The sequence below is a fragment of the Lissotriton helveticus genome, chromosome 8, assembly GCF_964261635.1.
Source record: "Lissotriton helveticus chromosome 8, aLisHel1.1, whole genome shotgun sequence".
NCBI classification, from domain to species: domain Eukaryota; kingdom Metazoa; phylum Chordata; class Amphibia; order Caudata; family Salamandridae; genus Lissotriton; species Lissotriton helveticus.
Window position 1 is genome coordinate 512911580 of NC_136069.1, and position 288358 is coordinate 513199937.

Sequence of the window (288358 nt, forward strand, 5' to 3'; positions counted from 1 at the left end):
CCAGCTAGAGCTCTACATAATAATCTTGAGTTGGTAAATATTCCTTCTGAACTGATGGATTTAAATACCTATGAGTCTATTCTTGTTCAATGTGTGCATCCATTTCAGGCTATTGTTCGTATGGAGCCTAACACAGGGAAATTGCCTCCTTCTGATTTACAGAGAGGATTAAAGGGAAGAGTTGTATATTTGCCTTTAGATTTAAAGAAAAATATTGAAACAGTTGGTGTTGAAAATGTGGAAGAGGAACCTCTAGTTATTCTAGTTAATGGCGTACCTACGAAGAGTAAGATAATCTGGCAAGAATTAGTGGATGTTAGGAAAGTGAAAAAGGCAACATTGTATTTGGTAAAAAACAATCAATACTACAAAAATGTACATGTAGGAGAAGAGGAAACAACTGTAGAAGAGGACAGTGATTTGTCAGCTGGACAAATTGAAAAAGTGGATGTGTCCAGAAGTGAACACATTTATGAACATTATAGTGTTCATCCACTGCATTCCAAAGAAGTAATGGGGAATGCTATCGAGTTATTCCAAATGAAAGAAGCAAAATGAAGTCCCATTAGTGGAAGAAAGCTTGGAAGCTGGTTGTTTTCCTCAGTTATTTCCAACAGGTCAAGGTGGACGATGTGATGACCGACCTGTGCAGATACCAACATCTGCATACCGGACATCAAGATTATATGCAGAAGATCCAAGGTTTCGCCAATGTATTCCATATTTGTTTCATCTTCTGTTTGAGAGTGACTTGTCTGGACTTTCTTATGCAGTGAACCACATACTAAAAAGTGGAATACATCCGCAAAATCTTTCGGCAAGGGACTTTATGGATGAAGTCCAACAGAAAGTCACTGTTTTGGAATCTCAGCTAATTAATCTCATGGCATGTCAGTGTGGTGCTAACAAGTATTGGTACCATCGTCATGGGGAATTGAAATGTATGCTAAGAAACTTAGGAACTCCTACATGGTTCCTTACTCTAAGCTGTGCTGAGTATGCTTGGGAAGATTTACTTCAATTTCTTCGAGAGGCAAATGCAAACATAGAAAATATAGAATACAAGACACCTGGATAACTGTGCTCTTTGGATCCAGTTAATGTTTGCAGGTATTTCAATCATAGATTTGAAGCTATGATATCTTTTATCACAAACAAAAAAAATCCTCCTCTTGGAGAGGTTCTGGATTTCTTTTGGAGAAAGGAGTATTAAGCAAGAGGTGCTCCTCACATACATATGCTGCTATGGATCAAAGATTCCCCCAAATTTGGAACAGATTCGGATGACACAGTGATGAGTTTTATTGAAGAGTATTCTACATGTGCTGTTCCTAAAAGTACAGAACAAAAGTATTTAAAACATTACGGTTTCATACCCATCGTTGTGGAAAATACTGTAGTCAAAAGTACAAATCAAAGGACAAGTTCTACACAAAATGTCGTTTTGGATCTCCACGACCAGTAATATCAAAAGGATTAGTGAACAATTTTATGTCATCTTTGCGACATTGCGACATACTGTCACAAGAAAATCACCAAAAAATACTTACAACTTAAGGAGAAATGAAGAGTCAAAATACATAAATGACTATAACCCACTCATTTTGTCCATGTGGAATGTTAACATGGATATTCAATATGTTGCAGACAACTCTATTGCTGTGGCTCGCTATGTTACATCTTACATTACGAAATCTGAAAAGACAGAACTAAAGGAAATGTGGGAGGAAATTTCTCATGAAAAGAGCCTAAGTAAGAAATTGTACAGCTACAGTTTGAAGATGTTGTCTCATCGACAAATTGGAGCATATGAATGTTCAGATCGCTTATCATCTGCAAGTCTATATGGCAAATCTGGAACAATCATTTGGGTGAGTTTAGGTCTTGCAAGAACACGAAACCGAGTTTTGAAATCTATACAAGAAATTGAGTATTTAGCAGGGAAAGAACCAAACAGTACAGATATTTTGAAGACAAATATGTAGGATACATACTATCCAAATAGAAGTAATCATCTTGAGAACGTTTGTCTTAATGAAGTACTGCAAAGCTATACTTTTAAGACGAATATTACAGAAGATATCAATAAAGGAGTATATGCTGTGATTGGATCTGAAGGATGTCTGGTGAAACAAAGAAAAGGACATTTGATTAATCATTGAAAACTGAGTTGCGAAACTCGTGACAAAAGGGAATTTTATTATTTAGCTCTTTTGCAAATCTTTAAGCCATGGCGTACAGAAGAGGAACTACTTGGAGATTTTCTCAGTTATGAAGATTCATTCAACGCAATCAAAAATACTATAGAATGTCCTGTTTTACTAATTATCTTGAAATGTTGAATGAGGAAATAAAGCAAGTAGCTACAATTGCAGCAGAGATTGCTAGAGAAAGTTCTCAAGACAGTCAAAGTTTTGCTTCGTTGAGTCAGGATCCACTAGGAGGACCAATTATCCAAAATGAAGCAACCACTGCCATAGATGAGGTGGAAAGAGCAATGGAACATGCTCAGGAGGATGTAATAAACTTAGAAGAATTGGAAAAACAACTAAATGTTGAGCAAAAACAAATATATGATGAAGTGACAGAGCAGATTGAGCATTGTTTACTTCATGAGAAAAAAGAGTGCTCATGTACGTCATTTCAACCTGTCCGACTGTATGTGAGTGGACAAGCAGGAACTGGAAAAGATTTCTAATTAAAGGAATTGCAACTTATCTACAGAAAAGAACAGAGTTGTCACTCTCTTGTGTTGTTACCGCTCCAACTGGGTTGGCAGCGCATAACATTAAAGGAATTACTTTACATCGTTTATTGATGCTGCCAGAGCACGAAAATAAATTAGAATACCACAAGCTATCTGGAGAAGCTTGTTGTGAAGGTTCCAGAGTCCTGAAAAAAATGAAACTTCTCATTATTGATGAAGTAAGCATGGTATCAAATTTAATGCTTGTCTTTGTGCATTTAAGAATGCAACAAATTCTTAGAACAGAGTATGATGTGTTGTTTGGAGGCAAACACATCATCATTTTTGGAGATCTACTACAGCTAACTCCTGTGAAAGGACAACCAGTGTTTAAAACCGTTACACATGAAGGTACCAGAAAGTGCCAGGGAAGCATTGGAAATGTTAATATATGGTTATATTTCAAATATACAGAACTCACTCAAAATATGCGACAGGCAAAGGATGCTGATTATAAAAGTATTCTGCAAGATATAAGAATTGGAAAAGTGAGTGAACATTGCAAAGAAGCTTTACAGGCACGATTTATTTCAAATTTGTTTCCAAAAGTAAATGTTGGTGCAGAGAATATATATAGAAAAATTGCAGAAAATAAATCAGTGATATGCTTGATGTCAACTCTGCAAGAATGTGCAATCTTCAATGAAAAAATTTTAAAGTTAGAAAATTAAGAAATTATAAAATTGGAAGCTATTGATAGAATAGAGCATGAAGGAGCTACTATTATTTTGTCAGAAAAGTTGAACTCAAAATTGGATTCTTTAGACAAATCAATATCTAAAACGGCTGGTTTAGAAAAGAATCTATATGCATGTTTAAATTTTCGGATAACTTTACGACGTAACTTAGATGTGGAAAGAGGTTTAGTAAATGGAGCAATGGGTCATGTTGTTGATTTTGTGAATTACCCAAATAGAGATGACATTGAAATTATGAAAATCAAATTTGACGAAATTGAAGAAGTACAACAATTTTTTCGTTGTTCGATTCGATTATTGCTTGTGAAAGATTTATAAGTCCGCCGAAAACAGTTTCCTGTTTGTTTGGCATATGCAGTGACTATTCATAAATCTCAAGGTTTAAGTGTAGATAGTGCTTTGGTGAATATTGGAAGTACTGTGTTCAAGGAGGGTATGGCATATGTTGCTTTATCTCGAGTCAGAACTTTATCTGGATTATACTTGATTTTGATGAGACAAAGATTAGTGCAGATCTAAATGGTGTGAAAGAGTATAATAGGTTAAGAAGAGAATATGCTCCAAATTTACCTCAATATCCTTTATTTGAAAAGGTTGTGGTAGGTCGAAAAAGAAGATATGAGAAAAATTGTAGTGAGGTTGTAGAGAAAAGAAAAAAACTAGATGAACCAGTAATTGAAAGCAAAAAGAAAAAGGATATTATTATTGAAGAGGTTGTTGGATTTCAGTTTGAAAACAGTTCTGGTGTCAACTGCTATGCTAATGTAGTGGTTAATGTTGTTTTTTTTTCTTCAAACTTTACAACAACAAATTGTTGAAAGTCGGGATCAAAGATTGTGTTGTTTGTTGAATTCTGTCTTTGTGAAATGTAGCAGTGATAAAACAAAAATAGAAAGTGTTTCTGATATTCGAAATGTTTTAGACATATGTTCTGGAGTAAATCAATTTTCGCAGAATATTCAGCAAGATTGTCAGGAATTTCTTATGTATATGCTTGTTGTATTGCAAGATGAAGGTATAGATATTGAAAATACTTTGGGTGTTTCTTATAAATGGCAACATGACTGTGACAATTGTTCGTTTTCAATTAGTACAGAAATAGACACTGAAAGATTTATATATTTGACCTTACCAGACTGCAAATCAGTGACTTTTAATAATCTAGTTAGAGAAGCAAATAAAAACATGGTCTGTACCCAATGTAACTCAGAAATGTCATCAACATTATTTATACAAAGATATGGACTGTATGTAATTTTAATGCTCCAACGATGCAAACCTGATGGAACAAAATTGACAAGTTTAATAAAAAAAATTGTGGCTTCTCAAATATCAATTTCAGGAAGAACTTTTGTAACTGTAGCAATTATTTTCCATGATGGTTCTTCTACAACATCAAGACATTACACAGCTTACTTAAAATGTGCAAAAGGCTGGACTCATTGTAATGATACTCAATTGACTTTTAAACACCGTTTGCCTTTTGACTTACCAAATTCTTACCTAGTGTTTTTACAACCCAAATTTTAGGGAAAACAATATGCCTTGGAAGATTAGTGCTGTAAAAAAAAGGTTAATCTGCTGTTGAGAATTACTTCGTAAGTGAGGGTGATCAAGATAAAAAAAGAACTTGTACTTCTCATAGATGTAGTGTAAGTGTATCACATAGTGAGTGATATGAGTATTACAGGAAATGTTGATCATGAGTGAGGCAGATGTGTTTTAGATTTGTTGTACTTGTTGGAGATGGTGGTGATATGTAGAGGTTTCTTTTAATGGTATACAGCTCCTTGGTAAGATAAAGGATGAGCAGAGTGTGATCGGCATACCAGATATTGAGGTTCTGATAGCATGCTATTTGTTTAATGTTCTATGTTCATGATAAATAGCATCGTTACCATTGTTAGATGGTCCAAAAGATGTGGGTGCTTTTGTTTCTGAAGGTCGGGAGACAGACGCTTAAGAGTATTATTAAGTAATTTCCAAACAAAGGATTTCACAGATACTATTTGGCCATGAGGAATAGTATCTCAAACAAAAAATGACTATTTCGGGTAAATGTTATTAGCATATGTTTGAACATTACTTTATTTAGAGTGTATAAGAAAGAAGTAGTAATGTTTTGTTACTTTGTGATTGTTGTTGACATTCCTTACTTGCGTAAGAAATTGCTGTTCGAAAAAGACATTTAAGATAGGTTTTTTCTAATTGTTACATTGGTAATGAAAATGTTGAATGCCATATGATGAGTTGTATTGAACTCACTGTTTTTAGTGAAATTCAATATATTCTGAGAACAGCAAAATAAAATATATAACATATTGTACAAATTATTTTGTATTTTGTATTTTGAAATATATATTATAACTCAATTGTTTCCTCTCTTCCACAGATATTATATTTATAAGGTAAGTGCGACAAACAAAAAATACTTTTTCATAACTTTCTTACTTCTCATTCTCTCTATCCTTTCTTCACTCTCTCTCTTACTTCTTTACCTTTCCTCATCTTACTCCTCTTCCCTCATTCTACTTACTCCCCTTCATTCACCAATACACTCCTTCGCTCTTACTCTTCCTTCACCCTCACTCATCTTGTCCAACTCCCTCTTTCCTCTGTCTGTCCCTCACTAGTCTTTCCTATCTTCCTCCATCACTACCCTTTTCTTGCTGTATCGATCAGTCTCTTCTCACTGCCCCTCTACTCTATTTCCATAACATCAACCCTCACTCACCTTCACTAACTCCACTTCTCTCACTCCCTCACTCCCTTTTGCTCAATTCTCTTCCTTTATTCCTTACCTTACTCTTCTTTCCTCCATATGTCTCTAAATCTCTTCCTCTGTCTCAGTCACTATAACTGATTTACTCCTTCACACTCCCTCACTCTCCTTCTGTTTGTCTCTTTCAGTGTTTTCCTCTCTCTTCACTACTCTTCCTTTTATTTTCTCTCTCTCTTTCTATAAATATGCTTCTTTTTCAATCACTCCATTTGCCTCAATCTTATATCACTTCCCTCACTGTTACTGCCCTTCATTTAATCTGAGTCTTTTTTCCCCACTTCATGTTCTCCTCACTGTGCACCAATCCCATTCCCTTTCCCTTGCTTCTATTCCCTTACTCACCCTCACTCTTTTTCATTTACTCCATCCAACAATACCCTTCCCTTATTCCCCTTTCCTCATTCCTTTTTGCTAACTCTCATTCCTTTAGTCTGTCACTCCCCTTCACTCCTTTTCTCTCTCTCTCTCTCTGTCTCACTCAGTCTAACTACTTCACTCCCTGTCACTCACGTGCTCTCCCTCTCTTACTCTCTCACTCTTTCCCTTTCTCTCTTCCCTCACCCTTCCTTTCTTTCCCTTTCTGTTTCTTTCACTTCTACTTTCTTTTGTATTGTGAATTATATATTCTAACTCAATTTTTTCTTGTCTTCCACAGATACTATATGTATCATAAAAAGTACTAATAACTTGTCATTATTTAAAAGGTAAGTATGACAAACAAAAAAATACCTTTTCATCACTCTATTATTTCTCGATCTCTCATTCCCTTTCTTCACTCTCTCTTTTACTCACCTTCTTTTTTTCATCTTACTCCCCTTTCCTCATTCTCCTTTTTATTCACCTTTACACTCCTTCTGTCACTATCAGTAGTGTTCCTTCATCCTCACTCACCTTGTCCAACTTTGTCTTTTCCCTCTCTGTCCCTCACTTCTCTTTCCTATCTTCCTCCATTACTACCCTTGTCTTGCTGTATCACTCAATCTCATCTCACTCTCCCCTTACTCTTTTTCCTTCATATCATCCCCCACTCTTTCACTCACTCCACTTCCCTCACTCCCCCTCACTCTCTTTCCCTCACTCCATCTGTCACTCCCTTTCCCTTACTCCTCTTTCCTCATTCACTTTTGCTAACTCCCATTCCTTTAGTCCCACACTCCCCTTCACTCCATTTCTCTCTCACTCTCTCCCTCTTTCTCATTCAATCTAACTGCCTTACTCCCTCTCAGTCACTAGCTCTCCCTCTCTTTCTCTATCACTCTCTCTCTTTCTCTCCCTCACCCTTCCTGTCTTTCTGTTTCCTTCATTCCTACTTTATCCCTCAGTCCTCTTTCCTCTCTCTTAATATCCTTCCTCTCTCTCATTCCCCTTCGTCACCCTCATACCCTTTTTCTCACTGTTACTGCCTTTCACTCACCCTCAGTACTTTTCCCTCAGACACCGTACCTCACTCCCCTTTCCTCACTGCCTCACTGCATCTCACTTATTCTCCTTTGCTTATTCCTTCCCTCACTTTTTTATCCATGTTTCTCTCCCTGTTTCCCTCTGTGTCACTGTCTCACTGGGTCACTCCTTCTCAGTTCCTTACTTTTCCTCTCCCTCTCTCTCACTCTGCCCCTCTCTCTCCCTTAGTCTTAAACTCTTTTTCTCTCTCTTCCTATGAATCCTTTTCTATTCCTCACTTAGGTTCCCTGTCTCTTAATTTTCTTCCTTCTCCCTCACTCATCTTCCCTCTTCCTCTTATTACTTCCCTAACTGTCACTGCTCTTCACTCACCGTCACTCCCTTTCTGCCTCTGCACTTCATCCTATCTGTATTTTTCACCACTTCACTTTCCCGCTCCTTTTTCCTCACTCCCCCTTACTCTGCTTCTCTCACTCCCCTTCCCTCACTCTCCTTCCTTTACTCCTCTTTCATCACACCCTCACTCCATCTCACTTACTCCCCTTCGTTTACTCCCTCACTCACTTTTTTTTCATCCTTGTTTCTCTCCCTGTCTACCTCTGTCTCACTCACTCTAACTGCTTTACTCCTTTTCAGTTAACAGATAGCAAAGAATCTCATTGCAGACGTTTCATCGGAGGTGGACATTGGCGAAAAGTGGCCGGATATTCAGAGCAGTCGATGAAGGAGTTGCTCCTGCAGATGAAGTGCTGGGAACAGCAACGGGAGGGCACGCTACAAGGGTTTGGGTAGATGCCCTTGAATAGTTGTTAGAATGTATACTTTTACATTTTTTACGTATCTAATCAATGTGTGTATACTAAAAGACTAGTGTTTCTTTCGGTCTCTTCTAGATTGCACACTACCACAGATTTTGCAGGTGAACTTTGGTGCATTTACTTTCTTGTGCCCCTCTGGAATGGTGAAAAACTTCCAGATAAAGGACTCCTTGGTCTTCTTACCACGTGGCTGCTCTTCAACAAACTCCACATCTGAGTCAGATGATGAAGTTCCTTTACTCCCCCACTCTCCTTCACTACATTTCTCTCTCCCTCTGTCTCACTCAGTGTAACCGCTTTACTCCATCTCAGTCAGTCACTCTCCCTCTCTTTCTCTCTCACTCTATCTCTCTCTCTCTCTCTCCCTCACTCTTCCTGTTTTTCTCTTTCTGTTTCCTTCACCTCTACTTCATCCCTCAGTCCTCTTTCCTCTCTCTTAATCTCCTTTCTTCTCTCACATTCCCTTTCGTCACCCTCATACCCCTTTTCTCACTGTTACTGCCTTTCACTCACCCTCAGTACTTTTCCCTCAGTCACCTTACCTCACTCCCCTTTCCTCAGTCCCTCACTCCATCTCACTTACTCCCCTTCACTTATCCCTACCCTCACTTTTTTTTCATCCATTTTTCTCTTCTTGTTTCCCTCTGTGTCACTCAGTCTCACTGGCTCACTCCTCAGTTCTTTGCTCTCCCTCTCCCTCTCTCTCACTCTGTCCTTCTCTCTCCCTCATCCTTAAACTCCTATCCTCTCTATTTCTATCACCCCTCTTCTATTCCTCACTCACTTTCCATGTGTCTTAATTTTCTTTTTTCTCCCTCACTCATCTTTCCTCTTCCTCATACTACTTCCCTAACTGTCACTGTTGTTCACTCACTACCTTTCTCCCCCTGCACTTTATTCTAGCTCCTTGGTCTTCTTACCACGTGGCTGCACTTCAACAAACTTCACATCTGAGTCAGATGATGAAGTTCCTTTACTCCCCCACACTCATTTCTCTCTGCCTCTCTCCTGTCTCACTCAGTGTAACCGCCTTACTCCCTCTCAGTCACTCGCTCTCCCTCTCTTTCTCTTTCACTCTATCTCTCTCTCTCCCTCACCCTTCCTGTCTCTCTTTCTTTTTCCTTCACCCCTACTTTATCCCTCAGTCCCTTTTCCTCTCTCTTAATCTCCTTCCTTCTCTCTCATTCCCCTTCCCTCACCCTCATACACCTTCTCTAAGTGTCACTGTCCTTCACTCACCGTCACTACCCTTCCCCACTCCACTTCCTCCTGTCTGTATTTTTCACCCTTTCACTTTCCCGTTCCCTTTTCCTCACTCCCCCTCGCTCTCCTTCTGTCACTCCATTCTTTACTCCCTTCTCTCACTCCCCTTTTCTAAGTTCCTCCATCCCCTCACTCCACTTTTCTCTCCCTCACTCCCCATCTCTCACTTTCCATTACCCCCTTCCCTCACCCTCATACCCCTTCCCTCACCGTGACTCCACTTCTCTTACCTTTACTCTGCTCTACTTCTCCCTTTCCATCTCTTACTCCCCTTCTCTGTCTGTTCCATGCTCCCCTTTTCTCACTCCTCGTCTCTCACTTTTCTTTCCTTACTGCCCTTCCCTTACTCTTTCTCTCCACTTACCTCACTCCCCTACCCTTAGTCCCCTTGTTTCAGTCACTCTTTGACTACCCTTTCCTCACTCACCATACTACCCTTCCCTCACTCATTCCATCAGCCCTTTTCTCCTTTTCACTCAGTCATTTCAGTCATTCATTTATACACTACACTTTCATTCCAAAAAAGTATGACACAGTATATAAAAGATATAGCTCTTCTTTGAGAAGTGAGGTTAGTTCTGATACGTGCTGTGAGATCCTAATGTCGATCAAGTCCACACTTTGCTCACTGAAACATATAATTTCATTGCACTCATTACAAGAAATATGAACTTTGGCAAAATTTGGACGGAGGTCCAGCTGTCTTGTAGTTGGCGATTGTACTGCCTAAGAGGTGCTCGGCACAGCAGGTGGAAGCTCCCTGGCCAGGGCTATAGTTGCTGCACATGCGTAATCGATTGGATGTACGTTCTTCACATGTCTTATCATTGTATAGATGCTAAAGGAGTACTTCTTTTTGGGGTCTCCTGTAGATAAAAAACTGCCACAGATGACACAGGTCACTTTGGGGGCATTACCTTTTTTTGCCCCTCTGGGAATGTAAAAAATTGCCAAATGAAAACGTTTTTCTTCTTGTCCTTTGGAGGCTCCACAAGAAAGGTTTCCACGTCACTATCCGAAGAAGACTGCTGTTCTGCCATGTTGGAATTCTATTGCAGCACAATGTCTGTTCAGGTCCTTCTCCCAACAAAGTAAAGGAGATAATGAGGGACGTGGGTTGGGTGTTTGAAGATTCTAGAACAGAAACTGCAATGAACCAATCAAAAGTGTTGTTTTCAAGTCACATGACTTTACGTGCGCGCAACGAGCGTGCACGCATGCGCGCACGGTCCGCGACCGTCGCTTCAAAATGGCTTTTTGTCCAATTTTCAAAAAAATTTCAAAACGTGAAAAGAAGGCAGGGAAGAGACTCCCTGACCCCCTAGGCTTTCTCAGGGGGTCCCTGAAAGACTCCGATGGGCAAAAAAACCCATTTAAAAAAAATAAAAAAAATCGCGAGGTGCGCGCACGTGACGCGTACCCTCGAGGCAGAAGTCACTCAAAAACAATAGTGGAGAACGTGAAAAGGAGGCAGGGTAGAGACTCCCTGACCCCCTAGGCTTTCTCATGGGGTCCCTTAAGGACTCCAAAGGGTAAAAAAAAAATTTTTAAACAAAAATTTTTTTTTACAGGTGCGCGCACGGTGCGCGCACGTTGAAAAAAATCACAAAAAAAGGTAAATAACAAATGTGAGTGTTTATTGTTGATTGAAGATGTAGACTATGCTGTTCAACTTTAACCAAATCATAAAAGTTAGCTGTGCCATTGCATATTACTGGATACAGTCAATCTATTATAATATACTAAGGCAGTTTATGAAAAATAAATATATAAAAAATATAAAAATTGATTCAGTAATGAGCATGTTAAAAACTTTGGAAATTCACTAAAAAAACATTTGTTTCAGACCAGATATAGTTAGAAATTAGCGTTTAAAAAACCTTGCAAATTCACTGAAAAACATAGTTTTCACACACGTTATAGTTGGGAATTAGCATTTAAAAAAAACCTTAGAATTTCACTGAAAAAACCATAGGTTTCACACACGTTATAGTTAGCTGGACATTTCACTCATACAAAACATTTGAAATTCCCCCGTTGTAGTTAGTTCAGCTAACTATAACTCACGTGACCGCAATGCACTGCTGATGACGTCACATATTACATCACTCATGACATGGGCAGTGACATCACTCATGACATCACTGATGACATCTCCAATGACATCACTGATAACATCATCCTTGTGAAAGAGTGGCAGACCTCCTCTCACCCTAATATAACCTTTGATACACACATTCAAAAATGGAAACTACAACTTTCAAGAAAATGGAGATACCAAAACCAGTTACAACAACCTATTAGGTAATTCTCACATCTACATACACATGCACTCATTTACCAACAGTTCTATATAGTCACTCATCATGTACTCACTCATTATATGTACTCATACACCTATACATCCTGTTACACACTAATACTCATCCATATAGTTACTCACATACATATTCACACATGCAAATTAACTATCAAACATCTATTTGTTTGCATATACAGCTATACACACACCACTACACTTACTTCTGCAGAAACGTACACATACTTACTCTCTTAAACAATCAATTATAAAAACACATACTAATTCATACAGGTACTCTTCTAAACTCTCACTCTCACATATACTCAATTATATACATCAATACTCACATATACTAGTTTAAAACATATGTAGTTACTCATGAATACACTATTGAGACTGTCATTTACTCACTAACCCACGCATACACACAATCATCCACGCATACAGTCTTGCACACATGCTGTCTTCAAAACACATACAAACAGTGTGTCACTCATTCATGCATCTGTGCGCTAAGTAATATCCCCCACCGAACAATACAGACACTCATACTGATACTCAAAAAAACAACTAATAACCCATATACACACTCATGTAGCTACTCACCAACCCATGCAGCCACTTATAAACAAAGTGAGACACAGATACAGATATTTAAATATTTAAACATTACTCGCTAATATATGTATTCAGTAAGATACACTTAAGTCAGTTAACCAATCAATTTTACAAAAAAAACATCCATTTAGACACGTATTTACCCAATTATTCTACCATCAACCTTTAGATATACATATATAAAAAATATTTATTTTTCAGAAAGATACACATTCACTGGATGATGTCATCAGTGATGTCATTTGAGATGTCATCAGTGATGTCATGAGTGATGTCACTGACCATGTCATGTGTGATGTAATATGTGACGTCATCAGCAGTGCATTGCGGTCGCGCGAGTTATAGTTAGCTGAACTAACTATAACGGGGGAATTTCAAAGATTTTGTATGAGTGAAATGTCCAGCTACGTGTGTGAAACTTATTTTTTTTTCGGTGAATTTCTAAGGTTTTTTAAATGCTAATTCCTAAAAATAACGTATGTGAAACCTATGGTTTTTTCGGCGAATTTCTAAGGTTTTTTAAATGCTAATTCCTAAAAATAAAGTATGTGAAACCTATGGTTTTTTCAGTGAATATATATATATATATATATATATTCAGAGAACCAAACTCAGTGCACAACGCTGAAATCGTCAAGACCTCGCCACTTGTGAAGGCTGTCTGTGGTGAGGGGGGGAGCCTCATAACACTGCCACTATCGCTCTCACATGTCAAGGAAAAACAGCAACCATGGACTGAGACTGGTTTCTCAAGCAGTAGTTTTATTTAGCAGTAATTTTGCAACTCAACGCATTTTGGACCTCGTCCCTTGATCACGAGTGCCATCAGTGAATTTTAATTTCCTTAAATCAACACGTGACTCAGTAGTACATAGATAGTGAAAACAGACTTCAAATCAAACAAACAATACTTATACAGATAATAGAGCCGCTATTGACAGTCGAAAATAAATAACATATTTGACTAATCTTGACCTATAAGTTAATGTGTATTACATAACCAAATTTCACCAATTTATAGACCTAATTTCTGACTTTTGTCGATGAAATAAGAAAAAAGACTAGATGTTATCTCGTTTAACTGCAAGTGTTGTAAATTAGCCATCGCTGTACACCAAATCGTTATGTTTCAAGTAGCGTTCAAGAATAAAGATCATTCACCCTGTTAGAAATAATTCAGCCTTTGAGGGCAACAAGAAATACCTATAAGTGAACATATCATTGCACAAGTGTACATTCTGGTTACACATTCTAGAATCCTATGTCTTATGCTCCATGATTTCCTTTACGCTGTAATGATTTTACACGTTCTCAACATTAATCTGTACACATAAAGTCTTAATAACTCTGTTGTGAGGTCTCAAGCCCAAGTGCGCTACCAATTAGGCCACAGATACTTTCACTCTTTAGCCTTTCTTCTGACAAAACACGGACGGCATTGTCTGTAAAACAAAAATAATAAAAAATCAAAAAAGTAAGTTTCTAAGTCAAAAATAACAACACTAACACCAACGGTGACAACAAAATAACAAGCAGCTTCATGAGGCAAAGGACCAAAAGTTTTTTATACATTATGTACATTCCACACAGGACCATCTTAGATTCTCTTCATTCTCACTAATTTACATTTTGCAGCTGCAACATACTTAATGTCACAGATAAGCTGAAATGCCAGACAACTCAAATTCCTTACTTTTGTCTGGTCTAACCTAAATGTACAGAAAGCTCTTCATCACAATTGTGCCCTATCGGGACTAACGCTCTATATTGTACAATCAGTTTTGACTCAAGACGATGCTGATTTTGTGCTCTGTTTCCTCCCCTTTCATTTAATTTGACTGTATCCAATACACAGAAGCTTAACAGATTGGTGTTTTGACTATGATGAAAATGTTGTGCTATCGGATACTACTTATCTCTGTTTTTAATAGCACAAAGATGTTCAAGTATCCTTTTCTTCGCTTTGTGTATTGTACTGCCTATGTAGGCTTTCTTGCAGGGACAGAAAAGGGCATAAACGGCCTATTCAGTATTGCATGATGTTTGAAAATGGTGTGCAATCTTGCGAAAGTCTGACTTCCTTCATATGTTTACTGTGTTTGCCGGCTTTACAATTCCTACATGTAAAAAATCCCTTTATTCCTGTAGATTTCATAGTTGATGGCTCTACTGCCCTGCATAAGGTATCTTTTAGGGATATAGCCCCCTTGAAGGTGATTGGGGGGAAGCCTCAATGCTGTTCACTATGTCAAGGTCTGTATTTAAGACTGGCCAAAATGTACTTAAACTCTTAGATACCATGTTGGCCTGTCTGTTGTAGTTTGTGATAAATCTGATTTTGACTTGGGATTTCTCTTTGTCATTCTCTTTCGTAATTAACAGGGATGCTCTAGGTATTTTAGCAACTTCAGCTGTGGCCTTATTAATCGCTGATAGTGAGTATCCGCTTTCTAAGAATCTCTTAGCCATCGTTTCCTCTTCTGCATTAAAACTCTCAGATGTACTACAATTCCGTTTCACTCATAACAGTTCTCCCACGGGTATGCTGTTAATTAATGAGCTTGAATGGCAATTTTGTGCGTGTAACAAACTGTTACCTGAAGTTGTGTCCTGAAAAGTGTACTTTCGAGTTTATTCTTCTGAACTGTGAGTCTGAGATCAAGGAACTCACGCTTTTCTTTCGACCATTGGCTGGTGAATTGAAGGTTGACATTGTTCACATTTAATGAGTTAACAAACTCTATGGCCTCGTTCTCTGTACCATCCCAAACACCGAAAATGTTGTCTATGTAGTGTACTCACATGGCCGCCTTCTCTTTGAACATAGATGACTCTCTCACTATTTTCTATTCCCAGTACCCCATATATAGACCTGCAAAGCAAGGAGCAAAGCAGGTCCCCATCGATGTACCAAGGGTCTGTTTATAGATTTTATTGTCAAAGGGAAAGATGTTCTGTGTTAGGCAGGTTGACATCATCTCTAATAACATCTCCGTATAAAAGAGATATGAAATCAATCTTTCATTGAGGAAGTGTCTACATGCTTTTAGGCCTAAATCATGGGGGTTGCATGTATATAAACTTGTGACATCAAGTGACAAAAGCGAGTAATTGCTTTTCCATTGGAGTTTCTCAAGACATCGTAAGAAATCACCCACGTCTTTAACATAAGAGGGGTGTTTCTGTACCAAAGTTTGAAGGAAATGATCTACATATCTTGAGGTGTTCTCAAGACAACTCCCTCTCGAAGAGATTATAGGTCTTCCCAGGGGATTCTCCTGGTCCTTATGAATTTTGGGTAGCAGATATAGTGCTGGGAGTTTTGGGAATTTGCATTCTAAAAATGTGAATTCCTCTTGTTCCAGTAATCCCTTATCCCTGCACTCTGCTAGCTGCCTATTGAAGATGCTCAATGAATGTTCATACTGCATTCTATTACTTCTGCTATATTTGTCATTGTCTGAAAGTTGTTTCATCTCTTCATTATTTGTCTAGACAGGACCACTACGATCCCGCCTTTATCAGATTTTTTAATCACTATTGTGTTGTCATTTTTTAAGTTTTCGATGGCCTTTCTTTGTGCTGGCCTGACATTACTCCACCCCTTACTCCTTTTCTGATTGGACATTTTGAGTAGTTCATGAGTAACTCCTTTTTCAAAAATCTCAATTGCATCATTCTTAATTTGTGGCAAGAATATCGACTGAGGTTTAAAGTTCCTCTTAGCACTTAAACCAAGGGGAACATTTCATTTATTACATTTACAAAAGGTTCACTCTCCACATTTTTTACCTCTGCTAAGATATTCATAGTGTGGAGTAATTCAACTTCGGCTATTTTAATACTACTCTGATTTTCTTTATCTACATCAACATTGTTTATAACTGTTAAGCTTCTGTGTATTGGATACAGTCAAACTAAATGAAAGGGAAGGAAACAGAGTAACAAAATCGTTTTTAACGTATTGTCATCTTTTATTACAGCTCATATAGCTTGTCCCTGCAACTAGGATATTAAACTTAGAATTATATTGTATATTTTAAATGTATTTGTTCTGCAGGAGAATTAAGATTTTTTTCCAACTAGGCTGTTCTGTTACTAGAACAGTTTGATTCATGCAATAGACAGAGCGAGAGTTGATATGAAGCAATGCACAGTGCTGCTGTGGAAGACAATAAATCTAAACACTTTTTAACAACAAATATGGGTGAAAAATAGATATGCCTTGTTTAGATAACTCTTAAAACGTGTTTTTATATAATTGATGCAGATATTAATCACTTAGCAATAATAATGTTTGTTTTGCAAAATTGGCATAAAATTAAAACAAAACAATTAACTTGAAACTACTGCCAGCGTTCCCACAATAAGCAAATACTACCATTACTGTGGAAGGATGTTGTAGAGATGTGTTACTGGATTAAGGTAATCGGACATTGTACAGCGACAGAAAGCAAACGATTCAAACATGCCTCTCACAAATATTAGAGCAATGGTTAATCTGACAACAAGTTGCAAATGGTCTAGTGAGAATGAAATACTTTATTTCTGATATATCAAGAGCCAGGAGTGAAATAGCATTTTTGCAAACCAATTTAAATATTTTGATGGTCCCTTACATTCTCACCTTAATAACTCATGATTGCTGATGCCCTAGGCAATTTATTTCATTGATTAATGTGTTGTGCCAGACTACTCTAGAACCTTTCGAACTGTAATCCTTTGAAGAACAGAACCTGGTAATGTTATAATACCATGCAATTTCATAAGCGTTAAGACATATAACGATTTTAAGATTTGCCCCGGGGAACAGAAACTGACGCAGTCTGAAAAGAAAGAATTACAATCATCAAACCATTTCAGTCTGCAGAACAGTCTGCAGAACAGCAGTCTGTAAACAGAGCACTAAAGAAAAGTCATAAATATCTAGGTCCTCATTTTTTAGCATACATAGAAAGAGGAAACAATGAGGAGAAATAAAGATATTTCTCCTCATTACACCTCACCTCGGGAGATATTTGGGGGCATATTATGAGGACAGGCGATAAAATTATCCCCGCTTTAGCAGCATAAAACTTCCGCTAAAACGGCGATAAGGGGCTTGATAAAATGCTCTATGGAATTCCTTTTTTTTTTTTTTTTATTATTTTTATTTTCTTTTCACCTGGTACAGGGCAACAATACATACAAAATTATTTCACATCATACTGTAATTTGATTTGGATGAACTTGATTTTTACAAAAAGATTAATTAAATACAGAAGTGACAAATAAAGTAAGGTAAATCTATAAAACAGATATCATAATAGAAATACTAACATATACCAGCAAGAACTGCTTGTCAGTCAAAGTTAATTTTTAAGTCGGTCAGTTCAGTCTAGGTCCCCCCAAATTTTCCCAAATTTCCTTAGTGACCGAGTGCCTCTTAGTTCTGCCAGAGTACACTCCATTGTTTTGATTTCAGTGACTAAATACCACCATTCCATAGCATTAGGTATATTAGAGCTAATCCAGGCCCTCGCTAGGATTAATTTAGCACATGAAATTAATATTGATGCCAATGCAGGGCGTGGTTGATTCGTTAAATGTAGACCAAGTAATGCCATAGTCGCTGTTACAGAAGAGCTAAGAATGTTTTTAGCAACCAGAATTTTTCCCACTTCTTCCCAATATTTCCCTAGCTTTGGACAGGAGAACAGCATATGTACCAAATCCACCGCATATTCAGCGCATTTCGGGCATTTGGTTTTATCTCGCAAGGCATTGTTTGTAGACCATTTCAAAAAAATGTCTGGCGTATAATAAAGCATGTAGGTGGTTCTGTATTGTTTGAGTCTTAAACTAGATGACCGTACAGAGTTATGAAAATTAGTGTAAGATTGAATTATGTATTTTCCTGTAAAATTTGTTCCTAGTTTAGAGTTCCATTTTTTAGCAAGTATATCACTGTCGTCCGATCTGAGGCCTGTGAAAAATTTGTAAGTTGAACTGATGATTGATTTCTCTTTCCTAGAATTTAAGCAATCCCAGATACCACCACTCGACACGCTATTGATTTTATTTTTGCGTACTAAAAAATCATAGATTTGTAGGTATTTAAACCTATGTATTTCAGACAGGCCATATAGATGTTTTAAAGTGGGAAAGTCTAACATGCCTTGTGATTTGTACAATTCACCCAAAACTATTATGCCTTTAGACTGCCATCTATGGGATTCCCCGTCGTTGAATATGCTCGGTAGATCAGGATTGCTCCATAGAATCAGTTGAGAATGATATATAGTGGTTTTGCAATGGTCAATAATATCCTTCCATACTCTTATTAAGTCACGTGCAGTCTTGAACTTGACCCGTTTGTAGTAATTTGGGTCTGTTATGTGAAGTAAAAATTGGTTGGCGTCGCCTTTCAACAATAGATGATGGTAAAATAGCGTATCCTCAGTATTTAGTAATGATCGTATACGTCTTATGAATGATGCCCAAAAGTAAAATTTCAGATCAGGAAAATTAAGGCCCCCGGATTCAATCTGATTTTTCAATAGCTTTAATGATCTCCTGGCCTTCTTGTACCCCCAGATGAAGTTGCCAAAAATCCCATCTAATTGGTTAAAAAAGGAACTATTTAGTGTCAAAGGTATAGATCTAAACAAATATAGATATTTGGGTATGATTTTCATTTTGATTAAATTTATTCTACCAATTAGACTTAGTGGAAGTCGATGCCATTTCTTCAAAGTCGAAATGGTAGTTTTCGTTAGCTCGTTATAGTTGATAGCGTTAAGTTCTTTTATATTTGAGGTAATTTTAACTCCAAGGTAGGTTGCAACCTTACAGATTTCTGGTACTGGTGTCAGGGGAGTAAAATTAGCTATTATTTGGGTTTTATGTGTATTCAATTTATATCCTGAGGCTGTGCCGAATTTAAGTGCTTCATGATTGATAGCTCTTAAAGACTCGATTACTTCAGATGAGTAAATAGCAATGTCGTCGGCATATGCTGTAATTTTTAAGCTATGCGTGCCAGTCTTGAATGATGTTATTTTAACTTGAGTATCCAAAGCCTTTAAGAATGGTTCAAGTGATAGGGCGAATAGTAAAGGTGACAAAGGGCACCCTTGACGAGTACCCCTCAAGATTGAGAAACCCGGCGATGTAAGCCCTCCATAGCTAATGTGTGCCGTTGGTTTGTCGTAGAGTGCACGGATCCCATTTAAAAATTCCCCTTTAAAGCCCAAAGATCCCAGTGTGCGCTATAAATAGTCCCAACCCACCCGGTCAAACGCCTTTTCGGCATCAAGCATTATCATAGCAAGAGGAGTGGTCTCTATCTCTGCTATGTCAAATGCTGTTATTGCTGTATTGGCATGAGCTGATGTGTCCCTTCCTGCTATAAACCCATGCTGTTGTATATTTACAATTCTGGGCATTAATGGTGCCAGTCTTATGGCTAAACATTTTGCGAAAATTTTTGCATCTGTGTTAATCAAGGATATGGGTCTATATGAACCCATCTCCTCTTTAGGTTTGCCTTTTTTATGGAAAAATATTATTTTAGCTTTATTCCAAGAACTAGGGGCCAGTCCTGTCCTGACAGTGTGTAAGATCACTTCTAAAAAAGAAGATATTAGTTCATCTAAACATAATTTATAGATTTCCAATGGAATGGTGTCTTCACCTGTGGCTTTCCCTATAGGCAGTGATAATATAGCCTCCTTGAGTTCTTTTCTCGTTATGTCTATGGCCAGAGCGTCTGCTTCAGTTACCGTTAACTGGTTCGTTAGGTTTTCTCTTAGATAATACTCAATTGCATAACTATTGGGTGTACATTCCGGGGTGTACAAAGCTTCGTAATATTTAGCAAATTGTTGTAAGATATCATTTGGTTGACTATATTTCTTGTTGTCAAGTCCTATTATTTGAGTTATTGTGGAATCCGCTCTATCCTCTGCCACTTTAAAGGCTAAAATTTTTCCTATTTTATCTCCACCCTCATAGTTAGAAAATGTATATTTATGTATCTGAGCACTATTTTTTTTTAAAGTTTTTCTTTGGTCTTACATTTTAGCTGACTAAGATTTGCGCAGATTTCCAAAATAGGTAAGTTATTTCTTAAGGCTAGTGCTAGCCGTATCTCTCCAGCAGCAATATCAGATGTCAGAGCTGCGTCGTTTTTGCGTCTTTCAGAGTTCACGAAAAAAAAAAAAAAGGCTCTATGGAATTCCAATTGAAGACCATGTTAGATGTGAAGGACATCTAACATGGGCTTCAATTGGAATTCCATAAAGCATTTTATCAAGCCCATTATCGCCGTTTTAGCGGCAGTTTTATGCTGCTAAAGTGGGGATAATTTTATCGCCTGTCTTGATAATATGCCCCATGGTGCTTTCCCGGGTTTACATGATCTTGTAACTCTGGGTCAGCATCAAAATCCATGGATGTTGCATAGGAAAACCCACTGCAATGGACATGGAGCGCCTCTCAAGTACAGTGTAAGGCAACGCAATGATTTGCGCTTCCTTGCCTTATTCCATATCTATGCGGCGATTCAAGGCCGTGCATAGTGGCTTTGCGTGGCCTCATGTATATGAATTCGAAATGTGTGCTGCTAAAGCATCAGAAAAAGTGATGCTATGATGGCGCAACGGGCTCGTAAATATGCCCCATAGTCTGGAGGGTGAATATAAATGCCTCCTGCTCCTCTTTCAACACAATATGCGATTTCACCTCCTAAACTTCCCCAAAAAATTATTGAATACTTTCTGAGTAGTATAAGCAATATAAATTGCACAGCATTCATCTCCATCTCAACAAACCTTTTTCTGGTTGCTTTCCTCTCCTTTCAAGCAAATAACATTTTGAGCACTTCCGCTGCATGATGACTCAGATTTACATACACTTTGCATTCAATTTACTTTACATTTGTTACGTAAACCCAATGTGAAGTTGTCAGATTGGGTTTACTGTGCAACGCAAACTGTGATTTGCAAAATACAAGCATTAAAGCCTGCATTTTTTGTACTTTTACTGTTACTTTAATTTTCAAAACCAAAATAGGGTATTAGAATATTTCCCAATTAAAAAAATATGTACTATTTTTTTATATTTATTTACATTAAATTATATTAATTTAGTTTTTTACCTATTTTGAATAATTTAATGTAATTAAACATTAGGTCCTAGGTGTCTGTTATTTTGTTAAGGAGGGAGTTACAGTAACTTTGGTTGACAATGTGTGCTGTTCTTTCTACTGTTTTATTTTTATTCATTTACTTTACGATTTTGTGAATAAATAAAAAGTAGTAAACTTAGAAGTGTAAATTATTAAAAATTGTAAATTACCTTTGTGAATCAGGCACAAGTGTTTATTTCCAACCAAATGTATAACCTTTACAATATTTCAATGTGGAATACAATTTTAGTTTTTTTATTATATTTTACCTGATCTACTGTATGATGTGAATTAATCATCAAACAATTTTCAATTGAATGTTTTTAACTAATAGAAACTTACTTTACTTCAAAAAACGGCAATTAAATGCATGTAAAAATGGAACAGATATTTTCTTCAGTAAGCTGTCATGAGTATTTCAATATACATTATATAAATATTCAAAGTTCAACATCAAATATTTTGCTGTGGAGGATGAGGCATTAAAAGGTGAAATAGAGAACGGCCTCCTACGGTCAAAACTGTAAGTAGTCACTGACCGTATTGTTTCTTGGAATGTGGCCTTTTGTACTGAATGTGAAAGGTTGTGGATACGAGCCTGAACATATTCTCAAAACAATCATCGATCCAAAATGACAGGAGGCCTAGATCTTAAACGATAGGAAGCCATGAACTCGATGCATGCAGAAGGCTTCATCAACAGATAAAAAGGAAGCAGTTTAGCTTAATGGAATATTGAAATACTTTGCCCTTACCTGTTTGCGTCTGACTCCTGCCGGGCTGATCTACACAGGGTGACTCAGTGTCCCATGAGCCCCCATGCTTTTTTCACATGCTTAAAGAGCACCAGCGGCCTCCGGTGAATTGTAATCCGCTAACGCTTTCCCTCACCTGTTTGCGCCTAAAGCCTGCTGGGCTGATCTACGCGGGGGGACTCAGTGTCCTGTGAGCCCCGCGCTTTTTTCATGCGGTTAAAGAGAACCACCAGTCCCACAGTGCGGAACGCCAGCGGGGACTTGCCCGAGCCAAGGGCGGGCCCGGGCCCGCCCACACCCGGAGGAGCCTGGAGGAGGCTGGGCTGGGCCCCCTCCTCTAAAAGCTGGGATCTTTGCAAGGTACTGTGTAAACATGTTCTGTTTATCTATAAATGATTGCTCCCAGTTGAGGAATGGTTAAGCGAAAAGAACAAAGTGAGCACATGGCTGTTGGTGTGGTAGGAACCCTAGATGCATTTCTAACAAGGGAAGCGTGTGTACTTACACACAGAATCGAACTAACAGAGCGCCGCTTATCACTGGAAACTCTGACTTGTCAGAAGTGTTCATCCTTAGGGAGTAAAAGTACAGACAATGCCCCAACCCAGCTCCCTTCAACAGCCCATTAGACCATCTTAGAAGGAAAGCAGCAGGCATCATTTTTTCCTTAAAGAGTCTTAACCAGCGACTTCACAGTTCAACTGTTGAACCCATTTTGAAAGTTCTTAAGGCAAAATTAGTGCCCTCTCTTAATTATGGCCATTTAGTTTTTCCCGGCACCTTCAATAAGTTCCTCACAAACCATCAAATTTTGGCTTAGAAAAAGGTCCTAGCTCTCCCTAGGCAGGCCAGGAGAGCAAGAGTAAGGCTGGAGTTGGGTCTCACCAGTCGGGACATTACATGCTCAGGTGATTTAATAAAATACTATATCAGGACTACGGGAGCTCCAGAATTGTCATTAAAAAGACAAATTAAAACGCTCTTCAAAGAGGAGGGTTCACCATGGCAGGTGCACTTGGCAGCAGCCACTAGATTTCTGGACATTGACGTCCAAAATCTGCACAACCCTGTCATCCCAATAATAGCCTGGAGGAAAACAGTGAATACTCAGGCAAAGAGAATATCTTTTGAAAGGGACGTGGAAAGCCTGCATCACCAATTCAATCTTTCCTCACTGGACTCCTCATACATCATGGGAAAACTGCAGCCCTACCTTGAGCAAGCTCTGCCAGTCCTGGCTTTGGGAAGAATCACCTACATGAGACTTCTCGCTCTGCTTATCATGGATTTGAACTCAACTTGGGTGCCGGCAGTACAATTCAGCGGCTTGCAGACTCTGGAACTACGACCGTGAATCTTGGCTCCATCTGTTGTGTTGCTGCCCAAAGTTAGTAAGTGAGCGGCAGCGCTTGGTTCTTCCATCTGTAGGGTGCTTGGCCTACAAAGTTGCAGGGAAGTTTCAGACCTGTGCTTGTCTGCTAAAACACCTCAATTTGCGGCCCGACTAGGGAAATTCACAGACGCAATCCGATGTGCACTGAAACTGAAAAATGAGTCATAAAAGCATTCAGTCGGTCATCAAGCAAGAGAGATTATGATAAAACTTTTCCTCAAGTCCCATGTACAGCACCTTACCATTAGATAGGACAATACTTCCAGTAACTGTCCTTTTTAGGTCTCGCCTGGCGTTCCAGCGCGAAAGCGCTGTCGCCAGCGAGACTTATTGTGATCGTCTTGGCTTCTAAGTGGTACAGTCCGGTGCACGCGCTGCGATTGGGGTCTGTGGACGCGCACGTACCGGCATGCGCACATCTCCTGTCCCGCAGACAAACCAGCATGCAGTTTCGCTTTCGTCCCATCGTTGGAGCGGCCCGCAATGGCGGGTCCGCTCAAGAAATGAAAATTGATACTGTGCCTTCATCGGCACAAATTGAGAATGCTCATGTATCAGTTCTGTTCCTATTGTGAAGTGCTCTGACACCTTTGAGTAAAGTCCGCGCTATATAAAAATGCATAAATAAATAAATCCCCCACTCACCCGGTCTGCGGGAGGAGGATCCTCCTCAACAGCAGCGTATGGCGTCAGGGAAGGTGCTGCGGGCGGAGTTGGACTGTGTGCCAACTGGCCGTATGGCGACTAAACATACGCTCTGGCTGCCTGTAGCGCAAGGGCCAGTCTATGGAGGCTTGCAGGCCCGGGCATGCGCCTTCCAAAAGAGCATCGGTAAACACCCACTGCGGGGAGGAGATGCAGTCATAGAGCATGTGCTAGTGCGTTGGACCCTTGAGCCAATGAACAACCTGCAGAGATGCATCTAGCCAATCCCATGCCAGGCTCTAAAGGCTCGAAGCTAATGAACATTGGAGAAGATCTCGGCAGCCCGCCCTCTCACGAGTACCTAAACCTATCGGTGTGATGTAAACAACGGGGGTTTAGCGCGGACTACGGGGGGGACATCATGAGAGATGTGAAGAGAGAGTGAGGCTTCAGAGCGAGGGTCGGTGTTCTCTCTGCACTGTGACTGAGGCGTGCTTTTGTCCAGTACAATGTCTGTGCACTTGGTGCAATATGCACTTCTGGACGGTGTCCTGTGCAGTGAGATGGGATGGGTGCCTTCTAAACAGCGAGAGCGTTGTATTTGGTTGCTCGTCGTTCAGTGTGAGCCTGTGCACATTAAGGCTTCCATGGTGAGCGAGGTGCGCTTTCTGCACTGTGAGGCATGATGGTGTTGAGTGTGTGTGTGTGTGTGCACACGTGTACTACAGGTTGGCGTCCTGTGCAGTGAGATGGAATGGGTGCCCTGTAAACAGCGAGAGCATTGTATTTGGGTGCTTGTGGTTTACAGTGTGGGCCTGTGCACAGTAAGGCTCCATAGTGATCAAGGTGCGCTTTCTGCACTGTAGGGCATAATAGTGTTGTGTGTCTGCACACGTGTACTCCGGATTTGGAGTCCTGTGCAGTGAGACGAGCACTCTGTAAACAGTGAGCACGTTGTTTGTTCCTGGTACACATGATGAGTCTGTGCGCCGTGAGGCTGAAGTACAGTGAGCAGCCAAAAGGCACTGAGTGTGTGCGGAACTGAACCTCCCTGGCAGGGACTCTCTCCCCTCCTTTGCAGGGGGCTGGACCGAGCAATGCAGGGGGCTTGGAACCTATTTGCATGAAAGCAGGGCGTTGTGTCCCCCTTCTAGTTTGCGAGGCAACTGGCGTTCTGTATCACACAATTTCTGCGTGTAATGACATCTTGGTGTTTACGGTTCATGGGGAGACGTGCGTGTATGCAGACTGTCCTCATGTCTGTGCCGCTCCCAGTCCTGACCTTGTCCATACCCAGCCCTGCCCCATATATGTGCCCCTAACCCAATGCCCGCTCCTGTCCTCATGTCTGTGTCCCTTTAACACTAGCAATGTCTCTACCCCCTGACCACCACTGTCCTCGTTGTTTGTGTCCCTGCCCCAGGTGCTTGTGGCCCTGTCAAAAACACTCTACCCAAACCCTGCCTGCACCACCACTAAAAACATCACCAGTACCAAAACCACCACTATCAATATTACTATTAATACACTATGGTGATAGTAATAATATTAGTAATGCATATAATATAAATGGGAAATTACTATTATTAATTACAATAGATATTCACTTTTAAAAAGCCAATACCATTTACAATACCATTTACAATACTAACAGCTCTAAAACTCGCAGTTGCAAGACCTATTGCATTGCAAATGCTTGTTACTATTGTAATCATTGTAAATGTCTTTTCATTCTTATCTAACTGTGTGAGATTTTAAACAAGTTTTTGTTCATTGATAGGATATTGTAACAATTTTCATTAATTGAACAATAAAGATACATTCATTCATTCCCATTAGATCATCCAGTGATTGTCCTTTCAGAACCTTCCCCAGAGACACTTACCACCTCCCCAATATCCACCAGGGGTTCGGTCCTACAAACACATCTGGATTCCAACAATGAACTGACAGGTAAGAGAAGAAGGGGTGGAAGGCCACAAATTCAAAAGACTGTGAGATCCACTCAAGCTGCAAAATCAAGGGGGAACATAGCTACAGAAACTGGCACAAGTATTCCCCATCCTCCTACCCCACCCCCACGGCTGAATGATGGTGACATGTGGAAAATATAGTTACCACCTTGCAGAATCCTCTCCTACGTAAATTAACCCAGATTGAAGGGAGATTATCTTGTATTGAGGTCAAGGGCGTTAATAACCTGCGTTCTCTTGAGCCTTCACACCATGGGACAGGCCCTGGGACTGTCCTACAACTGCAGGTGGGGAGCCTGTTACTAGAAACCGAGTGACATCACTTACATATTAACTCCAGTTGGTCACATATCTAAACAACCGCTCTGAAACTGGCCCCGCCCTTCACCCTCAAATGCTTCCCTCACAAGATAATGTCCACCTTGAGAAGCTAATGGAAGACATTATGCTAAATTCTCATGTCATAAGTATCTCAAATAGTCTGGTGGTCCCGTTGATGGGGGGGCGGGTGAAGGGAGAATTTTCCTGTAAGTATGTGATTGACTATCTCCAAGCGGTAACAACCCTCTAGAGGGTTTTGATAGTCTGGTCAGCCCAGATCCCGACAACCAAGGGAGCCCAAAATCATTGACGCTCAGAATATGGCACACAAATACTCAACTAAACTAACGTCCTGGTATGTGTCTGGCATTGCCCAAAAGATAGGTAATAATAATCGGCAAAAACTCTGGCAAGCCCAGGATATTTCATGCCTACCGGAGACATGGGCAATGGAATCAATTTTTGTAAATAGTTACAGCTCATTCAGACAGTGGCAACACCATTAGTGTCGGGGAGAGCTAACGGGGGGACTTGTAACGCTAATCTCTAACACACTATTGATAAAAGTAAAGAAGTTCGAATGTCTGAGCACTCATTTGCACCTGTTCTTTCTAGAGGTCACCAGTGAGGGCAACTGGCTTTTAATTAATTACTACAACAATGATTTTGCGGGGAAACATGTACTTAGTGATAGCTGAGCTGACTAGGGTGATATATACATTTACAAGGTTTGATAATAATGGTGCCCTTAATATTATCTGGGTGGGCGATTTTAACATACACCTCTGTAAGCATAATAAGGACTATGTCGGTGGTCTGGAAGACCTTTTGGAGAATCCAATCTATCATTTATTTCACCCATAATGAAGATAGAAATAGCCTAAATACGACGCTATACACCAGGAACATGGTAATAGCTAACATGTCATCCAGGGAAAACTTTTCGGCCAAATTATTATGAATCCACTATTGACTTTATTTTAGCAATTATTCCTTTATATAATAAGGTTACTCACGTAGACAACCTACTTACGAGTTTTAGTGACCATGCCATTCTAACTTTAATGCTCAGCTTGGCCATTAGGGAAGTGAGGCGGCACCAGCAAATAGAAAGCCTAATCCTCCCGAGAAAGAATGGTTTTCAACTAAGGTGGACTCAAATTGACATGGCCAAACTAGTCCCTGGAATCATATTGAATATGTGGGACAACCTCTTTAGCTGCCTAGAACTAGAGTCTTGCCCAGGAGTATTAGTATCACACTTTAGCGATCTCTTAGAGAATGTAAAATTGTCACTCACCCGCTATAAACCAGTGAACAGCATAACAGGTAAGTGCTGGTTCGACTCCCCTGTACAAAAACCGGAAAAGCTCTTTTTAAAGCCCTCAAAGTCCATCCTAGAAACGTGGAGTAAATAAGATCACTACGCAGCGGCTATAAGTCAACAAGAAAGAAAAGAAAAAGGGATATGAGGGAGGAGACCTGGATTGAACTCGAGCATGCAGCTAAGATGGGAAATAGCAGAGAAATTTGGAAGGTAGTTAATGCATCTTGCTTCAAAAATCCTACAGATCCTACATTGGACACTCATGTAGGCAAAGAAGCATGGGTGGTAAATTCCGAAAACATCTTTGCATCCAGCACCTCCTCAGGGCTACTTCTCGAAAATCTAGATTCAGAATCGCAGGGTACCTTGACTTTCTCACTCCTTGAAGTAAAAAGAGGGCTGGCAGCCTATAGTGCTGGGAAGGCTCTGGGCCTGATGGAGTACTGATTGATTTTTTCCAGGAAAATCAAGATATGTGGGTCCCATAGCTAGCTAATGATTTTAATAACATAGCAAAAGCCATCCCCCAGCTTTCCTGGAAAACCAGCGTATTTGTCCTCATTCATAAAAAATGGACAGGGAAGCCCAAAGAACTATAGGCCAATTTCCCTGTTGTACTCAACCTTCAAGCTCATGGGCTGACTCCATCTATTTAGGTTGGAGGGGTGGGCTCAAGGGAAGAACACCTAAATGCAGGGACATAATTTGTTCCAGCAGGGAAAGGGCACCATAGACCAGTGCCTTAATCTATCACTAACCATAGATAAATATACCAGAGTAAAGGGTCTATATATCCTTTATGGACTTGCCAGCAGCATTCGACTGCGTGGGCCACTCCAAGTTCTGGCATTTAATGGAGATGATGGGGATTGAACCAGCTATAATTAACTTAATCCACCAATTATATTCTAATTCCAACGCATGTGTTCGCTATAGCAAAAATGGGGAGCGCCCCCGCCCCTTTAGGATTGCTTGGGGAATTAGGCAGGGATGTGCCCTTGCCCCGTTTCTTTTTTCTATCTATACAAACAGTGCTGAGGCAGCCCTTCTGGGTGCATCTCCATACATCCCTGTGTTTGACACTAACCCCCTACCAATACTGGTCTATACCGATGATGGGGTGTGGATCGCCAGAATGGGGCTAGCCCTTCAACAACTTATAACATCAAATGTGTCTTTAATGGCTTCCTTGGATTTGAAAGTTACCACACAAAATCATTTGTCATCATAGAGAGGGTGGGCAAACATGAGAACACCCACACTTCCATATGGAATCTGGTAAAATTAAAGTGGCAGACTCCTTTCCTTATTTGAGGGTTCTCTTTGTTAAAAATCAACATGGTCAAACCTGGTGGAGGGTAGGGTTTTAAGAATGGAGAGGAGCCTGACAGTTATTACGTTTTCATCTAAATAGCTGGGTACTAGACAAATAGCCCCTATAAAAACATTTATCAAGCTAAGACAAAGTCAGCAGCTTCATAGGAGGCATGAGTCTGGGGTATGGCTTCGAAAGCCCTGCTTCAAATTCTTGAAGACAGATTTTTTTAAGACCTTAGTGTCCCTCCCATCTTTCCATTCTAACTATATCCTACACACTGAACTGAGCTTGGTCTATATCTCAGATACAATTAAATTAGCCCCAATCTTACTATTGATCTCTATCTGGTGCACTGACCCAGTAAATCTATCGCAAAATATAATTAAAAAACGGTCTAAAATTGGAAAACTACAGTAAGATTAGATTGGTGAATTACATGTGTGAGAAGTTGGCCTGGCATATGCTGTCCACTATTCTAGTGGGCACCTTGTACCAGTCCAAACGACCATTATTGATGGTAGGTTAAAGAAAACCTTAATAGCAAGCTAACTAGTGGTAGCTGTGGAGAGCAGCCTTCAGGCTAAGTCTTGGAGGAAGGTAAAGCAGCTTGTTTTACCAGTCTATAATCTTGTGAATGATCAAATGAAAGGAGAACCACACCAGGTATATATATATATATATATATATATATATAAAATGTATGTATTTATTCTAAACACATCCCTCTAGTTCCTTTATGAGGCTAGAGTCAAAAGTACATTCAGTAAACTTATTGAACACACATTAAATTAGCACAATATACGTTGAGCCTTAGGGGTGTACCAAGCCATATAATATGAAAGTGGTATAAGAACCACGACTGGCATAGAGACAAGGCCTAGAGCCTGTATAACCGCTGGGGCCACTAGGAACCATCCAAGGTAGTGACACAGGGGACCCATGGGGGACACGTGCAGTGTCTAAACACAGCAGCGAATCCCCATTAACTTCTATGGGGAAAGTCGCTGTTGGAATTTTAAAGATAAAGGAAACTTAGAAGAGGACTTGGAGCAAACCCCTTTAGAACTAGGAGGTTCTAGAGTCAACACCCACGGGAGCACCGGAGTACTCAAGTTACCTCACCCAGGGAAGCCAGGTGCCTAGGTGTCTTTTGATGTCGGGTTTCACCGTCGTTTTCAATGGCAATCTGCTGCAAAGTGCTGCGTCCAAGTGGAAAGTGTCCGGTGTGATCCAAGCCTGGATCAAAGATGAGAAGAACCTGAAAGCAGAATGTACAGAGTCAGGTTCAATTGCCAGTGACCAGGAAGACGATAGGCGGATGCCCACCAATGGCGGGTGCTTGCAGGTAAAGAAGGTGAAGCTTGACTCTTCAGCCACGAGGTCCAGGAGGCGTGGACGATGACCAGGTTCTGGATTCGAGCTGTCCCACAAAGGATATCGAGTGCTGCGGTTTCAGTTTCCAGATTGGATTCAACAAGCATTGGCAACAGCAACCCATGCAGAAAGCAGAGGTTGGCTTCGGTGCAGACCAGCAAGGTCTGAGGGACTCACCACTTGGTAGGGAGTCAGGGAACAAGCCCAAGGAAAAGTAGAGTTACCTTCGTGGGGACCCACCAGGTGGCGGACCAGGGATTGCAAAGGGGCATCAAGCGGAAATGCAAGAAGTAGGCTCACTAAACAGTTGTGGAGTGTAGGCCCACAATCTTCAGTGCAGATGGTGCTTGGGGCTTGGGCTATAAGTAACCCAATGCACAACTTAAGCTCGGGAAGTTGATGCACTAGCAAATGTGCATAGTGTCCAGGGGTTCTGGTTACACATCACTTGTGAGGGTTGCGGGTATCAGCTTTGCTGGGGACTTGTGTCGGCCTCTGAGAAGTCTGGAAATCCTCTTCCTGTGTCACAGATACTTTTGGGTTCATCAGGAGCTCTTGAAATGTAGACCTGCAAGATGCTTCATTGGTGCCTGCTTGAGCAGGGGATTCACTACTTGACCCCAAGAGAGAATCTTCCATCCTCTAGTCTTTAGCAGAGCATTGAAGTTCCAGGATTCGGTGTCAGAGTTTCGTCCAGGTATAATCTAAAGTCCTGTTGCCAGGGGTCCCTTACTTATACTAAGAAAAGGGGTTGCACATACTCTGGGGACCCACCTATGGGAGGATCTGGAAAGAGGGGTGGTTACAACCATTTCCTTAGTCCAGTTTCACACCAGAGCAGGGGCTGGTAGCCCCTGCAACCAGTATGAACTGGAAAATGTGCCCCCAGTGTAGTCTGCAAAGCACTCTCAGAGTGCCCCCACCCAGTACCAATACACAAAAGCCTGTCTGGGAGTTGGTTACACCTCCCTGTGACGGGAAGCCTTTTGTCCAGGCCTCCCCTGCTGGAGTTTTGTCCAGCAGGAGGAGGTCAGGCCCGTGTCTGTGGGCGCAGCATCCATTCTGTGATGCTAGGGCTCTTTTGAACTATTACCGGTTAGACTAGTGTGTACATGTCTCTCCCTCTAGAAGGGTGGAATACTACCCCCACTGCCATGACTGGCGGGGGGGGAGTAGTATTCCAAAGTGTTTGACACCAAACATGACATGTTTCCATGCAACCATTCCAAAGTTAGCATTTACCGCGAGGTTATAATGCACTTAAGAGTATATTGTCTGGCTGCATCACAGAACAGCCTCAGAGAATAGACTACGAAACCTGCAGAGGGGCCCAGCTCATGCATGGGCACCCTCTCACACAAAACCAAGCACTCTACCTTCAGGATTGATAAAGCCTGCCATAAGAGTGACTGATAGCTTTATATGTGTCAGTGATTAAAGGTAGATATAGGTAACCTATATCTCAGTAAGGGGTGCATGCACCACCTTACCCAGGCCACAGTAGCTGTCCTGTGGTGTCATTTTGGAAGTCTTACCAGGGGTGGCATAATACATGCTTGAGCCCCTGGTAGGCCTCTGGTGTACCTACGCCCTTAGTGCCTGGTGTACCATATACTAGAGACTCACAAGGGTACCACAGTAACCAAACTGGAGTTTACCTCAAGTACATGCAATCATTTTAGAGAGGAAGCAGGTAGGCTGGGGTCCTCGATAGCAGGGCCCCAGTGAGTCTAAAGTCGAAAAACAGAGAAACACCAGCAAAAAGTGGGGGTAACCATAGTAAGCAGATCCTACTCTCCTACAACGTGGTATCAGAGTTTACAGCTATTGGGCTTGTAGAGTTATTTAAGAACCCAACTGCATTCAGGAAGATTATGAAACAGAAGATGATTAACACATGTGTGCTGAGGGCAGATTACAATGGAACAGAAAAGAACCACAATAAACCACAATAAACAGGCAGTCCTCGCATACCATTTAATCCCGCCCCTGACATAGGGATGGTATTTCTACCTAGCTCGCACTAGCATAGCACAGCACAGATATATACTACTGAGATTCCCTATGAACCTGATTCCACTGATGCTAGGATATGTGGAGAGAAGGTTCAAACACTCAGACCTGACTCTGTGTCCTTGCGATAATCACTCTCACCAAACTGATTTGCATCTAGACTTGTTTTGCAGGCTCTACAAGAAATAAAGCAATGGTTACATTCTCCCAATTTTAAAGTGCTATAATTTTAGACAAAGTTGGGTTGCACTTTATTTTTTTAATTCATTGCCTGTCCCTTTGGTCTGCTTGTCGGTAGCAACATTTCTGTGGGCTTGCATAAAAAAGAGAAAGCAGCGGGCTTATAAATGGCGTGGTGTTTTTAACTTAATAACCAAACGAAGATAACATGTAACTATATGTATATTGTATGCGGGTAATAGAACTCCCGGATCTTCCTTCAATTTTATATTTCTAGACTTTTAATAATATCTACTTACGTATCCCATATGTATTTTTAACCCTAATATTGATCTCAAATTTCATTATTAGAGTTGTATGTTGACTACTGGATCCTTTATCTGTGCTTTTATGATTTGTACTTAATGGATCGAATAAAGATTTTACTGATTGATTGATTGAAATCTCATTGTTTCATATGAACTGAAAAAAATGTCGGAGTCTCTTTTTGAGTTTGGATTGCATTTCTACTTAGAATTATTAACAAAAGATAAACTTTATTAAACCTACATGCTAAAACATTGCACGCAAAGAATCTATTGCTATGTAATAATGTACATGTTTCATTCTGTTAGAAATGGGTGTCTCTACTTGGCAGAGGTAGGTACATTTGTCCAAATAGGGGCCCTTGCTTCTAGTCAGGGTAAGGGGGATACACTTCTAAAATAACCCCATCTCATGCCCTTGGTATCTAGGCACAAACAGACAGGCTTTTCTCAGAGGCAGTGTTTATGAACACATACAGTCATACAGTGAAAACACTACAAATGGACACAACACCAACAAATCTTAATCTAATCCAACAAGACCAAATACAATTAAAATCCAACATACAATACTCTTGAAAAATCGTACTTGTGCAAAATAACCTTTAAATTGCAGGTAAATCAATAAAACACAGTTCTTCCCACTCAGTAGCTCCTTCTGGGGCTACTAGGATACTGAATACAACAGAGTCTAACAATTCCAGGCGACCGCATCGATACGGGCCAGCTAAAGCGTTGACACACTCGGACTCAGTACCTTTCTTGTTGCGACCAACACATCGGTGCACGTCGGTCGGGGCGAATGTTGAGGTCACATTGTGAAGCGTAGCGTTGCAACTGGGAGCGTCCTCACGAGGCAGTGCAGGCAGCAGCTCTTTGACGGAGTCGGTGAGACCAGGGCTTGCGTTGAAGGGTGAGACGGTGCTCGTGGCGGTGCTGGCAGGTCACGGTGCGGCAATGGAGCTGGTCGATGTTCAGGTCAGGCATTTACAGAGTCAGTGACATTTTTACAGCATGTAGCAAAGTGTTGTGGAGTGCAGTACCCACAGGACGCGGTGCAAGCAGCGGCTCGTTGACGGAGTCAGTGAGACCAGGTTTATGTTGCGAAGCAAGGCGTTGCTCTTGGCAGTGCTTTCAGAACACAGAATCCTGCGATGGACTCGATGACGGAGTCGGTTACCATTTCCTTCTGCGGGGACGATCAAAGACGATGCCCACAGATGCGGTCAGGTCTTTGCTGTTCCTGAGACCTCTAGAACAGGGGGCAAGCTCAGTTCAAGCCCTTGAAGATATTCCTTTCAAGCAGGGGGACAAAGCAAGCAACAAAGTCCTTTCTTCTTTCCTTGTCAGCAAGTAGACACTGTAGGCCAACCCCAGACAGCAGCCAGGACATGGACAGTATTCCTCCTCAGCTTCTCCTGCTCTTTTCCTTGGCCACATTTCCTCTTGATTTCCCAGGAGCGATCTAAAAGTCTGGGGTCTGGGCCCCTCTTTTTATACACAAACATCCTTTGTTCTCTGAAGGCAGAGAGTATCTGTACCCAGCCAAAACCAGTTCAGTCCTCACTGGTTCAGCTTCCTGGCAGGAGGTGGAGACAGCATTGTTAAAGGCAGACCAGGCACATTCAGGTGAAAGGAAATCTCCTCCCCCTACTCTAAATGCAAACCAGGTCTATTCAGCCCAGCCATGACTTATCAGACCTCTGGAGCCGCCCCCAGCTCCAGCCCGTGTTATCCAAAAGCCATACATGCAATACACAAACCTAGCAGAGGTACATTGGATGGTTAGGCAAGAAAATACCTACTTTCTAAAAGTGGTATTTTCAAACACAGAATGTAAAAATCACCCTCATTAAACAATGCATTATAACATTCTGAGTTCAGGCATACTAAACTTTATTTTTCTACTTCGTTCTCAGGGCCATTTATGTTTATAAGATGTTATAAACAAACTCCCCATTCTGTCCTATGGGAAAAGGTAGCCTTACAATAGTGAAAAACGAAACTGGCGGTATTTTTCTATCAGGACATGCCACACACACCAGGGCATGTCCTACCTTTCACATGCAATGCACTCTGCCCACAGGGGTACCTTGGACCTACCTTAGGGGTGACTAAGATGTAGCCAAGGGAAGGTTTAGGGACTGGAAAGTGTGTGCACTTGCCAAGTTGACATGGAAGTCCCAGACTGCACACAGGCTCTGTAAATGCAGGCCAGTGTTATATTTTACAGGCTGCTTCTGTGGGTGGCACAATCAGTGCTGCAGCCAACTAGCATCATTTGATTAAAAGGCCCTGGGCTCACAGAGTGCACTACACTAGGGTCTGAAAAGTAAATCACATATGCTAATCACTGAATCACTAATTCATAACAACAATTTATAAAGAGAGCACTTGCACTTTGGCACTAAACAGCAGTGGCAAGGGGCCCAAAGCATCTAGACCAGCAAAACAGAGTCCAACATACAGCAAAAACACAGGAGGCAAAGGCAAACATGCAGGGGAGACCCACGCCAATTGTGCCAGGTCTCACACTTTCAATAAGCAGTAGATGAACTCAGGGAGCTACAAAGTGATTTTGCACAACTGAAAGGGAGTTGGTTTGGAGTATCAGTAGCTGTTTAGTTTGAAACCCAGAGAAATGAAAGGAGGGGGCTTTGTGAGGAGCTACATAAGGAAAGGAGAGGAATGTAGACAATGTTCCAATCTGGCACCTTGCAAAGTCACTGAAGGATTTGCTTTATACCAAGACAGCATTGGGCACCTAGAACTAAGTGGCACTGTCGAAAAAGGAAGGAGAGGCACAGGCAGGAACGCTGACCTGATTTATTTAATCCTGGCAATCAGAACAGTTTTATCCTGACTAAATACGCTATTCATGGCAGAGATTCTGCACATAAATGATAGTGCTGTCAGATCTTTATATGTGCTGACTTCTCCACCATGACCACAGAGTCTCACAGTGTAAAATTACTGTTAGTAAAATTAGATTTATAGTTTGTGAATACCAAAAAGATAGTAATCTTACACAAAATGGACGTTTTCCCTCTGTGAATCAGGCCCAAAGTTGTTTGAAAGCACTGTTATGCGACCTTTGGTTTTGCAGTCATGCCTTTAAAATGGTCTTGTGCTTTGTAACCTCCTTTACAATAATAGATTTTGCATGTTGCTAGACTGGTCATTCTTGGGGTGGTCTTTCCCCCAACTTTTTGTCTTATGCCTTCTATTTTTGCTGATTTGTTTTGTTAGCTTTAGGACCTGGAGCACTTTACCACTGCTAACTAATGCTAAAGTGTATGTGCCTCTCCCCTAAACATGATGGCATTTGAGTCTACCAGATTGGCATATTTGTTGTACAGGTACGTCTCTTGCAAAGTGGTATACCATACACACAGTCCTGTGCTTCAAATGCTACTAGTGAGATTGTAGCACTCATGCCACCCACAAAAGAAGCCTTTCAATCCTTTCTCATGCCTGCAGTGGCTGTGTGTAAAGTTTATTGCCACTTAGACTTGGCATTTAAACTACTTTCTCAGCGTTAAACTCCCCTTTTATTGCATATAAGCCATACCTAAAGTAGGCCCTAAGTAACCCTAAGGGTAGGGTGCTATGTAAGGAAAAGGCAGGAAATGTACCTTTATGTTTTGCATGTCCTTGTTGTGACAAACAGCATATCTCATGTTTCACTTCTGCGAAGAATACTCTTCTCATGGGCCAGAACTGGGAATTCATTAATACAATTTTAAGCTATAATACCTGATCAGAGAGGAGTAGCTTTTTCATGTTTGATATGTTTGAGCTGATACTGATCAATCCAGCTTACTGGTGGAGTTGAATTAAACATTACTGTTTTAGAAATGCAACTTTTAGAAAGTGGACATTTCTCTATAATTACTGTTCTTCGTGCTTGACAGTCTGTCTCTAATACACATCTGGAGTGAGTGACAGCTACACTTTGTGCATTCACTCTAGACAGTCACAAACAAAGGAAGGGCTAAGTGTGACAGAGGACTCATTTGCATTCTGATAGCCTTCTTAGGCAGGAAGGGGGGGAGGTTGCTCACACTTACATCTGAATAGGCTGTGTCCTGTCCTCACACAAAGCACTGATTTAACCCTCGGGGTTACCTGGCAGATAGGACTGGGTTGAAAGGGATCCTTGTGTACTTCAGAGAGTTCTTTTGAAGTCACCCCCTATATCAAACGCACGTTTTGGTATAAGTACTGGATCTCTGACCCCTAAAAACAGATACTATTGGATTTGTACTGAAGCTCTCTTAGAAGGATCTCTGAGCTGCTTAAAGAACTCAACTGGATTGCTTTTTGCCATCCCTCCAAGGGCTTGCTGGCTCACCTCCTGTTCTACTGAATTCTTAGGGACACAAAAGATTTACCTACAATCCTCATGGTGCTTTTGGACTCTTTCTTCTGTGACCTCAGAAGTGGATTCTGCAGCTGTTTTCATCAAAGACAAACACATTGCATTGACTGCATGAGAAATTGTGCTGCATCACCCTTCGGCACCTATGCAGCGGCTGCCTAACAACATCGGTGCCACAGCCTATGCGGCTCAACGAGGATGCTCTGCACGGCTCGACAACAACACATTGCCTTCACTTCAGCATAGATGGATGATGACGCAGTGACCCCACTGCATCGGAAAGATTTACGCATCAAGCCCTCAGCAGTGGCCTGAACTTTAGATTTGCCTGGTCCCTCACAAACTCAAGTAACCTTTTGATTGTTAGCGACTTCTCAGCACTATTTTTGGTATCATCCTTTAAAATTCATATCTCAATTTCTACTTACTGGATTTCTGTTGTTCTGGTCTTATTATACTCATAAATGATCTCTATTTTTCTAAACCTGTGCGGAGTCTTTTTGTGGTGTTTTCATTGTGTTACTGTGTGTGTGTGTGTGTGTGTGTGTGTGTGTGTGTGTGTGTGTGTGTGTGTGTGCGCGTGTTTGCCAAGCTACCAGTGGATGAACACAGGTTATCTTATTGTGTATCAAGTTTACCCAGACTAGAGTGGTTGTTCCTGCCTGGCCTGGGTGCATTCCTCATCCAGCCAAAATCCCAATGTTATCACATGTCAAAATATCCTGTCAAAAGAGACTGATCCAGATGTTACAATTTACTGATTCCTGACATCAGATAATGAGAAACATTCAGCCTCAATATAATAAATTTGTAATTAATTCTACCAATTACATTCTCAGTGTGAAGCTTGTTTATAAACACCAGGTTACAAATTACCTTTGAATATGATTGGTAGTTTTTAGACGATGGTCTCTTTAAGATATTTCTATCTGCAAATAATACGTTCTGAAGAAGAGTTGTCTGGAACTCTGAAATTATTAACTGGAGACATTTCTCATCCAGCACCCTCACTAAGAAGGATATTATTATTTCTTAAGTTAATTTAGGGATGAGGGGTCAAGAATATAGAAATTCTAATTAGTTTCAGCAGTCTCAACCCAGAAGCCAGACTCACAGGGTGCATCTATGAAATGTGCAGAAGGTGCTTTGGCACCAGGGCCTGGGCAAGGGGCAGTATTCCACTCCAATTAGTGCCTGGGTTTTATTACAAAACCAGGTAAATTGGGCTCAGTTTCCTTCTCTATGTTCTGACCGATGGTATCCATGAAACAGTGGCTGGGATTCCTGTCACTTGTGGTAGATATAAGTTCCTGAACTGCAGACCAAATATTAAAACTATATATTTTTTTAATTCTGTGCGAGAAAGCCATCTATTCATGGTGACAGACCTCCATCATCCAGGTTGCATTGATGGAAGTGTATATGGCTGCACAAAAACTGTTTATTTTTCAAGTTTATGCAAAAGTCCCTAAAATAATGTATTCTTTCACAGACAATGTTGCTTCAGATCAAGTGTTTTTATAGTCAATAAATATGCATGTGGATTTTCTGATTGTGAATAGTCCTGGACAAAATAGTAATTTCGACAGTAAAATTAGTGCCATTCCTGAATTCGGAGTTTTATATAGCGCGAACTTGACCCAAAGGTATCAGAGCACTCTACATGAGCACCAGCTGCATTACAGATGGACACATTAATTTGTTTTCGGCAAGTGGCATTTACCCTAAATCACAGGATGTTGAGCGTCCCTCGCAAACCTAATTCCTTAGCTTTGAGGATCGACTGCTCTAGCCGTTAGGTTACATCCTCTTCCCTAGTCTTTTGAGACTTCATTTATATGTTTATTTATTTATGTCTATAAAGTGCTACATTCAAATCGTAGGCATCATGGCACTGAGACGTCTTTGAGGCTTACTGACTATAAGTTACCACCAAGTCAAACTTATAATACCTGATGTTAGATCTGGGGGTCTCTAGTTGGCAGAGGTAGGTACCACTGTCCAAATAGGGACCCTTGCTTCTAGTCAGGGCAAGGGAGTCACACGCCAAGATAACCCCTGCTCACCCTCTAGGTAACGTGACGCGAGCAGCCAGGCTAAACTTGGAGGCTATGTAGGTTAAGTGTTTGCGTGCGCACCCAGCAACAACTCCCAAGGCCCACCACAAAGGAAACTCCACACAAGGTTATATAAAAATAGCCTTTGTATTATACCAAAACACGTTAGATAAGAACACACATTTTACAATGTGCCACAGGCTCGGGCAAAATTTACAGGGGATATGTACAAGACGGGGCTACATGGACCACTGTCAGGAATCATCACTTTTTAGGAATAGTAATTAGCACATAGAACACTTTGTAGAACCAAAATAGAAAATGTAGCACAAATTAGCACACAACCAGTAATTACTGGTAAAGGGTAAGTACCTCCTACGCAACCCTAACCACCGTAGGAATATTGCGCAGGGAACCAAGACCTCACTAGCAACACCTGTACTAGGAGAAAAACAACCACCTAAGTATCACCAACATTTAGGGGTATAAGCATAGGAACATTACACATGATGCATTAACATTCAGCGGTGTAGGGAAAGAAAACACATGATGCATCAAAACACATTCAGAGGTGTAAGGAAGGAAGCACATGATGCAGAACCTACATTCAGCGGTGTAAAAACAAGGAAAAACACATGATGCATCAAAACACATTCAGAGGTGCAAACACAAGCAATTGCGCAAAACTCACATGAGCCACAACCTGTGGCAGTCCCTAGGCACTCTGGCCTTGTTGGGGCTAGGTCGCCCTGTGTCCCAGTGTCAGGGCCTAAACGTAGCAGCTGCCCATGAAGTGCTAGGCAGCTGAATCATCACTGATGGGCCAACGCAGATGGGGGAGCCTCACAGGCTCTGGACAACTGATTGTCCCCTCTTGGAGCCTCGCTGGGCTCTCAACACAAATAACTGCCCCATAGCCTCTCTGGGCTCTAAAACAACTGTGTGGGCCCTGGAGCATCGGGGCTCCTAATTAACCAATGCCCCCAGAGCCTTCTCAGGACTCTTCACAAGAAAATGCCGCCTTTTGGAGCCTTGGGACTCGAAGACCAACTTGCCCCGTCGTTGGAGCCTCTTTTAGGCTCGAATTGAAAATGCCCTCACGAGCCTCTCTGGCTCGTCAAACAGGAAATGCGCCAGTCGTTGAAGCCTCACTGGGCTCAGAACATGCAATGCCCACGAGCCTCTCTGGGGCTCTAAACAATAATGGCCACTGTGGGAGTCCCTCCCTGGGGGACTCGATCTCCATGGATGCCCTCTGGGTCATGGGAGCGGCCCTCTGCCAACCGGGGCCGCTCTGAGCACACCCACCTGCCCACGGCACTTCTCTGCGTAGCGGAGCGACCCGGAGCCCGCCCGTACTCACCCGCTGTCTGAGGCGGCGGCTCCTCGCGGCATCAGCTCCTCTCCGCTGGGCTCTTCTGCTTGGCAGTGGCAGGGCTCTCTCCTCGGGAGAGCCTCGCCGGAGGACGGTTCTTTCTTCTTCCCGGCAGGAGCGCGGGGTGGCCTCCCGTCCGCTTCCTGGTTTCTCCAAACTCCTCGGCAGCCAATCACCGCGCAGGTCGCCCGGCGAGCCTCCCGCAGCCTGAACCAATGGCAGCGCGGCTCCCGGGTGACGTCAGCGGTGGTTCCTTCGGCGTCTCCTCGGCTTCTCCGCAGCCCCAGGGCTGCGGCGGTGATTTTCACGGGCAGAACGGAATTTTAAATATAAAGCGAGGTAGGCACTCGCTCGGGGCAATGAAAATGGCCACAGGTGCGGCGTGGGCAGCCGCGAACACGTCACAACACGCAGGGTGGGCACCTGCCTTCCCCCACGCAAAATGTGGGGCAACAGAGCGCTCAAAATCCACCAAAGCACAAACGCTCCCCAGCGCTAAAGGCAATCACCAGCGCTCCCAGGCGCTTAGGGGAAAATAAAGCGCTCCCAGGCGCTGGGAACACAAGCACAGCACTCCCAGGTGCCCTCAGCAGAGCAGAGTTACAGCAAAGTCCTTAGGGAGGCAGGGCATCAGCAGTCCAGAGGCTGGGCAGGGCCCAGGGAGGCAAGCCTTCCCCTGGGCCCAAGCAGCAGCACGCCCCTGGCAGATTCAAGTGTCAGAAACAAGAACAACCTCTGTGGGGACACAGCCCCTTCTTATACTCATAACTCCTTTGTTTAGAGGTGCCGGGTGGGGGTAGACCAGTCGCAGCTGGTCTTGGAGCACCCTTGATGGCCCAACCACCCCTTTCATTCACTGGGGAGGCTAGGGTCATTAGACACACCACAGGGGGGCGGAGCCAGCATTGTGTGGGGAAAAACCCAGCCCATTCAGGACACAGGTACACTCCTCCCACACATCACTCATGCTAATCTCACACTCACCACCGGGCAGACCCATCCAGACTTCCTGGAGCCTGGCATGCCAGCCAGCCCCTGCCAATCACGCTCCAGCACCCTCACTGCACACACACATCAATGTCCAGAAGTAGCACTTCCCTTCTAGACACATACATGCCACATACACCATCTCGCAGCATTCACTCTCACGAGTTCTTACATACTAAACTCGAGCCTGCACTCCCCACGCATCAGGAACTACCAGGGACACACACATTCCCCATGCATTCCTATGGGAGGGCAGGCCAGCCATACTACACGCACGCACGTTACTCTGGGACACAGGGAAAAAGTGCGCAGAGACCCAAAAATCACTAACACAGGTTACAGAAACAGGCTAGGCAAAAGCAAAAAGTTGCGGGGTGAACCTGCCAAAAGGGCCAGGTCCAACACAACCCCCTTCCAGCCAAAACGCAGGGTAGACCAATCACTCCACTGATGGGCTTCCCTGCTTTGGGCGACAAAACACGGACACGGGCCCGCACGGCAGGGACACCCTCCGGTTTTTCGCCACTCTGAACCTACATGGATTTCTCTCAACAAGAACTCTCTGTCCCAACTAGGATACCCCACTAGCACCCTCTAGTGGTCCACGGTCAGGACCAGGCCCTAGGCCATCCAAATGTCACAGGTCCTGACCACTTCACAGAGTGGGGGGCAGTAACCCCTGACACACAGTAGCCATTCTCCACTCTCCCTCTCAGTGTAGTTCCAAACTACCACTGATCCTTCATCCTAGGGTCCGCACCCTCAGGCTGACCAGAGGTCACGGGCAAGAATGCCCTACCCTACCTCTACTTCTGGGGTTCCGCACCCTCCCAGGGAGGCACCCACCAGAACACAACTCTCCCACCAGGTCAGGACCTCACTCCATCAACTGGTCTACCACCTGGGATCTACCTTCCGGCTATATCGGGGTCAGAGGCGAGGACTCCCTCCCTCTGCACCCCCTTCCAGTTAGATGATCACAGGGTGAGTCCCAGTATGTCTCAGGCTAGACAGAGCACACGCCAGCGGCGTATCAGCGACACACTCTCCTCCAGTACTCCCTATCACAGGGTGATTCTCAGTATGTTCCAGGCTAGACAGAGCACACGCCAGCGGCGTATCAGCAACACACTTTCCTCCAGTACTCCCTATCACAGTGGGATTCTCAGTATGTCTCAGGCTAGACAGAGCACACGCCAGCAGCGTATCAGCAACACACTTTCCTCCCAACTGTTCAGGACCCTTATCAAAGATGCTCTTCCCTCCAGGTCAGGCTACCTGAACCTGGCCTCCCCCCTCCTCGGGGAACGACCTCCAGAGGCCCCACAAATGGTCAAGCACTCTAGATGGCCAAATGCCCAGCGAACCAGGACTTCACGGGGAGCACGCATGCCCCACTACGAGGGTGACACATAACTACTGAGTCTTGTGACAGTCTGCCTGGCTCTAATCTCGCGACCTCCTGCCCACCTGGCAGGGCGCAGAGATCCCCCAGGACAGAAGTGGCATCACCATGGTCACTCACTGGTGGCCCAGCCCTTCTGGCTGGACCCTGACCCAATGGTTCCTTCACTGGGGACTCTTTCCCCCTCTCACTCCTCAACCAGGACTTCTGCATCCTCCACTTAGGAGCAGTACTGCCCAATACTAGGACCGCCGGAGTTCTGGTTACAGAAACTCCCCATCCTCTAGACACAGGAAGATCCTCCTCAAATGACCTGTAAGTACAGCCTAGGCCCCTGACCTGGCGCTCCCTTAGGGCACCCTCCAGGCCCTGAGACAGGGTTTCGGGCCAACGTGAGACACACCGTCCCACACTCACTCCGCCTCCACTGAGACGGAACGTGAGCCCCTACACCCCACCATCCTAATGGAACCTAGCTGGGCTACACATGAACCTCTTCACCTACACAGGATCATTCGATACACAAGCCACTACTTTTAGATTCACTCCCTAATGCCTCTGCAAGACATCTAGCACACCGCCAGACATCCACCTTCTTGTCCAGTGCCTCTGCAGGACCTCCTGCACACCACCAGAGGTACACCTCCTATGCAAGCTCCTTAAAAAAAAAAACTCACACCAACTCCTCTAGTTCAACACACCACTCATCCACACACTCCCCCTCCAGACTGGCGAGACAGTTCCTCACTGCCCCTGACTCTCAACCTGTACCCCTCTTACTGAGCACCAGGCACCATACTCTGGGAACTGGGAATGGGACTTCACGCACTGGACATATTTTAGCTGCCACCACTGGATCCTACCATACTGGGGAATCCAGACACACACACACTACACTCAGGGGAAACCCACCCTCCTGAGCGAGCCATTTCTCCTCCACACCCCCTCTCTCTTCTCTATCCACACCTCTGGGGACAGGGACAGGGATTGGACACTGGACCCAGGAAGGAACTCCCTATCTACTGGCGTCCCGCCCTGTCATTTTCTCTCTTCTAGATTTAAACTGAGCGTAGGGGAAACCCTGCGCTGCCTATCGCACAGCTATGGGCAGAAAGCCTCAATGTTAACCCAATATTATTCACAATGAATGTGTCTCATTCCAAATACAAAGGCATGACAAAATGTTACAATTGTGGACAATGTGCCAATGTAATTATGGGCAAGAACTTCACACACCCACACACAGGCAAAAATATCGAACTGAAACACACGTCTGACTGTAATACAGAGAAAGTGGTGTACGCAATAAAATGCCCGTGTGGGCTAGTATATGTGGGAAGAACCAGCAAGAAGGTGAAGACACGTATAATAGAACACAAGAGTAGAGTTAGAAATAAGAACATTAATTCCTCTTTAGCACGACATTGGCTGGAAGCATCTCACACAATCCCGCAACTATGTTACACGATTCTAGAGAGTATTCAATCTAATCCAGGGATAGACCTTAACACTCTACTGGCACGTAGGGAAACCCACTGGATTAAATTACTTGGAACTGTTATGCCAGGAGGTCTAAATGATCATTATGAACTTCTGTGTTACCTATAGTGTATCAGGTAATTAATAGAATGTGAGGGAATGCACCGTTCTTTACCTTTTTAAACTAGTTTCAACTTTGATTATTTTCACACTATCTATTGCACATGGATGTTTACTCATTTTATTTTATTTTATCCTTTAGATTTTTTGCTTTCTTCTCTTTTGATTTCCTAATTTTATTAGCGTTACTCATTCTCCTTCTCTTGCTCTTCAAATTACATTATGGATTCTAGCTGATCAGTCATGGTGTAGTAATCGTATTTTACAGGTTTTGTTGGTTCATTTCTACTGGTGGACCGAGACAGCAAGTCTTTTTTCAGTATCGTTAGACACCGAGTCCGTCTTCTCTGTTGAAGCCCATTTAGATGAGGTTTTACTTAGTTCCGATCACGTGACTTTTTGTCAAGGACCAGAGTAGTGTAGATGGTATGGCGGCATGAAACGCATATCGGTGAGTTACAACAAGTATATTATACTACCGCAGTCTGCTGTAATTAAGCAGTTTAATGTAGTAGGCAGAGTAATGATAGCTAAGTGCATCATTATTATTATTTTTTGAAGGAGTGACGGCGGCGCGGAAGCGAGAACTTGGTCCAGCTTAGGACGGCTGTTTTTACCACTATGAGGACGAAGAACAGAGACTTGTCACGCATACACTTTAGAAGAGTGAGGTAGGAATCTTGTGATCCCACGGATCGTTTTGAGGCTAGTAACTCGGGTAGGATGATGCTTATGTGAGTCGCTTGTGTTTTACAGGTTTTCACGATAGCGCTTTCTGTTACGCTGCTCAGTCAGCATACACAGGGGTCAGTGCAGAGTACAGATCGATTCCCCGGTAAGGATAACTTGCTCACTAGGTTATGGTGTAAGGCATGGCTTTGCTTTAAATCAGGGATTCATTTGCGTACTATGTGCTTTAACATTCATAATGGTTAAGCCATAAGTGTGACTCCTGACAGAAGTTAATATTGTTTATTTGGCTGGGTATTATACTTACTAAGCCAGTAGAGAGGTATTCGCAGTAACTATTGTGATGGTTTTCTCATAGAACACATGTGGTGAGCTCACTGGTGATTATACAACGCAGTCAGAATAAGGTTTTGAGTTTAGGTATTTTTGACCTTTCTTTTACGTTTTTCTATCTTTTTGCACGGATTGGAACTATTGGTGCACACGGTGTCATTCCCCAGAGTTAACACGTAACTGTTGTATGAGCTGTATAAGGCTGCATATTAAATCATTTTAATTTACAACTACTATGTTGCTGTTTTGCTTGTGTTACAGATCCGAATTGGAACCGACAACATTTTCTTCTGGATATTGTATATTATCTTTATGAGTTGGTGATACTTATCCCCTGATGAAGGGTTCAGGTTTGAACCCGAAATGCATTGGGTATCCCGTTAAATCCATGTGTATGACTTGTTAGGAATGTAATGAGTGAACTAGAAACTCATGAATGCTATATATCATTGTATTGACATCGTACATACACACATGACTGAAATTGATACTGCTATGGTATGATTAATCAGATTTATGTTTTGAGAATAAAATGAGAATATGACCAGAGAAAATTTAAATGTTTTATTTTGAATAACATTCATTGTGAATAATATTGGGTTAACATTGAGGCTCTCTGCCCATAGCTGCGCGATAGGCAGCGCAGGGTTTCCCCTACGCTCAGTTTAAATCTATTTGATACCCGAGGGCTTTAGGCACAGGCCTCCACACCTATCAGCACGCTAAATACACACGATAACGAGAATTTGGGTGAAAAAACGACAGGTATAGGTGTGCAGGTGCACAACATAACACATTCATTTTCTCTCTTCTGCCACTAAACATAGAGCGCAGGAACACCATTTGAAAATGACACTCTTGAGAAAAAATAAAATCATAACAATAATCCCCAACATGTATAATTATCTAAAAATGCAGAGTCTTGTAGTGTGGCCTGTTGCCACTGCAGTACAACGCAAACACAAATCCGGATCCTCACCGCCTGCCACCAATGTTAGATCTGGGGGTCTCTAGTTGGCAGAGGTAGGTACCACTGTCCAAATAGGGACCCTTGCTTCTAGTCAGGGCAAGGGAGTCACACGCCAAGATAACCCCTGCTCACCCTCTAGGTAACGTGACGCGAGCAGCCAGGCTAAACTTGGAGGCTATGTAGGTTAAGTGGTTGCGCGTGCACCCAGCAACAACTCCCTAGGCCCACCACAAAGGAAACTCCACACAAGGTTATATAAAAATAGCCTTTGTATTATACCAAAACACGTTAGATAAGAACACACATTTTACAATGTGCCAACAGGCACGGGCAGAATTTACAGGGGATATGTACAAGACGGAGCCACATGGACCACTGTCAGGAATCATCACTTTTTAGGAATAGTAATTAGCACATAGAACACTTTGTAGAACCAAAATAGAAAATGTAGCACAAATTAGCACACAACCAGTAATTACTGGTAAAGGGTAAGTACCTCCTACGCAACCCTAACCACCTTAGGAATATTGCGCAGGGAACCAAGACCTCACTAGCAACACCTGTACTAGGAGAAAAACAACCACCTAAGTATCACCAACATTTAGGGGTATAAGTGGAAAGGCGGGATTTTACCTCTAGAGTCTGCTTACCATTCTCCAGAATCCCGTCACAGGTCGACTGGACCTTTTTACCTGTCATAGAGTGAATTTAGGCAATCTAGTCACAACTAAATAAATCAATTTCAGAATACCCAATTGCTTTCCCCAAAGAACCACTGACTAAAGGCTGACTTTAAAAGGTTTATTACATAACCAAAAATAACTGAAGATACAGGCATCTCAGCAAGAGGTTCAGAAGATAAACAGGTACTAGTACAAACATAATCCTACGGAAAAGTCTCAATCGACTAATGAAAAGAAGGAGAATCAATTCCAGAACCATTAAACTAAACAGGATAGCTATAACTTGTGTTCTGATGCTCATCAGGATAAAAGACATTAATTCAGATTAGTCTGTCCCTACTCTAGGCTAGATGACATCCCTACTCAACAATAGCCCAACCTAACCAATGGTGTCAGCCGTGGAGACTTCCTAAGAAGTTCGCCACCTTCTCTATTTAGACTAAACTTTCCATCACTGCTGCTAAGCTCCTTGCCCATGCGACCGCTCTCTCTAGCTCCTCAGCCATCTGCTCTGCCTCCACCCTCGGGGCACTGTCCCTAATACAAAACCCCACAATGTTGTTGACACGCCTATAGGTACGCCCTCTAGAAGGTGTTAAGTTCTGTAAAATTCCACATGGCGAGGATCCATCTTTGTCCGTTCAGCCGTCCTTGTGTCTCAGGCTCTTCATCCTTTCAAGTTGCTTCTGTAAATTCTTGGTCTACTCCTCCATGTCTGAGTCTAGAATCCTAACATACTCACACAATGGGCCCTTCTACTCTACTATCTACTTGATGAGGCGCCTGCAAAGGAATACACACACATAACTCGCAGTCTATGATTATTGCAACATTTCTAAAGGTCACATCTATCAATGCTGTCTACAGCTCAATGTTTAAACAAGACATTTCTCAACAGGCCTGCACTGTTTCCATTAACTAGGCCTCTGCTTGGGTTTTAGGCCCAACGTTTTACATTAACTTGTTTTCTTAGTTCACTAGACATCAAACCTTAAACAATAAATGCATCTTCTACTTTAAGCAAATCATATATATATATATATATATGTAATTCGTTACGTTTCAGATAAAGCAGATCTCAAGTTCTATTGCATTGTTAAACACACGTTGCATTAGGAGAAGGTTTCATTTTAAAAGCATCTATATATGTCAGCAAGCATGGATTGCACTTTGTAACGTTGGCTCTGCACATATTCTGATACCAATTCACTTTAGCACTTTTCACATCTTGCATCTAACTATGATTAACAGGCCTCTATATATGCGGGTGCTGACTACTTGTACATATGCTGCACCCCTACAAATTTCACTGTAAATGGCGCTCTCTCATAAGCTTAGTAACATTACACATGATGCATTAACATTCAGCGGTGTAGGGAAAGAAAACACATGATGCATCAAAACACATTCAGAGGTGTAAGGAAGGAAGCACATGATGCAGAACCTACATTCAGCGGTGTAAAAACAAGGAAAAACACATGATGCATCAAAACACATTCAGAAGTGCAAACACAAGCAATTGCGCAAAACTCACATGAGCCACAACCTGTGGCAGTCCCTAGGCACTCTGGCCTTGTTGGGGCTAGGACGCCCTGTGTCCCAGTGTCAGGGCCTAAACGTAGCAGCTGCCCACGAAGTGCTAGGCAGCTGAATCATCACTGATGGGCCAACGCAGATGGGGGAGCCTCACAGGCTCTGGACAACTGATTGTCCCCTCTTGGAACCTCGCTGGGCTCTCAACACAAATAACTGCCCCTGAGCCTCTCTGGGCTCTAAAACAACTGTGTGGGCCCTGGAGCCTCGGGGCTCCTAATTAACCAATGCCCCCAGAGCCTTCTCAGGACTCTTCACAAGAAAATGCCGCCTTTTGGAGCCTCGGGGCTCGAAGACCAACTTGCCCCGTCGTTGGAGCCTCTTTTAGGGTCGAATTGAAAATGCCCTCACGAGCCTCTCTGGCTCGTCAAACAGGAAATGCGCCCGTCGTTGGAGCCTCACTGGGCTCAGAACATGCAATGCCCACGAGCCTCTCTGGTGCTCTAAACAATAATGGCCACTGTGGGAGTCCCTCCCTGGGGGACTCGATCTCCCTGGATGCCCTCTGGGTCATGGGAGCGGCCCTCTGCCAACCGGGGCCGCTCTGAGCACACCCACCTGCCCACGGCACTTCTCTGCGTAGCGGAGCGACCCGGAGCCCACCCGCCCTCACCGGCTGTCTGAGGCGGCGGCTCCTCGCAACGTCAGCTCCTCTCCGCTGGGCTCTTCTGCTTGGCAGTGGCAGGGCTCTCTCCTCGGGAGAGCCTCGCCGGAGGACGGTACTTTCTTCTTCCCGGCAGGAGCGCGGGGTGGCCTCCCGTCCGCTTCCTGGTTTCTCCAAACTCCTCGGCAGCCAATCACCGCGCAGGTCGCCCGGCGAGCCTCCCGCAGCCTGAACCAATGGCAGCGCGGCTCCCGGGTGACGTCAGCGGCGTCTCCTCGGCTTCTCCGCGGCCCCAGGGCTGCGGCGGTGATTTTCACGGGCAGAACGGCATTTTAAATATAAAGCGAGGTAGGCACTCGCTCGGGGCAATGAAAACGGCCACAGGTGCGGCGTGGGCAGCCGCGAACACGCCACAACACGCAGGGTGGGCACCTGCCTTCCCCCACGCAAAATGCGGGGCAACAGAGCGCTCAAAATCCACCAAAGCACAAACGATCCCCAGCGCTAAAGGCAATCACCAGCGCTCCCAGGCGCTTAGGGGAAAATAAAGTGCTCCCAGGCGCTGGGAACACAAGCACAGCACTCCCAGGTGCCCTCAGCAGAGCAGAGTTCCAGCAAAGTCCTTAGGGAGGCAGGGCATCAGCAGTCCAGAGGCTGGGCAGGGTCCAGGGAGGCAAGCCTTCCCCTGGGCCCAAGCAGCAGCATGCCCCTGGCAGATTCAAGTGTCAGAAACAAGAGCAACCTCTGTGGGGACACAGCCCCTTCTTATACTCATAACTCCTTTGTTTGGAGGTGCAGGGTGGGGGTAGACCAGTCGCAGCTGGTCTTGGAGCACCCTTGATGGCCCAACCACCCCTTTCATTCACTGGGGAGGCTGGGGTCATTAGACACACCACAGGGGGGCGGAGCCAGCATTGTGTGGGGAAAAACCCAGCCCATTCAGGACACAGGTACACTCCTCCCACACATCACTCATGCTAATCTCACACTCACCACCGGGCAGACCCATCCAGACTTCCTGGAGCCTGGCATGCCAGCCAGCCCCAGCCAATCACGCTCCAGCACCCTCACTGCACACACACATCAATGTCCAGAAGTAGCACTTCCCTTCTAGACACATACATGCCGCATACACCATCTCGCAGCATTCACTCTCACGAGTTCACACATACTAAACTCGAGCCTGCACTCCCCACGCATCAGGAACTACCAGGGACACACACATTCCCCATGCATTCCTATGGGAGGGCAGGCCAGCCATACTACACGCACGCACGTTACTCTGGGACACAGGGAAAAAGTGCGCAGAGACCCAAAAATCACTAACACAGGTTACAGAAACAAGCTAGGCAAAAGCAAAAAGTTGCGGGGTGAACCTGCCAAAAGGGCCAGGTCCAACACCTGCTTTAGGAATAAAGCCATCTTTTTTTTAGTTTCCAAGTTCTAATAGGGATTTTTCTTTCAAAATTCTAAATGGGGAGTGTTCTCTAGTCTAGCTGATGCATCTTAAAAAACCTCAACAACCAATAGTCGCTCAATTAAAACTGAGTATTTTACTAGGGCTAATTTCTCCGAGCACACATTCTTATGTGGGATGTAGAAGAAAAACCTTTCGGTCAAGGGGCAAGTTCTGTCATCATAAGGTGGTTTATGCATAAGGCAGAGCACCTTGAAATTCATTCTTTGATGTACAGGAAGCCAATGTAGCTACGGTAGACCTGGAGGAATAGATTCCTATTTTCTGTTGTTTAAAATCATCCTAGCAGACCAATTTTGTACTAGTTGGAGTTTCTTTATCTGCTAGGCTTGAAAGCCCAGGTAGTTGGTATTTGCAGTAATCCAGCCTCTCAAATATAGGAAGTTATTCATAATCTGAATATGATGTTGATAATCGAAAAGATAAATTATCCATTTTAACACTGACAATTAAAATAATCAAGTCTTGGTGCCAGCCTTAATCTGCTCTTCTACAGCAAAATCTAAATCCATTTTCATCATGACATTCTTCACGGGGGATACAGGAGTACGATTCTGGCCCAAAAAAATGGTCCACAAAACCATTGTTTCATAATGTTGTTGGACAAAGTGTCAGGAGGATGTCTGTCTTTCCTCCGTAAAGGTGCAAATAACAGTGCACTGTTACATTTTGCACTTATAAAAGACACATTTGGAAGTTAGCAGCTTTATTAGCACAGTAATAGAAATCATTTCTGTTTCGACTGCATGTATAAGTGAGGAAAGTCCATTTGTTTCTATTAATATAGCTAAGGGTGCCATACATAAGTTAAGTAAGAGAGGGGATAGCATAGAATCGTATGGGATGCTACATTCTAATAATTTCTTCACTGATAGGTTGGACTCTTAATTCAACCTGGGTGAGCCGATAAGTGACGAAACTGTGGCGCCAATTTAAGGATATATCTGTAGTCGCTGTATTAAGACCTGGTGGTCCAAAGTGTCAAAAGCAGCAGAAAGATCCAATAAAATCACGGCTTCTAGCACACATCATTCGGCATACAACCCATGGTTATTTAAAACAGCTGTAATAACGCTTTGAATGTCACATCCCGCAAGGAAGCCTACTTGGGTTAAATGCAGAAAGTTTTGATTTTCGAAGACTACCCTTTGGAATAGTTCACCAAATTGAAAAACTTGGAACACTAGCATGTAATTGTCCATAAAGTTGGGATCCAATATTACTTCTTTAGGAGAGGGCGGATCTTTGCTTTTCTAGAGGGAGGCATTCATTTATGCTTTAATTAGGGCTTGACAATTTAACGGCATTTCTTTCTGAAATTTGTTTTTTATGCTAGGTGCTTATTTGCATGAAAATAAAAATAAAAACTCCTTGAAGCCACATTTCTGTCTAAAAACTTTATTTAGCAGTTTTGTTATGATACTTTGAAAAACGTTGTGCATAAAGTACATACACACCACGGAATATACATGGCTCACATAAAGCATAATTTGCAAAGCTGATAATTATAATACATAATTACATGCATAATAATGCATAATTATGCATGTATCTCAGGCATGACCAAAACAACGTTTTTTCAGTTAATAAAAGTTGGAAATAGATTTTCTGAGGTGACTATGTGACTAAATATACGCCTGTGGCTGGTGAGTGGGCTTTAAATGGTGGAATAGGCGTTTGAGGATTCCTTCAAACTAACATGATTTATGGGCATTCACAATCCTCTTTCTGACTCCTTCCCACCTGGGAAAAGACTGGAGATATGTTCCAATAAAGAGCAGGGTTTTTAAATGCTTTTCCAGAGGTAGGGCAATTGATCATATTCAGGAAATAGCGATGGTGTAGGACAAGGGATTTCGCAATGGAGAAATGCTTTCCGTGTGAAAAAGGAGTACGAAATAAATAGTTTGTGAACTTCCGCTTGATGTGTTTTATTTTCCTTGGAAAAAATACACAAAAGCGTTTCAGGAATACTCTGAAAAGCATTGCCGAGCGTATTTTCAAAAATAACCTTAAAATGTGCTGTTACTTCCGAATAACGGTACTTTTGCACCGATGCAAAGATAAAGAGACTCATGCCCTTACATTTTCAATGGATTTGGGGGAATAACCTGTTGGGTAGCGTGTAATTTGACATTTCAAAAGGAAGAGAAGCACAAATATTGATTGGTTCTCCTGTTTTGGGCAGCAGATATAAACCCAAGGAAGCATACATCTAAAAAATATGTCTCATAAACAGAGAATGCGTTCCTTTTTTAGGTTTAAAAATTGGATAAGGGTCCGGTCCTAATCTAAAGTGAATGCAGTGGAGCAGTTGAATGCACAAATTCTAATTTTGGGATTCTCCTATTGATTAGTAAATATAAGCACCTCGGGCAAAAAATAAATATGACAAAATCATATAATTTCAATATCTCCACACTTTCTCGAATCTTTGAATGAGTAGAAAAGTGTACTCACTCTAATTAACCTTCTGCAAGACCATAAAGTATAGGACATCTTCCAGACTTTTTGCAAAATATCTCTTGATGTTTCCCTTGCATTTTCTTCATGCAAGAACGGGTGTGGTGAAAGGTAACCACAACATGTATGCCATTAGATTTCCAGAGTGCGGGCACAGTAGGACTTTGTAAGTTTTCAGTGGGTGTGGGATGATCACGGGTCTGATTGTAGTCAATACAGCCAAATTCTGAGCTACATAATCCCACTTGACCCTACGGCTCTCGTTAGAGGGCACCTAATTAGAGCGTAGGGATATAGGGACATTTTCCATCTGATGAAACAGGCCTTTCAGAGAACAGTGAAGAGCATCATGGTCACTAACGTCCCTATTTAGTATTTTAAGATCAACCATATTGCTCCAAAGCTGAAGAGAGATCGAAACATAGTTAATTCTATTTGAGCGTCTGGGGCAATTGAAAGTATGGGCAGCATGGGGGTCTCAAATTATGTAGCCATTACATGTCCTCAGACCATATGATAAGATAAAAGATAGGAAATGGTACGTCAGTGCCTGTCCAATGCTTCACTGGTGTGCATTAAGCATATGAATCCCCCCTCTCTCATCTTCTTCACTGGCAGAAGAATAGCTTTTCATATGCCAAGGTTCATAGGTGGTGTTAAAGTCGCCACCAATGATAGCAGTATCATAGGAATCGTAGGCAGCCCTACGTGAGCTAAGGTCCAGAATCCCCTTAATCTCTTCGCTCTCCCCCAGCCACCCGATTATAAACATTATAAAAATGATTATTCAAATAATAGGTACAAGCATCATCCCTGGTGATGAATATGCCCAAGATATCATGCAAAATTAAAGGCAACATTTGTATTTTAAAGTTAAGAGTTACTTTGGCCCAAATGAGGCCACCCAAAGCACGACCCTTTCCTGTACCGCATGTGATAAGCTAAAAATTCCGACCTATGCAGTGGGTCAAAGGACCAAGGGCCTGATGTAGGTAATTAGTATTACCGATTCGTAAATACCGAATTCTACCGATTCAGTATTTACACATCGGTAAATGCTATGTAGGTATTTTTACCGATGTATTTACCGAATCGGGGAATATTCGGTAATTACCGAATCGGTATTTACCGATTCGGTAATTGCCATTGATTCCTATGGGCCTTGAGGCCCATAGGAACCAATGGCAATTACCGAATCGGTAAATACCGATTCGGTAAAATTACTGAATTGACAAGGGGGACAGGGTGTCACTTTGACACCCTGTTGCACCCCTGATTCAGGCTTGTGTGCCATGTGACACACATACATGCCCTTAGGGCATGTATGTGTGCCACATGGCACAGGTGTACATGCACAGATGTGCATGTACACAGGTATTCGTTATTTAACATCAAATAGTATTTGATGGTAAATAACGAATTCTGAAGGGCCTGTGGCCCTGTTTTCAGTGCCAGCTACATCACAAATTACCGATTCGGTAAATTTACAGATTCAGTAATTTACAGAATCGGTAAATTTACCATTTCTGTAAATTTACCGAATCGGTAATTTTAGTGCCCCCTACATCTGAAACTTCAAATACCGGTCGGTAACGGCTGTAATCGGCCGTTACCGACCGGTATTTGGTGTCCTACATCTGGCCCCAAGTTTCCTGCATGAGACACAGATCGAATTGGTGAAGGAGCCTCCCTCAGTCCGGGTCACCCAACTTAGCCTAGATTCCCGTTATGTTCCAGGAAAAGATGTTAATATTTGGGGAAATACAGAAATAAGGATCACTGTATATGGCCAGGGATGGAGAATCACTATTTAAACATAATGGTTTAAATCAGGTAGAGAATCCTTTCTACTAGTGATAGGGATCTGCGTTTTGCTATTCAGTCAGTCTACCATAGATGTACCTGTTAGGAAATTGATGTGGCATTGTCCCTAGTAGGGTATTTTTATTCGAAGTTCCATGTCTATCTATTTTTCCTGAACTGCCGGGTGAGCTAAATGCACTTAGCTCCCAGAGCAGTTATTAGTGGGGTCAGATATGCATCCATATTCAGGAGTGTGTGGGAGGTTGAAGTTTATCTCTGCTTTCCCTCCCGAGTCTTAACACTTGGTTAAGCATGGCTAGTGGTTGTTCCAAAATCCCATGTGCCTATAGGTGTTTCCTGGACATTCTTGCATCTTGCTGCCAAATAATGGAATTTCCATGATGTTTGCAAGCACCTTCTTAATGAACTCTGTCAAGCTCAAAAGACCTAGATTTTCAGGCCTTAAAAATTTCTGCACATATGACATAGTTATTGTATCATCATTTAGCCGCAGGATAGCATTTTTGCTATTTGCATGTTCAGCACAACTTTTTAATGTTCATCTGCTATAAAAGAAATACATATATTCTGGGCCTTTGAGAATATTTTTACACCCTCCATGGCTACCATTGATATCCCAGCCTCCTCCACACACAGCAGTTGCTATGTCCATAGACATGCGAGGTTACTCAGAACGTGTAAGAGTCCATTTGAACAACTGATTGGCTACCACAGGCACATAATTTTGCTCCAAAAAGTGGTACACAATCAGGAAAATCAGGGACTGAGTACCTCCTTTTTTTTGTTTTGGGAACATATTAAGAACCTCATTTAGACTCTTCTCTTAATGATAAAATAAGATGGAGGACTGAGTGGGCATGTGTTGCAGTGTCCATGGAATACCACTTCGAGGTTCCCTGGAATTTGGAATGACCCCGGAGGGAACTTTGTTATTAAATGGGTGATATTTGGAGCATGAGATAGATGAAGTGAGGCTGACGTCCTTGCAGTTCCAATGAACCAATACGTTGAAGGTACTTTTCAGATGTGCCTGTTCATTAGCAAAGATAGCTACTACATTACCACAACTGATGTGACACGTGTCGTAATGTGGCTGCCTGACCCTGTGTGTGACAGGACAGGCAGCACAGGAAGGGCGTGGGGAGGAGAGGAAGTAGGCGGTAACAAAGCAGTAACGAGGTACACACGTAAGAATAAAGACGTGTCTACTGTACCTCCTCTGGCTCGTGTCTTTATTGGGGTGAATAGCGACAATGGCGACGAGGGTGGGATGCCTGCACTAGATCCCACGTCGCTTCAACACCCCGCTGCTCATGAGCAGCCGAACACTCGAGACTGCAGCCCCCCTGTCGGAGCGGTGCCTGAGCGGCTGAAAACCGCGCTCAATCGCTGACGGGCTGCCTCCTGCCTCCTGCCTCCTGTCCCCAAAGCAGCGCGGTGAAAAGGGAACCGCTGCGCGAAGAGAAACAGAGGGACGTCCTGGTGTCCAATCACACTGCAGCCGGCCACCAAGAAAAAGCGTGAGAGACGCTGCAGACACCCTGCTGAAAAGAAAAAGAGCGCGAAAGACGCTGCGGCCGCACCGAAGCGAGAGAGAGACACGTGGTGGTCACAACCAAGCTGGGTGAGTCCATAAAACGAAGCGACTGCCCAAATTGCTCAAATTGCCTAAAGAAAACGTGTTTCTACACAGAATCTAACTGTTTCAAGCAATACCACGTGTCACTGACGGCGGCCATTTTGAGGTCAGGCGTGGCCCATAGACTTTCACGCACATTTACTGGAGCGGCCATCTTAGAGTCAGGCACCCTGAAATACTTACATAAAGTGGCCCAAATCATACTAAGCTCTCTTTTCTGAGCATGTCAGTGCAACCTAGCTCCTCCAGTGATACCGGAGGAACGCCAGCAACGGTTACACCTGCGACACCAGGAACACAAGCTCCACCTACCAACGCTGCTATAATGAATCACACAGGGCCCCAACCAATCATGGGACTATCATATCTCCGGCCACCAGAGCCATTGGAACTCACCTCTGGCAGCAGCATGGGCCCTAAATGGAAGACGTGGTCCGAAGATTTTGAGGACTATATGACAGGTGCACAAGTCCAGGACCCCAAACAGAAACTAGTTGCCCTACGCAATTTAGTGGGAAAAGACATTGCTCAACTCATCAAAGAACTGCCTAATGCAGCCACTGCTTCATATGATGACGTCAAAGGAATCCTCGACAGGCAATTCCTACACAAATACAACCTTGATTACGAACGATACACGTTCAACCTAGCTACACAAGAAAAAGAAGAACGAATGGGTGACTTCATACTACGCATTCGACGACTAGCCCGACACTGCAATTTTGATGACTTCAACACTGAAGACGCACTGCGACTACGCATAATTGAAGGATGTCAATCCGAGTCACTAAGGCGACGCCTGCTAAAGAAACATTACTCACTAGCGGAAATCGAAGAAATGACACGTATAAACGATCAGGCAGAAGATCATGCCAAGAAAATGGAAGGGAACAAATCAGACAAGAAGGAACAGGCATTTCGCCTTCAAGCAAGAAGCCACAAGGGTCGACCACATCAGACTGATCGAGGGAAATCGAGACAATCGACACATCATCACTCTTCTCACAGATCCAGAGCGAGTCACAGATCAAGGGAATCACGCTCTACCAAATCCACCAAGTCACGCTCCAGCTGTTACCGGTGTGGTCAGGACTATCCACATTCAGGCCAATGCCCAGCCATGGGGCAACGATGTCACCACTGCGGCAGAGACAATCACTTCGAAAGTGTATGCCAAGCCAAGTCGTCAAGACAAAGATCATCACGCTCAAGACAGAGATCTTCCAGGACCCAATCCTCAAAACATCATCATGCACGTGCTGTCAAGGAACAGGAAAGACGCTCCACCAGCTCTTCACGATCCAGTGATCACTCCCTCGAATCACGCCAGTCTCGTCGGTCGAGGTCAACATCCAGTGACTCCGCGACACGCACACCTGTGTCTCAAGATAGTGACGAATACATATGGATGGTCTCAGACCCGGACCGGCTGCGAAAATATAAGAAACTAGATATCCGAATTGGAAGTCACCCAGCCAAATTCGTCCTAGACTCAGGAGCCTCCCTGAATTACATCTGCGCGCTAGAACATCAGAGTATGAAGCCACGCCCGGTGCTAGAACCAGCAGCTGTGAGAATCTTCACGTGGATGTCCAGGAAGCCACTAACATGCCTGGGCCGGTTTCACACTACCCTAACCTTTCGAGATCGAACAATTCCAGCATATATCCATGTGGTAGAAGGTCCAGACATAGCTGACTGTCTACTCAGTTTGCCAACAGCGGAACGGCTCAAACTGGTAGAACTCCTCTACATGACTGAAGATGCACCAGACATTGTGGCGAAATTCCCCAACTTATTCAAAGGACTGGGAAAGCTAAATCACTTCAAAGTCAAATTACACATAGACGACCGTGTCACACCAGTAGCACAACACCATCGGAAAGTACCATTTCATCTGCAACAGGCAGTAGATGATGAACTGCAGGAACTACTTAAAGCCGACATCATTGAACGCACTTCCGGCCCTACGCCATGGATATCACCTGTGGTTGTCGTCCCCAAAAAAGGACAAAACAACAAAGTGCGTCTCTGTGTAGACATGCGTGCAGCCAATGTAGCCATTGAACGTGAACGTCACCCTGGGCCACACATCAGTGACATGATTGCCCGTCTCAATGGAGCCACCGTATTTTCAAAGCTAGACCTTAACAAAGGCTATCACCAACTTGAACTCCATGAACGATCCCGTTACATCACCACGTTCACAACTCACCAAGGCCTCTTCCGCTATAAACGCCTAAACTTTGGCATATCATCTGCCGCTGAAATTTTCCAAGAAACCATCCGACGGGTAATACAAGGCATACCGAATTCCTTCAACTATAGCGATGATCTCCTGGTGTATGGCAAGGATCAGACAGAACATGACACGGCCCTTGACCGAGTGTGCCATGCGCTCCTCAATGCGAACCTCACCCTGAATTCAACCAAATGTGAGTTTCACAAATCACACCTGAAGTTCTATGGACACATCTTTTCCAAGGACGGTATGACACCAGATCCCGAAAAGGTGTCAGCCTTAGCGGACACGCCAACACCTCAAGACGTGAGTGACCTTCGCTCATTCCTCGGCATGGCAAGCTACTGCTCTCGATACATACAGGACTTTGCAACTCTCAGTCATCCACTGCGTGAACTCACCCGTCAAGGTCAGCCATTCGAATGGACAGATGCCTGCCATCACTCTTTCAAGAAAATCAAGAAGGCGGTCAGCTCGGCGATCAATCTGGCCTACTTTGATGCAAAAAAGCGGACAGAACTCACTGTGGATGCCAGTCCGGTTGGCCTCGGTGCCATCCTTGCCCAATACACGGAGGACTCCGACCAGCGTCACATCATTGCATACGCCAGCCGTAGTCTCACTGACACCGAGACTCGGTACTCCCAACCGGAGAAGGAAAGCCTAGCTGTGGTCAGGGCGTGTGAACATTTCCACCTCTTTGTCTACGGCAAGCACTTCACCATTGTCACAGACCATCAGGCTCTCATCACCATCTTCGGCAATCCCAAGGCCAAGATGCCTCCACGCATCGAGCGATGGGGCCTCCGTCTGCAGGACTACATCTATACCATTGTCCACAAGCCTGGGAAATCAGACAACCCTGCTGACTATATGTCACGCCACCCAAAAGCCTCTGCCACTACTCCGCTTTCCATTGCCGAGGAGTATCTACACTTCGTCATTGATGCAGCGTGTCCTCCCACAGTCCCGCTGGACGCCATTCAGGAAGCATCCGCTCATGACCCCGTCGTCCAGGCTGTATCCGAACGCATCCGTAACTGCTCATGGCGCCACGTGCCGGATGACCAAAGCTCTCTCTCTCGGGAGCTTCTTGCATTCCGTCATGTCCAAGATGAACTCTCCATCAGCAGTGACGGTCTCATTTTGAGAGGGGGGAGGATTGTCATTCCTCAGAAACTGAGACAAGGAGTCATCAACCTTGCTCACGAAGGCCATCGTGGGACAAGTGCCACCAAGAAAGCGCTAAGAGAACGGGTTTGGTTTCCGACACTGGACCAAATGGTGGAAGACACTCTCAAGGACTGCACATCATGCCAGCTAGTAAGTCGAGATGACCCGCCCGCTCCACTACAGATGTCTGAACTACCTGAAGGAGTGTGGCAGCAAGTGGCGGTAGACTTCTTTGGACCCCTGAAGTCAGGACAGTACATTCTCGTCATTATGGACGAATACTCCAGATTCCCGTTCGCCCAACTCATACCATCCACCAGAGCAGCTGCAGTAATTCCAATGCTTGATGAAACGTTTGCAGCATGGGGCATTCCTCTACGTGTCAAATCTGATAATGGGCCTCCATTCAACAGTCACGAATTTGCCAACTTCGCGACACATCTGGACTTCAAACATCAAAGAATCACACCACTGTGGCCACAAGCCAATGGCATGGTGGAAAGATTTATGGGAACATTAAAGAAAGCCGTGCAACAAGCGGAGTTGGCCCACAAAGACATTCAACAAGCACTGAATGAAGTGCTGAGAGCGTATCGCACCACGCCCCACAGCACCACAGATCAATGTCCAGCCACCCTTATGTTAGGGAGAGTTCCACGCACCCGGCTACCAACCATAGCCAGTGCGAGCCAGTCAAGACCAACAAACACTGATCATGAAACACTAGTCAATATTGATCACGACAAGAAACTGAAAATGAAGACGTACGCTGATCAGCGGAGACATGCAAAGCACACGGACATCAGAGAAGGAGACTGGGTGGTAGTTCGGAGAGATCGAGGAACCAAAGCAGACAGTCGCTACCTGGCACACCCACTAAAGGTCAGCCGTCGGAAAGGGACAATGATCACGGCTCAAGGCGATCACAAGAAAATAACACGAAACGTATCGCACTTCAAGAAATGCAACCCACCTGGAACAGATGACCACCACCAGTGGGAATCATCTACTGAATCTGAAAGTAGAAGTAGAAGCAGCGACTGTGGCTCATCCAGCCCAGCAAGACAAGACCACCCTGTGCGTCATCGACACACCTCAGACAGATCAGAGAGACCCCGACGACAAGTTCGACGGCCGGAACGCCTCATTGAAGTAATCTAAGGATACAGTAAGACTTTATACAAAAGGGGGAGATGTCGTAATGTGGCTGCCTGACCCTGTGTGTGACAGGACAGGCAGCACAGGAAGGGCGTGGGGAGGAGAGGAAGTAGGCGGTAACAAAGCAGTAACGAGGTACACACGTAAGAATAAAGACGTGTCTACTGTACCTCCTCTGGCTCGTGTCTTTATTGGGGTGAATAGCGACAACACGGAGCCACTAACGCCGAAGGAATATGAGCTAAGGCTTTAGCCGGTTGTGTAACGCATAGCGAGGATGGGTACTTACAGAGGATGGGCGAATCGTCGTGGTTCATAGCTGTGGGTGCAGTGTCAGCCCATGAGTTCTACGGTCAGCTGTCTACCACCCATTTTAGGACCGTGTTTTCTACACACAAACGTAGAGCCAGCTTTCTCTTTACATCGTCAGTCACAAATTAAGTCACAGTGACGTGCTGCGTGCATTCCAGGGCATTGACGCTTTGTGTGTTTCAAGGGGCGCCATCTTTGAATTGTGTGTATTTCATCAGCACTACAGCGTAACAGTAGCAATGCTCAGCAGGGGCCAGTTTGCCTTGAAAAACATCTCACTCACGAAACCAAAGGGGCGTTGGTCCAGATTTTTCACGTCTGTATTTCTCAAATTACGCTGTATTGGATTACATTAACAGGAACACAGAGCACTCTCTCCAATTTGTGTTGGTTGTTTTTCAACCTAAGCCATCATTTAAAGGGTGAAGTTGACACGCTTGCTTGGTTCAGTGATTCGCTCACTCACTCCTAGTGGTGCATACTTATGTGGACAGCGTGTTCAACAACAGTGGCACGCACACTCTGTTAATACATGTAACCAAATAGCAACTTGCATTCGCGTTAGAGCCATATTCCAACAGTGACACACACACTATTTTCACACATGTTACCAAATAGTGTCATGCAAACTTGTGTAAAACCAGTTTATTACATTTGGAGCAACGTACTACATAAGGATCAGTGACATTCAATTTTAATTTGGAGTTACTTCTAACGTGTCAACATCCAGTGATACATACACTTAATTGGAGTAAGATTATTTATACGCAGATCTACCTGTTTCCTGGGTAGGGTAAAACATGCAGTCAGTGAATCCACCACCTCCATTCTTAGAAGCCCCCGGTGGCCCACCCATTACCTGGAAGAAATGGTTTGATGCATTTCAAAGTTACTTGGAAGCCTTTGGATGCATTACTATTTGGGGCTGAACGTAAGAAATACCTTTAATTGCATGCTATTGGTTTCAAAGGCCACTCTGTTTTTAAACACTTACCTGGGGTGGCAGTGGCAGAAGGAGAAGTAGTTGGTGAGTACTTGGAAGCCATAAAGAAATTGAAGACGAGATTTGACGTACAACCGAGTTTTTTTGTTTTCCACCATAAATTATTTATGAGGAAGTATCTTGTGGGTGAGAAAGTGGATACATATGTTCATGGTCTTAGAAGGCTATTGACAGAATATAATTTTGTAAACTTTACAGTCAGTTGGTTCATGACAATTTCATTATTCATGGCTCAAATAAAACCATCCAACAAAAGTTATTATCCTTAGTTGATCATACGTTGCAAGAGGCATAGCGCATTGCTAAAAGTTTAGAAACATCTCAGATTTCTGTAAATGAATAAAAGTGATCATGTAAATGTGAGAAAAGTTAATTTTGCACTTAAGACTCGTCCTTACTTTTTTTGTTTCAGGGTGGCGATATTTTTTTAGGGTGGAGTTTGTTTTACATTAGTTTTTGGTCTATTTTTGGTTTTGGTGAGGGCGTTTACGGAGAGAGCATGGATTTGGAGCACTGCCAACTTTCAATGACCACTGCATTTTAAAGCGGGGGTATAGCATTTGGCGTTTGCAAAGGAAATTCAAGTTTGAGCATGTTTTTTAAGGACGGCACAAATAAATGCAAGGTTATAGCATTCAGTATGCAGCTTTAAGTTTTTCTGTTAGTCGTTTCAAATGTTCTGATCAAAATTGTGTGGTTTAATAATGTTGTTTAAGTGATGAGGTACTTTGAATGTTGAATATACATTATAGAGAGCAGCACGCATTTATAGGTTGATTATGTATATTTTTATAATGTATATTCTGATTTATACTGGAATACACGTGGTTCTCATGTGATTCATTGTTCCTAAAGTCACCCTTGAGGAAGGGCACATTGCCCGAAATGCATTGGCATTACCAGACCGACGTTGAATTATAAGGGAATTTGAACCTCTATGTTTCCTGGAGAGAAGCATATAGAGGCACTTGTGGAAAGATTGGATTATGAAAATGTGTGTCTAATTAATGGATTACTAGTGGAATACATTGGATTAATGAATAGTAGACATTCTGTGAACTACATTAGACTGTTGATACTTATTTTTTCACTGTGCACCCAGGGATGGGGACCTGACATTATCTCGCTCATTCGCAGACTACATTCCTGAGTGGCATGCTTCATATTCCTGGAGCATCATAAAATGTTAAGATCGTTTTATTTTGGAGTGCATGCTACCATTTTGATTCGCAAAAGCCAGGGACAGCAATGGTATAAAGTTCTTAGAACTAAACATAATAGAGGGATGGAGACAGCAAATAAAAGTAAATGTTTTAGCCAAACTAAGGGGTATATTATCAACAACTAGCGATAATTTTTGTCTCTAACTTGTTTAGAGACAAAAATTATCGCCGCACATCGGCGATTTTTATCGCAGATAAACCTTGCTATTAGCAAGGTTTATCGCAAATGCGATAAAAAACGCCTGCAATGCATGAATATCGCTGAAAAGTCAGCGATATTCATGCATTATCGAGCAAATGCTCTTAGCCATGTTATCCACCTCCCATTGGATAACATGGCTAAGAACTGCTCAGGGCAGGTGTTAGCTTTTGGAGATATTCGCCCTTAGCGCAAATATCTCCAAAAGTTGGTAATAGGAGATAGCGATGTTAGCAACTGTTTCCAGTCGCTAACATCTTGGCACGCCCACTTTGCATATCATTAGTGATAAATATCACTGACATGCAAAGTGGGGCCCATGATGGTCGCTATCTCCTATTAGCTGTCGCTAACTGGTGTTAGCGACAGCTTGGTAATAGGGAGATAATTTTATCTCCGCTTTCTTGGCTTTTAAAGCCAAAAAAGCGGAGATAAAACCCCTTGATAATATACCCCTAAGTTTTGCTTCAGATGTGGGAACCCTGCTCATTCTAAAGGAGGGAGAGTCTGTCCAACAGACTTTGTCACATGCAGAATCTGCTATATGGTAGGACACTTTGCTAAGGTGTGTCAGGTCACTAAAAGGAACTCTGGAAAAGGGGTAAATGTGGTCATTGAAGAATCCTGGAAAGAGTCCAACACTTGGCTGAATCAAGATTTCTTTATTCGGTATTTCAACAACACCATAAAAGTACATAATACACACTATAAAACATTTCATTGTGAAGAAGCAGAAATAAACTAATCAAATATACAGTATTCGGCCACATCCATTTTTTCTCCATTTGCAATATCAAAGATCAAATTCATTTAGTAGACCTTAATCTTTCTGCAACCCTCAAAAAATTAATCACACAAAATAATGCCAGGGGGTCTTTTGACTCCTTTAAAAAAACAAGGGCATATCTGGCTGATCTTAAATAAGCTTTTTTAAAAAGATGTATTAAAAAACAGCGTCTGGGTGCTTGATAAAATGGGCATAATAATACAAAGTGAAGAGTGTCCTGTGGAGATCGGTGATCGCAGCCACAGGGACCCTTTGACTCAACCACATTAATGAATCCCGCAGGTTCAGATAAAATATGATGTAGCAAGTTGAGTCTAAAACGCGTTAGTAAAAACCTGTCATGGGGGTTGTATACACGGGAGAGATAGGGCTCCAACCCCCTGGAGGGTTGCACTGTCATATAGGCCTGTACAGTATGCTTACTACTTTCCCTCATTTCTCGTGACCGGGTGGTAAGTTTGGAAAGCTTATCAATTACTCTTGCTTGATCTTGTTTTGTAATACTCTGTGGGTTTGAAAACAAATTTGCAAATCCAATGCTTTCCAAAACCCCTTTCACATATTTTAACCAGGGAATAGATATGCCTTTCTCACTCTCCAAGCAATCTGTAATAATCAACCGCGACAGATTGGCTTCCTGATTAACCCATAATTTTAGCCAGGCCATGAGGGGTCTGTTCCTCACCCTGTCCTCCAGGTACATACAGCCAAGTTCCTCATGTACTATATATGATGGTACAGATTGGGGTACTTTAAGCAACCTCCGTAAATATTTGTTTTCCTTGGTCTGTAAGCTGGTTGCATTACCCATTCCCCATAACTCTGCCCCGTACACAACCTTTGCAACAGTGATCGAATTGTACATGGTCAGCATTTGTTCAGGAGCCCAGGGGCCCAGTCTGCGCCCAAAATTCATAACCGCTCCTGAGCTCGCTGCCAGCTTACTGCCATGTTCGTCGATCAGCGGTTTAAAATTCAGATTTCTATCGAATAAAATGCTCAAATATAAAAAAGTCTGCACTTTTACCAGACTTGTGGCGCCAATTTTATAATTAAAATGTTTGCCTGTATGTTTTGGGCCTAGCTCCATTATATATGATTTTGCCAAGTTGGCAGATAGGTCAAGGCTAGACATGAACTCCACAAATCCGTCAATCAGACGTTGCAGTCCTACTGGCGTTCGGGCCAGCAGGACCGCGTCGTCCGCATAAAGCAGAACTGGAACGGATCTGCTTCCTATTCTGGGCGTATCTGCTTTCAGATTTAATAAAAAACATTCTAGCCCATTAATGTAAATGGAAAATAAGAAGGGTGCAAGTATGCACCCTTGCCTCACCCTGCTTGTACATTTAAAAGGGTCTGTCTGGTCGCCCTCCAGATTATACCTCACTGATGCGGATGTATTCTGGTGAACGTTCCTCAGGATAGAAATAAGGCCGGCATCAACCCCCAGATCAGATAATATTCCCCACAATTTAGATCGATTTACACAATCGAAAGCTGCTGCCAGATCCATAAAGGCTAAGTAAACTTTCTCCTGTCTAGCAACTGTGTATTTCGTGACCAGTAAATATAAGTTTAGACACTGATCTGTCGTGGACCTCCCGGCCCGGAAGCCACACTGGACTTCTGTAAGGATGCTGTTTTCTTCGTCCCATTCCCTTAAGCGGTTCAGGATAGCCCAACCCATTACTTTGGCTGTTACATCAATTAAAGAAATGGGTCTATAGCATTTAGGGCTGTCTCTGCTACCCTTCTTAAAGATTGGTACTATGGTCGCAGTTGACCATGAGCGGGGTAAACCCGATACTATGGCCTCATTTATAACTCTTGCAACTACCGGGTCCCATAGTTCTATGTTACTTAGGAAAAGGTCTGGTGGGATTCCATCGGGGCCAGGGGCTTTATTTCGTGTAAGGCCCTTTATGCCCCCCTCGATCTCTTTTAGGGTAAATTCGATCCTCTCAGCTACGATATCCCTATGTTCATCTTGCTCATCTTCCAGCATGGTCCCTTTGTTGTATAGAGCACTAAAATGTTACACCCATTGTGCTGGGAGTACATTTGTTGCAATGCTGGGGCTATACCCATCTTGAAAACATTTATTAATTATTTGCCTGAACCTGGTGAGATCTCGTTTTTCCGCAGCCTCACGTAGATCTTTCCACGTTTCAGTTTGAAGAGCTAGCTTACGACGCCTTACTTCTTGCTTGTAGTGTGTTCTACAAAGTGCAACCCTTACACCATCTCTTGGTTTCTGTTTAAGGGCAGCTCTAAGCTTTCTCTGGGCCAGAGAGCATCCCCTATCAAAACATCTCTGGTTGTGCTTTTCCTTCCCTTTCCCTGTCACATGCATTAAGCAATCCACTAACCTGCCCATCTCCTCAAATGCCTCAACCACCTGTGGCCCTTTGTACTCTGGGTTTAGGCATACCTCCAATTGCTGTTTCCCTTTGGAGACTAGGGACTTATAAAAACATACACTATCCATTTTAGCCCATTTTAGCCTTCTACCTTGGTCTGTAACCGTCTCCCTAACGTCTTGGGGTCTCATCTTTTTTTCTCTATTCACTTTTGCCACTGCAATGCTTACTGTAAGAGGGTTATGATCGCTAAAGCCACTGCAATCAATGTTAAATCGTAAAACTCTCTCTTTAAGTAAGCGGGAAACAATGACAAAGTCAATATATGAGCTACATCCTCTACCTTTAAAGGTTGGGTTGACCCCACTTTTGGGGTTAAAGGATAAAAGATCCATTGAATGGGACAAATCAAAATTATTCATAGTCCCGTTGAGATTAGCTCCATCTATTGTGTGGTCAAAATGAGCACCCTCCAGTAGATTACACGATGCCCAATTTTCCTTAAATGGAATCAGCCGAGGACATAAATGGCAGTTAAAATCACCTGCAATTAAAAACAAGGGAGCTTGGGCATTTTCCGTCTTTTCAATCTGGATTCCCAGTTGAACCCCCAACTCCTCCCGTTTAGAACCTCCACTATTATAAAAATTAACTATAATCAGATTGAGATCCCTGGTTTTAAACTGAACTGCGAGCATACAGTCTGATTTCCAGTTGAGATCTGTCTAAGTCCCATCTAGAGTCAGATGCGCCCACAGAGCGAGACCTCCTTTCGCTCTACCTGCCCTAGATCTTACAGCCGGAATCGCAAACAATTTATGTCCCTCAAGATTAAAGTTAGTTGGGTCAACTTCCCATGTTTCCTGAACACAGATTACATTACATTTATTTACATAGTGCAACCATTCCTTATTATGAAATTTAGTTGAAAGTCCCGCCACATTTCAAGAGAGCAGATCTACGGTGTTCCACTTATTCAGTTTTACAGATCTCCTGGCAGGCGGACATCCCTCACTAGATTTACCCACAGTTATTATTCCTTTTGGTGAACTACTTCTAGTTTCCCCTTCTAGTATGTTTGACTGTCAGTCACAATCTTCTAACCCTGACAGAGCCCCAAACCTATTTTGTAATCTGATGTTATCTGGTTTGTGATAGTTTGGAGCCACACCTCCTAGAGGAATACCCAACACTTGTTTTGACCACATACAGAAAGAGTTAAAAGACATGGTCTTAGTCGTTGGTGAGGAAGAAGCTGTGACAGGGGATCCATCAGAGTGTGCTGATCCTTACATTTATGTAGTGATGCGGAACAGGACAATCCATTTTTAGTGGATTTTGGAGCCAGGATTACTATGATTACTGTAGAGCTATTGAAGGAGAACTGGTCTGACTGAGCTCTGGAACTCTTGGACCATGCCCCTATCTCACATGAGGGTAGGAGAATTGAGTTGGCAGGGTTTTTAAAAAAAACACAATACTTTTCAGGTACAGGACTATATGTGGGAAAGTCTACGTGGCAATCAAAGGGTTGTCCTTTTTGGGTTGATTCCATCAATGGCTTTTCAAGATGGTTTTGAGACTGGGTGCTAAAAATCAAGTTCTGGTTATTTGTGAAGATCAGATAGAAGAGTCAAGATTCAAATGGCTGTTAGTGTTCTCTGAAGAATAGTTCCCACTAAAGGGTGTTGCCACAATATCAGGGTCAAGGGAGGGTCCATTCTCATTAATCACAAGCTACGCAGCGCCCTGTTCCCAATCAGAGGTGATCTACAGAAGTAGTTGAGAGTGTTGTGTGAGAAAGGGATAATAGAGCCTGTTGAGTCTTCACTTTGGTTGTCTTCACTGGTGGTTGCATGCAAACGGAATGGGTATTTGAGGGTCTTCGAGACCGTCTCCACCACACCCTCACCACCAGACTCCCCGATGCCGGCATACAAGGAACCACCCTTGATTGGCTCCTCTCCTTCCCAAAGAATCAGAATCCTGCCCTTCCCCTCCGAACCCACAGAGATCAACTGCGGAGTACGCCAAGGATCATCCACAGTCCCACACTCTTCAACATCAACAAGACCCCCTCACTGCCATTGTCAAACAGCATGGACTCAGCAAAGTGTCATATACCGACAACACCCAGCTCATACTCTCCCTCATAAAGGAGCCAGACGCCACCTATCTCAGCTTCCAGGAAGGAATGAAAAACATTGTATCCTGGATGAGTAGCAGCTGTCTGAAGCTCAACTCATAGAAGACAGAAGTCCTCATCCTTGGGCACACTCCCTCAGCTTGGGACAACACCTGGTAGCCCACCACCCTCTGCAACCCCTCCACTCCCATGGATCATGCCCGGAACCTTGGCATTATACTCGACTCCTCCCTCACCATGAACCACCAGATCAATGCAGTCGCCTCCACTTGCTCCAACAGCCTCCTCATCTTTCGCAAGGCCTTCAAATGGATCCCCCAATCCAGAAAGATTGTCACCCATGCACTTATAACTAGCAGACTGGACTATGGAAGCACCCTCTATGCCGGGATCAAGAAATCCCTGCTACGCCAACTCCAGACCATTTAGAACACCGCAGACAGACTCATCCTCAGCATCACACTGCATGAACACATCACCCAACACCTGCGAGACCTCCACTGGCTCCCCATTGAGAACGCTCCCCCACTCTGCGCACCTTCAGAAAGAGCCTAAAGACCTGGCTCTTCTGCTGAATTGGAGCTGCATCCCCCACCCCAAGCTCTTTGAGACCCTCACAGGTGAGTAGCACGCTTCATAACTCCCTGATTGATTGATTGATTGATTGTGTGGATTTGTGCAGCCTAAATAAAGCAATTTGAGAGTGTTAGACCTGGCATCTTTGGCGTGGTTTTCCCCTATCTTTTTGCCTCTACCTCCTGTATTTTTGATGCTGTGCTGGATTTAGTTTTTGCTAGTTTAGATGCTTTGGACACTCTGCCACTGCTGATCAGTGCCAGGGTGTACGTGCTCCCTATGTAAATTGTTATTATGATTGGATATACATGATTGGCATATTTGTATCACCATGAAGTCCCTAGTAAAGTGCACTGGGTGTGCCAGGGCTGGTGATGACAAATCCTACATGAGTAGCCCCAAAATGGTGTCTCAGGCCTGCCACCGCAGTACCTGCATGCAGTCTGTGAACTGCCATGTCCTCCTGGCCAGTGTCCCCACTGACCAGGCCTAACCCTTCCCTTTTTGTGCACATTAGTCACCCCTATGGAAGGCCCAAGGTACTCCCCTGGGCAGGGTGCAGTGTATGTGAAAGGTAGAGCATGTACTGGTGCAGGTGACATGCTCTGGTAGTGAATGGCAGCCATTTTCGTTGTTCAATATTGTAAGGCTATCTTGCTCCATAGATTAACATGGGGGATGCTGGCTACAGTGGCTACCAGCATTTCTTCCCATAGGAACAAGATAGGACATAAGAGTCTAGTATCCCTGAACTCAAAATTTAATAACACATCTTTTAGGAAAGGTTGTTTTTAAATCTTGTGTTTGAGAATAGCACTTTTAGAAAGTTGCTGTTCTCTTGTCTGACCCTTCTGTGTGCCTTGGCCTGTTTGTGTATTGACTGTCTGGTTTGAGAGTGACAGGGGCTGGGGATTCCCCAGGAGGCTGGCCGAGTCAGCCCTAGGCTGAATGACTGCATTTGCAACTTGAGTGGTGGGAGGAAGTAGCACCTGGGCCTGAATAGGGCTGTGCCTGCCTTCCACAATGCTGGCTCCACCTCCTGCTGGGCGGCTGATGACCCTGCCCCTCACACTGAAAGGAAAGGAGAAGCCAGGAAAACAAAGTGCTCAGGCAACACCCAGAACTGGTTCAGACCGGGCTCAGGGCCCACTTGCACAAAAAGAACAAAGATTTTTAGGGGTATAAGTACAGGACCCCTGACAACAGAAAATTAGATCATCCTGGAATCAAGAAGGAACCTCTGCCAAGGAGAAAGCTGAAACTGAAGAAGGAAGATTGTCCAGCTGTTGCTCTGCTGGATTGCCCTGCTGTTGCTTTGCTGCCATGTAGAGGGGAAGGACTTTGCTTTGTGCTGTGTCCTCTTGCTTGAAGGAATCTCCAAGAGCCTGAGAAGAGCTGGCTCCCTGTTCTGAAGTCCCAAAAGGACTTCACCCCCAGCTTCCCCTGAGCTCTACTGAGCGAGTTCTGTCATTCCTGGAGTGCTTGGCCCATGTGTGGTGCCTCTGGAAGTTGTACCTGTGTTGGGAAGCTGGAAACTAAGCTTGAGAAACTTTGCTAAAGAAAAGATATCGCATCGCTCGCTGCGGAGTGCATCCCCGACAGTGCGAGAAGATTCCCGCCGCTACGAAGGTCGAGATCATCGCAGCGCCTTTTGCCACTGTCAAAGCCGTTGCATCCTTCATTTGCGGGACGCACCCGATCGGTGCGGGAAGTCTAACATCGCTGCGAGTGTTGTCGCAGAGCCTGTTGTCGCTGGGTGAGATAGCCGCACCGCCTGCTTGCGGACTGCATCACGTCGCTGGTCCGCGCATCGTCGCCCCAGAGATCGCCGCACCTCCAAAGATCGTTGCATCATGCCTTTGCGAGAACAAAATTCCTACAAAACCTACGCACCGGAAACGCATCGAGGAGCTGCGAGAGAGAAGATCCCCGCTGGTCCGCGCATCGTCGCCCCAGAGATCGCCGCACCTCCAAAGATCATCGCATCATGCCTTTGCGAGAACAAAATTCCTACAAAACCTACGCACCGGAATCCATACAAGTGGCCTTCCTCCCCATAAAGACCGGATTCTTCGCAACACGCCTGCTGCTGCAGCGGGGCTGTCGCAAACGCCTTCCCAGGGTCTCAGGAGCAACGCATCGCTTGTTTGCCACCGCACCAGCTTCTGCTTTTGGAACTTTGTCGCAACTAAAGGTACTGTGAGCTAAACGTGACGCAACTGTGAACCTTTCACGTAACTGTGGATTATTTTATCGCAACCTAAAGAATTTTATCGCAACCTTAAGAACTCTTTTGAAACCATATTCTTGAACTGTGAATGTTGGATTTTTGTCGTTTTGGTCTTGTGTAGTTTAGATTAAATATCTTTATTTTTCTAAAACTGTTGTGGAGTCAGTTTGTGGTGTTTTCACTGTGTTACTGTGAGTGTTGGTACCAATACTTTACACATTGCCTCTGGTTAGCCTAGACTGCTCGTGCCAAGCTACCTAGAGGGTGAGCAGGGGTTATCTCAGAGGGTTTCCTCCTTACCCTGACTAGAAGCAAGGGTCCCTATTTGGACAGTGGTACCTACCCCTGCCAACTAGAGACCCCCATTTCTAACAGAGATGAATTTCATCCACTACTGAATATATTGGATTTGTTGGCACTAATGACAGGGGCAAAGCAGTTTAACAAAGTAGACCTTGCTTCAGCATTCCATCAGGTTGTCTTAACATTTGGTTCAAGACATTTTACAGCTTTTGTTTCATGGGTGGGCATGTTCCAGGATTGCAGAATGCCGCTTGGGTTGTCCTTAGCTGATGTGGTATTCTAGAGAGTAATGTACCAACTTTTGAAAGGGGTCAAAGGTGTAGCGGCATTTTAGGATGAAGTACTGATTTTTGCATCATCCATAGAAAAACAGAACAAGATCCTTCACCAAGTTTTGTCTATTTTGCAGGAAAATGGAGAAGTGCTCTATTAGAAATGGGGATCTCTGGTTGGCTAAGGCTTGCACCAAAGCCAGGCAGAGACCACCACTCTAGTAAGGGCTTGGGAGTTACACGTCAACGATAACCCCTGCTCACCCCCTTGGTAGCTTGGCACGAGCAGTTAGGCTTATCCCGGTGGCGATGTGTAAAGCATTTGCACAACACACAGAGTAACAACATACTAGGCACATCACAAAAGGACCTCCACACAAGGTTATATATAAAAATAGCCTTTGTATTATAATAAAACACATTAGATGGTAATCACACAATATACACTGTGCCAACTGGCACAGGCAATATTTACAGAGGATTATTTACACATGACAGTGCCACGTGGGCCACTGTCAGGATCATCACTTGGTAAAGAACAGTAAAATTAAGAATATATCAGGAACTTAAAACACAGACAGTAATCACTGGCAGACACTATACTCAGCGTCAACCCGTAACATAAATTATAACGTGTACAGTATCACGTAAGGCGAGAACTCCATTCTGCACCAACCCCATAAGTCTAAATATAGTAGACCATAATCTCCTAAACATAACTTGCATTAGGAAATACACTGACTAACATAAACTGCAGTAGGGAATTAATCAAACCTAGACCACAGTAGAGTATCAAATAAAACATAAGACAGTAGGTAAAACCTAATAATCATAAAAGTACATCTATAAGCATAAATCAAGGTGCATAAGACATACTATAAACATTACATTTCCTAGCACCTATAAAAATCACACTAGGGCAGGGCAACCTATAAACCTAACAGTCCCCAGGGCCAACTGGCCATCTCTAAGGTGCTCAAATGCCCTCTGTCCAAAGTCAGGGCACTCTGCCAATGCAGCGGCAGTCAAGGGTGCGCACTTGGCGCAAAGCTAAACATTGCAGCTGCCCACTACTTGCTGGGCAGCTGTAAATCTTAACTAGAGGGCCTAAACATAGCAGCTGGCACTAAGTGCTGCGCAGCTGTGCAGGCAAAGGTAGGGGCGAAGGAGTGCGTCTCACTCCTAGATTCAAAAACATGTCCCCTAAAGAAGGAAAAACCTAAACGATGCAGCTGCCCACTACTTGCTGGGCAGCTGGGAAGTAAAAGTGTGGCATGGGCTCTCACTGGCCCTTCAAACAAATATGCCCACAGTTGGAGCCATCTGGCTCTAAAAATAAACAGGTCCCCTGGAGCACACTGGCTCCTGAACTGATCGTGGCCCCCAAAATCATGAAGGAGAATCTTGCCCCAAAATGTGGAGCCACACGGGGCCCTTAACCACTTCGACGCTAATGACAAAGCCAGCTCGTCATGGGCGTTACCTATGCTGCGCTCATGACGAGCAGGCTTTGTCATGAACAAGCCTTTTTCTACTTCTTCAGCGCACAGCGGGAAAACGCGGTAGCGCTGTAGGAGTTAAAATATTGGCCAAAGTGTGGGAGCCACACAGGCTCTAGAAATTATGTTGGCCAGTGTTGGAGCTGCCCTCTAGCAAGCGGGCCGCTCAGGGAACCAGCAACAGCGGTGTGGGCACGAGAGGCGGGCACCGACAATGTGCCCCAACACAACCCCCCTAAACAATAAAGCATGGGCCCCTCTGGGCCCGAGTAAACAATTAGGCAAAACATCGGATCAGCCCTCTGCAAAGCGGGGCTGCTCTGGAGAGAAGCACCAGCAGGGAGCCTTGACTGCACTCCCCCAGCCGTCTTTACTCACCGGCTCTTTTCGGTGGGGAACTCCTCTCTGCGGTGGTCCTCGGCCCTTCGCCCAGTTCCACCCCTTGGGGCCGGGGGCGTCACCAGGGCAGCATGCGGGCTTTGTCCTCATCACAGGAGCCCCAGGTAGAACCCTTCTCCGGCCTCTCTCTATCCGGGAGACCAGCGAGGAGCTGCATGGCTTCCCCCTAGCCCGGGGGAAGTGGAAGGCGAGTCCAACAGGCCCCGCCTACGTCTCAGGGATGACGCTTGTCTTCCGGGTCGCGCTGGGGCGGCCTGGAGCAGAAAGTCAGAAAGCGCGTGGTGGCCTCCCGCTACGGGCAGGAAAATACCATCGGACAATGAGGGCTCCCTCGGATTGAATACATAAAAGCAGGGTGGGCACCTGCGTATTAAAAATAAAGACGCAGGGTGGGCACCTGCTCCAGTAAATAAAAATAAACGGGGTGGGCACCCGCAAAGCACAGAAGGAGGAGGGAATCCCTACATGGGTGATTCCATCTCAGCAACCGTACGCAGCCCAGCGCTACAAGGAGAAGGAAAAGCGCTCCCTAGGGGAAATAGAGCGCTCACCAGGCTCGTATTTTCAAAGTAAAATAAAGCGCTCCCATGCTGCAAAAGGTCCTGGGAGCTGAGAAGAAAGGCAAAAGGGTTCCAGGGCATAGCTGCCTCCAGCGAGGCAGTCCTCCTGGCAAGTCCTACTGGGCAAAATGTGAGGAGCGAGAGAGAGCACCTCACGGAAGAACCACCAGAAGGGGTTACTGGCTGAAGATTACCAGTTTACCCACTTATCATCATCGGTAGCTCTCTCTCACTCTTGAAATGAAGAAGAAAGGAAAGAAACAAAACGTGAAGTCCACACATCAATTCACTCCACAGGGACAAAAAAATCATAATTCCCATTTGTGCACAGGTCTACACACACACACCCCTCGTGAGAAAACAACAAAAAATGTGATTCTCATCAATAAAATTGAGAGGCTCACTAAGCCACTCTGACCTTTATTCTGGGCTGTGAGACAATCAAGCTAAAATTGGTTTATGTTTTAACCAACCTACTATTCAATTGCCAACATGTTTCGTTGCTGTTAATTAGCGCAACTTCATCAGGGCTTGCAGGGGTTTATCCCTTCATTCATTCCTTGGTGTCTTTCAATTCAACACCTTGAGGTGGCAAAGTGCCAACATACCTGCACACCTCATGTCCGGGTCACCGTGTCAATCGATCACGTTTCCATGCGAACACCCACCGCACTGCTAGGGTTCGCTGCCGCGTCCCACCGGCGTTCAAGGAGCATCGATGTGTGGACTTCACGTTTTGTTTCTTTCCTTTCTTCTTCATTTCAAGAGTGAGAGAGAGTTACCGATGATGATAAGTGGGTAAACTGGTAATCATCAGCCAGTAACCCCTTGTGGCGGTTCCTCTGTGAGGTGCTCTCTCTCGCTCCTCATATTTTTTTTCACTGGATGGAATGTGGGGTTTGAAGGTGGTAACTGGTGGGAAGTGTATGGGTTTTTTATAAAAATGGACACAGTGACATTTAGGAATAAATGAAATTCTTATAAAAGGGATACATGAAAAATTGATGTTCCCACAGAGTCACTTTTATACGAGATGTGCCCGGTAGGAGGAGTCTCTTTTTGTATAAATAGACTTTGAGTGGGGGCAGCCTCTTCCTTTTTTTCCCCCTGTGCTCCAAGTGAAGTGAAATCCTACTGGGCCCCAGCAGCAGCACGTCCTGCAGAAATTTGGATCTAAGAACACTAACATTTACATGGGGTCACAGCCCCTATATTTATACCATGAAATCCTTTGTCTCAACAGTGTAGGCAAGGGGAACCAGATACAACTGGTTCAGGAGCACTTTGTTTTGCCCAGCTCCTCTCTCCCATTCACAAGACAATCCAGGGACCTCAGATGCACCATAGGAGGTGGAGCCAGCATTTTGGAGGGAAGGTACAGCCCTTTTCAGGTCCCTCCCATCTACATGCAGATCTCCCTATTCACCACCGGGCAGACTCATCCTGGGTCCTGGAGCCAACCACACCAGCCAGCCCCTGCCACTCACAAGCCAGACAGGCAATTTACATCTCACAGAACACAGAAGTGCCAACTTCTAAAAGTGTCACTTCTCCACTAGACACAATAAATCTGTGCACACCATTGCGCAGCTGTTATTCTCACAAGTTCGCACATACTAAACTTGACCCTGCACTCCCCACATATCAGGAATTACCAGGGGGAACATAACCCCCATGCATTCCTAGGGGAGGGCAGGCCATCTCACCACACGCACTCAGAGTGCGCACGCACTTTACACTGTGCCGCAGAGCTAAAGTGCGCAGAGGCCTAAAATCACTACTACTATGCAAGAGGCTAAAGGCAAAAAGTCTAGGGGTGAATCTGCCAAAAAGGCCCAAGTCCAACATGCTCAAAATGGGGAAGTGCGAATTTCTCAAAGATACGGTTGAATACTTGGCCCATGTGGTGTGGAGGCATGGCATCGAACCAAGACCAGGTTTGGTTGATGCCAGTAACACTCATAGAAATAACAAATCTAAATTCATTTTTGGGCTTCAGTGAGTTTTATGCCATTTTATTCCTGATTATGTCACTCAAGTCAAACTGTTAACTGGTCAGCTAAAGAGAAATCTTTAGTTTGGTTGGGATAGCTAGTTTCAATAGGAATTTGAATGGATTAAGTGCCAGTTAGTAAGCATTAAAGTGCTAAAACCATTCAACCCCAAGCTGACGTGCTGTGTAACTGTTGTTTCCCACAATTATGGATTTAGGGCTGTATTACTCAGAGTGAGGCGGGTGTAAAACATACTATTAGATATGCATCCAGAGCGCTCAGGGATCCTGAGACACATTACTCAAATATCGAGAAGTAATTTTTCACATGTTGTGAGCTATTCAACAGTTTAAGCCTTATACGTGGATGACCAAGTTCACTCTAAAAATTGACCACAAACCGTTGGTTAATATTTTAAGCAGATATAAGGTGAAAGATCAATGCCCTCACATAACTACTAAGTCTACAAATCTTCTGCAGTTTCACTTTGATGTTTTACACGTTCAAGGGGAGAAAAATGCAAGAGCTGATTTTCTATCTAGATGTTCATCCCTTGATAAAGATGATGTGGAGGATGAAAAGGGCAAAGAAAGGTGCTTGATAGCAGCTATTGACTTGAAAAAGATGTGTGTCATTTCTGAAGAAGAATGGAGAATGGCAGTTGGAGCTGATATGGTCATTAAGCGCACTATTAAGTATGTCTCTGAGGGATGGCTTAAAGACAAAACATTGGAAGCAGCATGACATCCATTTTGGAAGGTAGCTGATGATTTGTCAGTGGAGGGTGGTTTTTTGCTCGCTGTGGAGAAATTGGTACCTCCTGTGGGATTTGGGGATAAGCTTATCAAGTTGGCACATGAAGGACATATTGGTGTTAAGTTTCCGAAGCATAGATTGAGACAAAAGTTTTGATGGCCTTCAATGGACAGAGAGATAGATGAATTCATCAGTAGATGTGCCATTTGTGCTACATCAGAGAAACGTTTTGTTCTAAGAAAGCCACCTTTGTAAGCAAATGAATACCCGTCTCGTGCATGGGAGAAAGTTGGGATTGATCTGGTAGGTCTGTTTTATGCCCTTCCTAGCCAGTGTCATTATGCATTGGTTTTAGTCGATTTGTATTCAAAGTGGCCTGAAGTGAAATTCCTGTCAGAACCCAGTGCTAAAACTATAATTACATTTTTGATGAGTGTTTTCCTGAGGGAAGGTCCCCTGCAGTTTTTGTTGTCAGACAATGGTGTCCAATTTGTAAATGAGGAAGTTAAGAGTTTTTTGAGGTAGGCGATGGTAAACACTTGAAGATATCACTGTATGAATCCAAAAGCAATCTTCAAGTGGAGCGTATAAATTGGGTGGTGGTACAGTGTGTTCGGTGGGTGGTTGCTAACAAGCTTTTGGTGGTAAATGCTTTGAGTTCAATTATATGGTTCTATCACACTAGCCAACAAAGTACTACATTAGTATCTCCTTTTGAATTGTTATGGGAAAGGAAACCTTCCCAGCCGCGGTCGGTAGTGGGAGTACCTGCAGGGCGGTGATGTGGGGAGGGGGAGGGGCAGGTGGGGGGTAGTTATGTATGGATTACGGAGCTTTGCAGGTAAGTAAACATATAAATAAATAAAACTAATTTTGTTGTGTGCACTGCATCCCCAAATGCGATGCAGTGCGCGCAACAAAATTTGTTTTATTTATTTAAATGTTTACTTACCTGTAAAGCTCCATAATCCATACATTAAAACCCCCACCCTGCCCCTCCCCCTCCCCACGTCACCGCCCTGCAGATACTCCCATTACCGACGCGGCTGAACCTTCCACCAAGATATGCCTGAGTTGGACGGGATAATTGATAAAATTGTGTGTGTTGTTAAGGACTGTGATGTGACAGTCAAGTGAAATGCTGCAGTGGCAAAGGAAGGTGATGTTATCTGCATCAGGAAGAGAGTTCATGTACAAAAAGGAGGCAGAAGGTTTAGTGGGCCAGTGGTGGTTGATAAGGTCCATGGTAGTGCAGTCAGAAATAATGGTAGCAGTTGTTGGAATGTTAAGAGAGGTATTGGTGGAACTAAGGGAAATGGATAGTCCCATTTGCTCTACTTCACAAGATGGTAATGATGGGGTTTGCAGGAGCCTTCATGTAAGGAGGTTAGCTAGCAGATTCAGATGAGTCTGTAAAGTTATGCATATGTTGTCAAATCTTCCATTATTGCTCAATTTCTCGGCAGCTTCTGTTATTAGCCAATTGAACAGGGCCAGTATTCCTTGAACCGGTATGGGGCTTTAGTTATGTATATTCTGTTATTAAGTTTAGACTCTTAGGTGCATGTTTTCACATGTGCATAATACTTCATCCCGGTAAACTGTTTAGTGTTTGCGTTAAGGGTAGAAATAATGTAGGACTGCTTGGTCATGTATTGCAATGTCCATGGAATGCTGAATGACCCTGGGGGGAATATTGAACGGGTGACAAATGGAGCCTGAGATAGATGATATGAGGCTCTGTTGTTCACAGCTCCGTTGAACCAATAATCTGCACTTGGAAGACACCTTTTGGATGTGCCTGTTCATTACGGAAGTCAGTTACTTCACAAGGTTATTTGGAATTTTACCAATCAATCAGGGGTTTGTTAAAGCGCAACTACTCACCCGTAAGGGTTGGGAGGGGGGGGGGTGCAGGTTCCATTCCATCAAGGAGGGGGTCTGTCGAAGAGCCAGGTTTTGAGGTTTCTTGCGAAGATGGGGAGCGATGTTGTCTGTCTGAGGTGGAGCGGAAGGGCGTTCCATGCTTTGGCAGCGGGGAAGGAGAAGGAGCGGCCTCCTTACTCGCTGCTAAGCATTAGCATGAGTGTGCATGAGTGTGAATTTAGTTCTGATCACAAATAACATTCGCTTGGGTGTTGCATTCTTACTGCCAGGATTTACATACTGTGCCAGCAAGCACAACATATGAAAAAGGTGTCAATAAAATAGAAAAAAATTACCTTGTAAACACTTTGTATGCGCAAGAAGCATCTGTTTCACCGCACAACAGCGCCTCGTTCAAAATGGCATGCAAAATGCAATACATAAACACACAATCCATTTTATAACTAACTTGGCTGTTTTGTTGCTTTATAAAACGTGGATTTTGTATTTAAATGTATGTGTTCCAAATTAAAAGTCAAAGGAGTTTCCTGTGTTGAAGACTACAGTACATTTTTTTGTAATTCTTACACGTAGACATAAATTAACGACTTAAACAATTACACATAATGTGTTTATATCGAGCCGAGATAATGTGTAATTGATTCTGGTTGTTCATTTAATGATTTAGGCAGAAAATAATTAGCACAGTTCCAACCTCAAAACCAGCTCCAAGGGAATAATGACCGCATGGCAGAATGAGAGTGTGAAGAAGCAGAGACTTGTGAGATAAGTAGGTTTCACGTCCTCATCGGAAAACGTATGTTTTTAACTTTGTAGTTAATGGCTTTTTAATATGTCTGTATATGATAGTATTTTAGAGATTACACATTTAGCAGAAAGGTATCAGCAAAGTAATTATTCATTTTTGTTCATTGTTCGCGGTTATGTTGTTTTCTTCACTCAAGCATTTATTTTATTTCCCAATTGGCAGTCAAATCTCCTTAGTTTAAGGGAAGGTGGTCAACATGCGTTCAAGCAGCTTGTCTGTTTGTCCTCTGATCCATAGCATATTTTGATCCCTGCTTCAGCAGCACACATACAAAACAGTGGCATATATGCTCCTTATTCACTCAAAAACCCATTGGAAATATAATTTTGCAAGTACCAACGGGTGGTCATAACGTGGTCACCATTTGTCTGTGATTAAATACTACCAGTGAAGAGGTATGTTTTGTTCTTTTTACAGATGGGATCTGACATTTATGTTTGCGTTTTCTATTTGGACCTCGCGCAATTTCCGCCGCGGTGCAGGAGTTCTGAAGAGTGCGCGGGCCGCGTCGACCAACAGACGTGCCCAGCACTAGCCAGGTAGTGTTCGCGAAGGCCATTGGCCGACGTGCACAGCGAACGGGTTAATTTGTATCTGCAAATTTATATATTTTGTAACTTGTAATGCTGTTAGTTGTAATGCATAGGTTAAAAAAATACATGAGAGTGGCTGTTTCATTTTTTTTAACATTCTTTAGTTCAACGATTGGTGTGCAAAAGGAAAATAGCACTAGATTCATCCTCCCTTGTTTTTAGATAATTGACCAAGTTCGATACATTTATATATAATCTTGTGGTGGAGATGCCTAAATGTCTGCACATCTATTATTATTATTTCAATTTACTCATTCCCAATCTGATGAATTTCCAATTAAGTGGTGCTCTTGTGGCACTATAATACCCACCCACCTTAGGTATAAATGCACTAAGCTGGACAGCAATGCAGTCTAGTACAATTATTCAAACAATGCACCGAAGCACACACAATACTGTATCTGATGTCCAAACAAAATAGTCTCTTTGAGCAGCAATAGTTTCTTTTACAGTCATGGATTGAAGTTCAACAGATGATGGCATGCAAGGTCTTTTTTTATTCCGACAATAAACACAAGAGCAGCAGCCAATACGTGTTTCATCCTCCTGGACTTTTTTAAGGCTGATAAAAGTAACGCGAATAAAATCATCACTGAAGTTCTGCAGGTCAGCAAGGAATTAGTCGCTCTCAAGCCACTTGTTTCAAACTGTCTCCTCACGCCCAAAGAACGTTCGCTAGTTACCATATAGGATGTATGTAACATACTCCGGTATGAAACGATCCACTCCTATCATTTGTTGCCTCGCCAAGTAAATATCATTCTGTTTGTAGGTTACTGAACCATGATAAGTCTGCGTATAACTACTCTGTGCTAGAACCTCATTGAGACCAAATGTCTTGTGTACATTTAGTTAAGCTACTGCACATATATCTGTCTAGGAATGTTAAACTTTGTCATGGTTGCCTCTTTTCAGTAGCAACTGTTTGTTTGTTGGACAACATAAATGTTGGCATGGTGCACCCTCTCAGGATATGTTGCCCTATAGTCCTGCTACCTCACAGTGCCACCATAAGTACCCCTAAACCTAGTAAGGTAACAAATGGTTTGGCCGAACTCCGAACATGACAACTCTGAACCCCAAGCAATCGTGGTAATAGATCTAGAGCCCTTTCACTCAGTCACTTGTGCTCTCTCAGACAAACATACAAGAAACATACAGAGGGGCGTTTTCAATATTTTTTGAACCATTGCGATTCTTGTATAAAATATATGAGCTGGAATGATTAATAGTCAGAAGCAGACAAATGTGATTAGCAATAAAATAAACTGTGAAGAGAATTAATTATTCTACCATCATGTGTATATATGCTGGTAAATAAGTACTGTGTATAGTGTACTCCTAATTATGCATACCCTAACCTAGATGCCTAGGGAAGGTGGTCTGCCAAGAATCCCCTACAGAATGATCTAAATACCCACAATCTTGAATGCAAGGTATTTAGGTCCCCGTCTTTGTCACAGGTTGAACATCCCTCCTTGTGGAGCATAAACAGAATTCAGCTATGCTGAGCCATGGACAATTGCGATGACCTCGCACTGATGTCAGAGTGCTCCTCCAATTAGAATACTGAAATGCACATGTATTTATGACAACAGCATTCATGCTTCCATGTCCAGGCTTCAGCCGAGCTGACATTGTTTATTGTCTCTGTGAAAGCGCTGTTGTCTTATGGTGGAAATAATAAACAACAACATTTGTACAATGTATGTTTATGCCTTGTACTGAATGTTCAAGGTGTTGTGATAGTGTGGATTCAGAGGAACTAATCTTGCACTGTCACGTAAGTAAATGTGGGTCAAAAGTTAGCGTATGGAAAAAGAAGGGAATTTTAGAAATGTGTACATGTAAAATTGCAGTGTTTCTTTCTTGGCCTAACGTAGCCATATGACACCCACTTCTTTGACAAAAGACGACTAAAAGCTATCTTGTTATAAGAAAGTTATCCTTAGCAGTACAACAGCACATGTATAAAAAAGGTGCTACAAAGTCTGAAAAAAAGGCACTCTTACAATTTGAGAACCAAAGCATACAGAAAGCCAGCCTTAAAACTATGAAGGCAAATGTAAAAACACTATTTTTAAAAAGGAATTTGCGATGTTAAAACAGGCTGAATCAATATGTTCCCACCAAATGGAATAAGCCAGTTGTTTATGTACTCTGAGTGGTAGACAAAACATTTCCTTTCCCAGCAGCCGCAGACGATGATCCAAGAAGCACACTTAAGAGCAGGTTTATGGAGCAAATATGTTGCCAACCAATCCCCACAACGGCTGCTGATGGGGGAACCACAGCCATTGAAATGTTTGTAGAACCAAGGTCCAATTGACCAGGATCAGACGCAAGCTAGGAAGGCTCATAGAATGCATTGAGAAGCAATGAAATATGCATTGGTCAGTAATACAAATGGGCGTTTAAGGTGTCCTCCAGCATGTTTTTGTCCATAGGTTTAACCGATCGTGTTCATAGGCACAAGTCCAGGGCACACTCGAAAGTGCACAACAGGCTCAAATGATAAGAACCAATAATCATTCAACTCCTGAAGCAAGAGTACGCAGAAACATTGTACCATACGCTCACAGCACAGGAGCAGATGTGGTAGTGCCTGTTCCCTTCAATCTTGAAATGGGACATCCATTGCAGAGCGGGAAAATGAAAATCGAATTCCCGGCAATCAGGGACAGGACCAACGGAAGACCTCCATAAATTCTTTGAGCATGGAGAGAATAAATGATGAATGACTCCAAGAACTGTTCGGAAGATGCTAACTAAGCCGGAGACTAAACTTTAAAAAAAGTGTGCTACCCCCACAGTATTTGCAAACACAACAGTGATGGACAGAATGTGGATCAATGTCACACATTCACCCCAGTCCAAAGATCTGGGCCCAAATCTTTGGACTGGGTTGAATGTGTGATATTGATCCACATTCTGTCCATCACTGTTGTGTTTTCAACCCCCACAGTATTACACTTACTAAAAATGCAGCGCACCAATTCTCCAAAATGCTGTCGGAAATTAGTGTGTTGAGTAGAGATTGTATTTCAGAATAAGACCATGTGTAACTTGAAGATCAAACGTCTACTTTGCAGATGTTAAGGCCACACCTTTCTGAAAAAATAAGGCGTTCAATTTACCCAGGGCATCAAAATGCACATTTGAAAGCTTTATCGAAGGCCACAGTGTTGCCTCCCTAACTGTACAGGCAGTTGGAAAGAGTACTTGTGTATAACAAGCGACCATAGAAGAAACCGTGACAAGATATGCCCAGTCGCATCCCACATGAACCCTGATCGTTCAACATCAAATAACTCCCATTCAAGAGTAATCTGAATTCCAGATGAATCATGGATGCTGGGTAGTGAGATAAGTTTGCTAAAGAAGCATTGCAAGCACCATGGAGTGAAATCTCCTTGCACTCTAAAGACCCACTTAAAGCATTCTCACAGTCGAACCCACTGTGAAAGATTTTGGTTTCCTTATTCTGACATTCATATCTGAAAGGTAGCTCCTGATACTCCTGTACATACCCTTCCCCTAAAACTTCATATCAGCCCACTTGATGGTGTTCTAAGCAGTGTTAGAAATAAAAGGTCGAAATAGGCAGAGTAATGCACCAGTGGATTATCAGCAACAGTGAATGGTAGTCTCTCTAACTTCTCCATGTGTAACATAAGGTATGTTACATCTTTGTGTGCCATGAGTATTTACTGTATCATCAGTTGGTAAGGTGAAAACTGGCTGGTGGTATTGATATGTCGCCATGGTACGCAACCAGAACAGTGTCTGAAGTGTCCAACCCAATAGCAATATGGACCTAAGTTGTGATTTCCCATGTTGTAATGAGGTTATATTGTGTTGCATGATATCTATTTCTGAGGACACTATGCTATCCAGGAGTACATTATGAAGGGCAAGATTTGAATTTGAATTTAAAGATATTTATATAGCGCACGTTTACCTAGTGGTTTCATGGCGCTGCGGGGTCAATTCAACTTCAACGGCAGGGACAAAGTTGGATTAGGATGAGAAGGCCTGTGAGAACAGAAAAGTTTTCAATCTCCCACGAAACTCCATGTAGGAAACTGATGTTCGAATGGGTAGGGGCAAGGAGTTCCAAAAGGACGGAGCAAGGACAGAGAACTTGCAGCCTCCTGTCCTACTTTTCTTAAATTGGGGTACCACTAAGAGAGAAAGGGATGAGGAGCGTAGTTGCCTACGTAATGTATGTAATGTAATGGTGAATATTAGCTTTGATGAAGGCTGAAGCTGTCCCGGCAAGAGCCTGGAAAGTCAGGCATCCAAGCTTGAAGAGGGCTCTTTCTTTTATCGTGAGCCAATGTAAGGAACAAAGAGACGGAGTGATGTGTTGGGATCTAGGTAAACTAAGAACCAAGCGAGCAGCTTGGTTCTGCACTAGCTGGAGCCGGCGAAGGGCGTAACTGGGAGTACCATTGTACAGTGCATTACCATAGTCAAGGCGGGAGAGAACCATCGCCATGACAATAAGTTTAAGGGCTGAGGAAGAGAAAAAACGTGAAATCTTGCGAATAGTACGCAACACAAAAAAGCAGGAAGAAACCACCGTGCTAACGTGCGAATGAAGAGTGAGGTGTTGATTAAGAGTGATCCCCAAAGTTTTAACAGAAGAAGAGGGAAGAGGAGGGGGACCAAGCGAGGAAGGCCAAAAAACAGAAGACCAAGGGTTAAGTTTACCTCCAGTCAGGACAAGCTCAGTCTTATCAGGGTTGAGTTTCAGATGGTTGGAATTCATCCAATCCCTGATAAAAACCATCACTGACTGGAAGTTGTGAATGGAATAGGGTGAGTTTGACAAAGTAAAAGATGGTCAATCCATTAACAACTACTGCTAGAGCATTTTCTAAATTAGCTCTGTCAATCTCGCACAGTCTTTCAGCAGCTTCCTGCTCATAAACCTTCCATATTTCATTGTATGTTGCATACAAGAAGAGTTGTGACATGGTTTTCAAGGACCTAAGAAGAAGTCCAGTAGTTCTAGGTCATCCAAAAGAAGGGTGAATATTTGTTTGACTTGGGACAGTGCTGAGGTTTTTAGTCAATCAAGGCACAACTTTTCAACACTGTACATTGTTCCCACCCATGAGTTTTCTGTATGCACATAATGCTGGTAAGGCCTATTGATCTTAAAGCCCTCGTTGTTACCCAGAAATCATGTTTGACATCTGTTAGTATCAAACTGACACACTAACCCTCCCTTCCAAATCATGTCTCATGTATTGTATGTTCCATTACAGAGCATAATGTCAAGTAAATGTAAATGTAGTATACTTGTAAAGCGCACAGCTGCCCCAGCAACGGGGCGTCCCGGCGCTGTATAACTCTGGGGAACCCGTCCTGGCTTTCCCTGTGGGATGGTCCCTTGCTGGGAGTCCCCAAGGTGGAGCCAGGCATCCCTGGAATTGGTGGGGCCGTTGTGGAGATGAGGCAAGCTAATGCCCAGAGTTGCCGAGTGGAACTCCTGATTAGAGTAAGCACCGAAGCGAGAATTATCGAGTCCGCTGACCAAGGTCCACAACCCTGCCGCGTCGGGAATTGAACCCTGGTCCCAGGCCGACTTCTGCTCTCGGGCCTGCCGCCTCTAACCAGTGAGCCACACTACTCCACAAGTGTCCTCCTTGTATCTTTTAAACTGCTGTCTGTTTTCAAAAGATGCGATTGTAGGAATGGGTAGGTGTGTTCAAGTCTTTTATCCTAGCTAACCCAAAACAAGACATTTGTTGGACAGTTAAATTCAGGAAAATCATCTGTTGATGTATTAGGCATGCCCTAAATAAATCCTTGTTCCCCTGAACCTGCAAAATTGTTTGTCCTCTAAATTGATTTAACATCAATAGTGTCCCTCTAAAATGCAAAGCTGGGACATAAAAGAAGCAGAATATACCAGCATGGTGTTTATCAGAATATTTGTCTTTGCAGGTGATGGTACACGTTTATAGTAATTAGATACTGGATCAAATGTTTCACAACCAGAAAAATAAGCAAACTTCTAAGCAAATATTTTTGAACTACCCTTTGGTGGTGTATGACAATGTTCCCATTGTGCCAAATAGAAAACAGCACATGGAGTACTTGCATTATGGAGGAAATGATGATTGTAATGTTGAAAATAAACCATATCATCACAATTAGATCTACCTTCATATAGTTCATCAGAAGAATAAACAGTAGAATGCCCTAGATCTTCTAGCATTTCATGTACTGTGTTTACAACCCAATCATCAGAGATAGCACTAGGAGTGACAATGTATTTTAAAGATAGTTTATACTAGAATCTAATTTTTAAAGGTTTAGTGAGGCCATACACATCATACAATACCCTATCCCAAACAATCCCATCGGGAAGTGAAACAGCTAAAATGTTTGCCGGGGAAAGGTCTGTTTGTGCTTCGAGTGATGACGAATGTTGTTTGAGAACTAAATTCACCAGCTGTACAGCAGAGCTTTCAAGGTGATAGTGTCCATGGAGAAGCAGGAAAAATATTGTCGCAAAACCAATCCAAAGGACCAGGAAAAGTAACGCAATTATAATCCAAAGGTGTAAACATGGAGGCACACAGCAAGCCTTTTTCAGCTAAAGATAGAAAGCATGAAGCTTAGCCGAAAGTGTAGAGGTGGTGGTGTAGATGGATCAGATAAATCCGAGAAAAAATCATCAACGTCAATGAAGTAGAGTTCTGGTACCTTCAACAACCAGAACAGGTACAGGAAGATGACCCAAATTCTTTCGCACCCATAATTATCTCCCTGATCAGATCATGAACCTTCGGAAACCCACCAGGCTTTGCTGGTACTACATTCACTTCTCCATTGGTGGTGTGTTTTACTTGGATGTAGCTTTATTCATCCTGGAAGCTGTTCAGTACCTGTAAAACAGCCAGACATTCATTTAGATCAACTGTTGTTTCCTGCATTACTGTACTGGGATTGTCAAGGTCTGGGACCCTCATCTTTACCCAACACAGGATTTCGTAGGGAGTCCAACCACCCAGGGATTTTCTAGACAGATTATTTAGTGCACTTTGGACCCCATGCAGATGATAGGCTCAACTTCAACTTGAGCCTAATACCCTGGCTGGTAAAGAATGCTTAAAGTCCTGTTTTTTCTTCCCATTACCGTTTTTCCCTCAGGGCTGTAGGGGGAGCAATATCACAGAGTCACACCCAAACTTCCCATGACTTCTTTGTTAGACTTGGAGGTTACTGTACACGGAAAGCTGTTTTCGTGTCGACAAAGTAACAGGAATTGGAATGGTGTGCCGGTTTGCAGGCGAGAAGGCGAGAACACGCCCACTGAGCAGAGTGGAGCGAATTGGGCCGCAAGAGTACTGACAGGAGAGCGGATGTCGGCCCATGAGTACTCCCACGTTGGCCAGTATAGTACTAGCGGATCCATGGAGCAGATAGTTTAATATCAGGGGAGCTGAATAGTGCATTGGCTGTGGGCGCTTCAGACTGGAGAACAGGTGATGTCTTGCAGGCCAGTGAAGTCCCACAAAGGCTCTTACTTCTACCCCGGCCAACCCAGCCAGCTAAGGTTTAATGGTAAGAGTGGGGGGAGCAACGAGAGCTGTGAGTGTGGCCACCGTAGCTGGAGGCTGGGGAGCGAGAGCCCTATGCAGTCCACTGAGGCAGCTTGGCTAGTGCCCGGTGCAGCCAACTGATCCACCCAGAGTGCCCAACTAACCAGCTGCCAAAGAAAGAAGAATACCTTGGAACCCAGGGACTGTCGAGGAATTGTATTCTAGCAGTGTTGCCTCACTTTTCCAGCCATCCCCTGCATCTACATGCAGGTAGAGAGAGGCAGAAAAGGAGGGGCTAGTACTAGCAGCCCTAGTAGTGGAATGGGGCAAGCCAGCCACACCAATTGTTTCCTTGACCTATAAATATTCCTTTATGACACCCAACAAAGAATTGAAACTAACTCCAAGTAGAACAGAGAAATGACCGTAGCTGTTCTCATGGATCTAAAGTAGTAAATTTCCTCTGAAGAAATATCAGATAAGGTAGATCGGGTGGCAAAGTACTGAAGGCCTAGAGACCACACATATAGAGCGAGCCGCTACAATAGAAGCGGCCTGGGCATGTCCTGCCGCTAAGCGTGGTAAAGCCCTGCTCCTTCTCCCTCCGCAACATGGCTTATAAGAAATTTAGAACTTGAACAATATATATGAAAAGACTTGGCCCGGAGTACTCCACAAGAACGAGCACATTCAAAGCAGCCCACATAGGAGCGCTATCTGGAAATACTGAAATAACAACATTTGTCCCAAATATTTCAAATATGGGCCATACAAACGAGACAGTTGAACAGATAAAAATACGGGAACAAAACAATGACGGAGTCATTTGAGATGTCATTTGAGATGTCATCAGTGATGTCACTGACCATGTCATGAATGATGTAATATGTGACATCATCAGCAGTGGATTGCGGGCGCGCGAGATATAGTTAGTACAACTAACTATATCGGAGGAATTTCAATGGTTTTGTATGAGTGAAATGTCCAGCTAATTATAACACCCCTAAAATCTGAAGTTTTTTCAGTGAATTTCTAAGGTTTTTTAAATGCTAATTCCTAACTATATCATGCCTGAAACCAATGGTTTTTTCAGTGAATATATATCGTCGGCTAAAATGGGCCAAGCTGTCACTTTCACCTGAGAAACTACTTTCTATATCGCAGTTGTTAGCGGCAGCTGTAGGCAATCTTGATCATCTGGGGAGCGGGGCGGGGGATGTAGCTGCAAGATTCTGCAAATTAACATTGGCTCTCAGTGACCTTTTTATTGTCCCAGGTAGCATAAATGGAAAGAGACCAGCTTCTAGGGCTAGACAAGGTTGGTTTAATCGTACGTGCAGAGAGGCGAAGACTCTGCTAATTGACGCAGTAAAATCAAAATCCCAAATAAGGATCAGGGAGGCTAGAAGGTCATATTCATCTTGCCAAAGAATTGCTAAGAAGTAGTGGGAAGATAACTTCTAGCAGGAACTCCTGACGGCTAGTCGAGGGAGAGATGCCAGAAGTTTCTGAAACTTGGTGGGTAGTAGGAAGCGCCCTGATGACACCTTGAGGACGTGCACTATCACAGCTAAGGCTTGGTCTGATCATTTTCTGGGTCTTTATTGTGCTATTGAAGGCCCACTTAACGATCAATTTACTCTCCCCCCCTATTCTTTGGACAGAGATATGGTTCTTTTTTCTGCCCAAGAGGTTACGAAATTAATTAAAACCCTTACTCCATTAAAAGCAGCAGGCCCGGATGGGCTACCAGGGGATCTTCTTCGCGCACAACCAGGTGACTGGGGGGTGTTGATTGCTGCTCTCCTTAATGCCATCATGGAGGGAGGGTTTGTCCCAGAGTCCTGGAAAGGGGCCGAGGTAGTCCCAATATTTAAAAAGGGAAACCGTGATCTACCGGGAAACTATAGGCCCATAAGCCTGATAGACTCGACCCAGAAGGTGGCGGGAAAAGCAATTTTGGGAAGGATCCTCTCTTGGGTAGACGTACATCATATACTATCCGAGATGCCGGCCGGGTTCCGTACAGGTACAGGAACAATTGAACAAGTTTTCAGACTCCTGTTACTGTATTGGAAGGTGGTGGTATTGGGCAAGGGCAGTCTTTATTTGGCCTTTATAGACCTGAAGACTGCCTTTGACCTTGTTCCCAGGGAGGAACTCTGGAGGGTGCTGTACGGCCTTGGGATGCCTACATACATAGTGGACCTCCTAATGAAATTGCACAAAGCGACCTACGCTCAGGTTAGGTGGGTCTTGAATGGGGAGAAGACTGACAAGATCAAGGTAGAGAGGGGTGTTCGGCAGGGTTGCGTCCTAGCACCCACCCTCTTCTCGCTTTACGTGAACGGGGTGGTAGATTACTTGCTCGAAGAACCAGCAGACGCCCCTACACTTTGCAACGTTAAGATTCCAACTTTGTTGTTTGCTGACGACACCCTTCTCATCTCAAAAACTCCCCAGGGCCTCCAAAAACTCCTGAACCGGTTTCAGGATTTCTGTGTAATGAGAGGTCTTGTTATAAACGTACAAAAAACCAAATATCTAGTAATGCACCCGCCTAAAAAACTGGGCCGTCCTCCTATCCTGAACTCTATTCCCCTAGAAAAAGTTGCAGAATTCGACTACCTGGGAATTCGGCTGAGTGACAGCATGAGTTGGGTACCCCATACCACCAAAATGACATTGGTTCACAAAAGAGTGGGGGGAGCCTTGTTAAAGGAGTACAACTCATCATCGAAACATTGTGTATCCCCAATCATCGATATATACAAGGCCAGAGCGGTACCGGCATCACTTTATGGAGCAGAGTTATGGGGTCTGGGCAGCATGGAGTCCCTGTCTAAAGCAGAGAACAAGTTCATCAAAGATCTATTGGCAGTCCTGATGAGCACCCCGACTGTCCCAATGCTTATGGATGCGGGCTGTAAACCAATTAAAGATCTGGCCCGCCTCCGGCCCCTCCTATTGTAGGCCCGACTGTGGAGGGTCCCGGATCTAAAATCCTATGCAGACGGGCTGGCAGAGGTAATGCATTCGGCTGGCTGGCAAAGGATCAAGTGGCTTAGGGACATTAAACTCCTGCTTGAGGAACTAGGCCTGGCCTCCTGCTGGCTTACCCATTCAGCACCCCCAAAGGAGATTCTGAAAAAAATATATTGGGGTTGGGTGTCCTCAAAACTTATGAGTAATCAACATCACTGCAACTCCACCGCAGCATATTTGAGGATCAAAGATGTTACTGCCTTCGAACCCTTCTTGGATATTATCTCCATTCCAATGGACCGGGCTTTGTACATCAAGTTCAGACTAGGAACTTTACCCCAAGCCGACCTTCTTTCCAGATGGAATTCGAATAAGCAGGTATCACGCTTCTGTGCCCTTTGTTCTGAAACAGTGGCGCATTTTCTTCTTGACTGTCCAGACTATGCGCGCCCGAGATCCTTTTGGCTCAAACCGCTTTGCAATGAGATGGGTATCCGCCAACATTCTGTGGCTCTTCGCATTTTATTGACTAATACTGCCCCCCCTACTGTTTGTGCTGTGTCTAAATTTTTAAAATGGGCCTGGTTGATACGTCTCAAAAGACTGTCTTTATCGATTTAATGCTTCTTTTATATAATAATAACTTATTTATTCTGCTTTTAACATTTAATGTATGAAGTACAGTCTTGAGTTTCCGATATGTTGTTTTTATATTATTGTGTAATGCTTTTATGATATACACATATCGAAATAAAGCTATCAATCAATCATATATATATATATATATATATATATTACCTACTGGCGGTCGCCAGTAGGTATATATAGTTAGGATTTTTTCTCTATGGGATTTTTGAAAATTCTATGTCTAATAACTTTGGCGTTTGTGGACGGAATTGGCTGGAATTTTCTGGAAAATGGAACATTTTGTTTCTGAGCAGCCCCTGGAAATTTGGGGGGGGTTCGTCAAGGGGGGGCTGAGAAAAAAGGGGGGTCCCAAAACGTGTTTTTAACATTGAGTTTTCCATAGGGCGGTTGGCCTCACTTTTAGCCCGAACGGCTGAATGGATTTGCACGAAACTTGGCAAAAATGTAGGGACTGGTAGCCCGATGTGCCTTTTGTAGGTCTCAATATATGTGCTTCAGTGGATTTTGAGAAATTAACGTTCAAAAAAAGATATATATCTGTAACAGCGGACCGGGAAGCGCTCCGGTTCGCGGACTTTTCGCGCAACGGAGCTTTGTGAAGCGAAGCTGATTGGTTCTCCGGCGTCTGTAAACATTCCAAACAGTCCGTAGCGGCCGCCATCTTGTCTCTCGGTAGGATCGAGAGACAAGAGGAGGCCAAAGCGAAGGGGCAAATGACCATAAGGGGGCATAGTAGATCCTTGCTGACCCCCTAGGTTTGATGTGGAGGTTTTAAAAGGGCCCCGCGGGGCAAAAAAAAAAAAAATAATAATAATCGAACGGCTGAATGGATTTGCACGAAACTTGGTAAAATATTAGGGACTGGTAGCCCGATGTGCCTTTGCTAGGTCTCAATATATGTGCTCCAGTGGATTTTGAGAAATTAACGTTCAAAAAAAGATATATATCTGTAACAGCGCTCCGCTTCGCGTAACGGAGGTTTGCGAAGCTGATTGGTCATTCTGTCACTGGGCTATAGTTGGGCTACATCTGGCTGATATTTGGGCTACATTTGTTTTTTTTGTCTCTGGCGGCCATCTTTGGGCTACATTGGGCTACATTGGGCTTCATTGGGCTTCATTGGGCTACATTGGGCTACATTTGGGCTCCAACATATATATAGGCCAATGTAGCCCAATATATATTTTTCAAAGTTAATTTTCGTAAAAACCACTGGAGCATATATCTTGAGACATAGCAAAGGCACATCGGGCTACCAGTCCCTACAATTTTGCCAAGTTTCGTGGAAATCCATTCAGCCGTTCGAGCTAAAAGTGAGTCCAACCGCCCTATGGAAATGAAGGAAATGAATGGGTAATTTGTAATTAGCAAATAGCTCATCGCAAACTAGGAATGGTAAAGAATCGCTATTTATTCCTTAAAGTTCGCTATTTAGGAAATGCAAAAAACTTTGATGATACATATGGCGGTTCATCTCGAACAAGATAAGAAGCATAGGGATAGATTTATGATGACTGGCGCATCACCAGGGATGTGTTAGTCATTCTGTGCCGCTGTTCCGTCACCTATGGTGTGCTGCATTTACAATGCGGCGCATCATGGGGCAAAAACAGCACAGATGCGTGATGTATCTGTGCCGTAAAGGTGGCGCATTGCTGCAGTTGTATCGCAAGTGTGATGAAGCTCCAGCAAGGGTCGGGGGTGCCCCTGTCGCAGGGTTTCTGTTCTCACACAGAACTGTGGACAGAGGATTGGAACCTCGGCGAATTAGGGTGCCCCAAAACTCACGTTAGTAATCAAAAACCCCTTAGCAAGCTAGGTACAGTGTCACATTGGATATAACAAACTCTCAATATTTAGACAATCCAGAATATGAACTTATAGTACCTCAGGATACGTGGAACTCATGAACAGTCGGTCGTTATATATTTCTTAGAAACCAGAACATGGAGTTAAGAAGAACCCATGTGTATTTGAAATGTTTATTTACTAATGCCGTCTTCTCAGGCGTAGTATCTTAGATAATACAAGTACACATATTATCAGTAGCAAAATTACCAGCATAGTTACTAGTACATAAAAAGCGAATGGTGACAGTATGTTAACATGCTGTAAATGAATAAGAGTTATCAACACTTATAAGCAGCCACGGGCCGTGGAGGGAGTTACGGTGGGGCAGGGAGGCGGGGAGGGGGAGGGGCAGGGTGGAGAGGGCTCCACCCTGCCCCTCCCCCTCCCCGCCTCCCTGCCCCACCGCCCCACCGTAACTCCCTCCACGGCCCGCGGCTGCTTATATCTCACCCTCCCTAATACACATATTATATTATTTGCTAAGAAGGTCTGTTTGTGTTGGTTTAGGGCGTGCCCATACTTTAGTGTCTTAGATTTGAAGGAATCACATCAGCATACACCAGCTCTCTCTTCATGTGAACCGCATCAACTGTTGTGTATGTGTGTTCGGCAAAGCAATATAAAACCCGCCTCATGCCCAGAATTGGCAGAAGCTGCACTTATGTTATGAGTATGAAGTCGTGGAGATCAGACCTCATAACAATTCTGTATCGTGTTGTTCTTGAAACTTCAGCACTCGCTGTACAGATATAGTTTAACAAGCAAAGCAGATAGTAGAGCAATAACATATTATTCTCATGTAAACCACGATGAACTACTAGGTTGAAAGCTAAAGCAACAACTAAGTGTCGTGTGCAGAAGTTGCAAAAAAGGAAAAATGGCGTTTAAACCGGTAATGAGCCCATGCTAACTTAACACGGTGTAAAGATATCCAGGACCTAGATGACACCTCCCCATGATCCGGAAACGAACTGAATAAGATAATAGAAGTGCCATCTCATGAGAGCAGATTGTAACTTTATATGTGGACGGTCCGCAAGGTAAAACATTAAAAACTAGGAAAATTTAATGCTAAAGAAAAATAAAACAGCCAAGTACTTTATCGAGTCTTAAGCCAATAGGCAAGCTAAATAATAAAAACTTGACAAATAAGTCAATGAATTGTCAATGAAATGCTAGTACTCAGCATATCAAACATGAAAAAGGTCTATGACATAACTGTGTATGCAAAATAAGCTGCAACAGCCTCCAATAGGAAGTCACCGTCTTCATCCGAAAAGAGTTCAGCCATCCAATTTAAAAGCGGAAAAGAACATACGTGCTCTCCCAGCACCGGATCCTCTATCACCATCAGAGGACAGCTCGGTGGGTTTTCAAGAAAGCTCTGTTCCAAGAAAGACTGTGTTGCCGCCAGTAAATTCCAGGGACCAATTAGTCCATGCATCAATGCCACAGCCATAATCCTTTCGCCAGGACAAACCAACTCGTGAGTAATGATAGGAGTCATCAGCTGATTAAAGTCGACGTCAGGAGAAACCGGTCCGCAGAGACACAAATCAATGGCCCAATCGAAATCACAGGTCAGGCAGTGAAATACAGGCTGGACACAGGTGAAGTAGGAGAATCGAAAAGATAATCCATATGCCGTGCTTAATATCGCCAACGGCATTGTGCCATAATATTCTAGCATGCGATTGCGGAACAGTGTCAGCAGCTGCAGGGCGGGAGCTTGCACAGGAGGGACATCCATATTTAAAAATGTAAAAAAGCACAAGAGCGTCCGCTGGTAATGCAAGTAAAAATGGCAATCCACGAAGCACAGTGGAAAAAATAGAATGAAAGAAAGCAGGGATGACTCCAAAGATTTTCTCAAATGAAGTCACAAGACCACTGGTAACAACTTTAAAAAAGTGCGCCAGGGCCTTTGTGGAGGACGCGTTAAAGATAGTCCGAACCATCTTGCTGAAATGGAAAGGCGAATCACTATTGAAAAGGGTCTGCACCTCTGTACGGGTGTTCGCTATGTGAAGCACGAAAGTTTCACGGGCCGAACTCAAGGCCACCTCTCTCTGAGACAAAAGAGCTCTTATTCTTGCCATGCCGTTGAAATCTGCTCCCAAGGTTGGTATTTGTGGCCAGATTGAAAACTCCCTATGTTCATGTGTGGGAGGAAATAGAACATTTCTGCAGCAAATAACCCGTTCACTTACTGTTACGATAAAAGGAATACTTTTAATTAACCCAGAACAATCTTCATTATTGAGCATCAAATAACTACCATTTTCCAACAACTTGAACATGGGGATGATAGCAGGAACTGGCGTGCCTTGCAACACGCAAGCCATATTTGGTCGGTGTTTGTTGCATGAACCGTGTAACTGTATGTGCCTACACATTAGTGAATGATCTGGCGTCTCAGTGCATTCCTCTCCATTCAGATAAACTTCTTGATCATCTTTGAAACATCTGTATGTGTATGGAAGCGACCAGACCTCATGAAGAAAAGCACTACCTAAAGGTTCATAACGACCTATTGGTATATATTTCATACAATTTGAAAACTTATATAAAGCAAAAGGCCGCGTTATTAAACCGTGGATAAGGCACGTTGCCAAAAAACCCGCAATCCTCTGCTGATGATGTCACTGAGCATGTCATGAATGATGTAATATGTGACATCATCAGCAGTGGATTACGGGTAATAGTATCTCTAGTTTACTCCCCTATAGCTGTCTTTCTTTTAACATAAGTGTCTGTTTCCTTCCCTTATACTTACTGTTTTTGGTTCGCTTCCAGTTCGCGTACCGGCGAGCGAACTGGGAAGCGTACTACGAGAAATAGAGGTTGGCACAGTTCCAAATATTGTACCAATTTTTTAATAACAGGGAGGTAGTTCTGAAAAGAACTTTTTTTTTTATTGTTTTTGTTGTTTTATATTTTTTTTATTATTTTTCTGAACATTTTTTTACTTTTTTTGAATTTTTCTGAACAGTTTTATATTTTTGGGGGTTTTTCTTGCAGGGGGCAATGAAAACGATTCATTGTAAAGGGCTCAACAGGAGCAACAAAACAAAAAAAAAGTATTTATTATTTGGGGCGTTTCGTACAAACTTGCATATGATAGTCAATAGCTCTGTTGATCAGAGTGATGCTTCTTTCTCCGTAGCAAATGAATCCACTGCAATGTACGCAGACATGTTTTACTTCATGAAATCTCGTTTGAATATTTGGCACCATCTCCCTGCCCTCTGGTCCCGTTACTTCCGGTACAACAGATCTTCTGGCCATAATAGGGAGATTATCTAGGTCGTTACGAAACTGTGCAGCACTGTAGTTGTTAGGATGCCACCTAGTCATATGGCGATGCATTGTGTAGTTTCCGAAACTGTATTTTTTGTCGGTCCCTCTGGACAGTCTATCTTGACATATAAGGCAAGTTACGTATCTTGCATTTACTTTTTTCTGACCTTTGGGAATTTTCAAAAATTGCCAAATGAAGTTTTCTTTCCGGTGAGACGTCCTGGGCTCCTCAGGCAAAAAGTGCCTCTCTTCGTGCTCGTCGTCCTGTTCCTCTTCTTCCTCTTCTTGCTGAATTATAACTTGAGCAGGTGGTCCACTCTTCCTTGGAGGTGGTGGAGGTGGTGGGGAAGCACCAGCTGAAGCTACTAAAGAAGCCATTGCTCACTGGTAACAAAGGGTCTTTCTCTCACAATGATGAAAGTCAGAGTGAGGAAAGAAGGAGGGATTTTCATCATTTGGGAAAAACAATAGTTCTCAACCAATGAAAAGTGTTCATTTTAGATTATATGACCTAGTCTTACATCATTAGGAAACCAAAAGTGAAATGAACCAATGAAAAGTGTTATTACCAAGTCGCATGACCTGCTGTGTTTACGTTAAGCGCTTTGCAGGGCCTCCCGCTTTGCTTCCAGAAACCTGTGCTTTGCAACTCGGAAAGCGTACCAGTTCGCTAACGTAGCACGTCATATGACGTATCACGCGACAACGTGAAACGTCATGCGGACGGGAGGCGTCACGATGTTGTTTTCTAACGCGGCAGTTGCGGTAAAGAAACGTTTACCGGCTCGCGGTCTATTTCGCGGCATCAAGGTCAGCTAACGGGAAGCTTCCCGATTCGCGAAGCGGGAACGAAGAAAAAAAAATATTTTAAATTTTTTTTATTAATAAACATATAAAATATATTTTTGGATTTAAAGAAGAATAAATTTTACAGCTACAGATATTAGCTGTTAAAAAACCAATGAAATTCACTGAAAAAACCATAGGTTATAGACCATATATAGTTAGGAATTAGCATTTACAAAACCTTGAAAATTCACTGAAAAAACCATAGGTTATAGACCATATATAGTTAGGAATTAGCATTTAGAAAACCTTATTTTACTCACACAAAACCATTGAAATTCCATATATAGTTAGTTGCACTAACTATATATCGCGCACCCGCAATCCACTGCTGATGATGTCACATATTACATCATTCATGACATGGTCAGTGACATCACTGATGACATCACTGATGACATCTCAAATGACATCACTGATGACATCACTGATGACATCTCATTTGACATCAATGACCACATCACTGATGATATCATTCATGTGACAATACAATGCATCTCCTCACATTTTAATATAACCTCTGTTTCACCCAGTGTTAAATACAGAGTATAATTTTTGAAACCATTGACACACCAATACTAGTTACTACATACGCACTCACTGATTCCTACGTCTACACACACATTCACTCATTCACCCATACAATCATTCATACATACAATCACTCATCTTTACAACACTGTCATATGCACTCATACACCTATACAGACACTCACACTCTGCCACTCATCCATGGAGTTACTCACACACCTAGTCAGTCCTGTAAAGAATCAATCACACTTCCATTTTCTTGTCTATACAGTTAAACATAGAGCACCTTACATTTTCAAACATATACTAACACATACTTACTCTCTTATACAATCATTGATACAAGTACATATTGATCTGCACAGAGTCACACACCTCCCAGCCAGCCACACACACACTCAGTCTCCCATACAAATACTTGGACAATAAATCAATAACCCATATAGTTAATCATATAGCTACTGATCAACACATGCAGCAGTTTACAGAACAACAGACATAATGATGCACAAATTAAGACAGTTTAGTCACTAACCCATGCACTCAGTGAGACACATTTAATCACTCACTTATACATTCAGTCATGCACCTACTAAATCCTTCGTCCAGACACTTATACTTCCACTCATTCTTCAATATGTAAGACATATTTTAACTTTACAGAAACATACAGTCACTGGATGTTGTCATCAGTGATGTCATCAGTGATGTCATTTGAGATGTCATCAGTGATGTCATCAGTGATGTCACTGACCATGTCATGAATGATGTAATATGTGACATCATCAGCAGTGGATTGCGGGTGCGCAATATATAGTTAGTGCAACTAACTATATATGGAATTTCAATGGTTTTGTGTGAGTAAAATAAGGTTTTCTAAATGCTAATTCCTAACTATATATGGTCTATAACCTATGGTTTTTTCAGTGAATATATATATATGTATATTACTGGAACTTTGCTTTTCTTTGATGCTTGGCGCAGAAGAACGAAACGGACCCAGGCAGGTAGAATTGCTATATTTATTAAATGATGTGCACCACTCCGTCCGCCATGACGCGTTTCGGGCCCTGAAGCCCTTGATCACATGACATGGTCAGCCAATCATTGTGTTTTTAACGTGTGTACAGGCATCATCTGACCACTGGGCCTGTAGAGATAAACAACAGACTTCAGCCTAATCTTCTGAACATCGACTAATAACATTTTTCCAGATACAATGTGCATAGTTTAAAATACAAATGTACATCGTTATTTTGCTCTCCTGTTACTTTTTGTCCACCTTATCACAATACGATATTAAAAATTGCATTTATAATATGCAGTTTTATAATTCATTGTGAATCTATTTACAAAATGTATTAACATATCACTCCCAATGTGCAAATCTCGCAATTAAATAAATAATTAAGTATATGATAAAAAAAAACAGTATTATTTTGTCATACATTGATTGTATAAAATTCATGTTCTGGTGATATTTCTAAAATACATATAATACTCACTTGTGAAAATAAGCAAACAATGTGCAAATTTCGCTTCAAGATTTGTGCAAACTAGCAATATTTTTTGTTGGGAGATATATCAATCAGGTGGTGGATGGGGAGAGATTATAATAAAGCCCTAGTGGGCTGAGTCGATGTTCAGGATAACTGCCTCTATATTGCCCTTACATAGTGGTTCAATTTCTGACACTCGTTAGTAGGAGTCCAAATTATAAGAAAAACGAAAAAAAACTATTTAATGTGTTTTTTTTACCCTTATCTTGTGAAAAAAAGATCTAAAAATTACTCTTTTCTTTATATAAACAAGCAGTTTAATGTTTAACACACTCTCCTCACTATTCAAGTTAATGTAAATATTTTTTTTTTTCCCCTTCTTCTGAATTTACAAAACCGACGCTCAGCTTTTATTCAATATTGTTGCAGACAGGTGTACAGACCCTCTGTAGCGTTGAGCCCATTTGGAGTCTTAGTGTTTAGTTCCAGAATATATCTGGTCTCCAATGTTCTCAAGCGAGCTTCCCTATCTCCTCCCCTACGGAGAGGTGGTACTGTATCTATTGCATAGTAACTGAGACAACCTAAGTTTCCCCCGTGGTAAGTGTTAACATGACGCGCCACTGGGTAAGACTCATCCCTGTTGTTGACCGCCAGCATGTGCTGGAGTATGCGCTTGTGGACCAGTAGCTTGGTACTTCCCACATACCGCAGGCCACAAACACACTCCAGCACATACACGACGAAGTCTGTCTTACATGTTATTTTCTTAGTTATAGGGATTGGCGTCTCAGTGAAAGGAGTCATATAGGAGGTTTGATTTTCCCCCATTGTACATGCTTTGCATATAGCGCATTTAATGAACCCCTTACTTTTATGCAACCAATCATCTTTTTTGGCTATTTCTGGACTACTCATCACAAGCATATCGCTCATTGACCTGGCTCTGCTGTATATATATATCAAACAGGACTAAGTGCTCGGTTAAAACTGAGGCATCTCCAAACCAAAGGGCACATCGTCCAATCGGATCAACCCTGTGAGATCCATAATGAATTCTCAAAACATCCTTTATTGCAGTAAACATTGGTGAACAAGCCTGCAGGTTAGGCGAAACGCGTCCAGCAGCTGATAAATAAATTAAATTATCTATTTTGAGCAAGACACGGCGTCGCCATCCTTTACTGCAGTAAAGGATGTTTTGAGAATATACATATATATATATCCTCGCCACTCCACTCCACGAGCAAGATGCAGGCGCTCTCTCCTCTCGAAAAGAAACGTGGAGCACAGACCCAGGTAAGTTTTTTTAAATTTGCTGGTTTATTGAGCTGTAACTCAGTCGGCCATTACGCGTTTCGGTACTGACGTACCTTGATCACATGACACAGTAAATGGTCACCTGGTTTCTTATATACCAACATTTGACATTTTTTTCTTTTTTTCTGTGATGCAATTTAAAGTGACAGTGCTTGTTTTAAACTGTGCAAATAACGCTACAATTTTGACATATTCAACTTAACCCGGATCCATATCAGATTACAATTCACTTGTATGTACATTATTCTAATGTGCAAATAATTACAAGCATTTTTGTGCACATCCGCATATATTGATGTACAAATTGCGCAATATAGTGCATTTTATCTCGGTATGAATACCATGAAGATACCATCAGAATAAAATATGTACAGTTCTGTGCAAATTTACATATGTTGATGTGCAAATTTTTTGTCAAATGTCAAACTTGGTTTTAAATTTTTGCACAAAGCACTTTATTAATCGCCATTTCAGAAAAGTAGTAGAAACTTTGTATACACACACTACAAGATGGCCGCCACTAAATTGAGTCTATACCATTTTTTATGTCCATGAACTAAAAAGGGCGGACTGTTTAAAATGGCGAATTTGTTTGTACACTGACGACACTGACGAAGCCTTGAGCGAAACGCGTCTGTCGGGGGTGCTGGGGGGTTTGGAAATAAAATATTTTCAAGATCACGACATCGGGATGCTGGCCGTTTCTTTCTGGACACTATTGTTTGGGAGCGTGTGACGATACCTTAAGCGCCTCACCAGCGCTGGCTTTGAGCACCCGGGACGTTGTGGAGCGGCGGCAGTGACGGAGCTGTGAACTAATTAATTTTGGCCTCTTGCCCCGAGGATATGGATACGCAACAGCAGCGGAGTGTTGAATGAAAACCTCTGCGCAACCAGGAAAGGAAAGGCAACTGGAGAGCTACTGCTTCACGCGGACCGAGTGAGGACGACCGAAGAACGCCGGCGTTTGTGGGTGCTCGACGGAAGTCGCCGAGGTCTGCGGTGAGTGACGGCGGCTAATTCCAGCTAGTCCTGAGTTAAAAGAACTTGATATCCTCTGTCCCGTAGGGTGTCACACTGTGTTTCCAAACCCCCTGAAGTAAAGTGTGGGATGCCACCGCCCCCCGAACTGTTAATATAAAAAGACTGCACATTTCTTTTACTATGGCGACAATTGGAGAACTCGCAGGGGAGAGGGAGGCTGCTGCCAATATGATGTTCATGTCTGTGAGAGACAAACCAGCAAAGACTAATAACACTGACTTACAGACGGAGGAAACCACCAACCTCAAAAGTTTGTTTCTGAAGCTGGAGAGACTGCAGGAACGAGAAGTGAGGAAATGGTGGGAGGCCACCTCCCTGGAAAGATACTTAGATTGCAACAGAGTTCCCGGAGGCCTGCGCATCTACACAATCCCCTCCTATGAGAACCCGGACCCGGCCCTTTTAAAAGACTGGGCAGAATACACAGCGGAGTCCTCTAAGGGGATGGTCAGAATACTCATAAAATATGCGTGGAGCGACCGTGAGAAGTGTTTGAAAGACATAGCAGACCTCGAGGCTGAGATTGCTAAAGATAAAGATACTAAAACCTGTGAGGAACTACGTACAGCGATGAGCAAAAGAATTAAAGACTATGAGATGGGAATACGCAAAAGGAAGCAAACCAAATTCCAGAGAGATGAGCAAGACTACTTATCTGGTAGAATTCTCACGTTTGCACGGAAATTTGACGCCACACGCAAAAGATTGGCTCAGGGCACTGCACAAACAACAGGCATGGACACTGAGGAATCAGAAGTGGAAACCTCAGATGGGGAACAGAATGCAGCCCCGAGAACAAAGGGAAATGAGACAGGGAAACCTTTTTAGACGAATACCGGGTAATGAAGGAAACCCGCCAGAGACCACAATTAAAAAATCATCCACCTCAACAAAATCAAAGAGGAGGACGAGGCGGGGGAGGAGGCACAAGGGGAGGTTTACAAAATATCACCACCCCGATGGTGACACGGAGTGCTTCCAATCGCAGGAGAAAGTAATTACCAAAGAAGACAATAATGTCATCAACATATCCAAAAGGATTTTGACAAAGGATGAGATCAACGTATTGAAAAAAGGCTTAAGTTTCTGTCCGACAAGTGAGTTCAACCTTGTGGACGCCAAAATTGACTTGTTCAAATACATAAGGAAGCTAAAGTTCAAAAAAATCTTCCTGCAAATCCCTGAAAAAGTAACTTCGGATAATTCAGAAAGAACAGTTAAAGCAGATGAAGATGATCTCTTGGAAGTCTTGCTCACATCAACACAAGACTTACAAAATCTAGAACAAGAGACAATCACACAAACTGAACTGTTTCCTGAACAAGCCAGAGATCCGAGCAACCTGAAACAAAAATCAAGAAAACTACCGAATATACCCCATGATGCTATCGACGTGTTTAATGAAGCAATAATAGCAGATTTGGAAAAGATGGCAAATAAAAAAATGGACATAAAGTCCTCTAACATCTCTAGGAGGGAATGGGCAGCAATTAAATCCTTACGAGATGACAAGACAATTGAGATTAAGCCCTCAGATAAGGGCGGGAACATCGTCATCTTTAGTAAGGAACACTACGAACAGGAGGCACATAGAAAATTGAGAGACAAAGAGTGCTATATCACAGTTAAAAGAGAGGAATATGTCAAGAGCACCATTGCCTATGAAAATCTACTAAAGCAGTGGAAGGAAGAGGGTATGATCAGCCCCGATGAATTTGCTTTCTTATACTGTGACTCCCCCATGCTGCCCACATTCTATCATTTGCCCAAAATCCACAAAAATGCCAAAAGACCACCAGGGAGGCCGATTGTCTCGGCAATCGGCAGCCTTTTGGAAAATACATCACGCTTCATAGACATTTTTTTAGCACCTATTGTTAAGGACCTGCCCTCTTATGTAAGAGATACACAGGACTTTCTTCGCATCATGGACAATGTCTCCTGGGATAAAGATATGCTATTAATAACTATGGATGTCGTTAATCTATATACATGCATAGATCATGAACAAGGACTGTGCGCTACAAAGTGGTTTTTGGAGAAAAAACAACCGAAATACCGAGCAAACAGTGACATGCTCCTATGCATGATGAGATTTTGTTTGTTTAATAACTATTTCCTGTTTGCAGGCCAACTGTATAAGCGGATCAGAGGGACCTCTATGGGCTCGTGCTTCTCCCCCAGCTACGCGAATTTATTCGTGGGCTGGTGGGAGAAGCACGAGGCATGGGGAGGCAGTAATGAGAAATGGAGTGAAAGAATATTGATGTGGACCAGATACATCGATGATCTGTTTATTGTCTGGAGGGGAGACAGGGCCTCGGCTGAGGAGTACGTCTCAACTCTAAACAATAATGACCTGAATCTACAGTTCACCTGCACCATAAGTGACAAAAGTGTATGTTACCTTGACCTAGAGGTTTTTGTGGAAAATGACCATCTCCACACCAGACTCTATAGAAAGCCAATGGCTGGAAATGCCGTATTACATGCGGCCAGCCACCATCCTAGAAGTCTGGTAAGGAACGTACCTTATGGTGAATACCTTAGACTCAAAAGGAACTGCTCTGGAACTGAGGATTTTAAAAAAGCTCAGGAGGAAGCTAGTGATAGGTTCCAAGCGAGGGGATACTCCCGAAACATCCTAGAGCAAGCAAATGTGAAAGCAGAAACTGTAGACAGGAGGGATCTTCTGTTGGTTAAGGAGTCAAGGAAAGGTAACGAGCAGGTCAGAATGATAACGACATTTAACAGTAAATCTGGAGAACTGGTCCAGACCTTTAAGAAAAACTGGCATATATTACACACTGATAACATCTTGAAAAAATTCTTACCAGATAGACCTATGGTAACATATAGGAGATGCCAGTCTCTTTCGGACCATCTAGTCCACAGCCATTACTCCCCTGAAAAAGCTAATCAGACTTCCAACAAGATTGTTGGCTTTTTTCCTTGCCTGCGCTGCAAGGCGTGCAAATTCAGAAAAAAGGTCAAGGAGTATCCATGCAGATCAGGTGAGGACAGAGCTGGCAGAAAGATCACTAAACATCTGAACTGTAATTCAGAGTATACAGTCTATTGTTTGGTCTGCCCCTGCCATAAAAGATACGTAGGAAGTACTATAAAACCAGCGAAAATGAGAATCTTAGAACACATGAGGGCCATCGCGAACATTGACAAAACCTATCCGATGGCCCGTCACTTTGCAGAACAACATCAAAGCAACAGAGATTTACTCACTTACTACTGCATAGACCAGGTCCCCAGAACAGAACGAGGGGGGAATAGAGAAAAAGCCCTCCGTATACTGGAATCGAGGTATATCCTGGACCTCAAAACGATGACACCATGGGGTCTTAACAATGATGCAGAAATGTGGGTACACCTATGACAATCTCCCGATCTGTAAAATGAACCAATCTGTCAGAACATCAAGACAAGACTCCTTGACCGAATGTAAATTGAAATATATTGTAGCCTTGTAAATACGTATTATCTCCCTTTACGCCATACAGGGCATAATCACAAGTAACCTGCCAAGTTTAAAATTGGTCCTACTATATGTATATACATAGTGTAGATTTGTACATAGCTGGCATTGGGTTTAGTAATATACTATTTGTATATATTTGATTTGCACACGGTAATGGCTTGTATATAATTGGGGATACACCCCTACATAACATCATGAATGCTTGTAAATTTATAAAAAGCAACGCCGAGTATCACAAATGTAAAGCGTATAAATATATGTGCCAGTCATGATACATTTTTTGTCAAATGTCAAACTTGGTTTTAAATTTTTGCACAAAGCACTTTATTAATCGCCATTTCAGAAAAGTAGTAGAAACCTTGTATACACACACTACAAGATGGCCGCCACTAAATTGAGTCTATACCATTTTTTATGTCCATGAACTAAAAAGGGCGGACTGTTTAAAATGGCGAATTTGTTTGTACACTGACAACACTGACGAAGCCTTGAGCGAAACGCGTCTGTCGGGGGTGCTGGGGGGTTTGGAAATAAAATATTTGCAAGATCACGACATCGGTGTGCTGGCCGTTTCTTTCTGGACACTATTGTTTGGGAGCGTGTGACGATATATATATATATATATATATATATATATATATATATATATATTAATATATATTCACTGAAAAAACCATAGGTTTCAGGCCTTATATAGTTAGGAATTAGCATTTAGAAAACCTAGCAAATTCACTGAAAAAACCATAGGTTTCAGGCCTTATATAGTTAGGAATTAGCATTTAAAAAACCTTTGAAATTCACTGAAAAAACCATAGGTTTCAGGAGTTATATAGTTAGGAATTAGCTTTTAAAAAACCTTTGAAATGCACTCAATAAACTATAAGTTTTAGTGGTGTTATAGTTAGCTGGACATTTTACTCATACAAAACCATTGAAATTGCTCCTATGTAGTTAGATGTACTAACTATATTTCGCGCACCCGCAATCCACTGCTGATGATGTCACATATTAGATCATTCATGACATGGTCAGTGACATCACTGATGACATCTCAAATGACATCACTTTTGTGACTTTTCCTGTCCTTGTAAATATGGCCCCTTTACATGCAGCACTTTCTGTGAAAGGGGCATTCCATGGGTGTTGCTGTGGGTGTTCCCACTCAACACCCCTGGAACCAGACACATTTCCAGATTTACAATGAATCGTAAATCTGGAAATGTGAGAATGCTACGCCTCCTCGGGGAGGGGTAGGCAGGCGCAACGAGGAGAAATGTTTTCATTGCTCCTCGTTTTTTCCTCTTTCAATGCGTGCTGCATTAAACCCAGATCCGTAGACTGGGGGTGAGTGATTGATTTGCTCAAACGCTCCGTCCATCATCCCCTTTTGTATCGCTTTGTTCGCCCTAAGTGTGGCAGGGTATGCTCAGATGTGAGTCCCTTGCTCACTTGGCCACTGGATTCAAGATAGCCTGGCTGATGAGGATTATGAATCCGAAACCGGTCCCAGGATGCTTGTTTCCGGTCCATGGAAGACATGGCTTGGCAGTTCGGGCTGGACTGTTCCCATGAGGCACAGGGTCAGACTGATTTGCATATAGCCATGTCTGAAATGGGGTGGCTGAGTGGGCTAAAGAATGGTGATGGATTAAACCCAGATCAGTTGACTGGGGGTGAGTGATTGATTTGCTCAAACGCTCCGTCCATCATCCCCTTTTGTATCCCTTTGTTCGCCCTAAGTGTGGCAGGGCATGCTCAGACGTGAGTCCCTTGCTCACTTGGCCACTGGATTCAAGATAGCCTGGCTGATGAGGATTATGAATCCGAAACCGGTCCCAGGATGCTTGTTTCCGGTCCATGGAAGACATGGCTTGGCAGTTCGGGCTGGACTGTTCCCATGAGGCACAGGGTCAGACTGATTTGCATATAGCCATGTCTGAAATGGGGTGGCTGAGTGGGCTACAGAATGGTGATGGATTAAACCCAGATCAGTTGACTGGGGGTGAGTGATTGATTTGCTCAAACGCTCCGTCCATCATCCCCTTTTGTATCACTTTGTTCGCCCTAAGTGTGGCAGGGTATGCTCAGACGTGAATCCCTTGCTCACTTTGCCACTGGATTCAAGATAGCTTGGCTGATGAGGATTATGAATCCGAAACCGGTCCCAGGATGCTTGTTTCCGGTCCATGGAAGACATGGCTTGGCAGTTCGGGCTGGACTGTTCCCATGAGGCACAGGGTCAGACTGATTTGCATATAGCCATGTCTGAAATGGGGTGGCTGAGTGGGCTAAAGAATGGTGATGGATTAAACCCAGATCAGTTGACTGGGGGTGAGTGATTGATTTGCTCAAACGCTCCGTCCATCATCCCCTTTTGTATCCCTTTGTTCGCCCTAAGTGTGGCAGGGCATGCTCAGACGTGAGTCCCTTGCTCACTTGGCCACTGGATTCAAGATAGCCTGGCTGATGAGGATTATGAATCCGAAACCGGTCCCAGGATGCTTGTTTCCGGTCCATGGAAGACATGGCTTGGCAGTTCGGGCTGGACTGTTCCCATGAGGCACAGGGTCAGACTGATTTGCATATAGCCATGTCTGAAATGGGGTGGCTGAGTGGGCTACAGAATGGTGATGGATTAAACCCAGATCAGTTGACTGGGGGTGAGTGATTGATTTGCTCAAACGCTCCGTCCATCATCCCCTTTTGTATCACTTTGTTCGCCCTAAGTGTGGCAGGGTATGCTCAGACGTGAATCCCTTGCTCACTTTGCCACTGGATTCAAGATAGCTTGGCTGATGAGGATTATGAATCCGAAACCGGTCCCAGGATGCTTGTTTCCGGTCCATGGAAGACATGGCTTGGCAGTTCGGGCTGGAATGTTCCCATGAGGCACAGGGTCAGACTGATTTGCATTTAGCCATGTCTGAAATGGGGTGGCTGAGTGGGCTAAAGAATGGTGATGGATTAAATCCAGATCAGTTGACTGGGGGTGAGTGATTGATTTGCTCAAATGCTCCGTCCATCCTCCCCTTTTGTATTGCATTGTACAGCACGCATTGAAAGAGGAAAATGCCTGTAGTGATTGTTCTTGTGTAGGAAGGTGCCTCTTCCTGCACAAAAACAATCTTCCCATGATGCAGGCATCCTTGCACCATGGTGCAAGGGTACCTGCGCTGGCACATGACAGCTGTTTGTGTGCCAGCGTAGGGGAGAGCACAGGAATTCGACATATCATAGTAAATATGTTGCTTTCCTAGACTCTGAGCATGCTGCAGCGTTGCGCAGCCATAGGGCTTGTGTTGCCACGCTACGGCACTTCCTCGTAAATCTGCTTGTGGGATTATTTGAATGGCAGAGTGCAACGTGATTGTATTGAAGACAAAGATGTCGGCTAGAATATATGGTAGAACTCTAATGTGTATGGAAAAGCTTTACATTTAGCACTGCAGAGCAAATCCATAAGTTCATCTTTAAACGTGCAAATTAAAATTCACTAGAATCTGTAATATTTTAACATATATAGTATATATGGGATAAAGTACCTGCTGTCGTGCATGGAAAAGAATATTGCATGATATTGATGAGTTCCGTGACCATATAAAGAAATGGGCAAAGAAAGTTTGTCAGGGAGTATTTTATTCATAGATACACAGCCACACTATTATGGTTCAAAAACCCGGTTAAATCCTTGGGATATGCACTTTTATATTCATTGCAGACCAAATTAATAAAACCTGAATCTGCACTGTAAAATACACCAAAAACAAGTAGTAATTTTTGCAACTCTAATTTAGATAGGTTTAACATGTCAGATTTAAAAAGTGTTGTGGCTCAGATTGTGTAGAAATATGCACTGATAAATGATATTTCCTGGAATGGCCTATGGTGTTTAAACTAACTAAAAAAATAGAGGGAAAAAACAGATCCCATGTTTGTTGTTTATACTACTGCTGTAATTATGCTCTGTGACGTGACTTTCACCCTGGCTGCTGGCAGCAGGCATTGTAAGAATTCAACTGTAATAACTTATTTCAGTTGAGCAGCTAAATTTTTGCAGGTGACTAAAGACATCACTACTCAACTGCAATAAGGAAACATGAGGTAGGTTTGTACTGCAGGCTTCATGTATTATAGTTCATGTAATGGAAAAATTGGTGTGCGTGTAAATGAAAATCTAAGTAGATGGAAAGTAGCTTTCCATATTACATATCTTGGCAAGGATCGTAAAACAATCCGGCTGATCTGTTTGTTGTTTAGTACTAAATGGCTACACAAACTGCAGTGCACAGCTTAAAGTACTGTGACCAAGAATTTTCTGATGCATACTTAACTGCATTAGGGTCAAGAAAATGGATGTCTGTGCCAGACGTTAGTGAGCTACTTACAGTCATTTTCAGACCTTTACTTCTCCTGCTGACACAACAGTGTGTTATACTCATTTATTACAGACGCAAGAGAGAGAAAAAAGAATGGGAGCCAATTTTACAAATTGACTAATGGAGCACTGTTCCCACTGAAATTGCATCATTTCATGATATAACATTTTAGAAACCTCCCTCTAGTATTGTTCTGATGCATTTTATTTATCTTCTTTGAGCTTACAAATATTGGACAAGATGCCTTACTTTAATCCTCATCAAACATTATATCAGCTTGTAGTAGATGAAACCTAAGAAGGCAATATTTATACTTCGATGAGTCATTTTGAATGTTATGTTACTGAAGCACCAACACAAACTCACATTCCAGTTTAAAATAATACTTTATATATATTTTCATTTTAGTAGGTGAAGAAAACACCATACATTGCTCTGTGATCTTTTTTTATTTACTGTGATAGATTAGCTTATAAAATAGCTCAGATTGCAGTTTAGATATAGACCTGCAAGATGAAAGTGTGAATCCTGACAGAACCAGCACAGATATTCCCTATAGAGTTGGGAAATGCTAGTAAACAACACACTGGCAATGTGGGCTCCAAACCGCACAATGGTATGAAATTAATACAAATTCTGTTTCCTCCAAAGCTCTACTTTTGTGACCCCGTTGCCAAGAGGCCACCCCTAATAAGGTCAAGAAATAACAAATGAAAAAGATTGTGAAATTCTATTCAGGGTTATCAGTTCCAAAATCAACAGATGGTTACATTTTTCTCTTTGAACTATTCTTTGAATCCAATTTTATTCAAAAAATGCCAAATTGATAGAAGTAATCTATTCGGCCCAGCCAACGTGTTTCGTCTCAGTGGGACTTCATCAGGGCTTGATCATCATCCCTATGTTGTCATCCATCACTAGGCATGAACTCTTAGGACATTTGAACCAGGAAACAGAAAGGAGGAAGATGAGATGGGAGCGCAACACGCCATCTATTGGTACAAAATTGTATCTAAGAGGATTTATGAGATAACAACAGGAGCCAACACTGGGTGGATGACACCATTGAGATATTGATCAAGCCCTGATGAAGAACTACTGGGACACAACTCGTTGGCTGGGCCAAATGGATTGCTTCTGTCAAAGCAACTCTCAAGACTGCTGAATACGTTTTATTTGATGCAGAGACCATGGCAGGGTGTATCTTGCTGCATCAACTATGTGTGTTTTGAATTAAAAAAACTGTATATAATTTGTTACTAGTCAATGCCCACCTCCTGAAACCAGCCCCCCGATAATTGTGCAGAATGCTGCTGCACGTTTTGTTTTGGCTCTGCCTAAAACATCATCTGCCACTAAGGCCAGGAAAGACCTTCATTGGCTTCCTGTGCAGCACAGAATTTCTTTTAAAATTCTCTGCTTGTATAGAGCAATGGCGGAGGGATCAACGAATGCGATCAGTTCTTTACTCATTCGTTATGCCCCAATAAGATGTCTTCGGTCTGCTGGGCTTTTCCAACTGGTAGTTCCCCGTTTTAGGCTGACGAGATGGGGAGCCAGGGCTTTCTCAGTTGTTGCTCCGCAGCTTTGGAATTCCATCCCAATTGAGATAAAAACCCTACCCTCAATTGACCTGTTCAAAAAGGAACTTAAAACCTGGTTCTTCAGGAGGGCCTACCCATGATGGAATGCTACACGTAGTGACGAGCTGGTATTTTGATATAGGCGCCTTGACGCCCATTGGGCATAGTTTGCGCACTACAAGAATCCTTTCATTTCATTTCATTTCATACAATACATAAGCACACAAGGTGGGAGAGGCATTGGTAACTGGACAGATGTGCACAGGGTTTTTATCCCACTAAGAGGGGATGACTGTGATGACAGAGAAAGTAGTTCTTTCACATTGATGCTGTTATAAATAATTTGTATTCAGTGTTTGAAACACAGCAGCCAACGAGTTTCACCCATGCAGGCTTCTTCAGGACATGATAAATGGTCCACACAGTTCATAGAGGGGGTGGGGAGATTTCTCCGGGAGTTGCCCCAGGTCAATCCACACTAGTTTAAATACGTATTACGCAGAGCCTGAACATTTTTCAATCTATTAACCTCTGTAGTGGCTGTCCTCTTCAAGGACCAGTGTATGTACGGTGTATCGCGATCAATCGCAAGCTTTTTAAAACGGCCATCCAAGAGAAACCTCACACGTCAAGTGATTAATCGCGCTACACCTTACATACACTGGTCCTTGAAGAAGCCCGCATGGGTGAAACACGTTGGCTGCTGTGTTTTAAATACTGAATAAAAAGAATTTATAACAGCATCAATGTGCAAGAACTACTTTCTCTGTCATCACAGTCATCCTCTAACAGTGGGATGAAAACCCTATGAACATTTGTCTATCAATGCCTCTCCCACCTTGTGTGCTCAAGTTTTATTCGTCACATCATGACTACTTGATCCGTTGCTGGAGAACAGTTTAACCACCTGTTGATTTTGGAACAGATAATCCTGTATTGAATTGAACACTCCTTTTTATTTGTTATTTCTTCACTATAGAGTTGATAAGTTTATTACTTTTCAGCTGTATGACCATAGTTGTGATTATATATATTCCGATGAAAATGTAGGTTGGAGTAAGTTTTGGATAGATAGTTAATATTGTGGTATATTTACGTAGGGTGGAATGCAGGGATACATTTTTGAATACTTTGCTAATTTTCCAGTGGTACTGCTACATGTGGTATTAACAACAGCAACACTATTATTGTTATCATTTACTCAAAATACATTAAAAACATCTCATGAAGAACTTTGCAAGAACTTTGAAAATAGCAGTGCATGAAGAACTTTGCTGCCGACAAAACACTCTATTGTTTTCAATTGGAAACCTGTCAAAATAGAAACATATGTAGTCATATATAGTTGCACTGAATAGAACAGCAAATTCTAGAAAAATATGCAAAGAATTTAATACCTTGTGTTTTATCCACATTTCTTGAAATTAAGTAGCATTTACATTTTTTATTGAAAGTGGATAAGTGTATGCTTAATAGCATTGCAGATACAAACGCTCAAAATGCTATTGTTGAGAGAATGCTATATGCCAACTTTTCCAATTTCAAAGTGAAAGTTGGAAATGCATTCCCTTTTTACAATGGAGAAACTTTGGGCCTGATTCTCAAAGGTAAACTTACACTTTTGTGTACGTTTATTATTACTTACTATTCCTACTCATTATATGTGTGGAGTCTCCGCACATAAAAACATAGGTCTTTTAATGTGCAGAGATTCCGCACTCATATAGATACTACTCGTAAACCCTTTATGAATAGCAAACATACATAAACCTATACAATAGTTTAGGTTTACTCCTATGAATCAGGCCCTTCATCTCACACTTAAATCATCTATGTACAGTAAAACCTCAGCACTATAGAAACTATGACCATGCTCTAGTATAAACAGAAGGGCCAGAATAAAGGGCCATATGTAGGAGGCCCAATACCGGTTGGTAATGGCCGAAATTACCGAATTTCGGCCGTTACCGACCGTTATTTGGCATTTGGAATGTAGGTTGCATGATTTTAGGATTCGGTATTTTACCGAATCAGTAACTTAAGCCATCAGTAAATTACCAAATTCTTAACATACCAATTCGGTAAATTACCGAATCCGTAATGTAGGGAGCACTCAAGTTAGTGCTTTTCTGAGTTAAGGATTCATTATTTACAACCAACTACAAGTTGGTGGTAAATATCGAAAACCTTAGAAAAAGCATATTTTTTGCTTTTACAACAGTGCAATGTGGCAGTGTGCCACATGTGCACACATGCACGATTCAGGGGTGCAACAGGGTGTCAATGTGACACCCTGCCACCCTTGAGTATGTGCCCCCATTACCAATTCGGTATTTACTGAATCGGTAATTCCCATTCATTCCTATGGGCCTCCAGGCCCATCGGAATGAATGGGGAATACCGAATCGGTAAATACCGAATCGGTATTTATCGAATTTTACCGATTTGGAAAAAATTACCGAATCTATACCTACATACCATTTACCAAATCTAAAATACAGAATAGGTAAAATTCAATATTTTAGAATCGGTAAATAGTATTTACCTACATATGGCTCAAAGATCTCACACCTAATAACTCATCTCACTTCAAATTGTGGATTCCAAAATCAGGATAAATGTAACGGGGTACTGTTTGAAAAAGTGCAATTAACCTGACAAACAATAAAGAAGCAATCAACGATGTCAATCATGTCAATCATGTCTATCATGTCTATCATGATTTCAGAAACTGGACACTCCAGCCAACTGTTTGCTTAATGATTAATAGACTGAGGCCTATGCTTACATCCTGTTTGTCAACTTGTGTTACAGAGCTCCTTCCAAAACAAATATATCAAAAGGACAACATTAACATTTTTACAGTAACAGGTAGGAGAGAGAAAGGAAAAGTAAAGGGCTCACACCAGATGGACAATAGCTCACTGAAGGCTTTGAAGGAAATGAGGAAAGATTTCATCAAGGTCTGGGAGCCTGATAACAAAGCATTGTATTTAACCTTTAGGACCCATATGAGAAACCACAGCTTTTCAAAATTAACATATGCTCATTTGGTTTTAAAATCATCTCTTATTTTTTGGCTTTGTAGTTGCTGAGAGGAAAAGCAGCCCAAGAACAGATCACCCCGACTGGGTTCTGTGTATCTTTGTTCCCGTGGCACAGTGACAAAATATCCACATCTGTGCATACCCTTGGCCACTTAGGGCATTACATTAAATTCACACCGCCTTTGCGGATCTGCACAAAATTTAAAATACTAAAAGAAGTTTAAATGTGCTAGGTCTGCACCAAATGTTGTGCTGATCCATCAAACTATTCCAAAGATTTTAGTAAATCAAAAATATTTTCGGCAACCACTTCAATATTATCTCCCCAATGGATCATCACAAAACCTAATATAGTTTTACTGACTATCACTTGCTAACTAATTGCCACACTTTACAGAGATTCATCAGGGAGCACCAATGTTATATACAAATGAAAATGTTATCGATCTTTCAGTCTATGCCCCTCCCCTTTATTGATTGGCACAAAACTTTACAAAATAACAGAAAACTAATCCTTCCTAGCTTCAGGGGTTTTTCTTTTTTTCAGAGCCAAACCTTTTGGCAAATGCACACTTTTTTGCCCACCGCCGCACCCTCTCCTTCCAACTTTGTAGTGTTGCTCAAATTCTAAACTGCCAATAGTAATCTGGGTGTATTGTGTATGTAAAATTTCTGATATATTTATCAACTGATGCCAAAGTTCGAAGACAATTAACCAATGTTTTTTCTACTGGAAGATACGCAAAGGTGTAAGCCCTTACAAGCCAACTTGGCACCTTTTTTAAATAATTATAACACGGAAAGTGTTGAACACATTTACATTAAACAAAAAACAGCATGCTTTCTGAGTCAATATCTACTTTCATGCCTGGCTTGCTGCTGCACAACCTTTCAGCTATTCAGGTTGCAAGTGAGAGCAAATTTCCTCTGGGAGCTAAAATAGAAAGTCACTTAATGTTCCAACCCCCTCTTAGCTTGTCTTCGTGTGGACACACCTTCACAAAACTTACCATGCCAAAAATGGCTTTTCTATTGAGAATGCTTAAATTAGTGTATTACACAATGATGGTTGCTCTTCTGTAGTTATAGTTAGGTCAGCATGTCTATAGGAAGAACATGTTTTGTTTCATTAATAATGTTGGCACCGTTAGATGAATCTCCAAGTAACTTAACAAAACTAAAGTTCATCCACCTTGAATCATTCATGGAGATTTTCAATTTGATCCATTAAACAGGGGCCAAGAAAAAATGGGGGGGTGTCACAAAACAGTGATTTAACTATGTTATTTCTCATTGAAAACTTGTCTCTCGGATAAAAAAAAAAGGTGAAACAGAAATATATCACATTGGCAGAAAAATTAGAAGCTCATGCAGAAAATATTGATTTGGTGTAAATCCATTCGTTTTTTTGTGCTAAATTAGAATATAAAGAAGTACTCGATTTGGGCTTGAAGCGGTACAAAGTTAGATTGATCTAGATGGTGTGTCTGGCGGGAGTCCTGCAGTACAGAAAATTGAAAAAAAGGGCTTTTTTATTGGCTTTTTCTCTTGTCAGCCATTTCAGTACTTTGCGTTCTAATTGGCTGGGCACAACTGAAAAGAATATGTAGCAGCCACCAATATAGGACTCGGTCCTGTGTTCTGAAAACGGTATGGAAATAGGGCCTAAGGGGCCAGAGTCAGATCACCCTAACCCCAAGGCATATCTTTGAAGGCCCAAAGAGACATGCCAGTGGCCAAAATTAAAAAAAAATCATGTTATGGAACACAGGATGGCTTTTTCATGGAGTATCACGTTACTCCTGCAAGACGTGGTGTGCATACTTTCACCTCATAGGGCCTCAGTAACATGCAGGTTTTGTTGAGGTAGCTACTGCATCATATCCCACCACCATCCCATGATAGTGCTGTACAGTCAAGTTCCACTGAGGAATCTTCCACTGTACCATGGTAGCAATGAGTGACATTTTGTGCAGCGGCTCCAGCTAGAGTACCACAATACCCAAATGAAAAGAAAAAGAAAATATTATTTGGGTATCTGTGGTGCCATGCAGCCAACCCCTTCCTTGGGCACCCTCATTTGAGATTTCATCAGTGATGTCATCAATGATGTAATTTTACATTTAATTATTGATGCAATATGCAAAGTCATGAGCAGTGCGTGGTGGGGGTGCAAGTGATAGTTAACTCAGTAAGCTATACCTTGTGAAGGTCAGGGTGTTTTGGTTATCAAACATACGTTTTATATCAATTTAATTGCAAACTATAGCTTCATGTTAACCTTTTTTTCCAAATTTAAAGGGCTTTCTCAACATAGGCTTAAATATCATTTTAATACTTATCTATAACATCATTTTTTTTTTAAATATTGGGGGGCTTGTCTTGCCATACCAGTTATTTAAACTTAACTGTACTGTTATACAAATGATTTTATTTCTCAATATCATATACAAAAAAGGTATTAGAAAATCTCATGAAAATACTTGAAAAAGGTATCAAGAAGCTATTTAGTACTTAGATCCATAAGCAATGCCTCTACAAAGGTAAACACACATTACAACGCATTTTTTACAACGCACTACCATTACAACGGAACTTTTACAACGCAAATACCATTACAACGCATTTATTTACAACGCATGTTTTTACAACGCAGGTACTGTTACAACGCATAACATTACAACGTAAGTATTGGTAAGTATATAATTATATTTAAAATGTTATATGTTAGGTTTTTTTTAAAGGGGTATTTTTAGGGTTTAGGGTCAGTTTTGGGTTTTTGGGTAAAGGGGTATTTTTAGGGTTCAGGGTCAGTTTTAGGTTTTTGGGTAAAGGGATATTTTTAGGGTTCAGGGTCAGTTTTGGGTTTTTGGGTAATGGGGTATTTTTAGGGTTCAGGGTCAGTTTTGGGTTTTTGGGTAAAGGGGTATTTTTAGGGTTCAGGGTCAGTTTTCAGTTTTTGGGTAAAGGGGTATTTTTAGGGTTCAGGGTCAGTTTTCAGTTTTTGGGTAAAGGGGTATTTTTAGGGTTCAGGGTCAGTTTTGGGTTTTTGGGTAAAGGGGTATTTTTAGGGTTCAGGGTCAGTTTTGGGTTTTTGGGTAAAGGGGTATTTTTAGGGTTCAGGGTCAGTTTTGGGTTTTTGGGTAAAGGGGTATTTTTAGGGTTCAGGGTCAGTTTTCAGTTTTTGGGTAAAGGGGTATTTTTAGGGTTCAGGGTCAGTTTTCAGTTTTTGGGTAAAGGGGTATTTTTAGGGTTCAGGGTCAGTTTTCAGTTTTTGGGTAAAGGGGTATTTTTAGTGTTTAGGGTCAGTTTTCAGTTTTTGGGTAAAGGGGTATTTTTAGGGTTTAGGGTCAGTTTGGGGTTTTTGGGTAAAGGGGTATTTTTAGGGTTCAGGGTCAGTTTGGGGTTTTTGGGTAAAGGGGTATTTTTAGGGTTCAGGGTCAGTTTTGGGTTTTTGGGTAAAGGGGTATTTTTAGGGTTCAGGGTCAGTTTTGGGTTTTTGGGTAAAGGGGTACAGGGTAAAAATAAAATAAAATTAAATTTAAATTAAATTAATTAAATGAAATGAAATTAAATTAAATTAAATTAAATACAATTACATTACATTATATTAATTTTAAATAATATACAATTAAAAAAAAATATATATACTTACCAATACTTACGTTGTAATGGTATGCGTTGTAAAGGTACCTGCGTTGTAAAAAAATGCGTTGTAAATACATGCGTGGTAATAGTATTGGCGTTGTAAAAGTCCCGTTGTAACGGTATGCGTTGTAAAAACATGCGTTTTAACGTCATATATCCCTCTACAAAGTTTTACAGTTTATATAGCCCATTGGTTCTCTTTCTTCTATTTGGAACCATTCACAATCGAAGATGTTTGTCACACTATAAACATTGTTATAGACCAATCGAGACACAAACTCGCCATACTTCTTGATCAGGTCAGTAACATTGTATTATATTTTTTCATCGTAGTCTATGATTATGAGTGTGGTGACTTTCCAGGTTGGGTGATAGTTACTGCACCCAGCATTTAATGCCAACCATGCTATATCTATCTATCAAATTGCTAGGGAGATGGGTCCATGTGCACCCTTTGTTCATGCAACAAAATCTTGTTATCTCACCGTACACAACATCTGGCTCCTTCACGAATGTGCTCATTCAAGCTTTTTGATCCCTAACATTAGAACTGACGTTAAATTGAATTTTGATGCATGGACTGGACCCTCTGGCAGTTTTCTAATCTTTCTTGCAATCCCAAATGCTAAAATTGAAAGAGCCATCAACTAGACCTTGTTTAGTCACTTGCCCACTCCTTAGATTTCCCTAATGGCCTCAATTTTAAATATGTTGGTATTTCTATTTTCCAATTTAGTCTAGTTACAATCCTATCTGTTCATTGGTCCATTTCACATCTCACTGTGCGCCTTTACCTAAAAAACAGCATTCCACACAAACTGATTTTGTCCTTATCTATTAAGGTGCTGTCGTTATGTACAGTGGAAATGTCCACTTCTTGTTCAATTAATACATATATCTATTGACTATGCAGGGATATTCAGTAGAGATTCAAGCAGACTCCTTGAGTCTCTGCTATTGTGCTCCTACATGATCAATTTCTAGAATTAGCAAACCAACTTACATTTCTGAAAGAAAATTAAAATGGTCATCTTTCTAATGAAGAGGCATTGCCACACAAGCCGCACTTTCTACAGCAACAGAGTCAGTGAATAAATAAAAAATGCTATTGCTAATAGGACAAACATTTCTTTCACTTACTTTCATACCCAGAGTCACTTTGAAATTAGTCTTCGTGTGCAAATAACTAACTTAAAATATGGGCTCACTAAGAAACATTTTGTGTGGTGTTCATGTTTAAATTTACCTTATTTGAGAATTTTTAAATTAATATATATGTATAAATGACGCCATATTTCGATTAAAGAGGTCAAAAGCTGACGATTGCACACATTGAACGCACACCAATAGTATTCCCTGCATGTGGCCTGATGCTTGCACAAATGATAGCTGTGAGGGAGTAACACATTTAGGAGAAAATATCATGTTGGGCAGAATGATTGTTGTTCAGTTAAGAGACGTCATGGGCACAAAATCAAAATCGAAGTAACTGCCATCTCTTGCTGGTATGAATTGGCTGTACCTCTAGAGTGTAGAAACGTCAATGAGGTTATGGAAGGCTTTGAAATGCTAAGGTCAGACCAATTCAGCCTGCATTTTTCGTGCAGCCGAATCCTAGTGCGTTATTTTCACTGAATATGTCACATTTTCAATGTGAGGAACATTGAAATAGGTAAATTACTCAATATTCTGCTGGTGGCACGGTAGCGTAAAATCAATAATTTCAAAGGGAAGGTACTCACTAGGCTGCTCATGGGCTCACACACAACAGAGGAAGTGCATTTAAGTACGTAACGTTGTGACTCAACATTGCAGTTATATGAACCTGCAGTGAACCTTATTTCTAACCCTTCATAACAATCCCCTTACCTGACAGTCATTGTTGTGCGTTCCGGGTCAAGAATCTAATGCCAAATGTGCTTCACATAATTCAAATTCATAAACCTGCTGCATTTAAAGGAAAAGAAACATGCTGAATTGAAATAAATCAGCATGCACTTGGGTCAGATATTGTTGCAAATGTCATCATGACATATGTTTGCATTAGGCTAATTCGGGGTCATTCAGTTAATGTTTTATGCATATCGTACGATAAAAGGCTTATGTATGCAGTCACAATGCTAGCTAGAGGTGTATTTCACTGCGGGGCTTAGGAAAGATTTAAATGAGCTTACTGTAAGGGTGGAAAAGATTCCAACGAAGCAGAGTTACATCCTGTGTACACTATGAATCCTAGTATATTTGGGTGAGGGAAAGTGTGATAAAAATTAGAGAGACTGGGTAAAAATCGATAACTGGAGATACACAATAGTACACTGTGTGTCTCTCTCTATACAAAAAATACACACCAAATGTAAATACAAATCTAAGGGCCATATTATCAAGAACGGCGATAACATTATTTAGCTGCAGGAAACTGCAGCGAAAGCGACTGTAAGGGGCTTGATAATATGGCCTCGTGAATTCCCATAGAAGCCCAGGTTCTGGTGTGAACCTGGGCTTCTATGGGAAATCACGAGGCCATATTATCAAGCCACTTATTGCCGCTTTAGCAGCAGTATCCTGCCAATAAAACGGCGATAATGTTATCGCCGTTCTTGATAACATGGCCCTAGATTCGACTAATTTGCTCACCGACAATCTAATACCTTATTTATTTATATTTATTTATTTATATTCTTATAAAGCGCCAGACTAGACCCCCGAAGGGGTATCTCCGCGCTATTGCTGCAACAAGAGAGTGTTCTGATTCTGATTGTGTGTCCAGAGAGGAAATATAGGCTACAAGGCATTATTTACCCGGATACAGATATGTTTTTAAAATTTTCCGGAAAGTCAAGTGACTGGAGAGAGATCTTAGTTCTGGGGGCAAAGAATTCCACAGTGCTGGTCCGGCATAGGCTAGTGCACGGCCGCCTTGTCTGGTCTTTTTTACTCTAGGTATCTGCAGTAGCTGCTGGTGACTGGAGCGCAAAAGGCGCCCTGGGATGTAAGGCTGGAAGATTTCGGTCATGTATTTTGGGCCCTCCCCTATCATACTCTTGTGGATAGTACATAGGGTTTTGAACTGGACTCGTTTTCTCACTGGAAGCCAGTGGAGTCTCATCAGCAGGGGACAGGAGGGAGTCCTTGGTGGAACATTCAGGATAATCCTTGCTGCTGTATTTTGGATTACCTGTAATTTACTAAGTTGCTCCTCGTTAGCTCCGAGGAGCAAACCGTTGCAGTAATCCACCCTGCTGATGACAAGAGCCTGTACAAGCGTCTTTCTGTGATGGTCCGGTATGTAGGGGAAGACTCGTCTTAACATCCCAATAGCCCGAAAGCAGGTACCAGCAACTTGATTTACGTGGCCTTTGAATGTAAGTTGCTGATCAAAGAGCACTCCCAAGTTCCTGACTGTACTCTTGGGAATGGGGACAGGGCCTAGCTCTAAGGGCCACCAGTCAGATGCCCAGTGTGTTGCCGCTTGCCCAAAACACATAACCTCCGTTTTCCCCACATTACACTGCAGACAGTTTGATGACATCCATTCTGCAATGGCTCTCATGCCATCTGCAAAAGATCTTTTTATTGCAGGTGTGAGGTTTTTGAAGGGAAAAAGGAGTTGGGTGTCGTCGGCATACGACACCGGGGTGAACCCGAAAGATCTTGCTAAGTTGGCTAAGGGGGCCACATACACATTAAAGAGTGTAGGACTTAGGCACGAGCCTTGTGGCACTCCCTTATTGAGCTCCCTAAGAGTGGATTTGTGGGAGCCCAGCCTAACTTCTTGGAGACGACCAGTCAGAAAGCTCTCCATCCATGCCAGAGCCTCTCCCTCCACACCCACCTCACCTAGGTGGTTGAGAAGCACCGTGTGAGACACCGTATCAAAAGCGGCGGAAAGGTCCAACAGCACCAGAATCATTGAGCTGCCATCATCCAGTGCCATTTTGATGTTATTGGTCACTGCCTGAAGGGCTGATTCTGTGCTGTGGTTTGGCCTGAACCCAGATTGTGAATAGTCCAGGCCATCCGTCGCTTCAAGATGTTGAGAGAGATAGGTGTTCACGTGCCTCTCCGTAACCTTACCCAGGTAGGGTAGGAGGGAGATAGGTCGTAAATTGGAGAGGTCTGTCCATGAGGAAGATGCTTTTTTTCTAATCGGGTTCACCACCGCCCTCTTCCAGTCTGCTGGGACCTGGCCTTTTGTTAGGGAGATGTTAATCACATCCAATATGGGAGGTCCCAGGAGGGAGATCATGGGGCCGACCATCTTAGCGGGAAATAGGTCACTTGGCGACCCTGATTTAATATGACTGCAGAGGGAGAGGAGCTCTGTGTTGGTAATCGGAGGAAAGGATGTCAGAGGGGTTTTATTGTTTATTACCGGGGTCTGAGGATGGCAGTTGTTGGTTTTATTTATAGCGCTGTTAGCTGCTACTATTTTTCATAGATATTATTTATTTTATCCTCAAAAAATATCGAAACTTCATCACATAAGTCTTGTGAGAAGTCCTCTGAGCTCTCACATGCAGTCGGTTTAATAAAATTCTGCAGGATATTAAAAAGCTCCTTAGAGCAATTGCCGGCTTGTGCTATCTGTTGCGTTAGGTGCTGTTTCCTAGCAAGCTTTATATTCTTATAATACTTTGATTGAGCATCTAAAAAGACTGCTCTGCTACTCTCGGTTTTCCTTTTTCTCCAAGCTTTCTCAGCTCGCCTACAGTTTTGCTTTTCTGCTCTCAATTCGTAGGTATACCAGCTATCCTGTTTGGACACAGGATACTGTCTATGCTTTTTTAAAGGAGCTACAATGTCAATCGCTTGCTTAATAGAAATGTTGAGCTTAGCTAAGGCCGTATCAGCTGTGTCTGTTGCCAAAATTTCCGGACTTTTCCAGCATTCCTGGATGTTGTTAGCAGTGACTTTGTGCCATTGTCGTCGCCAGGTAGGGGGAAGAGAAACACTCTTTACAGTTCTTAATGGAGTTACTAATAAAAATTCTAGCATGGAATGATCAGTCCATGATATTTCTTTTACCGGGGAACAGATTACTTTGGCACAATTACAGAAAAGTAAATCCAGCATATGTCCTCCTTTATGAGTAGGTCCTTGATTTTGTAATTCTAGACCTAGGTTAGAGAGGTCTGTAATCAAGGCAGTGGATTCAGAGAGTGTTGGAAGATCAACATGTGTGTTAAAATCACCCAAAAGAAGAAAGTCTTCTTTGGATTTAATGTGAGGGGCTAAAATTTCCTGGAGGGTAAGTGCAAATTTCGGGTTGGGTCCTGGGGGTCGATAGACCAAAGCACCTTTCCAGGTTATATGATTAGTAAAAAAAAAATTAAAAATCATTATTTCTAGCTGTGGGTGCATATGTTGTTCACTAATAGTAACTTGTATACAATCTTTATGTATAATTGCAAGACCACCTCCAGTATTTATTTCTCTATCTAAATGTTTGAATTTGTACCCAGAGGGGATCCCCATTGCTATGGCAGTGACTGTGTGGGGTTTTAGCCATGTTTCAACAAGGAAACAGATATCTGGCTGCATAGTATGAATTAAATCTCAAACCTCATGTTGGTGTTTGGGTAGTGATCGCACATTTAGAAAGAAGCTCCTGAGGCCCAATGAGGGAGTTTTAGGGTCTGAGGGAGGTATGCTGTTTTTTACAAAGACGCCGACATTGTAGACAAGAGAAACCTCCCTCTACACGGTGCCATGGAATTTTAGTGCTACATAACATAGATGGTCTGAGAGTCAGTAGCGTTTGGCCAGAGTAGGTAATTATCTGTGTACCCTTACCGGTAGAGGCTCGTTGGGCAATTACAGAGTCCATCGCCCCTCGCCCCGTCCTGTCGCGGACGGGCGCAGACGGGCTTTTCTTCGGCGCTTCTCAGGCGCGCTCGAAGGCGCCCCCTGCGCGCAACCGCTGCGCGCTTGGAGGAAGGTCGTGGCTAAATAGCCCGGAGTGAGGTAGCCACTAGAGCGCTAACCTCAGCTCCGGCAGAACCGGAAGTGCTGCCTGCCTGGCTCTTGCCTGTCCGCCCTCCGCACAACGGCACTAATTGCCCAGTCGGAACGAGGCGGGCAGGTGGTAAGATCGAGCCCAGGCGTTGCAGGGAGAGAATGCAATTTTTGGTGGGGACACGTGAGTCTGTCCTAATTAAAATACAGAAATACAGATAAAAATACTATGGACTATTAAATCAGTCCGCTAGTACAAACGCTTCTCGCAGCCCTCGCTTATAGCAGCAATCAGTGAAAAAACACTCACAGGCACAGCAGCGGGTCTGGGAGACACTGCCACCGTCTCCCTACCGCGTTGGCCCGAGGGTCAGGTCGGCCTAAATAGCCCGGAGTGAGGTAGCCACTAGAGCGCTAACCTCAGCTCCGGCAGAACCGGAAGTGCTGCCTGCCAGGCTCTTGCCTGTCCGCCCTCCGCACAACGGCACTAATTGCCCAGTCGGAACGAGGCGGGCAGGCGGTAAGATCGAGCCCAGGCGTTGCAGGGAGAGAATGCAATTTTTGGTGGGGACACGTGAGTCTGTCCTAATTAAAATACAGAAATACAGATAAAAATACTATGGACTATTAAATCAGTCCGCTAGTACAAACGCTTCTCGCAGCCCTCGCTTATAGCAGCAATCAGTGAAAAAACACTCACAGGCACAGCAGCGGGTCTGGGAGACACTGCCACCGTCTCCCTACCGCGTTGGCCCGAGGGTCAGGTCGGCCTAAATAGCCCGGAGTGAGGTAGCCACTAGAGCGCTAACCTCAGCTCCGGCAGAACCGGAAGTGCTGCCTGCCTGGCTCTTGCCTGTCCGCCCTCCGCACAACGGCACTAATTGCCCAGTCGGAACGAGGCGGGCAGGCGGTAAGATCGAGCCCAGGCGTTGCAGGGAGAGAATGCAATTTTTGGTGGGGACACGTGAGTCTGTCCTAATTAAAATACAGAAATACAGATAAAAATACTATGGACTAATAAATCAGTCCACTAGTACAAACGCTTCTCGCAGCCCTCGCTTATAGCAGCAATCAGTGAAAAAACACTCACAGGCACAGCAGCGGGTCTGGGAGACACTGCCACCGTCTCCCTACCGCGTTGGCCCGAGGGTCAGGTCGGCCTAAATAGCCCGGAGTGAGGTAGCCACTAGAGCGCTAACCTCAGCTCCGGCAGAACCGGAAGTGCTGCCTGCCTGGCTCTTGCCTGTCCGCCCTCCGCACAACGGCACTAATTGCCCAGTCGGAAGGAGGCGGGCAGGCGGTAAGATCGAGCCCAGGCGTTGCAGGGAGAGAATGCAATTTTGGTGGGGACACGTGGGTCTGTCCTAATTAAAATACAGAAATACAGATAAAAATACTATGGACTATTAAATCAGTCCGCTAGTACAAACGCTTCTCGCAGCCCTCGCTTATAGCAGCAATCAGTGAAAAAACACTCACAGGCACAGCAGCGGGTCTGGGAGACACTGCCACCATCTCCCTACCGCCCAACTGTTGTAACATTTAGAAAAAGAATCAGATTTTACAAATAGCCGTCTGCGAGTCTATCTCGTGCCACCTTTTCATAAAATAGCTAAAAAATAAGGGCCATATTATCAAGAGCCCTTACCGTTTTTCTGGCTTTAAAAGCCAGAAAAGCGGCGATGTTACATCGCACTATTAACAAGCATGCACTAGGCCTTGTTAGTGCTAGTTTCCGTGAGTTTTCTCCTGTTTGCTAATGACATGCAAAGTAGGCGTTCCGGAGCAAAACAACATGGAAATAGTCATAACAAGGCTTTGTAATAATAACAAGCCTGCAGCAGACCCGCTTAGCGACGAAGAATAATCGCGCTAAGCCCCTTATCGCAGGATTTTAACACCTGCTTAAAAGTTGACTAAGCCATCTACATAATGGGAGGTGGATTGCAGCGTTAAGGTCACAGGGGCGTATCAGCAAGGATTTCATTATCTCCCACAATTTATCTCTGGTTTTCAAGCAATATTGGCGCTTTTCGCCGCTATTGCTGGATTTCATATTGCTCGGAGATAAGCGTTGATCTCAGCGTTGAAATCCAGCGATAAAAGAAATAGTGCTAAAAGCATGCTTTATGATATTTTTAGCAAGTTGTTGTAAATATGCCCCTAAGTGAGTTTTCTAAAGACCAAAATAAAACAATTTTAAAGGGATCATTTTGCTTTCGTTTGCTTTCTCGAAAATTAAGATGTTGATTACACCAAAAGGACATGGGCCCAGAATTAGCAAATTAAGCGCAATGCACAGTTGCATTAAAACAGCGTTTTGAGAAAAAGCTGGTTTTTTTGCGCATAGCACCAAAATTACTACCTGTTGTACAGAGAAGACAACATAGCGCACTCATACACTATAAATCTGAGCTTCTCACTTTCTGTGCACACAAACAATACACTAAACTGCACAAAGTATTATGTGCAAAATATTTATAATACACGTTCCTGATAACTAACTCCCTTTTGGCCATCCATTTAAATTCCAATTGTCAGTGGGAATGCAGGAAAACTGCACAATCAGGAAAAGATTGCTTATTGTGTATTTTAATCTTGTAATTTTATAAGTGCATAGCGACAAAGAGGCCTACACGTTTCAGCCGTAGCCTCAACAATAAAAGTGTGATTGCAGGAAGTAACAGGGAACTTGCATACTTGCATGTTAAAGTATTGTCAGCTACTAGAGCGAAATCCTGAACATGCAGTTTCGAATAAGTTAACAACATTTTCATAAAATTTCACAAATTCCACAAAACAAAATTACTCTACTTTAGTGCACACAAAATATTGTCAATGAAGAGCATCTGCTATCATCGCACCTACGTTGGTCAGTAGACTTCATTATGAAAATACAGCTGAGCTTTAAGGCTGGAAAAAACCCAGGCTAGCAAATCAATAAATACCCACCTATGTGTATCTAAGGATTAGCAGGCTGAGATGTTTATGTCTGATCTCCACAACATGTCTGATTGCATACCCTCCAGCAAGTAGAACACATTCCCTTCAAACTTTGTATCCAACCTTGGAAATTGACACACATATACCACAGAGGAAGGGGAGATGCAAATCATCTAGAAAATAGTGTCAGTACACATGTGAAATAAGACATACTGTCAGTGGTCTCACACAAGTGTAATTTATGTGAAGGTCACTGTAAGGAACCCAGCATCTATATCTCTTTCTGTGTAGTGTTATTCTGCTGTAAAACATGTCAAAATGTGAGGGGGCCTATTATGAAACAGCATAGGCTAAACACTAACCTTTGTATTGAGACCTCACTCCTGTCTTTTCTATGGCTTCGACCTCTGCACACATTTTAGTAGTATATATTTTTTTTAATTGAAAGCTTTTATTCGGTTAAATAAATCAACCATATAAGCAATATAGTCATACAAAACAGTCTACAATAAAATCAAGAGAATATGAAACAGTGGGATTGAAAGTGCAAATACGTCAAAGTTCGTAAACATAATGGTGCAAGTGCATATTTCACATGAGGGTCCAAGCATTTACTAGGACATATATTGTTCTAATTCGAAAGTGAAAATGCATATAATTACATGGTACCCTTAAAAACATACAGTCAAATGTCAGTAATCATAGATTTCCTAATACTAATAGATTTCAGAAGAAATATAGCTAAATAAAAGCACAATCGTGGGTCATCCGATCTGAAGAGCAAATTCATGGCATCTGTAGTAGATCTTATATTATAGAGTAAAAAGAATGGTTTTAGATAACATTTCCTAAGATGAGAATAACATATACAAAATATTAACATATGGCAGCAGCTTTGTGGTGAAACTCAATCACATGGGCATGCGTGAGCAGAACACTGTTTCATAACTGGAAAATTAACAAGATGGTGTACAATGCCCAATCTTAAACGTCTCAGTACAAATCGATGCGAGGCTCTTGTCACGACTGACAGGTAAGTTTGGAAACCCTGTTTAAGATCCAATTGCAGATAAAAGAGGAGAGTTGATTGATTCTTAGTAAAGCGGGAACGGGCCTCTATTTTATTTGCTAGCAAGGTTAGTTTTATCTCAGCTCTAGCAACAGAGGCAATACACCCAGGATCCAGTCAGATATCACAATTGAAGAAAAATGTAAACCAATAAATAATATAATTAATCCAGGGTATTCTTAAGCAGTTCTTCAGTTTGAGGCAGTCCCATATTATAGATTGAGTAAACAATGTTTCCTCTTTTGACCATATAGATTTACATAATAGGAGGGGTCGTGTTGAAGCCAGGTCTGAAATATATTTAATGCCCACCTCACAATGAATCTGTTCCATGGAGGCAGATGAAGGGACACAGAGCAAATGTTTTAAAAACAAATTTTCGGTTTGTTGTAATGTATTGCCCTGAAAGTGACCCCAAACACCTGCCCCATAAAGAGCTGCGGTGACGCATTGTATCTCATAAATTGTCATCATATTTTTGATGCGTCGGTTTCCCAATTTGGCCGCAAATCTAAAAATACCATTTATATTTCTAAGCATCTTAGAACAGGCATTTTACGGTTCCTGGGCCCATGACCTGTTCCCTGCAAATGTAAAGCCCAAGTAACAGAATGTCTTGACTATCTGAACCTTGGAACCTTCAATAGAATAAGAGCTAGATGTTATAGGGTTTCTGCCGCAAGCCATAACAAAAGTTTTGGATTTATTAATTAAAGTTTTCTTTTAATGATAAAAGCAGTAAAATTATCAATAAGACGCTGTAACCCAATAGGGGTGCGAGAAAGTAAAACCGCATCATCGGTGTATAAAAGGATTGGGACAGACTTCCCATCCACCATGGGGGCATCTGACTCAAAAAATTTCAGGGCTTCGTCAACTTCATTGATAAACAATGAAAAATGTAATGGAGCTAGGACACAGCCCTGACGGATTCCTCTTTTAACTTTAAAAACGGGTTATATTCGCCTAAATGACCGTACCACACCTTACTTGACAGCTCCCCATATAATCTAGTCAAGAAGTATATTATCTTTTTGGGAGCACCCATATCTAACAATAAGGGCCATAAAATAGAATGTTCTACCAAATTAAAAGCACTGCTAAGGTCAGCAAAACATAATTATAAATTTCCCTCCTTAGCTAGTGTATACTTGCCAATCAAAAGATCCACGTTGCCACACTGCTTTAGTGTGCCAACTCACTTTCTGAATCCATATTGCACTTGCGTAAGGACTGACTTCTCTTGGACCTAGGCTTCTAGTCTTGATAGCATGACCCTACTCATGATCTTTATAGACGAGTCCTATAGGGAGACTGGACGATAAATACAGGCATCGGTCTTGACTCCCTAATTATGAATTGGTATTAAAATTGACTGGCCCCATGATAAAGGAAATTAGGTCTCAACAGCGGTGTTAAAAACTGTTGTTAAAAACGGCGACCAATGAAACCATTTCATTTTTATAAAGATCTATCGGGACCCCATCGGGTCCCGGTGCCTTGCCCCCCTTACTACTAATTATGCCCTCAAATACTTCCTCTATACCAATTGACAGAGACATTATTGGCCATTCAACGGGATTTTGATTGGGAAAGGTGGATGGAACATCTTTAGCGATTGGATTAAAAATATTTGAAAAATGAGCTACCCAAGAATTGCAATTAATGTAGGAATTAAATTCTGGAATATGATCATCCTTCAGGAAGGTACTATTAACGGTATCCCAGAAAAGTTTACTATTTTTGGTATCGGCTGCCTGGCTTAAGTCTTCCCAGGCTATTTTTTGAAGGTCCAATTTTCTATTTTTTAGGGCTAAAGCATATTCTGCACGTGAGGCCTTAATTATGTCCGGGTTTCTTGGCTTACACCCCAGAGCTTGTTTGAGACGGCCCAAAGCCACTATGCAGTTATCATCAAACCAACCCACCTTAGGTTTATTATTTCTACGCACTGGTTTCGACAAGAGATTCTCCACAATATTATTGATCTTAGTAAAATTATCAAGCAACAATACTGGGTCGACCTAATCCCCTAAACAGTCTTGGATTCCATTCTGGCATTATGTAATAACATCGTGCTGGATTTTAGATGGATCCAAACCAGACCATTTTATCCGGACACCGTTTGGTCAGATGGGGGCAATACATGGGCTGTGAGGAACACCAGTGACATTTTTAAAACCCCAACATAATAAATACAGAGTAATTCTATTATGATCGCTAGTTGGTTGGTCCGTTATCCAGGGGGGTGAGAATAAATGTACACTATTACTGGAGATAATAATATGATTGATATTAGACATTGCATTCCTGCCTGTGAATGTGGGACATTTCATGTTATGTTCATCAGTAGCACAATGCAGTAATTATAAGTCTAGCTTAGCGATAATACCATTTAAGGCCCTACCATATTCACAATGGGGGAAATGCATATAACAATCATCTTCAGATTCCCCCCTCCTGGACCCACATACTTTAGTCAAGGATAATGGGCATATTTGAACAGTAAAATCGCCAACCCAAAGAATAATAATCGGTTTCCTAATGGTACTTATCATTTTCTCAAGTTCCCTTTCCAGGGTATGGACAATAGAGCTACGTAGAGAGTTAAACAAATTGTTATAAAAGTTGATCAGGATAGCATCCTTGCCCACAGTGGATACCAGCCACATAATCTGAGCAAGAGTGCCCACAGTAACACAACCTTTAATTTTACATTCATTCAGATTGTTGGAAATCAAAATCAGAAGGCCACCCTTAGCTTTAAGCTGGGAAGGTAAAACCCTCTACATATATTGGATCAATACACCACGTCTCCTGTAAGCATATAATGTCATGTTGGGCCAAAATAAAATCGGACCATGATGGTGTACCTATTTTGCTTTTAAACCCGGCAATGTTCCAGGTGGTAACTTGATACCCTTTGCCCGTATTCGTTTCATGAAGTTCCTGAGCGAGTACGTCATGTCCCACCTCTTTACTAGTAATAATTAATTCTACTGAAATACATTCTGAATTGATAGGGATACTAGGTGTCCATATTGCATTGGTGGATAACGGCCCACCCTGCTCTGTCATACATAGATCAGCCTTACTTGTTATGTTCTTAACATTTGTATTTTCTGTTGTGGGGCTTTTAGGTACATAACTTTCCCATACAACTTCACTAGACTGTATCGGTCCCTCATGTCAATCATTGGTATCCAAGTTGCTCAGAGCCTGATACCTGTTGGTTACTGGGATGGAAAAATTGAACAGGGGGGAGAACTGAGAGGGGGCTAGCAAGGATCCATTTGTGGGCCAGCTTACATTCACATGCATCACCCTCAGGTGTCTATAAAAGTACCCCAGAGGAGAGAAGAGTGGTATTAAATTCCCAAAGAGAAGGTGGTGGTGCATTTTTAAGTGTATTAGATGCCCACCTTTGGGATGTAAAATTAATAAGAATACAGTCTCCGTCAAAGCATTTTTTCAAAGCCCTGATCCAGCCCACTCTACGGGTTGTTAAAATCTGATTTATTCATCCATAGGATAACCACAACTATTGGTCAACCAGAACACTACTTTTTTCATAAGTGAGCCGTGTTCTTCTACCTGACCAGTTTGGAGTTTGGAAACGTTGGCCAGAATTGCGACATAGGGACCACATTCGGGGGGGCAAGTTTGCAACCGTGGCCATTGTCCTATCCCCATGAGGTAAGGCTCTTGGACCATCAGGCTATGTAAGATCAGATGTAATAAGTTTGTCTGACTTGTTCGCTATTCTCTCCTTCTGGGGTGGTTCAACTCCATTGTTGTTAAATAGATTTCCTGTTACTGTATTTCTATCTTTGTCCCTTTTTTCCACTTATGTAATAGGGATCAGCTTCTTAGGAGTTTTACTATGATCACTACGATCACTACCCAAGGCAGTGGTTGGGTCAATAGGGCCTATAATAGCATGCTTTTGGTGATTCCGATTTGGCTAATTTTGAAGTTTACAATTCACTTTATCCAGCACTCCGCTAATCGTATGGATTTCTCTAGCTAAAGTATCTAATTTATCATCAAGCGGCCTTAGGAGCTCTATCATTTTGTCAGAAATAGTCGCTAATGTTAAGTGTTGAGAAACAGGGTCTGTACTATGCAAATGATCGGCAGACGGGCCTAGTTTCTCATTACGAGTACTCTTATCAACATTTTTAGTTTTGGCCTTAGAATTGAGATTCCCCTGTTCTAGGGTGTTCTTTCTGCGCCCCCTGTTTTTTTTCGGTAACTGCGGGCTGTCAGGGATGGTCAAATTAGGTGTCATAGATATTCGGGTAAGAGCCCACTGATCCCTCCCGAATCAATAGCGACCGGTTCCAGCTCCTCCAAAATGAATGAGTTATTGGTCGATTTACTGGATCCGTTCTCGCTAGAGGGACCAGGAGGGACCCCAGCCACATTCCCCTGTTCTGCCCCCATATAACTTGAGCCCATGGAGAGATGCCTCTCTGTACGGTCGATTTCTTCTGAGAGAACATTAACTGCTTTGACCAGAAAGGAATCAATCGTAGTACATGATTTGTCAGTAAATTGCTCAGCTAACTTCCTCCTTGCCATAATAATACAACAGAGAGGGCTATACAGGCAAAGGATAAATAAATAAATGACCCTATAAAGGCGCCTACAGGGGCAAAGGTGTTACTTCCCCAAATATAATACAGCGGCTAAGATAAGACTGGAGGGACCAATACAAAGCAGTGGATATTAACCACCTGAAATCTTAGGGCCTTAAGTACTTATTAAACAAGAAGTTTGCCCCCTTAACATATCTCATGCTATAAGGAATTACCTCTCAGAATAAAGTGCAAAGTAGGTTGGCTATAAAGTGGCACGTGCTACCCAGTATAAATTAGTCTTCCACAGGCAAACTCACTATGCATAGATTTTGGGTATTGAGCAACCCGCTAGTAGTAAAGTGCAAGATAAATGGACCATAGACAAAGTGGCATGTGCTAAAAGAAAACAGTACAACAGTAAAAAACTGTTGTGCTACAATTCAGAAACCCACAAAATCAATATAAACAGATTGTTATTATGTCATCATTAAAAATCACTATTGAAAAAAAGTACAGTGTGAGTTGGTTTCAAAGTTATACGTACTACAGGATGTAATTTTATCTACCACACAAGTGTACTCACTATGCTGGAACTTGATGTTTAAATAGTCCATTAATAATGAAGTGCAAGATGAATAATGCTTATAGTGACATGTGCTAGGCAAAATGGATATATCGCATAATTATGTCAAATCCCACTGTATCAAACATACAGCACTATATTAAAATAAGGAATTAAAACCAGGGAAATATTAAAATGTTGATGACAACCAAGGACAATAGCAGCAGAAAGATATTAAAGCACAAGGAGTCAGTTTGGAGTGGCGAGCACCAAGGTTAAGTGAGGTCTAAGACGATATTCTGTATCTCCAATTGCTCATGGTTCGTTATGGAAACAGTACCTTTCCGTTGGTTCTGTATTCCGGTTGGAGTCCTGGTTGTTGGGGGGCCCCTGCCCTGCCTCTTCCTGGCTGTGACGGGCCAGGATGGGCCCGCCCTTGGCCCGGGCTTTGCCCGGGTGCCGCCCATGCGCATCCCGCACTGCGGTGGGCGCTAGGCGAATTAGTAGCGCCTCCGGGCGCAGACTGAGGTGTCACAGGTGCGCCTTGGGTCCCCGGGGGCTGCTGGGGGTTGTAGTTGCCTCAACTCATGCTGGCCTTTCCCTCACGGCGTGGAGGAGAGGAGGAAAGCGCCCAGCCGTTTCTCTCACGGCGCCCGACAGAGGCAACATGGGTGCAGAAAGACGCAAGAGAGGTACAGAAAGAAGTATAGAAAGAACGAACAGCGGTGCAAAAAGAGGCAAGAGGGATACAGAAAGAGGTAGGAGAGGTACACAAAGAGGCAAGAGCAATGCAGAAAGAACCAACAGAGGTGAAAAAAGAATCAAGAGGGGTACAGAAAGAGGTAGGAGAGGTACACGAAGAGGCATGGGCGGTACAGAAATCGACAGGATGGTGCAAAAAGAAGGAAGAGATGTGGAGAAAGAGGCAAGACAATTGCTGAAAGAAGCAACAGAGGTGTAGACAAAAGCAAGAGAAGTACAGAAAGAGATGTGAGGTACAGAAAGAAGCAAGAGCAGTACAGACAGAACCATCATAGGTGCAAAAATAGGCAAGAGGGGTGCAGAAAAAGGTATTAGGGGTGCACAAAGAAGAAAGGGAGGTTCAGAAAGAGGCCGGAGGGGTGCCGAAAGAAGGATGGGAAGTGCAAAAAGAGGCAAGAGAATTGCTGAAAGAAGCAACAGAGGTGTAGAAAGAAGTAACAGGGGTGCTCAAAGAGGCAAGAGGGATGCATAAAGCGGCAAGAACAGTGCAGAAAGAACCAAGAAAAGTGCAGAAAAAAGCAACAGAGGTGCAAAGGAGGCACAAGGGGTTCAGAAAGATGGACGAGAAGTACAGAAAGAAGCAACAGAGGAGCTGAAAGAGGCACAAAGGGTGCAGAAAGAGGCAAGAGAAGTGCAGAAAGAAGCAACAGATGTACAGGAGGAGGCAGGGGGTGCAGAAAGAAGCAACAGAGGTGCCATAAAAGGCAAGAGAGGTGCGGAAAGAAGCAACAGAGGTGCAGAAAGACGCAAGAGAGGTACAGAAACAAGCAATGGAAGTGCAGAAAGAGGCAAGTGAGATGCAGAAATAAGCAAGATAAGAGCAGAAAGAACCAACAGAGGTACAAAAAGAGGCAAAATGGGTGCAGAAAGAAATGGAAGTGGTACAGAAAGAGGCAAGAGAAGTACAGTAAGAGGCAGGAGGGGTGCAACAAGAGGGAAGAGAAGTGCATAAAGAGGCAAGGTAATTGCTGAAAGAAGCAACAAAAGTGTAGAAAGACGCAAGAGAAGTACAGAAAGAGACAAGTGAGTTGCAGAAAAAAGCAGAGGTGCAAAAAGAGGCAAGAGAGGTACAGAAAAATGTATGAGAGGTGCACAAAGAGGCAAGAAATGTACCGAAAGAGGCAGGAGGGGTACAGAAAAGGAGAGAGAAGTGCAGAAAGAAGAAAAAGAGGTGCTCAAAGAGGTAAGAGGGATGCAGAAAGCAGCAAGAGCAGTGCAGAAAGAACCAAGAGAAGTGCAGAAAGAAGCAACAGAGGTGCAAAAGGAGGCACAAGTGGTTTAGAAAGATGGACGAGAATTACAGAAAGAAGCAACAGAGGAGCTGAAAGAGAAAGGAAGGGTACAGAAAGAGGCAAGAGAAGTGCAGAAAGAAGCAACAGAGGTACAGAAAGAGGCAAAATGGGTGCAGAAAGAAATAGAAGTGGTACAGAAAGAGGCAAGAAAGGTACAAAGAGGCAAGAAATGTACAGAAAGAGGCAGGAGGGGTACAGAAAAGGAGAGAGAAGTGCAGAAAGAAGCAAAAGAGGTGCTCAAAGAGGTAAGAGGGATGCAGAAAGCAGCAAGAGCAGTGCAGAAAGAACCAAGAGAAGTGCAGAAAGAAGCAACAGAGGTGCAAAAGGAGGCACAAGGGGTTCAGAAAGATGGACGAGAATTACAGAAAGAAGCAACAGAGGAGCTAAAAGAGGCAAGAAGGGTGCAGAAAGAGGCAAGAGAAGTGCAGAAAGAAGCAACAAAGGTACAGAAAGAGGCAAAATGGGTGCAGAAAGAAATAGAAGTGGTACAGAAAGAGGCAAGAGAGGTACAGAAAGAGGCAGGAGGGGTACAACAAGAAGGAAGAGAAGTGCAGAAAGAGGCAAGGGAATTGCTGAAAGAAGCAACAAAAGTGTAGAAAGACGCAAGAGAAGTACAGAAAGATACAAGTGAGGTACAGAAAGAGGCACAGGATCTGCAGAAAAAAGCAAAAGAGGTGCTGAAAGAGGCAAATGAGGTACAGAAAGAAGCAAGAGAGGTGCAGAAAGAAAGAAGAGAGGTACAGAAAGAAGTAACAGAGGTTCAGAAAGAGGCAAAAAGGTTACAGAAAGAAGCAAATGAGGTGAAGAAAGAGGCAACAGGCATGCAGAAACAGGGATAAGAGTGCAGAAAGTAGAAGAGATTTGCAGAAAGAGGCAAGAGAAGAGCAGAAAAAGAAAGACATGTGCAGAAAGAAGCAACAGAAATGCAGAATGAGGCAAGAGAGGCGCAGAAGGAAGAACGAGTAGCTTGCACACCATTAGTACCAATTTAACACCCAGATTTAGCATTAAGTAACAGGTGACCATTATACGTTTACAAAGTGTCTTCCACCACGTTGAAGCACTTGTCGCTGCATTTTTGGTAAGCTTTGAACTGTTTAAGCTGGAAACAAGGCTTTTTTCAAATCTGCAGATTAGGGAGTAGATAATGTATTATGTGGCTATTGCAGAAAATGTATAATTGTGCGAAAGCCAGTGCAGCCAAACAGTCGCATAATTCCAGTGGCCCTGCTCATACCTCTGACTAGGTCCACAAGTGCACCTCAGTGATTCCTTCTTTTATTGCCTCACTGAGTTCATAGTTGAGCTTCTTTAGAAACAAGGAAGACTAAACCTGAGGTTACCACTCCTCAACACAAACTACCATACCACATAATTACTCTCCACAACACATAATCCCACTTTACATAACTCCTATACACTAAATAGCACATACTTTCTATCCACATAATTTCACTGCACAACATACCACATAATTCCAATACATACAGCGTACATCCACTTCACCCCACAAAACATCAGTAACAAACTTTTATTTTTACAAAGCCAATAGCTCAAACTCTCGCAAATGTGAAACCTATTACATTGCGAATACTTCTTTAACTAGTAGTCGCGTTTGCAGAGTGGTGGAGGAAGGTTGCTTGGACTTCGATCAGCGCTCCGGAATTCCGCTGGGCAGGATTTACAGGAGGTACCAGAAGGGCTTATTAGCCCCCAAAGTCCCTCAGGATTAAAGTGGACTTTATCCCCTATCCTGTATCCTGCCAGCAGGCACGTTTGCAGAGTGGTGGAGAAAGGGGGCATGGCCTCTGAAAACATCTTAGCAATCCTACTGTGTGCGACTTACTGGAGGTAACAAGAGAGGTACTTGCCCCCCAAGGACATCCTTGGGGGTCAACTGCCCATCCTATTACCTCCAGTAAGTACCACACAGAAGGATTGCTAAGTTCTTATAACAGGCCTCGCCCTATTTGCCCTCCACTCTGCAAACACGCTCCTTGGTGTGCTCTTGGATGGGGATTGAAGTCCCCTTCACTGCTGAGGTCCTTTAGGGGCCAACTAGCCTACCTCTTAACTTCAATAAGCCCCGCACAGTGGTATTGCTGAGAGATGGACACAGGCCAAGCCCCCTTTCTCCACCACTCTGCAAACGAGACCCCTGGTGCGTTCTAAGTTGGGGGATTATGTCCACTTGAATACTGAGGGTCCCCGGGGCCAACCAGCCCACCAGGTACCTTCAGTAAGCGCCACACAGCTGGATTGCAGAGAGGTGGTCGGAGGCCACGCCCTCTTTTTACACCACTCTGTAAACATACCTCTTGGCATACTGCAGCTTGGGGGATGAAGTCCACTTGTGTCCTGAGGTCCTCAGGACACAAGAGGACCTCTTTGCCCCACCAGCAGTGCGCCAAGAGGTGAGTTTGCAGAGTGGTGTAAAAAGGGGTGTGACCTCAGATCACCTCTCAGCAATCCAGTATTGTGGCAGTTACTGGAGGTACCTGGTGGGCTAGTTGTCCCCTTGGGACCCTCAGGGGCAGATTTAGAAGCCCCTTGCGCCTCTTTTGCGCCGCCGTTGCGTCACTTTTGTGACGCAGCGGCGGCGCAAAAGATGCACCATGATGCGGGGTATTAACAACGTGACGCATCTGGGAGATGCATCACGTTGTAAAGCCCTGCACCATAAGGAGGCGTTCCTGCGCAGGGGGGGGCGTTCCTGCGCAGGAATGCCTCCTAAAAGTGGCAGAGTGAAATCTACAAGATTTCACTCAGTCACTTTTAGGCCAATGCTGCGTCAAAACCCTGCACCTGCTTGAAGCAGGCGTAAAGATTGACGCAGCATTTGAAGGATAGGGCACCCTAGAGCCTTGCTGGAGCTACATCGCACTTGCAACGCAACTTCAGCAATGCGCCACTTTTACGGCACAGATGCGTGACGCATCTGTGCCATTTTTGCCTCATGGTGTGCCGCATTGTAAATGCGGCGCATCCATTGTGGCGGAGGCATGGCGCACAATAAGTGGCATATCCCTGCTGATATTCAGGGATGCGCCACTTAATGTGAATATGCCCCTCAGTATTTAAGTGCACTACACCTTAATTAAGAATTGTCCCAGTGACCTGGCCCACCCAGGGTTTTTTTAACAGACGAAGCACGGGGAACCATGATTTGTCTTTTTGAATAATTTTGGCCGGATTTGTGCACCCAGCTTGAATTTGACTGAAATTATAAAAACAAAAATGCTTTTTTTTGGCCTGAGCGGGCCCTTGTGGGACCCCCTGAGCAGGCCCAGGGGTCAGGGTGTTTCTACCCTGCCCCCTTTTTTTGCGTTTTACCTCTTTCTTGTGACTGTGTTACCTAGTCAAAATATGGCTGCCAGCACTTCCTGGTTTGGAGTGTTGGCAGCCAATCAGAAGTCAGCTTGTGCTCAGGAGGAGTCACAACTCCTCCTCGGTGCTCAGATATCGATATTTTTACTTTTTTAATTTCTCAGCAAGTACTGAACAGATTTACACCATTTAAGAAAAATGTCTCTTTCTGAACCAAGAGCTTTCTTTTTGCGAAATTTGGTGTAATTCCGTTGGGGCTGTTGCAGTGTGTAAAGATCCTATGGAAATTAACATGGGGAAAATGCGTTTTGGGACTCCCCTTTTTTCTTGGCCTCTGCTTGACAAATCAACCCCAAACCTTCAAGACAGGAGCGAAATGGCGCGCCCATTAGTTTTGAAAATTTCACGAAGATTCGTCAAACGGCGCCAAGATATTGTCAAATCAAAAACGCTTTTCCTTTGGAAACTAGGTCCTAACTATAACTACCTACTGGTGACTGCATCATCCAGTGAATGTGTGTTTCTGTAAAGTTTAAATATTTTTCATATATATCTATTCCAAGGTCTATTGAAGAATGAGTAGATGAACACTTGCCTGAATGGATTATTTAGTAGATGCATGACTGACTCTATAAGTCACTCATTGAACATATGTTACTGAATGCATGGGTTAGTGCCTAAACTGTGTAAATGTCTCTATTAGTCTCTCAGTTGGTGTGTAAGCAGGTGCATGGGTTGGTGAGTCGCTACTTCAGTGTCTATATGAGTTATTGATTGATAGTATGAGTATCTGTATGGGTGTCTGAGTGTCTAAGTGGGTGGGTGGGGGAGTCTGACTCTGTGCATACATGTTTGAAGGCTCATTCAATGGTTGTATAAATTCAAAAGTGCATCTCAGAAGGGCTGTATGGGTAGCTCACTGTGTGTACAGGTGTGTTGATTTGTAAATTGATGTCTCAGTTGTATATATGTGAGTAACTATATATGTGTTTAGACAGTATATGTGAGTGTTGAGGTGTATAATTGACTATACATGAGAGAGAATGAAAGCAAGAGTGTCTACATACATGAATGTGCACTTGTATTAGTTATTGTATAAGAGAGTAAGTATGTGATAGTATATATATATAAATAAGGGAAGTGGTGTGTGCATAGATAGGTCAGGTGGTGTGTACATATCTGCATCGGTGAGTACATGGGTGTGTGATTCATTTTTGGCTTGACTGAGTAGGTGTGGGAGTAAATATTGATCAGGAGCACTGTGTGAATGTATGTATAAGTGCATGAGTGGATATAATACTGATGTAATGATGAGTGACAGTATGTGTGAGTGACTGTATCAGTGTATGTCTGGCTCACAATATATAGACAGGAATCAGTGGATGAGTATCTAGTATCAGCCATTGGTGTGTCTATGGTTTTGAAAATGGGAGTCTGTATTTTAGAGTGCGTGTATCAAAGGGTATATTAGAGTGAGAGGAGGCGTACTACACTTTCACATGGATGATGTCATCAGTGGTGTCATTTGAGATGTCATCAGTGATGTCATCAGTGTTTTCACTGACCATGTTATGAGTGATGTAATATGTGACGTCATCAGCAGTGCATTGCGGGCCTGTGAGTAATAGTTAGCTCAACTAACTATAACAGGCAAATTTCTCTGGTTTTATATGAGTCAAATGTCCAACTAATTATAACATCTCTGAAACCTATGGTTTTTTCAGTGAATTTCTAAGGTTTTTTAAATGCTAATTTCTAACTATAACATCCCTGAAACATATGCTTTTTTCAGTGAATTTCTTTAGGTTTTTTTAATGCAAGTTTTTAACTATAACGTCTGTAAAAAACCTATAGTTTTTTCAGTGAATTTCAAAAGTTTTTTAAATATCGAACTACTTTTGTGCTATTTGTCATTAGTACTATTTTTTCTAACTTTTCAACTACATAAAATAAACTGTAAAACTGCTATGTAATGTAATATATTTCACAAATTACAGTGAGTTTTTAAATAATACAAAATAATTTAACATTCAGTAAACAATGTTTCTCCCTTTTTTTGATGTCATCAGCTACTACTTAACTTCACTATTCACAGTGATGTTGATCCAGCGGGCTATAGGAAATATGTCATAAACTACGCGATCCAACTCCACAGTGTACACTATAAATCACTAATCAATCATTAGGCCCATAAATCTAACATGACATATTTTGACCAACTGGACCATGTGACCTAATTAGCCTATTCACCAATTATATACATTTATATACAACCACGGTAAATGAATTCATCACACTTTAAAAACCCTACAAACTAATTAAGCCACTGTGGCGATAAATCTAGCTAATGGTAACCTATACTTATGAAATGACAAGACCAGCTTGTTCCCAAAGTAAGATTTTTATTAGCTACTCATTTGGAAATTGTATTAGAAATTTTTATGAAAGCAATTTTATTTGAATCATTGCAAGTGGTTATGACAGTTTTATTATGAGTCAAAATATTTTTGCAAAGTGGAAAATATTAGTTTGGCATTTTCAATACCTAAGTCCCTAACTTATGCTAACTATAATAAAGAATTAAAGAATAAAGTGTTTAAGGGCCCTTACGTGCTCCAAGGAATGTCCGACAGCACAACGCCCTCATCAAAAGGTCCGCAAGAAGAAGCATAACTCTTCCACGGGGCAAGAGTTTTTATACCTTTCTACGCTAAGCTAATCTAAAGAAATGTATTTTTCTCTGCTGAAATCGGAGTCCCATTGGTCCAAAAGTGACAGGCGACGTGTCACCACATTTTAGAATCACAGTTCCATCACGTTCTTAGAGACCATTGTCTCTAGTTTTCGAACAACGCAGCTTCCTCCAGTTCGCAACATTCTATACGAGTAAAGTTTTTTGGCTTCCTCAGATACGTAGATGTTTCAAGCCTTTTTGCCGGTTCCTGGCCTTGGCCTTGCACGACCAAGAGACTGTCAGCTCAGCACGACAAATTTACTTCAGGACAGGAGGAAAACGCTGCCAACATGGACTCACTCTGGCTCCAAGCAGATTTTTGCAAGCACGGAAATTCACTAGGCCCAAAACCTTTTTCATTAACTATCACATAAACAAACACAAAAGAATAATTAATGCGAGTAATATAATTTGTTCTGTTGCCACCCTCCATTGCTAATGATTAACCCATTAGTCTAAGTTACCTAGCTGTAATGCACAAATAAAGCAGCATTTTATATCTACTATTCTTCATTTAATCCAGCAGGGTTCTTTATGCACCTATAGAGAATAGAGTGACACCACATAGACAGGGAAGCAAAATAAGCACATGCCATTTATTCTAAACAGCTGCAGTTAATTTTTGACATGACAATAGACACGATTAATTTATTATTTTTCACGAACAAGGAAATGCAACATAATGCACATTTATAAGCACACATATTAGTTTCCCGCGTGTTCTGTGTAGATGCAACTTTATTTATTTATTTAGAATTTTGTAGAGCGCACAGCTACCTCCGACGGAGGTGTCCCGGCGCTGAAGACATAGTCTCAGGAGGGTCGAAGAGGAGTAGGGAGGGGTCTTTAGATCTGTGAGAATAGCCAGGTCTTTAGTTTTTTTCGGAATTGGGGTTCGGACGTCAGGAATCTTAGCTCAGTGGGTAGCTGGTTCCACAGTTTGGAGGTGGCTACTGCCAAGGCCCTTCCCCCTGTACGTGTGAGGCGAAAGCGGGGGCAGATCATGAGGCGAAGATGATTGGATCTCAGGTTTCTTGGAGCTTGTGAAAACCTCATTCTTTGACGTAGGTAGGATGGGCCTCGGTCATTGAGTGCTCTGCAGGCCAGTGTTAAGGCCTTGAATTGAATACGGAGTTTTATTAGGAGCCAGTGAAGTTTGATTAGGTGGGGTGTGATGGAATGGCGGTAGGGGATATTGCAGACTAGCCTGGCCGCAGCATTCTGGACTTTTTGAAGTTGGTGGATGAGGTAAGTGGGGGCGCCTATGTATAGGCTGTTGGCATAGTCCAGATGAGCAGTAATGAGGGCATGAACCACCGTTTTGCGGGACTCAAGTGGGAGGTATGGAATGATTTTTTTTATCATTCGAAGTATCCCGAAGCAGGCTGAGGTGACTTTATTTATTTGAGTTTTGCAGGAGAGGGAGGTGTTGAATTGAAAGCCAAGGTTGCGTGCGTTTTGAACTGGTTCTGGGGGGGGTTGAGTTCAGACGGCCACCAGAGATTGGCGGATATAGGCGTTTTTCGATTGAAAAATAGGACCTCGGTTTTGTCTGTATTGAGTTTCAGGTTGTTAGCGGACATCCAGGCTGCGATGTTGAGCATACAGAGGCGAAAGTTGTTAAAAGATTTTTCAGTGTGTTCTTTGAAGGCGAACACCAGTTGGGTGTCGTCAGCGTAGAAGGTTACTTTGACGCCCCAGGATTCAACAACTTTAGCCAGAGGTTTGACGTACACATTAAAAAGGAGCGGGCTGAGGGCAGAGCCCTGTGGGACGCCCCAGATCAGCTGTTTTTTAGAGAGAAAAGGTCCCAGCATCACTTGCTGTATTCTGTCTGTGAGAAAAGATTGTATCCATACAAGGGGGGGTCCGCCAATACCAACTTCTTGTAGGCGAGTCAGAAGTTTGTCGTGTGAGATGGTATCGAATGCAGCGGATAGGTCGAGGAGGACCAACATGGCCTCCTCTCCCTTGTCCGTGCATTCGCGGATCGATTCGGATACCTCGAGTAGCGCCGACTCAGTACTGTAGTCTTGTCTAAAGCCTGACTGGGTGTCGTGGAATAAGGAGTTGGATTCCAGGTAGTGGGACAGTTGTTTTTGGACGGCTTTTTCCAGAACTTTTGCGGGCTTGGGTAGAAGTGAAATTGGTCTATAGTTATTTAGACAGGAAGGGTCGATGCCGGTTTTTTTTTGCAGAGGGATTAGCATGGCGTGTTTCCAGGCCGTGGGAACAACCCCAGTGAGTAATGAGGCGTTCCAGATGTCTGAGAGGGGGTTAATGATGATGGGGGCAATTTCGTTCATGATACGAGCTGGAGCTGGGTCCAGAGGTGAGCCAGATTTGCATTCCAGAAGTAGCTTTAGAGCAAGTTCTTTGCTAAGAGGCTGGAATGAGGTAAATGTATGAGTGCTGTAGGGGATAGGCTCTTTGGTGGTAGCGGGATCTTTCTGAAGGATTGCTGCCGCTATGTTTAAACTAGGTTGAATTAATACATATACAGCACAATTGTTAGCCTTATTATTTTTTATTTATGGAAGTGTGACTTCACGAGTTGAAATGAAAAACATTTCTGAATCTCGCTCCATCAACTCCCTCATCTGGTGATTCCCAAATCACCACACCACACCCAAAAATTTAAACATTAAACTCACACCGCCTTTGCGGATCTGCACAAAATTTTAAATACTAAAAGAAGTTTAAATGTGCTAGGTCTGCACCAAATGTTGTGTTGATCCATCAAACTATTCCAAAGATTTTAGTAAATCAAAAATATTTTCGGCAACCACTTCAATATTATCTCCCCAATGGATCATCACAAAACCTAATATAGTTTTACTGGCTATCACTTGCTAACTAATTGCCACACTTTACAGAGATTCATCAGGGAGCACCAATGTTATATACAAATGAAAATGTTATCGATCTTTCAGTCTATGCCCCTCCCCTTTATTGATTGGCACAAAACTTTACAAAATAACAGAAAATTAATCCTTCCTAGCTTCAGGGGTTTTTCTTTTTTTCAGAGCCAAACCTTTTGGCAAATGCACACTTTTTTGCCCACCACCGCACCCTCTCCTTCCAACTTTGTAGTATTGCTCAAATTCTAAACTGCCAATAGTAATCTGGGTGTATTGTGTATGTAAAATTTCTGATATATTTATCAACTGATGCCAAAGTTCGAAGACAATTAACCAATGTTTTTTCTACTGGAAGATACGCAAAGGTGTAAGCCCTTACGAGCCAACTTTGCACCTTTTTTAAATAGTTATAACACGGAAAGTGTTGAACACATTTACATGAAACAAAAAACAGCATGCTTTCTGAGTCAATATCTACTTTCATGCCTGGCTTGCTGCTGCACAACCTTTCAGCTATTCAGGTTGCAAGTGAGAGCAAATTTCCTCTGGGAGCTAAAATAGAAAGTCACTTAATGTTCCAACCCCCTCTTAGCTTGCCTTCGTGTGGACACACATTCACAAAACTTACCATGCCAAAAATGGCTTTTCTATTGAGAATGCTTAAATTAGTGTATTACACAATGATGGTTGCTCTTCTGTAGTTATAGTTAGGTCAGCATGTCTATAGGAAGAACATGTTTTGTTTCATTAATAATGTTGGCACCATTAGATGAATCTCCAAGTAACTTTACAAAACTAAAGTTCATCCACCTTGAATCATTCATGGAGATTTTCAATTTGATCCATTAAACAGGGGCCAAGAAAAAATGGGGGGGGGGTGTCACAAAACAGTGATTTACTATGTTATTTCTCATTGAAAACTTGTCTCTCGGATTTAAAAAAAAAAGGTGAAACAGAAATATACCACATTGGCAGAAAAATTAGAAGCTCATGCAGAAAATATTGATTTGGTGTAAATCCATTCGTTTTTTTTTGCTAAATTAGAATATAAAGAAGTACTCGATTTGGGCTTGAAGCGGTACAAAGTTAGATTGATCTAGACAGTGTGTCTGGCGGGAGTCCTGCAGTACAGAAAATTGAAAAAAAAGGGCTTTTTTATTGGCTTTTTCTCTTGTCAGCCATTTCAGTACTTTGCGTTCTAATTGGCTGGGCACAAATGAAAAGAATATGTAGCAGCCACCAATATAGGACTCGGTCCTGTGTTCTGAAAACGGTATGGAAATAGGGCCTAAGGGGCCAGAGTCAGATCACCCTAACCCCAAGGCATATCTTTGAAGGCCCAAAGAGACATGCCAGTGGCCAAAATTAAAAAAAATTCATGTTATGGAACACAGGATGGCTTTTTCATGGAGTATCACGTTACTCCTGCAAGACGTGGTGTGCATACTTTCACCTCATAGGGCCTCAGTAACATGCAGGTTTTGTTGAGGTAGCTACTGCAACATATCCCACCACCATCCCATGATACTGCTGTACAGTCAAGTTCCACTGAGGAATCTTCCACTGTACCATGGTAGCAATGAGTGACATTTTGTGCAGCGGCTCCAGCTAGAGTACCACAATACCCAAATGAAAAGAAAAAGAAAATATTATTTGGGTATCTGTGGTGCCATGCAGCCAACCCCTTCCTTGAGCACCCTCATTTGAGATTTCATCAGTGATGTCATCAATGATGTAATTTTACATTTAATTATTGATGCAATATGCAAAGTCATGAGCAGTGCGTGGTGGGGGTGCAAGTGATAGTTAACTCAGTAAGCTATACCTTGTGAATGTCAGGGTGTTTTGGTTATCAAACATACGTTTTATATCAATTTAATTGCAAACTATAGCTTCATGTTAACCTTTTTTTCCAAATGTAAAGGGCTTTCTCAACGTAGGCTTAAATATCATTTTAATACTTATCTATAACATCATATTTTTTTTTAAATATTGGGGGGCTTGTCTTGCCATACCAGTTATTTAAACTTAACTGTACTGTTATACAAATGATTTTATTTCTCAATATCATATACAAAAAAGGTATTAGAAAATCTCATAAAAATACTTGAAAAAGGTATCAAGAAGCTATTTAGTACTTAGATCCATAAGCAATGCCTCTACAAAGTTTTACAGTTTATATAGCCCATTGGTTCTCTTTCTTCTATTTGGAACCATTCACAATCGAAGATGTTTGTCACACTATAAACATTGTTATAGACCAATCGAGACACAAACTCGCCATTCATCTTGATCAGGTCAGTAACATTGTAGTATATTTTTTCATCGTAGTCTATGATTATGAGTGTGGTGACTTTCCAGGTTGGGTGATAGTTACTGCACCCAGCATTTAATGCCAACCATGCTATATCTATCTATCAAATTGCTAGGGAGATGGGTCCATGTGCACCCTTTGTTCATGCAACAAAATCTTGTTATCTCACCGTACACAACATCTGGCTCCTTCACGAATGTGCTCATTCAAGCTTTTTGATCCCTAACATTAGAACAGACGTTAAATTGAATTTTCTAGAATTAGCAAACCAACCTACATTTCTGAAAGAAAATTAAAATGGTCATCTTTCTAATGAAGAGGCATTGCCACACAAGCCGCACTTTCTACAGCAACAGAGTCAGTGAATAAATAAAAAATGCTATTGCTAATAGGACAAACATTTCTTTCACTTACTTTCATACCCAGAGTCACTTTGAAATTAGTCTTCGTGTGCAAATAACTAACTTAAAATATGGGCTCACTAAGAAACATTTTGTGTGGTGTTCATGTTTAAATGTACCTTATTTGAGATTTTTTAAAGCAATATATATGTATAAATGACGCCATATTTCGATTAAAGAGGTCAAAAGCTGACGATTGCACACATTGAACGCACATCAATAGTATTCCCTGCATGTGGCCTGATGCTTGCATTGTTTAAGGAAACCACAAATGATAGCTGTGAGGGAGTAACAAATTTAGGAGAAAATATCATGTTGGGCAGAATGATTGTTGTTCAGTTAAGAGACGTCATGGGCATAACATCACAATCGAAGTAACTGCCATCTCTTGCTGGTATAAATTGGCTGTACCTCTAGAGTGTAAAAAAGTCAATGAGGTTATGGAAGGCTATGAAATGCTAAGGTCAGACCAATTCAGCCTGCATTTTTCGTGCAGCCGAATCCTAGTGGGTTATTTTCACTGAATATGTCACATTTTCAATGTGAGGAACATTGAAATAGGTAAATTACTCAATATTCTGTTGGTGGCACGGTAGCGTAAAATCAATAATTTCAAAGGGAAGGTACTCACTAGGCTGCTCATGGGCTCACACACAACAGAGGAAGTGCATTTAAGTACGTAACGTTGTGACTCAACATTGCAGTAATATGAACCTGCAGTGAACCTTATTTTTAACCCTTCATAACAATCCCCTTACCTGACAGTCATTGCTGTGCGTTCCGGGTCAAGAATCTAATGCCAAATGTGCTTCACATAATTACAATTCATAAACCTGCTGCCTTTAAAGGAAAAGAAACATACTGAATTGATATAAATCAGCATGCACTTGGGTCAGATATTGTTGCAAATGTCATCATGACATATGTTTGCATTAGGCTAATTCGGGGTCATTCAGTTAATGTTTTATGCATATCGTACGATAAAAGGCTTATGTATGCAGTCACAATGCTAGCTAGAGGTTTATTTCACTGCGGGGCTTAAGGCAAGATTTAAAAGAGCTTACTGTAAGGGTGGAAAAGATTCCAACGAAGCAGAGTTACATCCTGTCTACTATGAATCCTAGTATATTTGGATGAGGGAAACTGTGATAAATATTAGAGAGACTGGGTAAAAATCGTTAACTGGATATACACAATAGTACACTGTGAACCTCTCTCTATACAAAAAATACACACCAAATGTAAATACAAATCTAAGGGCCATATTATCAAGAATGGCGATAACATTATTTAGGGGCAGGACACTGCAGCTAAAGCGTCTATAAGGGGCTTGATTATTTGGCCTTGGGATTTCCCATAGAAGCCCACGTTCACACCAGAACCTGGGCTTCTATGGGAATTCACAAGGGCATATTATCAAGCCCCTTATTGCCGCTTTAGCACGGCGATACTGTTATCGCCGTTCTTGATAACATGGCCCTAGATTCGACTAATTTGCTCACCGACAATCTAATACCTTCAACTGTTGTAACGTTTAGAAAAAGAATCAGATTTTACAAATAGTCGTCTGCGAGTCTATCTCGGGCCACCTTTTCATAAAATAGCTAAAAAATAAGGGCCATATTATCAAGGGCCCTTGACGTTTTTCTGGCTTTAAAAGCCAGAAAAGCGGCGATGTTACATCGCACTATTAACAGGCATGCGCTAGGCCTTGTTAGTGCTAGTTTCCGTGAGTTTTCTCCTGTTTGCTAATGACATACAAAGTAGGCGTTCCGAAGCAAAACAACATGGAAATAGTCATATACAAGGCTTTGCGATATTAACAAGCCTGCAGCAGACCTGCTTAGCGACAAAGAATAATCGCGCTAAGCCCCTTATCGCAGGATTTTAACACCTGCTTAAAAGTTGACTAAGCCATCTACATAATGGGAGGTGGATTGCAGCGTTAAGGTCACAGGGGCATATCAGCAAGGATTTCATTATATCCCACAATTTATCTCTGGTTTTCAAGCGATATTTGCGCTTTTCGCCGCTATTGCTGGATTTCATATTGCTCGGAGATAAGCGTTGATCTCAGCGTTGAAATCCAGCGATAAAAGAAATAGTGCTCAAAGCGTGCTTCATGATATTTATAGCAAGTTGTCATAAATATGCCCCTAAGTGAGTTTTCTAAAGACCAAAATAAAACAATTTTAAAGGGATCATTTTGCTTTCGTTTGCTTTCTCGAAAATTAAGATGTTGATTACACCATAAGGACATGGGCCCAGAATTAGCAAATTAAGCGCAATGCACAGTTGCATTAAAAACAGCGTTTTGAGAAAAAGCTGCTTTTTTTGCGCATAGCACCAAAATTACTACCTGTTGTACAGAGAAGACAACACAGCGCACTCATACACTATAAATCTGAGCTTCTCACTTTCTGTGCACACAAACAATACACTAAACTGCACAAAGTATTATGTGCAAAATATTTATAATACACGTTCCTGATAACTAACTCCCTTTTCGGCATCCATTTGAATTCCAATTGTCAGTGGGAATGCAGGAAAACTGCGCAATCAGGAAAAGATTGCTTATTGTGTATTTTCATTTTTTAATTTTATAAGTGCATAGCGACAAAGAGGCCTACACGTTTCAGCCGTAGCCTCAACAATAAAAGTGTGATTGCAAGAAGTAACAGGGAATGTGCATACTTGCATGTTAAAGTATTGTCAGCTACTAGAGGGAAATCCTGAACATGCAGTTTCAAATAAGTTAACAACATTTCCATAAAATTTCACAAATTCCACAAAACAAAATTATTATACTTAGTGCACACAAAATATTGTCAATGAAGAGCATCTGCTATCATCGCACCTACGTTGGTCAGTAGACTTCATTATGAAAATACAGCTGAGCTTTAAGGCTGGCCAAAACCCCGGTAAGCAAATCAATAAATACCCACCTATGTGTATCTAAGAATTTGCAGGCTGAGTTGTTTATGTCTGATCTCCACAACATGTCTGATTGCATACCCTCCAGCAAGTAGAACACATTCCCTTCAAACTTTGTATCCAACCTTGGAAATTGACACACATATACCACAGAGGTAGGGGAGATGCAAATCATCTAGAAAATAGTGTCAGTACACATGTGAAATAAGACATACTGTCAGTGGTGTCACACAAGTGTAATTTATGTGAAGGTCACTGTAAGGAACCCATCATCTATATCTCTTTCTGTGTAGTGTTATTCTGCTGTAAAACATGTCAAAATGTGAAGGTGCCTATTATGAAACAGCATTGGCTAAACACTAACCTTTGTATTGAGACCCTTTACAATCCTGTCTTTTCTATGGCTTCGACCTCTGCACACATTTTAGTAGTATATATATTTTTTAATTGAAAGCTTTTATTCGGTTAAATAAATCAACCATATAAGCAATATAGTCATAAAAAACAATCTACAATAAAATCAAGAGAATATGAAACAGTGGTATTGAAAGTGCAAATAAGTCAAAGTTCGTAAACATAATGGTGCAAGTGCATATTTCACATGAGGGTCCAAGCATTTACTAGGACATATATTGTTCTAATTTGAAAGTGCAAATGCATATAATTACATGGTACCCTTAAAAACATACAGTCAAATGTCACTAATCATAGATTTCCTAATACTAATAGATTTCAGAAGAAATGTAGCTAAATAAAAGCACAATTGTGGGTCATCCAATCTGAAGAGCAAATTCATGGCATCTGTAGTAGATCTTATATTATAGTGTAAAAAGAATGGTTTTAGATAAAATGTCCTAAGATGAGAATAACATATACAAAATAATAACATATGGCAGCAGCTTTGTCGTGAAACTCAATCACATGGGCATGCGTGAGCAGAACACTGTTTCATAACTGGGAAATTAACAAGATGGTGTACAATGCCCAATCTTAAACGTCTCAGTACAAATCGATGCGAGGCTCTTGTCACGACTGATAGGTAAGTTTGGAAACCCGGTTTAAGATCCAATTGCAGATAAAAGAGGAGAGTTGATTGATTCTTAGTAAAGCGGGAACGGGCCTCTATTTTATTTGCTAGCAAGGTTAGTTTTATCTCAGGTCTAGCAACAGAGGCAATACACCCAGGATCCAGTCAGATATAACAATTGAATAAAAATGTAAACCAATAAGTGATATAATTAAGCCAGGGTATTTTTAAGCAGTTCTTCAGTTTGAGGCAGACCCATAGTATAGATTGAGTAAACAATGTTTCCTCTTTTGACCATATAGATTTACATAATAGGAGGGGTCGTGTTGAAGCCAGATCTGAAATATATTTAGTGCCCACCTCACGATGAATCAGTTCCGTGGAGGCAGATGAAGGGACACAGAGCAAACGTTTTAAAAACAAATTTTCGGTTTGTTGTAATGTATTAACCTGAAAGTGACCCCAAACACCTGCCCCATAAAGAGCTACGGTGACGCATTGTATCTCATAAATTGTCATCATATCTTTGATGCGTCGGTTGCGCAATTTGGCCGCAAATCTAAAAATGCCATTTATATTTCTAAGCATCTTAGAACAGGCATTTTCCTGTTCCTGGGCCCATGACTTGTTCCCTGCAAATGTAATGCCCACGTAACAGAATGTCTTGACTATCTGAACCTTGGAACCTTCAATATAATAAGAGCTAGATGTTATAGGGTTCCTGCCGCAAGCCATAACAAAAGTTTTTGATTTATTAATTAAAAGTTTTCTTTTAACGATAAAAGCAGTAAAATTATCAATAAGACGCTGTAACCCAATAGGGGTGCGAGAAAGTAAAACCGAATCATCGGTGTATAAAAGGATTGAGACAGACTTGCCATCCACCCTGGGGGCATCCGACTCAAAAAGTTTCAGGGCTGCGTCAACTTCATTGATAAACAATGAAAAAAGTAATGGAGCTAGGACGCAGCCCTGTCGGATGCCTCCTTTAACTTTAAAAAGCGGGGTATATTCGCCTAAATGACCGTACCGCACCTTACTTGACAGATCCCCATATAATCTAGTCACGAAGTATATTATCTTTTTGGGAGCAACCATATCTAACAATAAGGGCCATAAAATAAAATGTTCTACCAAATCAAAAGCACTGCTAAGGTCAGCAAAACATAAATATAAATTTCCCTCCTTAGCTAGTGTATAATTGCTAATCAAAAGATCCAGGTTGCCACACTGCTCTAGTGTGCCAACTCACTTTCTGAATCCATATTGCACTTGCGTAAGGACTGACTTCTCTTGGACCCAGGCTTCTAGTCTTGATAGCATGACCCTACTCATGATCTTTATAGACGAGTCCAATAGGGAGATTGGACGATAAATACAGGCATCGGTCTTGACTCCCTAGTTATGAATTGGTATTTTAATTGACTGGGCCCATGATAAAGGAAATTGTGTCTCAACAGCGGTGTTAAAAACTGTTGTTAAAAACGGCGACCATAAAACCATTTCATTTTTATAAAGATCAATCGTGACCCCATCGGGTCCCGGTGCCTTGCTCCCCTTACTACTAATTATGCCCTCAAATACTTCCTCTATACTGATTGACAGAGACATTATTGGCCATTCAGTGGGCTTTTGATTGGGCAAGGTGGATGGAACATCTTTAGCGATTGGATTAAAAATATTTGAAAAATGAGCTACCCAAGAATTGCAATTAATGTAGGAATTAAATTCTGGAATATGATCATCCTTCAGGAAGGTACTATTAACGGTATCCCAGAAAAGTTTACTATTTTTGGTATCGGCTGCCTGGCTTAAGTCTTCCCAGGCTATTTTTTGAAGTTCCAATTTTCTATTTTTTAGGGCTAAAGCATATTCTGCACGTAAGGCCTTAATTATGTCTGGGTTTCTTGGCTTACACCCCAGAGCTTGTTTGAGACGGCCCAAAGCCACTATGCAGTTATCATCAAACCAACCCACCTTAGGTTTATTATTTCTACGCACTGGTTTCGACAAGAGTTTCTCCACAATATTATTGATCTTAGTAAAATTATCAAGCAACAATACTGGATCGACCTCATCCCCTAAACAGACTTGGATTCCATTTTGGCATTATGTAATAACATCGTGCTGGATTTTAGATGGATCCAATCCGGGCCATTTTATCCGGCCCCCTTTTGGTCAGATGGGGGCATTGCAGGCGGGCTGTGAGGAACACCAGTGACATTTTTAAAACCCCAACATAATAAATACAGAGAAATTCTATTATGATCGCTAGTTGGTTGGTCCGTTATCCAGGGGGGTGAGAATAAATGTACACTATTAATGGAGATAATAATATGATTTATATTAGACATTGCATTCCTGCCTGTGAATGTGGGATATTTCATGTTATGTTCATCAGTAGCACATTGCAGTAATTTTGTCCAGCTTAGCGATAACACCATTTAAGGCCCTACCATATTCACAATGGGGGAAATGCAAATAACAATCATCTTCAGATTCCCCCCTCCTGGGCCCACAGACTTTGGTCAAGGATAATGGGCATATTTGAACAGTAAAATCCCCAACCCAAAGAATAATAATCGGTTTCCTAATGGTACTTATCATTTTCTCAAGTTCCCTTTCCAGGGGATGGACAATAGAGCTACGTAGAGAGTTAACCAAATTGTTATAAATGTTGATCATGATAACATCCTTGCCCACAGTGGATACCAGCCACATAATCTGAGCAAGAGTGCCCACAGTAACACAACCTTTAATTTTACATTTATTCAGATTGGTGGAAATCAAAATCAGAAGGCCACCCTTAGCTTTAAGCAGGGAAGGTAAAACCCTCTACATATATTGGATCAATACACCACGTCTCCTGTAAGCATATAATGTCATGTTGGGCCAAAATAAAATCGGACCATGATGGTGTACCTATTTTGCTTTTAAACCCGGCAATGTTCCAGGTGGTAACTTGATACCCTTTGCCCGTATTCGTTTCATGAAGTTCCTGAGCGAGTACGTCACGTCCCACCTCTTTACTAGTAATAATTGATTCTACTGAAATACATTCTGAATTGCTAGGGATACTAGGTGTCCATATTGCATTGGTGGATAACGGCCCACCCTGGTCTGTCATACATAGATCAGCCTTACTTGTTATGTTCTTAACATTTGTATTTTCTGTTGTGGGGCTTTTAGGTACATAACTTTCCCACACAACTTCACTAGACTGTATCAGTCCCTCATGTCAATCATTGGTATCCAAGTTGCTCGGAGCCTGATACCTGTTGGTTACTGGGATGGCAACATTGGACAAGGGGAGAACTGAGAGGGGGCTAGCAAGGATCCATTTGTGGGCAAGCTTACATTCACATGCATCACCCTCAGCTGTCTATAAAAGTACCCCAGATGAGAGAAGAGTGGTATTAAATTCCTAAAAAGAAGGTGGTGGTGCATTTTTAAGTGTATTAGATGCCCACCTTGGGGGATCTAAAATTAATAATAATACAGTGCCCGTCAAAGCATTTTTTCAAAGGCCCGATCCAGCCCACTCTACGGGTTGTTAAAATCTGATTTATTCCTTCCATAGGATAACCACAACTATTGGTCAACCAGAACACTACTTTGTTCATAAGTGAGCCGTGTTCTTCTACCTGACCAGTTTGGAGTTTGGAAACATTGGCCAGAATTGCGACATAGGGACTACATTCGGGGGGCAAGTTTGCAACCGTGGCCATTGGCCTATCCCCATGGGCAAAGGCTCTTGGACCATCAGGCTTTGAAAGATCAGATGTAATAAGTGTGTCTGACTTGTTCGCTATTCTCTCCTTCAGGGGTGGTTCAAGTCCTTTATTGTTAATTAGATTTCCTGTTACTGTATTTCTATCTTTGTCCATATTTTCCCCTTGTGTAATAGGGATCAGCTCCTTAGGAGTTTTACTACGATCACTACCCAAGGCAGTGGTTGGGTCAATAGGGCCTATAATAGCATCCTTTTGGTGATTCCGATTTGGCTAATTTTGAAGTTTACAATTCACTTTATCCAGCACTCCGCTAATCGTATGGATTTCTCAAGCTAAAGTATCTAATTTATCACCAAGCGGCCTTAGGAGCTCTATCATTTTGTCAGAAATAGTCGCTAATGTTAAGTGTTGAGAAATAGGGTCTGTGCTATGCAAATGATCGGCAGACAGGCCTAGTTTCTCATTACAAGTACTCTTATCAACATTTTTAGCTTTGGCCTTAGAATTGAGATTCCCCTGTTCTAGGGTGTTCTTTCTGCGCCCCCTGGTCTTTTTCACTAACGGCGGGCTATCAGGGATGGTCAAATTAGGTGTCATAGATATTCGGGTAAGATCCCCACTGATCCCTCCCGAATCAATAGCGACCGGATCCAGCTCCTCGACAATCAATGAGTTATTGGTCGATTTACTGGATCCGTTCTCGCTAGAGGGACCAGAAGGGACCCCAGCCCCATTCCCCTGTTCTGTCCCCATATAACTTGAGCCCAAAGAGAGATGCCTCTCTGTATGGTCGATTTCTTCTGAGAGAACATTAACTGCTTTTACCAGAAAGGAATCAATCGTAGTACATGATTTATCAGGAAATTGCTTAGCTAACTTCCTCCTTGCCATAATAATACATCAGAGAGGGCTCTGGGCAAAGGATAAATAAATAAATGACCCTATAAAGGCGCCTACAAGGGCAAAGGTGTTACTTCCCCAAATATAATACAGCGGCTAAGATAAGACTAGAGGGGCCAATACAAAGCAGTGGATATTAACCACCTGAAATCTTAAGGCCTTAAGTACTTATTAAACAAGAAGTTTGCCCTCTTAACATATCTCATGCTATAAGGAATTACCTCTCAAAATAAAGTGCAAAGTAGGTTGGCTATAAAGTGGGACGTGCTACACAGTATAAATTAGTCTTCCACAGGCAAACTTACTATGCATAGACTTTGGGTATTGAGCAACCCGCTAGTAGTAAAGTGCAAGATAAATGGACCATAGATAAAGTGGCATGTGCTAAAATAAAACAGTACAACAGTAAAAACTGTTGTGCTGCAATTCAGAAACCCACAAAATCAATATAAACAGATTGTTAATATGTCATCATTAAAAATCACCATTGAAAAAAAGTACTGTGTGAGTTGGTTTCAAAGTGATACGTACTACAGGATGTAATTTTATCTACCACACACGTGTACTCACTATGCTGAAACTTGATGTTTAAATAGTCCATTAATGATGAAGTGCAAGATGAATAATGCTTAAAGTGACATGTGCTAGGCAAAATGGATATATCGCATAATTATGAAAAATCCCACTTTATCAAACATACAGTACTATATTAAAATAAGGAATTAAAACCAGGGCAAAATTAAAATGTTGATGACAACCAAGGACAATAGCAGCAGAAAGTTATTAAAGCACAAGGAGTCAGTTTGGAGTGGCGAGCACCAAGGTTAAGTGAGGTCTTAGACGATATTCTGTATCTCCAATTGCTCATGGTTCGTTATGGGAACACGACTATTAGGCACAGTACCTTTCTGTTGATTCTGTATTCCGGTTGGAGTCCTGGTTGTTGGGGGGGCCCTGCCCTGCCTCTTCCTGGCTGTGACAGGCTAGGACGGGCCCGCCCTTGGCACGGGCTTCGCCCGGGGGCCGCTTGTCAGGACCCTTGAACCACGGGTTGCTACAATCCTACACCAGAATCATCGCTATACCAGATCGAGACCAGTTGGGAGTTCTTGGGCTGAAAATATACGAAAGCGGAACTCCAAGATGGCCGCAAGGCTTGATCAGGCGTTAGCAGTCTAGTGTTTGGGCCACCTTGACAGCCGAGTCCAGGTGAGGCGCGCGCTTGCGAAAATCGGGCAACTTTACTAACGTTTTGACCCAGTGAGGAGGCATTTTTCGGAGTTCGTGAGTTGTGAGGAGAAATTAGTTTAAGGAAAAGAAGCACTAGTTTAAAACTACAGGTCGCGCTTATCTGAAATACAGAATCTAATTGTAGCGCATTCAAATTTCGTTTAAAGAACGAATTACAGTAATTTCCTGACGAGAGAAAGTCAGGCAAGGAACCCAGAAAAAACGTCAGCTGTCAACAGACGTCCCAAGCGGCAGCGTCTTACCTAGAAAGGCTTCACACAAGACTCCTTCGAGTAGCGGAACAGCGAGTGGAGTATCTACAAGAAGCAAACGAAAAACGAAGATAAGTGGTTATAAATTCATGTATAGTTCGATAAGGTTAACGCAGTAACCAAACTGATATTTACTTATACTTACCTTGTGAAGAGAGCGCTAGAGCACAGGAACTGTTGTTAAGTTAAAGGATCGAAACCAGTTGAATGTATAAATGCTAAAAGAAAAGATAAGAAGACAAAGAATTAGTCAAGGATTAACAAGAAGATAAGGAAGAGTACAAGATTAAACAGAATAGCAAACAGTAAGTCTAAGTTAAATAGCATAAATATAGTTAGCGTCAAGAGAGGATTACAAATAAATAACTGTCATTGTGTCATTACCTCACAGGAAATATTGGCAACAGAATAATACAAGGGATCTAGAAAAAGGGCTACAGGAGTACAAAAAAGAAGTGAGTAAATAGGAGTTAGCGCTAGTATAGCCAGAGTAAAGCAAGAGAATATCAAGAAATTAATCAAGAAAATACCCTTGTGAATTGCAGGAAATAAGTTAGGAACAACACTGCCACACCCAGTGTCAAGAAAAGAAAATAGAAGAGAGGGCAAAGCTCTTGGAAGCAAATGGTAGGTGAGGGATTAAGAGTTAAGAATAGAAATAAATAGCGTAGTCATAGGCATAGGTTAATTGTGATTTTTTCCCTTAGGGTTCAAAACCAGTAGCGGTCTGCAGGTCAGACTGACGAGAGGAACCAGCCAAGAAAGTCTCTTCTTGTTTGTTATTTTATCCAATTTTCCCCTTCCCCCCACGGTAACAGATTAGAGACTCGTTTTGCATGAGCTCTGAGTTGTTGCCCGGGCGGATTTGGGATCTAGCATCTCTGTTCCCGTGCAGCTACGTAAGGAGTTTTCTCAGAGTCTGACAGAGTGAAGTGCCCAAGTTGCACCGTGCACCTGAGCAGAGATGGCGGAGGGAATTGACATACAAGGGTTAGGAGTAATTTTAGACACAATCCAAAAGGAGCTAAGCGCAGTCAGAGAGGAAAATCAAAATCTAAAATTGGAGATAGTAAATTCCAGAAAAGAAATGGCAGACTTAGTACAGAGATTTAGACAACCTTTTAGTTCTGGGCAGGAAGCACAAAATCCTCTATGAGAGAGTACAAACAGAATGACCACCCAAGTTATCCATTCCTTGTCCCCAGTAATACCTTTAGCAGCTCCAGAGCGATTTAGTGGGGATCCACAAAAGGCGCAAATATTTATAACCCAATGCTCACTACATTACATGTGCCGCCCTTCGATTTTCCCTGATGCGCAATCCAAGGTCGCTTTTGCGTTGTCCTATCTGAGCGGGGATGCAGCCGCATGGTCTTTGCCACTCATAACCACAAATGATCCGATATTGAGAAATTACGAGGAATTCAAACAGGAGTTTCTTCGAATATTTGATAGGAGAATATCTCAAGTCGTCGACAATGAATTGATTGACTTGAAGCAAGGGAATCGAGATCTGGTATCTTATTTGGTACAATTCAACAAACTCGTGGTGGAGACTGATTGGCCGGAGAGCAAACAAGCTGCAGTGTTCTATCGCGGCTTGAATGATGAGCTAAAGGATGCGCTGGCCGGAATCCCTAACAGACCCCCCGAAATTTCCGCATTAGTGGATCTAGTGTTAGAAATCGACTTTCGACAAGACGAAAGAAAGGGTGAAAAAAGAAGAGAATTTAGGTCGAGGGTTCCTAGGTTTGACCGTGTCAGATCAGAAAATAGTCAAAGTAATGAAGGACAATCGGGGGTGGAGCCTATGCAAATTGGAACAAAAACGTGGTCGTCTGTCGAAAGAAGAAAAAGAAAAAAGACGGACAAGTAATCTGTGAATGTATTGTGGAGCTGGAGGTCATTTTGTCAGAAATTGCCCCAAGAAACCCAAGACGAGCTACAAGCCGAAGGACAACTAATAGCACCACCTGTTGGAGGAGTTGAACAGGTGGGTGCGATTCTAGAGAAAACTCCCGAACAACGTAGAGTGGCCAACACCCTACAGTCTGCGGCTCCTCATTTGAGTTTATCAATGGAAGTCAAGTTCAGACACATAACATTGACCGGAGTTTCGGTAATGATAGACTCCGGAGCCACAGGAAATCTTTGTGACTTAAAATTTGCAAATAAGGTGGGAATACAAGCAATTATGAAAAGTAAAAGCGAACCAGTTAGAGCGGTGGATGGGACGAATTTATCATCTGGTCCTATAGTTAGCCATGCCGAAGTAATTCACCTTATTTCGAATAATGGTCATGAAGAAAAGATCCAGTTTAACCTGATTGATGCTCCCCAGTTTGAATTAATACTTGGCCTGCCTTGGCTCACAGAACACAATCCAACGATTAATTGGAGTAATAGAACTATAAAGATGGATTCCAAGTACTGTATGGAAAATTGCTTCGGAGATAAGGAGAGAATGCAAGAGACAAATCCGGCCCACTCTTTGTGCCAAACTGGAGGGTCCATATGTGTAATCAATGCGCAAGAAATCCCTGAAGAGTATGCAGATTTCAAGGATGTATTTAATGAGGTGGAAGCAGAACAACTTCCTCCGCACAGAGTCTATGACTGCAAGATTGAAATAGAACCTGGTTCCAACCTACCCTGCAGTCAAGTGTACGCATTAATGGAAAAAGAACATTGTCACCTAAAGGAATATCTGGACAAGTACCTTGCAAATGGATTCATTCGAACTTCTCAATCCCTCGTCTCATCGCCTTTATTTTTTGTGCTGAAGAAGGAAGGGGATTTGAGGACCTGTATAGATTATAGGGCGATCAACAGAATCACATATAAGAACCGGTATCCGTTGCCTCTTATATCAGTGTTATTAGACCAAGTTAAAGGAGCTCAAATATACACAAAACTTGATCTGAGGGGAGCCTACCATCTGGTCAGAATGTGAGAAGGAGACGAATGGAAGACGGCCTTCAGAACCCGTTTTGGATTGTTCGAGTATCAGGTCATGCCTTACGGTCTTTGCAACGCCCCGCAGCCTTTCAACACTTCATCAATGATGTACTGAAGGAATATATAGATCAATGGGCCATCGTATACATTGATGACATTCTTATTTATTCCGCGGACAAGGAAAGGCATCAAGATCAAGTTCGGGAGGTCCTACAAAATTAAGAGATAACAGACTGTTTGTTAAGTTGGAAAAATGTGCTTTCAACGTTACTCAAGTAGAATTTTTGGGCTTCGTCATTTCCCCAAATGGCATACTTATGGACCAGCGGAAGATTGAAGCAGTGATAAATTGGAAATCCCCAGTGAGTGTCAAGGAAGTTCAAAGCTTCATTGGGTTTGCGAATTTTTACTGAAGGTTCATCAGTGAATTCTCTCACAAGATCTTGCCACTCACAAAATTGCTTAAGAAAGGGATTCAATTGGAATGGACCAAAGAAGCTGAAGAGGATTTTAATTCATTGAAGCAAGATTTCACCTCTGCCCCAATTCTTCAACATGCTGATCCAACCGAACCTTTTTATGTTGAAACTGACGCTTCAGATCAAGCAGTTGGTGGAGTCTTATCCCAATGAAACAAAGTCTCTGGGCAACTGCATCCAGTTGCTTATAGATCAAGAAAATTGTCTCCAGCTGAATGTAACTATACGATCACTGAGAAGCAGCTGATGGCGATAAAGGACGCCTTTAAGGAATGGAGACATCATCTCATGGGAGCTCAGCATCAGGTGACGGTATTTACAGACCATCGTAATTTAAAAAATGTTAAAACCGCCGGGACATTGACCCCGAGACAGTTGCGTTGGTCATTGTACTTTGCTGATTACGATTTTGGAATTACCTACCGACCAGGAACACAGAACGGAAAGGTGGACGCCTTGTCCAGAATTGATACCGAAAATCAAAAGACGCCATTGGAAAACCAATCCATCATTCCGAAGGAGAAGATAATTAGGGTTACGACCTCTGTCAGTCTTGAAACCAGTATTTCTGAAGTGATGAGTCCAGAGGCTATGCAAGACTGTGTTAAGGAAAAAGAAGGTAGGAAATTATTCGTCAACTCCCCTCCTTTCAAGAAAGTTTATATATTCCCACCAAGGAATTACAGCAACAAGTTATGCAAGAATGTCATGATGCAAAATTGGCAGGACACAAGGGAGAGGCGAAAACCAAGGAACTGATCAAGCAACACTATTGGTGGCCAGAAATGGCTAAGGATATCGAGGACTATGTCAAGACTTGTGAGATTTGTGCTCGGGGAAAATCTGAACGGCAGGCCCCTAAAGGGTTGCTCCAGCCTTTGCCCACTCCACCTTACCCTTGGCACACAATCACATTAGATCTTATTACTGACTTACCAATCAGTCAAGGCTACGACACCATATTAGTTGTGGTAGTTTCCACGAAAATGGCACATTTCACAGCTTTAAGAGGGGTTCCTTCAGCAAAACAGTTAGCTACTCACTTTAGTACAGAGATACTGAAGATTCATGGAATTCCCAAAATAGTGATTTCTGACAGAGGACCGCAGTTCATTTCCCATTTTTGGAAATCTTTCATGGAAAGTTTAGGGACAGAAGTAAGATTCTCTACCAGTTACCACCCCGAGACCGATGGTCAGACAGAGAGGGTGAACCAGGAATTAGAACAACAACATTTAAGGTTGTTCCTTTTGAAACAGGATGGGAACTGGTCAGAATGTTTGTGGGCAGCAGAGTTTGCCCACAACAATGATAAGAACGTGTCCACGGGTGTCTCCCCCTTTTATATGAATTATGGAAGACACCCAAATTCAACCCTTAGACAAATTGACATTTCAGTTCCAGCAGTTGAGGATGTAGTGTCACACCTAGAACAGATTCACCAAGAAGCTATAGAAAGTCTAAAAATAGCGAAGGGAAGATATAAGAAATGACCTATCTAACCACCAAACATGCACAGCTGTCTGGCGTCCTACTGAGAGAGTTAAAAACCTCAGCAACACAACCCATAGCCCCAGCCCTCAAAATATATGACACAAAAGTTAGGGCTTCAATGCTGTATGGGGCGGAACTGTGGGGGGTCTCCGACATCACAGCATTGACTATAGCACAAAATAAATTCCTACGGTGCCTAACAAGGCTCCCGCAATCTACACCAATGGTACCCTTGTATATGGATCTGGGCTGTCGGAAAATACAGGACATATCTAGCTTTAGACCTATTGCATATTGGAGGAGGCTATGGGTTACACCCGAACTTTCCCACTATGCTCTAGCGCTTCTTGAAACCAGGAACATGGATTCGGGGGGCAAAATACAATGGTTTAGACAGGTCAAGCTGCTTTTTAAAGCCCTAGGAATGATGGAATTATGGGAAAACCCCTTAGAAATTACCTTCCCCTCTCAAAAGATCTTAAAAGAGTTGTACTGGGCATATATAACTCAGAAGGAGTTCCAGAAACATACTGATCCATCGCTCACTAGGGATTTTTTGGCACAAAAACACACTCCTGCCTATGAGCGATATTGGGACCTCATTACCATTCCAAATGATAGGAAACTTTTTCATTAATATAGGGTGGGAACGCTTCCTATCAATTCATTTACTAGCAAATGGTCAAGTAACAAAGATCAGCATACGTGTCCTTTCTGTGCAGCCCAATCTGAAAGTTTAGCTCATGTTTTATTTATATGTCCAGCTTACAAAGCCACTCGTCTTACATGGATTAGACCTATCTGTATACAGAAAGGCATTCAAAGTGGCTCTATGGCACTAAGAATTGTTAGAACAGATTGCACCAATAGTATGGTAATCGCACTTGCTAAATTCTTAAAATGGATGTGGTCGATACGCAGGAATAAATTGAAATTACTGTAGTCTGCACTATCATAAATTGACACTGAAGAATCTATGACAAGAAAATATGGCACTGAATTTTAATGGATTTTATATCTACACAGTATTTTTTTTTAAATGATTGAACTGGATCACCTTGTACATAGTAATGATCGGATAGATTAAAATGAGGTTCTCCTGTATATTGAGAATAATGGATGTAGCAAGTATGAAATGTAGTTTTTTAATGTTTTACTGTGCTGTCTTTTATGACTAATTGTCGAAATAAAGACTTATTTGATTTGATATAAGAATTATGCAGACAAAATAGGCGAGAAGGTCCCCTCTTAGAAAAAGGGGATTATGTCTGGCTAAGCACTAAGAACCTAAGACTAAAAGGGAACCAAAAGTTCCAACCTTGGTTTATCGGTCCTTATCCAGTAGAGGAAAAGATTAATCAGGTGACTTATCGACTTCCCCTGCCAACAAAACTCAAGATTTACCCAGTTTTCCATGTTTCATTGTTGAAAAAGGCCCCGATCAATTTGCGAAAGACAATACCTCCAAAGCCTCTCTACTTAGAAACTGGAACTGAGTACGAAGTCAAGGAAATTCTAGACTCAAAATGTCCAAAGGGACCATTGTATTATTTAGTGGACTGGAAAGGATATGGTCCAGATGAACGATCTTGGGAGCGGGATGAGGAAGTTCATGCTCCAAGATAAGTGAAATCCTTTCATCAACAATTCCCTACAAAACCAAGAGGGAAAGGATCTACCTTGTTGGGGGGTACTGTCAGGACCTTTGAACAACGGGTAGCTACAATCCTACACCAGAATCATCGCTATACCAGATCGAGACCAGTTGGGGGTTCTTGGGCTGAGAATATACGAAAGCGAAACTCCAAGATGGCCGCAAGGCTTGATCAGGGGTTAGCAGTCTAGTGTTTGGGCCACCTTGACAGCTGAGTCCAGGTGAGGCGCGCGCTTGAGAAAATCTGCACACTTCACTAATGTTTTCACCCGGTGAGGAGGCATTTTTCAGAAACTACAGGTCGCGCTTATCTGAAATACAGATTCTAATTGTAGCGCATTCGAGTTTCGTTTAAAGAACGAATCACAGTAATTTCCAGACGAGAGAAAGTCAGGCAAGGAACCCAGAAAAAATGCAAATGCTTTGTTCAGTGGCTTACCTGCTTACTTGATCCAACGGCTTCAGGTTATTCAAAATGCGGCTGCGCAACTTCTGTTCAAGCTGCCCAGGAGGTCTAGTGTTCGCCCCCACTTGCGCAGCCTCCATTGGCTTCCGGTAGCCCACCGGATTATGTTTAAAACACTGGTTCTCTCACTCCGAGTGATCCATCAGCTCAGACCTGTGTACCTGAGGAAAAGGTTTGCCCTGTATGTTCCGAATCGCTGCCTCCGCTCGGCTAATCAGTGGCAAATGATTATGCACAGATTTAAGTATTCCAGACTAGGAGGCCAGTCTATTTCAGTCAGGGCCGCCAGGGACTGGAATGCTCTGCCTTTGCATGTTAGGGCTGCCCCGACCATCACCGCCTTTAAGAAAGGGCTGAAAACTCTTCTGTTTAATACGATCCTATAACTGTCAGCTCCTCCCCACTATCTGTGTTACCTCACTCTCCGCGCCAGGATACTTGTTAGTAACAGAGCGCGTTACAAAAGTTTTTATAACATATCATAACATAACAGATGTGGAGAAAGAGGCAAGACAATTGCTGAAAGAAGCAACAGATGTGTAGACAAAAGCAAGAGAAGTACAGAAAGAGATGTGAGGTACATTAAGAAGCAAGAGCAGTACAGACAGAACCAACATAGTTGCAAAAATAGGCAAGAGGGGTGCAGAAAAAGGTAGGGGTGCACAAAGAAGAAAGGGAGGTACAGAAAGAGGCCGGAGGGGTGCCGAAAGAAGGATGGGAAGTGCAAAAAGAGGCAAGAGAATTGCTGAAAGAAGAAACAGAGGTTTAGAAAGAAGCAAGAGAATTACTGAAAGATTCAAGTGAGGTTCAGAAAAAAGAAAGAGTAGTACAGAAAGAGGCAACAGAGGTGCAGAAAGAAGTAACAGGGGTGCTCAAAGAGGCAAGAGGGATGCAGAAAGCGGCAAGAGCAGTGCAGAAAGAACCAAGAGAAGTGCAGAAAGAAGAAACAGAGGTGCAAAAGGAGGCACAGGGGGTTCAGAAAGATGGACGAGAAGTACAGAAAGAAGCAACCGAGGAGCTGAAAGAGGCACAAAGGGTGCAAAAAGAGGCAAGAGAAGTGCAGAAAGAAGCAACAGAGGTACAGAAAGAGGCAGGAGGGGTGCAGAAAGAAGCAACAGAGGTGCCATAAAATGCAAGAGAGGTGCAGAAAGAAGCAACAGAGGTGCAGAAAGACGCAATAGAGGTACAGAAACAAGCAAGGGAAGTGCAGAAAGAGGCAAGTGAGATGCAGAAATAAGCAAGAGAAGAGCAGAAAGAACCAACAGAGGTACAAAAAGAGGCAAAATGGGTGCAGAAAGAAATAGGAGTGGTACAGAAAGCGGCAAGAGAGGTACAGTAAGAGGCAGGAGGGGTGCAACAAGAAGGAAGAGAAGTGCAGAAAGAGGCAAGGTAATTGCTGAAAGAAGCAACAAAAGTGTAGAAAGACACAAGAGAAGTACAGAAAGAGACAAGTGAGTTGCAGAAAAAAGCAAAGGTGCAAAATGAGGCAAGAGAGGTACAGAAAAATGTATGAGAGGTGCACAAAGAGGCAAGAAATGTACAGAAAGAGGCAGGAGGGGTACAGAAAAGGAGAGAGAAGTGCAGAAAGAAGCAAAAGAGGTACTCAAAGAGGTAAGAGGGATGCAGAAAGAGGCAAGAGCAGTGCAGAAAGAACCAAGAGAAGTGCAGAAAAAAGAAACAGAGGTGCAAAAGGAGGCCTAAGGGGTTCAGAAAGATGGACGAGAAGTACAGAAAGAAGCTACAGACGCGCTAAAAGAGGCACGAAGGGTGCAGAAAGAGGCAAGAGAAATGCAGAAAGAAGCAACTGAGGTACAGAAAGAGGCAAAATGGGTTCAGAAAGAAATAGGAGTGTTACAGAAAGAGGTAAGAGAGGTACAGAAAGAGGCAGGAGGGATGCAACAAGAAGGAAGAGAAGTGCAGAAAGAGGCAAGGGAATTGCTGAAAGAAGCAACAAAAGTGTAGAAAGACGCAAGGGAAGTTCAGAAAGAGACAAGTGAGTTGTAGAAAGAAGCAGAGGTGCAAAAAGGGGCAAGAGAGGTACAGAAAAATGTATGAGAGGTGCACAAAGAGGCAAGAAATGTACAGAAAGAGGAAGGAGGGGTACAGAATAGGAGAGAGAAGTACAGAAAGAAGCAAAAGAGGTGCTCAAAGAGGTAAGAGGGATGCAGAAAGCGGCAAGAGCAGTGCAGAAAGAACCAAGAGAAGTGCAGAAAGAAGCAACCGAGGTGCAAAAGGAGGCACAAGGGGTTCAGAAAGAGGGACGAGAAGTACAGAAAGAAGCAACAGAGGAGCTGAAAGAGGCACGAAGGGTGCAGAAAGAGGCAGGAGGGATGCAGAAAGAAGCAACAGAGGTGCCATAAAATGCAAGAGAGGTGCAAAAAGAAGCAACAGAGGTGCAGAAAGACGCAATAGAGGTACAGAAACAAGCAAGGGAAGTGCAGAAAGAGGCAAGTGAGATGCAGAAATAAGCAAGAGAAGAGCAGAAAGAACCAACAGAGGTACAAAAAGAGGCAAAATGGGTGCAGAAAGAAATAGGAGTGGTACAGAAAGCGGCAAGAGAGGTACAGTAAGAGGCAGGAGGGGTGCAACAAGAAGGAAGAGAAGTGCAGAAAGAGGCAAGGTAATTGCTGAAAGTAGCAACAAAAGTGTAGAAAGACACAAGAGAAGTACAGAAAGAGACAAGTGAGTTGCAGAAAAAAGCAAAGGTGCAAAATGAGGCAAGAGAGGTACAGAAAAATGTATGAGAGGTGCACAAAGAGGCAAGAAATGTACAGAAAGAGGCAGGAGGGGTACAGAAAAGGAGAGAGAAGTGCAGAAAGAAGCAAAAGAGGTACTCAAAGAGGTAAGAGGGATGCAGAAAGAGGCAAGAGCAGTGCAGAAAGAACCAAGAGAAGTGCAGAAAAAATAAACAGAGGTGCAAAAGGAGGCCTAAGGGGTTCAGAAAGATGGACGAGAAGTACAGAAAGAAGCTACAGACGCGCTAAAAGAGGCACGAAGGGTGCAGAAAGAGGCAAGAGAAATGCAGAAAGAAGCAACTGAGGTACAGAAAGAGGCAAAATGGGTTCAGAAAGAAATAGGAGTGTTACAGAAAGAGGTAAGAGAGGTACAGAAAGAGGCAGGAGGGATGCAACAAGAAGGAAGAGAAGTGCAGAAAGAGGCAAGGGAATTGCTGAAAGAAGCAACAAAAGTGTAGAAAGACGCAAGGGAAGTACAGAAAGAGACAAGTGAGTTGCAGAAAGAAGCAGAGGTGCAAAAAGAGGCAAGAGAGGTACAGAAAAATGTATGAGAGGTGCACAAAGAGGCAAGAAATGTACAGAAAGAGGAAGGAGGGGTACAGAAAAGGAGAGAGAAGTACAGAAAGAAGCAAAAGAGGTGCTCAAAGAGGTAAGAGGGATGCAGAAAGCGGCAAGAGCAGTGCAGAAAGAACCAAGAGAAGTGCAGTAAGAAGCAACCGAGGTGCAAAAGGAGGCACAAGGGGTTCAGAAAGAGGGACGAGAAGTACAGAAAGAAGCAACAGAGGAGCTGAAAGAGGCACGAAGGGTGCAGAAAGAGGCAGGAGGGATGCAGAAAGAAGCAACAGTGGTGCCATAAAAGGCAAGAGAGGTGCAGAAAGAAGCAACAGAGGTACAGAAAGAGGCAAGAAAGGTACAGAAACAAGCATGGGAAGTGCAGAAAGAGGCAAGTGAGGTGCAAGAATAAGCAAGAGAAGAGCAGAAAGAATCAACAGAGGTACAAAAAGAGGCAAGATGGGTGCAGAAAGAAATAGGAGTGGTACAGAAAGAGGCAAGAGAGGTACAGAAAGAGGCAGGAGGGGTGCAACAAGAAGGATGGGAAGTGCAGAAAGAGGCAATAGAATAGCTGAAAGTAGCAACAGAGGTGTCGAACGTAGCGAGAGAATTGCTGAAAGATTCAAGTGAGGTTCAGAAAAAAGAAAGAGTAGTGCAGAACGAGTCAACAGAGGTGCAGAAAGAAGTAACAGGGGTGCTCAAAGAGGCAAAAGGGATGCAGAAAACGGCAAGAGCAGTGCAGAAAGAACCAAGAGAAGTGCAGAAAGAAGAAACAGAGGTGCAAAAGGAGGCACAATGGGTTCAGAAATATGGACGAGAAGTACAGAAAGATGCAACAGATTAGCTGAAAGAGGCACGAAGGGTGCAGAAAGAGGCAAGAGAAGTGCAGAAAGAAGCAACAGAGGTACAGAAAGAGGCAGGAGGGGTGCATAAAGAAGCAACAGAGGTGCCAAAAAAGGCAAGAGAGGTGCAGAAAGAAGCAACAGAGGTGCAGAAAGATGCAAAATGGGTGCAGAAAGAAATAGGAGTGGTACAGAAAGAGGCACGAGAGGCACGGAAAGAGGCAGGAGGGGTGCAACAAGAAGGAAGAGAAGTGCAGAAAGAGGCAAGGGAATTGCTGAAAGAAGCAACAAAAGTGTAGAAAGACGCAAGAGAAGTACAGAAAGAGACAAGCGAGTTGCAGAAAAAAGCAGAGGTGCAAAAAGAGGAAAGAGAGGTACAGAAAAATATATGAGAGGTGCACAAAGAGGCAAGAAATGTACAGAAAGAGGCAGGCGGGGTACAGAAAAGGAGAGTGGAGTGCACAAAGAAGCAAAAGAGGTGCTCAAAGAGGTAAGAGGGATGCAGAAAGTGGCAAGAGCAGTGCAGAAAGAACAAAGAGAAGTACAGAAAGAAGCAACAGAGGAGCTGAAAGAGGCACAAAGAGTGCAGAAAGAAGCAACAGAGGTACAGAAAGAGGCAGGAGGGGTGCAGAAAGAAGCAACAGAGGTGCCATAAAAGGCAAGAGAGGTGCAGAAAGAAGCAACAGAGGTGCAGAAAGACGCAAGAAAGGTACAGAAACAAGCAAGGGAAGTGCAGAAAGAGGCAAGTGAGGTGCATAAATAAGAAAGAGAAGAGCAGAAAGAACCAACAGAGGTACAAAAACAGGCAAGATAGGTGCAGAAAGAAATAGGAGTGGTACAGAAAGAGGCAAGAGAGGTAAAGAAAGAGGCAGGAGGGATGCAACAAGAAGGAAGAGAAGTGCAGAAAGAGGCAAGGGAATTGCTGAAAGAAGCAACAAAAGTGTAGAAAGACGCAAGAGAAGTACAGAAAGATACAAGTGAGGTAGAGAAAAAAAGCAAAGGTGCAAAAAGAGGCAAGAGAGGTACAGAAAAAGGTAGGAGAGGTGTACAAAGAGGTAAGAAATGTACAGAAAGAGGCAGGAGGGGTACAGAAAAGGAGAGAGAAGTGCAGAAAGAAGCAAAAGATGTGCTCAAAGAGGTAAGAGGGATGCAGAAAGCGGCAAGAGCAGTGCAGAAAGAACCAAAAGAAGTGCAGAAAGTAGCAACAGAGGTGCAAAAGGAGGCACAAGGGGTTCAGAAAGATGGACAAATAGTACAGAAAGAAGCAACAGAGGAGCTGAAAGAGGCACAAAGGGTGCAGAAAGAGGCAAGAGAAGTGCAGAAAGAAGCAACAGAGGTACTAAAGAGGCAGGAGGGGTGCAGAAAGAAGCAACAGAGGTACCATAAAAGGCAAGAGAGGTACAGAAAGAAGCAACAGAGGTTCAGAAAGATGCAAGAGAGTTACAGAAACAAGCAAGGGAAGTGCAGAAAGAGGCAAGTGAGGTGCATAAATAAGGTGAGAAGAGCAGAAAGAACCAACAGAGGTACAAAAAGAGGCAAGATGGGTGCAGAAAGAAATAGGAGTGGTACAGAAAGAGGCAATAGAGGTACAGAAAGAGGCAGGAGGGGTACAACAAGAAGGAGGAGAAGTGCAGAAAGAGGCAAGGGAATTGCTGAACGAAGCAACAAAAGTGTAGAAAGACACAAGAGAAGTTCAGAAAGATACAAGTGAGGTACAGAAAGAGGCACAAGATCTGAAGAAAAAAGCAAAAGCGGTACTGGAAGAGGCAAATGAGGTGCAGAAAGAAGCAAGAGAGGTGCAGAAAGAAGGAAGAGAGGTACAGAAAGAAGTAAAAGAGATTCAGAAAGAGGCAAAGGGTGCAGAAAGAAGCAAATGAGGTGCAGAAAGAGGCAACAGGCATGCAGAAACAGGGATAAGAGTGCAGAAAGTAGAAGAGATTTGCAGAAAGAGGCAAGAGAAGAGCAGAAAAAGAACGACATGTGACAACCGGCGAACACCTGCACTTCCAGATCCACACCGACCCCAAGACCACCCTCAGAGGCACCCTCGTCTACAGACCCCCAGGACCACGCACACAATTCAGCGAAGATATCGCCGACTTCATCAGCCCGCACGCCCTCCCCTCCGCTGATTACATCCTCCTCGGGGACCTCAACTTCCACCTGGAGAACAACCACGACCGCAACACCACCACCCTGCTGGACAACCTCGCCAACCTCGGTCTCAAGCAGCTAGTGACCACCCCCACCCACTACGCCGGACACACACTCGACCCCGTCTTCTCATCCAGCAAGGACATCGTCTTCAGCCACGCCACCGGACTCCACTGGACGGACCACAGCTGCATCCACTTCAGCTTCAGAAGAACAACGGTCCACCACCACCAGCAACAAGTGGCACACAGAAGCTGGAAAAAGATCACAGCCGACTAGCTCGCCGCATCCCTGAGCCAGCACCCCCCCACCAGCTCAGCGAACCCCAGCCAGGCGGCCGACAACCTCACGAAGTGGATCAGCGGCTGCGCAGATGACCTCGCCCCACTGAGGACCCCGCCTAGCAGACCCGGCAGTAAGAAAGCACCCTGGTTCACCGACGAACTCAAGAGCTCCAAGAAGAACTGCCGAGCCCTCGAGAAAGCCTGGCGCAGAGACCCAACACCAGACAACATGACCACCCTCAAGCTCGCCACCCGAAAACACCATCAACTGATCCACGTCACCAAGAAAACTGCATTCAAGGAACGACTGGACAACAACGCACACAACAGCAAGGAACTCTTCAACATCGTTAAAGAGCTCTCCAACCCCAACGGCGGAAACACCGACATCACCCCATCTCAAGACCTCTGCAACTCCCTCGCATCCTACTTCCACAACAAGATCGCTGACATTCACAACAGCTTCAGCGCACAACCAACGCTCCCCACGACCACACCTATGCCCCCCACCACTACCCTCCGCGCCTGGACCCCGATCAGCACAGAAGACACCATCCGCACGATGATCACCATCCTCTCCGGATCTCCAACCGACCCCTGTCCTCACCACGTCTTCAACAAGGCCGACGCTGTCATCGCACCCCACCTGCGGGACATCATCAACACCTCCTTCGACCCCGCTACCTTCCCTGAGAGCTGGAAGCACGCCGAACTCAGCGCCCTACTGAAGAAACCAACAGCGGACCCCACCAAACTCAAAAACTATCGCCCCATCTCGCTCCTCCCGTTTCCGGCCAAAGTCATCGAGAAGACCGTCAACAAGCAGCTGGCCGCCTTCCTCGAGACGAATGGAACCCTCGACCTCGCAGTCTGGCTTTTGGGCCAACCACAGCACCGAGACCGCCCTCATCGCTGCCACCGATGACATCCGAGCCCTGCTCGACAACGGAGAAACAGCGGCCCTCATCCTCCTGGACCTCTCCGCGGCATTCGACACTGCCTGCCACCACACCCTAGTGCAGCGCCTCAGCAACATCGGAATCCAGGAGAAGGCACTGGAGTGGATCATCTCCTTCCTCGCCGGAAGGACACAGAGAGTCCGCCTTCCCCCGTTCAGATCAGAAGCCACCGAAGTCATCTGTGGCGTTCCTCAGGGCTCCTCGCTCAGCCCCACCCTCTTCAATGTCTACATGAGCCCCCTTGCGGCCATCGCACGCCAACACAACCTCAACATCATCTCATACGCCAACGACACTCAGCTGATCCTCTCCCTCACAAACGACCCCGCCACCGCCAGAGCCAACCTACGCGAAGGGATGACAGACGTAGCCGAGTGGATGACGACTAGCCGCCTGAAACTGAACTCAGACAAGACGGAAGTTCTCATCCTGGGCTCCTCACCCTCCGCCTGGGACGACTCCTGGTGGCCCCCCGCCCTGGGCAGTGCACCCAAACCGACAGATCACGCACGCAACCTGGGCTTCATCCTGGACTCCTCCCTCTCCATGACCAGACAAGTCAACGCCGTCTCCTCGTCTTGCTTCAATATCCTGCGCATGCTACGCAAGATCTTCCGGTGGATCCCCACCGAGACCAGGAAGACGGTCACCCAGGCCCTTGTCACCAGCCGACTGGACTACGGCAACGCCCTCTACGCCGGAACCACCGACAAGCTCCAGAAGAGACTCCAGCGGATCCAGAACGCCTCAGCAAGACTCATCCTTGACATCCCCCGACACAGCCACATCTCCAGACACCTGAGAGACCTGCACTGGCTCCCGGTCAACAAGAGAATCACCTTCCGTCTCCTCACCCACGCTCACAAAGCCCTACACAACCAAGGCCCAAGATACCTCAACAGCCGCCTCAACTTCTACACGCCCACCCGCCAGCTCCGATCATCCAGCCACGCCCTCGCCGCCATCCCCCGCATCCGAAGAGCCACAACAGGAGGAAGGTCATACTCCTACCTGGCCGCCAAGACTTGGAACTCCCTCCCGACCCACCTCCGCCTGACCCAAGACCACCTCGCCTTCAGGAAGCAGCTCAAGACCTGGCTGTTCGAGCAGTAGCGGACCCCCCCTCCCCAGCGCCTTGAGACCCTCCGGGTGAGTAGTGCGCTATATAAATGTTTTTGATTGATTGATTGATTGAAAGAAGCACCAGAAATGTAGAAAGAGGCAAGAGAGGCGCAGAAGGAAGAACGAGTAGCTTGCACACCATTAGTACCAATTTAACACCAAGATTTAGTAATAAGTAACAGGTGACCATTATACGTTTACAAAGTGTCTTCCACTACGTTGAAGCACTTGTCGCTGCATTTTTGGTAAGGTTTGAACTGTTTAAGCTGGAAACAAGGCTTTTTTCAAATCTGCAGATTAGGGAGTAGATAATGTATTATGTGGCTATTGCAGAAAATGTATAATTGTGCGAAAGTCAGTGCAGCCAAACAGTCGCATATTTCCAGTGGCCCTGCTCATACCTCTGACTAGGTCCACAAGGGCTCCTCAGTGATTCCTTCATTTATTGCCTCACTGAGTTCATAGTTGAGCTTCTTTAGAAACAAGGAAAACTAAACCTGAGGTTACTACTCCTCAACACAGACTACCATACCACATAATTACTCTCCACAACACATAATCCCACTTTACATAACTCCTATACACTAAATAGCACATACTTTCTATCCACATAATTTCACTGCACAACATACCACATAATTCCAATACATGCATCGTACATCCACTTCACCCCAAAAAACAACAGTAACAAACTTTTACATTTACAACACCAATAGCTCAAACTCTCACAAATGTGAAACCTATTACATTGAGAATACTTCTTTAACTATTAGTCGCGTTTGCAGAGTGGTGGAGGAAGGTCGCTTGGCCTTCGATCAGCGCTCCGGAATTCCGCTGGGCAGGATTTACCGGAGGTACCAGAAGGGCTTATTAGCCCCCAAAGTCCCTCAGGATTAAAGTGGACTTTATCCCCTATCCCGTAGCCTGCCAAGAGGCACGTTTGCAGAGTAGTGGAGAAAGGGGGCATGGCCTCTGAAAACGTGTTAGCAATCCTACTGTGTGCGACTTACTGGAGGTAACAAGAGAGGTACTTGCCCCGCAAGGACATCCTTGGGGGTCAACTTCCCATCCTATTACCTCCAGTAAGTACCACACAGAAGGATTGCTAAGTTCTTTTAACAGGCCTCGCCCTATTTGCCCTCCGCTCTGCAAACACGCTCCTTGGTGCGCTCTTGGATGGGGATTGAATTCCCCTTCACTGCTGAGGTCCTTTAGGGGCCAACTAGCCTACCTCTTAACTCCATTAAGCCCCACACAGTGGTATTGCTGAGAGATGGACAAAGGCCAAGCCCCCTTTCCCCACCACTCTGCAAACGAGACCCCTGTTGCGTTCTAAGTTGGGGGATTAAGTCCACTTGAATACTGAAGGTTCTTGGGGCCAACCAGCCCAACAGGTACCTTCAGTAAGCGCCACACAGCTGGATTGCAGAGAGGTGGTCGGAGGCCATGCCCCCTTTTTACACCACTCTGCAAACACACATCTTGGCACACTGCTGCTTGGGGGATGAAGTCCACTTGTGTCCTGAGGTCCTCGGGACACAAGAGGACCTCTTTGCCCCACCAGCAGTGCGCCAAGAGGTGAGTTTGCAGAGTGGTGTAAAAAGGGGTGTGACCTCAGATCACCTCTCAGCAATCCAGTATTGTGGCAGTTACTGGAGGTACCTGGTGGGCTAGTTGGCCCCTTGGGACCCTCAGTATTTAAGTGGACTTAATTCTCCACCCTAATTAAGAATTGTCCCCGTGACCTGGCCCACCCAGGGGTTTTTTAACAGACGAAGCATGGGGGACCATGATTCGTTTTTTTAAATAATTTTGGTCAGATTTGTGCACCCAGCTTGAATTTGGCTGAAATTATAAAAACTAAAATGATTTTTTTGGGCCTGAGCAGGTCCTTGTGGGACCCCCTGAGCAGGCCCAGAGATCAGGGTGTTTCTACCCTGCCCCCTTTTCTTGCTTTTTACCTTTTTCTTGTGACTGTGTTACCTAGTCAAAATATGGCTGCCAGCACTTCCTGGTTTGCAGTGTTGGCAGCCAATCAGAAGTCAGCTTGTGCTCAGGAGGGGTCACAACTCCTCCTCTGTGCTCAGATATCGATAGTTTTACTTTTTTAATGTCTCAGCAAGTACTGAACAGATTTACACCATTTAAGAAAAAGGTCTCTTTCTGAACCAAGAGCTTTCTTTTTGCGAAATTTGGTGAAATTCCGTTGGGGCTGTAGCAGTGTGTAAAGATCCTATGGAAATTAACATGGGGAAAATGTGTTTTGGGACCCCCTTTTTTCTTGGCCTCTGCTTGACAAATCACCTCCAAACCTTCAAGACAGGAGCTAAATTGAGCGCCCCATTAGTTTTGAAAATTTCACGAAAATTCGTCAAACGGCACCAAGATATTGGCAAATCAAAAATGCTTTTCCTATGGAAACTAGGTCCTAACTATAACTACCTACTGGCGACCGCATCATCCAGTGAATGTGTGTTTCTGTAAAGTTTAAATATTTTTCATATATATCTATTCCAAGGTCTATTGAAGAATGAGTAGATGAACACGTGTCTGAATGGATTATTTAGTAGATGCATGACTGACTCTATAAGTCACTCATTGAACATATGTTACTGAATGCATGGGTTAGTGACTAAACTGTGTAAATGTCTCTATTAGTCTCTCAGTTGGTGTGTAAGCAGGTGCATGGGTTGGTGAGTAGCTACTTCAGTGTCTATATGAGTTATTGATTGATTGTATGAGTATCTGTATGGGTGTCTGAGTGTCTATGTGGGTGGGTGGGGGGAGTCTGACTGTGCATACATGTTTGAAGGCTCATTCACTTGTTGTATACATTCAAAAGTGCATCTCAGAAGGGCTGTATGGGTAGCTCACTGTGTGTACAGGTGTGTTGATTTGTAAATTGATGTCTCAGTTGTATATATGTGAGTAACTATATTTGTGTTTAGACAGTATATGTGAGTGTTGAGGTGTATAATTGACTATACATGAGAGAGAATGAAAGCAAGAGTGTCTACATACATGAATGTGCACTTGTATTACTGATTGTATAAGAGAGTTAGTATGTGATAGTATATATATAAATAAGGGAAGTGGTGTGTGCATAGATAAGTCAGGTGGTGTGTATATATCTGCATCGGTGAGTACATGGGTGTGTGATTCATTTTTGGCTTGACTGAGTAGGTGTGTGAGTAACTATTGATAAGGAGCACTGTGTGGATGTATGTATAAGTGTATGAGTGGATATAATACTGATGTAATGATGAGTGACAGCATGTGTGAGTGACTGTATCAGTGTATGTCTGACTCACAATATATAGACAGGAATCAGTGGATGAGTATCTAGTATCAGGTATTGGTGTGTCTATGGTTTTGAAAATGGTAGTCTGTATTTTAGAGTACGTGTATCAAAGGTTATATTAGAGTGAGAGGAGGCGTGTCACATTTTCACATTGATGATGTCATCAGTGGTGTCATTTGAGATGTCATCAGTGATGTCATCAGTGTTTTCACTGACCATGTTATGAGTGATATAATATGTGACGTCATCAGCAGTGCATTGCGAGCGTGTGATTAATAGTTAGCTCAACTAACTATAACAGGCAAATTTCTCTGGTTTTATAGGAGTCAAATGTCCAACTAACTATAACATCTCTGAAACCCTCGGTTTTTTCAATGGATTTCTAAGGTTTTTTAAATGCTAATTTCTAACTATAACATCCCTGAAACCTCTGCTTTTTTCAGTGAATTTCTAAGGTTTTTTAAATGCAAGTTTTTAACTATAACGTCTGTAAAAAACCTATGGTTTTTTCAGTGAATTTCAAAAGTTTTTTAAATATCGAACTACATTTGTGCTAATTGTCATTAGTACTATTTTTTCTAACTTTTCAACTACATAAAATAAACTGCAAAACTGCTATGTAATGTAATATATTTCACAAATTACAGTGAGTTTTTAAATAATACAAAATAATTTAACATTCAGTAAACAATGTTTCTCCTTTTTTTGCTGTCATCAGCTACTACTTAACTTCACTATTCACAGTGATGTCAGAGTAGTTTCATCATAAACAGCAGGGGAAAAAAAATCAACTTGATTGTTAAGAAAAACCCATCCCTAATTCTTGCAAATGTATGTCATGTCTCGGCGTTTGCCGTTTCCGGGAGGGCTCCGCCGCTCCTATACAGGAGACCGGGACCCTCACTTCCGGGCGGAAGCAGAGTCCCAGTCTAGTCTTTCGTAGGCTCTCTGTTGCCCTACAGCGCTTCCGGGGGAATCGCTTAAGACCAGCGATTCCCGCCAGGTTGGCGCTTTGGATCTTTTCGCTTCCTGGCTCGCGTCTTGCGAGCAACCTGAGCAGACTATTGAAAGAACCGAGGCGTTCCAGTTGGTGTTCCGTCCGCTGGAGCACCTCTTTCTCTTGTCAACGCGCTGACTAGCGCCGATGTTCCTGACCCTCCAGCCTTCACTCCCGTTCCGCCAGAGCCTGCGATTCCTTCTCATCTGATGGGCTCATAACAGAGGGTTATCTTAGCGCCGCAGCGCTTCCAGGTACTTCTTGTTTCGCGCAGGAGCGCATTATTTTGTTATAGCTTGTACACCGCGCTGGAGCGCATTTAGTTCCTTTGCATTCTTTTGTTATAGCTTGTAAACCATGATGGAGCGCATTTAGTTTCTTTAAGGCAAGCACGGGGTACTGTCTTCCCCTTACTCCTTACTGCCAACGCGCAGGAGCGCTTGTACATACCTGCACATAGCGCTGGGGCGCTCTTCACATTTACTTTGCCAACCAGTGCAAGGCACCAGAGTTTTGGCGACTTCCATAGCGCAGGAGCTCTATTCATGGGGGCAAATAGTACTCCAAGACAAATGCTCACAGAGACACAGGATTGGTTGTGCATGCCTAACAACCACCTGTAACACTGATTCTGTTCAGCGCAGGAGCGCTCACGTTAAGTTCCCCTTCCTGGTTGGGAGTTCTTCTGTCTTCATTGGTCTTGGTGAGTTGTCCTGTGATACGGTCTTCTGTATAGGATTTGATTGTGGGAATATTACGTGGGAGGTGTGGGAACCTTCTAACCTGGTCTCTCTTGTCTCCCCAGCTGTTGACCACTGCCTCACCAAGAGTATACAGCCACGAGTCTCCTGTCATCATTCCCTTCCTTTTTTCTGGCTCCCTTCCCTGGGTCCATCTACTCCCTGGCGGGTATTTCCTTACTGCACGGGGGTCAGGTGGGGACAGGGGCGGTGACTCTTGTCGTCTCGGCGGAATCACTTCACAAGCAAGGTAAGCCTTGTGAGGTATCTGATAATGTAATACAAATTCAACACAAGTAACACATCCAATACTATATCCATTCTTCACATCTTACCTTTACTTTGTATTTTCTCTTCACTTTTTCCCAATACGCCAAATAATGTATCAAAAATTTCGCTTTGAAAACATCCAGTATGAATTCGTTAAAGTATTCATACACGTTCCCACTAGGCCGAATGGTGTATCTAAAATCTTTGTTTCAGAAATATCAAGTATGAGTTGGGTAATTCATAAGGCAATCTTGGCTTAATTTCCAAGTGTGTATCGTTGCAGAGACTCCAACCATTATTACACTTTAAATAAACTGTATACTTGTAGTAGAACTTCCAGCATGGAAAACAATAGCAACTGTTGCAAAAGTTCTTCCAGAAATAGATACTTGACTAGCAACAACATTTTTAATTTTGGTTTCCACTTTTCTTCCATTTGTTCTACAGCATTGCAGCATTATAATCAAATATTTTCCACATCTTTCTAGGCATAATGTAGATAGCAATATTGATTTACAACGAGAACAGATCATCTCGTGATCAGCTTCTTTTACTAATTTGGAAAATGGTACAGATTTGCAGTCAGGTATTGTTAAATATATAAATCGTTCTCTGTCAACTATAGTGCTTGAAGTTAATGAACACTGTTCACATTTATGTTCCCATTTGTAACTGAGTCCAAATAAACTCTCTATCTGAATTCCTTCATCTTCTAGTACTCCAAGCATAACCATCAGAAATTCGTGTGCATCTTGTTGGCGAATACCAGAAGCAGAATGGATCTTACTTCTATCAGTTCTCAATTCTTGAAATAAAGTCTAAAGTGCCGAACATAATCTTTTTTCCAGACTTTCCATAATTACACCATAAACATCTTCAAGATAAAATATAATGATTAGAATAACATTACCACAGCAGTTGACACTAGAAGCATTTTCTAATTGGTATACGACAACATCATCACTTGTTTGTATTTTCTGCTTCTTTACATCTTTCCTTTTCTCTTGATTTTCTTTCTGCTTTTTAACCATAGTTAATTCTTTAACATGTTTCTGTTTTGAAAACACAACACGTTTCTCATAAATAGGATATTCACCTAAACTTGGAGCATAAAGCCTTCTCAAACAATTATATTCTCTTACACAATTAACATCAGCACTAACCTTGTTCTCATCAAAATCAATCAAATACAAACCAAACAACATTCTAACTTGAGATAATGCAACATATACCATTCCCTCTTTAAACACAGTACTTCCTACTTTTACTAAAGCATTATCTACACTTAAACCTTGAGATTTATGAATAGTTATTGCATATGCAAAACAGAAGGGAAACTGTTTTCTACGAACATATAAGTCTTTTACAAGCAAAAAACGAGCGCCAGAATGCGCAATCTGTCTTACCTCTGTAATCTGAGCAAATTTAACTCAATTCCATTTCTATTTTGATATTTCACAAAATCAACAACTTTCCCCATTGCTCCATTTACTAAACCTTCTTCTACATACAGATTGCTCTTCAAAATTACCCGACAGTTTAAACATACATCAACATTTTTTTCTAAGCAAGCAGTTTTTGATACAGACTTTTCCAAAGAATCCAATTCAGTCTGTAGTTTTTCTGAAAGAAGAATTGTTATTCCTTGGTGCTCTTTGTTATCAATAACTTCCATGTGAACTATTTCTTGATTTATCAATTTCATAAGCTCTCTATTAAATGTATAACACTCTTCCAGTGTAGGCAATAATAAACTATAGACTCTTTTTCTTTCATTTTCTTGTACATTACGTCTGCTGGTGTGTTTTCATTTGTAAACAAGTTCTTTAGTAGACAACTTTGAAAAGCTTGTTTACCATGTTTGCTTAGAACATCAATACTTACATCTTTTAGAATATTTGCATAATCTTCATCTCTTGCTTGTCGCATATTGAGTGAGTTCATTATATTCAAAATGTAACCACAGATTCACATTTCCAATACTTTCCAAAGATTTCTTAGTGTCTTCATGTAGAAGAGTTTTAAACACTGGTTCTCCTTTTACAGTGGTTAGTTGTAGCAGATCTCCAAATACAATTAAATGTTTTCCTCCAAAAAGAACATCGTAATCTGTTTTTAACACCTGTTGCATTCTTAAGTGTACAAAAGAAAGCATTAAGTGTGAGACCATGCTCACCTCATCAATAATTAAAAGTTTCATTTTCTTCAGCACTCTTGACACTTCATAAGAAGCTTCTCCAGACAACTTCTGATGTTCTAATTTATTATCATGCTCAATTGGTAACATCAGTAATCTAAGCAAAGTAACTCCTTTAACATTGTGTGCAGCTAATCCAGTTGGAGCTGGTACGACACAACATACATGTGAACCAGTAGTTTTTCGAAGATAACTGGTCAAAACTTTAATTAAAAAACGTTTACCTGTCCTAGCTTGACCATTAATGTGCAACAGAAGAGGTTTAAAAGATGAACACACCCATTCTTTTTTTCATGCAACAAACCATGTTCTATCTGTTGCCTCACTTGTACATATATTTCTTTCTGTTCAACATTTACTTGTTCTTCTAAGTTGTCCAATGTAATATTCTCCTTGTGTGCTTGTTGCATTGCAATTTCAACTTCATGCATAGCAATTGCTGCCTCATTTTTCAGTATTGGTTGTCCAAGAGTATCTTGACTACATGGACCACTAGTTTGACTATCTTGAGAATTGTGATTAGCCATTTCAGCTGTAATAGTCTTTTCCTGTTCAACTTCATCATTCAACAATTTTAAATATGATAGGAAAATTGTACATGCAATGATATCTTTACATGCATTAAAAGAAAGTTCATAGCAGTCAAAGTCTCCAAGTAATTCACTTTCACTACGCCATAGTTTAAAGAGATGGAGAAGTGCTAAATAGTACAATTCTCGCTTTTCTGGAGTTTCACAACTGAGTTTCTTGTGGTTTATAAGATTACCCTTTGCATGTTTTACTAAACAACCATGACATCCAACAAACACATATTTTCCTTCTTTTAAATTCTGTTTACCATTTCTTTTGTAGCTGTAATGTTGAAGTACTTCATACAGACATAGCTGTTCCAGATGTCAACTCCTTTTCGGATAGTATGTGTCCAACATATTAGTTTTAAGAATGTGTGTACTGTCTGGTTCGTTTGCTGCTAATTGTTCAACTTCTTCAAATGATTTCAACACTCTACTTCGGTAGCAGGCAAGTCCTAAACTTACCCAAATGATTCCTCGTGACTTTGAATATAAACTTGAAGAGCACAAGCATTCTGAACATATATAGGATCCAATTTCTCAGTGGGAAAGCATTTTCAAAGTAAAGCTGCACAATTTTTTTCTAAGGCTTTTCTCTTGTGCAATTCCTTCCCACATTTGTTTCATCTCTGTTTTTTCTGATTTTGTTATGTACAATGTAACATATCGTGCAACAGCAATTGAGTTAACTGCAACACACTGGATGCCCTTGTTCGCATTCCACACTTTTAAAAGGGCTGGACAGTAATGATTGATATACTTTGACAATTCTGCTCTTTTTAAGTTTAGGTATTCTTTGGAGTGTTCCGAGTTATTGTGTGCCCTACTGAAGAAAAAAAGAATGTACTCTTCCTTTATAAATGACTGGACGTTAAAAACCAAACAGACATTTGGTGTAAAATTTTCCTTTAGACTTGTATTTTCATCTGCAGTTCTTTCCACAACGGTGACTTTGGAAACATAAAACTTGCTGTCTCAAGCTTCTATCTCCTTCTTCTCTTGGAATCTCACATGTCACATACTGTTCGATGAAAGACAATACTGTTTCATCAGAATCTTTTCCAAATTTAGGTGCACCCTTGATCCATAGTAGCATATGTCTTCTCCAAGAGGTGGATTCTTTTTATTGCACATAAAATATATCATAGCTTGAAACCTATGAATAAAATATCTGCACACATTTACAGGATCCAATGAACACAGTTCACCAGGAGTCTTTATTTCAAAAAATTTTATATTGGAATTTGCTTCTCTTAGAAACTCAAGCAAATCTTCCCATGCTTACTCTGCACAGCTAACTGTAACAAACCATGTTGGTGTACCTAAGTTCCATAACATACATTTGAGTTCTCCATGACGACGATACCAATACTCATTTGTTCCACGTTGACATGCCATCAAATTGATTAACTGTGCTTCTAAATTTTCATCTGTTTCTTAAAATTTCTCCACAAATTCTTTTGCTGAAAGAAGTGATTGATGAACTCCAGTTTTAAGTATGTGGTTCACTTCATACGACAGAGAAGACAGATCACTGTCAAACAAAAGGTGAAATATGTATGGAATGCACTGTTGAAACCTAGGATCTTCAGAATATATTCTTGTTGACCGATATTCTGAATCTGGAATCTGTACAGGTCGGTCATCATATCGTCCACCTTCTCCAGTAGGAAACAGCTGTGGAAAACAACAAGCTTCCAATCTTTTCTCCCATACACTCATTGGAGTTCCCTGTGCTTTTTCATTTGAAATAACTCAATCCTGCTTCCTATTACTTTTTTGGAATGCAAAGGACATATTGTGTAATGTTCATGAATTCCTTCAGTTTTTGACTTGTTCACTCTCTCTTTTTGACCACTTGAAATTTCAGATTCATCATGTACACTTATAACATGTTCATCCACATTTACATTTTTGTAATAAATATTGTTCTCTTTAAGATATAACGTAACCTTTTCAACTTTATTAACATCCACAAAATCTTGCCATATTTTCCTACTATTTGTTGGTACACCATTTACTAGAATGACTACTGCCTCATTTTCCTCTTTTTCTTCAGCAATAGTTTCAAAAATTTTCATAAAATGCAAAGGTAAGTAAGCCACTCTTCCTTTCAGCCCTTTTTGCAACTCTGTTGGTGGCAGTTTACCTGTTTTAGGCTCCATCCGAATTATAGTTTGAAAAAGATGAACATATTGAATTAGAACCGACTCATTTGTATTCAATTCTGCCAGCTCCTTTGGAACAACTACTAATTCTAAGTAATTATGTACTACTCTAGCAGACATTTTGTTCTCTTCTAATTTGTTGTAACAATATTTACATGTACGTTGATCACTACCTAACTCAAATCGACCTTCCACCAACAAGTACGTTGCAAATACTTCCCACTTACCATTGTTCTCCTTTTCACTTTTCAAATACAAATCAACATTCCTAGTTTGACTTTTACAATGAGTACGTCAACAACAAACACAAACATAGTTTGGTATTGCAGAGCGCACAACATTAAACTTTCCAATGTCTTCTTCAAACCGATCTGTGCTAATCACTTTCCCATCTCCTCCAACATCTGTAATTGTTAACCTTTCACTTTCTATGCATTGCTCTTCTGAACCAAAATATCACATTTCAATATCATCACGCTTTTTTTGAACATCTGATAAAGAACCATTTAAAAGACATGTATTCAGATCACTTAAACATAACGCAAGACTTTTTACATAGTACAGTTTCCTTACAAACCGCATTTATGAATGGTGTACTGCTAACCTCATTTAGGGCTAGATGTAGGTAATTCTATTTTACCACTTCTTAAATACCGAATTTTACCGATTCGGTATTTAAGAAGTGGTAAAATAGAGGGGGGGTATGTAGGTGTTTTAGAATCGGTAAATACCGAATCGTTAAGATTCTGTAAATACCGATTCGGTAATGCCCATTGATTCCTATGGGCCTTGAAGCCCATAGGAATCAATGGGCAATACCGAATCGGTATTTACCGATTCGGTAAATACCAATTTCAGCCAGGGTGCAGGGGGTGTCACTTTGACACCCTCTAGCACCCCAAAAGACGGGCATGTGTGCCATGTGGCACACAGACATGCCCTAAGGGCATGTCTGTCTGTCACATGGCTAGGTGTGCATGCACACATGTGCAAGCACACCTGGATTCGGTATTTTACCACCCAATTGGATTGGGTGGTAAAATACCGAATCTGTAAAGCTTTAGGGACTCTGAAGAGTCCCACCTACATCTGGCCGTTAGCGAATCGGTAAAAATACCGATTCGGTATTTTACAGAATCTGTAAATTTACAGATTCAGTAAATTTCCCGAATCTGTAAAATGATGCCCCTACATACCAAATACCCATTTACCGGTCGGTAATGGCCAAAATCGGCCGTTACCGGTCGGTAAATGGCCTCCCAAGTGATGAAAAACTCTTTTACACACTTTTCTTGAAAGACAAGCCAGAGAATGTCCATGCTTCTCAGTTTATTTTCTTACATTACAGGGATCTAGTCCTTGTAACAACTACATTTTCTGTTTAATACTTTTCTGTGTATATTCTCGTAGCCAATTTTAAATTATATCAATAGATTACTGTTGAATACTACAATTACTGCTACAACCCCACTTATACACAGGAGCTTGTGTACATTTCCCTTGTACTTCTTCAGCTATTAACTCTGCTGCACTTTTACCAACCATTTCCTCTTTTGGAAGGGGACAACCATCTTGAACTTTGTAGCAACGACCTCCAGTATGAACTTCATTATTTTACCTGTTTCTTCATTCCCTGTTCTGTCCTGTTCTTTTGTTCTTTAATAAACTCAAACTTAAAAAAAGGCTCACTAGTAGAGGTATGTTTCCAATACCCACTAAAGATTTTGCAAAAGTTGGTTCTGTTCACAAGTCTTTTTCTTCTAGTTTTCTCTTTCAACGCTTTCATTATTTCATCCAACACTTTGATCCTCTTCAAAATCACAATGAATAACTTCTGTTTTAAATTGAAAGCAGTATCCACTACACTTTCAATACGCTGCTTCTGTTTGAATTGCAGCACTTTCTTTTTATATTTGCAGCATGTTATCATTAAATTCTGAATCACTAGATATAGTGGTAATGGTAGTGGTAATACATACGGTTTCTTTATCATGTTTTCTTTCCCTTGTATTTGAAATTGAAGTCTGCTTCTCCTTACTTGAAAAATTCTTCTTTTTACTTTGTGTGATGTTATTTTTATTAAATGTTCGTAATATTTTTTTTCAGAAATTGTCTACTGTGTTTACCAGAAGAAACTGTTGTGCAAAAATCTTTCCTTTTGTTCAAATATATATTTTTTTTCTCTTTCGTTTTTTTTCAGTTCTTGTAGGCATTTTCAAATTCTAATCCAAACTAAATAATTTTCTGAAAATGAAAAAATAATTTCAATAATTTTTTACATCTGTTCAACATGTTAAAATGATAACATACTAATACATAACTTATACCTACAGCTGCCAGAGAAAAGCTGCAACGTGATGCAGCATGACAGGAGAGCAGTAGGATAACGGGTAGTGACATACAACATCGAGCAAGTATTTATTTAGTTGTTTATATACACCTTTACAATTTATATGAAACTGCACTACCTCATACTTTTCACCTCTCCGCCGCACCCAATCATCCCACAGCACTCCCCTGCAACCCACCGCAGACAACTTTATAGATAGTATTTTAAAAAATGTTAATCTATGTACTTGGGATGATATTATCAACCAAACAGCACACACAAAAATTACCATTATTAGCCTAACAATTGTATCTACAACTTCACAAACATAACACTCCACCCAAAGCATTAAGTGGAGGGTGTCTGTGGGGGTCTGAGCACTGGCAGTTTATTTTTGGGGGCCTCAAAACGGGTCTCTATGGGGCTCTGTTTTCAGGTCTCGCAAAAGTAGTCCATTCTTTTTTTTTATTGGACTGCAGTGAGACTGTGAGAGCATGCACATTGCTCACTACTGAGAAGTGGAGACATCATGCCAGGTGAGCTGCGTTGTACGAGAAAGGAAATACTTTAAAGAGAGCCATTTTATTTTAGGATTTCCCTTCTCTTTTTGCAGTGCAGGAGCAACATCATCCTGGGTTGATTAGCAGAGACCACCAGGCGTGCAGCGCCTATTGCCCTGGACTCCCTGAGACAGCTTCCCGTGCGTACACACAGAGCCGCACCCAAGTACTTCACAGGTCTTCATAACACCATTTGCTTGTAAATTAGGCTCAGTTCTTTTTCACCCCTTTTTAGAGCCCCTACATCCCCACTCTGCCTATTACTGAAAGATTTAGCCTCCCCCTAAATTTTCCTCTGCATGCGCCTCTGGAATCAACCACAGTCAGCCAACTCCAGCACAACCCTGCTCTGACCTTTCTCTGTGTCTTGTTTTAGTGCTACGAAAACACACGCTTTGCCTGGCTCACTTAGTTCTCACACCTCTCCTTAATATGAAGATAGTAGCTTTGGAAATACCTTTATATCCGTATACTGTGCTTCACATGGAGATATAGAAGTGCAGGTTCTCACCACCCCAAATTAGCTGTCTGGTATACTCTCTCAAAGGTAAGAACTACAGCTATTCAGTATCTCTCAGTCACGGGCAGTTTAAAGCAGTGTTCTTATACAGATTTGGACAAAATGTTATGCTTCTAAATTAACATCTTACACTGAAAAGCTACTTTACATTTCTTTCGCTGGATCAACCTTTGTTTAAAACACTACCAAAGAAGAGTGGAGAACTATGGTCCACAAAGAGCAACTGAAAGCTTTTTTGTTCTTAACCAGAAACATCTGCCTGTCAATGCTTATTGCCAGCCTTCTCGACCCCTTAAGAGTCTGGGTGGATGAGTATAATACGTGGTATTTAGGATCGGGAGCAGAGGATACATGAACTAAGGATGGATAGTTGAATAAAAGACTAGTGGATGGATGGCCAGATGGATGAATAGATAGCTAGATAGATGGATGGATGGATGGATGGATGGATGAATGGACCAGTACTTAGGAAAGACAGATGGACTGATAGCTGCTTAGAATTGGTTCCGGAGCAGATGTATGTATGGATATATGGGCGTATGGCTGGATGGATGGCACAGTGCTTACTATAGGCAAGTGGGCTGATACATACTTAGCATAAGTGCAGAGACAGATATATGTATGTATGTATATAGGTAGAAGTGTATGGATGAATTAAAAAATGGTTGTTTGGAGCAGTGCTTACGATCGATGGATTCTCGGCTTTAAGTGTGCCAGGTATCAGCACCGGCCGTTATTTTCAGTGGGACCTCAAAATGGGTCTCCATCGGACTCTATTTTCCGCCCTCGCAAACGTAGTCAGTTTTTTTTTATTGCACTGCAGTGAGAGCATTGCAGTGAGACCATGCACATCGATGTGCGCATGCTTATTTTGTTCACTACTGAGAAGTGGAGACATCATGCTAGGTGAGCAACATTGTAGGAGGAAGGGAAATCCTTTAAAGAGTGTCTTTTCCGAAGGTAGGATAATTGGAGGGAATGTTCTTCAGGACATAATGCTAGTTATCTTGATTTACAACACGCCCCTACTTGAATAGCCCACACCCCTTTAAGAGGTTTGCCCTGTGCCTTTTAGACCACCCCCAGTTTTTTTTCTCCCACTTAAAGCCCTGACTACACCATAGTACAAAGAAATGGTCAAAGCTTCCATTTAAATATACAATGGCACCAAGTTTCAGAATTTGCCTTCAACGCTGGCAGCCTTCTACCACAGTGCAGTCAGCAGGAAGATTTGTTATCCACTGAAATGTTCTGTGATTTGCATAGCTGTCTGCTGGAACACTCATCACCAAAAAGTATTAAAACATGCAAATTTGTAAGTAAAACATATACCATACCATAAAGAGGTTCATAAATGGGCCCACCACCACTACACCACCCAAATCCCATCTTTGCTTAACCTTAAAAAACAAAAGAAAAAGAGCCCCAGCAAACCTGGTAGAGCCACTATAGCAATACAGGGACTTAGTTTCAACAAGTGTCTGCTGCAACGCTCAGCACAAAACGTATTAAAACATGCACATTTCCGGATAAGACATATACCATGCCATAGAGCACTTTAGAAACAGGCCCAGTGGCACTACATCACCTTTACTAGCTGCACATGTCCACGTTACAAATGTCCGTGTTATAATCAGAAACATACCCACCTCCCCCACCACCAACCCTGCCTTTGATTAACAATACAAAATCAAACAACGAGCCCCAGCACTCCCGTTAGCGCCACTATAGCCATACATCGACTTAATTTCAACAGGTGTCTGCCGGAACGCTCATCAGCAAAAGGTATTAAAACCTGCAATTTTGCAAGTAAAACATACACCATACCATAAGGCGGTTTATAAATAGTGAGAATCTGATGAGGGACATATTTATGCCCCCAACCAAACGCACTGCTATGTGTCGCTCTTGCGTCATACACATATGTATTCCTATTATAATCCAAGTGTTTATTTCCAGCAGTTTTCCTTTTTCTCCACTTTTAACTTTACTCCTTGTTCTATTTATCAAGTCCACATGTGGAATCTACTGCCTTTTTTTCCAAGTTTCTTGTATTTACTCTGTGTCCATCCAGACCTCTTGAATAAATACGATTAATGCCAAGCTCATCACAGGCAGCGTTTATTCATTAAAAACCCAATGCATTTCGGGCGGCGAAACGCCCTTCTTCGGGGGGTCACTAAAAATAATAATAAAACATTTGCCAATTACTCAGCTGCTTACGTATATGCATTTTGTACTCAACGCAAAATCATCATACAAATTGCTGTTGATATTTAAACATTTTAACAAGGTTCCGTTTTTTCATAATAATACATGCTAGTTCTGGGACACTCCTGCTTAATACTGTTGACTTCATCTGCTAATCATTGCACCCGGTCATACTCCAACCTTCACACTGAGCAATAATAAATAATAATAAATAGTCCCAGTACCACTACACCACCTCCACACCCACCCTTGCTTAACTTTAAGCAAAAAAGAAAGAGCCCCAGCTAACATGGAAGCGCCACTGTTGCATACAGAAGCTTAATTTCAACAGATGTCTCCCGAAACGCTCATCAGCAAAACTTATTAAAAATACAAATTTGCGGGTAAAACATATTCCATGCCATAGGGCGCTTAATAAATGGTCCTACATCATTTTTAGTAGCTAGGCATCTGCACATTACTAAAGTCTGTGTTTTAATCACCAACATACCCACCTCCCCCAAAACCACCCCGCCATTGCTTAACCGTACGAAATCAAACAGAAACCCCCACCATTCCTAATACAGCCACTTTACCCATACACAAGGTTCATTTTAACAGGTGTCTGCTGGAACGCTTATCAGCAAAAATTATTTAAGCACACAAACTGGCAGGTAAAACATAAACCATCCAATAGCACGGTTTATAGATGGGCCCAGTGGCACTACACCACCTTTACTAGCTAAACATTGGTATGTTACTAAAGTTGTTTAAACACTCTGTAGTGTGTATAGCAGGGGATAGGGAGAGTAAACAAAGTTGTAATTCCCAAACATTTGATATACCGTCGCTTTACTCTATGTATATTACTGACATTAAATGGAAAGAAAAAATTGACGAGTGTCTCAAAAGGGATAGTGAACCTGAGCACCGGTAAAACCCAGACCACTTAAACACCTACATATATTCAGCACGGGGACACAGCATGACAATTACTATCACTTATAATCACATGTAAGTTTACTAATGTCAAGAAAGTCATACAAAAAATATACCGAACATTTTCATTTCCTTTTTCTCTCTTACATATTTATAAAACATCTCTTCTAAAAAAACACTCCCCAACCACTTCTACTTAATAAGAACAAACAATCATTTAACTTTTACTAACATATATTTTAGTACATCTACCTTTTTATTATTCACTATTATTCACTTCTCAGAAGGTACTAAAACTATTAACTATACCCAAATACCAACCAGAAACCATGTTCATATTATATCTCAGCCTATGATCAAATGATTCAAACTATGCGTGCCTATAAAAGGAGCATATCACTTTTACTATCTCCATCTCCTCTCGATGTGATTTCAAAACACTGTAGACGGCCTCACAGTACAACAACCTACCTCGACTTATATTCAAAAACTCTCAGTGTCAAAAATGAGACCACAACCTGTCCACATAACATTTCTGGGTTTGGTTTTATCGCTTTTAACTTAATAACACATACATCTCCTACCCCTCCTCCCTTCTCCACTATTTCTACAAGAAGTCTAATTTGCAAACCTGGGACATTTTGTTTATCTCGCATAAATACATTAGCAAACTCAAATTAACGCTGTATCTCATTTTCAAAACCATACAGTCCTTTAAAGATGACAAACTACACTTCTTTTTTTGTGAAAAATTTGTAAACATATATAAAGTACTCATTTAACAACAGGTCAAACTTGATGCATATTTTATAACCAATTTGAAACAACACACTTTACTAACAGTATAATTTTTTGAAATAAAAAGATACTTTCAAAATTAAAACATTCTACGACATGCAGGTTAAAAGTTCATTCTTTTTTTTAAACGTAACTTCACGAACATTTAACAGCACCTGGGGGTTAAAAGTTCACCATTGTTTTAAGTAACAAATGTACCTTTCAAATGCAAGTAGCACGTGTGGTAGAGCTGAGCACATTTTATCCTATCGTAGGTACTCCACGTTTAGACTGCTCTTCTTTTATCAATGACAAGCAGAGACTCCGGGAGTGCGGGTTTGGGGGTACGGTACTCATTTGGTTCACCTCCTTTTTAAAGGACCGCCAGCAAACAGTGTGGGTTACACCTTTTGCTGCCCCGATCCCCTCTCTGGAGGTGGGTGTGCCCCAGGGCTCTATGCTGAGCCCCATCCTTTTTAAGCTGTATATGACTCCCCTATCAACTCTGGGTGAGAACCACGGCACAAAAATTGTATCGTACGCCGACGATACGCAGCTGCTTTATACCAGCGGCAAAGACATGAACTTCAAGGTTAACATGATTAACAGTTGTCTAGCAGAAGTATTCTCCTGGCTCCAGCACAACCAGCTTAGATGCAATCCTGGTAAATCGGAGAATATCTTCTTCGGACACCTCTGGCGCAGTTGGTTTCCCGCTGACATGTCCCCCCATGTCTCCCATAAAGACAGTGAAAAATCTAGGGGTCAAGCTAGATGAAAATCTCTCCATGCAGGCACAGATCCAATCGGTGGCTGGGTCATGCTTTGGCCTGCTTAAAATGCTGAAACAGTTCCTGCCCCTCCTATCCGTCACCCACAGAAAAACTGTGGTCCAAACATTAATAATCTCCAGGTTGAACTACGTGAATGTACTTTATCTTGGGCTGCCTGAGTATCTATTGACTAGACTGCAGGTGACCCAGAACACTGCAGCAAGAGCCATACTCATGCTTGGTCCCAGAGCCCGCATGACCTCACGGCTGAAATTTCTATATTGGCTCCCTCTCTGCAAAAGGATCCATTTTAAAGCCATGGTCCTGGCTTTTAAGGCTCTCCACAATTTAGGAGCTGGGTACATCACAAAGAGAGTCCAATTTTTACCATCCACACCGTGCACTCAGGTCTGCAGCCCTGTAACTGGCTCGGACCCCCAGATACGCTCAGGCACGTACTGGGCGTCGCTCCTTACAGGTGCAAGCAGCAAAATTGTGGAACTATCTACCAGTGGATCTAAGGTTAACCCAGGATCTCCTGGTGTTCAGGAAACTCTAAAAACTTGATTGTTTCAGCTGTAAACCCCAGAACGTGGCTTCCCCACCTGGACTTAGCCTTCATCCTGCTTCAGCGCCGGGACACTCAATTGAGTAGCTGTAGGCTCTACAAATAATCACTTAACATAACATAACAAACATGCTTTTTCACACAACTAATATGCACCCTAGTTTTTAGTACCCAATGCTTCTTATCTTGCAATCAATTATCATTTTATGTGGAAAAAAAAGATTTTTCCCCATCTTTAAACATATCTCTTACTCTACGAAGGAAGTGCCTGAGCTATAGACATCTTTCCGTACCTTCCATCCATACCTTCAAAACGCTAGTGTGGATCGTAGGACATAGCGATATTTTCTGGTGCAAGAGGTATGCAGAACAGAGATGTATTGACTTAGACCTAGGTTTACAAAATGTGCACATTAAATGGTTTGCACAGAGAGGAGTGAAGTGGCACCAATTGTTGCCTTTGGTTAAAACCTGTTTGCATCTCCATCACCCTGACCTCATGATTGTACACTGTGGTGGAAAGAACCTTGGCACATTGACTGGGATCGGTTTGGAAATGCTTACAAAGGACATCTTTGGACAATTGATGTTACTTTTGCCTCAAACTGTCTTTGTATATTCCAATATATGCCAAAGACAGAAGTGGAAATGGTCGAAACAATTTTGCACTCAGATTGAAAAATCTAGGAAGAATGTCAACAAAGCTGTGTCTGCATACCTCAGGGACCACAAAATAGAGTTCATCGACAGCAACAACATACGTTTTGATATGGCTGATACCTACAGAATTGATGGAGTACAATTTACAGATCAGGGAAATCGAGTTTTTCGGAATAACTTGAAGCTGTGCATCCGCACTCATTTGTAGCTCCAACTAATGAACACAAGGGCTCTTTTTCGAGCCACCATTTAACTGACAACTTAGGCCCCCTATTTAAGGGCCAGGTAACGACAGCTCCTGGAGCCTCGCCAAAAAGGTATTCTCCACACAGCTGTGGCGCAGCAGGCAGACCATCTGACTTTGCAGCACAGAGCTTTCCGTTTGATCACTGGCTCTACTCACCCATAAGGGTAATTAGTTCATACTTTACAAATATCCTAATGATTTACCTTCGCTCTCCCTGTAAAACACCACCTAAGCACCATATAAAAGTTGGACAGGTGTGGCACAGCGCCCAGAGCACATGACTTCACAGCATAGGACACCCAGTTTGGGCTCACGGTTTCATCCCTGAGTCCGGCAGCAACTCAATTTAGCAGCATGACTCTAGGCAATACCTCACTTAATTTATGCACCCCGCAGTTTAAGACCGGTAGGGGTCAGTAGTTCAGTTGCTTTACCCCGAGTCAGGCAGCAGCTCAGCTTACACCCTCAGCGCCATCAGACCCATAGGAGTGAGTAGTTTGCACTTCACAAATACTGAATTGATTTGATACGCGCAAATTTACCTTTGCAATCCCTATATAACACCCCCTAAGCACCATACACAAGTTACAATGTTCGAAACAAAAGTTCCTCCTAGTAGGTATAACTACATGCTAACACTACTTGGACAGATGTGGCACAGTGGCCAGCATATGACACACAGTTTGGACTCACGCTTTCATCCTCGAGTCCGGCAGCAGCTCAGCTTAGCAATATGAGACTCTAGACAATACCTCACATATTTTCCGTACCCCAGGAGTTTCAGACCAGTAGGGATCAGTAGTTCATCCTAGAAGATATAAACCCCTGCTGACACTACTTCCACAGGTGTAGTGCAGCGGCCACTGGACATGACTTCAAAGGATAAGACACACAATTCGGGCTCACGCTTTAATGCCCGAGTTCTGCACCAGCTCACCTTAGCAGCATCAGACTCTAGGCTATACCTCACTTAATTTCCATAGCCCAGCACTTTCACACTGGTAGGGGTAAATACTTCACTTTGCACCCACTGTATGGCACACCCTAAACACCCCACAGAGGTTACAGTGCTCCTACCCTCCTCTTTCCTACTGGTTTTTCCCTTTTTTCCCTTACTCGATTCAACAAAATCACAAAATGGCAGCCAGCACTTCCTAGTAGCAACCGCTCTCACCACATACAGTCAATAAGCGGCAAGCTCGTGCTCGTAACGCCTCAGCCAATCAGATGTCAGAAATCCCAAATATGGATATCTGTAAATTTCGATATTTCTCAAAAACTACGGAACGGATTTACACCAAATAAACAAACGCGTGCTTTCTAGACCAAGACCCGTCTCCCTGCCAAACTTGTGGTAATTCCGTTGACCCGTTCGACCTGTAGCCTTGTCTAAAATTTCCTATGGAAATTAACATGGAGAAAACACGTTTTGGGACCTCCCTTTTTTCTCGGCTCCCCTTGACGAATTACCCCCAAACTTTTAGCATAGGAGCTCATATGAACAAAGAAGTAGTTTGGAAAATGTCATGAAGATTCATTCAACGACGCCAAAGTTATAAGCAAAACTAAAATTTTCTTCCTATGAAAACTTGGTCCTAACTATAACTACCTACTGGAGACCGCCAGTAGGAAATATATATATATATATATATTCACTGAAAAAACCATAGGTTATAGACCATATATAGTTAGGAATTAGCATTTAAAAAACCTTATTTTACTCACACAAAACCATTGAAATTCCATATATAGTTAGTTGCACTAACTATATATTGCGCACCCGCAATCCACTGCTGATGATGTCACATATTACATCATTCATGACATGGTCAGTGACATCACTGATGACATCACTGATGACATCTCAAATGACATCACTGATGACATCTCACTTGACATCAATGATCACATCACTGATGATATCATTCATGTGACAATACAATGCATCTCCTCACATTTTAATATAACCTCTGTTTCACCCAGTGTTAAAAACAGAGTATAATTTTTGAAACCATTGACACACCAATACTAGTTACTACATACGTACTCACTGATTCCTACGTCTACACACACATTCACTCATTCACCCATACAATCATTCATACATACAATCACTCATGTTTACAACACAATCATATGCACTCATACACCTATACAGACACTCACACTCTGCCACTCATCCATGGAGTTACTCACACACCTAGTCAGTCCTGTAAAGAATCAATCACACTTCCATTTTCTACTCTATACAGTTAAACATAGAGCACCTTACGTTTTCAACCATATACTAACACATACTTACTCTCTTATACAATCATTGATACAAGTACACATTGATCTGTACAGAGTCACACACCTCCCATCCAGCCACACACACACTCAGTCTCCCATGCAAATACTTGGGCAATCAATCAATAACCCATATAGTTACTCATATAGCTACTGATCAACACATGCAGCAGTTTACAGAACAACAGACATAATGATGCACAAATTAAGACAGTTTAGTCACTAACCCATGCACTCAGTGAGACACATTTAATCACTCACTCATACATTCAGTCATGCACCTACTAAATCCTTCGTCCAGACACTTATACATCCACTCATTCTTCAATATGTAAGACATATTTTAACTTTACAGAAACATAGTCACTGGATGTTGTCATCAGTGATGTCATCAGTGATGTCATTTGAGATGTCATCAGTGATGTCATCAGTGATGTCACTGACCATGTCATGAATGATGTAATATGTGACATCATCAGCAGTGGATTGCGGGTGCGCAATATATAGTTAGTGCAACTAACTATATATGGAATTTCAATGGTTTTGTGTGAGTAAAATAAGGTTTTTTAAATGCTAATTCCTAACTATATATGGTCTATAACCTATGGTTTTTTCAGTGAATTTTCAAGGTTTTGTAAATGCTAATTCCTAACTATATATGGTCTATAACCTATGGTTTTTTCAGTGAATTTCAATGGTTTTTTAATAGCAAATATCATAAGCTGTCGAATGTCAAGTACGTGGTAAGAATTTTTTTTTTCGTGTTTATGCACACTGATCTGCTTTGATTGCTGCCCCCCACCCCTCATTTCTATTAGGAGTACTCTCTCTTTGCAGATAGTGAAGGGTAGTTAACGCAGCCCTTTCCCCCTTTGTAATCCGTCGTGCCTGCTTCTCTCTCCATTTGATTGATTGTTCTCTTTGGTTCATTCTCTATTTACAAACAAGCACAGAGTCGCAATACTCTGTTTAGTCTTTGCAGATAGCGAAAAATCGTGTAAAAAAACAAAAGGAATCGAGCAAAATCAGTAGGCCACTAATGGGATCTCTTTTGACCTCGCTAAAATAGAAACATTAGGAACAACCTGTTGAAAATAGCAATGCGTATGTATATAAGCGGCGTTCATTTGTGTTCACAGTACCCCTTGTTGATTGTTTCAATCGAGCATTGAATTGTTCGAAGTTAATTCTCTTAACGATCTTCTCTACCTGCAAACGAGGAAGAATAGGAATATTCTATCTCCCTTTGCAGATAGTGAAGGGTAGGTAACGCAAGCCTTTAACACGTCGTACCTATTTCATTCCTCATTGATTGATTGATTGTCCGAACATTGACTGTTTGGGAATTAGTTCTTTTTGGAGGTATTCCCTGTTTGCAAATAAACGTAGGAAAATCTTTGCAAGTAGTGAAAGGGTACGTAATGCGGACCGTTCTCCCCCGTTGTAATCTGTCATGCCTATCTACTCCCCACTGATTGATGCACCTTTTTCACCCGGACCATTTACTAGAGATACGTCATCTGGCCCGACCAGAGAGCACCCCTAGTGAAAAGGACATATGCAATAATAACGAAGTGATCACTGTATCCTGTTAACAGAAACTTTACCATGAAACAACCTGGAAAGAAAAAAATAGGAAAACGAAAATCAGTAGGCCACTGATGAACATGAACTTTTATTAAACAACGAACAAAGAAACGATAACATAACGTAATGATAAAACCTATTAATGTCCTAGAAACAAGAAAACGTTAAAATATGCCAGTGGTGAGAGACCAGAAAAACAGTAAGAGAAACCAAATCACCCCTCCTTGTCCCACCGCCTGCCACGCCAAAAAAATCGATAGACTAGGGAAAATGCAAGTCAGTAGAACATCCACCCCCACTCTGGAAACTTCCAAGGTGGGGCAGGGTTCCGGCTACGCCCAGCCGGGAGCAGCCCATATAAGGCAGGTCCTGCTGCCACGCCTCGGCCAGGAGATCCTAACGTAGGGTGTAGCCGGAGGAGAGGCCGAGACCAGCGGGACCCGGCCAGGGGATTGCCTTTACAACGCTGAACAGTTGCAGGGGGGGGGAATGTCTCCTCGACCCTCCCCTCTCTCTCCCAGTCCGGCCGCGGTGGCCCTTGAGAGTTGCAGGTAGTCCCGCCACATGCTCTTCCGGTCCGACCACCAACGGTCGGGGGGCCGAGGCCGACGGGATCCGGCTGCAGCCGATAAACCAAGAAACCCGTTCATGGGGCCAGAGCCAGGGGCGTCCGGCCGACATCCACCGGAAGCCCGGCCCGAAGACGGACGGGACACTTCTTTCTTTTATAATGGCTGCGACAACACTGGAGGGGGATGTCTTGCACATGCCTCCGACCCCCCCCTCGTCCTCATCGCCTGGTCCGGCCATAACAAATCTCAAGCGAGACGCCGTGGGGTGCACTGGGAGGGAGAGACGGTGCGAACAGGCCTCTCCCGCCTCCCCAGGTGGAGGCTTCCCAGCTGCACCCTCAGCGCTCCAGGCGGTGGCATCCTAACAACTACAGTGCTGCACAGTTTCGGAACGACCTAGATAACGGTTCTTCCACTGTGGCCATGCTGCAACGTCTCGCCCGGCAGGGTGGAGCCCGTCCGCTCATGTGACCCCGCGATCGCCGGTAGCTGCCGAACTCTCAAAATGGCGGTCGACCTGGCAAGAGCGGGCCCAACATAAAGAAATGGCCCGGTCACTGGTTGACTCCACCACCGTAGTCCTCCACGACCTTGAAGATTCTAGAGGAGCCGCGGGAGTCTCCGACCCCCGATGGGGAATGACTGCCATGATCGCCCGTGGAGTGACGAAACTGTATCCGCGGGACGTCGGCGCTCCCATGCTGGCGCCAGCCTCACTTTGAATTACTACAATCCTGCAGACCTTACTTCCGGTGAAAGCACAGTGTGACCCGGTAGGAAAAATTATTGCACCCCCTCCCCTTTTTGACTGATAGTTCAAACCACCGATCCTTTCCTTTGCCCTTTTAACGGAACTTTGGACTGCCTCCCCCTCTTTTACATTTTCTAGAGAAAACAAAACATTAACCACTACATTAGCATAGCAGTTGACACCAGAACTATTTTCAAATTGAAAACCAACAACATCTTCAACAGAATCCTTTTTGTTTCTGCTGTGACCCTGCTACAGCACAGGCATTGTCCCCAGCAGTAATTCTGCAATGCCGGTAAGAATAGCTGTGGTGCCTACTGGACTCACTCACCCCCGCGGCGCCCCACGCCGTTTTTTGCTGGGCGGCAACTTACTAGACATCACTTTCGTGCCATCTAGATTTCAGCGCGTTCTGCTGCCTTGGAACTATTCGCACAACAGACCGCTACTGACAAGAATATTTCATTATTGGTGCTGTCAATTTCAATAAATCTATTGGATAATTAAAAAGAAATTGCCACGGTCTCTTCGTTGTTTAAATGTTTTTACTGTTTTTGTTTTGTTGTATATATTTATATGTTATTAAAGTTTTATATTCCTACTACTTTGTTGGAGTGCTATATATTTTTAATGTGACACATAATTGTAAAAACTTTGATGTACAAAGAGTCATTCCTGGAATCTTCCGCTTCAGGCTCGGTCCCCTCCCCAATCACAATACAGGATGGTTTTCAGATAGTAGGAACGCGTGTGCTGTGACGGATCACATCGGGTGTGGGCCTTGATCTACTATAACTCCTTTGAAGAGGGGTGATTCTTTACAGCTGGGGCCATAAACTACATCTGCAGGGCTAGCTGATAGCCTAGGACCGGCCTGGACATTCGGACACAGAGGAAGAGGAGTGTCAGAGGGTGCGGTAGTGAATAGGGCGAAAGGGAGGTGTCGGGCGGGCACAGGGTGTGATTCTCAGGGAAGAGCAGCGCAGATGGGGGAAGGTTTATTGCCCATGCATAAGACAGAGAGCGGTGGTGACCAGTGCCTGGGGGAGATGCTTACGAGGGTGAGGAGCCATGCTACGAATCGACAGCGTGCAGAGAGTGGGTCTGGTCAAGACATCTAAAATGGCTGCCGTGCACGACAAAAGTGTGGCATTTCAAAAAAGGCAAGATGGCGCAGACAATGTTTTTCAACACTTCCTCATTTCCTTCGAATCGAACGTTAACAGACGTTGGGGCATATTACCAAAGTTAAGCGATATTTATCGCTAACGATGCTTACCAACCAATTTTTTACCACTAAACATCGTCAGAAATTATCGAAGATAAACCTTACTATTATCAAGGTTTATCGCAAATGCGATAATAAACGGCCGCAATGCATGAATATCGCTAAAAAGTCAGCGATATTCATGCATTACCGAGCTAATACTCTTAGCCATGTTATCCACCTCCCATTGGATAACATGGCTAAGAACTGCTCAGGGCAGGTGTTACTTTTTGGAGATATTCGCGCTTAGCGCGAATATCTCCAAAAGTTGGTAATAGGAGATAGATATCTTGCATGTTGTAATGCAAGTTATTGTGGTATATGGAACTCATACCATAATCTCTCAGGAAAGCAGAAACTGATCATTTTGGGACCGCCTAAAAAGGCCTAGGGGGTGAGGAGTACTCTACTTTGCCCCCTTTTCACGTTCCGAACTATTTTATTTTACTCTCTTCTGTAATTACACAAAATACCAGCGATAAGATGCATCGGAGACACACAGTGAGAGAAAGGAGGCCGGAGATGAAGAAGACATGTCAAATACACATTGGAGATAATATAGTGGCAGAAGGGAAGTAAATATGAGTAAACTTACCATGTAACATAAAAATGTTGCACTCTATACTATAAGTCTCATTTTATACTACAATCACTTCGCTACAACCTCATAAATTAAAAATAAAAATAAATAATGTCTCAAACAATTTTTGATTTCTAAATATAAATTTATTCTTCAGAATTTTCTAAATTTGAAACAACTAGTAACATGTCCTCATCAGTAATTTCCTCTTCAATCATCTCATCTGGAATCTCCTCATTAAAAGTCTGCAATGATGATTCTTGTAACTCTATGGTCTCCAAACACTCGATAAATTCGCCATCAAGAGATTGATCAAAAAAATCATTCAAGTCATCTCCTCCTTCTGACAATATTTCATTATTGGTGCTGTCCATTTCAATCAATGTAGTGGAATCATTCAAGTCATCTCCTCGTGACAATATTTCATTATTGGTGCTCTCAATTTCAATCAATGTAGTGGAATCATTCAAGTCATCTCCTCCTTGTGACAATATTTCATTATTGGTGCTGTCCATTTCAATCAATCTAATGGAATCATACAAGCCATCTCCTCCTTGTGACAATATTTCATTATTGGTCCTCTCAATTTCAATCAATGTAGTGGAATCATTCAAGTCATCTCCTTGTGACAATATTTCATTCTTGGTGCTGTCCATTTCAATCAATCTAATGGAATCATACAAGTCATGTCCTCCTTGTGACAATATTTCATTATTGGTGCTCTCAATTTCAATCAATGTAGTGGACAATTCAAAAGAAATTGCCACGGTCTCTTCATTGTGAGCCATTTTATTTTGAAATTGCTTGCTGTAAATTGCAGAAAAAAATAATCACTTTCATTTATCGTTTTTAGTAATACATAATATAAAACTAACTTCATCAAGTATTTAGTATAACAGAAGGACTGCAAATAAATAACAGAAAACATTTTTCAAATTATCTTCAAGTGTACAACATAGTTCCCCTTACAAATTAACAACTCACCTTTTTAAAAGTAGCAGAAGTGTTAGTACTGTGTAAATCAAACACCAGAAATTCACCACCAAAAATTCCTCACAAATGTACCTCAGACAGTAGTATCACAAAATGGCTGTGGTTTCCTCTCATTTGACATATATACATAACCAATTAACTTTCATCACACACAAATACAAAACCAAAGTAACATTTTAATTGGTTCTAAATTTCAACACTTTCAAATGTGTTTTCCCCATGCAATTTTCCATAGGACATTTACATACGTCTACAGCCTGAATGGCTGAACGGAATTACACCAAACTTGGCAAAATGGTACATCAAACCTAAGAGGTCAGGAATGATCTACTATGCCCCCTTATGGTCATTTCCCCCTTCGCTTTGGCCTCCTCTTGTCTCTCAATCCTACCGAGGGACAAGATGGCGGCCGCTACGGACTGTTTGGAATGTTGACAGACGCCGGAGAACCAATCAGCTTCGCAAAGCTCCGTAACGCGAAAAGTACGCGAAGCGGAGCGCTGTTACAGATATATATCTTTTTTTCAACGTTAATTTCTCAAAATCCACTGGAGCACATATATTGAGACCTAGCAAAGGCACATCGGGCTACCAGTCCCTAATATTTTGCCAAGTTTCGTGCAAATCCATTCAGCCGTTCGATTATTATTATTTTGTTTTTTTTTTGCCCCGCGGGGCCCTTTTAAAACCTCCACATCAAACCTAGGGGGTCAGCGAGGATCTACTATGCCCCCTTATAGTTATTTCCCCCTTTGTTTTGACCTCCTCTTGTCTCTCGATCCTACCGAGAGACAAGATGGCGGCCGCTACGGACTGTTTGGAATGTTGACAGACGCCGGAGAACCAATCAGCTTCGCTTCACAAAGCTCCGTTGCGCGAAAAGTCCGCGAACCAGAGCGCTAACCGGTCCGCTGTTACAGATATATATCTTTTTTTAAACGTTAATTTCTCAAAATCCACTGGAGCACATATATTGAGACCTACAAAAGGCACATCGGGCTACCAGTCCCTACAATTTTGCCAAGTTTCGTGCAAATCCATTCAGCCGTTCGGGCTAAAAGTGAGGCCAACCGCCCTATGGAAAACTCAATGTTAAAAACACGTTTTGGGACCCCCCTTTTTTCTCGGCCCCCACTGGACGAACCCCCCCCAAATTTTCAAGGGCTGCTCAGAAACAAAATGTGCCATTTTCCTGAAAATTTCAGCCGATCCACAAACGCCAAAGTTATTAGACATAGAATTTTCAAAAAACCCATAGAGAAAAAATCCTAACTATATATACCTACTGGCGACCGCCAGTAGGTAATATATATATATATATATATATATATATATATATATATATATATTACCTACTGGCGATAGCCAGTAGGTATATATAGTTAGGACCTAGCTACCATAGGAAATCCGCAACATTCTATTGGGAATAACTTTGGCTCCGGTTGAGGAATTTGTGTGTAATTTTCCAAAATTTAGGCCAGCTCCGCTCCGCATCTTCCCTGGAAGTTTCGGGGGGATTTGTCATGCGGGGGCCAAGAAAAAAGGGAGGTCCCAAAATGTGTTTTCCCCATGTTAATTTCCATTGGACGAATAGACAAGGCTACAGCCCCAACCGCTCAATGAAATTACAGCAAACTTTGCAAAATTGTAGGGACTGGTACGCAGAAGTGCCTTTTCTATATTTGGTGAAAATTGCTCCAGTGGTTTTTATGAAAATTAACTTCAAAAACACATATATATCTGGGCGGAGCCTAACCACACATCTCATTGTGAGATCTGATTGGCTTGTCAGCACTTCATCCAAGAAGTGTTGGCAGCCATCTTGTGACCAATATACATGATAGCACCCCATTAAAAAGCATTGTAGTTAATAGTTACATTATAGATCATTTGTTGATGGTACCATACTCATTTTAGGAATTTTGGTGTGTTCTAAGGTGATTTTACCATGTGAAAAAGCCTTCTGCTGGGATATCATGAATCATGTTTGAAAGAAAACTATTTTCTCATGCTTGTCCCATAGAGGTTTGGAAGGTGCTCCAGAAGCTAAAATGAGAGCACATTTTCTGTAAATTCACATTATCTTTCTCAGTCTTGTGATAATGAAGTCTGACATTCTCAGTAAAACATGTAGATCCAGCAAGGGCGGAGACTGTCAGTTGATTCCTTTGTGTTCTACTGCAGCTTTGCAGAGTGTTCTAAAGAACAACTAGAGCGCTAACAGCCTTACTAATGACAAACGTATGGCACACTTGAAGCCATCTTCATTAGAATAAACTGGTAACACTTAAAATATTTAATTTAAAAAGGAAATAAATGAGAGGTTTATTTTCTCCTAGAAATTATAGTTAGTGCTGTAGAAACAAAAATTAGGACATGTTTTAAGTGAGATCTCAAATATCTTCCTGTTATATTTCAACAGGAGCAGCCTGGCAATTGATTCCTATGTGTTCTACTGCAGCTACCCAGAGTAATCTAAAGAACAGCTAGAACGCTAACAGTGTTACTTATGACAAAATTATGGCACACCTGAAGCCATCTTGATTAGAATAAACTGGTAACCCTTAAAACATGTAATTTAAAAAGAAACAAAATGAGGGGGTTCACTTTGTCATAGAAATTATGGCTAGTGTTGTAGAAAGAACAATTAGGACATGTTTTAAGAGAGATCTCAAATGTTCTTCTATTTAATTTGAAAACTCTGACATGCAGACTGAACAATCACTTTCAATACCAGCAGTGGACTTCCAGTTAACTCCCTGGTGAGCACTACCCCCTACACTACTCAAACACCACTGCACTACCCTAAACCCTAAAACATTACCCCTAGCACGACCCCTTCACTACACAAGCACCATTGCACTACCCTAAACCTCATATCTACCCCCCCACAAACTCCTACATTACCCAAACACCACTGTGCTACCCTGAACACTAAAACACTACCCCAGCACGACCCGCTACACTACCCAAATACCAAGGCGCTACCTTAAACCCTAAAATCGACCCCAGCACGACCCCCTACACTATCCAAACTCCACTGCACTAGCTTAAACCCTTAAACACTACCCCAGCACGACCCCCTACACTACCCAAACACCATTGTGCTACCCTAAACCCTAAAACTCTAGCAACAGCACGACCCCTTACACTACCCAAACACCACTGCAATATCCTAAACCCTAAACACTACCCCAGCACAACCCCCTACACTACCCAAACACCTCTGCACTACACTAAACCCTAAAACACTACCCCAGCACGACCCCCTACACTACCCATACACAACTGAACTACCCTAAACCTTAAAACACAACCCCCTATACTATACAAACACCACTGCACTACCCTTAAACCTAAAACACTACCCCCAGTATGACCCCCTACACTACACAAACAGCACTGCACCACCCTAAATCCTAAAACATTACCCCCTACCCTACACAAACACCACTGCAGTACCCTAAAACACTGCCCCAGCATGTCCCCCTACACTACACAAACACCACTGTAGTACCCTAAAACCTAAAACACTACCCCAGCACGAACCCGCAAACACTACACAAACACCACTGCACTACCCTAAACCCTACCCCCAGCAAGACCCCCTACACTACACAAACACCATTGCACCGCCCTAAACCTTAAATCTACCCCAGCATGACACCCTACACTACCCAAACACCACTGCACTACCCTAAACCCTAAAACACTACCCCCTACACTACACAAACACCACTGCACTACCCTAAGCCCTAAAATACTACCCCCAGCATGATCACCTACACTACCCAAATACTACTGCGCTACCCTAAACCCTAAAACACTACCCCAGCACGACCCCTTACACTGCTCAAACACCACTGCGCTACCCTAAACCCTAAAACACTAACCCCAGCACGACCCCTGCACTACACAAACACCACTACACTACCCTAAACCCTAAAACACTACCCCCAGCACAACCCCCTACACTACCCAAACACCGCTGCACTACCCTAAACCCTAAAACACTACCCCAGCACGACCCCCTAACACTAGCACTACTCAAACACCACTGCACTACCCTAAACCCTAAAACATTACCCCTAGCACGACCCCTTCACTACACAAGCACCATTGCACTACCCTAAACCTCATATCTACCCCCCCACAAACTCCTACATTACCCAAACACCACTGTGCTACCCTAAACACTAAAACACTACCCCAGCACGACCCGCTACACTACCCAAATACCAAGGCGCTACCTTAAACCCTAAAAACGACCCCAGCACGACCCCCTATACTATCCAAACACCACTGCACTAGCTTAAACCCTTAAACACTACCCCCAGCATGACCCCCTACACTACCCAAACACCATTGTGCTACCCTAAACCCTAAAACTCTAGCAACAGCACGACCCCTTACACTACCCAAACACCACTGCAATATCCTAAACCCTAAACACTACCCCAGCACAACCCCCTACACTACCCAAACACCTCTGCACTACACTAAACCCTAAAACACTACCCCAGCACGACCGCCTACACTACCCATACACAACTGAACTACCCTAAACCTTAAAACACAACCCCCTATACCACACAAACACCACTGCACTACCCTTAAACCTAAAACACTACCCCCAGTATGACCCCCTACACTACACAAACAGCACTGCACCACCCTAAATCCTAAAACATTACCCCCTACACTACACAAACACCACTGCAGTACCCTAAAACACTGCCCCAGCATGTCCCCCTACACTACACAAACACCACTGTAGTACCCTAAAACCTAAAACACTACCCCAGCACGAACCCGCAAACACTACACAAACACCACTGCACTACCCTAAACCCTACCCCCAGCAAGACCCCCTACACTACACAAACACCATTACACCGCCCTAAACCTTAAATCTACCCCAGCATGACACCCTACACTACCCAAACACCACTGCACTACCCTAAACCCTAAAACACTACCCCCTACACTACACAAACACCACTGCACTACCCTAAGCCCTAAAATACTACCCCCAGCATGATCACCTACACTACCCAAATACTACTGCGCTACCCTAAACCCTAAAACACTACCCCAGCACGACCCCTTACACTGCTCAAACACCACTGCGCTACCCTAAACCCAAAAACACAACCCCAGCACGATCCCTACACTACACAAATACCACTGCGCTACCCTGAAACCTTAAACACTACCCCCAGCATGAACCACTACACTACACAAACAGCACTGCACTATCCTAAACCCTAAACACTACCCACTACACTACACAAACACCACTGCAGTACCCAAAACTCTAAAACACTACCCCAGCATGACCCCCTACACTACACAAACACCACTGTACAGCCGCGGTCGGTAGGGGAGTACCTGCCGGGGCGGTGACGTTGGGAGGGGGAGGGGCAGGGTGGGGGTTACTAATGTATGGATAATGGAGGTTTGCAGGTAAGTAAACATTTAAATAAATCAAACGAATTTCGTAGCGCACACTGCATCCCCAAATGCAATGCAGTGCGCGCAACGAAATTCGTTTGATTTATTTAAGTTTTTACTTACCTGCAAACCTCCATTATCCATACATTACGAAACCCCCACCCTGCCCCTCCCCCTCCCCACGTCACCGCCCCGGCAGGTACTCCCCTACCGACCGCAGCTGCCACTGTAGTACCCTAAACCCTAAAACACTGCCTCAGCACGAACCCGCAAACACTACACAAACACCACTGCACTACCCTAAACCCTAAATCTACCCCAGCATGACCCCTTACGTTTACCAAACACTACTGCACTACCCTAAACCCTAAATGTACCCCCAGCATGACCCCCTACACTACCCAAACACCAGTGCACTACACTAAACCCTAAAACACTACCCCTACACTAGACGAACACCACTGCACTACCTTAAACCCTAAAACACTACCCCCAGCACGACCCACTATACTACACAAACACCACTGCACTACCCTAAACCCTAAAACACTACCCCAGCACGACCCCCTACACTACACAAACACCACTGCACTACCCTAAACCCTAAATCTATCCACAGCACAACCCCTACACTACACAAACACCACTTCACTACCCTAAACCCTAAAACACTACCCCCAGCACGACCCCTGCACTACACAAACACCACTACACTACCCTAAACCCTAAAACACTACCCCCAGCACAACCCCCTACACTACCCAAACACCTCTGCCCTACCCTAAACCCTAAAACACTACCCCAGCACGACCCCCTACACTAGCACTACATAAACACCACTGCAATACCCTAAACCCTAAAACACTACCCCCTACACTACACAAACACCACTGCACTACCCTAAATCCTAAAACGTACCCCCAGCAAGACCTCCTACACTACACAAATACCATTGCACCACCCTAAACCTTAAATCTACCCCAGCATGACCCCCTACACTACCCAACCACCACTGCACTACCATAAACCCTAAAACACTACCCTCTACACTACACAAACACCACTGCACTACCCTAAGTCCTAAAATACTGCCCCCAGCATGACCCCCTACACTACCCAAATACCCCTGCGCTACCCTATAACACTACCCCAGCACAACCCCCTACACTACACAAATACCACTGCGCTACCCTAAACCCTACAACACTACCCCAGCACGACCCCCTACATGATGAGGAATTTATGCAGTGCCTCGTTTCGTTTCCTCCTTTACAAACATGTCTGTTTGCATTTTCACGGTTTCGGTTTTCGCATAGATTGTTTCCGTGCCTCTAGACTGAGGAAAAGTATTTCACTAGAGCGATGTCACATAATTGAGCCCCCCTTTCAGACCTATGAAAGTGCCTCAGTCCTTTTGTAAAGGTTTGTCACGGATATTTCTGCAGGCAGTTTGTGCAAATGTAGACATTTTCAGAACATGCTAAGCAGTAGCACAGTTGAACTCTGATAGATCCCTCGCCACTTAAACGGTAAGGCAGGTGTTAAAAGGGGCATGGCCTCTGACCACCTCTCTGCAACGCAGCTCTGTGGCGCTTACTGAAGGTACCTGGTGGGGTAATTGGACCCCAGGGACCCTGAAGATTCAAGGGGGCTTAATCCCCAAACTTAAAACACGCCTCGGGCGCTTTTGCACAGTGGTGAAGGAAGGGGGCTGGGCCTGAAGTTACATGTGTGCAAACACGCCCTGTGGCACGTTTTAAGTTGGGGAATGAATTCCTCTTCAATCTTGAGGGTCCCTAGGGGCCAACTAGCCCACAAGGTACCTCCAGTAAGCGCCAGAGACCTTCAATGCAGAGAGGTGGTCCAGGCCATGCCCTTTTTACACCTCTCTGCAACGCAGCTCTGTGGCGCTTACTGGAGGTACCTGGTGGGCTAGTTGGACCCGAGGGACCCTACGGATTCAAAGGGACGTAATCCCCCAACTTAAAACGTACCACGGGACGTGTTTCCACAGAGGTGAAGGGAGGGAGCGGGTCTGAGGTGATGTTTGCAAACACGACCTGTGGCGTCTTTTAAGATGGGGAATTAATTCCCCTTCAATCCTGATGCTCCTGAGGGCCAACTAGCCCACCATGTACCTCCAGTAAGTGCCAGAGTCCTGCATTGCAGAGAGGTGGTCCAGACTTCGCCCCTTTTTACACCTGTTCAATGCAGCTCTGTGGCGCTTACAGGAGGTACCTGGTTGGCTAGTTGGACACCAGGGACTTTTTCAGTATTCAAGGGGATTTAATCTCCCAACTTAAAAATGGCCACAGGGCGTGTTTGCACACATGTCACCTCAGGCCCCCCTCTCTTCACCTCTGTGCAGACGTGCCCCATAGTGTATTTTAGCATAACACTGGCTCTAGACCATGTTAGTCAGAGTCAGTTACCACCAGTACCCGTCTGAAAAAGTTGTGGGCACTGGATGATTTTGTAACAAGGCCTCTTTCTCCTCCTCTGTTGTTTTTTTTTGCACATGTCTTGCTTCTTCTTGCACTTTTCTTCGTCTTTGTGGACTTCTGTTGCTTCTTTCTGCGTTTCTTTTGGTTTTTTCTGTGCGTTGTTTTTTCTTTCTTTACATGTCCTACCTCTGTAGGCATCGCTAGAAACTAGTATTTGAAAAACCTTTGAAATTCACTGAAAAACCATAGGTTTCAAGCACATTATAGTTAGAAATGAGCTTTTGAAAAACCTTTGAAATTTACTGAAAAACCATAGGTTTCAGGGACGTTATAGTTAGAAATTAGCATTTAAAAAACCTTAGAAATTCACTGAAAAAAAAGTAGGTTTTACGGGTGTTATAGTTAGCTGGACATTTCACTCATACAAAACCATAGAAATTCCTCCATTATAGTTAGTTCTGCCAACTATAACTTGCGCCCCTGCAATGCACTGCTGATGATGTCACATATTACATCACTCATGACATGGTCAGTGACATCACTGGTGACATCTCAAATGACATCACTGATGACATCACCCAGTGACTGTGTGTTTTTGTAACGTTTAAATATTTTTACTATATATAGGGAAAGGCAAATTTGAAAATGAGTGGGTGTATAAGTGTCTGAATGGATGATTTAGTAGGTGAGTGACTGCCTCTATAAGTGAGTGATTAAATGTATTCAGGAAGGGCAAAATGTACTATTCCCTCTCATGTCAGTGCAACATAAGGGAAAGCATTGGGCTGAGGATGGGCAAAATGTACTGTTGCCACTCAAGTATGTGCAACAGTATGGAAAGGGTTGGACCCAGGAGGGGTTACATTTACAATTCCCACTCCAGTCTGTGCAATAGTAGAGAAAGCATTAGACTCAGGAGGGGTAGAATTGACTATTCCCACTCCAATATGTGCAACATTATGGAGAGTGTTGGACTTAGGAGGGGTAACATTTACTACTCCCATCCCAACTGGACAACAATAGGGAAAGAGTTGGACTCAGAAGGGGTAAAATTTACTATTCCCACTCCAATATGTGCAACAATATGGAGAGTGTTGGACTTAGGAGGGGTAATATTTACTATTTCCATCCCAACTGGTACAACATTATGGAAAGAGTTGGACTCAGAAGGGGTAAAATGTACTATTCCCACTCCAATCTGTGCAACAGTCGGGTAAGCAATAGACTCAGGAGGGCTACAGTTTACTATTCCCAATCCAGTTGGCACAACAATAGGGAAAGAGTTGGACTCAAGTGGGGTAAAATATACTATTCCCACTCAAGACTGTCCGACAGTGGAAAAACTGTTGGGTTCAGGAGGGGTATAATGTACTATTCCCACTCCAGTTGGTGGAATACTATGAGAGAGTAGTTCACTTCAAACAAATAACATTTTATCAATTCTATGAAATACAAAATATAAAAATATTAAAATTATGTCAACATTGTAACAAATAATAAACAAATTACATAATTATAACATTTTGAATTAATTAGTTTATATTAAAACAAATAAAATTAATTTCATTAAAATACCACACTATATTCTCACAATCATAACAGCCAGCAATGAAATGTAATTGCAATTTAAAAGCATAACACAATTAACACAATAGATAACAAATAACACCATTTTTAATAATACTTTTAAATGTATTTCTACTTAAGTAACTTCCCACCCATACCACTATAAACTAAACAATACATACCTAAAATAGAACTTAACAAATATCACAATGTCACAATTTACATAATTATCAATTAAATAATTATTAACAAACATCCAACAACCCACACCTAATATATAGCTTAAAAATTAAAATAATTATACAATTTACATAATTAACTACCAAATAAACAATTAATAATTATTACCTAATAATTAATTCATTATTTTAATTAACTTCCCACCCTTAACCCCTACAAACACAATAACCCACACCTGAAATAGAATGTGAATCATATCTTAATTACACAATTGACTTAATTAATTATCAATTACATTATTATTATCAATGAACATTAATTATTAATTTATTAAAATGAATGAGCTTCCCACCCTGTACCCCCACAACCTGCACCTAAAACATAACTTAAAAAAATAAATAAATCACACAATTCATAATATTAATTATAAATTAAATAATAAATAATGAAAAAATATGTTTTAAATTCATTATGACTAATTTACTTCCCACCCTGTACCACTACAATCCCCTAAACCTGCATTGAAACTAAATAATGACTATAAACAATCACATGACATTTAAAAACAACTGAAAATTTACAAACTATATTAAAAACAGCAAAAAAGATACATACAATTCATAACATAAGCAATTAAAACATATACTAAAATACATAAAAAGAATTAAAAAACAATATTAATATTACGTCCAGAGGCAGTAGAAAAGGCAGGCTCTAGACTCATCTGGATATATAAGAAGGCCTGTAGGGGAGAAGATCAACCAGACAGGCATAGATGATTGGAATATAAAGCGCCCGTTATGACTAGCATAACCACTATTTACTACCATGATATTCAGGTCATTTTGTTACCGTCCGCTCCTCACAGTTTCTACTCAGAAAAATAACAAAATGGCCATGCTCTTCTCTAACCCCTCGCACATCAGTAATGGAAAGAGGACTAAGGGAGACAAAATGCATAGTAACAGAAATAGGATTGGGGCCCCTCCCACATCAGTAACGGAAAGAGAACTAAGGAGAAGTGAGCAAGAATACATAGAAAATAAAATAGGACTGGCAACACCTTAAGGACGCCCATCAAGGGAACCAGGAAAATGAAAAAAGACAGCTATCAAGTAAACCAGGAATGAAAGACAATTGTTACTAGCTCTCCCACGTTTATGAAGAATGCTGAAATAATCCAGTGTAAACAACTATATAATAATTAAGGGTGGGCGTCAAATTATGTTCCGCTTGCGGGATATGCAATATTTTGGCATTTTTGCGAAGAACGTGGAAATGTCGACATTTCCTCGTAGCAGAGATTTTTTTCATGTTTTCACTTTGAAAATGCATTCCTGCACGGGCGCTGGACTTACTGGAATCCCTGCGTTCGCTGACGAGTTTTCCGATCCGTTCGCGTGCTCCACAAGATGTTTGGTAGCCGGTCGTGTTATCCCGCGAGAGTTCGCTATTGCGATCACGTCATTTGCCGCGCCATCAGACACTGTGAGAGTATGAGATCCTGAACACGTCATTCACCACCGCAAGAGAGAGCGTGAGATCGGAAACCCGTCATTTGGATGCGCCATCGACATCTGGCGGAAGTGTGGTGAAGCTCGCGATCCCGAAAAGCAACATTTTCAATCTGGAGAAGAATAATATCTCTAGCAGCATAAAACCTTCTGTAAATGATGATTTGAATGAACAAAACTCCTCAGATTGATATATGGCTGTCCTTTTTTGTGCAAGTCCTTTTTAAAAAACAAACTTTTGGGAGGAAGAGGGAGGAAGCGCCACATAGTCTCCAACTTCCTGTTCCTGTCCAGCAGGCTCCTCCCAGTGCTTTGTCCACCTCCTGTTCATTCTGCCTTTGGATTTTGAGCTGCATCATTGAATTTGAGGACTTTTGAATTTGATATTTTACAAGTAAGTTGTTGTTGTGTGTTTGATTGGGGCATTGCAGTTGCTGCAACTGCAAATTTGGTATTTATACATTTTTTTTTTATTCTTGTGGTGAGCCAGTAGGCCCAGAACTAGTCATGGGTGGGTGCATGATGAAGCAACTGTTCCTTTGGTGTGTGTTGAATTTATTTCAAACATCATTTAGAGCATGGATGGCATTGGATTGAATTGCAAAATGTGTTTTTTGGGGGGGTATTCCTGTTTTTGGGTGTTTGTTAAATAAATGCCTTTCTTGTGTGTGTGGTGTGTTGTAATGTACCTTGTAGACCTTGTTTAGCCCAGTGGATTTTCGTGTTTGCATTTTATTGCATTAAAAAGGCAAAGCAGTGGGTTTTAGCATGCATCCTTTGCCTGGCTATTATAGGCAATTATAGGCCTTTTGTCAGTACATTGTTTTCCAGGCTTCCTGCTTGTTGCTTGTGATTTGTGAGTGTCCATGTTGTTGGTGGCCATTTCTGGTGGGAGTTTAGTGTGCCGCTTTTGCCATATAGGCCTGCATGGTTTTCTTCTTGGCTAACTGCTTCCATCCATCCCCTTTGCCTGCAGCAGCTTTCTGAATGATGTGATGAGCAAAAAATGTAATGCCAAACAGGGTCCACTTCCATTACATGTGTATTTTGGTTGTTGTTCTTCTTTCCTATCCTTCCTGAGAGTGTAGTGTGTACCATGAAAGCCCTTGTTGACAAAGTCTCACAAATGGCTACGCTATATCTTTTATTTGTTTGTTTGTACTAGTAGTAATTGAACCAAAACAACAAATGCAAAATGTCACTGATGTTCTTCTCCTGGCTTCTTTGCTTCTAGGTGCACAAAAAGACAGAGGAGTAGATATTTACATCATCACCTGTTGCACTGCCAGGCAGAAGTCCTGCTGCCCACCACATCACGTCCACAGACATCTCTGCAACTTGTGGACCTGTGTCCTGCTGACATCTGAAGAAGATGGGTCCAAAGAAAGGTATCAGGTCCTCCAGTACCAAGAAAGTTGTCAATGAGAAGAAGAAGGAACAGAAAATGGAAGTGGCACTTACCACGACTGGTGGACCGCCCAATGTGTTTTTTGGGAAATAAAATTACTCCTGCTGCAGCATTGTCCGGGGACCAAGCTGGGAGCAGCAACTTTGCATTAGTGGGCCAACCCCACCAACCTAGGCCCAAGCCCATGAGTGTCGCAGGGATAGCCAGTCTACTAACGAGCAGCGATGTTGAAATGTCATTATCGCAAAGTAGTACACAATCAACGCAGGGGGAAACTCAGCAGATAAGTGGGCAGCAGCAGGTAGGGGCAGAAACAGGCACAGCCACAAGAACACCACAAGAACAGCAGTAGCCACAAGTACAGCAGCAGCTGCAAGAAAAGCCGCAAGAACAGCCACAACAACAGCCCACAATAGTAGGTGTTCCTCCTGAAGTAGGGGCATTTCAGGAAATCAGGCTTCCTGCAGACATAGTGGAGAATGTCACTGTTTCAGAAGATCCATTGTCTTCCAGGTCCCCAGCAATGAAAAGGAGGGTTAGTCCATCATGTTCTTCTTCAGGCCCTGCTTCTGATGATCGAGATGCCACTTGGAAGCCACCAGCTCAGTCTGAGAGTGATGCACACCACAAGACAAGGCTAGTGAAAAAGAAGATTCCAAAAAGCCTTAGCGATATGGAGGTCGATGTACAAGAGGGGGATGATGATGATGAGGAGCAAGTCATCATGAACATTACTCCAGGCCCAAAAGAGATGGAGACCAACATTATTACCCTATCCAAAATAGCTGCGAGGGATGTAGCATGGATACCACCAACACAGGTAACACCACCACGACCTCCAGCTTCCATATTTGCATTTGCAAAGGCCCGGCAGGGACCTACATCCAGCTCAACCACAACCTCATTGGGTAGTGGTAGTGTAGCTGCACTGAGTCACATTCCAAGCCCATCCTGCAGTTCATCTGACATTGAAATTGGGACATCCAGCAGCGCCAGAAAGTTCTCCTCCCCAGTTTGGGACTTCTTTTCGGTTAGCAGTAAGGAGGAGAACATTGCTATATGCTCAAGTTGTCAGATGCAGTTAGGCGGGGTAAGCTTGTCAGTGACTGAGTGATTTGTGTTGTTGTTGTTGTGCATGAAGTTAATTCATTGTGTACTATTATTTAATCTAAAACACTAAAAGTAACTCAAGGCAATTTTCCCTTCGTGTATTTTTTATAACAAATTTGTACTTCTACTGCAGGCCGATACATTGCATTTTGAATATAGAAAGGGGACTCAATCTCTACACTGCACACTGAGTTGGACAACACCATGATGATGATGATCACAGTGACATAATATCTTCGCAGTCACTCAGTAGGATCGGAGACGATTGATGGTATAAGTGACATAAAAGGTAAATAAGTCAACAACAACCACAGCAGACCTAAATGTCTGTGTAGCGGTGGAGTTGAGTGCAGTGTGGTATAACTGACAGCGGTGCACTGATTTAGTCACATAAATTGTAAAATGCTATGTTGCCATCGCCGACTGGATGCAGAACAGCCATCTGAAACTGAACTCGAAAAAGACAGAGGTACTCATCTTCGGACCCACCTCCTCAGCCTGGGATGAATCCTGGTGGCCGACCACACTGGGAACAGCACCGACACCCACCGACCATGCACGCAATCTAGGATTTGTCCTCGACTCCTCCCTCTCCATGTCTAAACAGGTCAACGCCGTCTCCTCCTCCTGCTACAATACCCTCTGCATGCTCCTCAGGATCTACAAGTGTATCCAGATGAAACAAGAAGAACGATGACACAGGCCCTCATCAGCAGCAGACTGCACTACGGCAACACACTCTATGCAGGGATCCAAGCCAAACACCTACGACGACTACAACGCATCCAAAACGCCACTTCCCGACTGATCGTCAATGTCCCCCGCCACATCACCCCCACCTGAGAGACCTACACAGGCTTCCCATCGACAAGAGTATCACCTTCAAGCTCCTCACCCACGCACACAAAGCACTCCACAACGCCGGACCAGCCTACCAGAACAGCAGACTCAGCTTCCACACCCCGACCCGCCAGCTCCACTCCGCCAGCCTCGCCGATGTCCCCTGCATCCAACAAACAACCTCTGGTGGCAGATCCTTCTCCTACCTCGCCTCCAAGACCTGGAACACCCTCCCTACCCACCTATGTCAGATCCAAGACCTACTCGCCTTCAGAAGACTCCTCAAGACCTGGCTCTTCGAGCAGTAGCAGCACCCCCTCCCCTCAGTGCCTTGAGACCCTCACGGGTAAATAGCGCGCTTTACAAGTGTTCTGATTGATTGATTGATATGTACTTTGTCAGACTCTGTCAAAAAATGTACGTTAAATGGAGGATGTGCAAAGGGTGCCATCTCCCTGTGCTACTACTCTGTCCTGTTGTTGTTGTAGGTTAATGCTGGAAACAGACTAGAGTAGACATGATGCATCCATGCCGCCTCTGAAAGTGTTCTTGTTGCACTACACCGCAACTTGTGCATTTTTTTCTACTTGGTTTTTCAATATCCCTTTAATTTTCCATCTACAATTACAGGCCGGCCCTTACCCTGTGCTATACTCGTGGAAACAGCGCACACTTACCTTACCAATGAATCTACATTTGTCAGGCAGGCAGTGGCATCACCCAAGATTGATGGATGGAGCATCCATGGAAGGGAGGATCAAGAGGAATGCTGAGATGCAACTCCCCATTTTGACCAGGATAACACAATTACAGTATGAACTTCCATAATCTTTTAAATAATTTGATTCATTTTTTGTCTTCAATCATTACTACTGTGTGTTGTTGTTATTATTATTATATTTGCTCTCTGCTTATAATTCATCCCTACAGCTATTTTTAAATTTTCTTTGCTATCTTTCAAAGTAAGCCTGGTACAATTTAACACAAACTGTATTCAATCCGGGTCTCTATGAGGGCAGACAGGCAAGGCAAATTGCATAATTGTAATATACTGCTGCCCTGTACTGTCTAATTGTCTAGTAGTAGCTAGCTAGTAAGTACTACTTAGTACTTATCATTAACCATCAAGTTATCATCATCATGCATGCATTTCCTTTTTCTCCCTTAAAAGATTTTTGAATATGGTAGTCTACAAAGATTGTGTTTTGTTGTTTGTCCATGCGTACTGTTTTTCTTTGTCAAACCGTTCCCCAAACCCCCCTTCTCAACCATTCATCAAACCCCAACCCTCTTCCCATGGGCTGTTTGACTTATTAAGGTGTGACTAAATTAAATGTACTCCAATAATTTATCACAAGCTTGCTGGGGCGAATGTGGCAAAAGCAACAGTAATTCATGATACCTCGCAGTTTGCTGTGTAAGAAAGAACTAAGAAGCCTTTGAGCCCACACAAGCTCATACTGCTACTGTCTGAGCTCTGCGTACAAGTTTGAAAAACAAGCAACTTTGTTATTGAGTTCTGGTGGTCAGTCTGTATTGCTTAGCCATAACATGCTAGACTTTTGGCACAACTGAGAAATGCTTGCAATATACTAATGAGCACCATTTTTCTCATTACAGACAGAAGATTCCCTTCTATGAAACAGAGCTTTGCAGTGCTTATGATATTACCAGTACTTCTAGGTTCTTCTAAGGTGAGGGGTCTGCCAGATATCGCTCAGAGATCTTCAATTATAATTTTATATAAACTATATTCCTGCCAAGGGGAGGGTGGTTCTTCAACCACGGTTCAATTATCACGATTTCCCCTTTTGTCTTCTCTTGGCTTGTAGTTGTAACAATGTTCATTGTTTTAATCTTATGCATTTTGATGTTAGTGCCGGCACGTATAGTTACTATACTGATTATAGAACAACATACCGAGCTTGTTATTTAAAAATAAACCTTTTGAACTTACATAGACTCTGTGGTATTTGGTGAGGATTGTGGACCTAAACGAGTAAGTGTAGAGTTATGTTCTGGGTTGTCTAATCATTGGGTTTCTTCGGGGGTTCAGGGAGCCTCAGCTAATGAGACACTATAGCTAGTCGGTCAGGGGATTGTGGGTGAGGTATGAGAAAGGTCCAACCTCCTATCAACAACGTCCTGTGCATAGTTCTGTATGTGCAGAATCCCGACAGCAGTAGTGGTATGTAGTGTACTAGTATCCTATAAAAAATAGTTAAATATCTGGTTGGGAATTTTGTTGGTGGGAATTCTCTAAAAGCCTCAAGATTAAGAAGAATAGAAGAGGACAACCCAAAGGACTGGACTCAGTGGCTAGAGTGATTGGTGAAATAAAATAAAGACTGGCCACCTGGGAAAGCTTAGCAACAGACAGACTAATACTAGTAGTAGTAGAGTCATAGCAGAGGCAGTTAGAGGCAGTGATAACAAGAATTTAGAAACTGATTGTCTAGATAGAACATTGGAGAAGATTTTGAAGAAAATAGAATTAGGAGGATTTACTGGGGCCAGCAGCAGAGCCCTCAGTAGAGGAGCGTTCCTGGCCGTGGGAGGCATCTTCCCCAGCTCCCGCCAACTCCGACCCCGTCTTTCTGCCCCTGGGTGCTGATCATGAGAGATGTAAGAAAAAAAAGAAACAAACATGGATGATTGGTGTGAAACAAATAAAATATTTTTTAAAACGCTTGAAAAAACATTTATGGAAACAACAATTGCAATACAATTGACCTATCTAAATCTGGTCGACTAGTAGTATTGCAGGATTCACGCTGCGGTCCATCTTGCTAATATTTAATATATTTATGAACACTATTCCAGTGTTCTATTCTGATTCCAAAATACTAACTAAGCCTATGTACCACCTGACCTAGCCCACCTTTTCCAGACGGGCCAATTGTTCATTAAGTCTGCAAAAATGCAATGGAGGACACATGCATACATTTTTCCATACACCAAATTGTAGATTAGGTTGGTTCCTGTGGATGTTCTGCAAGTGATAAATAATAAGTCTATATTACAACTCAATGAACAAACTACAAAAGATTCTACTAAGGACTGGGGTAAGCAGCACTTAGCAACATGTGACGTGACAGAGGATGCCTCATGCAGACCACTAAAAATTTACCGAATAATAACAAGTAACTAAACTAAACCTATCAATCCACCACTATCTCTTCTTAGTGCATGAGGACAAAGGAAGGACTAGAGTCACTCTAGCATTACCTAACTTAAGTTCTCTAAAGTAATCTCTTACATAATCATGCCAAGCAAGTGCAAAGTTGCAAACAAGTAAGATTAGTAGCGCTGAGCACCTGTGTCATAACAAACACAGACGATTTTTAAAGGTAATTTACCTGCAATGTAAGCAGCAGCATTCTTGCTGTTCGGGGAAAAATGTATTCGCAATACACAACACAGAGTAGAAGAACACAAAGTAGTAATATCAAATAGCTACTCACCAAGCCTTGGGACCTCCACTCCTAGCAGGTCCAGCAGGTCCTGCTCCCGGTCCAGGATATCGGACCACCGGTACGGCAGCTGGTTTTTGGTGTGCTGGACACCAGAGCAGCGAAACACTGCCTGCCTGCTGCCAGGGTTAAGGGGAGGTGTCACTGGACAAAAAAAACAAGTGTGTGGCCACTTCCGCCTCCCCAAATAAGGCCTGTGCATGCACCCAATGTGGGAGCACACTTCCACAGGGAAGACGGTTGCGGTTGCGGATGTGGCTGCTACTGCGAGCAGCCCTGCCCTTGCCCTTTGCCTTGCCCTCTCCCTTGGCCATGGCTCCGGGACTCTGGGGGGACAGGGCGGAAAAGAAAAGAAAAGGTATGAATTGGAAAAGTTGGTAAAACAAGAAGCAAGTCATAGCAAAGGAGTAAAAGAGTAGTAGAAAAAGTAACAAAAAGAAGAAAAAAACTAAAAATAAAGAAAATAGATAGATAATAAATAAAAAAGATTTTTTAAAAGTGTACAGAAACAAAGGATTGCAAAGATAGAGGCCCAGAACGATAGAATAGACTGAAAAACAACATGGCATTGCCCGTTGCGGCCGGGTGGGCAAGTACACGCGATATTTCCCCTCGGACACGCAAAAAGCGTTACGAACATGTAATATGCGTTCCCGAAAAGGAAATACTCATCCCGAGCGGGCGGTAGCATTCAATACCCGACCCAGGACAGGAAATAAGCATCAAAAATGGGTGGGACAAGTGAAAACAAGATGGCCACCCCCATTAGCGACCGCATGGGCAAGTTGGCGACACATTTCCAACGCAATCACACAAAAAACATCCCAAACAGGCGGGACAAGCACTTCCACGTCTTTGTGATATTTCCATGTGTTTGCGAACATTTGTGATGCTTTCACTGAGATTTGCATAACGAGATTACGCGATTCCCACCAACCCCTAATAATAATTAATTAAATAATTAGGAAAGACCAGCATTCCCAGAATAAATAATTATACAGAATGATTTAAATACCTCCAATAAACCAGCATTCCCAGCATATATAAAAAGTTATAAACACATCAATTCTTAGAATGTCAATCACAACCAGTAAAAAGACAAAGTTGATTTATTAAATAAATGAACACGTGGAACACAAAGAATACTAACACAAAAAGACAAGGTCAGGATGTTTAAAGGAAATAGTAGGCCATGATAATAGGTTAACGTAATGTTTCTGCTCAAGAACATAGATATCATTAGTTACAGGGCACTCTCAGCAGTAATTAAGTGAGTGCCACTTGCATTAACACATAAACTCTGACTAATCAGCAGAGGAAACTCCTCAAGAGGAATTCTACGCACCAGCTACAAAATGAAAGGTACATATCTCATTCCTGCAGATAATAATGCCCGAGCATTAGCATACCCCTGCAATCTCTCTAAAAATGCAGCCATAACCCAACCTGCTAAGGAAAAACACTAAAACACTTATATCAGCTCCTTCCTTCAACTCTAAAAATGGATTTATTATTAACAACTTAATTTTCTATGGTAGATCACTGGCTAAATGGTGCACTACGATGTCGAAATTGTTAGACATCACAGAAACAAGAAACATCCCTTACCGAACGAAGCTGCTAGTAAAATAAAACCTTCGAAACGCCTCACTAAATAACCTACTACAGAAATGGCACAGTACTCATCCAAGCAGCCAACAAAGATCTTGAGCTATTTGATGAATACTTTACCACGCTAAAAGATCAGGTCCATAACATCTCTCTCTCAGCTCACCAACAAGGCGACATCTCAGACGCCATCACCCATATAACATTGATGGTAAAGGCAATGGGAGATATCAGAACAGATCAGGAGAGTCAATACTCAAGATCCTCCAGTACTAGACAAAGTACAAAGACACGCCTTATAGCAAACAATCCAAGATTAGACATGGACAAAGCAATCATCAATGAATCCCTGGGAACAAACCATATAAAATCTAGCAAGCCATCCAATTTGCACACATCAGAGACTAATAACTCCAATTTGCACACATCAGAGACTAGTAACGCCACAACTTTACAAATAACTGACCTCTCAGACTCAGCAACCATCAATCAGTACCCCGGGTCGATTAAACGCAAGACCAATAATAATACAGGACTTGCCATCAGATCAAAGAAAAAAATACTGATGGAACTAAAGGGATCCACAAACAGTTGGAAGTTGGACCATCGAATTTACCATTCAACATGCCTGCAATATTGTCTCAAAAGCATCAACTACCTCCACCCTCAAGAATGGAATTAGAAATTCTCATTCCCCAGACAGATAGGATAGTTATGGATTTGTGAAACGCTATCAGGAACATGAAGAATTCTCTACTTCTCTCAGAAAGTTATCTCTCCAAAATTATCCAGAATCAAAAATCGGTACAGACTCTCCACAATAAGCTCAATGCTACCCCACTGCCTCTGTCTAATTGGATTTACTGTCCACGTATTTTCCTGAGATATCTGTCGGACATTGAAACCCAAAGCCTATTACTTTCCTATGATATGACTTCCAGCCTCACTGATAAGATAAATAAACAGACCATTTAAGTGGTCCCAATTAATGTCAACAGAATAACGAATACTAATCACAGAAGGCCAAACTCCAGTAACCTGACAGAAATAACGCTAACCCTAGAGGAGCAGGACTCTAACTCTAAGCTAGACAGCCCTATAAATAGGATCTAATGCCTACTCATCAATTGCCTCTCAGCAATGAAACATGCCCCTGACATTGCCGACCTAATAACAAACCAAGACATTGACATTTCTATTTTAATGGAAACATGGCTATCTGAATAATCTTCCACATGCCTAGACCTACTGGTGCCACCAAACTATAATATCAAATACTAGACAGGCTAAACAAACCTGGAGGAGGTGTGGCCTGTATACACAAATCAAATATCACTATCTCAGACCCTATCAATTCATGTGCATACCTGGGGCTCCCAGTACGATTCACAGACAAACAAGTGTACAAATTACACACATTTTATCACCCCCGTGCAAAAACCTAATTTTCATAGACCATCTAACTGACCATATAATGGAATTATTGCAGCTAACTCAGAACCTCACTCTAATGATATTTTCCTATGGGACTTTAATCTTCACTGGAAAGACACACAGGATAATCAGGTCAACATTCTTAAAGAATTCATAGCCGACCACTCACTAGTGCAAGCTTGTACCCTACCAACACATTCCAAAGGATCTTCATTACACTGAATCATCTCCAAAGAAAATGGATCTAATCTTTGTCAATCATTCCTTGTGACTGGCCTGATCACCACATCATCACTTTCCAAGTACCAGCCAAAAAAAAGAAAACAACCCCACAAACAATCAAACCTAAACATTGGGTGAGGGACACTAAAGATCTGAACTCAGAGAGTCTAACGATACAAGATGAGAATGAACTTCAACCCCCTTCTGAACTGACGGACGTCAGCGAGATTACAGATCAGTACAATCGTACAATTTCTAAAATAATTGACAATATAGCCCCTCTAAAACTTACAGATTAAAGATAAAAACCCATGGTTCAACGGGGCTCCTAATGAAGAAATATGTAAACTCAGATAAACAGAACAAAAAAAGAGACAAAATCCTTCATCCTCCCACTTAAAACAATTAGGAATGTCCAGAAAAACCTACAATAAAAGCGTACTTAAATCAAAAAAATATTTTTTTAGGAATGAACTTGAAAATACAAAAAACAGACCGATGAAACTCTTCGATCAACTAAAAGAAGAATCGAACAAATTAGCCAATACCTCCCTATTAACTTCTAAATTAGATCTGACTTCTGAAGATTTACCAACATTGTTTACCAATAAAGCCAGCTCATTGGAGAGAGAACTCAAAACTACTGCTGAAAAAACCTTAAATCTAAGGAGTAAACAAGTGGAGATTCCTGCAAGTAATGCCTGCAAAATGCTGGCTCACTACCATCCACATGGTCATCCCCCATTGGACTAAGATAATTAATGAATCGCTAGCCCAAAGATCTTTTCCAGACTGTCTAAAAACAGGACAGGACATCCCTCTCTTAAAGAAACCCAATGAAAACACATCGGACCCAAACAACTTTCGACCGGCAACAAACATTCCCCTACTAGCCAAAGTACTAGTAAAATGTGCTCAATGCATTACTGAACATGAGCTACTAAATGACTGCCAATCAGGGTTCAGATCAGGATCACAGTACGGAAACAGCAATTCTACACATAGTAGATGACGCATTGTTAGCTCTTGACCGTAATGAAAACTGTCTCTTGTTCCTTCTTGATCTATCGTCTGCATTTGATACATTAAACCATCCCAAACTATTAGAACGCCTAGAAAATAGGATCGGCTTCTCAGGAAAAGTCATAAAATGGTTTCCTTCCTTCCTAGAGAACAGATTGCAAAGATTCCTTGTAAACAAAAAGCTATCCCCGCCATTTCCGATTCAAATTGGGGTCCCACAAGGATCAACTTTATTCCCTTCGCTATTCAATCGGAACATTTAGCCATTAACAGAAGTTTTCCAATAGGCTAACATTTCCTTTCACATGTATGCACACGACACCCAGCTGTTTATGAAGATATCATCACCAGAAGAGATAAACATAATGAACCAAGCTCTACAGAGAACAGTTGAACGCCAACTGACAATCATATTAAGGTCATCTCACAAAAAAAAGGATTCCTTCTGATCTCCCCCCTAAAAGTTCAACTAGGATTAAGGAATGGACCACTGGATTCAAGCAAGCTGGGCTGAAGACGGCTGGAATGCCAGAAACCGGTCCTCGGAAGCTTGTTTCCGGTCCAGGGAAGACATGGCTTGGCAGTTCGGGCTGGACTGTTCCCATGAGGCACAGGGTCAGACTGATTTGCATATAGCCATGTCTGAACTGGGGTGGCAGAGTGGGCTAAAGAACGGTGATGGATTAAACCCAGATCTTTTGACTGGGTGTGAGTGTTTGATTGATTTAGATGCTCCGTCCATTACCACCCCCTTTTGTACCGCTTTTGGCCGCCATAAGTGTGGCAGGGTATGCTCAGACGTGAGTCCCTTGCTCACTTTGCCACTGGATTCAAGCAAGTCGGGATGAAGACTGCTGGAATGCCAGAAACCGGTCCTCGGAAGCTTGTTTCCGGTCCAGGGAAGACATGGCTTAGCAGTTCGGGCTGGACTGTTCCCATGAGGCACAGGGTCAGACTGATTTGTATATAGCCATGTCTGAACTGGGGTGGCAGAGTGGGCTAAAGAATGGTGATGGATTAAACCCAGATCTTTTGACTGGGTGTGAGTGTTTGATTGATTCAGATGCTCCGTCCATCACCACCCCCTTTTGTACCGCTTTTGGTCACCATAAGTGTGGCAGGGTATGCTCAGACGTGAGTCCCTTGCTCACTTTGCCACTGGATTCAAGCAAGCCGGACTGAAGACGGCAGGAATGCCAGAAACCGGTCCTCGGAAGCTTGTTTCCGGTCCAGGAAAGACATGGCTTGGCAGTTCGGGCTGGACTGTTCCCATGAGGCACATGGTCAGACTGATTTGCATATAGCCATGTCTGAACTGGGGTGGCAGAGTGGGCTAAAGAACGGTGATGAATTAAACCCAGATCTTTTGACTGGGTGTGAGTGTTTGATTGATTCAGATGCTCCGTCCATCACCACCCCCTTTTGTACCGCTTTTGGCCGCCATAAGTGTGGCAGGGTCTGCTCAGACGTGAGTCCCTTGCTCACTTTGCCACTGGATTCAAGCAAGCCGGGCTGAAGACGGCTGGAATGCCAGAAACCGGTCCTCGGAAGCTTGTTTCCGGTCCAGGGAAGACATGGCTTGGCAGTTCGGGCTGGACTGTTCCCATGAGGCACAGGGTCAGACTGATTTGCATATAGCCATGTCTGAACTGGGGTGGCAGAGTGGGCTAAAGAACGGTGATGGATTAAACCCTGATCTTTTGACTGGGTGTGAGTGTTTGATTTATTCAGATGCTCCGTCCATCACCACCCCCTTTTGTACCGCTTTTGGCTGCCATAAGTGTGGCAGGGTATGCTCAGATGTGAGTCCCTTGCTCACTTTGCCACTGGATTCAATCAAGCCGGGCTGAAGACTGCTGGAATGCCAGAAACCGGTCCTCGGAAGCTTGGTTCCGGTCCAGGGAAGACATGGCTTGGTAGTTCGGGCTGGACTGTTCACATGAGGCACTGGGTCAGACTGATTTGCATATAGCCATGTTTGAACTGGGGTGGCAGAGTGGGCTAAAGAACGGTGATGGATTAAACCCAGATCTTTTGACTGGGTGTGAGTGTTTGATTGATTCAGATGCTCCGTCCATCACCACCCCCTTTTGTACCGCTTTTGGCCGCCATAAGTGTGGCAGGGTATGCTCAGACGTGAGTCCCTTGCTCACTTTGCCACTGGATTCAAGCAAGCCGGGCTGAAGAGGGCTGGAATGCCACAAACCGGTCCTCGGAAGCTTGTTTCCGGTCCAGGGAAGACAGGGCTTGGCAGTTCGGGCTGGACTGTTCCCATGAGGCACAGGGTCAGACTGATTTGCATATAGCCATGTCTGAACTGGGGTGGCAGAGTGGGCTAAAGAACGGTGATGGATTAAACCCAGATCTTTTGACTGGGTGTGAGTGTTTGATTGATTCAGATGCTCCGTCCATCACCACCCCCTTTTGTACCTGTTTCCATTGGAGTTACCTCAGACAATTGAAGCCATTCATCAATTGTGGTGATCTTAAAATGGCAGTCCAGGCACGGGTTCTATCAAGAATTAAGTATGGATTCACAACATTATCAGGGCTTCCTGAGATCTCTTCAGGCTCCATAACAGCTTGTCTCAATGCAGCAACTAAACTTTTAACAGGATAAAACAATTTGACTACATCACTCCACATTTGAAGGCGCTCAAAAGGCTACCATACGAAGCAAGAATAGAGCTAATGATTGCATGTATTACATACAAGGCAATACACCACAATACTCCACATTACCTGGCCCATAAAATTACACTGTCTGGAGGCAGTAGACCCTCAAGGGGATCTGTGGATTTTTTAGAAGCCAGCACTCTTCCATAAGAAGAGAACACACAATAAAGCGTTCATGGGAGGTGCACCAAGGATTTGGAATTCGCGCCCACTGAATATTAGAAGAATCACAGATGCTCCACTATTCAAAAAGGAGACTAAGTCCTTTCTGATGGGTACATTTCTCCCATAACATTCAACAAGGACTGCTAAATCTTTTGAAAAATCTTCGGTCATCCCAGAGATCCTCTTCACTCAGCTGTTCAAGTAAGCTATTGTGAGCAGGACTATCGTTCTCCTAATAGCAGAACAAAGAATCTGATTACTTCATGAATACATCTACTGGCATGGATTGAACTCTAATGGCTATCATCAGCTAAGGTGTTACAGTTAATCCCTCGACTACCAACAGTGATGTTGGCTATGGACAGGTACCTCGACCAATCCACAGTGATATTTGACTAATCGAGCAATACTATAACCAGTGTGGATATGTAAGCCCGCAACTACAATATGACATATTTTACTATAATCTAATGATTCTATTATTTGTCATTTTATGTTGCCTATATATAGGTAAGCACACGCCAATGTTTATTGCAATACATCAAGTCAAGTTAAGAATAGTTTTATTAGGTTCAAAGAATTGACCATAACAGTATAACATACATACAAATAGAAATGCATAAAATTGGCATATTAAATGTGCTCATCAAGACATCATATTACTCAAATACTACATAGTGAGTTTGTTTCCCTATTTTAAAAGATTCAAGGTTCATATTATTAAAAAAGGCAAACAGTCATTTCATTTACATTTCATACCTTTCCTCTTGTGTCAGACTACTTGCACTGTGATCAGATCATTATTGAGAGGCTGGGACCGCCATCTACTTGTCAGGTGGTCCTGATGCCGAAAACGATGGTGGCCGGACGCCAGTCCGATTGTCATCATAATCAGCCGCATAGATATTTTTTATATCGATATTACTTACCTTAGATATTCGATATTGTTGTCAACGATATTCCTGCATCACGATATATTTGGATCATGATTGTAATAATTCAATATTTCTGCCCCCATACTGTGACACTGTGAACTGGGGTGCAATTTTAAGTGGCGAAACATGTGCCCCCCTCTGAAGCAGCATAGTTGCCTCTCCACCTGCCTTTTCATGGTGGGCTTCCTGCCATGAAAGGGTGAGTGGACAGGTAACTCATCAAATGCATGGCAGTGCTGCAGCGACACTGCTAGCATATTGCTTCCCCCTTCTGCTGCATGACCGCTGTGGGATCCTGGATTCCTGGCCGACACTGTGGTCCTATGGCGGTATGACCACCACTCTCTGAATACTGCAGGCGGGCCCACAGTGCTGGTGCTGGTCAGACTTCCACCGCGACTACAGCGGTCCTGTGGACTGCTGTACTTGTAATAAGGCCCTTACTCTTTTTGAGAGGTAATGCAAGAGTGTTATGAGATCAGTTCAGCAATGTGTTTTTTTAATGGACACTAATAGAATTACTATGTACAGTCTGATAACATATATAGTAATTACCAAAATATTATATATTATATCAAATATTTACTTCAAAAGCACTTGCTTTTTCTTAAATGATCACACAAAGCAGCAGAGGAAAAGTTGATGTGTTGCATTAATGGGAGATAGCAGTACAGGCCCATTCCTACTGAGAGGTATCTCTGTTCTGCTGTCTCACTGTGTTGCCCCACTTTAACCTGCAATGCAACATTGCAGACACCGTTGCGCCATAGTACAAGTGTATCTGTGTTGTGGTAAGCATAGGTTTTTATACAGGAAGGAATTCCTTCCTGTTCCAACACTATGCTTTAAGTCATTTTCCTTTTTGACTGGTACCTTGTATCCCTATAAACACACACATCACTACTTCCCACTGCATCAAGCAGGATTCAATTCTGAGACACTCTGGTCACACACAGCCATCTGCTGTGATTGCATCAATCTACGTAGGTTTCATAACGTAAAAGTGTTTCCCACTGATTAACTTGAAGGTATTTTTCATTGAACCTGCATGTGTTATTTTTTTTGCAGCTAACCAGAGGTGAAAAAGTAACAGCACAGCTACAAAACAGATTGTTCTTTTAATGCAGGTCTTTGACCCCGCCACCACACTCACTGACTGCAGCCCCTAAGGCACTTACGGTCACAGGGGCATATTATCAAGGGGGTTTATCTCCGTTTTTTTGGCTTTAAAAGCGGAGATAAAATGATCTCCCTATTACCTAGCTGTCGCTAACACCAGTTAGCGACAGCTAGTAGGAGATAGCGACCATCTTGGGCCCCACTTTGCATGTCAGTGATATTTATCACTAATGACATGCAAAGTGGGCGTGCCAAGATGTTATCGACTAGAAACAGTCGCTAACATCGCAATCTCCTATTACCAACTTTTTGAGATATTGGCGCTAAGCGCGAATATCTCCAAAAGCTAACACCTGCCCTGAGCAGTTCATAGCCATGTTATCCAATGGGAGGTGGATAATATGGCTAAGAGCATTAGTTCGGTAATGCATGAATATCGCTGACTTTTCAGCGATATTCATGCATTGCGGCCGTTTTTTATCGCATTTGCGATAAACCTTGGTAATACCAAGGTTTATCTACGATAAAAATCGCCGCAGCTCAGCGGTAAATTTTTGTCTCTAACCAAGCAATAGCTTGGTAATATGCCCCACAGTTCCCTTCCTTTGTTTTATGAAAATGAAGGGCTGCATGTAAATGAAGGCAGCTTGGAAACGGGCCAAATTAACAAGGTCATGCTTCCAGGCCATCTGCATTTACAGGCATTTACTGAGGCATCTCCCTCCTCTCCCCCCCTCCCAACCTTCCATCTTGCAATGCAGTCACGGTCCCCAGGCTGGTGGACCCCACAGGTTGAAGACTACTGCGTTAGACACTAAATGGGTCAAAATTAATATCCCCACTCCAACCTGTTACTGAAGGTAAGGCAAAGGGTTGCTGTTGAACTTTATGTCACTTCCTACATGTGCTAGTTGTGATTGATTGCACCCATGTGGCACTTCAGCCATCTCTCCATACAGCACACTTTCTCACAACAGGCATGGATGGCACTCAGTAAACATCCAGGCTGCATGTGATTCCAGTAGCTGCTTCACTGATGTATATGCTGTGTTTCCAAGAAGCACACATGAAAGCTTTGTTTTTCACCGATCCACTCTTGCACTACACTTGGTTGCTGGAGAATTGTGTGACATGGAGCTTCTTGGTAAGTTCTAGTGAAAAAGAGAGGGGCCCCTTGAGACCAAAGGAATAGGGTACCATGAAACAAAGTCAAAAAGACAATTTCCTTTGGACTGCTTTGTAAAAAGAATTTATACTCCTGGCCACATCAACTTAGTTAGACTATGATCAAGCACAAGACTGCATATAGCACATATGTAGATGATAATATTCAAATGCAGTATAACCAGCTTGGTCACTTTTTAACCTGAGGAAAAGAGCACAATAGAAAACCTATACAATCTAACTAGGAGAGTACACATAAAAGTATACTTTGTCATCGGCAGAGAGCACATCCGTAATAAAACATCTTGAGAAAACTCTGTAAACGGTTCGTAGTGTATGCAATTTATATTTATTTCAAGAGTTAAAAGATAGCCCATAAAAAAATATTGTGGGACGTGCTTTCAGTCTATCAGGGCTATCAAGTGAAGGAATCCATTGCTCTGCGGGAGTATCTGTTCCTCTGATTTTGAGATTTTCCCTGGGTAGGCAACATGTTTATCATCATCATCAGAGATGAATTTGTGAGCATAATGGAGCCTTACAGGTTGATAATTTATGTTTTATTGTTTGGTTTTCTATTTAAAAATGTGCAATTTTAGATTTAGTAGCTCACCCAAAAAAATAGGCATTTATAGACTTTCAGGCGAATTAGATGACATGTTGTGCGGCTTATTTTATTCTGTTCACTGGCTCTTAGTCATAGCTTTTACATGGGGGTTATAACCAGTACAAATTGCACAAATTCCTACTCACTCTAAATTGTGGGACTAACAACTGTAAAACATCAGACTGGGGGGCGTGGCCAAGATGGCGACGGAGTAGGACGTGCCTCTTGTCCCCTCCGGCGCCGGGCCTTACATAGCCTTGTCCAGCGTTGACCCCAGGGGCTCCTCTGGGCTATAGGTCGCTCCGGAGCCTTCTGTGAGCGGTGGCCGGCAGCGGTGTGAGCCCCGACGGTCCTGGTGCCCGAGGTCGTGAGATCGGAGCTGGCGGCGGTCCTCGAGGCCTATGCGGCGCTGAGAGCTGCAGCGCCGGACGGAGCTGCGAGGAGCTCTGGTGGTGCCCGACGAACGGTGGAGGTCGGTGGCGCCTAAACTTTGCTGCGGGGCGCTGCAGGGACCAAGCGGCGACGAGGACAGACCCGGTTGGAGCCGTGGCCTTAAGCCCCGGGAGGGGGCGGAGCCTATTGCCCGCGGGCGGCGGGCCCTGCGGCGCGGCCGGCGGACTAATTGAGGCCGGGGACTGAGGCCTGGTCCGCAAGGCGGTCTACGCTGCTTCTGGGGTCCGTCCCTCCGCGCGGTAGTCTGGACGGTGAACAGCAGCTGGGACGACCCCGAGGGGAGACGATTGGCCCCTACAGTAGTGAGCAGAGGCGGTGCGGGGCCTAGCGGCAGACCTGCGTCACGTGGGGGGGCGCTTCGATCGGCTCACATAACCAGGGAGCCTGGCTGGCACTGAGGCCTCCGGCAGAACTGCTGTTAACACACCGCCACGCGCCTGCCTTCCTGGGGTGCAATTCCTGTGTGCTGGGGCATCGAGGACTACAGGCTAGGGACGCCTGATTCATCTTTGACACTGGGGTGCCAGGGGACAGCTGGAGATCGTTGGGCGGTGTCTCCGCCTGGTTCTTGCAGCAGGCTCTGGTGAACTCTGCTCCCCTGCGCACCGCTCTGTCGGCCTGCCGCCAGTGGTGGACTGCAACAGCGATGGCCACCTCGAGAGTGCTGGTTAACGGTCATCGATCTGCCAGCTTTCCTCATTCCAGAGGTACGAGACAGGGATGTCCCCTTTCCCCTCTCCTCTTTGCCTTAAGTATTGAACCCCTGGCCCTGGCAATACGGGAGAATGACCGCATCACGGGACTCCCCTTCACAGGGGAACAGCACAAAATTTCCCTTTTTGCGGACGACGTCCTGCTGTCCCTTGGGGATCCACTCCAGTCTTTACCGCCTCTTCAAGAGGAGCTCTCCCGGTTTGAAGCGGTGGTGGGATTCAGAGTCAACTTTGACAAGTCACACATCCTGAACCTGACCCTGTCCTCTGCGGAGGTCAACCAGGTGCGTTTACTGACGCCCCTGCCATGGGCTTCCACCTCCCTGATATATCTGGGAGAGCGCCTCACACCTACTATGGGGTCCCTATTTGCGGCCAACTTTCCCCCCCTGCTGGCTTCGATACGATGTGACCTGGATCGCTGGAAGCCAAAATTCCTTTCATGGCTCGGCAGGATCCATGCTCTTAAAATGGTTCTCATACCTAAATTTGTATACCTTTTTCAGGCCCTCCCTATAACTATTGATCTGGCCTTCTTCCGCAAATTGAGGACGCTGATGCTGAAATTTGTCTGGCAGGGGGGTCGGGCCCGTATTCCCTTTACGACGCTGCGCCGGCCGAGGGGAGAGGGAGGCGTGGGGCTCCCTGACCTGCTCATATACTATAAGGCCGCGCAGTTGCGGGTGATAGTGGAATGGTCCCAGCAGCTCTCAGAGAAACACTGGCTGCATATGGACAGGGCCGTGGCGGGGAGGTCCATCTGGGATTTGATCTGGAAACCCAAAGTGGACCGCCCCAGGAATTCTTACATTAGCACTCCCACTAGCACGGTTCTGAAGGTGTGGGACTCGGTCGCTGGCGACGACCGTTGGACCACATTTCCGTCTCCCTTCACCCCCATTCACTTTAACCCTGCCTTTCCACCGTCCTCGCAGGAGGGACCCTTTCGGCAGTGGCGAGAGGGGGGATGTAGGGCGCTTACGCATTTGTTTCACGGGAGTGCCCCCCTCACCTTTCACAACTGCATGCGCGACTATGGACTCCCGGTCACTGAGCGCTATCACCATGCCCAGCTTCTCCATTGGGCGACATCGCCGGGAGTCGGCGAGGCCGCTACGCGTCCTCCTTCCCCTTTCGAGTCCTTTTTACTACGCACATCTACGATGCGGGGGACGATCTCCTTCCTATATCGCCTGCTCCTGACCACCACGGTCGCCCCGCGCCCTCGGTACATGGGACAGTGGGAGGTGCTCTTGGATCGTGACATCACTGATACAGAATGGAAGTACCTCTGGAGGGATATAGCCACGCACAACCACTCCGTGCGCCTTAGGGAAGCCCATTTGAAGACTATGTATGACTGGTATTTATATCCAGTCAAGCTTCACCGTATCTTCCCTGCCTCTTCGGATAGATGCTGGAGAGGGTGTGGCCTACTGGGAGATTTCCACCACATTTGGTGGGACTGCCCAATCATTCGGCCCTTCTGGACGGAGATCCTCGCCCACATCAAGGAGATATTGGGGTATCCGATTTCGAATTCGGTGGCCCATGTACTACTGGGTCTCCGAGACCCACTGCTGGAACATCAAACTAAGGCGGACAAGCGCATTCAATGGCTATGCTTAGGGGCGGCTAAACTTACGCTGGCGGCGGCATGGAAGAAATCACACGCCCCGGCTATATCACTGTGGCACACGAGACTGTGAGAGCTATTGAGCATGGAGAGAATGGCGGACATCTTCCTGGGCGATTTTTTTTTGGTGAAAACTTTTTATTAATTTTAAAACAAGAAAACAAAAGAACAATACAAAACAAGGCAGTACATTAAAACGTGTCATCACGTGGCCCGTGGGGGGGTATACAGAGGAATCAAGCAGTAATGCAATCAATAATCGGGGGGGGAGGGGGGGAAAGGGGACCAATATATATACAAAACAACTATATTCCTGCGGAGGAAACGTCAGGTTGGGAGGAAGACAAATCAGCACCAAATTCCGACATTGGGGGAGTACATATATCTCCACGGTATGCGTTCCATTGGGTCCACACTTTCCCCCACTTGCCTTGTTTGCCACGGGAAACATACACAGTTTTTTCTCGAAACATGCACCAATCCATGTTTTGTGTCCACCCCAGAAGTGTCGGAGGCTTCTGAGCGCCCCACAATTGGGCAATATCCCGCTTGGCAACCATGTTGCCCAAGGTCGCCCAGCGGAGCTGCGCTTGATTGTAGTCATTCGGCTCCCAGACATTCAACAAGCATCTTCGCGCTTCAGGCATTAATCGCACTCCCGTGACCTCACTCATTACTTCATGCACGCGGTTCCAATAACGTATCACAGCAGGGCATTCCCAGATAATATGAAGGAACGTACCCACCATACCGCATCCGCGTCTGCACAAGCCATCCATCGAAAATCCCATTCGAACCAGACGAGGGCCAGTCACATACACCCTATGCAAAATTTTTAGTTGGACGAACCGAAGACGTGCCGGGATAGCCACTTCCCTCAGAGAAGAAATCGCGGACTGCCAGTCCTCATCATTGAGTTCTAGACCATCTCTGGTCCACAACCCTCGAAGACTATCTAGTAGATCAGTCCTGGTATTGATCAACTTTTTATAAATTAGCGAGATCGTGCTATCAGGAACGTGACCATCCAGAATCCGATCCTTGAGCGGGGATGCCTCCGGCACGTCCGAGCCTAGTGGAAAAACAGACAAGACCGCATGCCGGACTTGCGCATATCTGAAGTATTCCTTATCATTCAGCCCATACTCAACTTTCAATTCCTCAAACGTCTTGACCCTGCCCTTGATCCATACGTCATCTACCCTACTGATCCCGATCATGTCCCACCGATCAAATCCCTTCGACTGCCAAAGGGAGCCCAGTTTATCCGAAGCATATAGTGGGGTAGCCCGGGTCGGCCTGTTGGCCCATCCCCTGGCCGCCGTAGCTCTACGCCACACCTGCACTGCTGTTTTGGTGGTACCCGTAAGAGTTTCGCCAGCTGATTTTGCATATAGAGCCCTATTGTAGTCCCCACCGGGTAGCAACCATCTGTCCATCGCAAAAGCCGGGTTTAGCGGGGGAGTGTAGGTGCCATGGTTGATGGCCCCCAATTGAGAGGCCCAGTAATAGCGACGAATGTCCGGGAGAGCGATGCCGCCATCATACCAAGGGAGTGTAAGCTTCGAGAGGGCGATGCGAGGACGGCCCCCCCATAACAATTGTCGCTGTAGACTCTCAATCTCACGAAAATATTCCGCTGGCACAACATCAAGCGTGCTTTGAAGCGCATAAAGGAATCGGGGGAGCGACATCATCTTAAACAACGCAGCTCGTCCCAAGGGAGAAAGGGGCAGTCTGCTCCAAGTCCCGACATCCGCCCGAAGGCGTCTGAGAGGGGGCAGCAGATTGCGCTCATACCGAAGTGTGGGGTCCAAGGTGACAAAGATTCCCAGATATTTGAAACCATCTAGTACCACCGGGATAGGACAATCACAGGGCAGGAGAGGAGTATCACCGGAGAGAACATAAACGCAAGATTTAGACCAATTTATAACTAAGCCGGAATTCTTACGGAAAGAAGTCAAAACATCGAAAAGGACGATTAACGACTTTCGGGGCGATGTGAGGTACAAAAGGATATCATCTGCATACAGAGATACTCGGTCTTCAAATTCGGGAGACCATCGAATGCCCTTCATGGATGGTTCCCATCGCAGCCAAGCCGCCAGTGGCTCTAAAGCAAGGGCAAACAAGAGTGGGGACAGAGGACAGCCCTGGCGCGTACCTCTACCGAGAGCAAAGGAGGCCGAGACACGTCCATTCACCACTACCTGGGCTAAGGGATCAGCATAAAGCAATCGAACCCAACGGATAAAGGTGGGCCCAAACCCGAATTTGGAAAGGACCGGCCAAAGATAGGGCCATTCAATCGTGTCAAACGCCATGGTGGCGTCCAAAGACGCTAAGATGGCCGACTCTCTCAATGTCCCCGCTCGCGCGAGGACTCCATGCAAGCGCCGAAGATTAAGTGCCGTATTGCGATGTGGTATAAATCCGGACTGGTCCGGATGAACCAGATCGCTTATAACAGTCACCAGACGATTAGCAAGAACTTTGGCCAGGATCTTGGGTTCAGCATTTATTAGGGAAATAGGCCTGTATGATTCGCAGCGGTCACGTGGCTTACCCTCTTTATGAATAACCACTATGGAAGCCAATCTCTGGTCAGGAGGAAGAAACCCTTCTGCCAGTGATTCCAAAAACATAGATCGCATATATGGTGCCAGCACATCCGGACGGAGCTTGTAGAGTTCTATAGGGAGTCCATTAGGGCCCGAGGCCTTCCCGGAGTGGATCGAACGGATAGCGGTCGCAACCTCATCCGCCGTGGGCGGAGCCTCCAGCAGGTCCCTCTCTGAATCAGACAAGCATGGTAGCGAGATATCGCGTAAAAGCATGTGGGAGTCCTGCTCCGGTCTATCGGACACAGGGGAGTACACTACCCGAAAATAATCGGCGAACCTCTCAACAATCCCAGCAGGGTCCGTGATACTTTCACCATTCGCGTCAACTATAACAGGAACCACTCGACTCGCGCATTCTCTCCTATCCAACCAAGCAAGCAACTTCCCAGCCTTATCTCCCACATCATACAGACGTCCCTGCTGTTCACGACTCATATCCTTCGCTGCATCAGTTACCAGAGCTCTGTACTCATGTTGTTTTAGGTCCAACAGATGAAGCCTCTCAGGGGAGACCCCAGCATCAAACTCTCCCTCAAGAACAGTAATTTCAGTCTCAAGACGGACAACCTCCTCTCGTCGACATCTCTTAACATTGCCAATCGACGAAAGGGCCTGCCCCCGAATCACAGTTTTGTACGCCTCCCACAAGGAGACAGAAGAAGATTCTGACGCCACATTTTCGGCAAAGTATTGATCAATTGTCTTAAGTAGTTCCGCTCTAATCTTAGGATCACGGAGCTACCATGGGTTGATCGGGGCCACTCGACCCTCCGATCCCCCATGTGCGTTCACAACCAACCACAGCGGGGAATGATCCGAAATACCCCTGGCAAGATGTTTCACCTCCCCTATACGGGAAGCCTGGGAGGAGGGCATCAAAACATAATCCAATCTCGAAAGGCTGCCGTGGGCCCCAGAGTGAAAGGTATATTGTTGTTGCCCAGGATGATGCAGGCGCCAACAATCGGTCAGCCCCAGCGCCTCCATGAAGTCCCCAAGCCAGGATTGGAACTTAGCGAGAACTCGGGGAGGGTAACGATCACACATCCCAGATACTACTGAATTAAAGTCTCCCCCGACTACAAGCAAACCCTCGGGGACTCCCAGAGTCACTCTTCCCAGATCTGCATAGGTCATAGTTTGAAGACCTGGGGGTATGTAAACAGAAAATAATGTAACCACCCTACCCTCCCAACGCCCCACAATGGCGGCGTACCGCCCTCTATCATCAAGTATAATGTCATCAACAGCGAGGGGGAGGGAGGTCCGGATTAGAATGCCCACCCCTCTGGAGCCAGAAGTGAAACCTGAGTGTGCAATGAGACGATAGCCATGCCTATTCATGGCGTGGCACGTATTACCCAGCAAGTGCGTCTCCTGAAGCAAAACCACATCAGGGGACAAGCGTCTCAGTAACTGCAAAACCACTCCCCGCTTAATTCTGTCTCCCAGACCATTTACGTTCCAACACAGTATCCGTAGTCCCCTACCCCCATCCCAGATTCCAACCCAAGTCCCCCCCCACACCAGCCGCGACACCACAACACAGAAGATCCTCAGCATAATGCCTTGAAAAAAACAAAGAAACACATCCCTGAACTTCTCAACCCCAGAACAACATCATACCCCCCACCCCGCACCCCTGCGTTAGACTCAAAAGCCACCCCAACTCACAGCGTGCCTGTCGCCCTAACATACAACTAATCTACGAAAAGAACCCCAGAGGAGGAAGGCTCACCCGCCCCTCACCCACACCCCAATAAGACAATGGAGTAGCAATCATTATCAGTATAGCATCGAACCACTACCGAAAGTCAAAACGTTGGTCCGGGAGCCGATGTCGCTCCCTATTCCTGCTCCGTCGGGCCGCCTTCCGCTCCACCGGAAGGATCCGATTGTTCAAATCGCCCTCGTCCCGTAGGCAGCGAGTCCAACCAGTCATTAGCCGCTTCAGGATGGTCAAAGAAAAATTTTCTATCGTTGTGGACGATACGCAATCGAGCCGGGAAAAGCATGGCATATTTCATGTCCCTGTCTCTCAGTCTCTTCTTCACTCCTTGAAATCCCAGCCGCTGCTTCTGAACTTGTTGGGTGAAGTCCGGGTAAAATCTGACCGCAGCGTTCTCATATGCCGTGGGGCCTGATGTGCGGGAAGCCTGCAGTATCACATCTCTGTCACGAAAGTTGAAAATCCGCGCAATGATGGGGCGCGGAGAGGCACCCAGCTTGGGAGGGCCACCCGGGACACGGTGGGCCCGTTCTACTTCAAAAAACTTGCTCAGGCCCTTGGGTGCTAAATGATTTAGGACAAGGTCCTCCACCAGTAGGTCCACAGCTGACGATTCCGTCTTCTCCGGGACACCGACCAGTCGGACGTTGTTCCGTCCTGCTCGGCCCTCAAAATCGTCCAAGCGACGGAAGAGATAGTCACGGGCGGATCTCAGATTACCGACCTCCGTCTGCAGGTCAGAGACGTCGGTGATAAGACTAGTAGTCTTCAGGTCGAGAGACTTGACCTTTTCGTTGGTTTTTGCAAGATCCGCCCTGATCAGATTGACATCTATGGCAACAGTGTCCAGCTTGTGGGTTAGGGCCTCATACTGTTGTCCCATCGCAGCCTTCATCCCAGCAATGGCGCACATGACGTCTTTCAACGACGGGTCATCACCCAGCAGGGATTCGTCCTCAATGCCGGCCGGGGGTTTAGCCATTCCGCCCGGAGAGCTCTTAGTGAGGGTATATCGGTCCATGACGTTGGTTTGGACAGAACCTCCTCGAGCTGCCGGTCTGGTCTTGCGCCTCTCTGCTTAAGGCTTGGTGGCCATCTTAGGTCGTGTGCCCCAGAGGGTATTCTGAGACCTAGTGAAAATGGCTACACTCGATGTGCCCGCAGAAACTCAGAGAATAAAGTGAGGACCAGTCACTAGGCAAAGAGCAAGAAAGTCCGGATCTCCGAGCGATGTTGCGAATAGTTGAGTGGAGCAAGCAGCCAGGGCGACCAAGGCAAGGTCAATGACGTAGGCTCGTCAGAATCGAAACTGAAAGTAGAAGACCGGGCAAGGGAGGTTAGCGCAGGCCGTTGTTATTCAATTACTACCCGGCTGGCAGAGTAGGCAAGCCCGGGGCAGTGCCATGGTGCAGGCCGCAAATATTCAAAAATCCATATATTCGGTTCCCGGAGACCAAATCGAAATTCGCAAACGGATAAGTGATCAGCAGGTTCTCGACCACAAAAGCCCGTCGTCCAAATCAGGATTAGTTACAGGATAGTCGATGGAGGTGGCGAAGGTCCGGGAGCTCTGAGCTCACGCGACCATCTTGGGTGCGCGCTAAGCTCCTCCCCTTCCTGGGCGATTTTAAAAACTTCTTCTTCCGTTGGGGGCCTCTTGTCCGTTTCTTGTCATCTGGGCTGCCCTCTGCGGTGTGCCCACTCACGCTACGTGCCTTACACCTGTTTCAAGTATGACCCGACTGCATGACTGTCCAGTTTACTAGGATGTGTGAATGTGGCGTCGTCACCACTGGGGGAGGGTGGGGGGTGGGGAGGGTAACAGTTGGGGTCCGTTTGGTGTTACTTGTTGCAAAAATGCTCAGCTCTTGGGGATTCCGAGCTTTTGATTCGCTCTGCACCCCGCTTCTACTGCCCACGGACTACTTATGGGCATGCCCTGCGAACTTTCGAATGGACTCTGGACTTGCAGCTGGGCTAGCTGTTGGACCTTCCAACCTCTTTAGTTGCTCATTGCTTTCTTCCCCAATACACTTTACGGTTTCCCCTGTGCGGGATTTGTGGCGGAATTGTCGCCTATTTTTCTCCTTTTTCTTGTCCCCTTTTCTTTCCTTCCCCTTTCCCCTTTCTGAAAAACTTTAAATAAAAACACGTTTTACAAAAAAAAACATCAGACTGAACTTAGTGGTTTATTCCATTTGGGCTTTCTATCAGGGATAGAGACGGAGAAGTCTCTGGCGCTGACATAGTGAATCTCTGGATGAGTATGAATGAAGGGTAATGAACTTAGGTTTTGCACACAGGGCAGTATGACATCGTTGTTAGAAAGAACCCTCTCAGCCAAACTTGCTGTGTTGAATTGTGTTAAAGGTAGGGACCTGAAATCATCAAACTTGTAAAACTTAATTATCATTTCTGCTAACTCTTGTAGCATGTAGCGCCAGCACAGGCACCCTTGCCAATGGAACAAGAGTGCCTGTGACATGAGTAAGATTGTTTTTAAGCAGAAACATAGGGCCTCATTTATGAAAAGTGACGCATCGCTGCGATAAAACAGCGATGCGTCACCTTTCATTGTGCCCCCCTTGCGACCCCAATTATGCGTCATATTTACATTATGACGCATCATTGCGCAAGGACTTACAGATACGTCAGTATTTCTGACGTATCTGTAAGCGCAAAAGTGACGCATTGCTGGAGTGTGTCACAAAAGTGTTGCAACTCCAGCAATGCGTCCTTTCACATGAGGAAAGCCCCATGTGAAAGGGCTTACACCTGCTGTGAGGCAGGCGCAAGATTTTGACGCAACAGCGTCCTGAAAGTGACGCAGTGAAATCTCATAGATTTCACTGCGTCACTAATACGAGGCTTTTTGCAGGGGAACGCCCCCTCTGCATACATTATACCTGACGCAGGTATAATGTAGCGCAGTGGTTTACAAAGTGACGCATCTGCTTAGATGCGTCACTTTGTAAATAGTGCGCAACAGGAGGCATGTTTTATGCCGCCGATGCGTCAAAAAAAGTGACGCACCAGCGGCGTAAAAGTGACGCATGGCCTCATAAATGAAGCCCATAGTTCTTCCTGTACCAAAAAAAGTATTAGATGGTCGTTTTGCATTTTATGTGTGATGCCAAATGTATCACACATAGAAATAATAAGTAACTAGGATAAATATATCAATGTCTCTTCATTATGCCTAAGTTCGGGAAGATTAACATTTTGGCTAAATTCCACATCAGAATATCTTTGCAAATCTGGGATTGTGTCAAAATCAACCCATGGAAGGAGTACCTTGAATGGCAAGACAAAATGCGCCAAAAATACTGGGAGGCCAAAATAGAGGCTCCGGACATTATGAGTGTGTCCTTCCAGTCACATACACAGCATCCCCGTATAACCCCTCTGTACAGGAGAGTGACACAAGCTGCTTGGACAACCCTCAATGCTCAGCTGAAAGATTTTGAGCAGCAGAGAGATTGTAAGGAAATGTACTTTAAAATGTGCTGTATGGTTTGTTTTGAGTGGTGAGAGAGATGTCCTGTCATGTCTTTGAGACCTTTTACATAACCAGTTTTAATTTCACAAATAGGTACGTTTATATTACAAGTGTATTTCTAAAATAAAAATAAAAATTAGAGGGACATAACTAGTGATGCAAGACCATTGAAAAGTTTGTTAGCTTGACAGTGATGTTGATATGTTCTTGCAAGCATGCTTTTTGTTTGCTTTGTTTCTCGTAACTAGTATTTGTTGCTTGAAAAATGAATTGAAGGCTGGTAATGTGTAATTTCCCCTCACTTCATTTAACACAAATACATCCAAAGTGCAGTAAATGCACACATTTTCTGACGAATGTCATGTCAGTTATTGTTCAAATGATATAGTACAGTACTAAGTAAGTGCATGTGATTTACAGTGTGTTGCATACACAAAGGTTTATTGTCAAGGAAACAGTGGCTTTACCCAAGTAAAAATGCAAAATTCCCTGGGGTAATTTCTTCTGTTAAAAAAATGCCAAATTTTAGGCTCATTTACAGCATACTTAAAAAGTTTAAAAATGCATCTTTGTGTGAATAAGTTAATGATATATCATCTATTTCAAAGTTATTATATTTTGCTGCACAGGATATATTTATTTCGTTATTCATTTGCTTGAGTTTTATATAGCACTGGCTAGACTCGGAGGCATCAGAAGTTGATAGCTTAGTAGTAGTTGTAGCTCAGTAGTTGAGTAGCTTACAAATTATACATTGTTACATCATTTACAACAGTTACAAGTTAAATGTTTTGAAAAATGGCATGTATAGGGGCTAGGGGTAAAGTAAAAGGGTGAGATGAGGGAGAATTTAACGGAGCATAGGCAAAAGGATGGACAGAGCAAGCAGGTGGAGAGGAATACAGGAGAGAGAGGAAGGTAAAAGGGAGGTAGCCAAAGGATGAAGGAGGGAAGCGTAGGTGGAGGGGGTAGGGGACACAGTGTGGAGAACAAGGAGAGTAACTGCGTCTGAACGTCCGGTTGGGTGGGGCAGGGATAATTTTTCAGTCCTAGGTTATGTGTAATTCCCAAATTCACGGTGGACTCTCTCAGCGGGGTCGCTGAGACTCCATGGCATACAAAGCAGGATCCCTCCCCAACAAGGGGAGAGGAGTGCTTTAATCACGGGCACACTCTGAGGTATGAAGGAGGGAAGAGATGGGGGAGAGGGTGGGAAACCCAGCAGGGATGCAGTGTCTGACGTCCGGCAGGGTAGAAGACGGTTCCCAGTGTTAGGAGGATCAGTCCCAGTCAACCACTAACTGTGTCACCCTTGTCACTGGGGACTCTCTCAGAGGGGTGTCTGAGACTCCAGGGCGAAGAAGATGGATCTATCCCCAACAAGGGGAGTAGGAGTGCTTTGGACAAGGGCAAAGTTGTGGGTCGGTGGAGCCAAGAGTGGAAAACAACACAGCTACTGGCATGTCCCAATTGCTGATCTAGAGGACGTCGCAGCATGATCCAGGAGGGGTCCACAGTAGATGAAGCGTGAAGGCTGAGTCCAGATGGTGGGTATCGGGCTGCAAATCTGGAGTGCATCACGGGTCATTCCGCTCAGGGTCGGCAGAGAGCAGAACGAGAAGTCAAGTCTTGGGGGGGCCCTTGTACTGGCCCCTTCTATGTTCAGCGTGCGGACAAAAAAAACGATGTGGGAGCCAAATCAGCTATGCAGTATACACAATGAGCGCACTTCAGGAAATGCAGGCGTTGCTCCCCTCAATACTCATGCTCTTACAAAGACAGGAAATCAGATCGAGTAAATAAAGACTACCGCTTCTTCTAAATTGGCTGCCATTTTAGAGTCAGGCACAGCTCCTTTGGGGGTCGTCAAGAGTCCACAGCAAACCCCGTTGACATGACGCTTCCTCAACCGCAACCAACATTTCTTTTTCGTGATCACTATTTCGCTGGCATACTATCGAAGTGCGAAGCCGGGAAAAGAAGCTCTGCGTTACGCGTGTGGCCACCATTTTACAATCAGGCAGCACTACCCAAACACACACCATAAAAGCTTTTAAAAAGAAGAGAAAAAGATGCAAGTACCTCTTTGAGTTAGTGACTGGCTATGAATTCACAAATCCAATGCTCGGCGAAATAATCAGAGGCTCCGATAAGCCATTAGATCCCTCTGTGTTCAGAACGACCCATTCTGCCACATTAGGTCGTCGGATCTCGCAACCAGGGAAGTTATTGGGGTTATTATTTCTGCATTCCCCATCAGCTTGTCAAACTCTGTGGCATCTAGAGTGCGTGGAACAAGAGGACAAATCTTGAAGGAGGGTGGTGATCAGAGGGGGGGTGCGCCACCTGCTCAAACTCCACAGCAGTGAAGCTTCACCGCCGAGCCAGCGGCCATGATGGTACACTTGGAGGATGAGTAGCAGGCTAGCAGGAGAACTCCAGGAGGAAAGGAAGGACCGAGTGCAGGCACAAGATCCACCATGGATTAGGAGGTAGGAGAGGGAGAGGGACCCGGGGCAAGTGCTGGAGTGAGTTCCCTATTGGAGGAGCTCCCGGCCGGGGCTCCTCACCCGGAGGCCATCTTGTGCGGAAGGTATATATTTATTAGTTAGGTCAAGGTAGTACAAAGTCTGCAATTAGTCGTTTTTTGCATTGTATTGTGGGTAATTTGTTAACCACATATATATTTGTTTATTTCCTTTTTCAGTGGACAGGGCTAGCCAAGCAGCATCTTAGCAGAAACCGAGGCAGGACAGAATCCTCGGCTTACAGGCAGCCACGTCAACTTGACACCACAAGTGAAGAGGAGGTGTAGGAACCAACCCCCAGCAGGGGTGGTGCTCCGACCATCAGAATGACTCCTTCATCAGCGGAAAGACTCCGGGCTTAGGCTGAACAGACTCAAGGGGGCGTAAATAGAAATGGACACCACTAGCCAAAGGGGAGGCTGAGGTAGGGTGCCCTCCTCCTCCTGGCCTAAAAGAAGAACACACATATTATTGGTCTCCCTATAACAGGCCCACACACATCTGGGCCTGCCCCAACACCTCCCTAACTCCTGAGGCCCCCATGTTAGGGGGCCCTCCAGCTGCAGCCCCTGCCCTTACTTCTCCACCCTGTGTCCACCTAGAAGATTGCAAGTCGAGGGAAACATCTACCACTGACATCCCACACCCCTCTTGTGACTCCCAATCTGTTCCATCTGTGTCTGTTCCTGTGGCTGCCCTCATGGTCGTAGAGGAGGCTATGACAGTCATCTTTTCAGACATCCAGGACGTAATGGGAGAGGTCCTTGTATAGGTGTAGCTGGAATCTGTGTAGGTGGTTCCATTGACTGTGAAGGTAGGGGTATTGGTGATTGCATAGATTTGTCTCCACATGTTGACCATCAAGGAAGACTTTGGAACATTTTCAACATTTCCTCCATCAATTTGCTTGCAAATGCATAGTGTCTTCCTCTCTTAGGAAGGGACTTTCTAGTTGTGTCACAATCAACTTTTGGTTGTTGTTGAATAGAACTAAAGTGAAGAACCAGTACAATTGTTCAGCTGTGGAACTAGAACTAAGACAATTGATTTGATTTGCCTATGATTTTGGGTTGTGGCAAGAATAACCAATCAACCTACTGCAAACCAAACTTCTTTCGGGGACATGTTCCAAATTGCAAGATATGACATGAACCTATTTGGTGAGTGTTGATGATGCTTCCTTGTCTTAGATAAACCACCTTGTATGTTATATTTGTACATTACAACTTGTGACTAACATCTTTTTCTTGTGCCCCCTGTCTCCAGGTACTACCCAGCATTGCATAGCAACATAAGCATAGAAAACTTGTTCAGAGATCGCATAATTTCTCGTCCCAAGCCCCAACACCAGAAGAGAAGGATTCCGGCTGCTATTGTTTCCACCCCATTCTCCCTTCTGGGACAGCTGCCAGGGTTAAAAATAAGAGAGGACACTGCAAGTTGTGCAAAGAGGGATAGGGCAGATAAGCATCACTCATGTGGAGCTAACCAGTTTGTCAGGCGAGTGGCGCACTATAACACAAAGATCTGCCTGTCAATAATCTAAGGAAGTCATTGACGTGAGTTTGAAATGTCAGACAGAGCAGACCCTTGTAGATGAAAATCTTGCCACACATCATTCTGTTGCTGGAAAAATTGATCCTACCAGTTGCCAACATGATGCCAAACGTTCCTGCCCCACATTTATAGTCAGCCATGACTAGCAGGTCCACCAGCACAGAGAGGGGTGGCACATGGGCAGTTATGGGGGGGAGATTCATACACATGGATACCTTTACCTTCTCAGACTTGTTCTCTCCTTCAGATGTTTGAGAGAAGGGCTGAGATAAGCCTTCATAAAAGGAAGGTGCATTTGAATGTACACATCAACCTAAGATGTGAATGATATGAGGAGGTGATGGTTGTACAAGTTGCTTGAAACATGGGAACTGGGAATCCTCATAAATAAAGTAAGAGGAACAGTGCTCACTAGACATGAAGTTATCTTCAGTCTTTAAGGCAACTGGGCCAACAACTCCTTCATCTTCATCCATCTCCTCGACAAGATCCTGTTCATCATCATCCTCCTCATTCTCTTTTTACAAAGCAGTACAAGCCACAGATATTTTAATTTAGAGGAAGACCGTATTCTCTCCTCGGATTGCCTCCCTCCCTCCACTTGCAGATGGTTCTGCATCATCAAAAGACTGATTGTCCTAAGTACCTGAAAGAAGAAGATTGCAACAGATGAAGTCCATCTTGAATGATAAAATACAACAGATTGATGGAATACCTCTTCAGCTATGTTTTAATTTACATTTAATATGGGGTTCAGAAACCCAACACATGATATCCCAGATATTATCAGTGATGGGATACCCAAACAGGTGAAATGCAAACTCAAACACACCAACTTCAGCCATATTCTGTGTGATTCGGATATCCCCCAGTGAGACCAGCAGATGAACCTGGGTCCTGTTTGACAAATAATAAATGGTTTTATTTTTTAATGAGGTCCAGTGTTCGTTTTGACCTACCTTATTTTCGGGACATTTGCGAGAATTATCGTGTAGGGGCAAGCCTCAACTGGTAAATTTAGTGGTAACTCTCTCTTCTGATGGGGCTGTGTTTGTGGATTTATACTCTCTGCTGGCCCCCGAGGACCCTGTTTCTCACTCATTGTTCCAGTAACTTTTGGCACCGAAATGGAGATACTTGGTACCAAGCTTTGAGGTATAACTGAGTTGACCAAAATCTCTGTGGGACTGGCAGCACACACAGGAGGCGCAACTAAATTTGTACTGCTATCCTTAGTGGAAACAGTAGCACCCCCTGCAGTGTCCATGTACTTGTTCAAGAGTCCACCTAATCTATTTACCTCAGCAGACATCCGATCAAGTTTTGCTACTAAAAGTTTAATAATGCCCTTAATCTTTAAGTCAATGAGGCTGGCTAACTGGTTGAGCTGTTCATCATCCAATTTTAAAGTGCTAGAAACCACTGCTACATCATCCTCCTTTTCTAGATCTTTAATAGGTGTAACCGCTTTTTTTCTAATGGAGCGGGTGCCCATACGTTTTGAGTTTGTTTTTCGGCATGCTCTAACCGCTCTCGGGACCGGGGTAGGCGGAAGCTGTACCGCTGTATCTAACGAAACGTCCAGCTCAACATGTTCAGATGTTTCCCTATCAGAAACTTCGGGGTTAATGGGAATGCTGCAGTCACCCAGTCCCACTACAACCGGAGAAGTACACACGGTGGGTGGTAAAGGGTCGCAGCTTAAACCTAAAGATAGTCGTCTGTCACTATTTATTTTATTAACCACCTTGACCAGGTAGTTATCCAAGGTACCAGAATCAGGTAGAACACTATGTTTTGACATGCTACAAGCTACAATAGGGGAAACCACAATACAAGTCAAATATATAACACAGTATATGCAACTTCCACACTCGTCACTATAAAGATACTCTTATTGAAGCTTATCTCAGCATTTAAACTAAAGCTAGGTATATTGTGGGGTCTCACTATGTTTGTAGGGAGTGGAATGAAATGGAGAGGTCACCTCTGAATCCAACACCAAAGTCTATAGCCCAGGCCTGCCTCGGTCTGCCACGGACGGCCACAAACGGCCTGCCCTTTGCCCCGGCTTAGCCCGGCGCCACCCGCGTGCGTCCCACGGGGCGGGAGGCGTTCGCTGGTCTTATGGCGCCTCCGGGCGCGTGCTGGAGCGTCACAACCTCCCTTGGGCTGCTGTGAGCTGTAGTCCGCTGGCCAGGACTACAGCGTGCGGTGGGCGGTGAGATACAAGCGGCTGCAAACGTCTGGTGCAGTTTCCCTCACGGCGGCGTCAGGCTCCAAACAGTGTCCCCAGTGTAACTGACAATCATCTTAAGCTCATCTCACAAAAAAAAGAATTCCTTCTGATCTCCCCCCCTAAAAGTTCAACCAGGATTAAGGAATAGACCAATATGATCACTGTGCTACCCCGATCATAGTTGCCTCAACCAAGTCTCTTGAAATTACTCTGGATAAAGCATTAAACATGAAAACCTGCATCAATACAATGGCAAAAAGTGCCCTTTTCCATTTGAGTTTCCATTTGAGCTTCCGAAAATTGAAGCCATTCATCAATTCTGGTGATCTTAAAATGGCAGTCCAGGTTCTATCAAGAATTGAGTATGGATGCACAACATTATCAGGGCTTTCTGAGATCTCTACAGTCTCCCTAACAGCTTTTCTCAATGCAGCAACTAAACTTATAACAGGATAAAAAAAATTTGACTACATCACTCCACATTTGAATGCGCTCAAAAGGCTACCGTACGAAGCAAGAATAGAGCTAAAGATTGCATGTACTACACACAAGGCAATACACCACAATACTCCACATTACCTGGCCCATAAAATTACGCTGTCTGGAGAAAGTAGACCCTCGAGGGGATCTGTGGATTTTTTAGAAACCAGCACTCTTCCGTAAGAAGAGAACACACAATAAAGCGTTCATGGGAGGTGCACCAAGGATTTGGAATTCGCGCCCACTGAATATTAGAAGAATCACAGATGCTCCACGATTCAAAAAGGAGACTAAGTCCTTTCTGATGGGTAAATTTCTCCCATAATATTCAACAAGGACTACTAAATCTTTTGAAAAATCTTCGGTCATCCCGGAGATCCTCTTCACTCAGCTGTTCTAGTAAGCTATTTTGAGCAGGACTATCGTCCTCCTAAGAGCAGAACAAAGAATCTGATCACTTCATGAATACATCTACTGGCATGGATTGAACTCTAATGGCTATCATCAGCTAAGGGGTTACAGTTAGTCCCTCGACTACCAACAGTGATGTTGGCTATGGACAGGTACCTCGACCAATCCACAGTGATATTTGACTAATCGAGCAATACTATAGCCAGTGTGGATATGTAAGACCGCAAGAGGGGTCTTATTTTAAATTCAACTACAATATGACATATTTTACTATAATCTAATGATTCTATTATTTGTCATTTTATGTTGCCTATATATAGGTAAGCACACGCCAATGTTTATTGGAATACATCAAGTCAAGTCAAGAATAATTTTATTTGGTCCAAAGAATTGACCATAAAAGTATAACATACATACAAAAAGAAATGCATACAATTTGCATATTAAATGTGCTAATTAAGACATCATATTACTCAAATACTACATAGTGAGTTTGTTTCCCTATTTTGTAAGATTCAAGGTTAAAATTATTAAAAAAGGCAAACAGTCATTTCATTTACATTTCATACCGTTTCCTTATTAAAAATGCAATTCTAATAAAATGTTATACTGTAGCGCAGATAACTTCAGAGGACAGGGATCGCAGGAGATCGAAACCTTCCTGATAATTGTGGGGGCAACTTTTTCTTAAAAAAGGCATAAGGAAACATGACCATGGTTCTTTGTAAAGTGTACAAAAAAGAATAAAGTGCAGGGTGCTTTGTTGTGCTAAACCGTCACAGGGGCAAGGAGTAAGGTTATTGCAACAGCCAGCCTGTTTAGGAAAGGCCACTAAAAAGTTCAATGTGCAAAGCCCAAACCTAGTCTATAAAAATCTAGGCTGCGAGTTTGTAGTAAAGGACAAGTAAAATTGCTGTTGAAAAAGGTGCCGATCTTGGAGGGGGTGCAGCCCTAGTTGCTGCCTGGTGTTGTTATGCTCATATTGGAATATGTATGCATGCTCTTGATGTTATAGAATTATATTTATGAGGATTTTGAAAATGATTGAAATGTAAAGTGCTCTGACACCCACATTTTGGCTCTTGTTTGTGCTATAGAAAACACAAAATAAACAAACAAACAATTAAATAAATACCTATATTTTTGTTAACATTATTAACAACATAAATATTCTAACATCTCTGTTAATAACAATAGGCCCGATTACGACAGGCTGTCCGTGGTGGTCCACCCGACATCCACGCCCATGTTCGGACTGCAGGATTACAATGCCAGTGGTCAAAGCGCTGTGGGAGGGAGGAAAAAACACTGCTTCCAACAGGATCAGAGATACTGTCAGGGCTGCAGTCGGGATGGTATTCCATGAATGGCGACAGTGCTTGCGCAGGCATCGCCTGTGGGTTTATGATGTCTCTTTTCCTCTGCTTTTTCATGGCAGGTCATTTGCCATGAAAAGGCAGATGGAGGGTGAATTTGGGGGCCCCCAACAGGGCATCCGTCTCCACTGGTCCTCCGCTATGGGACCCATGGGCACTCATAGTGCCCCCCAAAACATCCATGCACCCTGTGCCAAGCTCCAAATGGTCTCAGGCACATGCTGCAAGGATGTTTCTAAATGTGGCCTTTAGAATTTAGGCTTGTGCTTCAGTCTTTTTCTGATTCGCAGCACTAGCCTCAATGCAAAAAGGCTTGTGTCAAACTACTTGCACTGTGATCAGATCATTATTGAGAGGATGGGACTACCGTCTACTTGTCAGGTGGTCCCGATGCCGAAACGATGGGGGCCAGACGCCAGTCCGATTGTCATCATAATCAGCCATATAGATATTTTTTATGTCGATATTACTTACCTTAGAAAATCAATATTGTTGTCAGCGATATTCCTGCCTCACGATATATGTGGATCATGATTTTAATAATTCAAGATTTCTACCCCATACTGTGACACTGTGAACTGGGGTGCAATTTTAAGTGGTGAAACATGTATCCCCCCCGTAGCAATATAGTTGCCTCTCCACCTGCCTTTTCATGGTGTGCTTACTGCCATGAAAGGGTGAGTGGACAGGCAACTCATAAAATGCATGGCAGTGCCACAGCGACACTGCCAGCATATTACTGCCCCCTTCAGCTGCATGACCGCTGTGGGATCCTGGATTCCTGGCCGTCACTGTGGTCCTATGGCGGTATGACCAGCACTCTCTGAATACTGCAGGTGGGCCCACAGTGCTGGTGCTGGTCAGACAGCCACAGCAACTACAGCGGTCCTGTGGACTGCTGTACTTGTAATAAGGCCCTTACTCTTTTTGAGAGGTAATGCAAGAGTGTTATGAGATCAGTTCAGCAAAGTGTTTTTTTAATAGACACTAATAGAATTGTTGGTACTATGTACAGTCTGAAAACATATAGGGCCAGATGTAGGAGCCGTAATACCGGTCGGTAACGGCCGAATTCGGCCGTTACCGACCTGTATTTGGGTTTTCAGATGTAGGGGCCATTATTTCACAGAATCTGTAAATTTACCGATTCGGTAAATTTACCGATTCTGTAAAATACCGAATCGGTAAATCCAAATGTAGGTGACACTCCTGAGAGTGCCACAGGCCCTTAAGAGTCGGTATTTTACCACACAATCCTATTGTGTGGTAAAATACCGAATCCAGGTGTGCATGCACATCTGTGCATGCACACTGTGCAATGTGACACACAGACATACCCTTAGGGCATGTATGTGTGCCACATGTCACACATGCCTTTACTTGGGGTGCTAGAAGGTGTCAAAGTGACACCCCCTGCACCCTTGCAACATTCGGTATTTACCGATTCGGTAAATACCGAATGTTACTGATTCGGTAAATCAAATTTCAAAATTATCTACATCTTCCTCCTTCATATTTACCGATTCATAAATACCGAATCGGTAAAATTCGGTATTTATGAGTCGGTAAATTGAAGTTACCTACATCTGGCATATAGAGTAATTACCAAATATTTCTCAAATATATACTTCAAAAGCACTTGCTTTATCTTAAATAATCACACAAAGCAGCAGAGCGGGAAAAGTTGATGTGTTGCATGAATGGGAGATAGCAGTACAGACCCATTTCTACTGAGAGGTATCTCTGTTCTGCTGTCTCACTGTGCTGCCCCACTTTAACCTGCCATGCACCACTGCGGACACCGTTGCGCCATAGTGCAAGTGTATCTGTGTTGTGGTAAGCATAGGTTTTTATACAGGAAGGAATTCCTTCCTGTTCCAACACTATGCTTTAAGACATTTCCCTTTTTGACTGGTACCTTGTAGCCCTATAAACACACATCAGTACTTCCCACTGCATCAAGCAAGATTCATTTCTGAGACACTCTGGTCACACACAGCCATCTGCTGTGATTGCATCAATCTACGTAGGTTTCATAACGTAAAAGTGTTTTCCCACTGATTAAATTGAATGTATTTTTCATTGAACCTGCATGTGTTATTTTTTATGCAGCTAACCAGAGGTGAAAAAGTAACAGCACAGCTACAAAACAGATTGTTCTTTTAATGCAGGTCTTCGACCCTGCCACCACACTCACTGACTGCAGCTCTATGGCACTTACGGTCACAGTTCCCTTGCTTTGTTTTATGAAATTGAAGGGCTGCATGTAAATGAAGGCAGCTTGGAAACGGGCCAAATTAACAAGGTCATGCTTCCAGGCCATCTGCATTTACAGGTATTTACTGAGGCATCCCCCCCCCACCGTCCCCCGTGCAATGCAGTCACGGTCCCCAGGCTGGTGGACCCCACAGGTTGAAGACTACTGCGTTAGACACGAAATGGGTCAGAATTAATATCCCCACTCCAACCTGTTACTGAAGGTAAGGCAAAGGGTTGCTGTGGAACTTTATGTCACTTCCTACATGTGCTAGGTGTGAGTGATTGCATCCATGTGTCACTTCAGCCATCTCTCCATACAGCACACTTTCTCACAACAGGCATGGATGGCACTCAGGAAACATCCAGGCTGCATGTGATTCCAGTATCTGCTTCACTGATGTCTATCCTGAGTTTCCAAGCAGCACTCATGAAAGCTTTGTTTTTCACAGGTCCACTCTTGCACTACACTTGGTTGCTGGAGAATTTTGTGACATGTAGCTTCTTGGTAAGTTGTAGTGAAAAAGAGAGGGACCTCTTGAGAGCAAAGGAATAGGGTACCATGAAACAAAGTCAAAAAGACAATTTCCTTTGGACTGCTTTTTAAAAAGAATGTTTACTCCTGGCCACATCAGCTTAGTTAGACTATAATCATACACTCTCTAAACCACTTCGCATACATGATACATTCAGGGTAGTAAGCCCAACGTCACAATACGAGATTATAAAAATAGATCTAGTTATTGATAGATATATCAAAAAAGAAATGCAGAGAGAAGTACTCAATACTTCCAAAGTTAAGAACAATCTAAAATCATATTTAAAAGAATTACGTTTGTTGTAACACATATTCAAGCACAAGACTGCATATAGCACATATGTAGTTGATAATATTCAAATGCAGTATAACCAGCTTGGTCACTTTTTAACACAAGGAAAAGAGCACAATAGAAAACCTATACAATCTAACTAGGAGAGTTAAAGTATACTTTGTCATCGGCAGAGAGGATATCCGTAATAAAAAATCCTGAGAAAAGTCTGTAAACGGTTCGTAGTGTATGCAATTTATATTTATTTCAAGAGTTAAAAGATACCCCATAAAAAAAATATTGTGGGACGTGCTTTTAGTCTATCGGGGCTATCAAGTGAAGGAATCCATTGCTCTGCGGGAGTATCTGTTCCTCTGATTTTGAGATTTCCCCTGGGTAGGCAACATGTTTATCATTGTCAACAACTGCTTTCACAAAGTTTCATGCATGGAGAATGAGAGATGAATTTGTGAGCATGATGGAGCCTTACAGGTTGATAATTTATGTTTTATTTTTTGGTTTTCTATTTAAAAATGTGCAATTTTAGATTCAGTAGCTCACCGATAAAAATAGGCATTTATAGACTTTCAGGGGAATTAGATGACATGTTGCGCGGCTCATTTTATTCTGTTCACTGGCTCTTAGTCATAGCTTTTACATGGGGGTTATAACCAGTACAAATTGCACAAATTCCAACTCACTCTAAATTGTGGGACCAACAACTGTAAAACATCAGACCGAACTTAATGGTTTATTCCATTTGGGCTTTCTATCAGGGATAGAGACGGAGAAGTCTCTGGCGCTGACATAGCGAATCTCTGGATGAGTATGAATGAAGGGTAATGAACTTAGGTTTTCACACAGGGCAGTATGACTTCGTTGTTAGAAAGAACCCTCTCAGCCAAACTTGCTGTGTTGAATTGTGTTAAAGGTAGGGACCTGAAATCATCAAACTTGTAAAACTTAATTTTCATTTCTGCTAACTCTTGTGGCATGTAGCGCCAGCACAGGCACCCTTGCCAATAGATCAAAAGTGTCTGTGACATGAGCAAGATTGTTTTTGAGCAGAAACAGTCCTTCCTGTACCAAAAAAGTCTTAGATGGTCGTTTTGCATTTTATGTATGATGCCAAATGTATCACACATAGAAATAATAAGTAACTAGGATAAATATATCAATGTCTCTTCCTTATGCCCAAGTTCGGGAAGATTAACATTTTGGCTATATTCCACATCAGAATATATTTGCAAACCTGGGATTGTGTCAAAATCAACCCATGGAAGGGGTACCTTGAATGGCAAGACAAAATGCGCCAAAAATACCGGGAGGCCAAAATAGAGGCTCCGGACATTATGGGTGTGTCCTTCCAGTCACATACACAGCATCCCTGTATAACCCCTCTGTACAGGAGAGTGACACAAGCTGCTTGGACAACCCTCAATGCTCAGCTGAAAGATTTTGAGCAGCAGAGAGATAGCAAGGAAATGTACTTTAAAATGTGCCGTATGATTTGTTTTGATTGGTGAGAGAGATGTCCTGTCATGTCTTTGAGACCTTTAACATAACCTGTTTTAATTTCACAAATAGGTACGTTTATATTACAAGTGTATTTATAAAATAACAATAAAAATTAGAGGGACATAACTAGTGATGCAAGACCATTGAAAAGGTTGTTAGCTTGACAGTGATGTTGATATGTTCTTGCAAGCATGCTTTTTGTTTGCTTTGTTTCTCTTAACTAGTATTTGTTGCTTGAAAAATGAATTGAAGGCTGGTAATGTGTAATTTCCCCCTCGCTTCATTTAACACAAATACATCCAAAGTGCAGTAAATGCACACATTTTCTGAAGAATGTCATGTCAGTTATTGTTCAAATTATATAGTACAGTACTAAGTAAGTGCATGTGATTTACAGTGTGTTGCATACACAAAGCTTTATTGTCAAGGAAACAGTGGCTTTACCCAAGTAAAAATCCAAAATTCCCTGGGGTAATTTCTTCTGTTAAAAAATGCCAAATTTTAGGCTCATTTACAGCATACTTAAAAAGTTTTAAAATGCATCTTTGTGTGAATAAGTTAATGATATATCATCTAATTCAAAGTTATTATATTTTGCTGCACAGGATATATTTATTTCGTTATTCATTTGCTTGAGTTTTATATAGCACTGGCTAGACTCGGAGGCATCAGAGTGCTTAACATGAGGAGAGTTGCGTACCTTACAAATTATACATTGTTACATCATTTACAACAGTTACAAGTTAAATGTTTTAAAAAATGGCATGTAGAGGGGTTAGGGGTAAAGTAAAAGGGTGAGATGAGGGAGAATTTAACGGAGCATTGTCAAAAGGATAGACAGAGCAAGCAGGTGGAGAGGAATTCAGGAGAGAGAGGAAGGGAAAGGGGAGGTAGCCAAAGGATGAAGGAGGGAAGCCGAGGTGGAGGGGGTAGGGGACACAGCGTGGAGAAATGTGGAAAAGTAAATTTTGCCATGTTCTGTGTCCCTACGTGTTCCCCATCCTATACTATATGTGCATGATTAATATGCATATGTATTATCCATGTTTGATTAAAGACGCAATTACAGTTGTGTCCATCTCCAGTATGCCAGTTTCCAGTTCTCGTGAAAGCTACGAGTATTAGGCCTATGTAAAGTTACGTTGCCACGTTTCTCCGTGTGCACGTTATTTCATTGAAAAGTCCCAGTTTCTAGGCCTCAAAGGGGCCCGGACACCAGATTCAGCTCCTGTCTCCTGAGCCCTCGCTGAGGAGCGATACAGCCCCCACCTGTATTCCTGACCCTTCACTTACTTCCTGCCTCACAGTGCCCGGCCCAGCCTGGCTCTGCCTGCTAGTCTGCCAAAAGTATGTTATGATTCTAGTTATCAGTCCAGCCCTCCTTCTCTGCATTCCTTAGCTACTGAATCGCATCAATAGTTTCCGTCATGGTCTAGCCTTTACGTCTTCATGTAAGAGAAATACTGTATTTATGGTCATTTAATATTCTTCAACACGCACTACATGTAGAATAATGCATGCACCAGTCTTAGAGTCTGTTAGCCTTTACCCCGATAGCTTTTGGATTCTATCAACATGTTCTCTAAACATCAGATACTAGATAATGTTTAGGTACATGTCGCCCTGACTCTCCAGACTTCAGTCTCTGCTCCTAGCGCAGAGGTCATAGCCCCCAGCTTCTCCTAGTAACACGTCATTGTCAGTTCACGCGCACCACTAGGTTAGAGGTCCCGGCTCCTTAGGTAGCCCCCTCCATGTTTCCGCCCCATTTATGACATATTCTGTTACGTTTACATCACATGTCTATGTATACGCCTCCTGTTACACCTACTTTCACCCTTATCTTTCGCGACTGTTACTGACCCCACCCACTGCTCCGCCTATTGTATGTACTGTAATGAAATTGTTTTAGTATATATACTTGTGCACTGTTATTAAAAGTTACGCCGATCCTGCCCCGTGCAGCGCTGCCATCCTATTCCTGTGCAGGTTGTCCTGTTCCTGTCCTTTATGCTGTATTAAACCTGCAAACTCCTACTACCTCGAATCTTGACTCTTATTTATTGAGCTATCTGTTATTACTATATCCAGTCAAAAATAGATCCGGTATTATTTATTTATATACCACATAATGGCGCCCGAACGGGACCTGCCCTTTCCCCACGCGCCGGTGAAGCCACGCAAGCCCCCTGATCCTCTGCAGCCGTGACGGAACCATACCGTGCACGTGCAGATATTTCTGCTTCAAGTATCCCTCAGGCCCACGGAGGAGACGGAGGTTGCGGTCCAGCATCCAGACGAGGCGGTGGAGGAACGCGGCGAGTCCCGACCAGAGCCCAAGCCGAGAGTCCAAGGTCCGAGGTGTCCGGAGGCCCACCCGTAACAGAAGTCCGAAGTTCGTGTCCGTCCGGCGTCGAAGCAGTCCAGTCCAGTCCGAGGCCTTCCGTTCTTGCTGCCCGGTGAGTACCGTTGCTGGGGTAGTATCTAGACAGGGTCAATCTAATTGACTCTGGTCCGTGGGTTTGGTGGTACACAGACCCAACACGAAGTGTCCACTCCGGTGGATGCGGGTCCTGACGTGTCTCTTTATGAGACCGGTAAGTTTCGTACTGTTTCAGCAGTGCATCTAGTCTCTGTTCTAGTCAGTTCTGTTCTCGAGAAAATTCATGTATTCTGTTTTCGGTATTCCAGGTAGTATTTTGTCAAAACTGTTATTTTAAATGTTCTTCATGTATTTTAATGTCGTGGTATGAAAGTGGTGTAATTATCGTGTTCATTGTGTATTGTATTGTGTCTCGATTACAGTTCAGTCATGCCTTTGTTTTCCAAACTACGTCAGTTAAGAACTAGAAAAGGTCTGTTAGAAGAAGCAGTTCCTGTCCCGCCTAGGGACAGTCCAGGTCATTTTATGTATCAGAAGCATGGCATAAGTGCCATATTATATCTAGATTTATGGGAGGAGTACACCAAAGAGTTAGAAGAAAAGTATAGATGGCCCGTATCAGGTACGTGGGATGCCGAGTGCATCATGCGAGTAGAAGAAGCATTATGGAAAAAGAAAGCCAGACAGTCACAGAAAGATGCCATCGAGTTATGGCGCAAAGAATCTCATAAAAGAACCGAAAAAGAAATCAGAAAGTCAGAATTAAGTAGAGAATCCTTAGAAAGAGCGCAAGTAAGGGAACTAATCGAGATAGGTGAACGAGTTAAAACCGAACAGTCAGACAGACAGAGAAATGCCCTCATTAAGGGTATGTATCCTCTTCTTGCCGAGGGCTTGCCAAAAGCAACCCCGGAGGCATCCAGTAATTTTCCGCCACCATTAGTTCCGACCAAGCTACGTCACAAACCGACCGCAGCTGATATTTTTATTTCGTCCTATTTGGACGACACAGTCCCAGAATATGCAAATCCTGTTCCGCCAGTTCCTGTAAATCATGTAATCCCTGCTCCTCCAGACACCGGGGCACCTTTTGCAGTACCTGCTACGGTACCCCCGGTCCAGCCCGTAGTACAACTTCCCGCTACATCAGTCACTCTGCCAGCACGAAGAGTATCAGTTGATGACTCCAGTATAGGGGCCGCAGGAGGAGGTCCTCCTGGTACCCCGCCGCCACACCAACGTGTAACGTTAGTCGAGTTACATGAACGTGCGTTACAGCGTACGCCCAAATATAAGTCCGTTGCAGAAATCCGACGAGCTCTTACTGAATGCCGCTATGATCCAGTCACAGGCGATGATAGTACGGTTATATATTCCATACGTGTAAGACGGGTGACCGGGTATTTGGACACCCTACCGGATATGAAAGAAGATCTAGACAGAATATATCGTTTCATCCGTACAGGGGATGATCCAGAAAGTATTGGCGAAGCCATGTCTCAAAGGAAAGCTGAGATCCAGCTCATGATATTAAAGTTTCTGATTAATTGTTTAATAAGGGAACAAGATTATCCGACCAAAGATCCGGCCGAAATGAGAACCCTGACAAGGTGGAGTGATAATATAGCCGAGGGTAAGCATAGAACCATCAGTAGTATAGAGAGTATGTACAAGAAAATTCGTAAGGAAATAATAAGGTTACACGAACAACGTAAAACAGCACAAGTAAGCGAGAAAGAGAATGACTCTTTTACTGAAGAGGTAGAGGACGAGAATACCGCCAGAATAGCGTATGTAGGTAGAACTAGACTTTCCGACCGACATTCACGCCTGGAACACAAGAAAATCTTTCATCATCCAGCACCGGAACAAGGTTCTCTAGAACAAGTATTTCAAGCTACCGATCACATTTTGAAATCACGAATCGGTTATAGTGAGTTAAGTACTATGCATGAACAAAAACTAGTCCGATCAGCAGTCCGATGGGTTACTGATTCTACCACTTTTCCAGACGAAATAGTGGCACAAATGTTTCTGAAATTGCCCCCAGCCGAGCAACGACTGGTGGGTATGTATATGATCCAGCACCTCATTACATTATATGAGGGTCAACATTCTGATCCAGGTCCGTTACATGATGTCCTGAACGAGTTACTCCTGTATAGATGGAAAGGTTTAGGTACCGATTTAGTTAGTGTCATTCTAGAACAGCGCCACAAATATAGTATGTTTTTGAACCCGCATTTTGTTCATGTCTCACCTCCAGAAAGTAAACCGTTTTACATAGATAGACAGCATCCGCTACGAGAAGTACACCCAGTCAGGACAGCAGATGGTGAAATGCAACGAGTATTTGTTTACACCCCGATTACAAAGATGGAACTCTTAGAGATGAAGAAATTAATTCCCTGTCACGACAAAGATCCAGCAGGGTTCCACCGAGAGTTAAAAGACATGCTCCGTATGGGAGAATATACGTATCCAGATATTATTAAAATGTTAAAAGTCCTGTTGCCTGCGGGCATATATGAGAAACTCAAGGAAAAAGAATGGGAGGTGGGAGAGAAAAAGATCGATTGGGCAGTTCTAGAAGCTGAAGATAAGATACGAGTACCAGGTACCGGTCTTGGAGAGAAATGTAAAGAATTACCAGAACTGTTAATACAAGTTTTGCCCAGATTGTTAGCCACTAAAAAGGAAGACTGGGATGCAATCTCAGCCTGTAAACAGAAACAAGATGAAGACACTAGTGATTTTTATTCTAGATTTGAAAAATGTTTCATTATAAACAGTGGCTTGAAGACGAGTAGCGAGTCATACCCTCATCTTTTTGTTACTAAATTAGTCGAGAATTCAAGTCCACAAGTTAAGAATCGAGTTTTGAAGGTTGAAAGTACATGGCAAGCTAGTACCCCGTCCCAGATGTTACAGATGCTTCAGTATCACCAGAATAGAATCAGAGAAGAGCAAGAACACGAGAGAAGACGTATGAAAGACACGAAAATGAAAGTACTAGTTGCACAATCTGTTCCACAAGACAGTCAGAAGAGGGGTACGAATCAAGCCAGTCACCCTGCAGCTCCCGTTAAAGGGACATGCAATTATTGTAAACAGCCAGGTCATTTCATAAACGAGTGTGCAGTTCTGAAACATAATATAGCTACTGGTAAGACTAAAGAAAGACCACGTCCGCCTAGACAAGAACAAGTTTCACAGACTTCTCAGTCACAGAATGCACAACAGACAGTTACAGCACCGCAGCCTATTGCTGCAACACAGTATGTTACACAGCAGATGTATCAGTATGCTCAGACAGAGTATCCAGAGTACCAACAGTACTCATGAAACAGCCTAGAGAGGGAGGTAGGCTTGCCTCTCATCGAGATTCCTGTAGATCAAGAAGGTCCCTATATTCATAGTCAAGTACTAGGGAAAGACAGAAAGTTTCTGATTGATACAGGGGCAAGTAGGACTACCATAAGTCACGCCGAAGTTCCAGGGGCTCCGCTCTCAGGCTCTAGAAATGTTTCCCTTGGATTTTCAGGAAAGCCTATTGTAAACGAGATTTCAAAGCCAGTTACTCTAGAAGTAGGTCCATTGTCCCGCACTACTGATCTATTACTTACGAAGTCATGTCCAGAAAATTTGTTAGGCATTAAGACACTGAAAGAATTAGGTGCAGTTATTTGCTGTTCCCCCGAGGGAATACGTTTGTTTTTACGTGACTTCAAGGGTCACTATGTATTACGAGATTTTGATCCAAGATTGTCTAATGTTCCGCAGCATCTATGGGCGCAAGGTCCAACTGATGTTGGCTTCATGCAAATCACACCCCATCGTGTGACTCTCAAGCAAGGTATAGTCCTGCCACGAATCAGACAGTACAGATTACCACCTGAGGCTGTAGCAGCCTTATCCAAAATTATTGACGAGCTCATGGCTCAAGGAGTAGTTGTAGAAACTGACTCCAATGTATGTAATTCTCCGATCATTCCAGTCATGAAACGTACTGATCCAAATGCACCCCCAGTATATCGATTAGTGATTGACCTTCGAGAACTCAATAAATGTATTATTCCCCAGTATCCAGTTGTTCCAGATATTTCTTCCCTATTGACAGCCATTGATTCCGAAGCCTCATTTTTCACAGTCATAGACCTCAAGAACGCGTTTTTCAGTGTTCCAATTCATCCAGATAGCCAGTACCTTTTCGGTTTTTGTTTAAATGGAAGGAGCTATAAATTCACACGAGCTCCTCAAGGTTTCACAAAAAGTCCTAGTATTTATAGTCAAGCACTTAAGAGACAACTAGACAACATTCACATGCCAGCTGACACTGCCCTGCTCCAGTATGTCGATGATCTACTGATCACAGCCCGTTCTGAACGTGCTTGCGAGCGAGCGTCACTTACAGTTCTGTATTTCCTTGCCGAGATGGGGCACAAGGTGTCCCCTTCAAAGCTTCAATTCTGTGTCCAGCAAGTGATCTACTTAGGCCACTTACTGTCCAAGTGGGGTAGGCAGTTGACACCAGACCGTATCCAGTTAATAGCGAGTCTTCCTCAGCCCAAGACCCAGAAGGAGGTACGTGCTTTTATCGGCCTTACTTCTTATTGCAGACAATGGATTCCTCAGTATGCATTTCTAGCCAAGCCACTGATACAGTTAACGACACAGGAGGCAGCCGTATCGACTGTCCTCCCTTGGACATCTGAACATACACTTAGTTTCAATGAGTTAAAGAAAGCTTTATGCCAAGCTCCTGTTCTAGCTACACCGAACTACAGTAAGCCTTTTACACTTTTTGTTACAGAACGTGATGGTACAGCATTATCTGTTCTCACACAAGATCAAGCAGGACAGTACAAGCCCTGTGCTTATTTTTCGAGCACATTAGATCCTGTAGCCCAGGCTCTGCCTGCGTGCCTCAAGTCAGTTGCAGCCACAGCACTAGCTATCAGACAAAGTGATTCCATAGTATTAGGTCATTCCTTGACAGTACAAGTTCCACACTCCATGGAAGTTCTTTTAAACCGAACACAGACTCAGCACTTGACAATTGCACGTTTAACAGGTTATGAACTGACACTGTTCCAACCACACATAGAAATCAGACGCTGCAACGTTCTAAATCCTGCTACACTGTTACCGTCAGTTAATTCGAATCCTGCCACACACGACTGTGTGGAAGTAGTTAATACTATGACTAGGCCAAGACAAGATCTGACAGATATTCCATTACCAGATCCTGACCTGACACTTTATGTGGATGGTTCATGTATGAGAACAAGTACAGGAGAACTAGTAGCCGCGTATGCAGTGACTACTGACACTGAAGTTATAGAAACACACCGTATTGACACCCTGTCTGCTCAAGCAGCAGAACTAGTTGCTCTGACCCAAGCCTGCATACACGCCAAGAACCTGAAAGTTAATGTTTACACAGATTCACGCTACGCATTCGGAGTTGTACACGACTTCGGAGTGCTCTGGCAGGAGAGAGGTTTCATGACTTCTCATGGAACCAAGATTCAGCATGGTCTCCTTATTCAAGCTCTGTTAGATGCCATACATTTACCAACATCTATTGCCATCATGAAATGCAAAGCACATACGAAAGTTACTGACATTATTTCTCAAGGTAATGATCTAGCAGATCGAACAGCCAAGCTTACAGCACAGACTCCAGACATGTCAGTTAATCCGACACAGACACATACTCCAGAACAGACTACTTGTATGACAGTTAAGGACCCTACTCAAGATGTCATAGATATCCAGTTACATGCTACTCCCGATGAAATCAAGAAATGGTCCGAACAAGGAGGGGTCCAGACAGATCAGGGATGGGTGACGAAGGGAAAAGCCACATGGTTTCTCCCCGACTCTATGGTTCAAGTCATTATTAATACCGCACATAGTCCAGCACATTTAGGAGAAAAAGCTATGTTAGACAGTATCCAGAACATTTGGTTTAACAAGCATTTACGAGCTGCAGCCAAGCAGAAAGTCCGTACCTGTATGATATGTTGCCAGTTCAATCCAGGTAAAAGTGTCCCGGTGGAACAAGGTGGTTTCCAGCCCCCTGACCACCCTTTTGAAGTCCTCCAGATGGATTATATTCAGATGGAGCGATGTCGAGGTTTCAAGTATGTCCTTGTAGTTGTATGCGCTTTGTCCAGGTGGACAGAAGCATATCCAGTCCCAGATTACACAGCCGCGACCACTGCCAAGCAGTTGGTTCGTGAATTCTTCCCCCGCTATGGACTCCCTAGGGTCGTATATTCTGATAACGGCCAGCCATTCTCATCTGAACTGATGAAACACGTTTCCCTGTTGTTAGGATACCAGTGGAAGTTCCATTGTGTACGCCATCCTGAAGCAGCCGGTCTAGTAGAGAGACATAACCAGACCCTGAAAATCCGTATTGCTAAAGTCTGTCAAGAAAAAGGTGTAGACTGGTTAGTTGCTCTGCCAGTCGCTCTGTTTTATATGCGCATGGTTGCACATTCCAGATCAGGTCTGTCCCCTTATGAGGTCGTTTTTGGCCGCCCCCCTAATATGTGGGGTACACCTAGACCCCGAAGTATTACAGATGTTTCAAGTAATATGCTGACAGATTACCTAGCTTCCTTGATGTCTGCCCTACACTCTTGTCGTTCACAGGTTGCCGCCGCATTTCCAGACAATACCGAGGTGGCACCGCATGAAATCGTTCCCGGAAGTCTGGTTCTCGTCAGGAATTTTGATCGTTCAAGTCCGCTGGAGCCCCGCTGGAAGGAGCCCAAGCAAGTCCTCCTGGCCACCCGTACTGCCGTCAAGCTGGAAGGCAGGAAGGGCTGGGTGCATTTGTCGCATGTAAAGAAGTTTTATGGACTAAAGACTGTTTCCAAGAACATTTCCGAGGATTTTAAAGACTGCCAAAGTACTATTCTCAAGGACTGTCCCGCAAAAGACATTAATTCCTCCCTGTTAGAGAAAACTCCGCAGCAGGAGTATAAATTGAAATTAAGGTCTAGAAAAATAAGTCAGCCAGTTTGATTGTCTAAGTCCTCCCCTAGGTGAAACGGTTAGACCGGTTTCTGACATGTATAAAATAGACCCCCATAGAGAGAGAGTTAGTGAGAACTCTAAAAGTTGCATTATTATTTTATGTTTTCTGCTATATCTCAGCCTTATGATTACCTGCACGAGTTATGCATTGCATTTATGTTTTCCAATTTCTCATGTAAATAAGTCTTCTAATACTACAGTAGAGCATACGTTTAGTGATCTGCCTCCTCATGAACTATCTTATCGTCTTGCTATGCGAAATAATTCCTTTATCCGCATGTTACATTATTCACACCAGACCAGCAATGCCACTAATTGTTGGGTGTGTGGTCGACTCCCCCCTTTCCAGACACCGAAGGGAGTTCTGCCACTCTTTCCTTATCCATTTTCACATAACGGTTCATGTGGAGCATGGTCCACGTTAACGTCATCCTCAAATGATATGTCCTTTCTGAACAGTACATGTTTTCCAGACAAGCAAGGTCTTCCCCACAGAACAGGGTTAGATCTAGAAAATGAAGTTTATAATTTGGGTAATTATTCTTCGAATCTCATGGTCCTGAATGTTCAGTCTGACCCTATTCCAGACTTACCTGCTATTTCAGTACTACCAGTCAAAGGTGAATTATGTGTCAGAAATAATGGTTCCGTACATGTAGGACACAGTGATTGTACTACTATTGTCAAGTATAGTGACAGTGGGAAAACTATTTTCAAAGCTTCACGTCATTCTTATTTTGTTTGTGGTCAGACCGCATATGTTCGTCTGCCCCTCGATTGGGAGGGTACCTGTTACATTGCCTTCCTACTGCCACCAGTTTTTCTAGCCCCACCTGACTATCATAGGAACTCCCACCTAGTACATACTAGACACAAGAGAGACCTCCCGATTGTTGATTATACTGAAACTGCTCTAGAACAATACATAGATATCAATAAAGGTGTCTTTCCCTACTTAGGTACTGTCGTGAATAGTAAACTGATACGTAGATTAACCAGAACACTTGAAGCAGTAGTGATTGAGACTACCTCTGCTCTAAGTAACTTAACCGAAGAGCAATCTTTTATGAGAATTGTCGTGCTCCAGAATCGTCTCGTCCTTGACGTCATACTGGCCGATAGGGGCGGGGCATGTAGAGTCATCGGATCTAGTTGCTGCATTTTCATTCCTAATAACGCGCCGTCTGTTTATTCAGCTATAACCAGACTCCATAAAATTGCCCATCTGTTACACCAAAATCCAGGCACCTGGACATGGTCCGGTTGGTTCTGGAATATAATTTCCGCCTGGGGATGGAAAGTATTGTCCTTTCTAGGTATTGCAGTAGCGATTATATTCAGTTGCTGCCTCTGTATACAATGTGGCCCTGCGATTTGCGGCATTTGTGCTACCTCTTGTATTTCTAGTCCCGAGTCCCGTTCTAAATCCAGTTCCAAGAAAATTCGAGACGAGCAAATGATACTGTATGAAATAATAGATGGTATCATGAATATTGATGTTTCCTGATGGAAACGTAGTGACAAGGAGGGAATGTGGAAAAGTAAATTTTGCCATGTTCTGTGTCCCTACGTGTTCCCCATCCTATACTATATGTGCATGATTAATATGCATATGTATTATCCATGTTTGATTAAAGACGCAATTACAGTTGTGTCCATCTCCAGTATGCCAGTTTCCAGTTCTCGTGAAAGCTACGAGTATTAGGCCTATGTAAAGTTACGTTGCCACGTTTCTCAGTGTGCACGTTATTTCATTGAAAAGTCCCCGTTTCTAGGCCTCAAAGGGGCCCGGACACCAGATTCAGCTCCTGTCTCCTGAGCCCTCGCTGAGGAGCGATACAGCCCCCACCTGTATTCCTGACCCTTCACTTACTTCCTGCCTCACAGTGCCCGGCCCAGCCTGGCTCTGCCTGCTAGTCTGCCAAAAGTATGTTATGATTCTAGTTATCAGTCCAGCCCTCCTTCTCTGCATTCCTTAGCTACTGAATCGCATCAATAGTTTCCGTCATGGTCTAGCCTTTACGTCTTCATGTAAGAGAAATACTGTATTTATGGTCATTTAATATTCTTCAACACGCACTACATGTAGAATAATGCATGCACCAGTCTTAGAGTCTGTTAGCCTTTACCCCGATAGCTTTTGGATTCTATCAACATGTTCTCTAAACATCAGATACTAGATAATGTTTAGGTACATGTCGCCCTGACTCTCCAGACTTCAGTCTCTGCTCCTAGCGCAGAGGTCATAGCCCCCAGCTTCTCCTAGTAACACGTCATTGTCAGTTCACGCGCACCACTAGGTTAGAGGTCCCGGCTCCTTAGGTAGCCCCCTCCATGTTTCCGCCCCATTTATGACATATTCTGTTACGTTTACATCACATGTCTATGTATACGCCTCCTGTTACACCTACTTTCACCCTTATCTTTCGCGACTGTTACTGACCCCACCCACTGCTCCGCCTATTGTATGTACTGTAATGAAATTGTTTTAGTATATATACTTGTGCACTGTTATTAAAAGTTACGCCGATCCTGCCCCGTGCAGCGCTGCCATCCTATTCCTGTGCAGGTTGTCCTGTTCCTGTCCTTTATGCTGTATTAAACCTGCAAACTCCTACTACCTCGAATCTTGACTCTTATTTATTGAGCTATCTGTTATTACTATATCCAGTCAAAAATAGATCCGGTATTATTTATTTATATACCACAGAACAAGGAGAGTAACTGTGTCTGAACGTCCGGTTGGGTGGGGCAGGGATCATTTTTCAGTCCTAGGTTATGTGTAATTCCCAAATTCACAGTGGACTCTCTCAGCGGGGCCGCTGAGACTCCATGGCATACGATGCAGGATCCCTCCCCAATAAGGGGAGAGGAGTGCTTTAAACACGGTCACACTCTGAGGTATGAAGGAGGGCATAGGTGGGGGAGAGGGTGGGAAACCCAGCAGGGATGCAGTGTCTGACGTCCAGCAGGGTAGAAGACGGTTCCCAGTGTTAGGAGGATCAGTCCCAGTCAACCACTAACTGTGTCACCCTTGTCACTGGGGACTCTCTCAGAGGGGTGTCTGAGACTCCAGGGCGAAGAAAATGGATCTATCCCCAACAAGGGGAGTAGGAGTGCTTTGAACAATGGCAAAGTTGTGGGTCAGTGGAGCCAAGAGTGGAAAACAACACCGCTACTGGCATGTCCCAATTGCTGATCTAGAGGACGTCGCAGCATGATCCGGGAGGGGTCCATAGTAGACCAAGTGTGAAGGCTGAGTCCAGATGGTGGGTATCGGGCTGTAAACTGGAGTGCATCACGGGTCATTCCGCTCAGGGTCTGCAGAGAGCAGAACGAGAAGTCAAGTCTTTAGGGGGCCCTTGTACCCTTATAAGTTCAGCGGGAGGACAAAAAAAACGATGTGCAGTATACACAATGAGCGCACTTCAGGAACTGCAGGCGTTGCTCCCCTCAATACTCATGCTCTTACAAAGACGGTAAAGCAGATTGAGTAAATAAAGCTGACCGCTTCTTCTAAATTGGCTGCCATTTTAGAGTCTGGCACAGCTCCTTTGGGGGTCGTCACGAGTCCACAGCAAACCCCGTTGACATGACTCTTCCTCAATCGCAACCAACATTTTTTACGCGTGATCACTATTTCGCTGGCATACTATCGAAGTGGAAGCCGGTAAAAGAAGCTCCGCGTTACATGTGTGGCCGCCATTTTACAATCAGGCAGCACTCCCCAAACACATACCAGAAAAGCTTTTAAAAAGAAGAGAAAAAGATGCAAGTACCTCTTTGATTTAGTGACCGGCTATAAATTCACAAATCCAATGCTCGGCGAAATAATCAGAGTCTCCGATAAGTCATTAGATCCCTCGGTTTTCAGAACGACCCATTCTGCCATATTAGGTTGTCGGATCTCGCAACCAGGGAAGTTATCGGCGTTATTATTTCTGCACTCCCCATCGGCTTGTCAAACTCATGGCACCTAGAGTGCGTGGAACAAGAGGACAAATCTTGAAGGAGGGTGGTAATCAGAGGTGGGGCGCCACCTGCTCAAACTTCACAGTAATGAAGCTTCACCGCCGAGCCAGCGGCCATGATGGTAAAGGCTCCGTGGGCGCTCCCTTGGCACACTCGGAGGATGTGTAGCAGGCTAACCGGAGAACTCCAGGGGGAAAGGAAGGACCGAGTGCAGGCACAAGATCCAACATGTATTAGGAGGTAGGAGAGGGAGAGGGACCCGGGGCAAGTGCCAGAGTCAGTTCCCTATTGGAGGAGCCCCCGGCCGGGGCTCCTCACCCGGCGGCCATCTTGTGCGGAATGTCTATATTCATTAGTTAGATCAAGGTAGTACACTGTCTGCAATTAGTAGTTTTTTGCATTGTATTGTGGGTAATTTGTTAACCACATATATATTTGTTTATTTACTTTTTTCAGTGGACAGGACTAACCAAGCAGCATCTTAGCAGAAACCGAGGCAGGACAGAATCCTCAGCTTACAGGCAGCCACGTCAACTTGACACCACAAGTGAAGAGGAGGTGGAGGAACCAACCCCAAGCAGGGGTGGTGCTCCGACCCACAGAATGACTCCTTTATCAGCGGAAAGACTCCGGGTGGAGGCTGAACAGACTCAAGGGGGCGTAAATAGAAATGGACACCACTAGCCAAAGGGGGGCTGAGAAGGGTGCCCTCCTTCTCCTGACCTAAAAGAAGAACACATATAATTGGTCTCCCTATAACAGGCCCACACACATCTGGGCCTGCCCCTAACTCCTGAGGCACCCATGTTAGGGGGCCCTACAGCTGCAGCACCTGCCCTCACTTCTCCACCCTGTGTCCACCTAGAAGATTGCAAGTCGAGGGAAACATCTACCACTGACATCCCACACCCCTCTTGTGACTCCCAATCTGTTCCATCTGTGTCTGTTCCTGTGGCTGCCCTCGTGGTCGTAGAGGAGGCTGTGGCAGTCATCTTTTCAGACATCCAGGACTTAATGGGAGAGGTCCTTGAGATCTGGGAGACACTGTCTGCCCCGCCTGAAACTTGATTGCCACCATCACAACCTTGACTGCAGCTATGTTGTCTGCATTGACTCCCAAACCCACCCAACATACTGTTGGATCATCAATAACTTCAGCTTTCCTCATTGTTTCCCCTGCTATCATTTGTGTTGTCTCTACCCATGGGGTGTCTGGTCCTGAACCATCCAGCCACATTTTGCCCATGTCAGAGGAGAAATTGAACATTATAATAAAAACTCAGAGCGAGGATTTCCAATTATTTTGTCCCCACAGTCTGGGCCCTGGTTACTATACTATATTTAGGCTTTTTAACTGGAATTATTATTTCAGATGATTTCGGCTGGAACTATTATTTCAGTTGACCCTTGACCCCTATGTTTGAATTACATTTTGACTCAGACTATTTTGTTTGACAGTTGGTATATAGACTGGTTACTCTGAAACTCCCTGATTTGTTTTTTTTATGTTGCCAGACATATCCAAGTTCCTTTTCCCATTCTTCCTGAACAATTTATTTATGTTCATTTCTGCTTGAGTCGGTTGTTGCTTACTGTGTATAACAAATATTTATTGATTATACCATAACATTTATAAAAAAAAGTTTAAACTTCCTAATTATACAGAATTTGTGTTGCATGTATTGTGTTTAAATGTGAATGTGTTGCTATTTAGCATATATCTTCAATATAATGGTTTGTAACACAAATATTCTTACTGTTCTCCATGTATTACTTAAGAAACGAAGTATTCAAAGATATGCACTACCACCTGAGCAAACATTACAAATAAATATCAAAGTCAACTCAGGATAGAGGTTGTACATATTGTACATATTGCACATATCCTTATGTGTAGTCAATGATGAGGATCAAAACATAATTACAATATTATTGGGAAATATCTCCTATGGCTATGCAGTTATGAGGCAGATGATTTTTGTGAGTGTTTTATGCATTCTGGGTGTTTGGTGATGTGTGTGTGGTTGTGTGACATCTGCCATGTAGGTGGCTCAGGCAGTTGTGCTGGAGGCCCAGTTGCTGTGCAGGGGGGATGTCAGTGCCTGTACAGGTGGAACAGGTGGATTTGTAGGTTGAGCAGGTAGCTGTGCTGGTGGGGTTGCTAGTGACTATTCAGGTGAAGATGCCAGTGGCTAAACAGATGAGGGTGTTGATGGTTGTACAGGTGGAGGTGCTGGTGGCTTACAGGTGTAGCAGGTACCTGTACAGGTGTAGCTGGATCCTGTGTAGGTAGTTCCATTGACTGTGAAGGTAGGCGTATTGTGATTGCGTAGGTTTGTCTCCACATGTTGACCATCAAGGAAGACTTTGGAACATTTTCAACATTTCCTCCATCAATTTGCTTGCAAATGCATAGTGTCTTCCACTCTCTTCCCTATAAATTTTGAGTTGACCTTGGTACATCCTCATCAAGTCTTGGGAATATTTCACAACATTATCGAAGGCATGGTGTTATGTCCACCAATCAGCCACTTGTGCTATAAACACTTCTGCAATCAGCACTCTTTAATCTGGTTGAAAAGGCCTCCATTTGTCCCTTGCAATAGGGTTCTTTGTATTATCCCATTGTGACCGCCATGCAGAATTTCCTGCTATTATAATCTTCCCCTTTGATACCGCATTGATTTACCACAGTTTATGGGCTCCAAGTTCTTGCAAAATTTGGAACATCCCATGTGAGCGACTGATATAAATACCACGCTCCAGTCACAAGACCTCAACTCAGCTTCATTTGTGCAGAGAGAATGTTTTCTTCACTGCACTGAGCTGACACTTACCTTCTGAAGTCATAGCCTCCAGGACTTCAATCTTTGGAGCTTCTTGGACCAAGGGCATCTTCTTTGCTGGACCTTGACTTTCAAGAAAAAATAATACAAAGATAGTTGTAAAAGGAACTCGTCCAAACAAATAGACCTGTACTTCTTACCACCTTCTCCACTGTGCTCAGTGTTTTTGGAACAAAAATCAGATACTCTTAGGAAGGGACTTTCTAGTATCACAATCAACTTTTGGTTGTTGTTGAATAGAACTAAAGTGAAGAACCAGTACAATTGTTCAGCTGTGGCACTAACAACTGTTGTAACTAGAACTAAGACAATCAATTTGATTTGCCTATGATTTTGGGTTGTGGCAAGAGTAACCAATCAACCAACTGGAAACCAAACTTATTTCGGGACCTGTTCCAAATTGCAAGATATAACATGAACCTATTTGGTAAGTGTTGATGATGCTTCCTTGTCTTAGATAAACCACCTTGTATGTTATATTTGTACATTACTACTTGTGACTAACATCTTGTTCTTGTGCTCCCTTTCTCCAGGTACTACCCAGCATTGCATAGCAACATAAGCATAGAAAACTTGTTCAGAGATCGCATAATTTCTCGTCCCAAGCCCCAACACCAGAAGAGAAGGATTCCGGCTGCTATTGTTTCCACCCCATTCTCCCTTCTGGGACAGCTGCCAGAGTTAAAAATAAGAGAGGACACTGCGAGTTGTGCAAAGAGGGATAGGGGAGATAAGCATCACTCATGTGGAGCTAACCAGTTTGGCAGGCGAGTGGCGCACTATAACACACAGATCTGCCTGTCAATAATCTAAGGAAGTCATTGACGTGAGTTTGAAATGTCAGACAGAGCAGACCCTTGTACATGAAAATCTTGCCACACATTATTCTGTTGCTGGAAAAATTGATCCTACCAGTTGCCAACATGATGCCAAACATTCCTGCCCCACATTTATAGTCAGCCATGACTAGCAGGTCCACAAGCACAGAGAGGGGTGGCACAATGGTGGTTATGGGGAGGAGATTCATACACAGGGATACCTTTACCTTCTCAGACTTGTTCTCTCCATCAGATGTTTGAGAGAAGGGCTGAGATAAGCCTTCATAAAAGGAAGGTGTATTTGAATGTACACATCAACCTAAGATGTGAATGATATGAGGAGGTGATGGTTGTAAAAGTTGCCTGAAACAAGGGAACTGGGAATCCTCCTAAGTAAAGTTAGAGGAACAATGCTCACTAGACATGAAGTTATCTTCAGTCTTTTAGGCAACTGGGCCAACAACTCCCTCATCTTCATCCATCTCCTCGACAAGATCCTGTTCATCATCATCCTCCTCATTCTCTTTTTACTAAGCAGTACAAGCCACAGATATTTTAACTTAGAGGAATACCGTATTCTCTCCTCGGATTGCCTCCCTCCCTCCACTTGCAGATGGTTCTGCATCATCAAACGACTGATTGTCCTAAGTACCTGAAAGAAGAATATTGCCACAGATGAAGTCCATCATGAATGATAAAATACAACAGATTGATGGAATACCTCTCCAGCTATGTTTTAATTTACATTTAATATGGGGTTTCAGAAGCCCAACATATGATACCCCAGATATTATCAGTGATGGAATACCCAAATAAGTGAAATGCAAACTCAAACTCACCAACTCCAGCCACATTCTGTGTGATTCGGATATCCCCCAGTGAGACCAGCAGATGAACCTGGGTCCTGGAGGTTGGAATGGATAAAGACCACCTTGATCCAGCAGCTCTAATATCAAGTGTAAGGTTTGCTATTTTCTGATTAATAATAAGACAACATGAAAACAAAAGCAGATATATTACACAAAGTATTAGTGGACATTATACACCAAAATAACATGATTTGAAACATTTGTATACACTACTACTGGAGGTAAGATGGCGTCCGTTATGCGGACGTGTGTGTGAGGAGCTCCCCTGTTTGGAAAACTCGGCTCACCTTTTCACGACGATTTTGTGTTCCGGCTGCTCGTTTTCTTGTCGGAGAGAGTGTGGTGGCGGCTGGAGGCTACGCGGGTGGAAACCCGGGATTAAAATCACCAGTACCGGCGAATTTGACCAGCTGAACGGGCGACCGTTAGAACATCGGAGCCGGAGGGCGGGGTGTGCCGCGACTGGCAATGTACAGGTTCCTTCTGGGAGTACCTGGGGTCGCGGTGATTACAGCCGCGGTGCTGAGAGCTGTTGGCGCTGAAAAGTTATGGTTGCCGCTGAGACTAGGAGAGACGAAGGTGAACGGCAACATTGTGGCAACATTGTGGCAATATTGTTTACGAAAAGCGGACTGACCGACTGGGGAGAAAGCGCAGGCGGTTTAATACAGTATTCTACCGTATGCCGGCTTCGTTAAAAGTACCGGCACCACACGCGGGGATATTGCATGCAGGAGCGACCCTGAAACTCTATTTGGGATTAAGACTGTTGAGTGGCTGGATTGGACTTTTTTGTTGATGCTACTTGTTGATGAGCTGCGGGGCTTTATCTAGTGGAAAATTCGAAACTTGATATACATTGCGGAAGGGGGAAACAATAAAAAAAAACTCACCCACTGACTTTTGAATCTTTTTGCGGCCATTGTGTTTTGGATTGGGTTCTAGTGATAACAATATATCCTACTGAGATCTGCTATGCCACCTAAGGCAGCCCGTGGTGGGAAATCTAGACCTGTGGGGGAAGGAGCTGTTGGTAAGCGTGCAGCGCTTGCTGCAAAACAGAAAGAAATGGAGGGTGTTCAAGACTCTGGGAGTGTTGACCATAGTAAAGAGGCTGCATTAGGCCACCCAAAGATACCCCAAATGTTCCAGTCGGCTATTGGGCTGCAGAAAAGCAACATCACAGCTTCTAAATCTACTATGGTTGGTGGAACTGGCAATGGAGGTGGTGGGGAGCAGGATGGTTCACTGCAGGTATCTTCAGACGTATTTATACCAGTAGCTGCAGCGCTCCATATTTCAATTACATTTGCAGAGGCTGAAGCAGGGTCTAATGCTGCAGAGGCAACGGAGGAGGGGGATGGCGTGGTCAGTGAAGAAGAAGAAACCCAAGAGCCGCCAGGTAGCAAGGATGGCGAATTCTATTTGCTATCGGAACAGTCCAATGGATCAGATATGGAAGAAGTCTCACTTCCAGAAGACGGCGATGGAGAAAATACCTCAACTATGCTGGAGGGTAATCTTCGCAAAAATACTCTCTCCGTGACTACTTCTTTTCAAGCTTCTACTATTCGGAAGAAGGATAGGGGAGGCAGCGCAAATTCAAATACAACCACTATGGAGACGACTGATTTGGATCTCTCTATGGGTACGCAGTTATTGGAGAGGCTCGATCTTTCAGGTCAAGCTAGCGGGGGTGCTGATGCAGTTGAACAGAGTCAAATGCCTAATCCAGTATTGCTGGAGGAAATCTTTCGATCCATCAACGACCATCGGCTAGAGGCTCGAGCGGAACATTTAAAAACACACACCGCCTGCAGAAAGCTACAAAATACCGTTCGACGCTTGGCAAAAGCCTGCAATGATTTTACGGATGGAATGACAGAAGCTGAAGCATGGCTATCATCATTGGAAGATCAGATGGTGTCCCAATCTGCTGACGTTGCCGAAATCAAGGCGCATAAACAGGATGTACAGGATAAAATTGCCGAATTGGAAAATCGCCTTTGTCGCAATAATCTACGTGTACTCGGTGTCCCGGAAAGCCTGGAGGGACAGGATGTGCGTAAAATTGTTGCAGAACTATTCGAGGAAGCGCTCCCAGAAGTTACTGAATGGAATTGGAGCCGCGAGATACAACGGGCCCATAGGTTTCCTTTTCGGCAGCGACCGCCAAGAGGTGGTCAAGTAAGCCCACACCAGCCACGGTCTATTCTGATATCTTTGAACAATTTTCTGGCCAGACAGGTACTATATGATATGGCTCGGCCTGATAGGAAGAAAACCGGGAAAGGTATACAGTTTTTTTTCCGGCCAGATATTTGCCATTCCACAGTTGAAAAGCGATGGAACCTACGGCAGCTGATCGCACCTTTACAAGCAAAAGGTCTACAAGTACTTTTTACTGCAACCTGCAACTTTAAAAACTGTTAATAAGGGCCAGAGTCGCTTCTTTACTTCAGAGGCTGCTGCGAAAGAGTATATGCAAACTCTTCCTTGATCGATCGATATATAACTTGGATTGTTCTGGATTATATGTTTTTCTTTTTTTTTTTGCTTTTTCCTTCTCCTTCTACTCTGTCTCTTTTTTCTAAGAGGTCTTTGATTTATTCTGGCTGTATTAAGATAAGAGACAAAGGATGACATATTTTGATTTGGTGTGCATAAAAAATACAAAACAACATTAGATATTTCAAATGGATTATGTTGCCAAAATATAGTGCCTGAAAGCAGATATTTGACAGCCTTTTTAGCACTTGGCTCTCAGCTCCAATTCTGTAAACTGCCCCAATAGCCCTGGGTTGTTCTCAGCAAAAGTAACAGTTACTTCAAAATTGTGATGAGGAGGCATTGTCCTTTGTAGATGATATTCATCTGACAGATGACGAGTGTTTGGATCACTTGCACAGGGTGAACAACACATTTTTGTGTTTTCTTCAGTAGGCTACAAACTTAACTTTAAAAAATCTAAAATTGCCCACCTCAATGTCTTATTTTTGGGATGAGTTATCAAGTGAAGGAAAAAGCCTGGCAGCTAATGTTTTAGAGAAATGCACACTGATACAACCTCCAAAGATTCTAAAAGTATTAGAATCCATTTCAGGAATCTTAAATTTTGGCAGAACATACATTTTGGATTACTCAGAAAAGGTAAAACCTTTCTACACCCTAATCAGACCTGATTGGTCAGTTCAACATTGGAGACATGAACACACAGAAATTATCTGTTACATAAAAGCTGACAGGATAGTTTCTAAACACTTACGCACATGTGTAAACACCACAAATGTAGTCGCGGGTCAAACAGGATACACTTACCTAACTTTCAATGAAAGCAAAACTGTACTCATTGCATACAAATCACATTTGTGTACAAATACAAACAATATTAAATCCTCTATTAAAGAAACACAACCTCAACCCCACAGAATCCAAAAACTATAGACCTATTGCCTGCTTTCCCTTCCCTGCAAAAATCATTGAAAAAATAATCAACACTCAGCTATCACAGTTTATTAACGAAAACAATCTCCTGGACAACACCCAATTTGGATTCAGGAAGGGTCACAGAACTGAAACAGCTCTCATCAAAGCCTCCGAGAGATCAGAATGATACTTGATCAGGGAGGAGCCGCAGCTCTTGTGTTACTTGACCTGTCAGCAGCATTTGACACGGTCGAGCATACCTATCTTATCGACCGTGTCTCTATTATAGGGATAACAAATAATGGAATGGCTCTCCTAACATCCTTCCTCTCCAACCGCTCTCATTCAATCATGCTAGGTAACTTCAAATCCCCTCCCTTCACCTTCCCCTGTGGTGTCCATTAGGAATCCTCGCTAAGCCCGACCTTATTTAATATATATGTGTCTAACTTAGCATGGGTCATCAAGTCTCACGGCATGCGTCTTACTATATACGCCAATGATACACAACTTGTAATAGAGTCCCACAATGACGGAGAAAAAGTTGCAGCAAACTTCTAAACTGGAATGATCGCAATAAGCACATGGATGGCAAACAAATGCCTGAAACTGAACTCTGAAAAAACAGAGGTGATGATCTTTGGCATTTTTTCACCCAGCTGGTCTCCATCCTGGTGGCCAACAGAACTGGGTTCACCCCCAACCCCCGTACCAAAAGTCAGAAACTTAGGAGTCATCTTCGACAATAAGTTATCATTCTTTCAATACACCAACAATGTTGTCTCCTCCACATTTTACACCATCAAAATGATAAAGAAACTCCTCCCCTATCTTCCTCCAAATGCGGGAAGAACTCTTATGAGCACGCTAGTCATGTGCAGAGTAGACTATTGCAATGCCCTCTTTCCCAATGCCCAAGAAGAGTACTCAACAAACTGCAAATGGTCCAAAATGCAGCAGCAAGTATCCTGACCAACTCTCCCAAATTCAAACCTACATCCACCCTAATATGACAACTCCACTAGCTGCCCATCAGAAGCCGAACAAAGATCAAGGCCCTTTGTATTGCCTATAAGGCAGTAAACGAAATAGGACCAGAATTCCTAAAAGAAATTCTATGCCCCTACAAACCTATCAGACCCCTACGCTCTGCTGCAGCAAATCTGATAAATGTTCCCAAAACAAAAAAATCTTTCTGGGGCGACAGAAGATTCACTGTCACCACCGCCAGACTATGGAACACACTCCCCCTTCCCATCAAAAATGCCCCTTCCCTCCTTGTTTCCGTAAACAACTCAAGACCTGGCTATTCAACAAATAACTTGTCAGCACCGACTCTGTCCACCCTTCGCCCGTCCACAGCGCCCAGACACCCAAGGGTATTTGCGCGCTTCATAAATTGCATAAATAAATAAAATACATCATCACACCGTGAACTGAGAGACCTTTCCTTAGTGAATATAACAGCAGTTCTAGTTCCTGAAGGAATAGTTTTGGACAGGGTTTCATATGATGTACAAGGTCCAACTGAACTTTTAAAAATACCACACTTATTTTAAAAAAATTTAAGTGATATCATCACTTCTAGTACTTTCTCAGATGATTAGGACTTTGAAACTGTAAATATTATGCTGTTTGATTTAGAGCAATCTTCTGTATTTTCTAGCGATGAATTGTATGATGATACATCTAATGTTGACACCATGTTTTGTTATCAACACTATGGTCATCATTTCTTGCACGTAAAGTTTTCTCATTCCATTAAGGGGAACATTGCCAATCAGCGTCAAAAGGTAGGTCAGATACATTTGCACAAATATTTGCTTATTTTTCTGGGTTGAACACATCAGCCTTACCACTTATAAGGTGGCACCTACAAATGCATAGAAAAATATTCTCACTATCAAAAAACAGATATACTCTACTTCCTCTATTTCCTAAATGTCTTTACAGGGTTTTGACTTTCGGAGGGACACTATAGACACAAAATCTGTCTGGGGTACTAAACATTGGCAAGTTCAGGGAATTGAGGCCTTATTTAGAGCATGCATCATCAGATAATATTCCTCAACTTCCAATCTCGGCTTAGCCAAGATCAAGAACTTGAACACACCATAGATTTCTTTACTTACACACTTTGAAGAATGGCAAAACTATACACAACATAGAGGGGACACATTAAATGACATTCTACATGATGGCTCATACAATTCATCTGAACCCAATTGGAAGGGATGGTTGGTTTAGCCTATCAGCCCACATAGGTGTCAGTCAAGATTCAGGGGTACCTCCGAAGGGTTTAGTATTAACCCCGGGCGTAGTGTGCGTAGCGGGGCTAGACAGATGGCACAAAGTTGAGAACAAACTCTGTAGAACTCCTCTATGCTATGCCATCCGCCTCCACCCCCCTATTAACAATTAATTATAAATGACATATCTATGACAGGTCTCCGCCGGGGCTTATTTAGCACCCATGGGCATGATCATAGCTATGTACAAAGAGAACACTCGGTGATGTCATCTTTCAGTTTTGGGAAGTTATGCCTAGAGTGGCTAGGAACCTCAACACTGTCCCAGGTGAAACAACACTTGTCCTTACTCCCAGATGACATGGATCTCAGGTATTTTTTGTTAAGTCCCCAGAAGCCACAACAGAAATGCTTCTTATACGCTATTTATAATGAGGTTTGAAAATCGATCAACAGGAAGCTGCTGAGATACTATGTTAAATTGATAGGTTAACCTATAAAAGGCTTTGGCAGTAATCGACAATGGTATGACCACATTATCATCCAGGATTTTTTCACTGGGCAACACTGTGTCTACTGCAATATATATAATGAACAGGATTTGTCTATATTAGAACATGGACTATCTCAATTGCGATCCATTCTATTATTGAGCTAGATACTACACTCATAGCGCTCTGGTCACTTGCCCTGGTAGTATATCAACAGGGCGACTCTGTTTTCTGTGTATAATCAAAAAGAAAGACAGACAACAATGGCATGAATTGATGCAAGGTATACAATGCAGGACAATAAAAAATTGGACCAATTACCTTTTACCATGGCTGAATCACCGTCCACAGAATGGTTACTCTATGGCCATATTACACTACTGGCCACAACATTCCAATTTCAATACTGACTACAGTATCACCAGGTAAGCAGGTATGAAGCTTTGGGACAGGGATAAATATATGAGTCTTGGGATTTGCCATACAGATTCAGATGCAGGAATCGGGACACTGACGTTTTTCTCAGCAGTTAATGCTTTTAAGAATTATTTTTTATATGGGTCTCCTATTTGTCAGGATATTTTGTTTCACAGAGCTTGTAATGCTTTGGTGCAAACCTATCATGTCACTTGAAAAGATCCCCAGCTGCCGTGATTCATCCAGTGTTCAAACTGCTCTTAAATAAAGCTATTTGATGTTGAATGATCTTGGTTGTTGTGGGATGGTACCAAGCATCGCATATGTGGTCACAGTAAGTTCCAGGCTTACTTGTTGTATGTAAGTATTATTTCTACCAACCCTACACAGTTAGGAAGGCAATGCTATGGCCTCCGTTGGATTTTTCCTTTATATGGTTTGATTCTCTGAGCAGAGTAAAAGACATGCTTTTACAGAAGGATGTGGCCTTAACCCCAGCCCAAGAGACTTATGATCTCCAGGTTGCAAGGTCATCGGCTGAGATACAGTCGCTTGCTCGAACGAACTTCCTGCTACATTTTGAAGAAATAGCACATTGTATCTTTGACATGTCTGACACAGAGTGCATTGTGCACCTAAGAGCATAGGTTCTGGACTATTGAGCACCTTTCAGACAATCTTCAGAGTTATTCCAGCATTCATACACTGTATTGGGAAGCGTTTTTGGACATCTTCCGCTGGTCCTACTACTTGAAGTGGGTATCCTGGTTTTAATTTTCCTGGTATGCTATGGATGACCCAGTTCCACCAGAGATGGAATAAGCACTCCTTGTGCGCTGTTGCCATGAACGCACCGTCTTGGTGCACCTCAACTTCAGAAGCTAAGCGAGCCTTTGTTCCTATTCTTCAGATCAGTTTGGGTTGACTGCATCTTGCCTGTGCTCTGCTGCCTATTCTGTGGAAATGAATGTGTGTTGGACATATGATAGAGCGAGCAGGGACCAACTAGCTCAATATTACCATACTCACCTGGGCCCCTATAACATTCACACTTTGAACTAGCAGTCCTGCCTAACTAATTACTAATTTAATCACTCTATCAGTGATTTGAGTCCTTTTAGGACTTATACCTGTAAACCATGACTTACCAATCATTGTCACCTTTGTTATAAGTTCTAGGGATCGTAAAGGGAGTTAGAATAATCATTTATAATATACTATTTAAACACATTTACTTTCTTATAATAAACCACAGACTTTAGGAAAGTTTTAAACCCTTTATCTATGAGAGATTTTCTGAGTCAATTGATAGAGCAACAATCTCGTGACTATAAATTTTACAAGCAAGAACATAACCAGTAGGACATAAGGTTGTAAGAAATCCCAGTAACACCTTTACACATTGGTACCTGGGAAGGGTGAGAAAGGGAAATGGCACAAGGAAATACCACATAGATTATATTTACCTAGCATGGTGCAATGACCAATCCTGGTCACGGGCTGGGGCAAAGAGACCAGAGCTAGGCTCTGACTAATTAGATGCCCGCGGGACAAGACAGGTGCAGATCAGGACAGGTGACCTCCTCTAAGTGCAACGCCAGCGTCACACCCCTCTGTAGCAATTTGGTACCCCGACTGGGTAATCAATTCTTCTGACAGAGTGCCCTGCCTGCACCTCTGTTCTCGATAACCTATTGAGTGCGTTGGGTTAGTGACAGGTCATCTATTCGGACAAGTCAGACAATTTCTCTATCTAAACCTACCTTAGTTATACCATTTTGAGGGCAATGTACCACCCCTAAATGTTGCAAATCTATGTGTTCCCCTTCAGTGATTGGTTGGAAAGACAAGGAAAGATCATCACACCATACTAAGATTATGTAATTTCAGTTTGATTCATATTGATTGAATCCCCACCCACAATTTACTTTCCCATTACTTTAATCCGCCCAACAATATTGGCATACAAATCATATACATTGTATTTATTTAAGTCTTCTGCTTCTTCTTTAGTGGTCAGTAGAGCAGGTTCCCAGGAACATCGTGGGTAAGAAGGGTGTTGCCAATCTTTCAATGCCAATGCTTCAGCAATTTCAGAGTCAGAGTGCGCGTGCGCGGCATCGCCCAAGATGGAGGATGTGACAGTATTCAGGTCCAAAGTACGAGCTAGTAGCAAACTGAAAAAAAGAAACATATTAGAATACAAAAATAAATTAATACACTGTATACCACTAATCTCTACTCTAACCTCATTACTTTATTTTAAGTTGTGCATTAATAGTTAAGCAGAATGAGCAAGCTTAGTACAAGCTGCAGCATAAGCATTAACATGTGAGATTTAAAGCGGCCATTTCTGGCACTAGTGCGCAGAAACAAAGATATCCCATCAAAGCAAAAAATAAGTCACACCACGTGAGTGTGGCAGACGCATGCGCAGTGAAATTCCCACGTTGCGGCGGCCATTTTAGGACATTGGAGTTAATGTTAGTAAAAGCACATAGGTGAGCTTCCCTTATATACTAGAAATGTAGTGAAATGTAAATGTTAGTAAACAAAACATGTTGGTTAATATATTACAGGTTATTTAGAGAGGGCTGAGTACGAGCAAGTTTCTGTACATGTGAAACCTTGCTCCATCAAATACGTCTAACACTTCCATTGGTTGCACCACCGGACACTGATGTACTACTGGACCCCTTTAGTGCGTATTACAGTGTCCTCACCGACATTCTTAGAGCCTCCATGGGATGCTTAAGCTGTAGACATCAGCTCTACAACAAGCACACAGGTACCAGTGATTTCTCAGCGGCCACTGCGGGAACTGAAGATGATCCCTTTTGCTCCCTTGACCTGATACAAGAGGTGTTACAGGGAACGCCGTCTGCAAATGCAAGTGACAGTGATGTTGCATCTCCCACATAGGATGAATACACATTTTGCTCTCAGTGTGATGGGAACAGTTCCGCCTTTTTCCAAAACAAGCCAAATTGGAATTCAAAAACATTGTTTTGTTTTATTTTTCTCTCCTGTTCTCACTGAGCACCTTGGCTTTTGATGTGCTCAGTTGGTATAACAGTATATTGACTATTTTAGAGGACTTGTAAAGCTTTTATACTATATCTTGGTAGGATCCCTGAAGGACTTTTTGGGTATAAAAGAACCACATATTCATAGAAAATAGAATGATCTCACCTGCGCTCCTAAATATTAAATCAAATCTGTATTATAGTATTTTAAGTGCAAACAGCCTTTACCACAAATATTTAAGGTACAATCCCAACTCAAAAAGTAGCCAACGTCCCTGGTTACGGAAGTATACAATTATTATTCCTCAAATCCTAGTCCAAGATATCAAGAGAACCACCACAATAGTAAAGAGTGTCCAAAGTAACAATCCACAAGTATGTTGATAAGCGTAGAATTCTTCTTTATTCACTGGGAATCTTGAAATGATGTGTACAACTTCATTCAATCAACAGCCAACACGTGTTTTGTCTGGCATAGCATCTAAGCCAATGACTTCATCAGGGCTGTTATTGTAAACATCAAATAAACAATAATCAATAAACTGTCCTACTACACTTTAATTACTAACAACAATAAGGAAAAAAGAAAGAAACTCAAGATAGAACTGTTTGAGCACCTATATTATAGCCCAGTGATTTTATGAGGAATAAAGTAAGAGAGAAAGTTTCTCAACGCCACCGAGGCAATAAGGTCACCTTTATGCACACCCATTTAGTACAAAAAAATCTGTTTTATAGTCATAATCACCTCTTTATACAAGTCAGGTTAATCATAAGGGGGGTGTATTTAATCCCCTTAATTCGATACTCCTCGTCCTCTTATTCCCTATATAATATAGGAAAATATTTAATTAATAACAATTCTAATTTGACTACAATACCATCTTCTACTGTTTCCACTATATTTCAGGTGAACATTCTATTCAGTTTATTCGATCTAGACCAAAGTTTAAGAAATTACTACTATGATATTTAAATTAAATGGTACACTTCCTTCTAACTCACCACGTCAAGTCATTTCCATCAACTCCAAACATACACGTCAGAAAAAGAAGGCGAACCTGGCTGCACGTGACTAGTTAATCTCTGTAATACATGAATATTGAGTGTCAGACGCTAAGATATCTAAAGAGAAACGAATGATATTTATCTCAAATAACCGATCTTACCTCTTATCAGTGTTTCTTCCACATAGGTATCAAATAATCTCAGATCTCAATAACACTCGTATCTGTAAGGGGAGACATAACCATATCGTCTCTAACAACACGTCTCTACAGTTGGTACTGACGACTGTAGTAAAAGTGTATATTGGTACGTTACTAACCTCAAGTATTATCTCTTAAGTGTCAATGACCTGTCAAGTTCGAGAGTATAAAAAAGAGGTTCAGTTAATAAGTTCAGCCTGTCATAAGCGTACTTCATTATCCTTGTTAGATATCCAAAAAGAAACGTAATACAAACTCACCAAATATCTTCAATAATGCGTCCAATCTATTTAAACATGCGAAAAACGAACAAAAGAAAAAAACATATTCGAGAGCAGGTATTATTATTTGTCCAATCTAAATAACCAGTTTGCTTCAGTAAGAATAACCCGAGTCATCTCACTCACCAGAGGATAGCATATCTACGACTTCCAAGAATCCGGCGTGCAGCACGGACGCCATATTGAAGTGTCCTTAAATACTATTTTATCGTGAGCGCCATCTTGTAATGGTCTAGTATTCGTGAAATCGTTATGTTGTTAACCTAGTTGTAGGTATTTATTTAAATATGATGATTTCAATTTATATGGTCAGTTTTCCGATCTCTATTGAGCTCAAATCTTTCAATAAATCATCACGTTTATCCCTGTCTGTATAGTTATTCAATATATTGGTCATAATACCATTCAATAATATATACTCGTTTGTATTAAAAATAAGTGCACAGGTCTAGATGAAAAATGGCATGTCCCAGTTCCGAATAGCGGTATTCATAAAAACCTCCGTGAGTATAGTCCAAATTTAAATATTGTGTCTCTTTCCGAAAATTGTCGAAAAAAGATTACCACAGCCTCGAACCTCCTATTCTCAAATCTTCACTTTGTCCAAGATTGCGTTCACCTCCTACTGTTTATGCCACACGGAGGGCACTACTGGTTGTAATATAAATGTCATGTTTAAGTTATTATCATATTGAATCCCTGTAAGGGTTAATCTCTGTCTGTCCACTAGGCTTAGTATTATCGGAACAATAAGTACCATGAATTCCATTTTAAAAAAAGAATAATGGAAAAGACAGTAAGTTTCAGGTAGAGTCAAAGTAAGAATAGTAACCCATATTAAGAAAGTAAATCTAATTAGCCAGATGATACGGGAAACATTAGAAAAGAGAGAAGGTTTTCATTGTATTACTGTCATACTTTTCTGCAATAAATAGTCAATTCATATATATCGCTATTCATCAACAATCCATTCTTTTGGTCTCAAATTGCACATGTATATACAAGTCGTTTCTATAGCCTTATAGCCCGCCGTATTAAAGGCCCTCTCCAGCGTTAAAGGCCCTGAGCCGAAGGCGAGGGCCTTTAACAAGGAAGAGGGACTTTAATAGCGGTATAGCCCATCTACGAAGGGCTATAAGGCTATTAGATCATTCTACCACTAGAGGACAGAATGTTCTAACAAAAAAAACAAAGCCTTTTGGGAGCGTGAACAGCTCTCAGTTTCATTATCCACATACATTCCCTGCGTCGCAGTTGGAGTGTTCTGTCCCCTCCTCTCTTATTTGCTTTCACAACATCTATACCATGATTTTGAAATTGGTGTTTGATCCTGTCATTTTGGGTCCTAATGTAATGAGCAGCTATAGGATATCTGGTATCTCCATTTTTTAAGACCCTAAAGTGTTCCATCATCCTATCACGTAGTCTCCTAGTGGTACTCCCCACATAGATTTTAGTACATGAGCATACAATTACATAGACTACATACGTAGTTTCACTATTGATAAAAGAGTTAATTTTAAAAGTACCCATTTGATTGTAACTGAACTCTTTTATTCTCTTGACTGCCCATCTACAAGCACCACAGTTACCGCAGTAGTAAAAGCCTGACGGCTGTTGACTTAGCCAGTTTGGTTTTCCAGGTGTTTGATGGTAGCTGGGACACAATTTATTAGATAAGGATGTTCCTCTCCTATATGTGATACTGGGTCTAGCATTCATTATCGGATTAATATCAGGGTCACTCAACAATAAGTGCCAGTATTTCTTAAGATTTCCAGATAGTTGATGACTCCCTTCACCATAATTCGTCACCAATCTTATCAGATTCTTTGTATCCTGTTTCATCTGGGGCTTGGGTTTGGGTTTAAGTGTTTTTATACTCTCGAACTTGACAGGTCATTGACACTTAAGAGATAATACTTGAGGTTAGTAACGTACCTATAGACACTTTTACTACAGTCGTCAGTACCAACTGTAGAGACACGTGTTGTTAGAGACGATATGGTTATGTCTCCCCTTACAGATACGAGTGTTATTGAGATCTGAGATTATTTTATACCTCTGTGGAAGAAACACTGATAAGGGGTAAGATCGGTTATTTGAGATAAATATTGTTCATTTCTCTTTAGATATCTTAGCGTCTGACACTCAATATTCATGTATTACAGAGATTAACTAGTGACGTGCAGCCAGGTTCGCCTTATTTTTCTGACGTGTATGTTTGGAGTTGATGGAAATGACTTGACGTGGTGAGTTAGAAGGAAGTGTACCATTTAATTTAAATATCATAGTAGTAATTTCTTAAACTTTGGTCTAGATCGAATAAACTGAATAGACTGTTCACCTGAAATATAGTGGAAACAGTAGAAGATGGTATTGTAGTCAAATTAGAATCGTTATTGATTACATATTTTCCTATATTATATAGGGAATAAGAGGACGAGGAGTTTCGAATTAAGGGGATTAAATACCCCCCCTTATGATTAACCTGACTTGTATAAAGAGGTGATTATGACAATAAAACATATTTTTTTGTACTAAATGGGCGTGCATAAAGGTGACCTTATTGCCTCGGTGGCGTTGAGAAACTTTCTCTCTTACTTTATTCCTCATATAATCACTGGGCTATAATATAGGTGCTCAAACAGTTCTATCTTGAGTTTCTTTCTTTTTTCCTTATTGTTGTTAGTAATTAAAGTGTAGTAGGACAGTTTATTGATTATTGTTTATTTGATGTTTACATAACAGCCCTGATGAAGTCATTGGCTTAGATGCTATGCCAGACGAAACACGTGTTGGCTGTTGATTGAATGAAGTTGTACACATCATTTCAAGATTCCCAGTGAATAAAGAAGAATTCTACGCTTATCAACATACTTGTGGATTGTTACTTTGGACACTCTTTACTATTGTGGTGGTTCTCTTGATACCTTGGACCAGGATTTGAGGAATAATAATTGTATACTTCCGTAACCAGGGACGTTGGTTACTTTTTGAGTTGGGATTGTACCTTAAACATTTGTGGTAAAGGCTGTTTGCACTTAAAATACTATAATACAGATTTGATTTAATATTTAGGAGCGCAGGTGAGATCATTCTATTTTCTATGTGTAGTACCACACTCAACTGTGGTTGTTAGGGGGTTGTGGTAACCACCCTCTTCTCACCGAGCAGCCCCAAATAATAATACTTGAGAACAACACTGGTCCTGACGATTCTATGAGCGCTCCTATCTAGCAGTGTTACCAAAATTGTAAGAATTATTAATTCAGCTTAAGGAGCAACCACAGGGATAATTAAATATCACAATGAATAGGGACAAAGAAGCACAGGACCTATTTTCTAACCTCAATGCAGGCTCCTCCATAGGTATTGCTGTGGGTGCAAGTAAGGAGCAAAACCAAGAAGGCCTAAGAGCCAAGTTCGTGAAATTAGAACGGCTCAAAAAAGCAGAACTTAATAAATGGTGGAATGCTGCCATCTTGAAACAGTATTTGGTTTTGAATAGAATTCCCAGGGGACTACGGTCTCAAATTATGCCCACCTATGAGGATCTTGGCCGGACCTATTGGATACTTGGGAGAAGGAGTTGACTAGTAGCTCGTGGAATCTTATAAATATTCTAATTGAAAACGCAGAAAGGAAAATTAAAAAACTATTGATGGAGATTGAGGCCCTAGAGGATGAGATTAAGGTACTTAATATCCCAGAGGCTACTATGAAAAATTATGCTATCTTGGACAAAATCCTAGCTGGGATGCAGACAGATATTAACAGGAGGAAAGCCAAGAAACTTAAGAGGGATGAAAATGATTACCGTACAGGTCGTGTATTTATCTTTGCACGACGCTTTGATCATTTAATGAATAAACTACCATCAAGTAAGAAAAAGGGAGAAACCTCGAGTACTAGTGACCCCTACTCCTCCTCCAGTAATATATCAACTAGTGAGAACGAAGACCAGACAGACAATACAGGTGTGGTGACAGGAGGGAACAGTTTTTTAGAGGAGGTCCGGCGGATACGGATAGGGAACAGGCGAGAACCAGGAAATATAAGACCAGGAGAGGAACGAGAGGCAAAGGGAGAAGCAAAAATAAGACAAGGTATAAGGACTCGGTCCTGGAAGAACCCATAGTGACCAGACATGATACAAATGCTATTGATATTGTTAACCTTTCTTCTTTTGAGTTAACTGAAGATATGATTTATTTGCTTAAAAGAGGTTTGGGTTTCTGTCCATCTAACAAAATAGATTGGAATTTGGCTAAAATTGACCTGTACAGATTTACAAGGATGTTAAAAGTAAAGAAACATTTTGTGAACCATCCTAAAGTACTCCATTCTGTAAATAGACCTGACCTTTCTAACCTATCGATCCAAAATGTGCAAGATACTAA